Genomic DNA, 288,358 nt, shown 5'->3' with positions numbered 1-288,358 from the left:
TAAATTATTGTTTCTAAGGTTTCTTGGAATAGTTCTCCTTTGTGTGGCCATTAGAATATATTAATAGATCTGAGAGGTCTGAGGAAGACCAAGCCAGAGCACAGGTAAAGGATCACTCCAGAGCAAACATTGTTCTTCCCAAGAGAATCAAATGTTCTCACATCTAGCTTCATTTTATCCTCCTGTTTCCTTCACTCAGTCCCTCTAACTCCAGGCTTCCCTATTATCTTATTCAGCTACCTTCTAACATTCGAATGTCAGGTCTCGGTAGTATAGATATCTTTATTCCACTTATGGAGATATGAATCAAGATTTACCAAAAAAAAGTTCACATGCCTAAAAAAACTTTTTAAAAAACAGACTTTATATTTTAGAACACTTTAAGTGTCACAGCAGCAACAAGCAGAAGATACAGAGATTTCCCGTACATCCCTGCACAATTTATGCATAGACTGCCCCATTATCAACATCCTGCATTACCGTGATACATTTGTTACAATTGAGGAACTGACACTGCCATGTCATAATCACCCAGAGTCCATAGTTCACATTAGTTCATTTTTTTAATGAACAAGCCAAATTATTTTTATTTTTTTCCAATTTATTTTACTTTAATTTTTAAGATTTTTATTAAAATATAGCTAATATAAAACATTATATTAGTTTCAGGGGTACACCATAGTTATTTAACATTGATATACCTAAAGAAGTGATCACCATGATAAGTCCAGCAACCATCTGACACTGTACCAAGCTATCACAATATTATTGACTATATTCTCTACACTGGGCATTACATCCCCATGACTTATTTTATGCCTGGAAATCTGGACCACTTATTTCCCTTCACTTTTTCCTCCTTTTTAAAATTTTTCAGTTATGGTTGACATTCAATACTATTTTATATTAATTTCAGGTGTATAGCATTGTGGTTAGACATCTATGTAATTTAAGAAGTGATCTTCCTGACTAGTCTAGTTCTCACCTGGCACTATACACAGTTATTACCGCATTACTGAACATATCCCCTGTGCTTTACTTTACATCTCCATGACTATTTTGTAATTCTCAGTATGTACTTCCTACTCCGTTCACCTTTTACAACCTACCCCCAAACCTATCCCATTTATCACCCCAACAAATCTAGTACCACTCTGATACCATGCATAGTTTTTAAAATATTATTGACTGTATTCCTTACAAAATACCCTACATCCCCATGACTACTGTGTAACAACCAATTTGCACTTCTTAATCCTTTCACATTTTTTCACTCTGCCCCTAACCCCATCCCATCTATCACCCCAATAAATCTACCGTGTTTCCCCCAAAATAAGACCTAGCCAGACAATCAGCTCTTATGAGTCTTTTGGAGCAAAAATTAATATAAGACCGGTATTATATTATATTATATTATATTATATTATATTATATTATATTATATTATATTATATTATACCTGGTCTTATATTATAGTAAAATAAGACCAGGTCTTACATTAATTTTTTGCTCCAAAAGACGCATTAGAGCTGATTGTCCGGCTGGGTCTTATTTTCAGGGAAACACAATAGTACCCATCTGACACCATACATCGTTATTATAATATTATTGACTATATTCCTTATGTTATACCTTACATCCCCATGATTACTATGTAATAACATATTCATACTTCTTAATCCCTTCTCCTTTTTCAGTTATCCCCAACCCCCCTCCATTCTGGCAGCCATCAAGATGTTCTCTGTATCTATGTTTGTTTCTGATTTGTTTGTTTATTTTATTCTTTAGATTCCACATTTAAGTGAAATCTCATTTCATCTGGCTTTCTCTGTCTGACACTCCACTCAGCACATTACCCTCCATGTCCATCCATGCCAACACAGATGGCAAGAACCCCATTCCCTTCCCTGGCCAATCAATATTCCATTGTATATGTATACCACCTCCTCTTCTTCTATTCTTCCATTGACAGACAGCAGGGTGCCTCCACACCTTGGCCATTGTAAACAATGATGTAATGAACATATGGATTCACATGTCCTCTCAAAGAAACATTTGGGTTTCTTCACATAAATACCCTGAAGTGGGATTACTGGATCCTTCTTTGTCTATTGTTATAGCCTTTGTTTTAAAGTCTATTTTTGTCTGGTGTAAGTATTGTTACCCCAGCTTTTTTTGTTATTATCATTTCTATTTTCATGAAATAACTTTTTTCATCCCTTTACTTTCAGTCTGTGTGTGTCTTTCAATCCGAAGTGAGTTACTTGTAGGCAGTGTATGTAAGGGTCTTGTTTCCTTATCCATTCCGCCATCCTGTCTTTTGAGTGGAGCATTTAATCCACTTACATCGAAAGTAATTGTTGATAGATATGTAACTATTGCCATTTTATTATTCATAATGTTGATCTTGTTTTTCCATCTTAAAGAAGTTTTTCTAACATTCCTTGTAATGCTGGCTTGGTGGTGATGAACTCCTTTAGCTTTTTCTTGCCTGGGTAAGCTTTTCATCTGTCCTTCAATTCTAAATGATAGCTTTGCTGGGTAAAGTAATCTTGGTTTTAGGTCCTTGCTTTCCATCATATTGAATATTTTGTGCCAATGCAAAGTTTCTGTTGAGAAGTCAGCTGACAGTCTTCTGGGAGCTCCCTGATAAGTTACTAGTTGCCTTTCTCTTGCTGCTTTTAGGAATCACTGTTTTTCTTTAACCTTTGCCATTCTAATTACAATGTGTCTTGGTGTGGGCCTGTTGGGGTTCATCTTGTTTGGGACTCTCTGAGCTTCCTAGACTTATATGTCTATTTCCTTCACCAGGTTAGGAAAGTTTTCAGTCATTATTTCTTCAAATATGTTTTCAATCTCTTGCTTTCTCTCTTCTTCTGGTACCTCTATGATGCAAATGTTGTTATATTTGATGTTGTCCCAGAGGTTTCTTAAAATATCCTCATTAGATTTTTTTTTGTTTTTTTCTGTTCTGATTGGGTGTTTTCTGCTACGTTGGCTTCCAAATTGCTGATTTGATCCTCTGCTTCATCTAGTCTGCTGGTGATTCCTTCTAGTGAATTCTTCATTTCAGTTATTTTATTCTTCACTTCTGAGTGTGTGTGTGTGTGTGTGTGTGTGTGTGTGTGTGGTTTCTATGTTCTTTTGCATGTTTGCCATCTCTTTGTTGAAGTTCTCACAAAGTTCCTTGAACATCCTTACAACCATTGTTTTGAACTCTGTATCTTGTAGGTTGCTTGCCACCATTTTGTTTAGTTCTGTTTCTGGATTTTTCTCCTGTTCTTTTATTTGGATTATATTTCTTTATTTCCTCTTTTTGGCTGCCTCTCTGTATTTATTTCTATGTACGAGGTAGATCTACTATGTCCCCCAGTCCTGGCCGGTGGCTTTACATAGTAGGTGTCCTGTGGGGCCCAGTGGCACAATCTCCCTCATCTCCTGTACCAAGTGCTTCAGGAGTGTTCCTTGTGCAGGTTGTGTGATCCCTTTTGTTATAGTTGGTTGCTATTTGCACGTCTCTGGATGGGATTAACCCTCAGGCTGATTGGCTGTGGGGTTTGGCCATGTCCACAGCTTAGAGCTGTGGGATTTACCCCAGTAGGCTCTGGTACCTGTTGAGACTGCCCTTTGTGTGTCTCACTTGTGGGGCTAGTTGGCTGGTTCTCTGCTGTGGTCTGAAGCCAAACTCCAAATGGGTTTGTTCTGGGCCTCTTGGGAGGGACTGCAGTACAGGCCCATGTTACCCACTGCTTGTAACCAGCTGGGGACTACCTGGTAGGAGCTACAAAGTGATCCATGATTGTTCACTGCCTGTGCTAAAGTTGGAGGCATGTGGAAGTGGCCATGCTGGGAACGTAGGATAACTGCCACCAGTACACAGCCTGGGGTAAGTCTGCATAAAGCTAAGACAACAAAAGACCTGCTGCCACCTGCCAGCTCCCTTAAGGTTCAACCACTGATAAAGCCTCATGTGCTATGTGAGTTGAGTGCGGAAATGTTTCAGGGAGTCACTAGATTAGAAAGAACAGTGGTACCAGGTTAATGTAGACTCTGGTTTGGTGCCACTGCTAAGATTGTAGCTATTCAGCAAAAGTCTCAGAGCACACCTGGTCAGTCACTGCCCACCTGGTCCTTGGGGACTCTGATAGTTTCCCAAGGAAGATTGCAAAGCATGTGGGGCTGACTGTTTGTAAAGAAAGTTTCTCTGGTGTTGGGGAAGTTGGGTGAGACGGGGTCTCAGTGAGTCAGCAGGGTAGGGCAGTGGAGCTCACTGGACCAATTAGATTCAGATTTTGCCATGAGGGGGAGGGCTCAACACATTAAAGATGGTGTCCGCCTGCCAACTGCACAAGAGAAGGAATCCACATAGGGAAAATAGTCACTGTCCTCCAGCCCTCGCTCTAAAACCACACACCTCAGTCTGCCCCTGTGTGCCTCTGATGCTCCCTGAGTCACTGTCTCACTGCTGGAGCCCAAAGTGAGTGCCTACGAGTGAGTGAATTGTGCGCAGGCCCTTTAAGAGGATGCCTGGGTTTCCTGCCGCCTTCCATCTCACCTGGATGGTCAGAATCCCCACTGTTTTTCACAGTCGGATGTTGTGGAGGCTCCTTTTCCTAGTACCAGTATTCTGGACTGAGGAGGCCAGTGTGGGTCTAGGATCCCTTGCTTCTCTGGGGGGGAATCTCCCCAGCTAAGATATTCCTCCTGGTTCTCAACTGCCATGCAGAGGTTTGAGGTCAGTCAGTTCCATGTCTCCACTCCTCCTCCCAGTCTCAATGTGCCCTTCTTCTTTATATCCTTAGTTATAAAACTTCTCTTCAGCCAGATTTCAGATGGTTCTCCAGGTTGAGTGTTCTATAACTTAGTTGTAATTTTAGTGTTTTCATGGAAGGAAGCAAGCACAATGTTTATCTACTTTGCCATCTTGGATCTCCAGGAGTTCACTCTTGGTGTTGTACAGTCTATGGGTTTGAACAAATGTATAATGACATCTATCCACCATGATAGTGTCATACAGAATAGTATCACTGCCTTAAAAATCCTCTAGGCTGTGGCTAGTCATCCTTTTCTCCCCACTAACACCTGGCAACCACTGACTTTTCACTGTCTACATAGTTTTGCCTTTTTGAGAATGTCATATATTGCAATCATACAGTAAGCAGCCTTTTCACTTGGTATTAGGTATTTAAGTTCGTTCCATGTCTTTTCATGGCTTTCTTTTTTTTTTAAAACACTAAATAATATTCCATTGTCTGTATGTACCACAATTTATCCATTCACCTACTGAAGAACATCTTAATTGTTTACAAGTTTTGGCAGTTATAAATAAAGCTACTATAAATATCTGTCTACATGTTTTTATGTGAAAATAAATTTTCAATTCCTTTGGAAAATACCGAGGAGTGCAATTGCTGAATTATATGGTAAGAGTATACTTAGTTTTGAAAGAAAGTGTGTATTGTTTTCCTATGTAGCTATGCCATTTTGCATTCTCATCAGCAATGAATGAAAGTTCCTATTGGTCTACAATGCCAGCATTTGGTGTTGTCAGTATTCTGGATTTGGGTCATTCTAATAGGTGTCTAGTGGTATCTTATTACTTTAATTTGCATTTTCCAGATGACATATGATGTAGAGTATCTTTTCTTTTTTCTTTTTAAAATTTATTGGGGTGACAATTGTTAGTAAAATTACATTGATTTCAGGTGTACAATTCTGTATTACATCATCTATAAATCCCATTTGCCACCTGTATATCTTCTTTGGTGAGGTGTCCATTAAGATCTTTGCCTCATTTTTTAATCAGGTTGTTTACTTATTGTTGAATTTAAGTATTCTTTGAATATTTTGGATGAGTCCTTTTTCAGATATGCCTTTTGCAAATATTTTTTCCCAGTATGTGGCTTATCTTTTCATTCTCTGGAGAGTATCTTTTGCAAATCAAAAATTTTGAATTTTAATAAAGTCTAGCTTATCAGTTCTTTCTTTCAAGGATCATGCCTTTGGTATTATATCTAAAAAGTTATTGCCAAACCCAAGGTTACCTAAATTTTCTCTTATGTTACCCTCTAAAAGTTTTATAGGCTTGTGTTTTACATTTAGGGCTGTGATCAACTCTGAGTTAATTTTTGTGAAAATTGTAAGGCTCGTATCTAGATTCATTTCTTATTTCATATGGATTCCAAGTTGTTCCAGCACCATTTGTTGAAAAGACTATCTTTGCTCCATTGCATGGCCTGTGTTCCTTTGTCAAAGATCAGCTGACTATATTTGTGGTGGGTTATTGTTGAATTCTCTATTCTGTTCCATTGGTATACTTGTTTCTTCTTTCTCCAATACCTCACTCTGTTGATTACTATAGCTTTATAGTAAGTCTTGAAGTCAGATAATGTCAGTCTTCCACCTTTGTTCTTCTCCATCACTATTGTGTTGCCTATTCTGAGTATTTTGACTTTTTATATACATTTTAGAATCAGTTTGTTGATAGCCACAAAATAATTTGCTGGGATTTTAATTGAGATTGCATGGAATCTAAAGATCAAGTTGGGAAAAACTGATATCTTGATAATATTGAGTCTTCCTATCCATGAGCATGGAATAACTATTTATTTAGTTCTTATTTGATTCATATGCCTATCATGCAATAATTTCATTTCTGATAAGTAAATCATCCAAAGGAGGAAAAAACTTATATGCAGCATTGATTTTAATAATTCATGGACTATAAGGTAGTTCTGAAGCTTTAAAATAAAATTTTCAATAGTGTTTTTTTTATTTGCACTTCTATATGCTTTAGAAGCAGTGATTCAATTTCAATAAATAATATGATTTAAATTTTATTAAGAGTGAAAGGACCATATTTCAATTCAGGAAGAATTGTCATGTTTAAGTAGTACTAAATCTTCCAATCCATGAAAATGGCATAGCTCTTAATGTTCAATAAAGCTTTATTGTTTTCTTCATAAAGATCTTTCTCACATATGTTGTTAAATTTATTCCTAGGTATGCTTCAATTTTCATGTTAAAAGTGTTCTTTTTCTTACTTCATTTTCTAGTTTTTTGCAGCTGGTACATAAAATACAAATGGTGATAGTGGATGTCCTTGTCTGATCCCATCAAATAAGAGAACCAGAAGGTGAGGTGGTCAGAAAGTTTAAAGTACTATATCATATAGGGTTTTGTAGACTTTTGAAGGATATGGGATTCTCTGGGTGAAATGGGAAGTAACTACAGTGTGTTGAGCAGAGGTATAGCATGATCTGACTTCCACCTTAAAGCTGGCAGCTGTGTTGGAAATCGATTATAAGATAGCAAACATGAAAAAAAAAAAAAAATAGCAAGCATGGAAACAGGGAGACCAGTTGGGAGGCTATTACAATAATCCAGATGCGAGGTGGTGTTACTTCAGGGAAGGATGATAGTAGTGGAGATGGTGAGCAGTGGTTAGATTCTGGATATACTTTGAAGTTGGAGACCACAGGATTTCCTGACAGATTAAATGTGGGTTGTGGTGGTGGGGGGCAGGGGGATGATGAATTAAAACTAGCTCCAAATTTTTCTCACACAGGTGGCTGGAAGAATGGTTAATGTATTTTTGGCAGATAAAATCTCAGGTTCCTTTTTGGTACATGTTGAGTTTGAGGTCTCTATTAGATAGCCAAGTGGCAATGTCAACTAGGTAATTGGATCTTGAAATTGGGAAAGAAGTCCAGGCTAGAAATATACATTTGTGAGTCTCAGCATAGATATGGTATTTAAAGCAAATCATTTGGATAAGGTTACCAAGGAAGTAAGGGTACATAAAAATAAAAAGAGGGAGGCCAAGGATTCACCCTGATGAACTTCAGCATTAAGAGTTTGGGGAGAAGAAGAGAAACCTGCAACAGAGACAGGGAATGACTAGACAGTGAGATAGGTGGAGAACAGGGTAATTATGCTGTGCTGGAAGACAAAGCAAAAGATATTTCAAGAAGAAAGGAAAAAATGCACTCTTACTCTGTCAAGTGGTATTGATAGATGAGGGCAGAGGTTGACCATTAGATTTAGCAAGGTCATTTCTACTCATTTAATTATTAATTTATGGCTCAATTACATTGTAATGGGAACCAAGCTCTGTAAAATTTCAGTTCTTCAAAATTTATTTAGACTTGCCTTATGACCTTGTGTTTGGTCACTTGCTACAAATGTTCTATATGTGCTAGGGAAAACCATGTGTCCTGCAATTGGTGGGTGCAGTTTTCTATATGTGTTCATTAGGTCAAGTTTGTCAATAATGCTATTAAAATCTGTAGCTCATCTTTCTGTAGATCATCTCATGTGCTAAATTTATCAATTACTGACAAGTGTATGTTAAAACCTCCTATGATTACGGATGTGTCTCTTTTTTCCTTATATTTCTGTCAATATATGTTTTCTGTATTTTGAGATTAAGAGATTGTTATAATGCCAAAAATGTTATCTTTTAATTCAAGCATTTCATTCATTTACATTTAATGTAATTAATGATACACTGGCTTATATGAAACATATCTTCTTGTACTTTATATTTTTCTACTCATTCTACATTTCTGTTTTTAAAAATCATTACATACCTACTTAGCAAAGCCTAAAATTAATCAGTAGACTTATCCTCCTAGACAACATAAGAACAAAGAAAATTAGAACAAATTTAACTCCATTTATACCACTTGCAATTTATCTGTCTTGTTAGCGTATACTAAATATATATTATTTTTTAGCCCCATGAGATAATGTTTTATTGTTTCATGTGCTCTTCAATCCTTCTTGCATCTCAGACTTTCCATCTGGAACCACTTTCCATCTGCCTGAAGTTCATTCTTTACAATTTTCTTTAGTGAGTATCTGCTAGTGGCAAACTTTCTCAGTTTTACTCATCTAAAAATACATTTACTTTGTCCTCATTTTTGATAGCTACTTTCATTTAGTGTAGAACTCTAAGTTGGCTATTGGTTTGGGGCATTTTTTTTTTTTTTGTGGGTTTTGTTTGTTTTTCTTTTTTTGTTACTAACTCACTGAAGATATCATTCTACCACATTCTGGCTTGCCCTGTTACTATTGAAAAAGCTGCTGACAGTATTGCTCATCCTCTAAAAGTTGGGGTAGATTGTTATATTAATGGCTTCCAGTGAATCACAGCTCTTGGTATTCCTGCCAGATGGAGAGGTCAGCCCCCACTGTCCCAAGAATCAGAGTTAAGCCCAGATTCCAGCCAACACACTTAAATAGTGAGGTAAGTAAGCCCAGGTGAAACTAGTAGAACCTTTTAGCCTACCTGGAGAATCATAACAACAACAAAAAATTAGTGAATCATTGTTGTTTCAAATCACTAAGTTTTGGGGTGATTGTACAGCAACATATAAACAAAAATTGGGACCTAGAAGTGGAGTGTTGCCATAACAGAAACCTGAAATGTTTGTTATTGGCTATGGAAATGGGTGGTGGGTTGAGGCTGAAAACCTGGCCAGGGAACTGTTGATTAAGCCTGAAGGTATGGTGAACAATCTATTAGCAGAGGCTAGAAAGACAGGGAGAAATTTCTTTACTAGATGCTGTTAAAAGATAATCATTGTTTTATAGTGAAATAACTGGCAAAAGTGTTGCCTGCAGTAAGTTAAAAGAGGAAAAAAATGTATCTAAATGAACTTGCAGCTGTGGCTAAGAAGACGTCCAGATGGACTCTTGAAAGTATCAACTGGCTTCCTTTGGCTGCATATGATAAGATATGTGAACAGACAAATGAACTAGAAGGGAACTATTGAGTTTGCAAGTAGAATTTAGAGGAAATACAGAGATTGCAGGGCTTACTGGGTCATAAAATAAAACTGTTTCTCATCCTCAGTCTCTGGGACCAGCAAAAATTCACAAAGTAAGAAATGACCTTAAGCTAAAGATTAAATCAAAGTGTAGCAGTAAACGTCTTTATTAAGACTTCAGAAAGTTTAAGGCAATGCTTAGTAGACTCTTTTGGATAGGCAAAAGCACTTCTAAGAATATTAAGGGTGGTATCCCACAGTAGCTTGGTATGTCCAAAGTAGAGAGAAGTTTGTTTTAGGCTCTCAGGGCCTCATGACATTTGAAGCATGGAAAAAAGTCCATGCAGATTCACAAGAAGCTCATCATGTTTTTTAAAGAAGTTATGCCACCTTGGATGAAAAAGAATAGAGCTAACTTGAAATGAAAAGAAATCTCTAGGCCTCCAATTATCTATAGCCAGAAGTAGGCTGAAAAGGCTACTTAGCTGCAAACGTGGGCTATTTCTTATTAAAAAAAAAAAAAAAAAAAAAAAAAAAAGAGGTTCCTGGGGGTAAAGCAAGGAGCCCAAAAGTTAGACACCCTGAGCTGGAGAGAAGAATGCTCTAGGCCCTAATGAAGAAGCATTCCGTACCCTAGGACAAGAGCAACGTGACAACATCAGGCCAGTTGGATTTCAGAATTGCTTTGGATCAGCGGCTCACATGCATTCTTTCCCCCTTTTTAGAGGCAGTTTCTATTGTGGTCATCCTGACAGATTTTACCATTGCATACTTGTGTGTGCTATGGTCTAAACATTTAGTCTGCTAGGGCTGCCATAAGGAAGTCCCACAGACTGGCTGGCTTAAAGAACAGAAATGTATTTTCTTACTGCTGTGGAGGCTGGAAGACAATATCAAGGTGCCAGTGGGGTTGGTTTCCTCTGAGGCCTCTCTTTTTGGCTTGCAGGTGGCTGCCTTTCTGCTGCCTCTTCACATGATTCTTCCTCCTCTGTGTGTGCAGGCCCCTGCTGTCTCTTTGTGTGTCCTAATCTCCTTTTCTTAGAAGGACACCAATCAGATTGGATTAAGTCCCACCCCATGGGGGAGGGTGTCTCATTTTAACTTAATTATCTTTTTAAAGGGCCCATCTCCAAATACAGTCACATTCCGAGGTACTGGGACTGGGGGTTAGGGCTTCAATATATGAATTTTGAGAGGACAAAATTCAGCCCAAAACTGAGGCAGAGGGTCCTAGGAGACTCCTCACCTTAGAAGAAACTTGCCTTTGGCATCTGTCCCCTTCATATCAGGAAACTGCCAAAACCTAAGCCTGTGTTCACCTGGCTCAGCAAATGCCCTCAGAGCACAAGAGGTTTAAGTGCTTGGGTTCCATTTAGTCCCCTTGGTTCCCATTTCCATTTAGATTTTAACCTGTTAATTTATTAATATCTTGTCAGCTTTTTCCTATTTTCATAACCTCGCCTGGCATAGTATCAGTATCACAAATTATATTCTACTGAACCGTATATAGTAAATACAAGAACACTTTGCAAATTTTATAAAAGCATTTTCCCACCATATTTGTATTTTGTTTTTGTTTTAGTTTTCAGCATACAGAGATGTAGTGATTAAATGTAACAGAGTCTCGAGCACTGAGCACAGAGCCAGTCACAAAGTGGGATTTCATTAAATATTTGTTGGATAAATGAACAGATGAATGTTTTTTTATTATTATGTGGTCCATTATGCTGCTCTTTTCCATTGTAAATTTTCCTATTTGCAGACCCCAAAGTTAAGAAAGTTATTCTTATCATTCATACATTAAATGCAAAAGGTACTCTGGATTAAGAAAAATCAGTCAATATTTCTAAAACATATGTTCGTAAAATTTCGGTGAAATGAATGCAGACTCTAACTTTATTTAGCCAACCTGACTACACACCAGGCCTCTGAATACACCCACTGGCTAAAGACCTTACTGAGTGTGATTAACACCATGGATTACGTTTTCCTGCAAAGTTAGTTAATTACATTGGGAGATGTGCCTATGTACTACCAAGAGCATTACACCTATTTGCTTATTAAGAATTTTTTTCCAAGCCACTTCCAAGGACCTGGACTTTAGAAACACCAAACTAGTCTTAGGATATAACTTGGCAAAGGAATTCACTTCTCAGAGTCCAGCCTCCCCTCAATTTCCATAATCCCTTTCACCCTTCCATTTGCTATGCATAAGGAGCAAGGGGAACAGTAAATCTCCATCTTAGTGACATGACCTGTACTCACAATATGAGCTCCCTTACTTCCAAAAGTCCCAGGAGCACGTCCCCATCACTGAGGTATCCTATTTATACCAGTGACCTTCCCCACATTCAGAACTTGAACAGCTGCACAATATATATAACGGAATGGAAAGTAACATGACACATGTTTCAAAGAGAAAACTGGAAAGGGATATGTATCCTACGTTCCTTCCAGCTCGAAAGGCTATGCTTCTTTGAGTCTACGTCGTAAAAATAACAAAGGAGTCAGCGTGGTGTATGACCTAAGAGGCTGTTTCAGGGAAAATTATTTTGACTTCCTAAAGTTAAAGTCTGAAACAAAGAAGGAAATGTTGAAAACAAAAAATAGATTACTACTGATAAAGACTCTTAATGAGTGATATAATTATTCTCTTTCTGAATTTGAAACAGTATATTTTAAAAGGGATCAATCATTCCACTTAACATATTTTAAAATAATTATACATTTACTTATTGGTACCCTTGAGATCCAGGGTCATGTGTGTATGAGTTTGTATAATATTTCTTAGGCCTATTTAACACAGTTCCACACACATAATAGTCACTCAACTCATGTGTTGTAATTAATAAATTGTGACAATCTCAAGAGTGACTGAGGACATGTGTATGTTGTGTATACACACCTGTAACTATAAGGAATTATTTGCATTTATGGAGCAACCACTGTTACCATGCTGCTCAAGGGATTGAGACCTCTGAGGACACACCACTGTCATCCTAAGTCGAGTGAAGATAGTGGTCTTTGTGATAGGAAGATGCCATTTAGGGTGTAAATATTTTAAATTGTAATTTTAAAAGTCAAATTACATAAAATCTTTTCTCCATCAACAAAAGCTCTCCCCTGTCTGTGTGTCCAGTTTCATGTGGAGCTCACCTCTGATCTCCCGAGCTAGAAATCCAAGGTCAAAAGCAATGGGCTCCTTGTTTGCCTTGTGCCTACCTCCCTCCCCTCTCCCTACTCACCCCATTTTTCCCATTATGCACCGCCATTAATCTGGAAGAAAGTATGCTTGCTCAGGCTGCTACAAATGCTAAATGAGGCTCTGGAAGACATAGTCCTACACTTGCGTTATCCTTGTCTCTGAAACACACTCCCTCAATAGTGTAGCCGAAAAATAGGAATGTTGTTTTGTTATTATTAAACTGTCAGTACTGCTCAGTAAAAACACAAAGAGCATTGCAAACACATGAATATGTTCAAATACTTTGGAAATAGATTTATTTTTCTTTCAATATGAGAAGGACATGGGGACTTATTTCTTTCTATCACCTTATTTCTTTCTTATTTCTTTGCATCTCCTTATAAATTAGATGCAAAATCCTTGGGCCAACAGTGCACCTTCTCATGATTCATACCCACCCAATTTTACCCACTAGTCAATTTCTGGGATATAAAGTTAATTTATTATTTTTTTTTTTCTGAGAAGGTATGTTTTCAATGGAAGAGTGAGAAAGTTATTTTATCAATATGAAGTAAAATTCTGTACCCAGAATTCCAATGGGCACCAAGTTAGAAATATGGGAAACACAGATTTGCTTGTCTGTAAAACTTGTGCTAGGTTCTAGATAGACTATAAGTCCCCCTGGTCTAGCATTCTAAAATTCTGTGGTTCAAATTAAGAAAGGTGGTAAGAAAGAAAGACAGGTGAGTGAAAAGTTTGGAGCTATCTGCAGAGATGGCTGTCATTTTCCATCTTAACTCCAGTGGTACAAGGCTGCCCAGAAGAGACCAAGACCTACAAAGACAGCTAGTTCCCACCTATTTACTGAGTGAGAAAAGCACTGAAAAATATACCTAGCTGTAGAAGCTAGGAGGAGGTGTAGATGCAAGCAGAGATGGAAATATGACTAATTAGCCAATGCAATGTGGATATGGTGGGAGGGGGAGGGGTTCCACAACCCAGGGTCAATGAATCCCAAATGGCAGATGAAGAACAGAGAATCCAAAAAAGTGAATTTTTATAAATCCAAGAAAAACAGGGGAAGGTGGCGTGGGAAAAGTTGGCTGAGACTTAGACAGATTAAAAAAGATGGAATCTGCTTACAGAATTGGGTTCAAGGTAGACCTCCAGGCCCCAGGAAGAAAAAAAAAAAAGGCCAGTTTTCAAAAATGAACCATAAGTAAAGCTGTGTAGAGAGTATATGAGAGTTTATTGTGGTAGATTAATCAGGACCACGAATCTGATACTTCTTTTACCAAGAAGTGGGCCCTATATCCTGTACCCTTGAATCTGGGAAGGTTTTTTGTTGTTGTTGTTAATTTTTTATTGGGGAATATTGGGGAACACTGTGTTTCTCCAGGGCTCGTCAGCTCTAAGTCGTTGTCCTTCAATCTAGCTGTGTAGGGCGCAGCTCAGCTCCAAGTCCAGTTGCCATTTTCAAACTTAGTTGCAGGGGGCACAGCCCACCATCCCATGTGGAAATTGAATTGGCAACATTGTTGTTGAGAGCTCGCACTCTAACCAGCTGAGCCATCCGGCCACCCATCCCGCAATGCAGAGGCAGCTCGTTGTCTTCAATCTAGTTGTGGAGGGCGCAGCTCACTGGCCCACAACCAGCAAGCCCGCTGTTCAGAGCTCACGTTGTAACCAACTGAGCCATCCAGCCACCCTGGGAAGGCTTTTTGACTTATTTGACCAACATAATATAAAGGAAAAGATGCTATGCTACTTTCTTGGCCCAGTCTTTTAGCAACTGGCAGTTTCTACTTCCCATCTGTTGGTACATGCTTAGAAATCATCTGCCATGTTTTGAGGAAGCAGTCCTATTAAGAGACCTACATGTAGAGGAACAAGTTCTGGCCAACAATCCCAGCTGACTTTCAGCCAACAGCCATCCCTAACTTGATAGCCATGTGAGTGAGCCATCATGGAAGTGAGTCCTCCAGCCTCAGTTGACTTGTCCCAGCTGATGGCAGATGGAGCCCCAGGGTCTTGCTGTCCCAACTGAGTATTGCCTGACCTGCAGATTCATGAGCACAATACATGATTATTGTTGTTCTAAGCATCTGGATTTTGGAGTGATTTATTATGAGCGATAGAGGACCAAAATATTCATCATAATATTATCTCTATTTTTATATATGTATAAAAATTCCTATATTAAAAATGTCTTAAATGGGTACAAGGACACAGCAGCATGGTGTGACTTGGTATTTGAACCTGAGCAGGGCAGTGTTTCTCAAAGAGTGGTTTGGAAACCGTTTGTGTCAGCATTCCCCTAGGATGCTTGTAAAATAAATTACTGGATCCAAATTCAGACACAGGAGTCAGGATATCTTAGAAAAGAAAAGGAATCTGAATTTTTCACAGGCACTGCCAGGGAATTCTGACACTCCTTCATACTGGTGCATGGGCCCAACCCCCAGAGTGACAGACTTAAACAGTTTGAGGTGCCCCGTGTCAGGGGGATTTGTCAAAGCTCTCTGGATGATCCCAATGTGGAGCCAGGGTTGAGAACTACTGAGCAGGAGGGCTCGGATCTGAGAGTTGGCAACATTTGAGCAGCAAAGGAGTCAGTGGCACCAGTTATGTGTGGAAGAGGTCTACAGAGACCGGGAGACAAGCAGAATCTGCTGGACAAGGACATCTGTGAGGATGTGCAACTCAGAAGAGCAGGAGGAATTCTTTGTGAGAGTATGTGACAAGAGCGAAATGCACCAATACGGGGCAGAAACTAGGAGAATGTCAAAGGAAAACTCTATTTCCATAATGTTGAAGTAATGGGCAATGAAGGTGCCAAAGCACAAACTAAAGTTTCTCTTCATGATTGAGTAGAAAATAGATATTTTTCTGCTGAGAGGAATTCGGATTTTAATTTCCTTTTCAAAATGATGTCTTTCCCCACTTTAAAGTTTTCATTTCTCACTTGCTATTTCAAAGGAGCTGCTGAGCATGACTACACATTTGGGCTTCTGATTTTGAGTGGCATGGTGAGTTATTAAAGAAGTAGGAATGTGGGGAGAGTTGGTGAGTATCAAGTGTATGCAAGATGCTTCAGTGGTTGTAAGGCGGGCGAAGGTGTCAAGAGGCACACATTATTAATTTGTGAGTAGCTATAGTTTTCCCCTTTCCCCAGTGCTGAAGATAATTTTGTATTGTCACTTGATTTCAACCCTCTTATCCTCCAGCCCACACCACCCCCAAAATGGAAGGGAATCTAGATGGAGGAACTGGGAATAGGGAGCGATACCAGAAAACTGCACGGGAGTTTATTGAGAGTTTTACTCTGCACCATCTTTGGGGTATGAGAGAATTAGATAGGAGAGAAAAAAGATGCAACTAAGTGTTGCTGTGGATTATGAAAGGAATCTCTTTTGATATTTTCTGAGAAATCCAAATAAGAGGATGGAGTTGCTTTATAGTACACCACTTGCTTTCTGAACACGTCACTACTCTGAGACTGGTCCCAGATATGTTAGTACGGCATAAATATGATCCTAGTTTTGGAAATGGTGATGCTACCCGAGGGAATTTCTGCTCTCCTTGTAAATTAGATGCAAAGTCCTTGGGCCAACAGTGTACCTTCTCAGGATTTATATACACTTTTATTAATCAGTTGCCAAGAGTTACATACATACTCGACTAGTTGGTTTTTCAGCATCATGAGAGGAAAACAAAACACGTGTACTTATTACTCTATTGCAGACAGAATCTCAAATCTGAAATATTTTGTTTACAGCTATATGAGAAAAGCAAGGAACAATGTCTTCCTGGTCCATGGTAACAAAGACCACTAGTTATCTAGTATAAACCCAATCTCTCAGGATGAAGAACTGCTTTTCACTTGCTTCAAAATAACCAGACAAGGTTGTTAGTGGGAAATGGTGCAGAATAGAGCATTGGGGACAGAGATAGTTAATATCCCTCAAATATTGATGGTTTCCCCTTCATTTCCCCACCTCCTTGCAGTTTTTGGGGGCCATCTGACTAGATCTGGACAATGAAGTTCAAGGGGAAGTGATGTTGTTCACTTGTAAACCTGTGCATTTCAAAGCCAGTATGTTTCCTCTATTCTTCTCTTCCCCTTTGCATGGTGACCAGGAAGTTGTATGACGAAGGTGGCATAACTAAAACTTAGAAGTAACCCAGACTCTGAAGTCACTGCTTGGCGGAGAGTTGCAAGGGATACCTGCATCAGGCTGTGACATGAGCAAGAAGTATACATTTGTTATGTTAAGCCACTGAGAATTCGAGCTTTATTTGTTCCAGAAGCATAACTTAGCTTTACCCTGATTAACATGCTCCCTAGGGGGGAAAGGGGAAGAGATGCTACTGTCCTTCTCACTGGAAAACTGTGTAGAGAGAAGAAAGACTATGGCTGCTACTTTAGAAATCAATCAGGCAGGCAACCTTCCCATTTGGTGTGAACTGTAAAGACAGATGGGATGAGACTTATATTTACAGTGTGAGGCAAGATAATTTTGTATTTATTTGCCCAGATGCTGAGGTCCCCACTGATCTGCTGACTAATGCCTTTGTGACTAAATTTTCAGTCAACCTTACTTTATTTACCTGGGGTGGAGCCGGGGCAGAATTTTATGCTGACTTTGAGAAAGATGTGACAATACCTTTGACCAAACCACTAGCATCAATCTGCTTAAAGATTTCAACACTGCCTTCCCGCTTATTCAATTGACATTGAGGACTTTCTACAGCACACGGCTTCCTCCAGTCTTCGAGGATCTTTTGATCAAGGCCAGCTGATTCCGAGAAAAACTGGCCTCTTGGCTCAAGGCTCTCAGAACTTCAAAATAATGCTGCAGAACCTAGCGTTTAGACAAAAGGACATTTCTTTTCATTTTTGCATAAATTATAACCAGTGGCAAATTAAAACAAACTGGGATCTCAAGATCAACCTTCTCTCTCTCTTTTTTTTACTTAACACTAAGAACTTCCTTAAAGACCCAATGAGATAATATATTTTTAGCCCTGATTGGATAATGGACTTGAAAATGGTTTATGAACCATTCGTTTTTGCTCCTATCCACAGAAATGCTCTCTTGCTTGGTATTAAAGAAATAGAGAACACTCACCTTATTTTTAAAAGACCATTTAACCCCAATAACAATTTAGAATTATTGTCATGCAGACAGCTGCCTCATAGGTGCCTTTGTCATTATCTGAGAGAGCTAGGGATATCCCCTCACAGCCTAGCTCTTTCAATAGTGTGCAATCTGGTTAGTATGTAAGTTTTATTTTTTTTAAGCACCAAAACCCAGCATTTAGCTCATGGGTTTCTTTATTACCATCTAAGGAGTCCTGGCAGACTGGAGCCATTTTTCCCTCTGACAGACTTTTAAATGATTCTTCATGCCTTTGTCACATAATTAAAATTAGATTACTTCAACTCCCTGCTGGCCGGACTGAGTGGGGGCCCTTGTGAAGCCTCCAGCTGGCCCAGGGGCCTTTGAAAAGAGGAATATGGTCCAAACACACTCAGCTACGGCCTTACCCCACCCGCAGCCTGGAAGCCATTGTTCTCCTTGCCAGTTAGACAAGATTTACCCTGAGTTTATCGATGGCTGCTTATTTTCTAAGGGCTGGATTTCCCATTCTAACGACTTGGAGTCAGAGACTTGTATCCTTACTTGTATGCTTGTTTCTAAGAAGCTGAAGCTGTCCTAGTCCCCAATTTTCAGCACCCACAGGGATTACTTCTCGATGCTTTGCCTGGTGGGTCAGCTAAAATGGAGGATATAAGAAAGATCAAACAGCTGAATGCATATATTGTCCTGCATGTTTGCTTCCTGATACTTGCTTGGCTTCTCAGCCAAGGCTGAATTTAAAATTCCTTCTCTCTTCCCTGGGCCTTCTCCTTTAAACCTCCCCATGCTCTGCTGTCAGGACGCTCCCTGACTGCGTTTCTAAGGGCAGCCCCAGTTAGGTTTCCACATTGAGCAGCCTGAGAGCTCTCATCTCTGTAGATGGCACAGAACAACTCTTTACCACACACCCACTCCTGCTGAATTTTTGACATCTGCCTCTTCTCTCTCCTTCTCAGTTTCCGTAAAAAAATATAGAGGAAGGAAAAGCAAAGTCCAGCGTTACTATCTATCAGGGAATCTCAGCTTTCTTGGCTAAAAGAACAGCTCTTGTTTGGTCACTTTTGGCCTCTCTCCAGTCAAATGCTTCCTTTATAATCTTTCCTAGGTCATTTCATCAGTCTATCTCTCTGCCTGTCTTTCACTATCTTCTTTCTATTGCATAGCATGGCGGTGGACAGAGAGTTTGAATTCCATCATATATGGGCTAGACTCCTGTGTTAGGAACTTGTTAGGGCTGTGACCTTGAGTAATGGTCTTAACCTCTCTGAACTTTATTTTTCTTACCATAAAATGAGAGATAATAACCACCTCAACTGGCTGTAAGGAGGATTAGGGGTAATATAGTTAATGCTTAGCCTAATATAAATGCTTTAACCTGGCTTCTCAGACTAGAGAATTTGTACTGTTATGCTTAGTTATTAAACACTGCTTCCCCTCTTTCTACAAATGGCAGTTAATTTCCCTAGTCTTTTTATTACCATCGTCTTGACTGTCTCACAATAGGGTAATCTCCTTTAATCCCCTAAAATAGGTAGCTATCACTGTATTTTTTTGCCAGAAAGCTTCAAGTGCTCTGGTGTGTGCATGAGGGGTGTGTGCATGAGGGGTGTGTGTGTGTGTATATAACATTTACTGAGTATTTACAATGTGCCAGGCATTGTGATATGTACTTTGCATGGAGTCTCTCATGTGAGGCAGCCTCAATTATATCCCCATTTGACAGGGGAGGGAACCACGGCTTAGGGGCCATAACTTGTTTGAAGCCATAGGTTAGCAACTGGAAAAGCTGGAATTTGAACCCAAGCAGTCTGGTTCCAGAGCTTGCACTCCATGGTCTGTTTGTCAGGGATGCAGGGAGATCAGTGCAGAAATAAGGACTTAGTGGATTTTGCAGGAAAATAGAATGCAAAAATCCCTGCAAACCTTTGATAGCCTTAATGGTCCTGTTCCCACAATTCCACTCTAACCTCTGGATCCTCTGAGCCATGGGTTCTCAACCAAGAGTCGAGTTGCCCCCCAAGGGACATTTTGCCAAGTCTAGAGACATTTTTTGGTTGTCACAAATGAAAGGGTGAGAAGAGGGTGCTACTGACATCAAGTGGGTAGAGGCCAGGGATGCTAGTAAACATCCTACAATTCACAGGACAGCGTGCCCTCCCTACTCAACAAAATATTATCCAGTCCAATGTGTTAAGAATGCAGAGGTTGAGAAAAACTGCTTTACATCTAAGAATTATCTTCATTTCCAATTTTCTCCCCACAAGGGAAGAAAGGGACAGGAAACCCATGTGGTTGTTTTTTCTATGCTACCATCTGGCACAAAGCTTTAAGCTCAATGCCAAAGCAGCCCAATCTATACAGTGTTGTCTATCGGAGGTTAGCATCATTCAAAAGCAATAAATGTGGGTATTTTATTCAAAACATTTAGAGACAGATACTAACGTGTTTAAAAATTGGAAAAATAATAGTGACAATATATAGCATTGAATTTATATTTAAGCGCAATCTAAATCATTTCAGAACCTTTAAAGACATTTAGGAGCGAATGTCAGCAGTGCCAGACAAACTATTAAATACAAGTAAAGATTTGTACTAGCTGCTTAGAAAAGATTGCAAATTATATTTTGATACCAATGACGATGTAATGTGTCACCAGCAGGAAGACTGTATGATTTAAAAGGACAGATGATTAGCATTTTCTTCTTTCTTAAACCTCTTGATATCAAATTTTATTCCTGAAGAGTTGAATAAATATACAGCTGCACAAGCAGTGTATGCCAGCGACCACCTCTTCAAATCCTTATATTGAGAACTTCATTAAAAATCTTTTAAAATTTGATAACTGAAAAAAAAAAGGATAGAATATTGGGTGAAACTGAATGAAGGGGACACAGATTCTCTGTGTTATTTCTTACAATACTGCACATGAATCTACAATGATATCAAAATAAAAAGTTTAATTTTAAAAATGAAACGAAGAGTAAGGGAATGCTAAGAAAAGGGAAAACATGTATGAAATTTGTCTTTTGCTTTTTAAGATTAATTTCTATATGTAGCAAATTACTACCAGTCATATTTGCTTTCAATACTTATTTTAAAAATAAAATTATGGTATGTGCTAAGCCCTCGGGAGGAATATGGACATCGTATCAACTGGCCACCTCCTTTGGACTCAGCAGGGCACAGTAGGCACAGAGCCTGGGGCTTAAGAAAATGTTTTAATCTTAGTTTCTTTTAAAAGCAGAAGAAAAAGAATATTGAATATTAGTATCATTATGCTATTGAATATGAATAATAATGGTCACAATAATAACTATATAATAATGAATCTAGCCTAAATTATATTAATCTTTGTGGTAACAGAGTCATCAGGTATTATTTTTATTTTTTATGGAGGAAAGGGCCCATGAGGGGGGTTGGCAGTAAACTGATACTAAGGGGACAAGAAGGCCTGCAGTGGCACCTCATGTTTGCTCAGCATTGCCAACAAATGAACTACTATGCATCCATAAAATGTCTACATAACTAAACTTATCTTTTAAAGTTTCAACAGTTATTTTTATGTAAACCATTTTATGAGGAAGAAAATCTGAGATGTCTTGAACACTTTGCAACCTTCTTAAACAGAACACCATTTAAGTTTTCTTTGGGGGGACACTGTGGGCATGGCAGTTTCTGCCTCTCTTGCAGCTATGCTTTTGGGCTCTTCATTGCACCCCCTGCCATTGGTGTGTTTGCCTCTTACAACCTCCCCCCTTCTCGTTTGCTGCTTATTGTCTGTTCTTTATGTGAAATAAGACATCTATGCTGGCTCAGATTATGAGTGGAGTCAATAAACTCTGAATGATTACTTGGGGACTCTCTGAAAGGTCATACTCTTCAGATGCTGTCTGACAATTTTAGTGACTCAGAAAGCTTCTGCCCATGCTGTTACTGTGGGTTTGTCATAATGTAGTTGAGGAAACAAGTAATTGTGCAAAGCAATTAGAGAATCATGCAGGATGGACTAGAATCCAACACCACACCAATAAATGCTGTGGCAGATCAGGAAGGAAGTAAAGTGGTTAATCAACCTTCAATGGTAGACAAAGCAGGACACAGCAGATAGCAGCCTGTGGTTAAGAGCACAGCCTCTATGTCCCAGCTTTAGCACTCACTTGTTGCATGATCTTGAGCAAATTACATAGCCTCTCATGCCTCAGATTCCTCAACTGTGAAATGGGGATGATAATACTATGTACTTCATACTGTTTTTATGACAGCTAAATGAGTGCCTGTTTGTGAAGTTCTTAGATTAGTGCTCTGTATATAACAAATGCTCCTAGGTTTTGTTAAACAAGTTGTGAAGACAAAGTGGCTGAGATTGTTAAGCGAACACAGAACAAAGAGGGAAGGGAGCCTGGGATGAAAAGGGAGCCACCAGCCAAGTCAGAATTATATCCCCACATCCCGTGTTGCTGAGCAGGTGTGTATGTCTACACAGGCCTGCCAACTGCATCTGTTGTTTCTCTGAATATTGGGTCAGGCTGGGTCCTTTGCTCAGTCTTCTCTGAGTAAAATTCATCTCTCTCTGAAAGACTACATATCTTTATGTTCCCTCATCACATATCCCTTTGACTTGGCTCTCTAGAAGAAAACCAAAAAGATTTTTATAGACAATTGTCTCTGTCTTTGCACAATGACTGCTCTTGGCATATACATGTTTATATACAGAGGGTGCCAAAAAAATGTAGACACATTTTAAGAAAGGAACACTGTATGAAAACTCTAATACTCAATATATACCGATAGTCACATTTGACTCTGCAATTACAAGAGGTACTCAAAGTGGTTACCATCAGCATCCAGACACTTCTGATTATGGCAAACTACTTCTTGAGCAATGTTGACCAAAGTGTCCACTTGTATACATTGTTTTGGCACCCCCAGTATGTGTGCACCTATACATGCAAGGATGTATTTATTCCAGAAATGATTTGAAGCTGCTGGAGAAAGTTTTGTGAAATGGTGCCAGTCATCTGCCAAAGCCTGGCCTAGTACCTAGGCCTATAAAAGCAGCTCGGTGACTCACATGTTGCTTTTGCAGCAGTTCGATAAACCTGGATAAGTTCTGTAGGTGCCCAGAGCAGTGTTGCCATGCTCCTCATAAAACCTCAGAGCTTATTTCCCTGGGCTGTGATTTTTATTACTAGCATCACGGCCTGGCAGAGGTGAGTAGGTAGAAATAGTCTGTGGTATTACAGAAACCCAAGACACTTCCTGAGTAGGCAAAGTGGTAGGTGCAAGTTGGGTGGCCTGCCCCGTGAGACTCTGCAAATGCAGCTCCAGGCCACAGAGAGACGTATATAGAGTCCACAAGGAGTGGTCCACTGTCACTGACCATCTTGCTGTATTGGCCATCTTAAAACATCACATCCACACTCATTTCAAAATTCAATGCCAGGAATAGGTGATAAAATGTGGTCAGAAGCCCAATTTCATTTAGGAATATATTTCCTGGTGTGTAGGTGTGGGGGGCATCCTTAACACTGGTATTACACCCTCTCAGCACCTCCTTTTACTTTGCCTGTTGCTGAAGCAGCCAGCTGCCTTTGCATGTAGCCTGACACACTTGCCTCAGCAGGGTGCCCTTTCTCTTGCTGACTTCCTGGAGCTTTCTGCCTGGGATGTCTGAAGAGACCACCCAATCACTCTGCCACTTATACAGGCCGGGACCGGAGAGACTCAAACCCTTCAGAGCAATCCTTGAGCAAGGAGTAAATACTCCTCTGTTCCTTTTCTTGTGGATAAACCCACAGAACATTCTAGAAAGTTTCTCAGAGGGTCCACAGTGGGCTAGATCCCCAACTGACAAGAGTACCAGCTCAATTATGCTTTCTTTAATTGGCTTTCCTTGTTTCTCTGTTTTACTCTCCTAGTCCCCTCTCCCCACTCCTGTTTTTGGGGCTCAATTTCCTAAGTATGCTAGCTGCATGCAGGCCTACCTAGTCTCAGGTTATGAGTTTCCAGACTAAGATAGTAGGGATGACTGCAAAAGCAGCACAGTATAAGTCTTGCCTAGGCATTTTCACGGCCCTTAGCCAAGGCCCAGTGATAATACTACACAGAGCCCCTAAAAAGGGAAATTGATTTCCACACACTATGCATGCTAGTCTGTGCTGATTGCTAACAGTATCAATAGCAATTGAGAGTCCGCAAATTGCAGGCTTGCAAAATTCAAGTGTGCTGACAAAAGGAGGACCCTTAAAATTGTTCCAAAATGGGTAAAAGAAAAAATTCCATGATTAGGGAAGAGGAAATTTAACATATCCTTCTTATTGTTGAGTTTAATGAAGTTTCTTCTTCCAAACTAAAATGTTATTAAAATGGGTGAGACCCTTAAGAAGGAATCCTCAGTGTAATTCCCATAATTTCATTTCCTAGTAGAACACTGGCTGGATTTCATAAAAACTCATTTGCTAACATTTGCACAAGTGTGTTTATAGGAACAGCTTGAGGCCCACAAGGAACCGGCCTTGTTTTGGTCATAATGTGTCCTCATTTTATGTCATCAGAAAAAATAACTGTCATAACTAAAAGGAATATCATAAAAATATATAGTAAAAACTGATATTACTATTTTTAAGTGATCTATTTGAGTCCCAATTCTTGTTTTTAATTGTAATCAAAGTTGACACACAAATTTCTTAAAAGAGAGGGATGCTAAAAGAAATGTGTCAAGAAACTTATTTTAAATACTTTCAAGTTTTGATTCAAGAAAATAAAGAAATGAATGAAACAGAGGTGAGAACGCAATAAAATTGATAAGAAAGCAATAGAAAGTGTGCTAGATACCCAATGAATAGCTCTGAAAACTCATAAAGGGGGGCAGGAGATCTAATTAAACTTTAAGTCTAATTTCCTAATTAGAACTAGGATTGAGAAAGCACAATAAGCTGCTGTTTATGTGGTATAAAATAACAAATTATAAAAATCTATTCTATTCTAGCATTTCTTATTCTTTTCAGTTACTTCTTTGTTTAAAGGCATTAAAAATAAAAAACACACCTCCAGACCCTGATGTGTGGGAAGAAGTAACTTTTCTCTACTTTAAGGTTGTTTTGGCTGGTTTAATAATCAAATAGACATGAGACAAATTAGTAAGAGAAAATGACCAAATTTAATTGTGTATATACGTACAGGAACCCTACATTCATGAGAGCATCAGAGACCCCACATACACAAGAAGATAGAAAGTTAAAATGAGGTGCATATGGCATGTTGCGCTAAAGATGATGGAAGGTGCCTGGGGCTTCAGAAGGGGTTAAGGTGACTGCAGGACGATAAGAAAAGCAGACGTTCTGTAACCAGTAATTTGCTCTGCCATGGAGATTGGTCCAAGAAAAAAAAAAAAAAGGTTATCTCTGGAAATAGCTCTTATTATGGGCAAGGTTCCTAATTTAAATTCTTTAATGGAGAGTACAAGTTTTTCATGAGCCTGCAGGGTCTTTGTTGCTTTCAGCTCAAAATAATTCACATGTCAAAAGTGGCATATTTTGGGGACGTCTGTTCTGAACCCCTACACTGGTAAACCTTTATCCTATATTTTTTTGTTAGATGACTTATCACCTACAGGAGCTCTGATGGAATGAGATACAAGAAGGCAAGTATAATGTGTTTGTTTTGACCATCAGGAACACAGATCTGGCAGAACAAACTCAGCAGTTCAGTAGAGAATCTTGGTTAATCAAAAGGGAGCATGATGCAGTCAGTAATTGATTGAGAGTTCACATAGGGAAAATTGGTATTTGATAAGAACAACATTTCAAATGAATTGGAAAAGAGTGAATTATTTAATAAATGCTATTAGGACAAAGAGGTAGCCAGGTGGAAAAAATTAAAATAATCTACATCATATTCCTTAGACTAAAATAAATTTCAGATAGAAAATATATTTAAATGTAAGCAACAAAATCATAAAGTATACATGAAGAAAAACAAAAAAAGTAAATAATTATGGAGTGGGAAAGAGCTTTCTATGATTCAGAATGCAGAAACTATAAAAAAAGATAAATTTAACTAAAATTTAAATAAAGTAAATTTAACTAAAATAAAAATAATTTTAACTGACATAGAAAAATAAAAGTTCTGTGCAACAAAGAAAAAATTAGAAATTAAGGACAAATGACAGATAAATATCTGCAATTCATATCACAGGCATAAAGTTAGTTTCTTTAATACAGAAAGACTTAAAAATGATTCAAACACATAGAAAGATACTCAACTTCACACAGCTAAAGGAAATACAAAATAAAACTATAAGTAGACACAATTAGATTTCAGCCATCAATGAAGAGGCTACAAGACTTCTCAAAACTTACATGCTTACAAACTATCTGGAGATATTATTAACATGCTGATTCTGATCAAGAAGGTCTGGGGTGGGGCCTGAGAATTTGCATTTCTAACAAGCTCCTTGGTGTGTCAGTATTGTTAGCCCATTGACAACACTTTTGTGTTGTGGGCATGTAAGTTTGTATTACCTGTCTGGAGGGCAATTTGGTAACAACTTTCAATATAAAAAGTGCACATAATGTTTGTCAGAAATCCCATTTTAGTAATTATCCTACTACATATATGCAAAGTTAGGTGCAAACAAGGAAATTGACTGCAAGATTATTAGTAGTAGCTAAAAACTAGAATCAATATGAATATCGTTCAATAAGGGACTATTTAAATATATTATTAATATCTATACAAGTGAATACGCGTAGGAGAGAAAGAATGAGGCTGACGTTGCTGTAGGAAAATCTCCAAGATACTTTAATTTTATAAAGAAGTTTCAGAACAGAAAACCACATACATGTGTGTAATTGCTTTATTGAAGGGTTTGAAGACATAACTGGGTGTTTTTTCTCCTCACCATTACGCGTTCAAACCTGCTGTGATCATGTTCTATCTCAGAAGTTCAATCTCAGATAGACAGTCTCATAACTTTTTCAAACATGCTTGCGTAACATGCACACACGGAATGGTAAAGCGCTATTTGCTTCCAATGTAACTCTCTTTCTCTCTGTTTTGTCACTTCAGGCAGATGGTCACAGCCTCCTGCCCTTGGGTTGTTGAAATACGAATCTTTAGGCATCATTCGCTATTTTTCCTCCAACTCCAGGAGACACACTTACGAGTAGATTTCCAAGTAGAGTCCTTAAAGCCCCTCTCAGGTTTAAGAAGTAGTAGGGCAGAAACTTGTACATTATGTAAGCTACCATTTCTGGAGTCTCTGTGTCATGCAGGGTGTCATGCGGGGTCTCAGCTCCTGCTCCCCACATAAGAATGCAGGATGTGGCTAGGCCAAAAAGGAACACCCATCGAGCCATAGATGGGGGAGTCATACCACTATAGTCTCACTGGTGGCTGGGTTAGAGACACAGGAGGCAGGAGTCACAGAATCTGCAATCCGCCATCCACTTGTCTCTGCCAAACAAGCTCACTTGCTAGCAATCCACTTCTCTGCAATCTGCAATCCACACTCTGCCGCTTGCTAGCTCAGCCACCATCTTGCTAGCCCCCATTTCCTGCTAGCATAGCTACGGCAGTTATATTAGTGGCCAATGGCTCACTGGTTACAGCTGACAGCCAACTAGCCACAGCTGATGGCCATCCAATCACAGTTTATGGCCATTTACTACCCGAGTGAGCACTTTTCCACGTGAGGGCGAGAGCCTGGAAACTGCTCTCTGGGGCTCTGTCCCCACACTCTGCCACTTGCCTCATTGAAATAAATGTAGTTATAAATCCTTTTAATATAGAACCTAGTGTTAGTGGCCACAAACTGGGAGCCTCAGCCATTTCTTGTAGCAGAAAGATTTTGTTTTTTGGTTTTTGTTTTGTTTTTAATTTCCTTCCAACTTTATTGAAATATAATTGATACTACATTGTGTAAGTCTAAGGTGTACAATGTGTTGATTTGATACATTTATAAATTGCAAAATGATCACCACCATAGTGTTACCCAACACTCCAACCCATTATGTAGTCACCATTACTTTTTTGTGGTGAGAACATTTAAGATCTACTTTCTTAGCAACATTCAAGTATATAATACAGTATTATCAGCTATAATCACTATGCTGTACATTAGATCTTCAAACTTGTTAATCTTATAACTGGACGTTTATACCTTTTGGCCAATAGTTCCCCAATTCCCCCACCCCCCAACCCCTGATAACCACCTCTCTACTCTTTGTTTCTGTATGCATCTTTTTCAGATTCCACAAGAGATATTTTGTTTGACTCTCAGAGTACTGGTCAGCATTCCCAAACTAGAAGATTTTACATAAACTTCTATATTTCCAAAAACTTGAAGGATCTGCCAGCACAGGTGCTGTGTTCCTCCTCTGCAATATTTATCTGGAGCTGAGCAACTGTCGCCCTTTTAGTGGGACCTTCCAGCTTCCGATGTACTCACCATTCCCTTTTGCCTCAGGTCCACTTATGATGCTGGGACTTTAGTCTGTCTTCCACCATCTTGTTTCTTTCGTTGATATACATTCGATTATGTCACCCCTCTCCTGGCCACAGATAGCATTAACTATGGAGCAGGGCGGGCCCCAAGAAAGACTGCAAAGACTTCAGAGCATTCTAATACTTCTTTCTAAACTATTTACCCCATGTTTTAATGCCTCTTTCCTCCCTCCAAATCCAGGAAGTTCATGCTTTTCTACTGCTCCTGGTTCTCCTCTTTCTTGAAAGAATGAAATGTGTAATCTAATGCACGCTACATTATTAGTGATTTTCTATGTCCTTTGGGATAAAAATAGCCAGGAGGTGTTTAGCATTTCTAAAGGGTGAAATTCCAGCCAATTTAGCACTTGGATAAATGAGACATTTAGGGGCGGGAGACTCTTCTCTAAGACCCTCAAACCGTATTTTGTGGACAATTACTCCTTCTCCACTTGATGTCCGCTGGCTAAAATATATGCCAAAACCATCAGTAGGGCTGTTCCCTTTTGCTTCTCAGACTAGTGGCTTGTCAGGGAATCCCTGCCCTAGTTGGTTCTTCCTGGAAAAAATATTTATATAATTTGTTTCTATTCTGGGATGGGGTGCCCTGTGTGTTTTAGCAGATCAGAAGCTTAATCTGTGCCAATAGTGTAGTGTGGCTGTAAATATATAATACACACACACACGCATGCACACACATTCACACACGCACACACACACAAACATAAACTTAGTGGCATTATCCATAGAGAAATGTATAGGAAGTAATTTCATTGAAATCCTAACCCACATCTGCAGATTTGTAATGATCATTCTGAGAGTTCACATTGTGAGAAGAACACTGACAAGTTAAGAGCATTCTGAGGAAAGAAACCAGGAGAGGGAGAGGTTTAAACAACACCAATAATAAGAAAAGACTAAACAAAGCCTCAATGGCTGCCTTCAAAGTTTTGAAGGAGGGCTGTCATGGAAAGGGAACAGGATTCATTAGTGTTTTCCTGTGCCAGGGAACAAACTAAGACCAATGGACAGGAGTTAAGGGATGGGAGTGGGAGGAGATTTTGGCTCAGGAAGTAAATTTAACATCTACTAGATGGAGATTAAGTAAAATGACTTTCCCTTTCACTAAAAATATCCTGGGAGAGGCTGTTTAACCATCTGTTTGGAGTGCTATAGAAAGAAACCTTACAATAGTTGGTGGCCGTAATCGATTTTGTTGGGATTCTTCATGCGAAATTCCACCTTGGCATGAATTCTGCTTGCATATTATAGAGAACATGTAATCCCAAAATGCAGGGTAATGTCTCTACCTACTCCATTTGAACTGCGGTGTAATCATTTAGATCCAATTACATCAATGTTTCTTTCAGACCCCAGCATCTGTGATTTCTGCAGCGCTGTCTTTATGCCTTGGATGTGCACACTTTGTGTTCTTGTCAGTAAGCATGTGAAATAGATTTTCACTCAGCGGATTTTTTCCTAAGTGCTCTTGCAAAGAAAATGATGTGGCCAATTGTTTATTCCATGGATAGCCTTTTTCTGTCCTCAGAATATGGCCAATATATCTATGACTCACAGGACAGAAGGATTGCTCTGGCTTAAGCTTTTATTTCTTTTGGCCAATAGGAGAGTTATTTATAAACATTTATTGATTTGGATTCATAAACCAAATGGAGGAAAAACTCTTGCTGTGCTGGTTGCCATGGTAACTAGCATTTCACACATGTACCCGCCAGCAGCAGTGGTAACTCAGAACAGAAACCCAAAGCCTACCTGTAGCTTCAAATATGCTACCTGTAGCATATTTACTCCTTTTACATTTTTAATTGAAAATTAGTGAGTTTCCCCACCAGTGCCATATGATTGAGTGCCACATTGTATTGAGGCAGAAAAAATTTTTAAAAAAAATTTATTCCTGAGGTGGTTCCAGGACTTCTGTTGAGGCATTTTGCAGACAGACGTGACTTCTAATCAATTTTGATTGTCAAGAATTAAAGGGATTCCACCTCAAGTTCAGCTGTCTGCCATGTGTTGAAGGTGATATGGAAAAAAATTGGAGTTTTCGTCTTTACCTTCAAGGAACTCATAGCTGGACTCAAGGAGCACAAACATAATTAGCAGGCAGGCAACAAAAAGAAAACTATGGTTAAATGCCAAACTGTGCAACACAGGATTATAGAAGCAAAGCATGCTGGGTAGAGCACAGGCTGCAGAATGAGACAGAATTGCTTTGAACTCTGTGGCCTTGAGCACATCACTTCATTGTCCTGTAACTCACTGAAATGAGAACCATATCAGTCCATAGGATTATCTTCAGGATTAAATAAGATAATTATATAAAGTGTCCAGAATAATGTCAGACCTATAGCAAGCACTGATTAGCAGGACTTATTATTTTTGTGTTGAGATAATAAATTATGTTTTGTTTTTGCCCAGAGAAGACCAGGGTTTCATGGGGGTTGAAGATTTTATAATTTTTAGGCTCCATTTTAAGAATATAATAAAACTTATGAATGTAAAATCATGTATAAAGAAGCATCATAATTTTAAAACTTAAAAAGCAGACAAAATAATCTAAAAAGATAACATATTGTTTCATTATTGATTTGCTTGTCATATATCTTTAATATTTCTTCCTATACCTTCTGACTCTATACTCATTAATTACCTCTTCATCTGACATGGATTTTTTAACATTTTCTACAGAGCAAATACAACGATTAACTCAGTCATTCTTCTAGCAACGTTTATTGAAATTCGCTTTTTTATTATTGACAATTTGGATGTATAAAATATATGATTTCACATACTGGTATACTTTCTGTTCATACTACTGCTACAGGCCTGTGTCTTACAAACACAGGAATGCTGATAAATTCTATTGCATGTGAGTGCCATAAAATAGGAAGAAAATGTATAATGCATGTATAATTGTATTGCTACATCATAGAGTATACTCCAGAGAGAGCTTCTGTTTTGAGTAGGCATCTGTAAAAACCAAATACTTACACTTATATTTTTCTAAATTTGGTGATTAGAAGAATTTTCTACAAAATGCCTTCTGGCTCCATGCATCTCAAACCTTGTTTCTTTTCTACCACTCATGTATTTCTGGTGCCAGGTATACAAGGAGACATGCATACCTTAATTGACTCCCCTAGCTCTGCCCAGGAAGCTAGCAGAGGAGTGAATAGGCAGATTCTAAGGACCATTCCCATACCAGAATGGCCAGAAATTACCTTAACAATAGATGGAAGTGACTTCTTACCACATAAATATATTCTGCTAAATGTAAACTGAAGGATTTCCAACTTAACTTTCTCTCAGCTGGATCCCCAACATGCCCATGGCCATCCATTGCAACCCAACACTAAGGGAAACAGAGAGTTGTCTTGTCAATTGCAGTTAGAATATCTTATTTTTGCTAATTTTGCAATGACCATGTGAATACATTGCTAGGGTCCCTCTTAAGGGCTTAGAAAAGGCCAATGCATGTGGGGGGCTCTGAAGCCAAACTTCATTACCTTTGTGAAAATTCTTTCACTTGTTTCTGTTTTAGGGCAACGGGACTGTGAAAGAGAACACAAGCAAGGGCTGTGAAGAAGTGTAGAGGACTGATGGGATCCTGGAGCACCTAGTCAGATGTAGCGGAGTCCTTGTCAATAGGTTTATGGGATGCATGTCCTAAGGACCATCAAGGGCAGGCAGAGAAAGAGCAGGGAGTTAAAGGCTTTTGTCAGGAGAAAGACAAAATGGAAACATTTAAAAATAGTAGTTTGAATGAATACCTACTAAGCCTTAGTTGTTTGTGAAAGCCCAAAGAAAAGCACATGGATGTAATTAGGATACAGAACTCAACATAGCAAAAAGACCCCAGATAAGAGACTAGGGAAGTTCTATCTTCTGAACATATGCTACTTAAGGTGGTCTATGGATCGAAACTATAGAGCATTCTGTTGAAATACTCTTATGATGTTCTACATTAAAAAGTTAATTCCTATCAAAATGGCGGCGTGAGGTGAGCCTCTGTAAAGCTCCCCTGGAATTTACAACTAATTGAACAACAATAACTCCACAAAGGACTCCCTGCTCAGCAGACAGGCAAGATGAAGAGGCCCACTACTGAATTCACCTAAAGGTGGGCGAATCACGCGAACGGGGGAGGAGGAAAGGGAGAAGTGTGGAGACGGAGCCACGGGGGCACAGGATGCAGACATAGCTCAGTGCTCCGAGCTCGCTGCATCCTGGAACTGCCGCAGCTATGGGAGAGAGAAGAACTCAGACTGCTGGGGCTCCGCTCATGGCCCACAGGGCTGAGGGGGCAGCATATAACACAGCTGAACACAACGCTCACGGCAGAGACCTTGGAGAAAAGACTGAGGGAAGAAGGCTGAAAACGGTGGTTTAAGCCCTCACTGCCGAGCGGAGAACAGAAGACTTAGGGACTGAGACTAGCCGCTCCCTCCCTACCCTCCCAGAGCTCGCCCCACCCCCACCTGCCCGCTGCTAGAAGCGGAACAGTAGCAGTGTCAGATCAAAAGAACAGAATATTTGCTGTTCTGAGAACTGTGGACTGCAGACACAGATTCGCAGCTCAACTAGTTCTGGCAAAGGGGAGGGAGCTGTGGAAGCAGGACCAGCTGTGGTGGTGGTCGCAGCCATTGCTCTGGGTCACCTCTCACAACTCACCCCTTCCCTGGCCCCACCTTTCTGGGCGGATCACTGCAGGAATAAACAGAACTGATGAAACATACGGGCTCTGAATCTGGTGCAGGAAGAGCTTTGGAACTTCAAAAGCTCTCTGCATACCCACACGGACACTGCACCCTGTGACCTAGCCGAACTATTAACAGAGGAGAAGCCCGTCTCCCAGGTAATCCCCCTATTGTGTGAGAAGCAGGAATAGTGCAGAGAAAACATAGCACTACCGTGTGGGAGAGAAAAAAAGGCTGCAGTCAGAGAGAAAATAAAACATTCCACCAACAAGTACTGGAACACAAAAGAAAGACCTCTTCCTATCAACCTGTTGCAGAAGCCACTCCTGTAGATGTCTAAGAAGAGAAATAATAAATCAGTAATCGCCATGAATAACCAAGGCAACAGGTTAGCTCAGAAAGAAAGTGGAAAGTCTCCAGAAAAGGAACTTAAAGATATGGAAATATGTGACTTAAATGACAGAGAATTCAAGATTGCAGTTCTGAAAAAACTCAACGAGATGCAAGAAAACAGAGAAACGCAGTTTAATGAACTCAGAAACACAATCAAAGAGTAACATGAGCATTTTATGAAAGAGATTGAAATTTTAAAAAAGAACCAAATAGAATTTCTGGAGATTAAGAACTCAATAGAAGAAATTAAGAATGAAATAACCAGCTTACATGGTAGAGTTGACCAGATGGAGGAAAGAATCAGTGACATCAAAGATAGAAACCTGGAAATGACACATATGGAAGAAGAAAGAGACTTGAGATTTAAAAGAAATGAAAGAACTCTACAAGAACTTTCTGACTCCATCAGAAAGAGGAATATAAGAATAATGGGCATACGAGAAGGAGAAGAAAGAGACAAGGGAACAGAGAATATATTCAAACAAATTGTCGATGAAAAATTCCCAAACTTGTGGACAGAACTGGATCGTCGAATCCAAGAAGCAAATAGAACATCTAATTACCTCAATCCCAACAGGTCTTCTCCAAGGCACATTGTATTGAAGCTGTCTAAAATCAAAGACAAAGAAAGAATCCTCAAGGCAGCCAGGGAAAAGAAGATGATAACCTACAAAGGAAAGAAAATAAATAACGAAATAGCAATCCTAAATGACACATTAGATGAAATGGACATAATTGACATATATAGAGCAATTCATCCTAAAACATCAGACTATACATTCTTTTCTAGTGTACATGGAACATTCTCAAGGATGGACCATATATGGGGACATAAAATAAGCCTCAGCAAATTTAAGAAGATTGAAATCATACCAAGCATATTCTCTGATCACAAGGCTTTGAAATTGGATATCAACTGCAAAAAGAAAACAGGAGAAAACAGAAATACATGGAGATTAAACAACATACTTTTAAAGAAATACTGGGTCAAAGAAAAAATTAGAGGAGAGATCAAAACACACATAGAAACAGATGACAATGAAAATACATCCTACCAAAATTTTTGGGATGCAGTTTTAAGAGGGAAATTTATATCATTACAGGCCTATCTCAAGAAACAAGAAAAATCCCAAAAAATAACCTCATGTTACACCTTAAAGAACTAGAAAAAGAAGAACAAGTGAAACCCAAGTTCAGCAGAATAAAGGAAATAACAAAAATCAGAGCAGAACTAAATGAAACCGAGAACAAAAAGACACTAGAAAAAATTAATGTGACAAAGAGCTGGTTCTTTGAAAAGCTTAACAAAATTGACAAACCCTTGGCTAGACTCACTAAGATAAAAAGAGAGCAGACACTGATTAACAAAATCAGAAACGAAAAAGGGGAAGTTACCATGGAGACCACAGAAATACAAAGGATCATCCAAGAATACTATGAAGGACTATATGCCACCAAATTCAATAACCTAGAAGAAATGGACAAGTTCTTAGAAACATATAGCCTTCCAAGGCTGAACCACGAAGAACTGGAAAATCTAAACAGACCGATCACCAGTAACGAAATTGAATCAGTCATCCAAAACCTTCCCAAAAGCAAAAGTCCTAGACCAGATGGCTTTACTAGTGAATTCTTCCAAACCTTCCAAGAGGATCTAATACCAATCCTGCTCAAACTCTTCCAAAAAATTGAAGAAGAGACAGTACTCCCTAACTCATTTTATGAGGCCAACATTACCCTGATACCAAAACCTGGTAAGGACAATACAAAAAAAGAAAACTACAGACCAATATCTCTGATGAATACCAATGCAAAAATCCTAAACAAAATTCTAGCAAATCGAATACAATAATGCATTAAAAGATTATTCATCACGACCAAGTGGGGTTCATCCCCGGGGCACAAGGATGGTTCAAAATCCGCAAATCCATCAATGTAATCCATCACATAAACAAAATAAAGGACAAAAACCATATGATTATGTCAATTGGTGCAGAAAAAGTATTTGACAAGATACAACATCCATTTATGATTAAAACACTTAATAAAATATGTATGGAAGGAAAATACCTTAACATAATAAAGGCCATATATGACAAGCCCTCAGCTAATCTCATAATTAATGGTGAAAAACTGAAGCCCTTTTCTCTATGTTCAGGAACATGACACGGCTGTCCCCTATCACCTTCTGCTTTTCAACATAGTGTTGGAAGTCCTTGCCAGAGCAATCAGGCAAGAGAAAGAAATAATAGGCATCCAAATTGGGAATGAAGAAGTTAAATTGTCACTCTTTGCAGATGACATGATGCTATATACACAAAACCCTAAAGACTCCACCAAAAAGCAATTAGAAACAATCAACGAATACAGTAAAGTTGCTGCCTACAAAATCAATGTACAAAAGTCCATTGCATTCCTATATACTAACAGTGAAATCTCAGAAAAAGAAATACAAAAAACAATTCCTTTTGCAATTGCAGCAAAAAGAATAAAATATCTAGGAATAAACTTAACCAAGGATGTCCAAGACCTATATGCTGAAAACTATAAGACATTTTTAAAAGAAATTGAAGAAGACACAAAAAACGGAGACACATTCCATGCTCATGGATTGGAAGAATCAACAGAGTTAAAATGGCCAAAGCAATATACAGATTTAATGCAATCCCCATCAAAATCCCAATGGCATTTTTTAAAGAAATAGAAAAAAAAGCATCAGATTTGTTTGGAACCACAAAAGACCCCGAATAGCCAAAGCAATCTTAAGAAAAAAGAACAATACTGGAGGAATCACACTTCCTGACTTTAACTTGTACTACAGGGCTACAATAATCAAAACAGCATGGTATTGGCAGGAAAACAGACACATAGACCAATGAAATAGAATTGAGAACCCAGAAATAAACACATAAATATCGACAGATGATTTTTGACAAAGAAGCAAAAAACATACAATGGAGAAAAGACAGCCTCTTCAATAAATGGTGCTGGGAGAATTGGATAGCCACATGCAAAAGAATGAAACTGGACTGCTATCTGTCACCATGTACCAAAATTAATTCAAAATGGATCAAAGACTTAAGCATAAGTCCTGACATAATAAACTGCATAGAAGAAAACATAGGTACTAAACTTATGGACCTTGGGTTCAAAGAGCATTTTATGAATTTGACTCCAAAGACAATGGAAGTAAAAGCTAAAATAAACGAATGGGACTATATGAAACTTAAAAGCTTCTGCACAGCAAAAGATACCATCGACAAAATAAAGAGGCAACCAACTGAATGGGAGAAGGTTTTTGCAAACAGTGCCTCTGATAAGGGGCTAATATCCAAAATATACAAGGAACTCATGAAACTCAGCAACAAAAAAACAAACAACCCAATTGAAAAATGACAGAGGACCTGAAGAGACATGTCTCCGAAGAGGACATACAAATGGCAAATAGACATAAAAAAATGCTCAACATCACTAATCATCAGAGAAATGCAAATCAAAACCACAATGAGATGTTACCTCACCCCAGTCAGAATGGCTATCATCAACAAGACAAATAGTAACAAGTGTTGGAGAGGCTGTGGAGAAAAAGGAACCCTCATACACTGTTGGTGGGAATGCAGACTGGACTGGTGCAGCCGTTATGGAAGGCAGTGTGGAGGTTCCTCAAAGAATTACGAATAGAATTACCGTATGACCCAGCAATTCCTCTCCTGGGTATCTACCCAAAAAATCTGAAAACAGTTATACAGAAAGATACATGTGCTCCAATGTTCATTGCAGCTTTGTTTACAGTGGCCAAGACATGGAAACAACCAAAATGTCCTTCGATAGATGAATGGATAAAGAAGTTGTGGTATATATACACAATGGAATACTATTCGGCGGTAAGAAAAGATGATATAGGAACATTTGTGACAACATGGATGGATCTTGAGAGTATAATGCTAAGCGAAATAAGTCAGACAGAAAAAGCAGAGAATCATATGATTTCACTGATATGTGGTATAGAAACCAAAAAACAACAAAAGAACAAGACATACAAATGAGAAACAAAAACTTGTAGACACAGACAATAGTTTAGTGGTTACCAGAGGGTAAGGGGGGTGGGGGTTGGGGGTGGGAGATGAAGGTAAGGGGGATCAAATATATGGTGATGGAAGGAGAACTGACTCTGGGTGGTGAACACACAATGGGATTTATAGATGATGTAATACAGAATTGTACACCTGAAATCTATGTAATTTTACTAACAATTGTCACCCCAATAAATTAAAAAAAGAAAAAAGAATTTAATTTCTACAAATTTGACTTTAGTTCCAAAGAAGATGTTTGGATACAATATTGTCCCCAATAGAAATCATTTGAGAAAATAAAGAACTTGAACAAACAACCTAGAAATTGGGACTGAACTTCATTTGTTGCTGGGAAAAGTTATATGTTTGTATTCAGTCTGATTCAAGCTTTCTGTTTCGGAATGTGCCAGCAAAGGAGCCTGGTAGGTAGAGACTGGAATTAAGAGTGAAGAATTCCTGAGTTTAGTACCAGTTTTTCTGGGGAAATAACTATCTTCCACTGTGTTTTACGTTAAGTTCCCCAGGAATCAGACTTGGAGGTAGACATTTGCTTGAAGGAAGTTTATTGGTGAGCACACCCAGAAACAATAGCTTTCGGGGTAGGGAGGAAAGTTGGATTGGACTGAAATTTCTCTCACTGGATGAATTAAACTTGCAATGAAGTGGTAACAAAGGCTTCCGTAAATCTCATGGAAAGGTTTGAAGCTCAGATGGTTCTTCAAAGATATCCCTCACTTAGGCAAGGGGACCCTGTACCGACTCTAGACTAACAAGTCTGTGAATGCTGGCCGCCTTTGGAAAGGAGAAGAACTGGGAGTGAGGCGGCTCCTTTCTGCTGAGAGCAGTCACTGGAGAAGAACTCAGCTGTAATCCTCCCTGCAGCTGGGGAACAAGCGCCTTGGTCCTGAGGCGGAACCTGCGTGGAACAACAGGGTCCATTACCATGTTTCCCAAAAATAAGACCTAGCCGGACAATCAGCTCTAATGCGTCTTTTGGAGCAAAAATTAATATAAGACCCGGTCTTATTTTACTATAATATAAGACCAGGTATAATATAATATAGTATAATATAATATAATATAATATAATATAATATAATATAATATAAATACAGGGTTTTATATTAATTTTTGCTCCAAAAGACTCATTAGAGCCGATGGTCTGGCTAGGTCTTATTTTTGGGGAAACATGGTACAATCTGTCGACCAAGGACATTGATATTTTCCTCCCACATCACTGAGAGGGGAGATAAGACATTCATCCAGGGATGACCATTGACAATGCCTTTCCATTACCACGATGAGGTTAGTGCCAGGCCACAGTGAGTTGAGCAAATGGGAGATGAGGATGCAAAGGCAGAAAATATAAACTCTGCTAAGTGAGCTCATAAAGAGGAGAAAAGCTGCTAGTGACCACAAAAGAAAGAAGAGATGCAGAGAAGATTTTATTTTTAAAAATAAAGGTGGGGATTTGAGTGTGTTAGTGGAATGAGGAAAAAATTAAATAAAGATGTTGAAAATGCAAAAGAGAAAAATAATTGATAAAACAAGTATGGAAAAAGGGAGACATTTTAGAATTGAGAGTTCATGTACAGATGAGTATTGGAGGGGACGGAAACAACTGTGTGAGGCGAAAAAGAAAAAAATGGCTGCAGAGAGAGCTGGAAGGCGAAAACTTGAAGGAATTCATGACTTTTTTTTTATTCTTGGTGAAGTAAAAGTCTAAGTCTTCTGCTAAGAATGACAGGCTCAGGGTAGATTCAGGATTTGAGATAAGGAATTATGTTCTGAAATTACTGTCTTGGGAAATGGGTAACTTTGCTGGGCAGGGATGAGAAAACAAGTAGAAGCTAGAAATGATACAATGTTGTGAAACCAGCCCTGATTTAGTTTTTGATTTAAGCTTTGCTTTTGTTTTTGTTTTTGTTTTTTTCCCCCAGTAGTGCTTTAGTGCTTTTCACCCCAGAGACAGGAAAGGAAGAAATGAGTGGTTGTGCTCTCCTAAATAAGTGATTGACTGGATTGGCTGATGTGGGTAGCATCAGAGGGAAGGGACAACTATGGGTGGTGATGAGAACTTACTCAAAATAGTCAATTTTGAAGCCTACAATAGATGAGGAGGAAAGGACAGCCAGGAATGGGGCTGGTCAACTTTGATAACTGTCAGGGATCAGGATAAGGAGAGGTTTACTGCACATGAAGGAGTTTGGTATGGCAGCCACATCAGGGGGCTGCTAGAGTGAGGTGAAGGGACCTCCCCCTTACCAAGAATTTTATTCTGGGCCTTGGCTACAGGCAATGATCTTAAGGTTCAGAGCTTTCTGGTTTTGCCTGCCATCCTGCCTACGAAGACAATAGCCACCCTGACCCATTTGGGCCTTGAGTCTGACAGTCACATCTCTAATACCCTTTGATCTCTCCTTAATGTTGGGCCCCCATATTCTCTGTTGTCAGTGCCATGAGAAGGTTACTTATCATAAGTTTGTAGATCAGAATAGGAAAGCATGACTTCTTGGTAAAGTGCTGCTGGGGAAACTAGACTTCCCTCTGTGGCTTTCTCTTCTATCCCTCTTAAAACCAAACCCTTTCTTCCTAGTTGCAAGGAGAAAATGCTCTACAGCAGAATTGATTATCTACCAAGACAAAAGTTGTGTGTATCCATATAACTGCTCGGGATGTGCTCATACACAACAACAATGAGTTTGTGTTTAAGTATACTTGGAGACAATAACAACACTTATGTTTCAGACTACATGTGTATATATGCGTTGAAAACCCTAGGAAGAATTCATTTAAGATTGCAAAATATTCCTGTTCTGTGAGATTGCATCAGACTCAAGATGATCATTATATAAATGACATTAAACAAGGTGATATGAGAACTGCTATAGGTTTGGGGGGACAATAGCAGAAACCAGAGATGGATGGGACCATTTACATCATTCTGCACTTCAAGTTCATTGGCAGAGAAGTCCCACCCAATATCTGTGCTTACTTACCCATTTCCCAGGTCAGCTTTAACAGATACAAGAAATCAGGCTGCTACCAGCTTTTCAGGAGTTTCTACTTTTCAGGGTTGACTAAGACCTTTGGCCTTGGTTTCACTTTGATTTTTGTCACTGCCTACTGGACACACCACCTCATGAAGTTCTCGAGCATATCTCCTACTCGTCATGAACTGGATTTCAAAATGCCGTCAAGAAAAGAGGGAGACAGAGCATACTTCCTTGTAAGGAAGTTTTGGACCAAATGACCCCCTGTAATCAGCTCACCATTGACCTAAACCAAAAACCATCATAGAACCCTCCCCACTTGCCTTAAGGACCAATAAAGAGAGCATCCCAGGCCTCAGAGAGGGTAAGTAGCTCGACAGGAGATGCCATAAATAAGTAATCCACTCACAGGTCCAATTTCTTTTGTTTAGTTTAAGTGTCCAAACGCCACCTTGTTGTTTTATTAATGTGAGTGTCTCAGTTTCCGTTCTCAGTTTCAAAGCTGATGGAATCGGAAAAAACAAAAAACCCTGCATCTGTTACTAGGCCAAAGTCCATCAACCTCCCCATAAAAAAGTATGTTAATTTGGTATATTAAAGAAAAAAATTCTATTGGCATTTTCTCTAGTTTAACAGTTTACAATCCATACTTTCCTATCTTATCAGTGTTTGCTGCCTTTGTATTGTCTTATAATGAATGAGAAACCGTGCCTGGTTGTATGTAAAGTGGACTCTACCAATCTGTATGATCAGCTTGTAAGGGAAAATTGGCTCTCATCCTCTAGAATGGATGATTAAAACGAGTTTCGGACATGCTTGAGTGATGGTAGAGGAGCTCAAAGAGAATGTCTGCTCATAGGCAAATACCAAGGCTGAACTTAGCCAAGGACTTGAAAGAAATTTATGGAGGCTCAGAACTTAGAGAAGATTTAGTCCAATCTCCTCCTACATGCATGGAAACTGAGGTCTAGGCAGTTCAAATAACTTCTCCAACACTAGCTTGAACTGAGAGCAAAGACAAGGATAAAAGCCCTTCCTCCTGACCCTTATGCCAGCATTCTATAATGTGAGGTTCTTAAATAGGAGTGGCATAGATATACTATGACTTTGAGTATTTCCTGGCACATAGGGAATATAACTTCATGAGACAGGAAATACTCAAATCATAGCACATCTATGCTACTTCTTCCTAAATATTGAATATTACAAATGTATTTATTGTGCAGTAGAAAACAAAATTCACATAAAATTTTAAAGAGAACACAATTCCCAGAGGAAGTTTATGCTTAGGGCAGCCAGCTTAGACTGTCAGAGGCTATGTGTTGCCACTGTTCAGGGCACACCTTGGGCTATTTTAAGAAGCACTGCTTTACCTCACACTGCCTCTCATGCCTAGGAAATCCCTCCAAGAACTGTTTTGGCTAATTTCTTCTGGCCCTGGCCATTTTCCTCTGCTCTATCCTTACATTAGCAAGTACAAGTAACTCAAGCCCATATATGCTGGAGTCAACTTTGTTTCCTTCATCTTGGATAAAGGAGGAAACAGTCTCAAGGTCTTAACACGTTGACGTTTGAATCATTTTTACGCCTTCCCTGCCATATTTTCGGACTATAGGTCCAATGTAGCAATACCAAACCTGGGAAGGAATAATTGTGTATATATGTTTAGTCTTCTCACTTAATTCTACATAGTGCTTGTTGTTAGTTTGGGTAACAAAGATGTTACCCAAAACCATATTGTTTTCCTTCATCCCTATTTACTATTGCTTCAATTTTAAAAGAATAAACATAATTTCCCCCCTTCACTTTATTACCTCCTGTCCTACAAAGGGGTTGCTCTTAGAGTTTAGTTAAAGCAGTTGTGGTATGAAACATCTGCTTTCTGAAAGTATAAAGTGAAAGAGTGTTTGAACACTTTTCATACCCCTTACCAAATCCCTTTAGATTTGGTCAGAACAACAGCTAGAATTATTTAGGTAGGTATTTCCGATTCATTTCTGTCCGGAGAAACAGGCTACAAAAATTTGTCTGTATAGCTCTAGTTATCTTGTGGTGCATTGCATTGATGGCTTCAATTCTTCGTTCCTTCTTACAGCTGTGCGCTTCCCCACATGACTTCACAGCCCTTCCTATACTTCCCTGTTCTTTGGTTAGGAATTTAGTCGTGTGACTTGCTTTGGCCAGTGGGATCTTAACAGATGTGACATGAGCAAAAGCTTGAAAGGTGCTTTCATGTATCTGCTTGTTCTCTGTATCTCTGCCATTACCATGAGAACATTCTCAGATTAGCCTGCTAAACCCAAGAAGAGGATGAGAGAAAGATGGAGTGGAGCCAACGTCAGTCAGCTCCAGATGTCTGAGTGAGTCCAGACAAAACCAACAGTTGGTTACTTTTTTTGAGAACTTTATCAACCTACTGGCTCCTGGCTTCTACTCTTTTGTTGAAAATTCAACTGTTACTCCTATTGTTTCCCTCTGGCTGCTTGCAAAATTTTTCTTTCTTCTTGGTTTTTAGATGTTTTACTGTGATATGCTTAGATATGGTTTTCTTTACATTTATCATTCCAGAAGTTTTTAAGTGTTTTTTAAATGTGTGACTTAATGTCTTTCAGGGTTTTGTTTTGTTTTAATTCTCAGCCATTTTCCACTCATGTATTGCTTCTGCCCATCCTCTCTCTCCTCTTCTTCCAGAACTACAATATGCATATGTTGACATTTTCACTGTATGCCTTATATGTATAGTCTTGTTATGTTTTGCTTTTTTTTTATTTAAACTGATGTTGCTTTGGGATTCAATTATGGATATTTTTCATTTTATTTATCTTCCACTTGTGAATTCTCTTTTTATCTGAGTCTAATCTGCTAATATAAATTCATCCATTAAGTTCTTAATATCAGTTAATGTGTTTTTTACTTCTGAAATTATCATTTGGTTCTATTTTTATGTTTTCCATTCTCTGTCAAAATTCTCATCTGCTTTGTAAAAATTTCCTGAACAACAAAATCTTCTCCAGTATTTGTAGATTTATTTCCATTTTTTATTACTTCTCTTGCATTTTTGCCATGTTATATTGTCTCCTTATGTGACTGGTTAATTTTTATTGAGTGTGGAACATTACATTTGAAAGAGCAGAAGGATGATTTTAAGTTTTGGATGTTGTTATCCTCCACCAGAGAGACTTATATTTGCTTCTAACAGGTTAGGATAAGGTATTAGCAATCAAATATTGAGATAGTTCTAAACTGGTCTATTTCTGGTTTACCAGTTCTTCTAAGATATAGTCCTTCAGGGTCCCAACACAAAGCCTAGGGAGGGTAACCAGGCTATTCCCCATCCTTGGCAGGCCATGGTCTCTATTTTTTGTCCTTCTAAATTTATAAGTCAGTAGAGAGTTCTTTTCAGATTCTCAGCTGCCCCTTCTGAAATCAACAGATACATTCTACAGAAAGCAGTCATAAATACTGACCTCAACTCTCTGAGGTTTCTTTTCTTCCAGATTTTGGCCCTATAATTCTTCAGTGTCTTGGTATCTACCTTATATTTTCAAACAAATTTGCTGATATTCTCTATTTGTTCTTAGTGGGAAAAAAAAGAAAAACTATCTCAGAAAGAATATTAAGATACTTCAGAAATATTGGAAACCAGAAGACAGTGGAATTATATTTTTCAAGTAAGAAAATAAAATAACTGCCAATCTAAAGTTTTATATCTGTCAAAAAAATTTTTTTTCAAAAGCAAAGATAAAATAGATAGATTATCCAAATGAAAGAGAATTTGTCACCAATAAATCCATAATAGAATAATGAGATTCAGCAATTCCATTCCTGGGTATTTATCCAAAGAAAATAAAAACACTAACTTAAATAGATACATGCACTCTCATGTTCATTATGGTATTATTTACAATAGCCAAGATATGGAATCAACTTAACTGTCCATCAATGGGTGAATGGATAAAGAAAATGTGATATATATAATATTATCCAGCCATAAAAAGATTGAAATCTTGTCATTTGTAACAACATGGATGGACATTGAAGGCATTATGCTTTGAAATAAGTCAGACAGAGAAAGACAAATGCCATATGATCTCATAGACATAGAGAACACTTGGTGGAGGTTGGGAAAAATGGGTAAAGGGGGTCAAAGGTATGAACATCCAGTTATAAAATAAACAAGCCATGGGGATGTAATGTACAGCGTGGTGACTATAGGTAATAATACTGGAGAGCATATTTAACATTACTAAGAGAGTAGATCTTAAAAGTTCCCACCACAAAAAAGAGAAAAATTTTGTAACTATGTATGATGACAGATGTTAACTAGACTTACTGTGGTAATCATTTTTCAATACATACAGATATCGAATAACCATGTTGTGCACCTGAACTATTATAATGTCAATTATACTTCAATAAAAGAAGAGAAATACTGAAAGAAATTCTTCAGGTAGAAGGAGAATGATCCTATATGGAAACACATAAATGCAAATAGAGATAAAGAGCAACAGAAGTGAGAAAATATGGGTAAACATTGACTGTACAAACTAATAATAATATGTTATAGGAGATAACTATACACAGAATTAAAATGCATGATAACAATGACACAAAAGGCAGAAGGTGTAAATGGAGTTAAAGTGTTGTAAGTCCTTTCATTGTCTATAGAGAGGTAAGAATACTATTTTATGTTAGTAGTATGTAAAAGGTGGTGATCGTGGTGGGAAATAGAAAGATGAAAGTAATATTCAATGAGTCCAAAAGAATAAAAGAAAACAGATAGTGGGGACCATAGAACAGATATAGGACAATAGATAACAAATAATAAAATGTTAAATGTAAACCTCAGTAGACTATTCAATTAAAAATATTTTCAAACTGGATTAAAATAAATGAAATCCAACTATATGCTACTTATAAGAGACACACTCTAACTACAAGAACAGAGAGATCTTAGGTGTAAATGATGTAAAAAGCAACACCATAAAAACACTAAGCAAAAGAAAGCCAGTATATCAATATCTAGCAAAGTAGACTTTAAGGTAAGAAATATTAATAGAGGTAAATAGAGACAAAAATATAATAATTGTAAATTTTTATGTGTTAACAGCATGATTTCTGAGTATATAAAGAAAAATTTGACAGAAATAAGGGAAAAAATAGACAAATACACAATCATAATAAGAGAATAACCCCCTCTCTCAGTAACTGAAAGATCAAGCAGAAAAAATATCAGTAAGGACATAGAAAATCTGAGCATGATTAACATACTTGAATCATTTGAGATATATAGAACACTACAGCCAGCAACATCTGAACACATATTCATGTGTATATTTACATGTATAAGGAACATCTATCAAAATTAGCTATATGCTTGTCCATAAATCAGGTCTCATCAAAATTCAGAGATTTTAATCATTCAGGATATGTTTTCTGACCCCAGTGGAATTAAGCTAGGAAATAATAAAACTGTTTCAATATTTGGAAATTAATTTCAAAATTTAATCTACCAATATAATTCACAATATTAATAAAAATGGAGAAAGTTATATAATAGACGCAGAAAAATATTTAGTAAAATTCAATGCCCATGCATGATTCTTTAAAAACAAACAAACAAACAAACAAACAAACAAAAAACCCTCTCTAGGTAATAAAGAATGACTATAAAATAAAACAAAAACGACAGCAAATATCATACTTAAAGGTAAACTAATGAATATTTTCCCTGTGAGATCAGGCTAGAGATACAGATTCCTTCCATCAATACTTATTTAACATTGTATTTTATTTCCTAGTCCGTGCAATAGGAAAGAAAATAAACGGCTTTAAGTTACCATAGTAATAATCAATTCAAGCAAGAAATATTAACAGATGCTAAAATCGTTGGGTAAAAGATTGTTGGAGGAGAGTATATTCATACAGTGTTGATGCATAGATTCATTTATTAATTATAAAACAAAAAGTTTGCAATGGAGAAATTGAGCAAACACTATCTTAACCAAGTGATCAGAATTAACATCACCAATAAGTCAAAATGACATCATGTGTCTCCTGTTGTGATGCCTGAGAGACGCACATTATCACATAAAAATTATTCCACCAAGAATGTTGGTTCTGAATATAAGCATCAGGAATCCATCAGAGGAATCCATATTGAACGATATTCTGCTTAGCAAATTGTTTTTACGAAAGACAAAAACAAACAGCTAGGAAACTGTTCTAAAGAAATGAGAGGTGAACTGTCATGATGTATGCAAATTACACAACTTCATTCAGATGATTCAGCAAAATATATGCACAGACATACCTATCTGCCTATCTATCTATCTGAAAGAGAAAAAAAGCAAACGTGTGTACAGAAAGAAAAATTAGCAAAATGTTTGATTGAAGGATGTAGGCCAAAGGTCAGCAAACTCACCCTCAGGTCAAATCGGCTGAAACCTGTGCGGCAAGTAGTTTTATTGGAACACAGCCAGTCTCATTCATTTACACATTATATATTGTGGTTTTCACTTGATAATGTATTGAGTAGTCACAACAGAGACTGTCTAGCCCACAGAGCCTAAAATATTTACTATCTGGCCTTTTACAGTAAAAATTTGTCCCCCCCTGTTTTAGAAGATCACATAAAGAACGCCATAGGAGGCAGTCTTTAAGATGGCTCCCACTTATACCTAACTCCTGATATTTATGGCCTCCTGTAATCCTCCATCCTGGACTGTAGGCTGGTCTTATCGCTTGCTTCTCTCAAATAGAACACTGAAGTAATGATGTCATTTCTGCAATTAGGTTAGAAAAAGACTGGCTTCCATCTTAGGTTCCCTCCCTTTCTCCTCTGTTTGCTCACTCACTCTAAGTGAAGCCAGCTGTTAGTGTATTGTAAGCAGTGCTATAGAGAGACCCAGGTGATGTGGTGGGGAGCTATGGCCCGCAGTCCACCAGCCCATGAGGTACTGATGACTGCCCACATCACACGATGAGCTTCCAAGCAGAATTTCCAGTTTGAGTCAAGCTTTGAGATGAGCTTCCAAGCAGAATTTCCAACTTGAGTCAAGTTTTGAGATGACAGTAACCTTAACCTAAGCTTAACTACAACCACATAAAACAGGGGTGTCTAAACTTTTTTCAACGTTTTTCACCAAGGGTCATATGTGGTAAAATACACAAACAGCCAGGCCACTCACTTGAGGTGAAATACGTATTGCCTCACCTGGTTTATTTAAGTAAACTAAATATATTTTTGGAATTTGCTGCAGGCCAATTAACAATGGATTGCTGGCCACAGTTGGCGCCGCGGGCCGCAGTTTTGATACCCCAGACATAAAAGATCATAAGCCAGAGTCATCCAACTAAATGACACCCAGATTCTTGGCCCTCACATGTAAGCTATGAAATAGTAAATGTTGTTGTCTTAAACTAGTAAACTTTGGGGAAATTTGTGATGCAGCAATGTGTAATTAATACATATTCCTACAAATCAATAAGCAAAAATTAACCCAATAAGAGAATGGGCAAAAATGAACAAAAGATTTGCAAAAGAGCATATACAGTGGCCAATAAATAATTTTTTAAAAGCTGATCTTCATTAGTAATCAGGATAACACAGTTTAAAGCCATAAAGAACTATCACTATCCAGTCACCAGTATAGGTAATATTGTTGGAGGCTAATTATACCAACGTTGGTAAGGAGGTGGAGCTACTGGAACTCTCATTCACGGCTGGTGGGGAGTGCAAATTTGTGCACCACTTTGGAAAACTGCTCAGCAGTATTTACTAAAGCTGAATATATGGGTACCCTATGACTCCTAGGTAAATGCATTTATACCTATTAGAAGTGTGTACACACACACACACACACACACACACACACACAGAATTCAGCAAAAAGACAATACAGGGCAAACACACATCAAAATTGATCCCCCCCCCAAAAAAAAAAATTCAACATTCTAGGCTACAAAGGAAGTTTCAATAAACACTAAACAATTAAACAGATTCTCTGACAGGTTCTCTGGTCACAATGCAATAAAAACAGAATTCAAGAATAAAAAGATAGCCAACCTCTTCCCACCTCACTATATGTTTCTAACAAAAGAGAAAATAAGACATGTTTAAATAATTCATTTCCTAAGAAGAAATCAAACATAAATTAGATGTTTTGAACTAAATGACAGTGAGAGCACTGTATATCATGATTTCTAAGATGGAACTTAGAGAAAAGTTCATCATGTTAGATGCATTTATTAGAAAAGAAAAAAGATTTAAATTCAATAGCCTAAGTGCTCAACATAAAAAATAAGAAAAAGATTAGGGGAGTAAACCTAATGTAAATAGAAGGAGGATACAACTTAGGATCAAAATTTAATGAAAAAGGAAATAAAAACAATTAAAAATGACTAATTAATTAAGCTTAATTAAATTTAATAATTTTTTACTCCTCTTGAAACACACCAAGATCTTCAAATATTTAATTCTTATTGTCCTTTCCATTTTCTACATTGGTATCTAGTATGTTGCTTACAACCAAATCCCAGTGAATCAATGCTTACTTAGAATTACCAAATTTCTTTGCTAACTATTGCTTTTTGCATCTCACTTTTTCCTTTTGCATTCAATTTTATTCTTACTGAAATATGTCTTTCAGTAGTTATTTAAGCTCTGTCTGTAAGCTTACAGTCTTTCTCTGTGTGTACCTGAATATACCTTCATTTCAACCTTCGTCTTGGATGATGGTTTAATTGGGAATGGAAGTCTATTAGGTTGGTGCAAAAGTAATTGCGGGTTTTTCCTTATTTTTAACCTTTTAAACTGCAAACTTTTGCACCAGCCGTATATTATTTCCCCCAGACTTCTAAGTTTTATTTTCACTCATGAAGAGTCTGCTACTAGTTTAATTATCATCACATCTTTATAAAGAGTCTCTCTATAACAAGTACATTGAAAGAACAGAGTGATAGAGTACAAGCCAAAAATTACTCCAGGAATCTCCTCGTGGTCGTTCAAACCCATTCTGTGGAGATAGTTTTTCCCATGCCCTTCAGATGACATCTTGGGAAAATACCATGACTTTTTTCATCATTCTCAGTAATATTTCCTAATTACTTTTAATTAATACAATAAAAAGTCTCATTTCACTAAATAAAATGTCCCTCCTTGTGTGCTAGTAAACCACTGGAAATTTATTAAAAGCCCTCCAACTAGGACCTGCTTCACACTAGAAGCTTGCAGAAGGAAAGGGAATGGGTGATGTATCTATTTTCCCTCCTTATGCTTCTTTAATTCTTGCCCCTGCTTCCTGATTTCTATATCATTGGGGTGGAGTGGGGGACTCAGTGCTAGTTTGCTGGGAAAGAAGGAAGGTCTAGCAAGAAATGTTTCACTTTGTTGATTGTGTCATGATCTGGTTTGCATGATTTCTAGGATTTGTGGATTTCACCGGTAATTCTTTTACTGGGCAGTTTGGGTTTTTGAGCCCTGTAAAAAATTTAAATGCGACACCACATTGCAGTTCTGACAATGGCAACATACTAGTTAACCTTTTGCAACCTGCCCTTTTCTGCTGCCCCTAGCAGCTTATCACACAGTCTTTTGTTGCAGGGTTCCCCTCAGTTGGCAGAGTTCCAGCTTGCATAGGTTCCCTTCCAGGCAGGTCCATTTCAAGAGTCCACAGTGTCCATTTAGCTCTTAGGAAACAATATGTATTTCCCAAGCCAAATGGAGAAGTGTTTCAACTACCTTTTCCATTTTGCCTCATCTGGTCCCATGAGTGGTTATAGCCAAAGCCTTTCATCTACACCAAGTTTTCTTGAAATGGAGTGAAAAAACTAGCCCCTTGTATTGTGGCAAATTCTAGGGGACATTATCAAACTCTCCTTCCTCTCAAAGTCCCTTCAGTAGACTGCAGATGAGTGTACTTCTGCTCTCCCCTCCATCCCACACTCAAATGTGAGGCAATGGACAATGCCACCACCATTCACTAATTTTCCTTGAGAAATGCTCGTCTGGTTTCTTCAACTCAAACATTTATACTCTTGAAGTGGATTTGGGCTGTGTCATGGCTTTTAACACTGCCTTCCCACGTCCTGTATATGAGGTTTAGTATCTCTCTTTGTAATAAGGCGGTACTTGCTCCTTATTATTTTGTTATCTGCTTTAAGTGGCCTCCGCAAAAAATGGAACAGAAAGAGTCTCATTTTATTACATATCTTTTCTATCTGTTTTTAAGATTTTCTATTTTTCTTTGGTGTGTTGCAGTTTTATTCCAGTGTGTTTAGGTGTGGATTTATTTGTATTTATTCTGTTCATAACTTAGTACGCATCTGCATGTCTTTCTTTGATTTGAGAAATATCCAATTATTATCTTTTCAAATATTGCCTCTCTTCAAACAATGTTTTTTTCTATCTGGAACTCCTATTAGACATATATTGGGCCTTCTGAATCAATCTTCCATGTTTCCTAACCTTCTCATTTTTCATCTCTTTACCTTTGGGAGTAATCCCGCCTCCCACCCCCCAATATCTTGTTCTCTTGAGATGAATTTCTCTGGTCTGTACATTGGCACATTACTTCTCCATTCAACTGTATCAAACCTCCTGTTTACTTATCTACTGAGTTTTTATTTTAACTTTTTCATTGCCTGAAGTTCTACTTGGTTCTTTCACAAATGCACTTTTTAACTCACAGTGTCCCATCTTTCAATGCATTCTGTTTTTTCTTCTATCTCTTTAATAATTTTAAACATACTTATAGCATTTTCCAATTATTTCTTGTGTCCCATACCTGAAGTACTACCTGTTTTATCTATTGACTCATCCTCACATGGTTCTTCTTTGTGTAGTCTGTAATTTTTTACTGGTAGTTCACATTCAGTTTCCCTCCCACTCCCAAGGGTATCCATTATCACTGGGGGTGGGACTGCCCTATAGAGCCATTTGCATTTCCTCCTGTCAAAACCTGAGTTTTCACTGACTGTATACTAATTTTTATATTTATTTCTAAACTTCATGTTCCTTTATATTGTGGGTTATAAAAATGTGGACTTCATGCCTGCGTGTGACATAGGTTTGGAATTTTGTGTTTTTCCCCCTAATCTAGATTTGCTCACTCATTTATGAATATCTTTGTTCACTATTGCTCTAAGAAGACAACCTTCCTATTAGCTTTCTGTGTTGTTGGGCAAAGTTTTTCTGGTCCTTTTTACACACCAGGCTCACCTCCCATTCCCAGCTTTAATGAGGAAATTCATTCCAAGCTCCCTCCCTGCACAGGTCAAAGTGTATCCGGTTCCCATATAGGCATTAAAATCCTGCCTAGTTCTTAGGGTCTTAATTTGGGTCTTATATTCTCTGGGGCTTTACTTCTTCAGTTTCTTCTTATGACTCCAATTTTGAGTTTCTTCTCTTTTCTGGCACCTAGGCAATTCCCTTTCTCTAAGTTAAGCAATGTATTATGTTTCATTATTGATGTTTTCATATAGTTTAATATCATATAGAAGTTAAAAGTGTGAAATCAGACCATCTGAATTCAAATCCCAGCTCTGCCACTTACGGGCTATGTGACCATGATCAAGTTACTTATCCTCTTTAAATAACAGTTTCCTCCTTCATAAAATGTGAGTAATAATAATAGCTACCTTTATCCTCATATGAGGATAAAGAGGCTCAAATGAGTGGAGGACCCAGAGCAATATGTGGCACATATTAAAAGTTCAATAAATTATTAGCTCTCCTTATTTTTCTTATGATCATCATCACCATTATCCTTTTACGGATTCCCGTGTGTTTTACCAAAAGCAAGGCCTTTTTTTTTTTTTTTTTTTTTTTACTGGAAATGCTACAATATATTTTCTTTTTAATCCCAAAACAGTATCACCCTGCCATCTGTCACACCAAATAAGTTTCCCTTATCTCTAACTCACATAGTCTTAAAGGATGCAAATCAACTTTAAATTTAGTCTGTGTAAACTATAATTAGAAAAAGTAGAGTGTTTCAAGGTCACAATGTATTTCTGAACTAATTATAAATAATTTTTATCTCCTCTCTCTTTCTCTTTTTAAATATTATTTGAGTCATGGCTTTCTCCCCCATCGGGGCAAATAATTGAAAGAAGAGGGTTGGATATTAGTGATACCACCAATGGTTCCCCTATCAGAGACATGCTGTTTGAGTTGAATACCCTGTTGTGAATCCCCTAGAGACAGAGGGCCTTAGAAGTGAAGGCTTAGCAAGAATGAATGAAGTGGAGCATAATGAGTGAGGCTTTGTAGTAGAGTCTAATGAATGTCTCCTTGACATTCTCTGATCTCTGACATGACAGGCATATGGTGTTTATCAATAAATAAAAGGATATAATTACGTTGAGGCTGAAGCATTCAGGGCTTGGTAACATTTGGTAAGCTGGAAAGCTGACTGCCCTGCTCTTTATCCTGACAGGTGGAATAAAATAAAATGTCTCCATAAAAATCTATTCATAGTACATGATAGTCTTCAGTGGTCTTTAGTTTCTCCAAAGAAGCAGTAGGTCATGCTCTAATTTGTGTCCATAGATGTATGTTAATATATTATTTAAATGACACTTCAAGGTAATCACAATCAGTCCTTAGAGCTTACGATACACAGCTCCTTACAAAAATCCCCAGCCTGAAGATAAGGGCTTTTCATGACATGGCTAATCATTACCTGGTGTTTGACACAAGTAGCATGTTAATTTTGTTTGGTACACTCTAGTAAAATCCTAATGACAGGCACAGCTTTGTGCCCTCAACTCCCACCTGTGACAAAGGTGAAAGATACATCAACAAGGAAACTCCCATGGGTACGGCAGATGGGACAGGCTTTCTATCTGCCTGTTTTCTACATTTGGCTATATCTGCAAAAAACATTTTGTCGGGAAACAAGTGGTGCTGCTCAATCAATAGCACCAAATGAACTTTAAACTTATTTGTATCTCACAAATGTGCCACAGTTTCTTAGAGAGGAGCCACTACAATGATATTACTCACCAAGCACTTGCTTAGGATAAATTCCTTGCTATCAAGGAATTTAAATCCTTTCTTTCTGTCACATCATATATTCAGTATTTAGGAAATCCCGTTGGTTCAACCTTCAGTGTATGTTCAGAATCCCACCACTTGTACTGCCATCACCACAGCTTGAGTCCCTTTAGCTCTCACTTGATAACTTAAATCACCTCCTAAGAGTCTCCTTGCTTTATACTTATCATCCTGTAGTCTAGAGTGATCCTTTGAAAAGATACTAAGTCAAATCACATTATACCTATGCTCAAAATCCTGCAGTGGCTTCCAAGTCCTTACAATGGCTTTCCAGGCCGTATGACCTGGCTTCCCTGTTTCTCTCCTACCACTCACTTCACTCCAGTCAACCCATCTCTTGCTGTTCCTCAAATACTTTAGACCTTGTCCCTCAGCCTGGAACACTCTTGCTGTGAATTCTGGAGGGATGCTTCAAGTCTTTGTTCAAAATCTTGCCTCTCAATGAGGCTTATCTCACCAACAACCCCATTTAAAATGGAATCTGCCCTCCATACATTCTCACACCCAGATGGAGGGATCCTGCTCTCCTCTTTTATTCTAAAACATTTATCTTCTAACATACTGTATAGTTTACTTATTGATTACACTTATTATCTTATCCAACACTCCCCTCTAAAATATAAGCTCTATGAGAGCACGGAATCTTCTATTCAGTGATGTATCTTAAGCACCTTAATTAGGATTGCCAGATAAAATAAAGGATACCCAGTACAATTTGAATTTCAGATAAACAATGAATAATTTGTTTTAGAATAAGTATGTCCTGTGCCATAGTTGGTTCATTTGTTGTTTATTTGAAATTCAAATTTACCTGGACATGCTCTATTTTTATTTACTAATTCTGGCAACCCTAATTAGAACAGTGCCTGGCATCATCATCAGAAGAAACATTACAGTTGGCCTATTTTTCAATTAAAATTAATTTGGTTTTGCAATTTTAATGGTATTTTGAGCTAACTGGAGATACCCTGTACTGTCATGAGAAAAGTTTTATATCACTGTTATAAATACTTTTAGGAAAAGTGTATTGCCAAACAAAAACACTCAAATGAAACAAGCTAAGTATACCATCCACAGTTTAATAGAATAGAGATATAGTGAGCCAGTTTTAAACATTTGATTTTATAACATTGTGCAAAAGAAAATGGAAAGTCCCCAAACCAAAAGCTAAAAAGTACGTTGGAGAAATCATATTAAGTGGAAAGCTAGGGATTGAGATCAAGTGCAGTCTTTTGCTGAAGAAGTATTATATGAAGAAGGAACAAGACCCAGTTACCCGCATATCTGATCTTTATCCATTCCAATTAACCGTCGGAACTACTTATGTGACTTTGAGATCGTCGAGGGATGACTCAATGTCAGATATCTCACTTTTATAATAAGATTTGAGATACATTCTATGTCTAAAAATCTGTGATTCTATCGAAAAATGTGACCACAAAGTAAAGAGATTATTTTTACAGACGTACGAGAAGTTATGTATGATAATGAGTACTATCAAAGGAGTCACCATAATATGCTATTCACTTATCTCAGTGACGCTACCAATGCTCAAAACATTTTTGGCATTTCTGTTTTGGATTTTCCTTGTAGTAGGATAATATTTAAGAAATATTAACAAATATTTTTATCCTGGCTGGTGAGAGGCAGAGGTAGGGCTTGACTCCAGGCAGTCTGGTAGCACCATCTATGCTATACTTGAATGAAAGTTACATTCCTAATACACTGGAGTTTGTGCACTGGGATTGATCTACTATAGCCCTAAAAGTCAGATTATAAACCATATAGAAAAATAGCCATTAAACTTCATGTTTAACATAACATTATTCAACTTGATCATTTTAATCTCTCACCTTATTCATTAAACTTGGTTGTGAATAGATTTTAATTTGGTTGCAGAAAAACCAGTCTACTCTCAATAAAATGTTTGACAGCACTGATGAAAATCTACAGAATGTCCAACTGGCTCCTAGGACGTCAAGACATGTTGTGCAGCACCACTCAAGTAAAAATATAGTTTGCTATCAAAATGATCCTGTGATGGTTAATTTTGTATTTCAACTTGACTGGGCCATAAGGTGCCCAGATTAATTGTCATTTCTGGGCGTTTCCAAATGAATTTAGCATTTGAATCAGTGGACTCGGTAAAGTAGCTCACCCTTCCCAATGTAGATGTATGTCCATCATTCAATTCATTGAGGACCTGAATAAAACAAAAAGTAGAGAAAAGGAGGGAGGTTCATTCTCCTCCTGCTGCCTGCTTGAGTGGGGCCATTGTTCTTCTGTCCTTGTACTGGAATTTACACCATCCACTCCCCTTGTTCTCTAGTTTTCACACTCAGACTGAATTACACCAAGGGCTTTCCTGGGTCTCCAGCTTGCAGGCAGCAGACTGTGGGACTTCTCAGACTCCATAATTGTGTGAACTAATTACTCATAATAAATTTCCTTTTATATATGCATTGATATATATATATATATATATATGTATCTGTTATTGGTTCTGTTTCTCTGGAGAACTCTGGCTGATACAGATGCCCATGGATAATACATTCTTCCATGTAAAATATTCTTGTTTGTTTGGGCTGTTGTCTTAGGCTGTCAGTTCTGATTGCCACCCTATGCTCAACAACCCAAGTAGATCCTTTCCAAACAGTGTCCATGGCCATAAGGGTATCACTCTCAATATAATGTTTTTTGGTAACAGATAATTGTGGTAAATTTACATACCATACAATTCATCCCTTTAAAGTGTACAGTTAAATTGTTTTTCATATATCCACAGAGTTGTACAACCATCACCATTATCATGTTTTGGAATATTTTCCTTATACAAAAGGAAACCCCAAAACCATTAGTAGTCACTCTCCATATCCCTCCTGCTAGTAACCCCTAATCTACGTTCCATTTCTATGGATTTGTCTATTGTGGCTATTTCATATACTGGGAATCATACAATATGTGAAATTTTACATCTGGCTTCGTTTACTTAGCTTAATGTTTTCAAGGTTCATCCATGTTGTAGCATGTGTTAGCACTTCATTCTATTTTATTACCAAATAATTTCTATTATATAGATATATGGTATTTCTTTATCCATTACTTAGTTGATAGACATGTGGATCATTTCCATTTTTTGGCTATCATGAGTAATGCTGCTAAGAGCATTCATGTACAGCTTTTTACTTAGGACTTGTATTTCCAATTCTCTTGGAATTGCTGGGTTATATGATAACTCTATATTTAACTTCTGAAGAAATACCGAACTTTTCTAAAGTAGCTGCTTCATTTTACCTTACCACCAGCAATATTTGTGGGTTTAAGTTTTCCCACATCGTTGTTTAAACTTATTATCTTTTTTTATTTTAGTCACTTTAATGAGTGTGAAGTGGTATCTCATTGTGGTTTTGATTTGCATCTCCTAATGACTTATGGTGAGTATCTTTTTTTGTGCTTGTTGACCATTTGTATATCTTTTTTGGAGAAATGCCTAAGTCCTTTGACTATTTTAAAAGTTGTATTGCTTGTCTTCTTATTTTTGAGTTTCAAGGATTGTGTGTGTATATATATATATATATATATATATATATATATATATATATATATACACACATACATATATATATATAAATAGACATTATATCATATATATATATATATATATATATATATATATATATATATGCTGGATTCAAGTTTTTTATAACTAAGTGATTTGTAAATACTTTCTCCATTCCATGAGTTGTCTTTTTGTTATCTTGATTGTGTTCTTTGAAGCCCTTTTTAATTTTGATGAAGTCCAAATCTATCTATATTTTCTTTTGCTACTTGTATATTTGTTATTACATCTAAGAAACTATTATCCAATCCAAGATCATGAAGATTTACTTCTATTTTTTTCTAAGAGTTTTATGTATTTATCTCTTATGCTTAGGGTTCTAATACATTTTGAGTTAATTTTTGTATATAGGGTGAGATAGGAATCCAACTTTTATTTTTTTGCATGTTGCTAGTCAGTTGTCTCAGCACATTTGTTGAAAAGACTATTCTTTTTCCATTTAAGTTTCTTGGCACACTTGTCAAAAATCAATTGATTATAAAGATATTTCTGAACTTCGAATTCTATTCTATTGATCTATTATGTCTAGCTTTCTGCCAGTATTACACTGTCTTGATTACTAAAGTTTTGTAGTAAGTTTTGAAATCAGTAAGCATGAACCCTCCTATTTTGTTGGCTTTTTCAAGATTGTTTTGGCTATTCTGGGTCTTTTGCAATTTAATATGAATTTTATGACCAGCTTGCCAATTTCTGCAAAAAAGCCAGTTGGGATTTCTTTTTCTATTTCTTTTCTATTTTTAAAACAGATTTTTATTAAAATATAGCTAACACATGATATTATATTAGCTTCAGGTGTATACCATAGTTATTCCACATTTATGTACCTAAAGAAGTGATCACCATGATAAGTCCAGCAACCACCTGACACGGTACCACGCTATCACAATATTATTGACTATATTTCTTATGCTGTACATCACATCCCCATGACTTATATGTTGTACACCTGGAAATTTGAACCTCTTATTCCCCTTCAACTTTTCATCCCTTAAATTTCTTTTTCAATTAGAGTTGACATTATTTTATATTAGTTTCAGGTGCATAGCATAGTGGTTAGACATTTACATAATTTACAAAGTGATCCCCCTGACTAGTCTAGTACCCATCTGGCACTATACATAGTTATGACCATATTATTAACTATATTCCTTATGCTTTACATCCCCATGAGTATTTTGTAACTACCAATTTGTACTTTTTAATCCCTTCAATTTTTTTCACCCAGACCCCAAGCCCCCTCCCATCTGGCAACCATCAGCTTGTTCCCTGCATCTCTGGGTCTGTTTCTGTTTTATATGTTCATTTATTTTGTCCTTTAGGTTCCACATATAAGTGAGATAACATAGTATTTGTCTTTCTCTGTCTGATTTATTTCACTTACCACAAAACCTCTCAGGTCCATCCATGTTGTTGCAAATTGTAAGATTTCATTCTTTTTTATGGCTGAGTAATATTCCATTGCATATATATGTACCACCTCTTCTTTATCCAATTGTCTATTGATGGACACTTAGGTTGCTTCATATCGTGGCTATTGTAAATAATGCTGCAGTCAACATAGAGGTGCCTGTATCTTTTCGAATTAGTATTTTTGATTTCCTCAGATAAATACTCAGAAGTGGAATTGCTGGGTCATAAGGTAATTCTATTTATAATTTTTGAAGAACCTCCATACTGTTTTCCATACTGGCTGCACCAATTTGCAATCCCACCAACAGTGCATGAGGGTTCCCCTTTCTCCACATCCTCACCAACACTTGTTGTTTGTTGATTTATTGTTGATAGCCATCTTGACAGGTGTGAGGTGATATCTCTTTGTGGCTTTAATTTGCATTTTTCTGGTGATTAGTAACACTGAGCATCTTTTCATATGGCCATCTGTATATCCTCTTTGGTGAAATGTCTATTCAGGTCCTCTGCCCATTATTTAACTGGATTGTTAGGAGGGTTTTGTTTTTGTTTTTGTTTTTTTGTTTGGTGTTGTGTGAATTCTTTATAAATTTTGGATATTAACCCCTTACTGCATATGTCATTGGCGAATATCTTCTTCCATTCAGTAAGTTGTCACCATTTTACCGATGGCCTTTTTTGCTGTGCAAAAACTTTATTTTGATGTAATCCCATTTGTTTTTTCTTTTGTTTCCCTTGCTTGAGGCAATATGTCAGAAAAATATTACTAAGAGGAATGTCAGAGAGTTTACTGCCTATGTTGTCTTCTAGGAGTATTATGGCTTCAGGTCTTACATTTAAGTCTTTAATCCATTTTGAATTTATTCTTGTATATGGTATAAGAAGACAGTCTAGTTTTGTACTTTTGCATGTATCTGTTCAGTTTTCCCAACACCATTTATTGAATAGACTGTCTTTACCCCAAAGTATATTCTTATCTCCTTTGTCATAGATTAATTGACCATATAGTTGTAGATATATATCTTTTAATTCTTCAAAAATATTTATAATAGCTGATTTTAAGTTAATAGCTGAATTTGTCTAAATTCAACTTGTGGGCTTCCTCAGGGACAGTTTCTTTTAATTGCTTTTTCCCCCTGTGCATGGGTTTTCTTGTTTCTTAGTATGACTCATAATTTTTATTAGAAATTTGTTAAAACTGGACTTTTAAAACATTATATTGTGGCAACTCTGGAATTCAGATTTCCCCTCTCCCCTGTGTTGTTACTGTTGCTTTTGCTGTTGCTGTTTGTTTAGTTACTTGCTGAACTAATTCTGTAAAGTGTGTGTCTTTTTTGTGAATAACCACTAGTTTCTTCCTCATTAGCTTATTTATTATCTAACAATTGAACATAAATTTCCCATAATGCTTTGAACAAATAAGTCTCCCAGGCTTTCCCAAGAAGCTTTGTGCCCATGTTGGGATACATTCAATGCTCCAACAGTTTAAAACTCTATTTACCCTTTACTTCCTGCTTGCACAGAACCTCAAGGTCAGCCAAAAATGAAAGCTAAGGGTCTTCTTAGGTTTTTCCTCGGCAGTGTGCCGTCTTGCATACGCACGTGGCCTCCTAGATTCTAAAGAATATAGTAGGCTTTTTTTCGTTTTTTAAGTTTCTTAGTCATCACTGGTTATGATGACCTTAGGCAGCTACAATGTTAAATTGCCACTGAAAGTTTTTGACAAGTGCCCCAGGAATAAAGGCTATTTGCACCGAGTTCTGAGAGAGGTCAAATAAATACAAGCTCTGTGAGTGGAGGTTTTCAGGGAGCTGTCAGACAGGTCAAATAATGACAATTCTCTGTGACTGGTGCTTTTTGGAGAAGTTCCAACACCATTTTGGCCTCTCCAGTGGCTACTAGGCTGCTGTTTTTCACATGTTCTGTGATTGCAAGGCTATTGGTTTTAAAAACTACTATGAAATTAGGGAGGAGACGGAAATAAGGCAAGGTAAAATGCCACAAAGCTCATGGTTTTTATCAAGATTCAACTGATTTTTTTCAATAAACACTGCTCATTTTTTTGTAATTGTTTAATTAATTTCCAGAATTCTGAAAACAGTGATTTTTACATTTTTTTTAACCAATGTTTTCACTGCTGTTATGTGAGAACAAATTTTCAAAGGTTCTTTACTCTGCCATTTCTGAAGTACTTCTTTTGTGGTGTGTCTTTAAGCTAGGTAGGTGTTTAGACCCTTTGATTCCTCTTGCCCAAGAAAAGTAGATCACATTTTAGAAGTTCTGTCCCCTGTTTTCAATACATTGCACATTTTATAGGGTTTTACACTGATAGGAAACTTCTCCAAATAGAATCCTTTTATCTGGGACCCATTCTTTGGTTTTGATATGTGCAAATGGATAATGCTGAGCAGCTCGTTGATTTCCAAGTGAGGAAAAAGCAGTCATTCCTCCTAGTTTTTATCTGCTATTTCTAGTTAATTAAAATTTTATTTTTTCTGAAATCTTCTTATTCTATCCCCCTCATCCTGGTTAGACAGTTTAACAAGGTTTTGCTGAGCTAAGGTATAAAATAGCACAGTCATAGCCACCTAATTCATATTATTAGAAAAAGTGGCAGAGAAATAAGAATACTAATCCATGTCGTACATACCAATCACTTTTCAGAAAAGTTCTTCTCTGCCTTAAACCAATTAGAAATAAAGTAGACTAATCTATCTTTTTGACCCATCTTGTTTATGGGTCAATATGATCTGAGGATAATTCTGAAAATACTTAAATAACACATTTGGGCAGTTAGAGGGTTTTATGATAGAAGTATCCAGGATGGTTCCAGGAAAATAAATAGGTAGATTTGTGTTTTCTTATATTTCAAAAAATCTTCAAACCTGAAATATTTTACTAGTCATAAATATTTTATTCTTTCCAAACTTACCAATATAGTTGAGATGATGACATCTCAATACGAACAATGAAAAAGATACACAAACACACAGAGAAACATATTTTCCAAAAAAAAGTAAATATTTAATACCGCTATATGTATAGAATATTTGGACCTACGCTAGTTTATTTTGGTACCTAGTACTATGATATTTTTTGCAAAATACAAAGCATCCAAAGAAAGTGTTCATTTACTTTTTTATGTGAAATATTTTTGTTGGTCTTTTTTTCTACCAAAAAAAAAAAAAAAAAATGATAGTTTTTCCCCCCACAAGTATGCAAGACAAAGAAAAATAAAGTTAAAATTGGAAGAAAAATACAATTGGCAAAAAAAAAAAAAATCTGTTTGTAGCTGTGAGGAAAAATATTTTATAAACATCTTCCAAAGATTAGAAAAATAATCAACTGTGCAGTTAGTTACTTAAGTTAAATAACTTTTATATCACTGAATTAATCTCTTCTATTGTTAGTTTAAGTTAAAGAAAACTGCTTTAATTATGAAATCCTGTATGGAGATGGATTCTTGGTGCAAGCTGAAAATGACACTGTTCTGTATACTAATGGGGGCCAAGTACTTTCATGAAGTGTAATATAAATAGGAACAGAACAGATAAGCCAAAATAAATTATTTTCATAAAATGTTAGGGTTGTTTCACTGTGTTTTTGTGGGTATAATTAGATGACTTGTTTTGCCTTGTAAACAGAAAGAAATAGATGTCTTAATGACAATTATACATTTATACATGTATATTAATCTTTATAACATTACTTTCACGGTTTATGAGATTTAAAACATGATGCAGAAAGGTTTCTTGATTTGCACAAAGGTCCCCTCAGAATCACTGTAAGAATCTGACAAGAACCCTGATTGTGTTTGATTCTTCGGTATGCTTTTCAGCTAATTGATTGGCATCTGTCTTTTTGGCAGAGCCTGATGAATTTACTCTCTAATTGGAATACTTTAAGTATATAGACAGACTGCCTGCTTCCCTTAATTGACACTCCTGTACTCCATCGGCTGGTCTCTATGCTGTCTCTTCTATTTCTCCTTTCTATGTTCCAAATTTCTGGAGTTGCCTCTCATGACAAGGACATATACTGGCTGTTATGCAAGAATATTGCTGGGTGAGGAAAGATCAATATTCAGATATCAGAGAAAACATCTGGAATGACATTTGCAGGCCCAGAAAGTTTCACCTAGAAAGAGAAAGCCAAGCCTGTATAAAATACTATGCTTCTCTGACAAAACGACATTATCTAGAAACAGATATATCCCCATTTTCATGTCCCTTCTTAGTCTAATGTGGACAGAACAGGGGGATGTGCATGGTCTTGTCAAACACTCTGGTTTCTCCTTCCCATGTTCTTGTAAAAAAACTCACATATGTACACCTTGTCAGTGGTTTCAAGTGCTAAGATCAATGAGCATAAAATTCCTATTCTTGGAGGCCGAGAACTATATTTGCAGAGAACAAACCCATATATCTATGAAGAAAGGAGAAAGAATTCTGAGGCAGTGAAGATTTACACGTTGAGCCTATGAATCCTTTGAAAGTCAAATTTAGATTGTAATTTTGTCTTTTTATGCTCATTGTAGTTCATTTACACTATTCCTGAGCATTGTGGTTAATAAAACTATGCTCTATGCTAAACTTTGGGTATTTTATACAACTTGCCCAGAAATTGATGGATAAGGGAGTTGATCTAGAAGCCAACTTTGATGGACCCATGATTTTTTCTTCTGTATTTCAACACCTGGTCATTAAAATGAATAATTTCTTCAGTTTAGTGGGAAGAAGATATTTATTTATTCTAATGGATTTTTCTGTACAAATATGTACCTTAGAAACAGACCAAGAAAAATCTCCTGCATTTTTGGTAAAAGTTTGCTGGATGGAAATCCAACATAAGCACACTAATTGCTACATAACAAGCCTCAAGACATGTTTTTCGATCAATTTAAAAATGAAGAAATGCATTAATGTTTTTAGTGTAAAGGATTTTCACCAAAAATATCCATATTTATAATTGATTTTAAAAGAAATTCTGGTTCAGGCCATGATAAAGTAGTTGGTATCAGACTCATATCATTAAATAAGAACTATAAAGGCTGAACACTATATAAAACAATTGTCAGAAGTTATTGGACAGCAAACAATTCAGGGGTATGATTCTCAAGAGAATGGACATACATGAGTTGAGTTCTACATTCATTCTAGATTTCTCCATTCCTTGCACAGGAAAGTACAAAGTGTCAGTTTCATCAGGCGGAAGAAACAGAGATCAGAATTTATATCTACTAAGAATGCTGGGATTTGGGGGTTAGGTACCAGGCAAGGGAAAACTAAAGATAAGGAGGCAAAACATAAAAATTTTCCTTGGATTTTAAGCTAAGTGGGATATACTTAAAAAGAAAGGAATTGTCTGTTAAAATAAAAAAGAAGAAAAAGAAAAAAAAAAACAGCTGTTGGGAGGCTAACTGATGAGCTAAGATTTCAGAGGTTGCAAAATGTTACAAAGATCTTAAAATTCCAGCCCATTCAAATTGAAAAGACCTTGATGAACAGACATCCATTCTTTTAGTTGAGACTCCAGAAAGTTCATGCTTAAGAATGAGGGTTACTTTCTAGGAGCAAGAAAATAATTGAAAACCACTACCCCTAAAAAATTCTAAATCAAATATTGACAGAATCAAAGTGATCTGCCAGTAATTGAAATGCCTACTGATACAAAATTCAGTATACTTCAGAGGAAAACTGCATAATGCAGAGCTTTTGTAACACAGTCCAGTATACAACAAAATATTACTAGACATGTGCAAAAGCAGAAAAAAGATGATAACCAAGTGAAAAAAACAGTAGAAGCAGAACTAGAAAAGATACAAATATTGGAGTTAGCTTACAAGGTCTTCGAAATAATTGCAAATCTATGTATGTATGTATGTATGCATGCATGCATGTATGTATGTATGTATGTATGTATCTATCTATCTATCTATCTATCATTGATCTATCTAATTTTTATGTAACCTATTGGTTCTGTTTCTCTGGAGAAATCTAGGCAAACCACCAAGACTAAGCAGCATACTAGCTAAGGATGAGTAGTAGAATCTTAAGTAGTGAAGAAGGTGACGATGACTTATTGGTTGCATCCCCAAAACCTCCTGGAGCCACGGGGGCTGTAGTTCATCCCATTAAACTTACTTACACTTCTAAGTTCTTTCAACAAAAGGAGCACCAGAATCCTGGAGGAGCTGCTACTATAACTTACATGAAGAAGTAAATCCAAAAGGCACAAAGGCTTCACTGTGAAGGACACTGTGATGCGCTACTCATGACCCCTTTGGGAATGAACGGCTGATTTTCCCAGGTGCTAAAACTGCTACCTTCAGAAAGCCTCCAGCTTTCAGTCCTATAGGTGAAATACATTGGCTGAAGAGGGCTCCATTGCTCAAGGTCATGCCTCCTTCCTGGGGTGGTTCACATCCAATGACCAATCACTGAGAAGGTGAAAAGCCGCAGCTCCCTCAGCTCTGAAGTCTCTCCCCGTAGGGTTGGCTGAAAACTGTTGAGACTGCATTGTACTTCAACTTCTCTCTGTGCCTAATATTGCTTCCTTTGATAACTGAGTCAGAGGTGTTAACATCTGTAACTAAGATTGTGAATGGAACAAAAGAAGCCAGACACAAAAGAGTAAATAAATTTCTATGATTTCACTTATATAAAAGTCTAGAACAGGTAAAACTAACCCATGATGATAGGTTAGTTACAATTGGTGGTTGTAACCACACACATGGTGGTTACAATTGTGTGTGTGTAGGGGGTGAAGTGTTATTGATTGGGAAAGAGCATAGGGGAATCTTCTACGGTGATGGAAATGTTCTACATCTTAGTCTGGGTAATGGTTACATGAGTGTATATGAGGTCTGACAATTAAGTTCGCGAACTCATCCTAGAAAAAGTGTTACATGCCTTGTTGTTGATTATCACTACAGTTACCTTTGAAGTACTCCCCTTGGGAAGCTATGCACCTACGCCAGTACCTAGTCCACCTTTCAAAGCAATTTTGGAACTCTTTTTCTGGAATGGCCATCACAGCTGTCGTCATATTACCCTAGATATCCTGAATGTCATCAAAATGTCTTCCTTTCAATGTTTCCTTTATCTTCAGGTAAAGAAAGAAGTCATTGGGGGCCACATCAGGTGAGTAGGGAGGGTGTTCCAATACAGTTATTTGTCTACTGACTAAAAACTCCCTCACAGGCAGTGCCCTGTGAGCTGGCGCATTTGTGGTGGTGCAAGAGCCATGAATTGTTGGCGAAAAATTTAGGTTGTCCAACTTTTTCACACAACTTTTTCAGCACTTCCAAATAGTAAACTTGGTTGACTGTTTGTCCAGTTGGTACAAATTCATAATGAATAACCCCTCTGATGTCATAAAAGGTTGTTAGCAACATCGTTACAACAAGTTCCCAAACTTAATTGTCAGTGAACATGAGTACACTTAGATTTGTGCAACTGAGTATATCTAAATTATATCTAAACTTAGCAAATGTTTTTTTTTTTTTTCCCCAAAGGTAAAATAGAATTAATATGAATCCTAGTTGAGTCTTTTGCTAGATGTATGATCTTTTGGAAGCCATTTCTCTCTACGCCTCAGTTTTCTCAACTCCAAAATGAAAGATTAGAAGAATGATCTAAGTCACATGGCCCGGGTCTATCAAAACAGCTCTTTAAAGTATCCTTAAAATTTGAAGGAAAAAGGACAAAACCCCATGAAAAAGAAAAAAGAGACAGTTCTCAAACGAAAAACAACTGGTCCGTAGGCATATGGGAAAAAATATTAAGCTATACGAGAGTATTTTTACCCTAGAAAATACATATATATATATAAAAAAAAATTAAATGCTAATATTCAATGTAGGTTTCTTTTTATTGTTTCCAAAGCATTCGCTTTACCATTTCTTCTTCCCAAAAGAACCCAGAATCTCCCGACCACAGGGTTCAGTAGAATTCCCCAGTCCTAGGGATGGGCCATCAAGGGTCTGAGCAAATCCGTTTCTCATCCCTGTGCCTTGGAGATTTGTCCCATGATGGCAAAACAGAATGGAACCCGCCCTAAGCAAATTTGCAAGTTACATTCTTTGGCCCCTAAGAATGGTTCAAAGATGAGCTTGCAACCTAAGGTGATACAATCAAAAGGAAGATCACACTTTTGTTTGATAACTGGGCAAAATGAAGATCAGTTTTCCCCTGCATGTGAACAAGGAAGCTCTGGGAGCTGCTAGCGTCACCTGACTACCTTGAGGGAGTCGTTAAAGAACAAAACCAACCACAGAGGAGGACAAAGGCAGGAGGACCTCAACGAATGGAAGGGAGTTACAGTCTTGGTGACAGTATTACCTTCAGGGTCAATCCACACTTGAAACCTGCCCTACCTCTGGACTTTTCAATTATAGGAGACCAAAAATTCCTTTGTATTACTTAAGTCAGTGTGAGTTAGGATTTTTCTTAGTTGCAAACAAAATTATTCTTAGACAGCAGTGTCAATGAGGAGTCTGAATAACTGACATCAATATGCTGCTGGTAGAAATAAAATATGATACTACCTTTTAGAGGGCAATTTGGCAGTATGTATCAAAAGATTGAAATAGGAGCATGCTCTTCAACCTAATATATATATTTGTAAGAATGTATTCATCCATTCAGCAAATATTTAAGCACTTCTTACCTGTCAAACATTATTCTAGGAGTCAGGGATTTAGCGGTGGACAAAACAAAGTCCCGTATGGAACCAGCCTTAGGAAATAATCCAAAGATGTTTAATAGATTTATCTACAAGGATGTTAATTTCAGAGCCCTTTATAATAGGGAACAATTAGAAGCAATATAAATGCCCAACAAAAGGCGATTGCTTAAATAAATTTGGGGGCATTGGCATGATAAAATGCCATTTAGGCATTTAAAATGAAATACAGAAACTATTTGATGACAGGGAAACATGCTCACCTGACAGTATTCGGTGATAAAAGTATAGTAGAGGTAGAGGGTAGAGGTAGAGATAGAAGGTAGAGGGTAACTCATGTTTGTGCACTTATATGTGTATTTTTATGTATGAGAAACATATTTATGTATGAGAAACACCTGATATTAGATACTCTAAAATGCTATATTATCCTGAGTAGACTTGTGGTTAATTTGGTTTTCTTTTTTGTATACCTTTATGCTTTTTCATAATTTTCTGTCATGAAAATGCCTTTCCTTTGCTAGTAGAGAAAATATCAATCTTACAGAATGATCTCAAATAGTTTAAATTTTAAAATAAATAAATAAGCCTTGAGTGCTGACATTGGGCTGTCTCATAAATCCAAGGTGACCCTCTAAACACATCTATCAATAAAGGGTCACACTGGCATCCTCCATTCTAGGGCGTGTCAGCTCAGGGAAGACTGTCACAGGTTTTTCTAACCACATTCACTCTTTTTAATGGAGTAAAGCAAACAGCTCTTGGAGCTGGTTAATAACTGCATGGGCTGGGCCCTAGGTCTCCTATCTTATGATTGAGGGCTATTTCCACCAGTCTGCCCAGCACACAAGCCAGAATGAATCTGTCGAGAGAGTCATTCAATACATTTGGAGAGTATCATCAGCTCCCTAAAAATAACTTGGCATCTCCATGGCTCACTGTTTAAAGACTTAAAACCAAAGTACACCCTGAATTTAAAATGTGAAGAAACACATGGTGGGTTTAAAATGTTTACTTTGTTTTCTTTGCCTCTTAGATTTATAAAATAGAATTTAAAGTGTGCGTATAATCAAAGCCACTTCTACACAGGCAGACTGAAATTGTTGGTAAGGCAAAATGGCAGTGAACTTTTCTTGTCTGCCCTTATTTTCATCTTTGCCATTTCCTATCCTCACTGTAAACCTATTATGATTTCTATTTTCTAGATGTTTGATGTAAAAGAGGCATCATAACTCTAATGACTGAATAACAGTTACAAATTTCCATTTCACTTTACTTAGCAGCTTAGATGTGGTTTAATGCAGCATGAATGAATCCTCCCAGAGGTGGACCCGAGCTGAACCGATGAGGTTTCTGACTGCCAGTTCTTCTGCACACTAAAATAGCAGCATAAGCTATCACATGCATTTGTTATCTGTTACTAAGAGAAATTACCAACCCACCCAGAGAAACAGAAATGCAGCTGATCATGTGACTTTTCAAAAGCTCAGAAAACCTATTGGTTTCACATCAGAATGCTCACAGACTCTCCAAAGAAGTTAAATGTTCCCAAACAACCGAAACAAAAGGCATTGTTGAAGATATATTTTTGTTTTGTTTTGTTTTAAAAAGTGCCTGGCCTAAATACTCTGCAAATCGTCAGTTCTAATCCAGAATGTATTGTTTTGCCAATAAGCTTGCAGGTAGATATCTTTATGATATCAATTCTCTCCAGTAAATATTTCTTCAGTGTTCATATGTATAGACTCAGTGGAGAATTGAACTGACCTGCAGGAGATCCAGATACATCTAAAAGACAGACCCTGCCAGCAGGAGACTTACTGTCCAAAGCGATACTGTTTCTGGAGCAGGCACCTCCATAAGCAGTACTGCTTCTCTACCTTCATGAAATATTCCTTTCTTTCCTCAAAATTCTTCATAAGCCTTGGGCCTGGAGTTGATTTCTATGATTAACTTAAGAGAAGGGATGAAAAAAGGAGAAAATAGATCTATGTGAAACTGTGAGTTTGGTTCTGGCCTTTAATAGTTAAAGATTTCGAGCAAAGTGGACAATAATTTATTGTAAGTAATAAAATAATATTGATCTTGCCATGGAATAGGAACCAACGATACAGGGCCATCCATAGGTACTAATTTGGATATGACAAGCTTAGGAACCTATTTATAACTTTTAAAGTATTTTACGGCTCTTTCTTTCCAAAGAAGCACCCATTATATTGCACAAGTTCTGTTACTATGCAAGTGTTCTTCTCTGCCAAAAGCAGCTGAGAAAGCAAAAGGATTACCCAAGTATTGTTTTTCAACCTGAATTTGTAATGGGTAATTGTACAGAAATATTTGTTACTTAATAACCTTGAAACTTTGAATTTAGAAAGATTTTATGGCTCCAAGTCTACATGGTCTGATGGCTCAGGTTCATAAATCCACCAAGAATGGATCTGGCCGTTGTAACTGTACCCACTTTTGTGCAGATGTAAAACAAAACCCAGGGTGAATAATGCCTAGCCCTAGCACAGTGCCTGCCTGTGGGCGGCGCTCAATGGTTTATCAAGCTGAACTGGATATGAATTATGGCTTCTGTTTAAATTGGAATCTCCATTCCAAAATAAGGAATCTCCATTCCTCTTAACCTTTATTCTCAGTGAATCACATAACACCAAATTATTAGTAATGCTTTGATCATCTCTGGAATTTAATATCAAGGATATCCAGGTACCATTTCATACAAAGTGAACAAAGTTTCAAGCAAAGCTATCAAATATTGACTGTTCAACTGAAAGAATAAAAGCACACCAGTCAAGGGTTATATGAGGTGGGAGGAGGGCAGCTGCATTATGTTCTCTGGGACTATGGCAGGGAGGCATCTAATTTCCAGAAGCCAAGTTCTAAGACACAGGTATCCCAACCTGGGATCAGAATTTCCTTGTAGGTCGCACCACTGTACCTACTGAACAGCCAAGCTGCTGGCTACACTCCCAGACAGCCTCCTTCCCTGATGTTATCACAGTCCCCTCCGGGTGGGCTCCCCATCAAGGTAGGAAGAGAGGTGACACAGCCAAAGTCACTCCTCTCTTTAAGGCTTCTCTGTAGGTAGTTTCCCCTCCCTCACAAGAGAGTTTTTGCCTGAGCCTCATTTCAGTACAGTAATTCTTAAGTAATATTGCAAGATGGATGCTGAATATTAAAAAAAAACAGTTTCATGGCCTGCTTTCTAATATTTAAAAATTATCTCACACAGTCCCTTTTAAACCTGTACTTTACTTAAGCAATGAAGAGAGGGTGTTCACAATTTCACTTGCTGGCACTTGTGTGCATGCAAAATGCTTTATTTTTTCTTCAATAGGATTTTTAAAACATTTTCCAAAAAACTTTAGATTTCTTATTTCTCACTATCTCCCACTGGCAATTCAAACTTACAGAAACTCCTGACCTCCAAAGGCCAACCTCATGCAGAAGTCAGCAAAATAAAAAGCGGAATTTAACATTTTACACAAGAATATTTGCATTCCCATTAGCCTTTGCAAATGCAATATATCTCACCCTCTTGAGCTGCAAAAGTGCCATGGAAAGGGAAACAAAGTATATGCCTTGTGTTAATAGTAGGTTAACATACTTAAGTACTTTAAAGGGAAAAAATGGTGTGTGTGGGGGGGGGCAGACAACAGTGGGCACTACTGGTGGAAATGACAAAAGCAAACACTATCAGTGGTGGGTAAAACATTCTGCTCACATTAAATATGTCATCCAAACCTCAAATATGGCAATTATTTTACTGCCTAATTGAATGTCTGTACTCTTGATAAAAAGAAGTTGCAAAACGCTGATATAAAAATAAATATATATGGGTTGCACTAAAGTGTGTATTGTCTACAAATGCTTTAAAGCTCTGCTGGTAGAAACCAGTGATTATATAACCTTTTACAATTACATCCTGATAAAACAGTCGAGGTCAAGTCACTACATACGAATTTGCAATTCAAATACAAGGAAATAGATTAACTCTGTTTAGGAAAAAAAGAGAGAGAAAATTTATGGTGAGAAATCTGTAACAACCTTCCCTCATAATTAGGGAGGAAACACAAATTTGTTGACTGTGGGGGCTAAAGTACTAATTTATGGTCCTCTGAAATAGAAGGCGGTGCCTGATAAACTTAGCTGTCTACGGTTACTTAGCTTGGCTGGGCCTTGAGCAATTAAAGCTAATGGTTCTCCCCAGCACACCCAAGCCTAGACCTTTTTTTTTTTTTTTTTTTCCTTCTGGCTCTGCCTCGCCGGTTGTCCCCACCACTGGCTCTTCGGGTCAAGGCAGGTTGGGGGTCCTTCCTTCAAGCTCTCTAGACCCCAGATAACTCTACTCAGTTCTTGTTGCCCGAGCTTCCGTGGCCCACCGCGTTTGGGAAGGGACTGGCCTCTCAGAGAACCGCCCCAGGCCTCGGGGCCCCCAGCTCCTCTGTCCAGGTTGCCGGCCCTGTCACCGTGTCGGAGCGCAAAGGACTCGCGTTTTCGATTTGGAAAGCAACGCAGCTTCTTCCTCGGGCGCAGTCCCGCCTGGGGCCGCGCGGAGCCCCTAGGATTTTGAAGGGTTAGAGCAGGCGACACTGAGAGCAAGGCCTTCAGCCGTCCCCAGCCCTACCCCAGCACGGGCTCCAGAGCCCAAGCCTAGCGGCCCAGCTCCGCGCCGCGCGGGGATAGAAGCAGCTGTTCTCAACAGCTGGGGGGCGGTGGCGCTGGGCGCCCCAGGTGCGGCCGTGGCCAATCGCAGGCGTCCGGCCCGCCCCCTCCCCAGCCGGGCGCCGACCCCCGGCCCGCGGGGGAAGGGAACAGAGAGAGGGAGAGCCATCCACGCCACTTGTCTTCCAGTTTCCGCGGCGGGAGGGACAGAACGGGAGCCGAAGCAGCGCGGGGTCCCACACCCCCGGCCCCGCCGCCGCGCCCCCCGCCCGCCCACCCACCTCCGCGCCGGGCTGCGCTCCCGGCCGACCCTACCCACGCCCCACTCGAGACACCTACCTAATTTCTACGAAAGAATAATCTACCTCTAAACGCACCCCATTCTTCGCTTGAGGACCACCCTCTCTTTTCATTTTTGGCCTCCCCGTCTGGTGAGTGGAAACCGCTTTTGCACATTCTATAGAATCGGATCTTAACCCAGACGATCCAGAGAATTTGTACCGTGACCGGCAGGGGGGAAGGGAGGAGAGAGGCAAGTCAAGTCTCCGTGGCTTCGGGCGACTTCGGCAGCCAAGCACCCGGCGTCTTCGGCCGCCCCCGGCCAACCGCCCCCGCCGCGCCGCCGCCCTCGCCCCCGGACTCGCCCTCCGCCCCGGGCGGCCGCGAAAGGGTGCAGGAGACGCGGAGCCGGAGGAGGAGGCGCAGCCGCAGCCGCAGCCGGAGCCCAAGCCGCGGGGCGGGCGCGAAGATGCACACGACTCAGAAGGACACTACGTACACCAAGATCTTTGTCGGGGGGCTGCCCTACCACACCACCGACGCCAGCCTGCGCAAGTACTTCGAGGTCTTCGGCGAGATCGAGGAGGCGGTGGTCATCACCGACCGGCAGACTGGCAAGTCCCGGGGCTATGGATTTGTAAGTTGCGCGGATGCGGGGTGGGCTGGAGGGGGGAGCGGGATGGGGGGCGACCAAAAACCCGCAGGGAAACAGGACTGCGGGGGTGGGATGGACAGAGTGGCGCTTAGCCCTGAGGGTCGGAGTTTGGGGCTAGGCGTGACCGTGCGAGGAACCCCGCGGGCGTGAGCTGCGCTGCCCCTTCGCTCCGGGCTGAACTGAAAGTTTGCGCGCCGCGGAGCTTGGAAGGAAGGGCCGGCTCCTGCATCCGGGGGTGCAGACTACACCTAGCGCTGTGCGGAGTCGGGGGACAGGAGGAGCAGAAGTGGAAGGAGAGAACTGTAACGACTGCTGGATTTAGGGGTTCGGAGGGTTGGGACCGAGGGGCCGCAATCCCACAGTATTGCATTCCCGGTTGAAGGCCGGTCATTAAACGCGCTGTTGCTTTGTAAAAATGCGTGTGTCTTCTGGCGTTTAGGCTGGGGTGGGAGGGGAAACCCCAGGAGGTCTGGGACTCTTCTTATGCCAGCCTCCCCCTCTCCCTTTTTCTAAATTGCAAAGGTGGGCTTTTTAAAATGATGATCCTGTGGCCCTTTGCCGAACCGAAAGAAAGCATGCTAAGCTTCCTGGAGATTTAGCGTGCAAGTTCAGCTGCCCGAGAGCAGGGAGCCTCAGAGTAGGACAATAGCTATTGTCATTGGGGAGTGTTAGAGGGTGTTTGGGAGCATCGACGGATGGGAGGCTGGACTTTGAAGCAAACAGTGCCTCTGAGGCAGGGTACAGATCTGGGGGGCGTTTGCAGGAGGAGTTCTAAGACAGAATTCAGGCTTCCAGATTTTTGCTAGGCCCTACTAGCACCCTTAAGACTTGGGAGAGTGTGTGTGTGTGTGTGTGTGTGTGTGTGTGTGTAGGGTGTGTGTGTGTGTTTCTTCCTTACTGCTTTTTGCTTTTCTTTTTGGATGGGGGAATCAAAGAATAAGTTCCAGGAAAGGGTGAGGGGTAGAAGAAAGAACAAAAAGGAAAAAAGTTTAAGAACTCTCCCCTCCCCCTTAGTTTTATCATAAATGACTTTTCCAGTGCTATTCTGGTTTCTTTCAAGGGGTGATTTAGAGCTTTGTATGTATGTCTGTGTGTGTATGTTGCTAAGGTCACCATGGCCGACCGAGCTGCTGCGGAAAGGGCCTGCAAGGACCCCAACCCCATCATTGATGGCAGGAAGGCCAACGTGAATCTGGCATACTTGGGAGCAAAACCAAGGATCATGCAACCAGGTGAGAAGCAGGGGTCTCTCCCTACCTCCCCTTTCCACTAGAGAGCCCCACTTCTGAATAGAGTGAATCCCTGATTCAGAAGACATTGGTCCAGGACAACGCGTAGATGCATTTAGTAAAGTTGAACCATGACTGGTTATTCTACCAAGGCATTGAAGATAAATAAATGAGAACTGTAAACACTCCTTTCAGGTCTTGAAATAAACCTGTGTGCAAAAATAGTTCTTGGGGATCTGGATAGTTTGTACACACCCCGACTTAGGCTTGACTCACCTGTTTCCTATGACATACAGTCATAATTCACTCTCCATTTTCCAATTTTTAGCCATTTGGAGATAACTCACATGTGGATTATATGGGCCAAATTTGTCGACTCCAACTGGTTATACTTCCTAATTTAGTGTTGTCTCTCTTTTTGTCACCTGTTGCGCTGTGCTCAGAGCAGGCACTCAGACTTGAACAGTGATCCAAGAGAAGCCTAAGGGTTAGTGTTGGGGTGTCTGGATGATAAATGTTTAACATAAAAATCACAGAATATTAGTAATTAAAGAAAATAGAGCCATTTCACATACTCCAGGACCCTCACGTTACAGGTGAAGAAACGTGCTTAGAGATGAGAAATGGTTTACTCCAAAGTCAGTAAGCTATTAATCATCAAAGGGAGCACAATTTTGTCTATGTGAAAATATAACCTTTTGTATTACTTAAAACACTGCCCTTTGCATTAGCACAAATAATTGAGAGTTGGCTATTGAACAAGCGTTATCTTGGGTCAGCAACTTGGATTAAATCATGTACTCTTCACTCTTAAATCTTTCCATCTGAAATTTTGGGAAGAGATTGACACTTCCATCCAAACAGATTTACTAGGAAACTAGGTTGTCAAGAAAGTGAGTGCATGTGCAAATATCCATTAACATTAAAAAACATGTATTTGTCTAATACATTGTGTGTATACTATCCAGAAAAAAAGGAAGGGAGAAATTGTTTATGTGAATTTTCATACTGCAATCTGTAAAATCCATAATGTTCCAAAGCATTCCAGAATGTTCCAAATTACAAAGCTCATGATTTTTATAGCTCATGATTCAGAATTGTAGGAATATTTGTGACATGTAACTTCATTATCAAGTCCTATTGTTCTTGGTTTCATTCCATGAGAATTTTTCTTTCCCTGGTCTAATTTTCTAAGGTCTTATTGTATGTCTGTCAACTAAATTTTGATAATTGTTAGTTTCCATGTGTAGCCTATTAAAATTTTTATTTGGATCAACAATAACATTAATAAAAGTGACTTTTTAAAAAATATATATTTTCCCTAAAGTATCAAAAGAATAGTTATTTTTTTCTAAGTGATAGTTGTGATTACACTTTATCGTAGGAGTTATAAATGCCTAACCATGCACAAATAGAGAATGTGGTATGTTTTGTTGTTAGGTTTTGCCTTTGGTGTTCAACAACTTCATCCAGCCCTTATACAAAGACCTTTTGGGTAAGTCAATTAATCAGGCCCTCCTAAGTTTCAATATGGCTATCATTTGTTAACCTGCTTCTTTGTTATGTACAGACAAGACCATCATGTCACAGAATGTTCCTGATTATACCTATTTATATATGATTGTGTATTTTTAATGCTGCTAATATAAATATTTTTAGATGAGTCAAGTTATCTGACCAAGTATGCAGCCTCCAAACCAGACAAATTTTGAGCTTATGATTAACAAAACAAAACAAAACAAAACAAAAATACCAGGTATGACTTGTGTACAAGACAATTGTGTCCCAACACCATTACTACTGTTCAACTTGACTCAATTTTATTTATCTCTTTCTAACCTGACAGGGCTCCTATACAGTTAAGCTAACTGATCAGAAGGATACGATGATAAGAGGTGGAATAGTTCTGTTTGGAATTAAACTCTGTAACCAGTAGACTCAGACACACAAGCTCAGATGGTGATTAACGATGCATGGATGTTGGTGTTGTTTTATTTTTCACAATAGTCAATAGACCTCCGTGTGCTTTATTTTATTTATTACAGTAATGAAGTGGTGTTGATAGCTAAACTGTGTGCTTTTTACTTAATTGAAAAGAGCTGTAGTGAAAGTGTTTTCTTTTCCTCGGGGAAGGGGCTCTTTGTGTTTTGGTTTTGGTGGTGTTGAGGAGTGTTGACTTTTGACTTTGCCATGGGAAGCAAAGGGCCTCTTTTTTTTTTTTTTTTCTTTCTTTCCCCCCTTGCTTTTAAGCTGTAGCCTGTGACTTCTATTTAACCATACTTTTGTAGTGAGTGCTAAATTGTGTGATTTCCCTCTGTAAGACTACAGATACATTGCTTGCATGTCCTAAGTTTCTGTTTTACTGGGGAATTTTCTGGGAATGGGGTTCTTTCTTTTGCAATGTGTATCCACTTTTAGGCCTTCTAATTTAAAGGTTCAACAACTCTCATCAGATTTCATTAACACTAGCCAATTTTTTTAGTAGAGTAGCACTAACTTTCACCTTTTAGACCTAACTCAGGTGAACAGCCTGCTCATATTTGTGTTGTCTCTGGATTCTGTGATTACCAGCTTTCCTTATTTGAGCTCCCTTATTTTCTTTCCATTCAGACATGATATGGGTGGGAGATCCCCTACCACCTAAATTTATTCTGAGCGCTTAAGAGTCTGTTTTGGCTGTATTCTACGTGATCAACATTGCTATAACTCTAATGCCAGAGATTTAAACTTCCTTTTCAAATATTCTAACTGTTCAAGAAACGTTTTTTATCCTCAGTGATAATTTCTTCCTTAGCTTAGCACTTCAACATCTACATGTGTAAGCTGGAAGATTAGATTCTATCTATATAGTTAGCTATCTACCTTATGTATCTCTAAGAATAGACCCCCCAAAAAATAATAATATTTTGACTTGTGAAGAGTCAAGTTATATCGTCCATGAATACCTTCTTATAAAGCTCCCTTTAACATATCGATACCTCACTCTTACTGCCAACTGTTACTTTTTTTAAACCATAAAAGAGTCTTCTGTCTAATATGATTAAAAGACCTTCATATATCCATAGCTATTTATTAATGCTTCGTCCAAATCATCCTGGATACTGACAGCAATTAGTGGGTTGATGAGTCCAATTACTCCTGGGAGTCCCCCTCTCATTGGTCTACACTATGTTTAAGGAGGGACTGGGGAGGACAACATACATCTTAAGAAGTGATAGTGAACTTAGTCATGATTTCACACTAATATTCTTGAAACAGATAAACAACTAAATTGATCAACAGATATTAGGATTGTTTATTTTTCTCTGTGACACAGAAGACATTGCACTTTAGTCTGAGAAGCAAAACTAACGTAAACCAATCAGGAACTTTATTGCCAAATTACTTGGTATTGTTTTCAATACAACAAGAATTCAGAATAACAAGAAAGTAGGCAAGTTGGAGGAGATGAACTAGGCTTTGTGGGGATTTGAACTAGATTTGAACTGTATCCTGGACAGGTAAAAGGAGCAATGGACATGTCTGAAGGGCACAGGATGAGGTGAGCATAAGCAAAGACACAGAGGAGAAAAGACTCAGTAAATAAAGAATGTTTATGGAGGATCTTGAGAGCTAGACATAGAAATCTGGACTAGTTGTCATAGTCCTTTTAGATCCTTGAGAAAGAAAGTAGCACGAGGAAAATAAGAACAACCAGAGTAAACTGTGTCATATGAAAAATTTAAATCAAGCGTGTTTTGATAGTAACCTTTCGTTTTTCACCCCTTTTAATATTAGCTGTCTTTATAAAAGATAGTGATTATTACTTTTGCATAAATTGTTTGAACTTGAGATTCTTATTAAAACTTGATAGCTTTCCAGATGGATCAAGCAAGCCTTCTCTTTCTTTTTTAAGGGGTTCTCAACACTGCTCTAATTCCCAGAGTCTGTACCTAACAAATCACACCTGGTCATCCTAAATTCTATTTGAATGCCACATGTTCTTATTTTAGGCCTGGAAAGAAGCTTAAGAATTTTTAATTTTACTTGACTTGGTTGAAATTCTAGTAACTGAACTATTTTTTTTTTTTTTAAATATGGCCCCAAATTACTCTGGGCCTTTAAAGAGAAAATCTTGGCCTGAAGGAATTTCTGATATAACACAGTGGGAAGATGTATAGAATCTTGTGGATTTGCTGAACAATATCTTATACATTTTTTTGTTTGAAAGAAGCAATTTTTTATTGAAACCTTGGAGAAGAGAGACTGTGGATATGTGAGTAGAAAAGTCTAGGCTAGTTTAGATCGGGTTGAAATACACGTAAACATTTACATAGTACACGTTTAAGTGCTAAGTTTTACGCTAGTTGTGTTAACACTGTACAAGGTATTATACTGTCCACTAAAAAGGGGAAGGAGAGACAGTAAATAACAAACTGAACATCTGCTACATCTTCGTACTGATAAGGGAGTTAAATAAATGATATAATTTAATTCTCACAGTAATTATTTGATGAAGGCACTGTTAAAGACCTATCCACGGGTGATAAAACTGAGATGCAGAGAAGTGAATTAACATCCTACAGGGCTAGTAAGCAATAGGGTTTGGTTCTAGGTTCATAATCATGGTTTGCCTGACCTCAAAAGACATGTTCTTTCTTCTCTGTCAAGCTGTAGCCAATAAGACACAACCCCATTCTCTCTTGTAATCTAACAAGAAAGCAGATAAGCACCTGGAAGGGCTGGTTGTTCATCTTCAGATAGAGGAGAGAGACATCAGGTTGGTGGGATCCAGGAAGTCTTCAAGAAGGAGGTAGAAACTGACCTAGATGTTAAAGAATGGTGGAGGATAAGGAACTCTTGTATTGAGTACTTACTATATTCGGCATTGTAGGCGCTTCACATAATTTTATTTAATGCACAGCAATGCAGGGTTGGAAATATTAGGTTCATTTGACATATGAGAAATTTGTGAGACTAAAAGGTGAAGCAAATTCCTGCAGGCTCTACATATTGAGAGTGTGAGAGCTAGGGTGGATTGGATTTGGATTTCAACAGAGAGAGATGGAGTGAGGGTTGGCATTGCTGGCAAAGGGATGGCAGGAGCAAAGGTGAGGACCTAGGAATGTGTGGTATGTCCCAGAAACAGTGAAAAGCCCAGATGGCCTGGGTTCAAGGAAAGGTGGAAAGTATTACTGGAAGAAGTATTTCGGAGCCAGAAGCATAAAAGTCCTAGCATACCAAAATTTAAGAAATTTGTACTTAGTTTAGCATGATATTAGGGCCATAGATGACTTTGAGCAAGTAAATGAGATGAAGACGTTGTCTGCAGCTTTGTGATACATTGGAAGAGAAAACCAGTTAGGATGTCAAAAGTCACAGATAGATGACAGAGGGACCTTCAGAGATAGGAAGAAAAGGAAAACATAGTAAATTTTTTTGGAAAATTATCCGAAGTATCTTTTTTCTTGGGTTTTTGTAATTGTTAGATGTGTACATTCCATGATTAATTGAGGGAAAGGATGTTGATAGATACCTAGTAGGAAAGAGATTTCCAAATTGCCTTAATGGGTTCCTTAGGCTATTAAAAGAACTCCTAACAGGAATTGTTTGAGAAGTGCCACCTTACACTTTAGTCCAATTCTGCCCTCCTTCCTGAACTGAGATATTTTAGGCTCTCCATGATCGTCTGGGATCTCCTTTCTCTAAGCCTTAAAGGACTCCAGGGTTTCATTTGTCTTCCAGATGTCTTCCTAACTCTTACCAGACTTCATGTAAGATTCTGATGTTCCAAGGAGCTTTATACTCTCATAGGTCGGCACTATCAAATGAAAACTAAATAAATGTATCAAATGTAAAATAAATGCAGAGACAAGAGTCCTGTAAGCAACCCTGCCTATCTTTTGATGCATTCTTTATACACATACACACAATTTTATCCTGCCCTTTTGTAGGCTAAACTTACTTTCTCAGTTAACACCTTTATTCAAAGATACAAACCTAGCAACCATCATGTTGTCTTTAAAACGTTGGGAGTACAGGGGTTAATGTTTCCATATCAGTGAGATTCATACTGGCTGGCCTTTGCAGCTGATAGATGTTTTACTTTGGCCTTATAAAGACATTTTACCCGCTGGAAACCCTTGTCGCATGACAGGATCAAAAATAGCCCGGCTGCAGCCTCTGCTGTCCATCACCACATGTAAACTGGCGTGAGTGTCGGCTCTCTTAACCATGTCCACACATTGTGGACACAGCGGCCTCCAGGGACAGTGTTTCATAAAGCCACACCTGTCGCTGTGAGTGAACCAGTCACCTGACCTGCAGAAAAGTTTTGAGTGTGTGCATGACCGTGCGTCTGGTTTCTGACAAGCAATTAAGAACATCGCTGAGTGTCCTGAGAAACCCTTGATGACGTGGTTTCTCCTGGCACTGGGAAAGATCTACAAGTCTAGTAAAATGGTGTGTATTTTTATCATTGGGGTCAAAGTTCACTGCCCTCTGTGATAAATCCATCTTTTCCATGAATGTTCGTTAATGAGTGTTTTCAGTAAAACTCTGAAAAGGCAAAGCAAAATCTATGTTTTTTGAGTAACTAAATGTGAAGTGTTCTGTTTTGAGTTCTTTAAAATATGATTGTTATTTGTACTTCTTATGAGTTGGCTTTGCCAACAACCAGATGGCATTATAGTGTCATATTTTTGGAAATATAGAGGGTTTTGTTGGAGATTATTTTAAAGAAAGAGTAACTAAATCAGATATTCATGGTAGTGTTTTAAATGGGCAGTAATGAATCACAAGAGTGAGAGCTAAGATGCATGGGGTTTTAAAAATACCTCTTGTGATTTACCTTTTAACAAAATTAATGTTTAAGTCATTGAAGTATGTCTTGTATGTGATCTCTGAATGTATAATTTTAAAAGGTACTTGATTGTGTGTCACTTTCTTGAACTTTTGCAGGATAATACATAATAATAGAATGAATTTGGATAAAATATCTACTCATAGCACAGATTTAAAACAGATATGCTAATAAATCTATTTCTGTTGATTTGGAGCTTAAAACAAGAGTTAGTAGATGTGCAAAAAAAAATGTTTCCTTGCTCATTACTATGTAAACCTTCTAAGTTTTATTAATTTTAGAAATATTTAGTTGTATTTCCCTGTCCCTAACTTTTCCCTCAACCTCATCATTTCCCCAAAACCCCTTCTGTCTGTCTTGCATAGAGATAAACAAGCTGGCTGACCTTCAGTTGCCTGATAGTCAAACAGGTTTGATTGACCCTTGTGTCCTTATGAATTTTATGGAGAAAAAGAAAGAAAGAAAGACAAAAAGTGTGCTGCACATCTCTTTGGGAGTCACTGCCATGAATGTTAATAGCATTTCTGTAGCTTCCCACAACAGCCTCTTGTGATAGAGTGAGCTGCACTACAGTTCGTTTGAGAAGTGTGATTCTGCTGTGTTTACCACACTTGTGAACTTTTAAACTCTTTTATTTTGTCGCCTGCTTCTTTTTTTATTATTATTTTTAATAAGGGTGACTGAGGTTGCAGAGAGATTAATGTGTGCTGAGTCTGCATAGCAATTTCAAGTAGGGTTGCCATGATAATAAACATACAGATTTTGTTGAAATTTATTTTAGTTTTGACAAACCAGCCATCAGCCCCACGGAATGGAATGCTCACGATTACCTCCTGAGTCCTGTATTCATGGCTAAGAATTTTTCTACTTGCTAAACAGTTTTGTTTTACGAACTCATTACAAAAGTTTCTGAAGTCTTAATCAATTAAGCATTTATTAAGTACCTCGTGTGCGTGGCCACCACGAACCGTAATTTAGTTTCCAGACTTTTGCTTAATGGTATTTATTGGTTCTAAATGATCATTTAAAAATTCTAGCAGGGAAGGATTCGTCATATTTTTTTGTTGAATTCCTTTGGGGGCACTCCCTGATTTTGGCTACTGCCAGAGTACTTTCACGGACCACTGGAAAGTAGATATTGTGGCAACCCTATGCTCATAATAACCACTAAATTTGAGTTTGTCTTATCTCTGAACAAGCAGTGCTACAGGTAGGAGGCAACTACTGCCTGACTTTGTTTTCCATTTCTCAACAGGATACCTGCCCACTATGTCTATCCGCAGGCTTTTGTGCAGCCTGGAGTGGTCATTCCACACGTCCAGCCGACTGCAGCTGCTGCCTCCACCACACCTTACATTGATTACACTGGAGCTGCGTACGCACAATACTCAGCGGCAGCTGCCGCCGCCGCCGCCGCCGCCGCCTATGACCAGTACCCCTACGCAGCCTCTCCAGCTGCTGCAGGATACGTCACCGCCGGGGGCTACGGCTACGCGGTGCAGCAGCCAATCACCGCAGCGGCACCTGGGACAGCTGCTGCCGCTGCTGCAGCTGCTGCTGCCGCGGCTGCGTTTGGCCAGTATCAGCCTCAGCAGCTGCAAACAGACCGAATGCAATAGACCAGCCACCTGATCAAAGTTGAATTGTTTTTTCTTTCCCTCCCAATTTCCCAAGTTTTAGTAGCTAATAAGAGTTAACATTGACTTAGCAGCTTTAAAAAAACAAAACAAAACAAAAAAAAAACTATGCTATTGTGAAGCAGAATTATTTTTTTTATACTCCAGTAGTGTTCTAGATGAAAAAGAGGTGAGAGTGAGGGCAGTGGGCGCATTTTTGGAAACTAACCCCAAAGAGCCTGTGTAAATGAAAGGCCGCTAGAAAATGATGGCAGGAGTAATAGTGAAAGTTCACTTTTATAATGGGATTTTTATTTTTGCTCTTTTTATAGTATCAGGGAAGCAAACTGCCTTTTACAAGTTAGAAAATGCTATTTGAATCTAGTTGAACCAGGGAATACAGAGTGAGCAATATGTAGCTTGAATTACATTTAAAAGCAGATTTAAAAAACAAAATGGTGAAAGCACTGATTGTCATTTTTAACCATCGCTATGGCCTGTGGAACTTTTTCAAGTAAGATGGTCATGTTCTTATTCTCTCAAAAAATGGGCACCGAACAATCAATCTAGGAGCGTGGCAGTGGGTAAAATGGTGGACAGGCACCAAAGCTATTTTCTCATCTATCCTGTGGATGAGTGGGACTGTGGAACAAGTGATGTGGAATTAATGGGTGCAACAGCTGTACAGACAATCAATAACACAGTTCTGGAAAGAACACATCACTTGTGCTTGTTTGATGAGCTTGTCACATTCTAATCCCTCTCCCCATCCTGTTTCAATTTTGGGAAACTTGTATCTGCTGGTGTCAGCAATTCTGATTCTGAAATAGGATCAGGCTTTTACTACAACAGCCTTCTCTTTCTATTTATTGTGTCGACTCGTGGCTTATGATTAAAGGCAGGCAAAGTTTGCAGACGCTAAACCCTTAAGAACTGTCTTAAGGACATTTATTTTTTTTCCCTTTTGAAATAACTTTACACTTTTTAGTATCTATTTCAGAGTCCTATTTAAAACTATTTATTAGTGAATACAGTACACGAAACAACAAGGTTACTGAGATTACAGTTCTTCAGAGGTAATGATAATGTGGTTTATACTGTGCCTTAATAGTAATGCTATTTAAGATATTTATTTTTAAGTTTTACTATGCTGCACTCTAAAGAAAGGAACTTTAGATGTGACACTGTAAAATTATGTATTCATCTCATGGCATAAATTATTTAGTAGGTCTAGATGTAGCATATTAAATATTAACTTGTTCAACTAAAGATGTTGACTTGGATTTATTTAAATTCATATGTGCACTGTATAAGAGAGTACTCTTACATTAACACATTTTAGTTTATTTTAGTTTTTAGGTTTTTTTTAAAAACAGGATATATTGCTAGTTTCATGCTTCCTTCTCTGATTTTTGCTTGTGTAGATCTCATTTATTGGTACTTCATTAGTTAAACACTATTCTTACGTAGTTTGTGTAGTTTTTAAATGCTGCTTTACATTTTTCTTCTGAAACTGCAATACTTGCAATTTTTATTCTTAAACTAAATTGAATACTATTTTACACTGTATTGGATTTTTATACTTGAACAATTTCATACAAGGGAAGACAGGTTAGCATTTTTATGGACTTTCTCCATTATCACTGGATTTACTTTAAGTATTCCCATACTAGACAGTGTTATGTAATGTAGACATGACTCTCCTGTGCAAATTATTTATTCATTATGTATATTGCTTTATAACATTTCAGATCTTCTAATCTATTCACTTGTATTAAATATAATTTTTAAAAACTTCTGTTGCATTGATCTAATTTTGTCGTAAAGGTAGAATGATCTCGCCTTTTAACTAGAATTAATGGCCATGATTTACATGTAACATTTGCAGCTGTACAGAAGGCTTCTCAGACACCCTGTTTTTATACCTTTTAAATAAATTTCATTACCTCAGTAACTACTTTATATTGAGCAAATGAGATAGATCCTCCCCCAACAATGAACCCTGAAGGACTGTTCATGCTACTGATAATTGGTTAACTAAAGATTGCTTGAAAGGAGTGGGATACAGGGGCCCAGTTAACCTGAAGCTGGAGTAGCAGAGTGATGCTGGAGCCAGGGAAACAGAGACTTGGCGCTAGGCTCTACTACTTTCTAGAAGTGAGAATGGAGCAAGTTGCATTTTGTAATCCACTTTTTGGGTGAGGTTTTTATTGATTTCTCATCTATACTGTTGAGACAGTAATACCTGTCTCACATAATTATTTAAATATTAAATAGAGTATAGGAACTACTTGGCACAGAGCCAAATATGTAGTACGCTCTTGATAAATAATCACTGCTAGTAGTTGTTGTAATGTCCTATAGTGGAAGTTAACCAAAAAGGAAGTCACCCATTGGGATGTTTTCATTTTTAAATTTTTGTCTACAATGATGTGGCAGTATCTAATAAGGTGCGTATTAGAACGTCAAGTGAATGATTGTCATGTTGATTGTCTGAAAGTGCATATTTTATGTTAATTATGGAGTGGATTCTTGGTCTTACTAATCTCCAAATCCATGATACAGTATCTTCTATTAACGCCATTAGTTTTCAAAAATTATAAGCAGTGGAATGTTGTGATAACAGATTCCATCATGCTCTTTATTTTATGAAAACTAATCCTATTTAGAGCCATCTCAAACTGTAATTGCTTTTAATTTTCCAAAGAAAAATAGTTACCAGAGTATCCCTAGGGAGAGATACTATTGTAGCTCACGGTATTGGATCAGTAAAATAATTTCTAAGCTATTTAATTCAGTCAATGCATCAATGATTATTTTATTCCAAAGGACATGTTCTACATTTAACTTTTCAGATTTATGCAAGGTCACTTCTGTTCTCAATGAGCCATATATTGATTGCTCAACTTTAAAATGAAACATTATTTGATTTATCAATTAAAAAGAGGCCAGACAGTTCTGGGAAAAGCTTGTCAAAAATAGCCATACCCAGGCAAGCCAGAAGCTGTATATACCTTTCTTTGAGTATTCCCTGGTCTATGTAATATCAATATTAGCAGTTGTAGAGAAGGGAAGGTTTTTACTTTATAATGCTAAAGCATATATTTCTAAAAATAAACAAATAAATAAAAGTTCTAGTTACCTAACAAAGAGGGGAGAGTAGCCATGACATAATGTCTATATTGGTCAGGTAGGCTAGTTGTATTTGTAGAATTAGAAAAAGTAATGGGTCTGAGATCCAAAGAACTGGCTGAGTCCTTTACTTACCAGCAGGTTGGTGTTGAACCCCTCTACCCTGGTAAAATGTAAATTGATAGTACCCAACATAGTTGCTCTGTTTACCTCTCAGCTTGTACTGATTAAATGAATTTACTGATATGAGAGCATTTTAGAAATTCTAAAGTATTAGGCAAATGGAAATTATACTGAGGGACTATATGCAATATTAATTTGGAAATTACTCTCAATTGTCTCATATTAAGTGACCCTTTCTAAAAGAGGACAAAATTGTATCTCATGCTGTTGTCTTTATTCTGTTTCAACCAAGTAACAATGAAACTTACTGTACAACAAAGGCAGCACAAGTAACATTGGAAAATGGAGAGATTTCCCAGATAGGGGAAGGAAGAGGAGACAAGAAGATCATGGAATACATTTCTCTCACAGGGGAACTATATTTAGTTCCTTCCTCACTCCTGTCAAATATTGTTCTTCTTAATTCCCTCTGAGGCTTGAAAGCGTTCATTAAGATGGCAGCCTGTGGTTTGGAGGGGCAGAGGTGAAGAGGAACCAAAAAATAAAGAAATGCATTTTCATGCTTACTTTTGTCCTCTCTTCTCCTTTGAGAGTTCCAGGCTGTTTCCATGGAAATTCTAACTTGTTTTGCTTAAGCACTTGGCACAGAAGAGGTTTCATTTTGGGTATTTGTTCTGAGTTGAATTTTAGAAGTTCAATAATGATTTTAGCTAAGTCATTTAAATTCCAGGCTTTGAAATCTCAATCGTAAATCAAAATGAGAAATCAGTCAATACATGTATATGCACTACAGAAGCTTTAGATAAGAAAAATGAAATACGTTGATAGCTTTGGTGTCACAAATTAGTTCTGTTCAGCATTTGGTCATTCTAGACCAACTTCTTCAGAGAGAAAGTCTATAAAGTTCCTTTCTCTCCAGTCACTTGTCTCCTGGAAGCTGAATGCCATCGCTTTTTTAAAATCCAAGATGCTACCACTAAACTATTCGTATACTTTAAGTCAATTGGAGGGTGTGCATTATTTTCCATTTTGCCACTCTTAGAGGTAATTCTGATTACGTTATAACAGGGATTGAGTGCCAATCGTTTTTTTTTCTGTTCATTTAATAGCTCAGATAATATGTTCATAAAAGGGCAAACATCTGAAGTTGACTTCCAAAATGAGTTTTAAATAGAAAAATACAGTTTTGCCAAGTAGAAAATTGTGTTTTAGCTCTTTTTTTGAACTATCAGATTGGTGCAAAAGTACTTGCGGTTTTTGCCATTATTTTTAACCTTTTAAATCGCAATTACTTTTGCACCAACCGAATATATTCATCTGACAGTCTCAACCAAGTATGAACTTGTTTACTTTCTAAATATCCTGACTTCTGGCTCTGTCACCTGTACTGCAGGGACCTCAGATGAGGCAAAAGAGATAACAGCAGATGCCTTTGGAGAGACTTAGGGTATGCATTTCCATTCTGCATTTGCTTTGTACATTTTGAAATTTCAGAAAGGAGGAGTGGGAAAGGATGTAGAACAAAATAATGAAGAAAAGAGGCACTAAAATCAAAAGCATCTCCTAAAAATAGGTGAAAGAAGATGCGATGACAGAGTGGCAGTCACATGGGCTAGATCATGTGAAACAAGTGCTTGCCACTAAGGGGGCCATGGAGGGAAGACAGAGAGGTGGTTTGCTGGGTGGCAGGAGACTTCATCTAGGGATAGGGAGAGGGGGAATCATTTAAAGGACAATAATTAGATATGTAGTTTTCTAGTTAAGACAACAGCTGAGTTTTTGAACTTGCAAAGGTTTAGACGTCTTAAACATGGAGTACATCCTTTGTAACTGAAAACATTTAGAAACAGACCATTGCGGTATCTCTGGTAAGACTATATAGAGCTTCATCATGGATCTTGGGCCTCCAGGAACATTGGCATTCTTTTACCTTATCTATCGTCATTTCCCATTTTAAGCAGACAAGCGAGTCAGAAGAGAGAGGGGAATGATTACAGAAAATGTATTTACTTTGCTATCCAGTATACTTTCCTTTAATGTATTAAAATGTCATTTGTGGCTGACAAACGAGCTCTTAATGTCAGTATTTGCACACGCTGTAGGCTGCTTCTGTCTTGACACTTGTCGACTTCTGTTGATGTGCCTTTGGAAAAATAATGGAAAGTTTGCAAAGGGGTTTCAAGAGAATAGGCCTACACCACTAACCACATACCCTGTACCAAGTACTTGCGTTTAATCCTCATAACAACCTAAGGTAGGTAATAGTCCCTCATTTTTCAGCCAAAGAAAAGAGTGTAAAGGAAATGAACAGTCTTCCCAAAGTCACAGTGTCAGCATGGGGCAGAACTAGGATTTCAAGGTGGGGTGGCCTGAAACCAAATCCTGTATGCACATCACCTCACCATGCCGCTCCCCAACTCTCCTCTTTCTAGTGAACCATATGAGCTTCCCCTGGGATTCCTTAGACAGAGCCACTGGTTCTCTGTCCTCAGTCTCTTATTACATATGAGCAAACAACCACTGAACTGGAGGGAAAATTCCTGCACGTTGGTGTGAATTATTGGGAAGAATGGGGATAGACAATTTCAGGGGGGCTGAAGAAGCTTCCAGTGTTGCCTGGAATAAATTGGATTCACAATTGAATCCACTCTTTTGACCTTCAGCCTGACATCTAACTACTTTCTGTACCTGCTTATCGCTAGGGTACCATATTTTAAAAAAATCTAATGCCAATTTTCTACACTATGTCTACTTCCTCAATAATATTTTCAAAACACTCCATATGCTCTGTTATCGACCATGTTCAGCAACATACTTTGCATAAACCAATGCCCAATGGGAAGATAATACATTGGGAGAGTGTAATGGGGGCAGATGTGAAGTTAAAGCAATATTTTGAAGCCCCATAAGAGCTCAGAGGAGAATTTAAGTACAAAACCTCTGATCTTTTGCTGCTTTCCCTGCAGCACTTGCTTTCACTATTAAAGACATATTCCATGTCAAAAATCTATATTAGAAAAAGACTGTTGGTAATAATCAACACCCAATTGAACACTCTTTATTACCATCGTTTGTTTCTTTACTATAAATATCTAGATTTTTGGCTACCATTTGCTGGGCATCCATTTATGCCAGACACTCCACACATTATCTTAAATCCTCACAACCTCATGGTAGGCTTGGTGTTATCTTCATTTGACAGAGAGGCTAGTGAATTTGCCTAAAGACGCAATTGAAAGTGGTAGAACTAGGAGTTGAAACCCAGGTCTGCCTGATGCCAAAGACTAACTGCCACTGGGTTATTTTAGCAATATCTTTCTGTGTCACTAGGAATTGTCTTAGAAATTCTAAGGGAAGCTTAATAAACATGCCTTCAGTTCTATATACTCTAAAATCAAACCAAATCTAAGGACCCCAAGGCAAGTAATATACATGATTAAATCTCTTAATGAAAATTGCGTAGCATAAATGTCTCCATGTTCATCTTATTAATTGAATTCCTATGGTCAACATTTGTTTAGTAGTAATAGTACTAAGAATTATAATGACTAATCATCTTGACCTGCACCACTTGTGCTTTTATGGGAAAAGTATTACTACTGTAACTTGCTATTGTAAACTACCATAAAATTCAATGAATATTATCTCAGTTTGTGTCAAAGAATGTCAAATAATTATAAGCTTTTAATAAACATTGCCAATTTTAATAATAATGACAGTGGATTTAAGTGCAGAATACTATTAAAAGTGTATGGTTCAACTCATCTGCCGTTGACAGCTTGACTGTCTCCATGAAAACTGAGAGATTAAGGAGAAAATGAGAACTTGAAGAAGAAGTAACGTCAGAAACGGGAGCCATAGCGGCTTGAGAATGGCCGTGAAGGAAGGAGGTATGCAGTGTGCTCACCTGGACAGAGTTAAAGAAGTGAAACTGACTGGTAAAATAAGTCACTGTGTTTGTCCCACTGTGTTTGTCAAGCACACATGTTGAATGTCTTTATGTCCCGGGCATACAGAGAATCTTGATAATTCACGCTTTCATAACAGCTGCATTTCTTATCATCTTTGGCATATTTCTTCAGTGTGCACAAAGCCTCTTATCTCTCAAACAGTCTCTCCCTGGACCGCTGTCTCTTTCAGCTGCTTAGAGGCCATGTCCCTTAAATCTCCCAGCTGTCTTTCTTACCTCTCAGCCCTTGCTTCCTTTATCTGTATATATACTTTGTAATCTTTCCCAGCTGCCACTTTTGGCACAGTGGTTGTCTCTTGGCTCTCCCAGAATGAGACATTTCAGCATGCTGATGTGGGGAAGGAACATAACCGTTATAACAATGCAGTTTCAAAATTAGCCTTGAAATCTAGCAAGAAAAAATTTCATCTCAGCTTTTGTACAACCAGCTCTCCATGAATCAAGCCATGCATTTCTAAAAGGATGAGACATCCCAGAGGCTTTCACAAAGAAATGCTAGACAACCACAGGGCATTTAATTGTCCCAAATAAGAGATTTCTCCCCTTAGAAATGCAGATTCTATGTGGCTACAGCCTTACTGAGTTTATGCAACACCCTCTCGGTTGGATAGCATGTTAACTGGCATCCCACTGTATCCAAAATATAAATGCTACGAGCTGGGGAGAAATTTCATTTCATATTGGAAACTATTTGTCTTCACTTACCTGCTTGCTACCAGTATCTCTAGTTGATTCTAAGCTTCTATAATCATTGTGATTTTCACTCCTCAAGGTAATTCTTACAAGAGAATTTTAGTGGTTCTATGGGGTTACCAGACTTTCTTAACATGATGGATTCTGAGTGATCAAGAGAAATAGCATAATCTTAGTTTGCGTGGGGGAGGAGGGAGGATTTATTAAAGACTATGTAATAAGTACTCAGGGACCTCTGCAAAGCAGGGAGGGGGGCAACTTTTACGATGCCACACTGCTAGGCATAGCTAGGAGTTTCTGGCTTGGCAATCCTCGCTTCTTTATTCCCATTCAAGAAAATGCTCAAGAAGTACAGAGGTCTTGGGTAATATCTCATTCCCTTTGGCATTGGCCAATATTGCTCTCTTCTATATTAACCTAGGAAATTGAAACAATTTTTTTAAAACATCTTTGTGTTCCTATAATGCTATTAAGATTATTATTCCAAAGAATGATATCAACCAATATTGAAGGTAAGCCTCTTGATTGTACAGAAATATATACCCACTATGCTTTGAAGTAAATGGGAATTTTATATATACTTAACTAAGTACAATTTCTTCGAACGAGGAGAAAATCAACAGGCAAGGTCTATCCAAGCTGGACTTACTCATTGTGACTGCCTTCTCAGTCAGAATTAGTTGCTACATCTGAATGTATTCTGTAGAAATCTGCATTGATTGTAGTCTCCAGAAAGAAAAGTTGGGTACACACACACACACACACACACACACACACACACACACATCTCTAAGTTACAAAGGGCAAACTCTTTCTAGCAATTAATAATTAGATAACAGTTTGGATCCTGATAGAAGTAGTTTGTGTTAGGAGAACAGAAGCTCTATAAGTGTCAACAATGAATTGGTGTCATATTTGAGATCTTGCAATTCCCAAAATTTGTAATCTAACTCAATTGGCTCAGTACTTCAGGGTTCTAGAGCAGAAAAATACCAGTAGCTAGTAGATTCTACAAATTACTACTTAAAACCTAAAGCTGGAATTATTTTTCATTTCTAGAGTCATTCTTAATCTTCTTTTTTGTCTTACTAGTATTCCATTTTCCTATTCTATTACAATGATATCAACACTAAAATCCAATCTTTATTTGACATACTGGGCATTTCCTATGTATAAGGCATGTTAAATATAATACATGTTTATGGGATTTTGCTTCGGTGTAATAGCCAACACATGGTGGCTAACATTCCCTTGACATTATTCATTTTCACCAGCTCATTGGATAAATAAAATTTCTGTTAGAATAAAGTAGGAGTAACTAAAATGGTAGAAACTGGTTTCTTTTGTATTTTTTCCCCTTTTTCTGTCTCCCCCCACCCCTCTGGTTCAAGCCGTTGTTTCTCAGTCTAGTTGTGTAGGACACAGCTCCCTGGCCCATGCTGGTATTATGAGCCTTGCGATACCCCCACCCCCTCCAGGCAGTCGTTCACCTGTCGTAGGTCAGTCGCTCACAGCAGCCCAGCTCCAGGGAGAGCCATTGTTCACAATCTTAGCTGTAGAGGGCACAACTCACTTGCCCATGTGGGAATCAAACTGCCGACCTCGGTGTTAGGATCATGGCGTTCCAACCACCTGAGCCACCTGGCCAGTTCAGGAACTGGTTTCTTAGAAGTACATTTTTTACTGTTTTATAGACCAGTTATCTTTCTTATAATTATTCCAGAAGAATTATTTGCAATGGTAATCATACAATTTTAATAATTTTCACGATTTCAGTTATGTCAAATTAGATATACCTAGTATGAGCTTATAGATCTTTCAGACAGAGGAGAGGAGATGTCAGTTAATACAGCCATGAATTGAAGCGTAAAAGCTATATAAAGAGTATAGATACATGGAAGTGCCACAAAGAATGAGGCAAAATGAAAATAATGTGAACTGTGGTATGAAGAATTGTAAAATTGAACAAAGAGCAGCAGTGAACTATTTAGCTATACCGATGTCTATTGAGATATAATAGGCCACCCCAAAACTTAGTGGTACAAGATCAAAAAACTGCAATTTGTTTATACTCACTGCTTGTAGGTCAGAAATTCAGAAAGGGCATAGTGGGGACTGCCCTTCCCTACTCTATAGCATCTGCTCTGCAATCAGCAAGCATGATTCGAATGATCGAGGCGACTGGAATTCCTTGTGGCCCCAACAGCTCAGGCCCAGAAGTCACTTCCAAGGTGGCATCTCCAGCATGGCAGTCTCAGGGCCGTCTGGCTTCTTACACAACAGCTCAGAACTCCAGCCAACAAGGTGGAAGCTACATGACCTCTCCTGGCCCAGCCTGAGATGTTATGTAGCATAGTTTCTGCCACATCCTATAGATTCCAAGTGAGCCACTAAGGCCAACGCAGACTCAGTGACAGGGAACTTATAGACCCCATCTCTTGATGGAAGGAATAAAAGGTATTTGGTGCCATCTTTCAAACTGCCACATTAACAAAGCTGTTTTTCAATATAAATTCATTTACACTTAATGCCTTCTTTATGCCAATATATAATTTATAGAAAAATAAATTCTCTTTCTCTTACTATGGCTATATTTCTCATTTTTTAAATATAGGAATTGGTGTGTTGAGTTATGAGTGGCAGAACCCCAGGATATGTCTGTGTAAGAGGTTACGTCTGACATATTACTGACTAGTTTTAATAGTAAAATAGAAATTCAGATGTCAGTAGGATATGTTAAATAATTAGTAGATATGATGTATCACCCAACCTTTAGGAGACTGACACTTTTTCTAAATCTGCTAACCAACTTGCCAGATGTTAGGATGTTGGGCCAAATTCCTAGGGTTCGGATATACACCAGAGGAAAAATAGCCAGATCTAAGGTGCACGGAGTGAATCATGACAATAAAGTACAGGAACTCCCATCCAGAAGAAGCCAGCAGACTGTATAATTAGAAGGACACTGATCTGGAAGGCCAAGTGCTGCAAGTTCAATCCATCGCCCACCAATATTCACCATTATGTGCTTGGGTAGAGCATTTACTTCTTTGTCTTCAGTGTTCTCATCTGTAAAGAGTTTAGTTAGGCAACCTCTGGAGTCCCTTCCTTCAGTTGTAATAAACACTATGATTTTAGCTCAAGTCCTGCCTACTAGGCTTGTAACAGATCAGCTCTTAAAGTGTGTATGAGAAGAAGATGGGAAAAATAATTAAACAAGCATTTCTTTGGTAACATACTTTGTCTTCTAGCCTTTTTCATACTTCAGTGCATTTTCATGTAATAAAATGCCTGAATTAAAAGAAGAAAGATGTGAGAAAGAGCTTGAAGAAAAAGTCCTGTGATACAAATAAGTTACAATTAATATTGTGGTTCCAGAGAGAGCTTCATGGTCAACCTGAGAAACATCCAGCAATGATGTCTGTCTAAGGTAATGACAACAATTGCCAGTGCCCCTCCCCTCCCCTTTCTTTATTTACTCAGCCAGGAAAAAGTGATCTTCCTTTGAGATTTAGCTTGATTGACAGCCACCCTCACATTGCCTTGGACAAGTACACATGTGGACTGCCATGAGGGGACATCTGTGCCCGCTGAAGGGAGGCTGAAGAGCTGTGTCATATTTGTCTAGGGTGACAGGGGCTTTGCCTAACAGTGAGATCCATCAATAATCCATAGCCTGGTGGAGAAAGAACCCTATTAATAAGAAATGTTGCCGTTTGTAGAAGACGGAGCCAATGGTGCCCTCGTTCCAGGGAAACAGAATATGCTCAGAGTGATGCAGCACTCCCTGAACTTTCCAGTTACGTCACCAGATAGCTTAGATCAGAAGCAATTTTAGAAGATACATTCAACATACGACTCTCCTTTCTGCCAGCCTAATTTGTTAAGGTCAAAGTCTGGTCAGAAACACACTCAACCACTTTGTCAATTATACTTCAATGAGAGAGAGAGAGAGAGAGAGAGAGAGAGAGAGAGAGAGAGAGAGAGAGAGAGATATTAACCAGAGGTTTGCTTGCTTGTTTTTCTTTAACATGGGTCAAGTGCACTGAGTTATTTTGGAGACTTAGGCTTTATATTAAATCACTGTTTAAGTATAAAAATGTTATCTGCATGGTCTTAGATCCTACATGCAAGAGTAAAAATCAACAGAATTCCCAAATCTGTGTTTTACTCCATTTAAAGCTCACAGTCTTCTAGGTCTGTCTAGTTCTTCTTTATAGTAACATTTAATTATTAATCCTTCCTTACTTTAAGGTTCTAATTTAAGAGTGCTTTAATAGATTGCTCACTAGGGAGCTTGCCAACATCATGGCAGGACAAGGTCATTAGCATATGATGACTAGTGGAATGAATTTGGAGGCAGACAGATCTGAGACTGAGACTGGGCTCCATCCTTGCCAACTGAGTGACCTTAGGCAAGTTACAGACCCTCTCTAAGTCTCTATTCCTCTCCTGTAAGATGGGGATGATGCATCATAAAGAAGGATAATGTAAAGCAGAGAACAAGACAAGGAGTAAGCACGCAATATAGTTAAATACTTTAATTTTTGCTTTTCTTAATTATTTATCTGACATATATATTGAGTGTTTAATATGTGCTAGGCATTGTTTTAGGCATTGGGGACATAGGAGTAGGAAAACACAGCTTTGATATCTGTGCAGCTTATGTTGTGGGCGCAGAGGAAGCCAAAAATAAATAAATAAGTAAATTTATTTTTCCAATAGGTGAAAAGTAACGACAAAGAATAAATAAAGAAAAGGAATTGAGGAAGGAGGTAGTGACATCTTGTTAGTTTCTCTGATAAGATAGCATTTAAACAAAGAACAAGAGGTTATAGGAGAGTAAGCCATGTGGACGTTCAAGGGAAGGTCATTCCAGGCACAAAAAACTGCATGTGCAAAGGGCCTGAGGCAGGAGTGTGCTTGGTGTGTTCAAGGAAGCACAAAGGAGAAAGTGAAGGTAAAGTAGAAGAAGTAAGGGGGAGGATGGTAGGAGATGAGATCAGGGATGTGGCAGGAAACAGCCCAAATGTGTAGAACTTTATAGATCATAATGACTTTGGATTTTACTGAGGGTGAGATAGGGAGGCACTGACAGGCTCTTAGCCCAAGAGAGTCAAGATATGACAATGTTTCAGGAGGATTACCCTACTTTCTGTGTGAAGGGCAGACTACAGGGAGGCAAACAGGGAAACCATTTAATAGACTGCCACAATCATCCACACCAAAGATGATAGCAGTTTGCACTAGGCTGGTCATAATAAAGGAGTGAGAAGGTGTCATAATCTGTGTACGTATTAATTAAAGAGTCAACAGAATTTGCAGATAAAGTGTGAGGTTTGAGAAAGAGAAAGTAGTCAAAGATGAATCCGAAGTTTTGGCCTGATAGAATAGAGTTGTTACTTAAAGGCAGAGTCAAAGGCAGTGACACATTTGGCAATGTGAGGTAAGGGTAAGAGAGAAATCAAGAAATTTGATTTGGATATACTAAGTTTGAATTGTCTATTAAATACCCAAGAGAAGATGTCAAGTAGACAGTTTGATACAACAGTCTAGAGTTTAGCAGAAATGTCAGGGTCTGATATAAACTGTGAGAACTGTTGTAATCATTAGAGCTGTTCATCGATATTTGTAAGTCCATGGTGGGACTGTACTTCTTCTCTCCTCAAGTTAGGCATAGGAGTGTACCAATTAGATGGGAGCAGAAGTGATTATGTCATTTCAGACAGAAGCTGTAAGTTTTGTTTTGTTTTGTTTTGGTTTGGTTTTTGGTTTTTCTTTTTTTTTTTTGGAAGCTGTAAGCTTTAAGAATCCGGTTCAACACCCTTTTCTAGCCTGGGTGATTGTAGACGTATGTCAACCTGGGTCCCTGAGTGGCCACAGTGAAGGGGTACCGCTGTTGACTCAAGATGGAAATTTAGAGCCAAAGATAAATAAATCTTTGTTGTTCTAAAGCACTGAGATTTGAGGGGAGTTTGCAGAAAAGATCTAGCCTATTCTGATAAATGTGTATGAGTCAGGAAGATAAAAATGTGTTCTAATCCTTGGAACTGGATAAGATCACCTGTGGCATGAGAGTTCATGGGCTGAGCGCTGAGTCCTGCAGTGTCCCAAGAGTTAGAGGTAAGGAAGATCCAGGGAAGGAGACTGAGAAGGAGCAGCTGCCAAGGAAAATTAAGAAATCACATGTAGAAAATGCCTCAAGAAACAGAAGTAATCAACTGTGTCAAGTGCTACCATTTGGGGAAGGAAGATGAGAATTAGGAAACGAGTAATGAATTTGACAACATGGAAATTATTTGTGAATTTGACAACATGGAAATTATTCGTGAATTTGACAAAAGAGATTTTGTGAAGAGGTGGAAGCAAAAGTCTGCTGTATTGGGTTCAGGAATGAATGCAAGAAAAGGAATGGGGACGGCAAGTACAGACTATAGACAAGACAGGCGAAAATTTTTCTGTTAAGGGAAGCAAAGGATGGAGGGGGTCAAAAGAAGGTGTTCTAAGATAGAAGATTATAGCAATAAAAAGAATTACCCAATCAAAAGGAAAATATTAATGATGCAGGAAAGTAATGTCACTGATAGGCAGAGGGGGTGATCTAGTGTTCAAATAGAGAGGCTAGAGTATGGGCAGTCATCCATGGTAAAAGAGAAGACAAACTGTAAGGGTACAGATGCAGATAGGGTGGTAGGTGTGATGGTGAGGAATCTTTTGATTTGTTTAATTTTTTTCAATGAAATTAGAAGTAAAGTCATTAGCTAAGACTTAGCATGATGAAGGTGAGAATGGTCTCCAAGGTCTCCTATGTGTTCTGGCTGCTCCCTGACACAACCCTGACCTCATCTCCTACCACTCTCCCCCTTACTTTCTCCACTCGAGCTGCACTTTCTTCCTAGGCCTTCCTTTAACAAACCAGGCACACCCCTGCCTCAGGCCCTTTGCACATGCTGTACTCTGTGCCTGGAATGATCTTCCCTTGAATGCCCACATGGCTTACTCCCTCTCCTCTATCCTCTTCTCTGTTTAAATATCATATTATAAGAGAAACTTACCAGACCAGACAATCAAAAACACAAGCCCCTCCTTCCCACCTCTATCACTCTCTATCCCTTTTCTTACTTTATTCCTTATCATTACCTTTATCACCTGTCTGAAAAGTATATTTGCTTGCATGTTTGTTTTGAGTTTTCCATGCCCCCAGAATTTAAGCTCTATGAGTTCCAACAGTTCGTGTTTTGAGGGGGGAGAAGAAGGTCTAATGCAAAAGTCTAGGAGAGTGTGAGAGTTAAGAGAACAGAGTAGGAGTATCAGGCAGCTCTCAAGACCTACTAAAGTTGATGATTGTGAATGTAGAGCACTGTATCTTTAAAAATATGCCAATATTTGGAATTTTCTTGTTTTCTACCTGAAAAACAATTCCACTTCATGAGGAAACAGGAGAGGTAAGAAAAAGTCATGAAATTCCTGATGAAGTATTTTGGGTTTTCATCTTAATGGAGTTGAAGAAAGTGTTCCAGGAGTCCCAAAGCCTGATACTGTAGCTAAGTAAGTTCTTTGCTCCCAAGGTACCTTTCCACATGCACACCATTCATCTCATATTAGATACTAGTATTTTCTTTTTAGGAAATTCAGAGAAGCAGTCTGGACCAGGAACTGACTTTTCCACTCTCATTACAAAAGGCTGGACAATAGGAAAAAGTTGCCTTGACTTACAGCTTTTTGAGTTTCCCTATACAAATCTGAGTGTTTGATTTGTGCCTTTTAAGATGGACCTACCTTGAAGACGGGGACAGTTTTTGCTTATATGTCTAATTTATGCATAAGTTTAGTTTGTGCAATAGTGGTAACTACTTAAAAGGGTAATATGACAACTTATTTTGTTATCACTTGCTGAGAGAGACAATGTATTCTCTAGAATAAAGGTGAACTACATCAAGGTAATATGCTTTCCTTCCTAGGATCTATCTTGAGTTTCCCTGCCCACAAAGGATATGGTTTTGGTGCTCTGACCCCTGATATTTTAGTATTAATTATAATTTAGTATAAGTTAATTTAGTATAAATAAATTTAGTATAAATTTATTTATACTAAATTATAGTATATAATTTAGTATAAATTATTGTCTTGCATTTATTTCTTTGTATAGAGGACACAACCCAACATTACTGATTATCCTTCAGAAGTCTGCAATCTGAATGGATTCCCCACATTGCAGCAGCTTCTGATAACAAAGTCTGAATCCCACTCAAACTACATATCCATCGGGGTTGGTTGCCACTCTGTTTCTTGTCATCTTCACTCTAGGACCTGGGGAAACAATCTGGAATGTGGCTGTTCAGTGACAGACAGAAAAGAGTGTGGCAAAACACAAACTGCTCTTAAACTTTGTGTGGATGTGATGCACATCACCTATACTCCATTGGCAGAAGCATGTCTTTTGGCCAAGCATGACTTCAAGGGGTTGGGAAACTAGAAATCTTCTCCCAGGAAGGGCAAGCAGATATTGGTAAACAGTAACGCAATCTGTCAGGGAAGCCCTCCAGTGATGGGTGCATTTGGTATTTGTTTTTATTATTCTTAACATAGAATGCATACACTGTATATGTACACTATGCATGTGAGTGCGTGCGCACGTGTGTGTTTGATAATAAAAACAACAACATATCACTCTGGATACTTTGAGGTGAATGGGCCAAAAAGGTCAAGGGTGGAAGCAGGGAAACCAGCTAAGAGGCTATTGCACTAAACCAAATGAAGCATGATAAAGAATTTAGCCTAGAGTAACGACAATGGAGATCAGGGAAAGAGGTTGAATTTATGATATATTCTGGAGCTGAACCAATGACATTGTTATATTGAAAGATGAAATATTTAAATGTATACCACAGCTAGCTAGTTATATAAAGTGTGGCATTCATAATGGAATATCATATAGCCATTAAACAAGGGTGTAGATTCACATAGACTGATGTCCTTTCTTGAAGTTTGCATTCCTGATTTGCCTTGCTTTTTACTATTTGTTACCACTTACGTCATTTGCCCTGCATAATAGAGTAACTAATGCTCATCAAGATTCCTGGTTCTTCTTACCTTGTGGACACCCACAATGTTGATATTAAGCATAAAATCTGAATTGTTCTAACGAGTAAAATGTGAGCAGAAGTGACATATCTGAGAATGTATTTATTTTACACTCGTTGATGAAATTTAGATTCACAATGCATATGGTTCTGGGTTTACAATCATGTTCTGAAAACATTCAAGGTATGTTTCCATTATCTTCCGGCTTCTAAGGCTGGAAAAGTCACCTGTATATCTAATTGCCATTGCTTTCTGGTAATTGCCATTTCTCTTCTCCTTGACTGCTTTTGAAATATTCTTGTCTTTTTGGCTTTCTGCAATTTTACTTAGATATTCAGAGGTATGGATTTCTTTTGATTTATCCTGCTTGTAATATTTTGAGAATCCTGGGCCCATGGATTGATATATTTTAATCAATCTGTTCTCAGTTCTGTGTTTATCTCTTACACTATGTGTATTTCCTTCTCCCATTCTCTGTCTGCCTCCTTCTAAAACTCTGATTTGAAGTATGTCGGACCTTTCCTCTCTGTCTTCCTTGACTATTAACCTCTTTACATGTTATATAACATTTAGTCTCTCTGAGCTGAAGTTTGGATATCGTTTAGGTAACTAACTAACTGTCTTCAATTCTGTTGAATCTGCTAATCATTTCATCCACTAAGTTTTAAACTTCTATTATTATTCTTTTTACTTCTACATATCCTTTCCTCCAACCTGCTTTATAAAATCTGTCTCTTGTTCTTTGTCATACTTGTAAGCCTCTCATATTTCTTTAAACATATTAAACATTAACATATTATATGTGATAATTCAAACACTCTGTTTCTGTGAACTGTTTTTTTCTGTTGGTTCTCACTCATGGCCTCTTGTTTCCTCATATTGTGGGACATTTTTGTTCATGAGCTCATTATTCGTAAAATTTTATCTAAGAGAATTTTTTGAGTACTGGGTTGAACCAGCATTCTTCTTGTATTTATTTCTTTATGGTTGCTTTATAGGCACTAACAACCTAGGATCATTTAAATTAAATTCTTCCCTTAGGATACTATGAATTATTTTTTGCTTTCCATCTACCATCAAAGTCAAGACAAGCACGTTTTCATACTTTCTCTTTCTCCTTTTCTTCTATCATTTTATTAGGAAAACTTTCGCTTTACTATATGTGTTTTATCTCATATCTACCTCTGTATCCACCCCATTGTCTATCCATCACTTCATAACGTTTTTGATGCATTTGAAAGTATGCATCACCCCTAAGCACTTTAGCATACATATATATTATTAACTGAGTTCATATTTTTTACAGTTCTTTCTTTTTAGAGGATAACATTTAAATGAAATCAAATGCACATATTTAAAAATTCTGTTTTATAGGTTTCGGGACCAAGATATAAAACACTAATGTGACACCAGAAAGGTTTCTCGTGCCCCTTCCCACTCAGTACATGTCCCCTATTTCCAAACCCAGGGGTATCAGTTATTCTGATTTTTCCTCCTTAAATTAGTTTAGCTTGTTCTAGAATTTCATATAAATAAAATCATATAGTTTGTGCTCTTTTGTGTGAAGCTTCTTTCACTTAGCATAATGTTCCTGAGATTTATTCATGTTATTAAATGTATCAGTAGTTTGTTCCTTTTTATTGCTAGCTATTATTCAATTGTGTACACATACCACAATTTGTTTATCCATTCTTGTGTTGATGAATATCTGGACTGTTTCCAGTTTGAGGCTATTACAAATAAAGCTTCTATGAACATTTACATATGAGTCATTTTTTGGACATATGCTTTCATTTCTCTTGGGGAAAGACCTCAGGAGTAGAATTGCTGGGTCATAAGGTAGGATTATGTTTAGTTTTACAAGAAATTTCCAGACCATCTTTCAAAGTGACTATACTATTTTATACTCCCACCAGCATTGTAAGAGAGCACCTGCTTTCTCTTTCTGTACTTTGGTTTTATTTCTTGTTCACTCTTTAAGATCCATCCTTTTGGGATCTGAGCTTTCGGTGGGGGTTTCCTATTACATTCCCAGCTTGTGTGGGCCCTAGACTTCATCTACTTTTCTGTGCCCTGAACATCAATCAAAACAGAGATTAAAGTCCACTAGAGCTGAGCAAGTACTCTTAGTTTCAGGGATGTACCTCCAGGATTCCTGTTTTTATTTCGTTTTGGCATCTGTAAATTACTTGTTTACAAGATCTTTAAAGCATTAAAAAAAAAATTGTCCAAAAATTTTAGTTGTGTTAATGAGAGAGATTCATTTCCCGTTTTAATGGAATTAGATTTCATTAAGAAATCTAGTCTGCTGTGCTATCATAATTGTAAGTCTCCAGGATATACTTTTAAAATGTAAATCAGATCACATCACACCTCTGATTAAAATTTCCAACGGCTTCATATGGCTCTTTGAACAAAACTTCAACTTCCTATTTTGATCTTCAAGGCCTTACATGGTATAACCTGCGTTTATTTCCATGATTTCATCTTAAAACATTACACTCCTGCTACGTTGGTCTTCTTTTTGGTCCTCAAACACTCTCAGCTTTTCTCTATCTTAGGTCACTGCTGATATCCTCCATCTGGCTCTTTCCATCTTTAAAGAGAGACTTTCCCTGACTTTGCCATCTGAAGTAGGCCCCTCACTACCAATCACTCTTTATTTCAACAGTCTATGTTATTTTCTCATAGCTCTTATCACCGTAAGAAATCATATTATTATTTACTTATTTATTTGTCTGTTGTATATCTTGCCTTGTTAGAGGATATAAATTCCATGAGAGTAGAGATTGTGTCTCTTTTGTTTCATTTATATTTTCCCAGTGACTAAAACTGTATTTATAACCTAGAAGTTAACAATTTAATAATTTAACAATGAGGAGTTGTTAAATAAATTAACAAGTGAATGAATTCTGCAGGGAATAGCCATATATATTGCAGCGCCAAAAAAATGTATGTTATCTATGCTCAAGCAGTAGTTCGTCATAATCAGAAGTGTCTGGATGCTGATGGTAACCACTTTGAACACTTCTTGTAATTGCAGAAGTCAAATGTGACTTGTATTCATCTTTTGTTATTGATATATATTATTATAATTAATACAGTTTTTTCCTTTCTTAAAATGTGTATACATTTTTTTGGTACCCTCTCTCTCTCCATATATATTTACTGTAAATGTACTCATGCCTGAATATGTGATTATTAAATCTTTATTTTAAAAACTAAACTGATTTCCTTATTTCTCATCTACCTGGTATTAGTTGGATTCTTAAAAATATATATGTGCATATTACTTGTGAATTGCAGGGCATTACTATTTGTTGTATAAAGGAGATGCTAGTTTTCAAAAGATTTAGAACCATTGTGCTAAGTGCTCATGAATCTCTATAGTCTAAGCACGAGGCCCATATTTGTCCAATATTCTACTGAATATTGATGATTATTCATAGACTTGTCCATATAGTCTATGAATAAGAGGGAGGTAGGGGATGGGAATTTTAAGAAAAATAAAATTCCAATAACTACCCTTTATTAAGCCTTTTTAAAATGGTACATTCTTATGGAAGATCCTTTTCATTGGTTAATGTAGATTCTGGTTTGGTGCCAATGCTGAGCCTGGAGCTACTCAGCAAAAGTCTCAGAGCATACCGAAACCAGTCGCTGCCTGCCTGGGGCCTGTGGACTCAGATAGTTTTCCAAGAAAAAGTGCAATGTGGGGGAGGCTGGCTGCTCACAGAGAAAATGCCTCTGGAGTTGGGGGACTTGGGTGGGGCAGGGTCCCAGTGGAGTCAGCAAGGTGGAGCTGTGGAGCTCACCAGACCAATAAGATTCAGATTTGGCCTGTGGGGGAGGGCTCAAAATAGGAAAGATGGTGCCCACCTGCCTGATGCTTGGGAGAAGAACCCCTCACAGGGAAAGTGCCAACTGTCCTCCAGCCCTTGCCCCACAGCCTACACCTCAGTCTGCCCTTCTGACACACCCCGAGTTGCTGTCATGCACCAGAGCCCAGGTGAGTGCCTGTGAATGAGTGAGCCTGTGTGTGGGCCCCTTAAGAGGATGTCTGCGTTTTCGTAGCCCTCTGTCCCACCTGATGGTCAGAATCCCCACTGCCTTTCACAGCCAGATGTTGTGGGGGCTCCTCTTCCTGGCACCAGCACTCCAGGTTGGGGAGCCTGGTGTGGGGCCGGGGGTCCCTCCCTCCTCCAGGAGGAACCTTCATGGCTGAGATATCCCTCCTGATTTTCACCTGGTTTGGGGCCAGCCTGTTTCGCATCTCCGCCCGTTCTACCAGTCTCGACACTCTTTCTTATATCCTTTGTTGTAAAACTTCTGCTCAGCCAGACTTCAGATGGTTCTTCAGGTTGATTGTTCTATAATTTAGTTGTAATTTTAATGTGTTCATGGAAGGAAGCAGGCACAATATTTACCTACTCTGCCATCTTGGATCTCCCTCTGTCTGACTTATTTAACTTAGCATAATACTGTCTAGGTCCATCCATGTTGTCACACAAAGCAAGATTGTATTTATTTTTTATTGCTGAATATATTAGAATTTTAAATAAACCTCTGAGGTTTGCTCTGAATCCCTGCAGTCATTTTGATCTCTGTGCCCTTCAACAATGAACTCCTCATTACAAAGAGTGAACAAGAAAGTATTACCTGGTTTGGGTGTGTTGTTTGTGGCTCCGCTATGTCACTTGCTTTTCATATCTTACACGTTTCTTGAGATTGTCCGGGATTGTCGGAATTTGATGTCATGAATCTGGGTCATGAACTCCATTAGTTTGACATTAGCCCTCAAGGTAAAGATCCAATATTAAGCTTGTCTTTATACCATTTTTTTTTTTTTTTTGACATCTTGGATCTGAAAATAAAGGAGATTAGATGGAAACCCAAAAACACATTGATGATTGTTAAATAATGAAAATGTAAGTGGAAGCATGAAGAATTAATATGTTCTTTATCATTCTTAACAGCTTCAATAAAGTGACTACTTTCAAAGTCAAAAATAATTCAGGATTTAATTGGCAAAGGTATTTTAAGGTTCTGTCTTTTTCTATTTTTCTCCTGACTTGGTGAAGCTATGAATTATGTTGAAAGCACTCAGCATATTGAAATAGTAGTTACTAAGACAACGTGTTAATTTAAGAATTAATTGGATTTTTAAAAATTCTCCTGCATGCGCATACAGACATATTGGTATTATGCTTCTCATTTTGCCTTAGCATAGCATCTCCTAAGAAGAGCCTATATATTCATTAGATTCTAAGAATTAATGTTTTCATGCCTCCATAAGTAAGTAGAATCCTTTAAACATAATAAAGGATCTCCTTCCTGAGGGAAAGCTACATATTACCTGTGACAGAGTCATGTTGTATATTTGATAGTGGGTGTCCAGGCTGACTTCCACCAAATTATGATAAATAGCTACTTTTATCTAAAAGTTGACTCCAGAGTTCCCATGATTATTTGTTAATGGTGCCTGGGTTTATTTTCTGTGTGCTTTTCCTTATTGCTTATTGTAAGCACATGAGGTTCCTGTAAAGTGCTAAATTATGCAGTCTCAAATTTGAGCTATGCAAGAGCTGGCAGGTGCTCTTGATGATACAAACTAAATATTCCAGGTGAATTTTGCTGTTCTCTGTGGAAACCTAAGCAGTCCAGTAGACACAAGGTTAGGGACTGACGGAAGGCACATAAACATTACACAACTCAACCTACATATGTTACTCGTAGAGAATCAAAGCACAGGTTAGGTCAGTCACTTCCCCAAGACTATAAACTAGTGGCAGAGGCAAAAATAAATCGTAGGTCTTCATAAGATTGAAACTCCTTGTCACCTTTTATGGAGATAGTGTAGCAATAAGCCTTTTCCCATCAGCTTCATTACATACCTGTTGGCTAGGTGACAGGCACGGTGCTAGGTGCTAAGGATACAAAAGGGATTGAGACATTATCTTGTTCTCAAAGAGCTCGTGCTCTTTAGAAGCTTTGAGAAGAATGAGAAAAATGGGAAGGCCCTGATTCAGGTAGAATCGTCTCGGCTGTGTAAGAGAGAGAACAATAGACAGGATGGTGATTTAAATTAAATGAAGCCTCTGCTTTTCTTGATTCTGTCTTTAAACAATTGTTCTCAAGAGGTCATGTAATGGCTTTGTGTCCAGCAGACTGAGAAAATAAATCTTGACTCAGCCATTGTACTTCTTTGCATCTCAATTACTTATCTGTAAATAAGAACGATAATGCTTAACCCCTAGAGTTGTGACGATGTAGTAACATAGAGCCTCTCATGTGTGCATTAAGGGAGAACTTACTGTGTATTCACCAGGCAGCCTTCAGAGTTTCCTCTTATATTTGTCCAGCCTAGTTTTTCTCTTTCAAACAATAAGCCTTTCAAAGCTACAAGAAAATTTTCCTTAACAGCCTTCCTCTTGTACCTCTTGGGTCCGGTGACTCCTAAAGCTGTTGGCAATGCAAAACCCTTAGAAATCACAAGAGTGAAGACTGGGTGAGGGGTGAGGATGAGAACAGCTCAGCAGGATGTGTGGAGTGGGGAGATGGGAAGAAAGTTGTAGCAGCAGCCACGGCAGGCTCCTCAGCCATGATTGAAGTGTGGCCTAGAGCTTCAGTCCAGGCCAACTCTAGAGCAGAATCAATGAATAGAGAGTGTTCAGCTTCAATGTTCAGGATTTCCATTCCATCCCCATTTCTCTCCCCCTGCAGTATAGGTACCAACAGGGGCTAGTTCAGAATGATTTAAGCGAATGTTATCCTCTCCACTGGGAATAGTTGGAAACTTCTTAGGTTTTCTTTTTATTTATTTTTTGTAATGTAAAATGATGGTTTTCTTCCTTCATTGTAAAAATAATATATGTCATTTTTAAACATCAGAAAAAGAAAAATGTTGAAATATAAACAATTAATATTTTGAAACATCACTATCTTTTAAACACAAGCTTGGCAATGAATTGTTTAAAAAAAAGGTTCGTAAATGAATATCAATATTTCACCACTGATTCATGAAAAATGTTTCTCTTGGCTTAAGCTTTCAAGTAATAATAATAAATATATTCAGAGGGTGCATTTGCATCATTTTAGGTATCTTTATTAGTTATGTATGTTATTCTATGTCTATAGAATATGTATAATATGTATATTTTATGCTTATAAAGTTGGGGAACATAAGTAATAGATATCACGTCAAACATCTTTGATTTGTAATCATAATAAATTAATCTTTAGTACTCTATGCTTTCTGGACATTGTGAAATACAAATACAAATGCCCTCAAAGAGCTCACAGTCTAGTTGGGGAAACAACCATTTCATTGCTGCCAGAAACTGACCTCATTGTCTTGCTAGCAGCTACTGATTATGGTCCAAGTTTCTAAAAAAAGATATTCCAACTCACAAATCAACTCCAATTTATAGAAGAACTACAGTGGCATACTTACCACCAGTTCTATTGTCTTCTTTCCTATCTCTGGTGCTATACCATATGCTGCTAGTCAAGGATAAATGTAGTGTTGCTGAGACTTTATCCTACTCACACAGTAAGATGTAGGATTGAGGAAATTATTCACATAAGTCAAGCTATTTAGGCTGTTAAATTATTAGATTATTTCCTCACAGAAATTTTTGTCCTGAATTACCTAAATATCTGCCTTGGTTCTTTCATTCATTTTAGAAGTACACTCATAGGGTAAGATTGAATCATATTCAGAAGAATCTTTGTTTATCCACTTATCTGGTACACTAGAAAAGGGAGGCATATTGAGCCAAATCTGAGTTGCTTGGCAACTGCATCAGCTTTCCATTGTAGTTAACCAGCTGTGGATGGAGCCTGTTTGAGTCCAAGGATCGAGCTGATCCTCACATATTCACAAGAAGCCTAAGGTCAGTGACTGAGCTGCAATCTCAATAGGCTCTCAGGTTTGGAAGTCCCAAAATGTTATTTATCTAAGAGCCATCCTGTCTTGTAACATCATTGCAGAGGTCTGGACCAACCGCTGCATGAGCATCTGCCAAGTTTAGTGAACTATTAAACTCAAAACTTTCTTTCAACAATGCACTAGCATGCTTGAGTTTAAACAGATGGTGAGGTTTCCAAATATTAACATTGTTTATATTTCAACATTTTTTGTTTTCTGTTTTTTTTTAAAGGACATACATTCTTTTCACAATGAATAAAACAACCATTGTTTATTCCATCATTGGACAGTTTTTGCTCATAAAAATTTTTCCTTATACTGAGACAAAAGTCTATTATTCTCCCCACTAAAGATAGTTTACCTATTGGTATCTTGTAGATCAAATCTATTTCTTTCCCATATAACAGCCTAGAAACATTTTATTCTTGTCTAAGCTTTTTCCCTTCAGACTAAATTTCCCATTTCTTTAATCAAAAATCACATACATAGTGCTTAGTCCCTTCATGACCTGATCACTCAAACTAGTTTTCATATTATTTATTTATTTATTTATTTATTTATTTATTTATTTATTAGATTTTATTGGGGAAGGGGAACAGGACTTTATTGGGGAACAGTGTGTACTTCCAGGACTTTTTTCCAACTCAAGTTGTTGTCCTTTCAATCTTAGTTGTGGAGGGCGCCGTTCAGCTCCAGGTCCAGTTGCAGTTGCTAGTTACAGGGGGCACAGCCCACCATCCCTTGCAGGAGTCGAACCAGCAAACTTGTGGTTGAGAGGATGCACTCCAACCAACTGAGACATCCAAGAGGTCAGTGGCAGCTCAGCTCAAGGTGCCGTGTTCAATCTTAGATGCAGGGGGCGCTGCCCTCCATCCCTTGTGGGACTCGAGGAATTGAACTGGCAACCTTGTGGTTGAGAGCCACTGGCCCATGTGGGAATCAAACCAGCCGCCTTTGGAGTTAGGAGCATGGAGCTCTGACTGCCTGAGCCACCGGCCGGCCCATATTTTGTTTTTGAACTGGACTCTGAGAGTAGAATGTAGCCTTCCAGGAATCGTATGATAAGTTGGTACCATGCACTAACTTGAGTTGGTACCATGTTGATACCATGCTTCCATTAATGCAACTCAAGATTGCAGGACCTGTTTGATACAAATAATTGTCTTTTTCACTACTGGATGCCATCTCTGAAGTTCATACACACTGTAGCTACCTAACCTTCACTCAGTTCAATTTCTTCACTTTATGTCTTCTATGTGTAATAGTTTCCTCTTTATTAAAACCCCTGTCTATACAGTCTGTACTTTTTCCCTAGGGAGTGACTAATGATGGGAATTACAGGCATCACAACAGACTGATAGGGAAAATGTATGGGGCAACCAGGCTATCAGTTTATAAGGCATCATTAGCTCTCTGTTTTCCTTGCGGCAACTCACTTTCTGGTTCTCTTGTTATCCAATTAACATGGATCCATCTTTTTAAAAAATGAACAAAAGCTCCTGAGTGAGGCTAGGCAGGCTGAAACACATTCAATTTCATACTTATAAGTAATAAAATGTACCTCAATTATAGTAAATTATTAACTATGTCTTGTCATGCCCAAAATCTTGCCTTGGGGAAGAGGATGAGGGTTGAGGATTTCCAGTGCTAGCTTTCAGTTACCAAAGAAAACACTAAAGCTGTTTTTAATGCAAAAGATAACAGCAAAGTAGTTCAGAATCTCTTATTTGTCCTTATTCTGTTAAGTAACAAATTTAAGTTTATGTCCTTAATTTTTACAATTATCTTTTCCCCCTAATAAAATCATAATTAACTAGATTATTATCAAAAAATAACTGAAATTGGATTAAATTTATTAGTAGAACAGAAGGATATATAATAAAATGGAAGTCTCCCAAATTCCCACATCTCTCTTTGTGCTACTCAGAAAAAATCATTGATTATATTTACCTGTGTGTTCTTTCAGACCTTATTTTCTATGTACATACGTACATGTATGTGTTGTTTTTTTCTTGGAGATCTTCTTGTAGTAGACAGGGGAACTTAACTTACCACATTCTTTTTAATACTTGTATCATATACTCCTGTATGAATGTATTATATCTGATTTAACCAGCCTCCTACTAAAGGACATTTAGCTTGTTTCTAGCTTTCACAATTAAAAGCAATTATTTTCACTTCATTAATTCAAAATGTATATGTACCAAGTGCCAAGCAGTGTTCTAAGCATGCTACAAAAATGAGCTCATTTAATCTCTAAAATAACCCACTGAGGAAGGTACTAATCTCATCGTCCCTAATTTATAGATGAGGAGACAGAATAGAGCAATGAAGTGACCTGTCCCAGGTTACATGGCTGTAAAGAATTGAGATGGAATTCAAACCCAGGCTGCTCTGGTTCAAGACTCCAAACTTTGATGGGCTTTGATTCCTCTTCACTGCCACAGCACAATTGTCTGGTCCTGAAGCAGATCAGCTGCTAGGCATAAGGAACGAAAGATGATTTTAGTAGCTAGTGTTAGCATATGAAACAATTGTGAAAGAAGAGAAAAAATAGAGGGCAAAATGCATCGAAAGCCACTTCCATTGCACTCTACCATGCTCATTCTCAATGACCTCTGCAAAGCTTTTTGAAAGGCAGATAGGCCAAACCACCCTAGGTGATAAATTCCCCTGCAAGTGTGAAGTCACATCAACCAGACACATTGAAGGAGTGGAGGTGACAGCCCAAAGAGCATTAGCTTTTAAATCCCGCAGAAAAATAGTAGACACTGATTCAATTTTGTACAAAGCTTCATTGGGGGCACACAATTTTAATTTAAGGGTAAACAATCTAATCAAGGCTTTTTAAAAGAGTAATTTGTCTCTAAAAAATATTTTATCAGAGTTACAATTGTAGTTTCTCAGTCTGAAGAGAAGCAATTTTGTTGATCTGAAAAGCTCAAAAGCCAAAATGCACTCGATTCTTTTTCCCAGAAGCACAGCAATTTGCTCTATGGTGCCAGTTTTTGTATTTCTTAAAGATGACATTGCATGCTGCCAACAGTAATGCTACTTGAATCTCAAAACACTTGAGTAGAACCTTGTCAGTGCTTTGGGTTTTAAACTTGAGAAACCTACCCTCCTGTTCCCAAGTGGTAAATATAAAAAATACTCGCCAGTTTCTTTTAGTACATACAATGCTAATTAGATCACTGCTCTAATTTTATTTCTGGCCTTTGGTACAGCTATAGTTTTGCTGGTATATTAGTAATGACATAAATGTTTGCACATGTTTGAAAGCATGAGAATATAAGTCACCTTAACAGAAAGTGCTTTGATCAGAACATTAGAGCTACATCTGAACAATTTCTTTACATTATTGGTGGTAGAAAGGCAAGCTGAACTTCCGAATGAAAAAAATTATAGCGAATAAACGAAGTGAAGGAGTTCATGCAAAGTATATGCAACTCTTGGGTTAGGCAGTCAAAAGGGAAAAATTCAGAAAATTAATCGTACATCTGGGAGACACAAATTAATTTGATGATCTGATAAAAGAAAAAATATTTTCTAAGATTTAGAACAATTTACAAGTAGAGTTATAGAAATATTGAAAATTTTTGAAATGCTGCTTGATATTTCCTTTAACAGCCCCAGAGGCCACACCTACCAAGGATTCAGTCAGCTGTGCCCCCACTTCTATCTCCCCATTTTAATATCTCCCCTCCCATCTAGTGTGATCTCATTATAAAACCACATGAAATGCACACTTCAAGAAGGGGATATGAGCTCTCAATGGCCATTTTAATCTGTTTCTGCAAATAAAAGATGAACCTTCATCATCCAATAAATATGTGCATACCATTTCTCTATTTGGAATAAATCATATTTGACAAGAGTACATCTACATCAAAAATACAAACTACAGTGGTTGCCCTTACCTGCAGGAAATATGTTCTGATACCCCAGGTGGATACCTAAAACCATGAATAGTACTGAACCCTATATAGACTATGTTTTTTCTTATACATACACACCTAGCATAAAGTTTAATCTATAAATTAGGCACAGTAAGAGATTAACAACACTAACTAATGATAAAATAGAACAATTATAACAATACACTGTAATGAAAGTTAAGTGAATGTAGTCTCTCTCTCCCTAATAACCAATCTGATAACCTAGATGGCTACTAAGTGACTAATTGGCGGGAAGCATCTACAGCATGGAGACTCTGGACGAAGGGATCATTCACTTCTTGGGCAGAACAAAATGGGACAGTGTGAGATTTCATCACAACACTCAGAACAACATAAAATTTAAAACTTATGAATTGTTTATTTCTGGAATTTTCCATTTAATATTTTCAGGCTACGGTTGACCCCAGGTAACCTAAACCACAGAAAATAACACCACAGATAAGAGGGGTGGGGCTACTATAACAACTTGAGATGATCATAGGGATAATTGGGTTTGGTTTTATATCATCTATGTAGGAAAAAATTGTGAAAGACTTTGAAATGTACCAAAAGGTTACTGGGTGTTTTCAGAGGAAAACTATGTTTTGCTTCGAGCACACTGTCCTGGGTTATTTGTTTCTATGGGATTTGCGTCTTTTACTGTCTTGGAGCTATTTTACAACTCTATAAGTTGTATATAACAACTGCAATGCAAATATTTTTTGTCAGTGGACCGGCAAATAAATACTGCCAACTGGAGAAACAACTGCTTTCTCTCCCCTACCCTGCAGAATGGCCAATTTTGCATCTATATGCAAATTTATTTTATGGCCTACCTATGACTCTGCTTTTTAAATTCTCCTTCGAACCATTAATTATTGGTTCCCTTATTAATTAATGAGTTAAATAAGCTCTTTGACACTTATTCATTTATATATATATATATATATATATATATATATATATGTGTGTGTGTGTGTGTGTGTGTGTGTGTGTGTGTGTGTGTGTGTGTGTGTGATGCTTTTATCTTTTATGAAAATTATCTTTAACAAATTACTATATATTAGAATTTAATTAATTTTTTAAATTACTCAAACTATCATTTCATTTTGCAAGAGATGCTCTAGGTTCTCATTCCCAAGAACAGAATATGGAACTACGGTTATTTCCCTCAGCTCTGCTCATCATTCTTATCCTGCAAGTAAATTTTTTTCTAATGGTTTCATAAGATCTTTTGTTTGCCTTATAAATGTTTTACTCACAGATTTCCTTGTGGGTTTAAGTCAGGAAAATTCATCAAATGGGGACCATTATGGCTATTCCATTAGTGGAATAGCTTTCCTTTCTCAGACCCTTTCCTTTTCTTTTTTCTTTTTTCTTTTTTTTGTACTTTTTAGTATATACTTATATATTGTTGCTATTTTTCATTTTCTCTTTTTATTTTACAATAGCTAAGTCAATTGAGCGATCGAAGTGCAGTTAACTATATTTATGTAGAAAGTATATTTGTGATGATGCTCAAATTCAAAAAATGCCCCCTAAGAAGACCTCTAAGTAATACAGGAATTGCATAATTTGTTCAAATTCTCACAGTGCATAAATTATTGCTGAGAATGTATTGGATGTTTGAGAAAACAGAATATCTGGCTTTTAGGAAATCTTTTAATCAATGAGTATCACAGTTCTTTGAGCAGTAATTACTATGGTCTTATATATTATGATAACCACACACACATATGCCCTCGCTCAAAAAGTGCTGAGAAGGAAATATGTGTTTTTCATTGAAGTTGATTTCAGTTTGAGACTTCTTTTAAAATTGTAATCAATACAGCCCTGAAATAAGTGGAAACATTTGGAGTATTTCTGTAATATCTGAGGATTGGGAGCAGACAAAAGACCAGCAGTTTTGTTAACAACTTAAAACTATCCTCATGGAACCTATAGCTAAAGGGAAGGGAGAGACTCAAAGAAGACCATGAAAGTTCATTAACCCTCGTAGTGAACCATAGCATTCCATGCATCCATAGCAATCTCTTTACAAGGGTTGAGAATCATGAGTTTATTTTTCTCTTTAACTTACTCTTTCTGGAAATCTATAAATAGGAACTGTTGTCAACTCTGAACCTTAAGCTCCCCAGGAAACAGAGTATTCATAGGAACAAATAGACCCAAGAATGCCACTTATGTTTATAGATAAAGCAATTTGTTTTAGTTTTACTAATGCCATAAATGGCAGCACTTTCCATCATACTCTTTACTTAATAGCAATGTGATGATTAGCATACGAAGTCCTCAATCCTGCGGCACCCTGTCCTGATCTTCCCAATCGTTCCATTCCGCTGATCACCAACAGGAGGTATAGGGTGGTATTTAGCAATCAAGTCAGATCTTACCATTTACTGTTGTTTATGGGAATCGCCAAATTCCCATTCTGGAAAATGACTAATAATAATGGTATCTACCTTACAGGGCTGCTTTGAAGATTAAAATGAAACTTGATGCGTATAAACAAGGTGTCTTGGATGCAGGAGGCACTCAGTAAACATTTATTAACAGCATAAAGGTCAAAGAATGACTCAAAAGCTGCTGCACAAAAGGTCACTTTAGGCAATAGTTCGGGAACAATCCACTCCAATTAGTACAACTCTGTCTTCCTTCCCTCCAGATAGGAAGCAGAGAGTTCTTGCCTTGACACATGGCGGGAAGTAGAGGTCAGAGGGGGTAACCCCCATCCCCTTAAAGGACTAATCAACAAAATTAATGTAAAAGTTCCATGAGCATTTGTTAAAGGATCCCCTGAGATGGTAGTTCTCAAGGGTGGCATGTATATTTCTGCTGTGTCTTAAATATCCTCCAGGTGGTCTTTGAATTCCCTGTAGATTTAAGCTCAGTAAGAAGAATTTAAGAGAGCACCTAACTGCTCTAAATAAATTTAGGTCTCCCAACCTGGATAAATTATGTCCCAGAAAACTGAGGGAACCAGCCAATGAATTTGTTAAATAAATGTCAATTGTCCTTAAGGAATCTTGGAGAATGAAAGACATGCCAAAAAATTAGAGAAAGGAAACTATTATCTTCTTATTCATAAAGGGTGGAGTCTATGAATGATCAATATATGCATTTGGCAGAGTTTCCAGACAAAAATCTAGGGAATATTATTAAATAAGTAGTTTTAAGTACTTGGAAAATAAAAGCTAATGGGTAAAAATTAACAAGATTGATAATATCTATTTTAGTGAATGAAAGAATATATAGAGAATGCTTATCAAACTTTAATAAGCATCTGAGTCATTGGAAATCTTGTTAGATGCTGGATTCTAATTCAGTGTGTCTGGATGGGGCCTGAGAGTCTACACTGCTAACAAGCTCCCAGAGGATGCCAAGTCTGTTTGCTGTTAGACCACAGTTTGCATAGCTAGGCTGTAGAGTACTGTCATACACTCTTGAAAGAAATACAAATTGGAGAAAAATTTATAATATTCATTAGGATTTTAAAGTGTGCATGCCTTTTATTATAACAATTCCATTTCTCGAAATGAATTATTTCTCATTTGCCTGAAGATAAAAGGATGTTCATAATTGCGTTGCTTTTTTAAAAGCAAAAATTTGGCCACAACCTATGCGTCCATTAGTAGGGGAGTAGTAAAGTAAATTGTGGTAAACTGAGGACTACTTTGAAGCCATTAAAGAGAATGTTTACAGTCAGTTATTTTATTAAAATAGATAATATTGAGCACCAACCAATATATATTTTTAAGAAACCAAATATGTATATCAATACATACACGTAAATATATAAGAAAGTATCCAGAAGGATAAACATCAATTTCACAGTGGTTTCCTCTGTGTGAAGGTATGGGACTAGATTAGAGGATTGAAAAGGGGACTTTACTTTTCAGTTTTTTTCCTCCTGTGTTTTGCATACTTGAACAAAGAATTTATTTACAGTTTGTATGATTGTTTTGAATAGAAAGGCAAGAGATGACCAATGAAAGCTGCCAGGGGTTCATTAGGAATCTGTTCATGAATAATATCTAAAAGAAAACTTATGTTTTTCTCTATTACTCCTCCTCACATTACTTGTGACACCAAATGTGTGGGTTTTCCACACCAAGCAATTCTGACTCTAATTGCCTGAAGCTAGCGCAGACCCTACAGGTTAAGAGCCCAGTGTCACAAGACTCCTACTTCAGATGCCAATCTGAAGTCTGGGCCTGCAGTATTTCTGACTGTAAATCAGGAGTTCCCAAGACCCTCTCCTCAGGTTTGATAATTTGCCAGAACAGCTCACAGAACTCAGGAAAACAGTTTATTTACTATTGTTGCTTTATTATAAAGGATAACACTCAGGAAGAGCCAGATGCAAGAAATGCATAGGGCAAGATATTGGGAAGAGGGGTGGAGATTTTGTGGCCTCTCTGGGTATGTCACCCTCCCAGCACCTTGATGGGTTCACCAACCTGAAAGCTCTCCAAACCCCTTTAATTAAGGTCTTTTATGGAGGCTTATTATGTAGGCATGATTAGTTAAATCATTGGCCATTAACGATTAATTCAACCTCCAGCCCCTCTCCCCTTTCTGGAGGTCAGGAGGTAAAGGTTGAAAATTTCAACTTTCTAATCACATGCTTGATTCCCTTGTCAATCAGTCCTAATCCTTACAGGCTTTCCGAAAGTCACCTAATTGACATAAACTCAGATGTGATAACACATTTGTTATGAATAACAAAAGATATTTCTTTCCCCTTTATTGCTTTGGAGCTATTTCAGAAACGGGGGACAAAACCCAAATATTATAACAAGCAATGTTCCTACCACCTTATCACTTAGGGAATTATAAGAGTTTTAGAAGTTCTGTGCTAGGAACTGGAGACAAAGGCATATATATATATATATATATATATATATATATATATATATATATTTATATATATATATATACACACATACATATACATATACATATTTCTTATTATATCACAATATCACAGTGTCCTTATCAATGGATCAATGGATTTGGTCCAAGGAAAATTAGGTGGATTTGTAATTGTTAGAAACAACCAAATCAAGATCTCCATTCACCACCAAGAGGGGTATCTTGTAGTGTGCTCCAAAACTCTGTCCCTGGTCCTATTTAAAAAATATATTTACCTATGCCTTTCATAGAAAAAGAAAAATGCATTTGATCAAATTTTCAAATGAGATGAGGCTGGACAAAATAGCTAATTCTTTGGATGATAAACGTAGCAATTCAAAAATATCTTAACTACCTGGAAACGTTGATCAAATCTAAGAGAATGAAATAGATTTGGAATAAATGTAAAGTCCTATCCTTAGATTTAAAAATCCAACACACAAATACAAAATGGGGGAAACATGGTTTAACAATGTTTTATTTGACAAGACAGGGATTTTAGATGACTGACACTCCAAATAAGTTAAGAACGTAACTTGCTTGCCACACACATTTGATTACTTAGTTGAAAAAAGGTTTCTCAAGATTCAAACTAGGACCAAAGAGGGAAATTTTCATGAAGATGAATTTCAGGTCTCTGTAAAGAACTTTAGCCTGTCTAACCATAAAATGGATTGTTCTGTGAGGTCTTGTATTCCCTACTGCCAAAGATGTTCGAGCAGAGAACTACCCCTTGCTAAATGAAGTAGAAAAGCATCAGGTAGACAACATTTAAGACCAAATTATGTGAGTCTAAAAATGTACAATTTTATGATATAAATTAGTAATTGACCTGTCATTTTAAATGGTTATAAACAAGATGCAATATCATATCTTAAGCAAATAATTTTCTTCATTTGATGAATTCTGTCAAGAGGGATAGACTTATGATAGGCATAGAAGGTAGAGCAGGTGGTCCAAGGGATTTCTGCCTCACTGAATATGGTGCATACTTCTTTATTAAAGGTACCTCCTTGAATTCCAAACCTGAAAGAGATGATGAACATCTAGTCTAGAATGATCTGATTGAAGATGAAATAGAATTTTGTGCCTGAAGCAGATAGAATTCTTTTGTGCTCAGTCTCAGCCTCACCCCACTGAGGGTGAGTGGAGCTCCTTCTCATTACTTCGCCTTTCTACCCTGGACACACCCAACGCAAGAGCACATAGTATCAAGGATGGCCCGTACCATATAAGATGCTGGAAGTAGTGGTGTAGCAATTCCTCTACCATACACACATATATATATATATATATATATATATATATATATATATATATATATATACTACTCTGACAGTAATTTTTGGTGATATTCCAGAAACAAAATCCCTCACCTCCCAGACAATGAAGACCAAAGTTGTAGATACATTTTCTGCCCAGCACCTAGCCCCCAGTGGAGGACTGTACTTTGTACTATGCCTACCAACTTTATAATGTTAATGGGCGTTTTCCTGCCAAAGGATTTCTTGTTGCCCTTACACAAAACTTCTGTGCCATGAATTTATTTTTTAACCAACACTTCACCAAAAATAAAAATCAAATTACTCAAGCTAGTGTTTTCATAGCTTACTTTTTGTAGGCCGTAAAACTGCTACTGGTTGCCCTGATTTTGGTGTTGGTATAGGTGTGCATGCTGTTGTTAAGTTAGATGAAAAATAAACCTTCAAAGGAAAAAGCAGATAGATCCATTCTGAGGATTCATGTTTTGTACGGGAGAGAGGAATTTGTGTCTCCGTGTGTGTGAAATGTTGTCACTCTAAAAATTGATGCAAGTGGGCAGAAATATGCTAGTAGTTGTTTACTCTCCAGAAAGAAAGAAAGAAAAACTCACTGATCTGTAGCATTTGCCAATTTCTAAGGTACAAACACTTCCACTATGGTTGATTTCAAGCTACCAACATAGACACCACTCAACCAGGCATTGGGAAGAGATATGCTAATAGCCTCTGATAAGTTAAGCAAGCCTCCTCAGCTGGAAGTGGGTGAACAAATTTAGTTGGGTATTTAGAGTAAAAAGACAAATGCCTCTAACATTTGACACCTGGAGTGAATCTTCATAACAGATTTTACAGAGGTATTTAAGGCTGGTATGGCCTGGTATGTTAAAATAAAGCAGTATTTGTTTCTTTTTCCTGTCCTTTCGCCAACTATTTTGATCAGCTGTCTAAATTTGTGTTCTTACTAAAAAGTATTTTAAGAATGAAAATTGTAGCTGTTCTAATATTTATTTTGAAGTCCTTTCCATCTTTGTAAACTTTAATCTGTATTTTTACATCAAAAAAGAAACTTTAATAACAAATCTTTGTGTTTGCAAGAAGAAACATAATTAGATACCCTTAGAATGATTCCTATACAATTGATATCCCTTCCTCAATAAAATATCTACATAAATATTTTGATCCTTTTCAATATAACAAAATCTGTTATTTAAGGTTGATATTCCATGGCAGAAAAGAAAAGAGTGTCAGAAATTCTTGGCTGGATATCCTAATAACCATTACCAACATCCCTTCCTTGCCTTCCTGAAGAGAGGCTGGAAAACTGAACCATTTTTAACAGGTCTGCCTAATGAGATGTAAATTAAAGCCTATTTAGAGATTAGGAGAAAAAAGGAACAGACAGAACTATCAACATCCTCTCCCCATCCTCTTCTTTCTGAGTGAAGTGTGAATATTGTGCCTACCGTGTTTTCCCGAAAATAAGACCTAGCCAGACAATCAGCTCTAATGCATCTTTTGGAGCAAAAATTAACATAAGACCTGGTCTTATTTTTGTTATAATATAAGACCAGGTCTTATATAATATAAGACTGGGTATAATATAATATAATATAATATATAATATAATACAATGCTGGGTCAATACAATACAATACAATACAATACAATACAATACAATACAATACAATACAATACAATACAATACAATACAATACAGTAAAATACAATGTAATACCAGGTCTTAAATTAATTTTTGCTCCAAAAGACTCATTAGAGCTGATTGTCCGGCTAGGTCTTATTTTCGGGGAAACACAGTAGGTCAGTGGCAGGAAAGCTCATGAGGCAACTAGCATGAATGAGTATGAAAGCCAATACCATAGAATTGTAGATTGAAAAGAGAAAGACATTGATTGAATGAATGCTGACAACATGGTCAAACCATTGACTATACTTGGAGTGTCTACATCTAGATGTCTTGTTATACGAGAAAACAGCCCTAATTTTTTAAATAAATTCATTGAAGTATACTCAAATAGTCTTTTGCATCTGACATCTCTCATTTATAATAATGCTTTTAAAGTTTATGTGTAGCATGTACCACTCTTTTCTTCTTTTTAAATGCCGAATAGTATTTCATTTGTGTAGATATTCCTCAGTTTGTTTAGCCATTTGTCTATTGGTTGATAACGTGGCCATTTTCAGTTTGGGGCCATTACAAATAAAGCTAGTAAGAATATTTATGTATAAGGTTTTGTAGATCTATATTTTCATTTTTCTTGGCTATATTCATAGGAGTAAAATGTGGGAGTCACACAGTACGTTTATATCTAACATTTAAAGAAATTGCCAAACTGTTTTCCAAAGTGGTTGTATCATTTTACATTCCCACCAACAATGTATGAGAGTTTTAGTTTCTCCACATTCTTACAAATACTTGGTATTGTTTGTCCTCTTTTTATTTTATTTATTTATTTATTTATTTATTCATTCATTCATTTATTTATTTTTAAAGTTTATTGAGGTGACAGTTGTTAGTAAAGTTACATGGATTTCAGGTGTACAATTCTATAATACATCATCTATATATCACATTGTGCGTTCACCACCCAGAGTCAGTTCTCTTTCCATCACCATATATTTGATCCCCTTTACCCTTATCTACAAACCTCTCTCCCCTTACCCTCTGGTAACCACTAAACTATTGTCTGTGTCTATGAGTTTTTGTTTCTTCATTTTTTGTCTTGTTCTTTTGTTGTTTTCAGTTTTATATATCAGTGAAATCATATGGTTCTTGACTATTTCTCTATGACTTATTTCACTAAGCATAATAATCTCAACATCCATCTATGTGGTCGCAAATTGCACTATTTCATCTTTTCTTATGGCAGGATAGTATTCCATTGTGTATATATACCACATCTTTATCCAATCATCTATCGAAGGACACTGGTTGTTTCCAGGTCTTGGCCACCATAAATAAAGCTGCAACGAACATCGGAACACATATATCTTTATGGAGAAATGTTTTCAGATTTTTTGGGTAGATACCCAAGAGAGTTTGTCCTCTTTTTAGATAAAAATTATTACTAGGCATATAGCTATATCTTGTTATGGCTTTACATTTCATTTCCCTAAGCATTAAAGATTTTGAGCACTTTTCCATGTGCTTACTAGCCATTCATATGTCTTTTTTTGGTAAAATATCTATTAAAATCTGTTGTCCATTTTTAATTGGGTTGTTTGTCTTCTTATTTTTCAGTTGTAAAAGTTCTTTATAGATTCTAGATACATGTCCTTTATCAGATATATGATTTACAAATATATCTCCCAGGCTTATCTTTTCATTTTCTTAATCTTGTCTTTTGAAGCACATATATTTAATTTTAATGATGTCTAATTTATCAATTTTTTTATTTTAGAGTTTGTGTTCTTAGTGTCATGTCTGAATTCTTTGCTAAACCAATAGCATGAAGGTTTAGTCCTATAAGTTTTTTTATAAAGGTTTAACCATTAGCTCCCTTGGAGCTAATGTTTGAGTATGGTGGAGGTAAGACTCTGTATTTATTTGTTTATATTATTTATTTATCCCATGTTTTTCTTTTTCACAAATGGATAGCCAATGGCTGCATCATTATTGAAAAGACTATTCAGTCTTCATTTAATAGTTTGGCACCTTTGTTGCAATCAATTTACTTTAAATGAAGGGTTTATTTCTGGACACTCAATTCTATTCCATTGATCTGTAACACGGTTCCCAAAGCATGGTCTGTGGGCGAAATCTAGCCCAGCACTTTCTGCAAATAAAATTTTATTGAACACAGCCATTTTCACGTGTTTACATCTTGTTTGAGCTGCTTTTGCACTACAACAGCAGAGTTGAGTAATTGTAACAGACACCACAAAGTCTCAAATGTTTACTATATGGCACTTTATAAAAACAATTTGCCAATCCCTGTCTGTGTGCTCATCCTTATGTCAATACTATATTCTTGATTGCTATAGCTTTGCAATAAGCCATGAAATCAGTTAGTAAAAATCCTCCAGTCTTGTTCTTCTTAATCAAAATTGTTTGGGCCATCCTAGGTACTTCACATTTCCATATAAATTTTGAGAACAGCTTGTTAATTTCTAAAAAATAGCATGCTAGGATTTTAATAGGAATTATGTTGAATCTACCAGGGGTGTCAAAAAAATGTATGCAAGTGGACACTTTTGTCAGCGTTGCGCAAGCAGTAGTTTGCTGTAATCAGAAGTGTCTGGATGTTGATGGTAACCACTTTGAGCACCTCTTGTAATTGCAGAAGTGAAACGTGACTTGTAGTCATCTTGTGTTATCAGTATATATTTAGTATTACAATTTTAATAGTTTTTTCCTTTCTTAAAATGTGTATACATTTTTTTTGGCACCATCTGTATATATCAATTTGGGGAGAACAACCATCTTGACAATACTGTGTCTTCCAATCCATGAACATGACATCTCTCCATTTATTAGATATTTAATTTTCCTCAACAATGTTTTACTTTTCAGGGTACAAATCTTTGATTTCTTTTGTTAAATGCATTTATAAGTATTTTATTATTTGTGATGCTATTGTAAAAGATTTTCTTAATTTCATTTTCAGATTTTTTTTATTTCTACTATATAAATATACAATTGATTTTTATATATGAGTTCTGACAATTAAGTTCATGAACTTGTTGCAATGATGTTGCTAACCTTTTTTGATATCAGAGGGATTATTCATTATTAATTTGTACCAACTGGACAAACAGTTAACCAAGTTTACTATTTGGAAGTGCTGAAAAGGCTGCGTGAAAAAATTAGACAACCTGAACCTTTCCCCAACAAATCATGGTTCTTTCATCATGGCAAGGCACCAGCTCACATGGCACTGTCTGTGAGGGAGTTTTTTGCCAGTAAACAAAGAACTGCATTGGAACGTTCTCCTGACTCACCTGATCTGGCTCCCAATGACTTCTTTCTTTACCCTAAGATAAAGGAAATATTGAAAGGAAGACATTTTGATGACATTCAAGACATCAAGGGTAATACGACGACAGCTCTGATGGCCATTTCAGAAAAAGAGTTCCAAAATTGCTTTGAAGGGTGGACTAGGCACTGGCATAGGTGCATAGCTTCCCAAGGGGAGTACTTCAAAGGTGACCATAGTGATACTCAGCAATGAGGTATGTAGCACTTTTTCTAGGATGAGTTTGTGAACTTACTTGTCAGACCTCATATTTATCTTGTATGCTGTGAACTAATTTATTATTTCTCTTATTTTTTGTGGCTTTTTAAGGATTTTCTCTATATAGGCTTATGATATATGCAAATAAACACAGTTTTATTTTTTCTTTTCCGATGATCTTAGGATGAAAGTTTTCAGGTTTTCACCATTAAATATGATTTTAGCTATAGGTATTTCACAGGTATTCTTCACCAGGCTGGGGAAATTCCCTTCTATTTCTACTTTGTTGAGATTTTTTAAACCATGAATGGGTGTTGGATTTTTTCACATTATTTTTCTAAAATATTTGAGATAAACATGATTTTTGGTTCTTACTATTTCATTAGTGTGGTATTCTATGTTAATTGATTTTCATTTGTTAAACCAACATTGCATTCCTGAAACACATCGCAATTTTTAACGATGTATTACTCTTCTTATATATTTCTGAATTCTCTTTTCTAATATTTTGTTAATGATTTTTGCATATATGTGTATATATATATATATATTCGTGATATTGGCTAGTTTTCTTGTCTTGTAATGTTTTTATTTGCTTTGTTATCAGAGTAATACTGGTATCATAGAATGAGTTGAGAGGTATTCCTTCCTCTATTTTCTAAAAGGGTTTGTGAAGAATTGGTATTATATTAAAATACTTAACAAAGTTCACCAATGAAGCCACCTAGACCTGAATTTCTCTTTGTGAAATATTTATAACTACTAATTCAATTTTTCTTTTTGTTATGGGTATGTTCAGATTTTATTTTTCTTTCTAAGTCAGTTTTCAGAATTTGTGTATTTCTAGGATATTTTTCCATTTTATCCAAGCTGTCTAATTTGTTGCCATGGTATTGTTTATAATACTCCTTATAATCCTTTAAAATTTGGTAGGGTCAGTACTAATATCAGCTCTTTTGTTCCTGATTTTGGTCATTTGTGCTTCTTCCTTATTTTTTTGGTGGGTCTAGCTATGGGTTTGTTAGTTTTATTGTACTTTTAGTTTCATCTATTTTCTCTACATTTTTTCTATTTCAGTGGTTTTCATTCTAATTTTTATTATTTCCTTCCTGTTGTTTGCTCTGGGTTTAATTTCTTTTTTTTTAAGTTGGAAGTTTAGGTTATATATTTGAGATCTTTCTTCTTTTCTGAAATAAGCTTTGCTACAGATTTGATGATTTTTCTTAATGAATTCAATTTAAAATTACCAGGCAAAAACATAACTTACATGGGAAACTTATACTGTAGTGAAGTCATTTTGATAACAACTAATGTAAGGTCAGGATGCTTTGTACGCTTCATATTCTGACAAATGTTAAAATAAGAAGGAAGATCTCTATTTACATGCCAATTTTCTGTGGATATAGTTTCTGATCTTAAACTGTAAGAGAATAATCTAATAGGATTAAATAAATGCCTTCCAAATGATAAATATAGTCTATCAAAATGATATGATTGCAGTTTGATATCAATATTTGGCAGTACCTAGGTGTAAAAAGACATTTGCAAAGAAAATACATAAAATTTCATTACAGATTAGGATTAATAGATGAACATTTGCAATTGACTTTGATGATAGGGAACACTAAATTTGAACCACAATTAAGTAAAATGTCATCCCCAAAGAAGAATTCCATTGTTCTCCTTACTAGACTTTTCTTCCCCAAAACGTTATCATATTTTGAATTTCATCAACAAAAAATGGTTAAAAATTTATTTTCTCATTTTACTTAAATATATACATAATACACTTGATTTTTGCCTTCTGGCCTGCAAAACAAAATATTTACTGTCTGGACCCTTACAAAAAGATTGTTGTAACTCCAATATAAGAGGATATCTGCCAAGCAAATTAAAGATTTACCCTCACTGGAAGAAGATAATACCTCCAGACCCTCTAGAATTTATCACATACAATGTCTGGCATTCAAACAAAAGTGAGTAGGCATTCCAAACAAAAAAACTAAATAACTGAAAACCAAGAGGAAAACAGATGATTGAAACAGAATGTATGTGTTTCAGATATTGGAGTTATCAGGCAAGAATATGATATTTAAAAAAAATGAAAAGATGGAGAATTTCACCAAATCACTGGCATATATGAGAAAATACTCCAAATGTTACAAAATCTAGGGTGAAAAAGCATATAGGACTTTTAAAAATTAATATCAGACATATCACCAAATGTTTTTTTCCCAACTTTTGGGGCTGTTTACTCTTTTATTGCCTCTTTGCATAATAACAATTTATAATATTTTATGTTGGAGACAGTAAATCTATTATTTATTCTTTCCTCTAACATGATTGATAATTTCCTGAGTTCATAGCAATTTGGGCTCTGTTTCCTCAGAAAGTACCAGATTTTGTGAGGGCAAACTCTATGAGATATTTTAAGACACAATCCAATATATTGATATACATAAAAGTTGTGACATCTTGCACAGACGTACTCACTCTTTGTGGCAGTGCTACAGGTTTGTGTTCTATAAGTGAAGAAATTCTTGATAAATATTATTTTACACAATTCACATCAGAAAAATATAAATGGTACATTTATAATTGTGGATATTGAGCTGTGTTATTGACTATATTCATAACAGAATTGAGCTGTGTTATTGACTATATTCATAACAGAAGATAATTTTAGTTTTGATCAGATGTTAATGAGAATAAAATACTTCATTTATAATTTAAAATGTTTGATGTTTGGAAGATTTTTTTTCCACAAACTGTTTTTCACTCTAATTTGAAATGTTGTTTCTCTACCAGTAAAGATGTTCTTCCAGTGTCGTATAAATTATGACACGTCCATATAGTGACACAATCTCTGGCCCTGCAACTATGTTCCCTGAGGCAGGGTGATTCAGCATAGTGGACAGCAGGAATATTCCTAGAACCTATTCTTATATTAGAATAGCTACCAATAGCTTAATTGTACATGGAAATAACTATAAACCACATAAATATATTTTTCTAAACTTAAATTAAATGTATCCCTCACACAACTTTCCTTGGGCTAGTTTCCAAAATTGAATGCAGTCATTCTATCAACACTCCTATGAGGGTAGGTATAACAGAAGGGAAGTTGGAGTGGAAAGAGACGATGCTCTTAACTTATTACAGCTGAACATATCTTATTTTTGCAACAATTATAAAAATATACTTCTTTGTGACCACATTGCTGGAACCTTACCCAGGGCCTTAGAAGAGACCTAAGCAAATAGTGTCCTGAAGCTTAAGCTTTATTAGATAAAAAGATAAATAAGGAATAAATAATAATGATCAAACACTGGAGATTCAGAACTGAGATGATGGGGGCAGGGGTAACAGACTTTCTATGATATGTCTTTTCATCATTTTGATATTTGTATGCCCTTTAAAATTAAATTAAAATGTTTTGAGGCCAAATATTATAAATTGGAAATAACTGGTGACTATATTAAGCACTAAGTGAGAACTGCCAGAAGCCTAACTTTCTGATTTAAAAAAAAGAAAAAAAATCAGGAACTGACATGGGTTGTGAATAAAACAGTCTATCCAAGGATTCTGAGAACTGACTATAGACCTCAAATACTGAGCTAGTAGTGAGAGGAGTATTTCTCGTTAACCACCCTCAGTCTCTCACCGTTTAGAAGGTCTTCACAAATAGTATGCTGAGATATAGCCAAGGATTACATAATACGGTTTCATGAGTACAAAACTTCTGCTACTGCAAATTCAGGAAGTGTAAAACTTTAAAGCTGCACTATTTACCTATCCACGTGTCTATCGAGCACTTGAAATGTGGTTAGTACAAACTGAGATGTGCTGTTTAAGTGTAAAATCCATACTCTATTTCAAAGATTTAGTACAATAATAATGTCAAAAGTAAATTTTACAAAAAAATTAAATTGATTGCATTTTGAATAATATTTACAATATATTGGGTTAAATAAAACCTATTATTGTCCCCATTTTTTTTACTATTTCAAATGCAACTACTAGAAAAATTTAAATTATGTATGTGCTGAAATTACATTTTTGTTAGAGAGTGCTGCTTTAAAAGCACACTTTCCCTGCTGCTCCAGTTTGTAGAACTGCTGAGGACATCACTTGACACACCTAAGCCAGCTTTATCATTTTTAAAGTTAAATTTCAAAATATCAAGAGCTATAAAAACTCCCAGAATGAGAAAATTACATATCTACCACTACAATTGACTAGATCCATTAAAGTGTTATATAATTACATTGTTCCACAAGTTTGAAATCATCTCAAGAATTTTCTTTAAAGTAATAAGTAGTTCCTCCAAATATTTCATTTTAGTTATTTTACCAATTCTCTTCATGACTCTCTAAAATATCTTAAGCTATGTAAAATAAAAATGATGGACTTCCATGATCTTTAAAAGTGATCTTATAAGAAAACAATTATATGCAAGAAAAAGACATGTGCAAAAGCTGAATGATTTCTTAAGTTGACAAAATTATTCATTACAGTAAATATTGTACTGACTCACCCTTCAATATCAGCGAGTCTACCAATCAAAAGCTTATGTAAGAGGATTCAACATATGAAAATCAATCAGTGCAATAAACCACATTAACAGAATGAAAGAAAAAAACTACATGATCATCTCAATTGATGCAGAAAAAGCATTTGACAAAATTCAGCACCCTTTCATGATAAAACACCCAACAAACTGAGAATAGAAGGAAACTACCTCAACATAATAAAGGCTTATATAAGAAATATCAACAGCCAACATAAGACCCAATTATGAAGGTCTAAAATCTTTTCCTCTAAGATCAGGAACAAGAGTAGGACATTGCTTTTGCCACTTCTGTTCAACATAGAACTGGAAGTCCTAGCCAGAGCACTTAGGTAAAAGAAAGAAATAAAAGGCATCCAAATTGAAAAGAAAGAAGGAAATTTATCTTTGTTTACAGATAACATGATCTTATCTGTAGAAAACCCTAATTATTATACACACAAACACACACATACACACACACACACACACACACACACACACACACACACACACACACAAACTGTTAGGACTAATAAACAAATTCAGCAAAGTTGCAGTATACAAATCAAGACTCAAAACTCAGTTGCATTTCTATACACTAAAAATGAGCAATCTGAAAAGGTAATTAAGCGAATAATTCCATTTGCAATAGTCTTGAAAAGAATAAAATACTCAGGAACAAATTTAAAGAAACAAGACTTGTGCACTAAAAATTACAAAATTTTGCTGGAAGAAATTAGAGAAGACATTAGTAAGTAGAAAGACATCTCATGTTCATGGACTGGAAGACTAAATGTTATTAAGATGTCAATAATACCCAAAACAATCTACAGATTAAATGCAATCCTTATCAAAATTGCATTGATTTTTTTCCCCAGAAATGTGAAAATCCACCCTAAAAGTTATATGGGACCTCAAAAGACCTAAATAGCCAAAATAATCTCAAAGAACACAAATTTGGAAGTCTCACACTTCCTTGCTTCAGTACTTCCTACAAAACTCTGATCATCAAAGCAGTGTTGTACTGTCATAAGGGTAGACATATAGACCAATGGGATAGAACAGAACCCAGAACTACACCTTCACACATATGGTCAAATGATTTTCACAAAGGGTACCAAGACCATTCAATGAGTAATACCATTTGTCTTTTCAACAAATGATATTGGGAAAACTGGATATTTACATGAAAAAATAAAGTTGAACCTTTGCATCATTTCATATGAAAAAATTAACTCTACACTATCTAACCCTAGAACACTTTCATCAACCTTAAAATAAACCATTAACAATAATTCCTCATTTCCCTCTCCCCACAGTCCCTGACAACCACCAATCTACTTTCTGTCCCTATTGATTTGCCTATTCATGCAAATGTATTTGTACACTATGTGGCCTTTTGTGTCTGGTTTCTTTCACTTAGATTATATTTTCAGTATTCATCCATGTTATATCCTCTATCAGTACTTCATTTCTTTTCAGGAATGAATAATATTGTTGTATAAATATACTATATTTTATTTATCCATTCACCCATTGGTGGATATTTAGGCTGTTTCCACCTTTTGGATATAATGTTATTATGAACATTAACATACAGGTTTTTACATTACCATATGTTTTGTTTATTTCAAGTAGATACCTAGAAGCAGAATGGTTGGATCGTATGGAAAATCTGTGTTTAGCATTTTGAGAAACAGCCGAACTGTTTTCCAAAATGTCTGCTTCATTTTTACAGCCCAACAGCAATGTATAAGAGTTCCAATTTCTAAACATCCTCACCAATGCTTATTATTGTCTTTTTGAATTGTAGCCATGCTAGTGGCTTTGAAGTGGTATTTTTGTTGTGATTTGATTTGTAGTTCCCTGCAAACTAATGTTGGCATCTTTCATATGCTTATTGGACATTTGTATGTCTTCTTTAGAAAAATGCCCATTCAATAGGGTTATTTTAATCGAGTTGTCTTTTTATTGTTGAGTTGTAACATTTCTTTATATATCTGGATACTAGACCTTTATCAAATATGAGTTGCAAACATTTTATCCTACTCTCTAAGTTGTCTTTTTACTTTAATAGTGTTCCTTGAAGCACAAAATTCTTGAAATTTGATAAAGTCCAATTTATCTATTTTTTTCTTTGGTTTCTTATGCTTTGGATGTTATAGTTAAAAACAAAAACAAAAACATTGTGTAACCTAAGGTCTTAAAGATTTACACCTATGCTTTCTTTTAAGAGTTTTATAGTTTTAAGTCTTATATTTAATTATTTGATCTATCATAATTTTTACATGTGGTATGAGGTAGAAGTCCAAATTCATTGTTTTTCATATGTTTATCCAGTTGCTTCAATAGTATCCAGTTTCAACTTTTTGTTAAAATGACTTTTTTTTCTTTATTGAATTATCTTGTCACTCTTATCACAAATCAATTGCTGATAAAGGTAAGAGTTTATTTCTGGACTTTCAATTCTCCTCTATTTATCTATATATCTAGGCTATGCTAGTATCATACTGTCTTCATTTCTCTCACGTTTTACTATGTTTTGAAATCAAGAAGTATGAGTACTTTGACTGTGTTTTACAAGGTTGTTTTAGCTATTCTAGGTTTCTTGCAGTTCCATAAGAATCTTAGAATCAGCTTGTCAATTTCTACAAACAAGACAGTTGGGATGCTGATAAGAATTATGCTGAATCTGTAGATTTATTTGGGGTTGTTGCCATCTTAACAATACTAAGTTTTTTAATCCCCAAATATGGGATGTCTTTCCAATTACTTAGATTTTCTGTAATTACTTCTAATAATGTTTTTTAGTTTTCAGTGTATAAATCTTGCCCAAATTTTGTTAAATATAGTTCTAAATATTTTATTCTTTTTGACGTTACTGTAAATGGAATTATTTCATTAATTGCATTTTCATATTTTTCCATTACTAGAAGGAAAATTGATTTTTTTGCATGTTGATAGTGTATCCTTCAACCTTGCTGACTCATTCATTAACTCTAACAGTTTTTTTGTGTGTATTTATTAGGATTTCTATATTCAAGGTCATGTCATCTTCAAATAGAGATAGTTTTACTTCTTCCTTTTCAATCTGGATACCTTTTTAAAAATTGCTTATTGCCCTGGTTATAATCTCCTGTACAATGTTGAACAGAAATGGTGAGAGTAGGTATCTTAGTCTTTTTTTCTGATCTTATAGAGAAAGTTTTCAGTCTTTTATCATTAACTTTGATGTTAGCTGTCCTTTGTAGATGTCCTTTATCAGGTTGAGGAAGTTCACTTCTATTCCTAGTTTGTTGAGTGTTTTTATCATAAAGGGAGCTGGATTTAGTCAAGTGCTTGTTCTGCATCTATAGAGAAGATCATACGCTTTTTGTACTTTGTTCTATTTATATGATGTATTACATTGATTTTTCTTATGTTGAACCAAGCTTTTATTTCTAAGGTAAATTACTCATGGTTATGTATGAGGTGTGATAAAAAAATACGGTGACTGTTTAAATTTAAAAAAATGTATTACAGTAAAAACGCATTGCCATTAATCTCCCTAAAAATACTCCTCTTCACTTCGAATACACTTATCCCAACGTTCTTGCCACTTTCTGAAGCAGTTCTGGAAGTCCTCTTTCATGTGTGTCTTTGGTTGCACTGTTGTGGTTGCCTTGATATCCTGAATTGATTCAAAATGTTTTCTTTCCATGGTCATTTTGACTTTGGGGAAGAGCCAGAAGTCAAATGGTGCCGGATCTGGTGAATCAGGTGGATGAGGACACACTGTAATGTTTTTATTGACAGAAATTGCTGTACCAGAAGCGATGTGTGACATGGAGCATTGTCATGATGGAGGATGAAACTGTTTGTCCATTTCATGTTAATGCATTGTTTGTGATCCATGATTTATGACACACTTTAAAACACACCTTCTCTCAACTATAGCTCACACCCAACTGACTGCACCGAACAAGTTGAAACTTATCACACACTGTTACTAAGGTTTGATTTGAGCTTCCCTTATTGAAGATCCCTGCCTTTCCATTGGATGGCACTCTGCAGCAGCGTTCGCCGTATTTTGATCGCACCTTGTATGTTGTTGGATAGTTTGCTAGTATTTTGGGGGGATTTTTATATCTACATTTACAAGGAATACTGGTCTGTAGTTTTCTTTTGGGGGGATGTCTGTCTGCTTTTGGTGTCAGAGTAATGCTGGCATTGTGGAATGAGTTGAGAAATGTTCTCTCCCCATCCTATTTTCTAAAAGGGTTTGTGAAGAATTTGCATTATTTGTATCTGTATTGTACATATACTTAAAACTATTTGATAAAATTCACCAATGAAGCCACCAGGACCTGGACTTTTTTGTGTGAAAATAATTTTATTTACTAATTCAATATCTCTTCTTATAGATCTATTCAGATTTTCTGTTTCTTTTTGAGTCAGCTTTAGTTGGTTGTCTTTCTAGGAGTTTGTCCATTTCATCTAGGTTATCTAAGTTCTTGGTATACAATTGTTCATACTAGTCCTATATAATTCTTTTTATTTCTGTAAAGTCGATAATAATGCCTTCTTCTCTTTCTTTCCTAACTTTAGTAGTTTGAGTCTTGTCTCTTTTTTCATGGTCAGCCTATCTCAAGGTATGTTGTACTTCTTATCTTTTTAAGGAAATTACTTTTGGTTTTGTTGATTTTTTTCTACTGTTTTTATGTGCTCTGTTTTATTTATTTCTGCTCTAATCTTTGTTATTTCCTTCTTTCTTGTTGTTTTGCATTTAGCTTGTTCTTTGTTTTCTACTTCCTTAAGACAAAGGTTAGATTTTTGATTTGAGATATATTTTTTTCTTTTTAAATATGGGTGTTTATAAACTTCCTCCTAAGAATTTCTTTGGCTTATATCCTGTAAGTTTTGTTGTGTTTTTATTTTCTTTCATCCCAAAGTATTTTCTAACTTCCCACATGATTTCTTCTTTGACCCATTTATTTAATTTCCATGTATTTATGACAAATTCCTTCTGGTATTGATTTCTGGCTTCATTAAATTGGCATAGCATATTTAGATTTATCCCTCTTGTTGGGTGTATAAGTAGTTCATCCCTTTTAAATGCTCATTAGTATTTCATTATACAGAGTGACGAGTTTGTTTATCCATTCTCCAGTTGAAGAACATTTGGGTTATTTCCAGATTTTAGCAATTATGAATAAAGCCACTATAGGATTCATGTATAGGGTTTTGTATAAACATAAGTTTTGTAAAAACATAAGTTTTGTTCACTTGGGTGAATATCTAGGAGTAGGATTGATGGGGCATATTGTTAGTGTATGTAACTTTATAAGAAACTGCCACACTTTTTTCTAAAATGGCTACGTCTTGTTGCTTTCCCACCACCGATGTATGGGGGTTCTAGTTGCTCCACGTCTTTGTCAGCACTTGCTATTATCAGTTTTTTCTTTTTATTATTTTAGCCATTTTAAAGGATGGTACCTCATTGTGGTTTTAATTTATATTTCCTTAATGACTAATATCAAACATCTTTACCTGTGCTGATTTTATGTAAAGACATTTTTGAGAAACTCTCTCTCTCTCTCTCTCTTTCTGTCTCTCTTTAATCATGATAACACACAGTGCCACAATGGGAAGGATTTACAGTAGCTAGAGGTGGGAGAAGACTTTTACAATTCATAGTCTATTCTTATTTAGGTATTGTTTAAATTTTGTCAAGAGCATGTTTATTTAAAACTTTTAAAAAATAAGTTAATTTTTAAAACATTTTCTCCTTTATATAAAACCATTCATGTGTTTTATTAATTCTTTAATAGGGTTTCATATGTAAAATACAAGGACAGTAGGTTATCCAAACAACTAGAGGGTAATCCAGCTGTTAAGGGGGTTGCATCCAGATCTCTCCTCCATTCTTTCTTTTTAATTCCTAGTTCAGACCTCATCATAAAGTAAAATTTGTTGTTATTTATTTCATATTTCCAAAAACAATCAATAACCAATCACTTTGGTGACTTTAATAAAGAAAATAATAGCAAATCAAAGTCACATGCTCAAAACATGCCTGTCAGATGAAGAAATAAAAGCTTAGAAAGGGAGCAATGTGGAATTTTTATTACAGATCAGAATGTCTAAAATTGGAAAGGCTGAGTGTTGGAGAGGATATAGAACAGCTAGAACTGTCATACACTACTAGTGGGAATATAAAATGTTTGGAAAGCATTTTGGCTGTTTCTTAAACACTTTCAAAATACCTGGACCAGATAGTATTTCCACTCTTAGGCATTTACCTGAAAGAAAGAAAAGCATGTGTCTATACAAAGACTTGTACACAAATGTTCATAGCAGCTTTATTTGTAGATTCCTGGACTGTCCATGCATTCATCAACATGGGGATGGATAAACAAACTGAAGATTACCCATAAAAATAGAATACTACTCTAAAGTAACAGCAAAAAGAATGTAGGTGAATGTCAAAATAATTATGAGTATGCTGAGTGGAAAAAGCCTGACAAAAAAAAAGAGTACAAGTTATTTGGTTCTACTTAAATAAAATTCTAGAAATTGGAAACTAATCAATAATAACAGAAAGCAGATCAGTGGGTGCTTGGGAATGGGAGAAGAGGCATGGAAGAGTAAGACAGAGGGATTACAAAAATGCAAGAGAAAACTATTGGGGGTGACAGATACACTCACTATCTTGGTTGTGGTGATGGTTTAGTAGGTGTGCTTAAATGCTAAAACCTAACGAATTATGCAATTTAGACATGTGTAATTTATTTTATGTCAATTATTCATCAATAAAACTGCTTAAAAAAAGTTAAACCTTAGCAATATCTGAGAAGTGTTTGATCGCCTCATCATATAAATACATTATATACATAATGGAACACTATTCGGCGGTAAGAAAAGATGAAATAGGACCATTTGTGACAACATGGATGGATCTTGAGAGTATAATGCTAAGTGAAATAAGTCAGATAGAAAAAGCAGAGAACCATATGATTTCATTGATATGTGGTATATAAACCAAAAACAATAAAAGAACAAGACAAACAAATGAGAAACAAAAACTCATAGACACAGACAATAGTTTAGTGGTTATCAGAGGGCAAGTGGGTGGGGGGTGGGAGATGACGGTAAGGGGGATCAAATATATGGTGATGGAAGGAGAACTGACTCTGGGTGGTGAACACACATTGGGATTTATAAATAAAGTAATACAGAGTTGTTCACCTGAAATCTATGTGATTTTGCTAACAATTGTCACCCCAATAAATTAAAAAAAAAAAAAGCTTCAAAAGCAGTAAAAAAAAATATAAATAAATAAATAAATAAATAAATAAATAAATAAATAAATACATTATATAAATAAGAAGCCATGCTCACAAGTTTGAGCAGCAGGCTGTGTTTTTCACAACTTAGAAGCATTAGATGTTATTGATAATGAGGAAAGAGTGTCAGAGATGGGCTGTTTAAGTGAGAGAACAATGTTCACCTCTCAGCTCTTTTCTCCTATATCCTATTGAACAGCCAAATGCTTTAATGTCCAAAACAGTTGCCACTACCATGTGTGGCTATTCAGTATTGGAAATGTGTCTAGTGAAGAGCTAAATTGTTCATTTTATTTTAATTAATTAACACATCAAATTAATTTAAATTTAAATTATAATAGCCACATATGTCTAGTGGCTACCATATTGGACAGAGCAGCTCTAGAGCACTTCCTAGTAGAAATCTGTTTCATGGTCATTCTTCCCCTGATTGCTATTTTAATTTTTCTGTCTTCACCAAAGGGTAACTGATGAAGATGATGATTTCTGGCAGTGGTGGTGGAGGCTGCTGCTCTGGGAGATGAAGCGGGTGGGCTGGAGGAGGGAAGCACACCTGAACTTTACAAATCAAACTTTGATGAACGCCTCCATCATCACAGAAAGTTCTTTTGGGCAGCATTGCTCTCTAGAGGGTTCCCGAAGGTGTTTGAACATGACAGGTTTGAAAAAACCTGCAAAATGAAATTTGCTGTCTGCTTACTTCCAAAGCCAGGAACTGGAAAAGCTGTTGAACTGCACTGGCTGCCTGTCTTAAAATACACAGAGCAAATGCTACAATGAATCAGCCATCATCAACTGGGCTCAGAACACAGCCGGCCATCACTGCTCTAGAAACCAGGGAAACATGAGATCTGGGACTTTGGCAACAGGGCTGGATTTTATGTGGATACCTGAAAAACTATCTACAGAATGTACTCTTACATAATGAATAAGCTTCCTTCACTGATAAATGCCAATTTTCCAGTGGACCATGGAAAATTGGCTATTTTGGGCCACTCTGTGGGAGGCCACGGAGCTCTTAACTTGTGCTTTGAAGAATCTGGAAAATTCAAATCTGTGTCAGAATTTGCTCCAATCTGCAACCAGTTCTCCTTCTTTGGGTGGGTGGGAGGGCAAACATCTCTCAATGATTATTTGGAATCAGATTAAAAAAATGAAAAGCTTACGATGTTGTTGTTCTTAGGAAATTTGATGCATGTTCTGGTTAGACATGATCTAGGAGATGACAACTAAACATTTCAGCAAGACAGCTACTTCCTGACATCAGACATTTTTCAATTACAAGAGGGTATGACTATAGTTACTTTTCATTACAATCTCTATTAATGACCACATTAGACTTTATGCAAAGTTCCCGAGTACAGGAAAAGTCAGACACTGTAATCTCTCCTGAGTTATAGAAGTTAGAACAAAGAAACATACAGTTATTCAATTTTAAAATATGGGTGTTCATGATACTAAAAGAGTTTCATGCTGTGGTTGAATCATCTGCTAAATAAATGCAATAATTCAAATTTTAAAAGTTCAAGTGTATAATTATAATTTTAGAAGGCTTATCAACCATCAGACATATTGGAATGGCACCAGACAGTTATTCAGACTTTTCTGCAGTTACTTTAAAAAAAAATGTAGTCAGCCTGGTCTTATCTTATAGGTCTCTTTGACACATTTTATGAAGCTGTAGTAAATCAGTCAAGACTTGTCTAAAGAGCAAGTTTTGTTGAATGAAGAATGAATTTTCACTGCTACATCTGTGAGAAGTAAGGAATTAATCACTTTTTTTCCAAAATCAACTTAGATTTAAGATGATAATGATAATGATGATTCCTCTTCCTCTTCCTTCTTCTTCATGTCAGAAACTGGAAATATAAACTGTACTCCATTCTGTGCTATAGAATTCTCCCCATTCCTGTTGACAGCCCTCTCCCCACAGGCATTTGAAGAAGTTCCCTTGATTTTATTTCATTCACTTTTATTTCATCACAACTAGGGAAATCCACAACAGTATACATGGGTACTTATTAAAGTTTCAAAAATGCAGAATTTCACCCATTAATGTTTTTATTCTTAAAACATGAAATAAAAAATGTAGCCTCTCTAGGTTCTTCCATTTTAGATTCAGGACTACTTTCAGTGAGACGTGTCACATGGTCATGGACGGTGGACTTGAAAGTTTTTATTCCAGCCACACCATGGTCCCAGACTCCCTCACACCGCCCCGCCCCTAGGGCATCCACCCCAGCCAGCCACGTGTCTCACCAACCCTGGCACCACAGGCTTTCATGGCTCTGGCTCTGTCTATCCTCTCTGCCCTGCACAGGACCACAAACCTTTCCTGCTGCCTTCTTTAGGGATGCACTGCCAGATGGATCCATGGATATCCTTGCCTTTCTCCTCTCAGTCACTGTGCCTCCAATTTCGCCAGGCTCCTGCCCTTATTGATCCCTCAAAAGCAGAGGCTTGGGAAAAGAGCCAATGCTGAGCCCGACCCAGCTCCTCAGTCAGAGCTGCTCCCTTCCTCCTGATAATAGGCTTGCACTCTTAACAAATTTGACAGGACCCAGAGAATTTCTGAAATGGCATAAAGTGAACAAGGATGCTCTCTCTGTATCAGATGAAACCCAGCTGCTAACAGTCTAGTTCCACATGAAATCTCATTCAAAAGAACAGTAATGCAGAAGCTAAAAGAATAACCAAAAAAGCCAAGACTTTACGGTAGTTTCACATATCCTCCAGAGAGCTCTTCCGGTGGGTGCAGACAGAGGTACCCCGCCCCTACTACTGCCAGAAGAAGCCTGCGGGGGTAACCAAATGTTTGCATGTTGACTCCTTTTCTTGAATTCAGGAATTTCCTTCTGTGTGATCACTTTCTTGAGTAGGCAGCTGAGAAAGCCACTGACAGCTGCGGAGCTATTTTCTCCTTTAGTCACAAGATGATGGAGATAATCTAGGATGGAAGTGTGGGGGAGAGAAGGAGGAGACGGATGCTCTCTGCTCCAACCAGAATAGGGTAACATGGCTCTTAGATCATCCCTTCACGAAGATCAGACACCTAAATGACTCATGATTCTCTCCCTTCCATTTGATGAGAAACAACCGGATCATATCAGCTAAGCTCCTGAGCTGTCAAAACGAAGGATCAAATTTTAAAAAGTCTTTTTGTTTTATTTTGTTTTAAGGATCATTACAAAATACATAATCTGGATTGCATTGTTTCCCCCCAAAACTAAGGAATCCATAAAACTCAATAGAATACTATTTCCCAAGTAGGAGATCTGACTAGGAAAATTATTTAAAGTTAATCCTCTCTGTTTTGTTGATGACTGTCTAGCTAAAATATGAATAAAGTTGGATATCTAGAGTTGTTCACTGTAAAAAGTTTTCAGGTGCCCTGACTGGGAATGTATCTCATTGGAGGAAGTTATTGTTTTGGAATTTTCCACTTGTCATCACAATTCCATAAAATTGTAGTTCAATCACTCTTTATTTTATATGTATTAAGCATACTCTGTATTTATACAATATTAGCATGCTAATGTTGTATATATATTATACAATATTAGCAATATACAATTATATATACAATATTAAACTCATAATAGACCACTGATCATTATATTTATTGTTTAATATTATTTTGAACAATGAAAGTTTCTTCCAGACAATGCATATTTTCTAGATTGTTCCCTGAGTGTTATGTATGACAATGTTCAGTTCAACAAATATCTGTTGAGCACCTTCTATGTGAGAGGTGGATGGATATTTTAACATTGCTGTCACTTAAAAGGGAGTTGTTAATTTTGGCTAAGTTCTAGGTAGACTTCTCCACATCCCTCAGTTTTTCTTTCTTCATCATCATTAACTGACCATCTTATAGCAATAGTATAAGCTCTTACTTCCGCCATGATTAAATTAGAAAGAGTAATCCACTCAATAAACATAATTTTATTTTAAAAACTGAAATGTAATTCTCTATTTTAGCTATATATTATGACTTCATCTTTAACTTACAACTACAAAATATACCACGTAGAAGATATGGAAAGAAATGAAAGAATATACAAATGCTAACATGTTCTATTCGGATGATATGATTATTCTTATCTGTTCTATATTTTCATTATTTTTAAATACTACATTAAAATGAAAAATATGCAAAGTGTGCCTTCTTACTAATAAACTTCATCAACCATTGGCCTCAGGCAATTTCACCTTCTTAAGCCTTCTTTAAACTCAGAATAAAAGAGTTGAATTCAATATTGGCACCTTTTTCTGTACTCACTCTGGATTCAAATTGGCTTTCAAGTTTCTTAAATTCTCTTGGATAATCTCTCTCCCTTAGGCTACCTCTAAACTTTTGAATCTGGCTTTTTTTTTTTTTTTTTTTTAATTAGAAAATAATAATTCTCTTACTGGCTGTTTTTAAAGCCATTATCTTATTTCCTCCCAATAATTGGAATTAAGAAAAGTATAAAACACTTTTGTTTATAGTTATATTTTCTGTACTATTTTGAACAAACTTGTCTATTTCTCTGAGCTCTGAGTTTAAATCTGGATTTGTTTCAACAAATCAACAAAACTGTTTACCGACCACCGATTTTATGTCATGCACTGTCTTTGATTAGGGCCACTGGGTTCAGTTGTCCACATGTACCTGGCTAATGGGTGAAAAGAGGCAACTGGTCAACATGTGCCAAGAAAAAGATTCTGGGTAGCCCTTTCCTTAGCATTGCATAATGATATAAAATAAATTTGAGATAAGTATATTCCTGCTTTTAGGAACTTAAATATAGATAGGGGAGATGGAAAACTGAAAACAAAGGGAAAAAAAATTGAGACAGTAATTTATTTGCAATTTAATGAAACTGTAAATTTCGAAAGTATTCAATGAAGGAAAAGAGGACTGGAGTATTTAGGTATAGCTCCAATGAGTCAGGGAAATATAAAAAGAATCTGTAGGTTTAAGACCAGTGGTCTTATCTATTTTTAGTTACATAAAATTTTCATTCAGGGACAATCTTATCCATAAAGTGGGTTATTAGAGACATACCCTGTGGTTTGAGTGGCGTCCACCAGCTCCCTTCATCTTCTCAAATGCCTCTGAACCTCACTCACATCCACCTCATTGCCTGAGATTAGTGTTATCTCTGTGAGCTAAGGTATGGCCATCACAAGATGCCCTTTAAAAAAAGAAGACGGTCCCAAAAGGTTAAACATCCCAAACATGATCTGCTTGGATGATTCTGCTGAATGAGCCTGTTCTCACCTCTGCTCTGGAGAACCAGAGTGTATATTCACCTGAGGCTTTGCTGAGGGACTTGGAAAGAAAAGGCAGAAAAAGGTACTTTTCTTTGTTTTGTACTTCTGTAAATCATTGATAGCTCCATCAGTTTTTAGACATAGATGACTCAAAAAAATGATAAAAGTGTGGATTATGTTATCAGAAAAATGTACAAAACCTAAAACATTACATATAATTAATTCATGGAGCTCATAGATTCCTGAAGCCTGTTTGGAGATCCTAGAGATCACTGAACAAAGGGTCATTTTTAGTGTCTGTGGTGCTGGGGAAACTGGTGCTGTCCACCTTCCCTTTCTTCTATTTATAGTTCATCCACTCAACTTCCATGCCCCTCCCTTTCTCTCCCCTACACCATTTGTAGGTGGACAGAGCCGTTGAAATAATGACTAAGGATTTTCACACAGGAAAAAGGAAGGCTATGTGCTTCTACCTCCAACTTGTTTCCATGTTCTAAAACTATGTAACGAAGAGCAAGGGGTAGCCAAAGGAAGCTAGGGAGTGGGGAGTGGTGGAGAGAAAGGTGGGTGATGGAGGTGGTGTTGTACAGACCATGTGATGTGGACCGCTCTGCCATACTTGTTACTGTCAAGTGGAAGCTCAGTTTAACGTATCAGGGAAAATCAGACCACAGGGCATAGCCATCACAGAGTTCTGTGTCTGGGTCAGGACATACGGAAATAAAGAAGATAGAAATCCTTACTATGGCCTTCACATGGCAAAAGTCTGGAATATTTTAAACTTGTTTTCAGGGTCTTTGACTTCTCAGGCACAAGGTTCCAATGCGGCAGTGCAGAGGAAGAGGGTCAGGATGCATGCGCTGAGCTACCCTGGTTCCCTGTTTGAGAACAAAGAATGTAAAGAATTCTTCCACCCAAAGTAATCAGGGACTCCCTGCTACCCCTGCCAAGGGAGTTTGTATTGCTGAGAAGGGGGCACTCTTAACTTAATTTTGTCTATGTAATTTACTCTTGTCTCTATCTCATAAATTCAAGAGAGTATTACTCCCCTTCCCCTTTCTCTGCACAACTCACCCTGAGGTACTATAAAGTTCTACCATTTTCTTTAGTCGGGTTTATTCATTCCTGTTACATCAGCTCAATGGAAGCAGGATCAGTTTTATTTCTAAGTGTTGTTAGTGATGCATAGACAGCAATCCCATCACGACTCTTCAGGTATCAGGTCTCATAGTAAGTTTTTGTGATATTCAGTAGTAGTTTTCTATTCGTTCCTATTTGTTCCTACAAAGTGTAGGGATTAAGTGCACAAAGTCCAGCCAGACTGCTGGATCCCAAATCCCACTCACTAATGTTGCTTTGCTACGTAGGCAAGGGGCTAAACCTCTCTATGCCCATTTCTTCATTTATAAAGTGCAGGTAAGAACAGAACCCTCCTCATAAGACTGGCGATTTAACACATACGTATAACATGCTTAGAATAGAACTTGGCATATGGTAAGTGCTCATTAAATCTTAGCTATAGTTATTAGTCTGTTTGCTGAGAGTGCCGCGTTTTCAGCACCCACAATGTGTGAATCAACCACTGGTAAAATTGCCATTGATAACCTTCCACTTGGAAGTCATTAAAATGAAATACAAACTCCTATGGCAGATGGGGAACATGTTCTTCAGAACTTCTGACTCTAGAGAAGGTGTATTGGTGGAGGCACACCATTATCCTTTCCTCCTCATGTGCCAGGGAAAATCTCCAGAAAAGAACACTGTATTCACTGGGAGTTTTCCATTTGCCCTTAAGAGACCATAGCGGTAGGGTCCAATAGGCTAAGGTAAGATAGCACAGTGGCAATAATCTGATCTCAGTTGTGTCAGCAGCCATGTGGGTAGCGCAAGCTTCACAGAGACCTGGGGCCCAGCATACATTGAGGGCACAACTTGGAGTCCCGAGACTCATTCTCTCTCTGTGCACCAGCAAGAACATAGCTTAGGGGTGTATTGGTTTCCATCCAGTACACCCCTTGTGAGGAGAACTTTTCACCAAGCAGCACAGAGACGGTTAGCCTCCTGCATGTCAGACTCATACACAAGTGCATTTGCACCCCAGGAGCAGAGCCTGGGAAGACATCGTGGAAGCCTGGATTCCATCTGATACTTGTATAAGCTTTATAGACTATGAATTTTGAGGTCTGAGTCACCTACTCTCTGTCAAGGTTCTAGCAAAGCCTCTTCATGTACAATAGTTAGCTTAAAAGTGTTGTGTTAACATAAAGAAAGGCAGAAGAACAGTAGAGACATTCCAATGATGAGCCCTTCTTCCCCACCTGTCTACCATATTATTAGCTCTTGTTGCAGCCCTGCCTGGTGGCAATTGTAGTGTAATCCAAGGGGACAATAATCAATGGAGAGGAGGAGATTCAGAGGTAAGAGTAGGAGCCCCAAGTGGCATAAGACAAGAATATTATTAGCTTTGGCAAGGAAGGGGATATCAATTCAAATGAAATCTAAGGAGCAGGGAAGAGAGGAGAAATTATGAAATAGTGCGGAGAAAAGTTGAAGGTGTAGAAATTAACACGGTATCAGCAGATCTCCTTTGCAGCAGATAATGAGATCATCTACTAAGGAGAAAGGCAGGTTTGGGTTGGAATTTTAAGGAGAACTGAAAGATCTTGAGGATTTCCTTGCCTCTTTTATCTTTCCAACCCTAGGCAGCGTCACCAAATTAACCACTGTTACCCTGATTCTGCTGCAAAACTGTGTATAGTCCCCCAGTTCCTGCCTCTTAGGGTTCAAACATCCTAGGCTAAAATTGGAGGATTCCACCAGCTGGAACCTACCCTTCCTTCCCAGATTTGGTTCCCACAACTCTCCATTCTAGCTAAACTCACTGACTGTCCTTCATACATTTCCCATCCTTTATCATCTCTCCACTTTCGTCCCTGCTCACCTTTCATCTTGAGTGTCCTTCCCACACAGTCCACTCTTACTTACTATTTAATTTCTCCTTGAAGGCTCGACTCTCCACCAGGATGCATTCTCTTACCCCAGTACTAGAAACAACCTGCCTCTTTTCTGCACGTGCACAGAACTTTGTTCATGCTTCTCTTAGGATATTTTTTGCAGTCTTCCTTACACTGCGGTTATTTTTATACTCTCTTCATCTGCTTACTATATTATAAATCTAAGGACAGGATTTGTGCCTTATTCACCTTTATACTCCATAATACTTGATACCCCAATGCAAAATACACTTAGCTAGAGGAAATGCTCTATTAATATTTGTTGAAGTCAATGCTAGGAAAAATAAAGTCATATTAGATGCTTGGAAGTTTCCTGTGAACCTGTACAAATTAGTTGTTATGGATATATTATTTTTTGCATTCCTAGAATAAAATGTTCTAAATACATATATACTTCATTCATTCATTCTTCAGTATAAATGTATTGAATACCTACCAAATGCAAGGCATGTGCATGAAAGAGATGGCACTGGTTCTGGATATACTCGTATGCAATATATGCATTCATTTCTCATTTGTCATTTTGTTTCCTTTCTTTCCAGACAAAAGGGAGCAAAGAGGCACTCCATCACCACTGTTAACCAAGAGCAATGTGTAATAAGAATGACTTTCATTTAAGTCATGACCTATGGGGTCAGAATAAGCCTTGTAATGCTGAACTGAATTAGCTGCAATTTTAACATCAACACAAAATATTGGCTTTTTAGACATTCATCCTTGTGTTTACTTAGAAATTTTGCTTTAAAAAGTATCAGTTACACCCTCCCCATTTTCTCTCCTCTGATTTATTTTCCTGATGTTCATTCAATGAAGAGCTTCAACTCCACTTTTGAACATTGAAATAAACTGATGAAAATTGAAAATCAATGTTTTCCTTCTAATAGTTTGAGCAAAAAAGTAAAATGCCTCCAATTTTGTAATTATAATTAATATATAATGGGGAAATGGTCACAAACTTACACGCTTAAAAAGTAGATTGGTTTGGGGTACGTTTGTTTTTAAATAATCAAGCTTTTTTTTTTCCTTTTCAAGATGCTGTATGTAAATACATTTTTAAAATGTTGTTTCAAGATATGAGTTCACCTGAACTTGATGCTAAAGGATTAGATGTCCACTCCTTTTCCTGCCAGGGCCTCTTTCCATGTACCGGGGTTGGGGGACACACAGGCCTGACTCTTGCTTCCCAAGAACCCCTCATTTCTCTGCACAAGTCTTGGAAGTCTAATCTATCCGTGGCTCCTTCTGCCAGGAGCTTCCTGGATCGTTGCAATGTTGTCTGATGCAGTTTCATTTCTTTCATAGCCTGGCGCTTGGCAGGCTCTCTCTGCCCTCCTCTCCTTCCCTATCTCCCTTGCTTTTCTCCCAAGGCCCATCTGCCCCTCCTTTTCTCGATCCCCCTTTCCTCTCTGCTGCCCTTTATTTCTACTCCCCACCCGCGCAGCTTTGCTCTCACTCCCCCCCACGGCTTCTCTGTATTTGGAGCTTCCGGAAGCCGCCGGCGACTCTCCCCTGGAGCAGCGTGACTGACACCGACTTTCAGGGGGGAGGAGGAGGGGAGGCGGGTAGGCGGGAGGAGGGTGCGAGTGACCGAACACGGATTTGCATCGTCGAGAACAAAACCCCAAGACATCCAAGCAGGTAATCCTGGAGCTGCTGGGCAGGGCGAGGGAGGAGAAGGCCGGCGAGGCAGGTGCGGGGGGCGCCCGTGGCCGGCGCTCCGAAGTTGCGAGGAATGGGTGGGGTGCAGAGGGGCCGGGACGCGGCGGCGGCGCGCGAGGAAGAAAGGCTGTGCGGATGTCTGTGGGGACTGGACACCCGGGACCTGGCGCGAGGACCCTAGCGGGGGCCGGGGCCGGATGCCTGGGGCGCAGGGGCGCAGGCGGGGGCGGCCTCCTCATCTGGGTCAGCGCAGCGGCGCGCCCTGCCCCCGCGACCGACCCCGGTTCAAGGTGCCTCCCGCCGCTCGGAGGGGGTTTGCGGCTGGACTGGCGGCGGCGGCCTCGCGCTCCAGGCTTCGCTAACTTTGCGATGCTCGTCCGCTGGGCTCTGAGCCTCACAGGGAAGCGTGTGTGCGGGGATAGGGGCTGTCATTAGACTGGATCTGATCACAGCCACCTCCATCAGGGCTGGAAAAAAACAGCCCTGGCTTCTCTGCAGGACCTGACTTGAGTCAGTGTGTCATTGTAAAAAAAAAATGCAAAGGCAACTGAGGCACTGAGGGACAGCTTGGAAAAGGTCACCTCACCACTGCTGCTTTGGGTAAAGGGAGTTGTTCCTGGCAGTATCGGCGTTATTATCATTTTTAGGGTTAATAATCACATGTGCGGGTGGTGTTTCCTTTACTCTCATCAGAGTGGTGTCCGGCATCACAAATAGCCTGCAAGTTTTAGCGGTACTTTAATGGATGCATTCTTTACAACGAGTAAATATGGGTGACTGCATTTAGGAGACTGAACTAGGATTAGGTCCAAATGGCCAAGAGGAGATGAATAGTTAGCAAAAAAGATCAAGAACCTTTGATTATATAGTCTTGGGAAAGCAGAAGCCTATGCGACTTGCGCACCTTAGTTTACCAGAACTGTTTACACAGCACTGTTTCTCAATTGTGAATATATATATATATTTTTTAATTTAAAGAATGCCTTAGAATTCTGGGATAAAATATCTAAGCTCATTTAATGTAAGATTACAACAGTGGAGTGATGTTTGGGGAAATGGTTCTTATAGGCTATACTGTAAACCTCTTGAGGACATGGTTGGGGTTTTGGTAGTTCTTAGAGCACGAAACAGTATTTGAGTCACAGCATGTAATGAGGAGACGATAAAAGTTTATTAAACTAACTCAATAGTTTGAGTGTGGCTGGATCATGACTTCTTGAAATTGCATATTTTGCAAGGAAATTCCACAAATCCACAAATCTAAAAATCCTTAATAAAGTTAGAATCAAGGTGTCATATAAATATTAAAGCTAAAGAGAAAAAGAAATTAACTATGAGAAATCATGAAGGTGACCATCAAGTTGGTCTTAGCTGGTAGGAAATAGATTTCTGCTGCTCACTGTTGATGTGAGAAGTCAAATTTGTTGATATAGTGAAAGGTTTGGCAAACTTTTTGTGTAAAGGGCTAGTTGGTAAATATGTAGGCCGTGCTGGCCGTGTGGTCTGTTTAGTAACTACTCAACCGCACCATTGTGGCTTAAAGCAGCCATAGGCAATACGTACAAGCATGGTGTGGTTGCATTTCACTTTATTTGTAGATGCTGAAATTTGAAGCTCATGTAACTTTAACCAGTAGGAACATCTTTTTCTTTTTTTCCCCCAAGCATTAAAAAATGTAATAATCATTCTTAGGTTGAGAGAAGACAGGAGACAGAAAAACAGGAAGGTGGGGGGGAGGTTTATCCTGTTGGTAGTAGGTTGCTAATCCCCCCTACATGTGACAGAGTTTAAAGATGAACGTTTCCAAAGGATTAGTGGGCCAGATTCTCCTAGTGCTTAAGTCATACCTGGGAGTTAAGTTAAATGCCTTCAAAAGTAGTATTAGCTTATTTAGGGCATTATAGTGTTTTGTTTGGCCTTGAATTCACCTAACAGATGTCTTTATGAATGAGGATTTTTTTAAGTTATTTAATTATGTAATATTTTATATATATCAATAATATTCTAAGTTTATGTAAGCTATAAACATTATATTCAAATGACCCACTGTGACACCATCACATAGCTTTAAAAACTAGGGCTTAAGAACTAGATAATTGTGAAAAGATAACCCACAAAATGGGAGAAAATATTTTAAAAGCGTATATGTGATAAGGGACTTGTATCTAATGCATATAAAGAGCTCTTACAACTCAATTTATAAAAGATAAATAACACAATATAAAAATGGTCAAAGGATCTGAATGGATATTTCTCCAAAGCAATGGCCACTAAGCGCATGAAAAGATGCTCAACATCATTATTCATCAGAGAAATGCAAATCAAAACCACAATGAGATACCACTTTACATCCACTAGGATGGCTAGGTTCAAAACATCATCAGATAAGTGTTGGCGAAGAAGTGGAGGAATTGGAATCCTTATACACTGCTAGTGGGAATATCAAATGATGTAACGGTTTGGGAAACTTTTTCAAAAGTTAAAAATAGAGTTGCCATATAATAAAGCAATTTCACTTGAAGTATATGTATCCAAGAGAAATAAAAGCATATATCCACACAGAAACCTATATACAAATATTTATACCAACACCATTCATAATAGCCAAAAGGGGAAACAACCAAATGTTTATCAACTGATGAATGGATAAACAAAATGTGGTATATCCACACAATAAAATATTATCTAGCCATAAAAAGGAATGAGTACTGATACATGTTACGATGTGTATGGATCTTGAAAACATTATTGGAAGTGAAAAAAGCTAGTCACACACACAGAGAAAAAAACATATCATATGATTCTGTTCATATGAAAATGTCCAGGACAGGGAAATCCATAGAGACAGAAAGTCAATTAGTGGTTGCTTAGGGCTGGGGGTTAGGGAAGCAGGGCGGGGGGTGGGGAGGGTTGGGGTGATAAAGGAAGGATACAAGGTTTTATTTTGAGCTGACGAAAATGTTCTAAATTTGACTGTGGTGATGGTTGCATATATCATTGAATTAAACACTTCAAATGGGTGAATTGTATCATATGTGAGTTATATCTCAGTTAAGCTATTAAAGAAAATAAACAGAAAGCTACAAAAAAAGAACTAGGTTATTACCTATACCGTTGCATCCTGCTTTGTGCCCTTCTCTTATGCCATTCTCCGTGTCCCTCCCAACCCTGAATTTTCTGTTAATCATTCTCTGGTTTTATTGTAAAACAGTTTTATGAAATACATATGTAGTTCAAAATAGTATGCTGGTAGGTTGGCTTATTTTTGATTTATTAAAAGGGTATATATAATATTCTCACTTTCAAAAAACTCAACATTAATTTTTTGAGAATTACCCATATTGCTGCATGTAACTATAGTATTTCTTGGCAAATATTTCACAATTTATCTTGTTTCTTACTGATGGGCATTTGAATTGGTTCCCATGTTTTGCTATTACAAAGAGTGCTTATTTGGAAACCTTTTACACTTATCTTGGCACACATGTGCAAGAGTGCTTCCATGTGAATGTAAATGTACCATGTATCTTAATGACCCCCCAAAATTGAATCTTTTTCTGACTTTTACATTAATGGTATATACCCAGTTTATTTGTTCCCCCAAACCAAGATAAAATGACTAGAGCTGAGAACATGACTTCTCATCCTATTTAAATTCTAATTGTAATATTTATTTGCTCATGTCCTAAGAAGTGTGGAAAAACACTAATCTAAAACTGAATTTTACAGCAGGCCCACTTAACCCAATCACTTATGAACATTTTCACCTCCTTATATCACCTGGGTTTGGGATGGGACAGAGCACAACTTTAACTATTAAATCAAAGGGATATTACTTTAATCAAGGTACGTAAGTGGTTACTAAACTTCACTAACATTTTCCTTGTCTGGTATCTTGCTGGGTAGTCTGATATTTCTAACATGATTAATTTGGTTATTCTGGTAGCAAGCCAGTTGGAAATCTGGTATTTTAACTTTGGGTACTTTCTAGGTCTGCCCTGATACAGGCTGTGAACTTTTTCAGTTCATTCAGGATATTTCCACTTTATTCAGGAAGTGGGGGGAGCACCCTAAGGCCAGAAGAGGCCATTATAAGGGATTTTTTAAAGTTTTTTTCCTTCTGTGGTAAAATATACATAACAAAATTTACCGTTTTAACCATTTGAAATCATACAATTCAATGGCATTAAGTACGTTGACAAAATCATACAATAGTCAACACCATCCATCTCCAGCACTTTTACATCATCCCAAACTGAAACTCTGTACCCATTAAACAATAACCCAGCCCCCCCCATAGTAACTACTATTCTACTTTCTGTCTCTATGAACTTGCCTATTCTAGGTATTTCATATAAGTAGAATCATAGAATTATTTGTCCTTTTGTTACGTGATCTTTTATATGCAGAGGAATTCCATCTTGTTTTGTTTTTCTGTGCACTAGACCCTTTTTTCACTAAAGGAAAACATGGCTTCTTTCACCTAGAAAATATGCAATATGATTGTTTGCTTTTCAATGTACAGCCCTTAGAAAGGGACAGGCATAGGAAGTTGTGTAAAACCAGAAGAACATTTATGGATGGGGTCTTTATCTGCACTGTTTAGTTGATTAGGCATTTAATAATCCTGTTTTCTCATTAACCACTTAGTCAAGTGGAGAAGGTACAGTTAGTCCTTAATTCTTATAAGTTTCATACCTGTCTGATGAATGGGTGAATTAGGTAACCTTTGATGTTCCTGCTAGCCCCCAGACTCTCAGAACTTTAAGGCCATTCTACAATAGAAAAGTTTGACCTACAACCATTCTTGTTTTGATAGAAAGGGGTTTTAAAGATCAGGAGGGTTTTGGGAGACTAAAGTAGAAATGAGGAGGGCTAAATGGCAGTATTGAAGAGGAGGATGGTCCCTGGAGAAGCTAGATTCTGGAGACACCAGGGAGAGACCTTATAGTACATAGACAACACTTATTGTCTTGTGTCAATACTTGTACTCAGTTTCATGAGAAAATAACCTTCATTACTTTGCAGCAGTCCCTGTGGAAATTCACAGAAACTCTGGAATCCTTTGGTTATTCATTTCCTCATGCTGAATAACTATAATACGAGGTCTGACAATTAAGTTTGGAAACTTGTTGCAATGATGTTGCTAACATTTCTTGCTATCAGAGGGATTATTCATTATGAATTTGTACCAACTGGACAAACAGTTAACCAAGTTTACTATTTGGAAGTGCTGAAAAGGCTGCATGAAAAAGTTAGATGACCTGAACTTTTCTCCAACAATTCATGGCTCTTGCATCACGACAATGCACCAGCTCACATGGCACTGTCTGTGAGACAGTTTTTAGCTAGTAAACAAATAACTGTATTGGAACACCCTGCCTATTCACCTGATCTGGCCCCCAATTAGTTCTTTCTTTACCCAAAAATAAAAGAAATATTGAAAGAAAGACAGTTTTATGACATTCAGGACATCAAGGGTAACATGGCGACAGCTCTGGTGGCCATTCCAGAAGAAGAGTTCCAAAATTGCTTTGCAGGGTGGACTAGGCGCTGGCATCGGTGCATAGCTTCCCAAGAGGAGTACTTCAAAGGTGACCATAGTGACCTTGTTCCTACTTAGTTTTATTCAGAGAAGAATCACTGGATTCTTATAAGTTGGTTATTTTACTCGAAGGCAACAAGAATCAGTCAAATAGGACCACACTAAGAAAACTGGTCACTGAGATTTTCCAGAACTAGGTAAAATAGGTTTTGAGTGGCAAATTTTATTTCAGTGTGATTATAGTCTGATATGTAGTTGAGGTGTCCATTTTACGGACTCTTGAGTTTTTAAGCCTCCGTATTGCCCAAAGTGTGTAGGTATGGGACTAGTGTGATATAGAGGTGGTCTTTCCATCAGATGAATACTATTTCGTACTTCTGCCCACCTCTCTCCAGTGGCAGGAAACTCAGATATTTGGCCTAGTTAGAAGGTTGATGGAAAAGTCCATCTAATTAGTTGCTTGGCATTAAGCTAAACACAGACAGTCTTTTTCCTGGTATCATGTAGCATACTAGAAACTGTGGCTAGAGATTTTAAGGGGTATAATGCAAGTTCACAAGTATTTGAACAAAATTTTTAAAGTTTGAATTTTCATTTTTCTTCCATAGCCATTTTTTCTTCATTTCTTAGTATTCTCATGGTACCTTCTATCTGTTCAGAGTTTCCACTGTGGACAAACCTCCACCCCCCTTTCCTACTTCCTAATGGCCTCTCCCTTCATTAGGACTCCTCTTCCCTCAGTGTCTCTTCTGAATGAAAGGTGGACAATTATCTAATTTAAGTTCTTCTGCAATTGAAAATTTTAAAAAATAAATTTGGTAATGCAGATGAGTCTAGGTAGTATAGAATGAGGGGTGGGATGCTTTTTTTGTGCTTCTTATTTTAGGCTAGCAATCTTACAACTGTGTACATTAAGTATATACAAAAATTTCCACAGGTACATGCACATAGGAACTTTGAGAAAATAAATTTCCAAATCCTCATCTTACTATATTCTTTTTTCCTAAAAGTGGTCTTCTTGCAGGTTCTCTTTCCCACCTTCTTTTCCATAAACATATTTATCTCACTTTACATAAGAAAGGCCTATATCTAACCTATGTTATTAATCCATTTTACTAAAGGGCCTATCTCTCACCCATTTTATTAAATTGTGTTATCCAAAGATGTAAAAATCTAGGGAATAGGGAGGGCAAAAAAGGGGAACATTTCAGAATATCAGTTTTAGGGGTGAGAAAGTCAATAATTGTAATTCTTGGGCATTGCAAATCTGTGTTTTCTAAGTCTTTGTTTAAAAACAAAAATAAACAAAACAACAAAGTTTTGGTCAAGGTGGCAGAGTAGATAAATGCTATACTAGCCTTCTCTCATGACCACATCAAAATTACAACTAAACTGCAGAACAACCATTATTGAGAATCTTCTAAACTCTAACTGAACCAAATGCCTATAACTAAGGATATAAAGAAGAAACTATGTTGAGACTTATAGGAGGGGTGGAGATGAGGAACAAGCTGGTCTCATACCCACATATGGCATTTTAAAATTGGGAGGGATAGCTCAGCTATGGAGGAACCCCATGAGGAGCAAGGGATCCCAGCCCCACAACAGGCTCTGCAGCTCAGGGTTCCAGTGCTGGGAAGAGAAGTCTTCACAACTTCTGGTTGGGTGTGAGAACCAGTGGAGATTGTGGCGGCTGGAATCCCAGGCATTCCCTTTAAAGGGCCTGTGCATGGTCTTACTCACTGATGAACTCACTGGCTCTTAGCTCCAGCACTGGGGCAGTAGCTCAAAAGGCACCAGGGACATATGGGGAGGAACTGAATTGTCTGGCTCCAGCACAAGGGCTGGAGGAGCAGCTTCTTCCCAGACAGAGGTTCTGGCAGAAGCCATTGTTCCTTTGTTGAGCACTCCCTTGACCTAGTGTACAGATGAAGGCCGACACCATATCTGAGTCTCCATCAACGTGGTTAACCCTGTTTGCCCTACCTTGGTGATTCCCTGAAACTCCACCCCACCCAACTTGTGGGCCCACCCAAGCAGCTTCTAGTGGCTTTTCCATACAAATGTCCTGTCTTGGCTCATGCTAAGGACGTTCCTAAAACCTTTCAAAGGTTCACAAACCCTAAACAAGCAGTATCTGACTTTGCCATGCCCCATACCTCTTGCTAAGCAGTCCCAAGCCTGGCACTAGCAGCATCCAGCCTTGGTTCCCAGCTCAGTCTCTCCCAGATACCTCCAAGCCCTGCACAAACAGCAACCATCTAAAGATCACTTAGTAGCTCATACCAAGTGGCCCCAGGCATGGCACAGGCAGTTGCTGAACTTGACCTGCAACATAGCCCCTCCCAAGAGGCCTCAGAACCAACACACTCAGAGGCCAGCTTCAGACCACACCAGAGTACAACCCAATCACCCCCACAAATGACACCCAAAGGGAAGACTGGGCAGGCAACACAGCCCTGATAAAGCAAATCCTGCTTTGTAGGGTTAGTCCCTGCACAATTGCTCTTTCACTGTAGTCACAACCAGTCCTCACTATCAATCAGCCTGAGGGTCAATCCCTCTCATTGAGGTGCCAACAGTAATCAAAACTCAACTATAACAGGAGAGTACCCACAGCCCAAATAAGGGACACACCTGGAGCACCTGGCTCGGGTGACAAGGGACACCGCACCACTGAGCCCCTCAGGACTCCTATTACCAAAGGTCACGCTACTAAGATTGGGAGACATAGCATCTCTACCCAATACATAGAAACAAAGACAGGGAGGCAGCCAAAACAGGGAGACAAACATGTCCCAAATGAAAGAAGAGAACAAAGCTCCAAAAAAGGCACAAAACAAAATGGAGACAAGTCATCTACTGGTTGCAGTTTCAAAACACTAATTATAAGGATGCTCGATGATCTCAATGAGAACTTTATCAAAGACATAGGAAGCATAAACATGGAGATAGAAAACATAAAGAACCAGTCAGAAATGAAGACTACAGTAACTGAAATTAAGAATATACTAGAGGGACTCAACAGTAGATTAAATGAAGCAAAGGATCAAATAAGCTTGGAAGAGACAGTAGCAGAAAAAACCCAATCAGAATAGCAAAAAGAAAATGGAATAAAAAAAAATGGTGATAGTTTAAGGGACCGCTGGGACAACATCAAGCATAACAACATTTGCATCACAGGGGTATCAGAAGGAGAAAAGAGACAGAGCAAGGAATTGAAAATCTATTTGAAGAAATAATGATGGAAAACTTCCCTAACCTGGCAAAGGAAATAGACATACAAGCTCAGAAAGCACAGAGAATTCTAAAGAAGATGAATTCAAACAGGCTTACACCTGGACATGTAATTAAAATGCTAAAGGTTAAAGACAAAGAGAGAATCTTAAAAGCAGCAAGAGAAAAGCAGTTAGTTACCTACAAGGGAGCTACCATAAGACTGTCTGCTGGTTTCCCAACAGAAACTTCGCAGGCCAGAAGGGATTGGCACGAAATATTCAAAGTGATGAAAAGTAAGGACCTACAACCAAGATTACTCTACCCAGCAAAGCTATCATTTAGAATCAAAGGAGAGAAAAAGAGCTTCCCAGACAAGAAAAAGCTAACAAATATGACAAGAAATGTTAAAGGGACTTCCTTAACAAGAAGAAAAAAACAGAGCAAAAGATGAATAATAAAATGGCAATAGCTACATATCTATAAACAATTACTTTAAATGTAAGTGGATCAAATGTTTCAATCGAAAGACATATGGTATCTGAATGGATAAGAAAACAAAACTCTTACATATGCTGCCTACAAGGGCTTCACTTCAGTTTGAAAGTCACACACAGACTGAAAGTAAAGGGATGGAAAAAGATATTTCATGAAAATGGAAACAAATAAAAAAATTGGGGTAACAATACTTAGACAAGACAAAATAGACTTTAAAACAAAGGCTATAACAAGAGACAAAGAAGGACCCAGTAATCCCACTGTTTGTATTTATCCCAAGAAACCCAAAACGCTGCTTTGAAAGGACATGTTCATCTGTATGTTCATTGCAGCATTATTTACAATAGCCAAAATATGGAGGCAACCTGGGTGTCCATCAATGGATGAGTGGATAAAGAAGAGGTGGTACATATATACAATGGAATATTACTCAGCCATAAAAAAGAATGAAATCTTCCCATCTGTGATAACATAGATGAACCTAGAGGGTATTGTGCTAAGTGGAGTAAGTCAGATAGGGAAAGACAAGTGCCATATGATTTTACTTACATGTGAAATCTAAAGAACAAAATGAACAAGCAACAGAAACAAACTCACAGATACAGAGAACATTTTGATGGTTGCCTGATGGGAGGGGTTTTGAAGCGATGAGTGAAAAAAGGGAAGGGATGAAGAAGTAAAAACTGGAAGTTACAAAATAGTTATGGGATGTAATGTATAGCATAAGGAATATAATCAATAATGTTGTAATAATTATGTATGGTGTCAGATGGATACTAGATTTATCAGGGTGATCACTTTGTATATTATTTAAATGTCTAATCACTATGTTGTACACTTGAAGCTAATATAATATTGTGTGTCAATTGTAATTGAAAAAATAAATATTTAAAAAAACAAAAAACTGAAGTTCCGTCTAGTCAAATTGTAAACTGATGTGAAAGCAAAAATTTCAGAGAGGTTGAAATTATGACTAGCATACAAATGATAAAAGTGAATATTTTTAAACATTAAAAAATGAAAGACCCAGAACGGTCTGCAATCTGTTCAAAGGGGATCATTGATAGGAATGTTGAAATGAAATTGCTTAATAGATGTAACTCTGGCTTCTTCAGTTTGAGAGGGAAGTCAGTTGAACTTCCACAGGATAAAATTTATTTGCATTCCCATAGACACCAATTACTTACTTTACTATAAATTTTCCATAAGTTAACTTGTATGTCTGCTGAGTGGTGAAATAACCTAGTCAAAGACAATGAATGGCTGAAATAACCCAGATGGATGAGTAGCTAAGGTACTCACTAAATTTCAGTCTTTCCCAATCCAATTTTTCTTTACACTGATGATTAAAATCAATTTTGATATTTCATTACCATGTGATATTTAGTATATAACTCAGAAGACATTAAAAAATTGAAATTGATATTTCTCTTCATCTATTCCCATCTCCTCGTTTATGTGAACATAGTTTTCCAACATTTATATTGATAAAAATAAAAATTGAGAATGAAATTGATGTTCCATCTTGACTCATTCACAATAAGTATACTCATCCACATATGCAGGAAATAATTAAAAATAAAAGTGCTCAAAAGGGGTGTTTCCAATAAAATTACTTTTTATTTACGTTAAACAATTATTTGTCAACATTTGCAATATTTGTGTTGTTTTGATAAGTTGTATTCTAATAATAGTAACTTTTTTTGGCATTGAATTTAAATTTAAGTGTATATACATATTTTTGATGCAGAAAAAAGTATGATAGGGTAATGAATCAAATATGTTAAAGCATAAAATGCATAAAACTAGGATAAACTTGTATAGGGCAAGAAGAGTGGAAATATAATTAGCAAAATTTGTGACTGTTAAAGGGCAGCCTGTTCAACTATTCTTTTAAAATGAATGATGATGAATTCCAATAGACATATTTCAGTGAGTGATAAAGTAGTTTAACTTTTACATATCAATGTTTACAGAGTGCTAAAAGTGACATTCTTCACAATTATTCACATTTTTGTGAAAGTTTTTACATGTCTATCTAAAAATGTGTGAGAGAGTTTTACAAAACTCCTTTAAGTTATCTACAAATAAGAGCTTGAAAATCTCTATGTAACTCATCCTCCCTCTGTTTTCTGACCAAAATCAATAATATATAATGTGACAAACACTTTCTGCAAGTTTAGCGTTGGTAAATGAACCAATTTATTGACTGACAGTTTGTGTGACTTCTTTTTCTGTTAGATTTAAGGCAGACATTTAAGAACGAAAGGCCTTGGTACTTGGGACACCTCTCAAAATGGGATGATAGCCTATCACATTTTATTTATCAGGCAGTTACATCTTGACTTCACTCATCTTTCTTTTTTTCCCCTTTGGAGGCACTTACTATAAGGTATTATGTGTGTGTGCATGTATGTGTACAATAATCAGTTGATAGCTCTGTTTGGATCTGTAAATGTATAGCCTTCACCAAGATTGGGGAGTTTTGGGCCATTATTTCTTCAAGCACATTTTTACCTCAATCTCTTTGTCCTCTCCTGGGATTCCAGTGACACTAACATCAGCCTTTTAGGCTTTGTTCAAACTTTTCTCCTCTCTGTTCTTTAGATTGGATAATATCTATATCATCAAGTTCACTGACACTTCCCTTTGTCATCTTCATTTTGCTATTGAGCCTATCAGTGCATGTTTTTTATCATTATTGTATTTTTCAGTTCTAAAATTTTCACTTGTCTCACTTTATAAGTTCTGGGTCTGTGCCAAGAACTTCTATCCCCAGTCCCTGGCATGTCAAACGTTTTGGGATTGAATTCTTGGCATTTTGAGTATTAAGTTGTGAGACTCTGGGTCCTATGAAATGTTCCATTTTTCGTTTTATCAGTCAGTCAACCCAGTTCTGTCTTGCAGTCTGTGGGCAATGGAACATCCAACGTCAGGCACATCTAACATCAGTTCGTTTTTCAAAGCCCATGCTGTGCTGTTTTGGATCCTGTAGAAGGAGAATTTAGGGGTTAGTCAGACAGTGGCTTATGTCATAGCTCAGTTCTCAAGCCTTTGGACCTGTCCTACATATACATGGCACAGCGGAAGAACTGGGGTTTGTGCTGGTTCATGCACAGGATCGGGGGATCCCCTTCTTCAGTCTTTCCCCTCTGGGATTCCTCCCACACTCTCCTCTCCCTTCAGAGCCCTTTTTCCCTGGCCTTCTGGACAGAAATATTGGGTTTCTCGCGAAGTGTTAGTTGCTCACACAGCTGCAGTATAGACTGGGGCCACCCTCAAGGCAAAGCCGTGAGAGAAAAGTGAGAGGAAAAAAATAACAAAAATTCTCCCACACTCTTTGGACCACAGGGCCTCTTTTCCCTGCTCCTCTGGGTTTTGGAGAAACTTTTAGCTGCCTCTGCTGTTGCTTACTGTTCTGCCACAAAGTTCTGTGACTGCGGCCACTCATGGGAGAGAAAAATGGAATTTAAAAAAAGTCTGGACTTTCCCTCACATTCTTCCATTTGCAGGGCCTCCTTTCCAGGTCTTCTGGAAAGGAGGAGGAGGGTTCTCTCGACGTTTTCTTGTTTACACCCTCTGTGCTGTTCTGAGCTCGGCTCAACTCTGGAAAGAAACGAAAAAAAGAAACACAGAAATGTACTCCCAAATGGGTCCTTTTTTCAGGTTTTGGTTCCCTCCTCAATTCACCTGCTGCTGTTTAGTTTTCAGAGTCAGGGAGTTGCTTTTTGTGTTTTGAACAAAGTTTGGAGATAGGCTGCAGTGGGCTTATCCCTTGGTGGCCGGCACTGCTAACCCCCTTCCTTCTTTCCATGCCTTCCCTTGTACCCTTCTTCCCTTCGATTCCCCCACACCTCACCATTTATTTCTTCCTGTTTTGCCATTTTTCTCTGTTTCCCCTTTCCTTTGGGCTCTCAGCTCTAAAGTGCAAACAAGAAGAACCTACAGTCTTTTGGTGGCCCACAGCTCTATTCGAAAACTCTGATTTTGTTATAGTAATAAATCGAAGTCAAGTATGAAAGTAGACCCAGAGTTTGGAGATACATGAAGAAGCAAAAAGGGGTTAGAAGAGAGCTCTTGGGCCAGATCGATCACCTGGCTATTTTAGATCAAATGATCCACAGTCACTCTTGTTGAAAATGTCCACGCATAAAACTGGCCCAGTACTTAAGAACTGACCCTTAGGGTTTTTCTTTTAAAGGATTTGCTGAATCTGTTATTCACTTGTATGTAAATCCTACAATAAATGCCAGAATGCTGAGATTGGGAAGACTTTCAGCAAACCTTACTACCTTCATTATTCTAGTCACATGGCATTCTTAACACTGAGATGACAAAGTTTAATAAAGGAAACTATTTCTAGTCATGTTGCAAAAAATAGCTGACTTATGAAATGGTATCCCCTTTTACACTTTCAGTCAGTAGCGTTTCTGCAGTTTATTTGTTCTGTGGCATGGTCATAGAAGTGTGGTGTGTGAGATGGTGTGGTCATTGTGTTTGGGGGGCAAGAGAGGTGGTAACTCTTGTGATAATAATTCACAGATTGAGCACTCGCTGGGTACAGATCACAGTGATGAATGTGCTATGGAGAAGTCAGAGATAAATTACAATATGACACTAGGCATCATTTTATAGTGTACGAAGTTCACCTCATCGTCTCCTTTAATCTTCCCAAGAATCCTGAAGCAGTTATTATTTAATAATAAGTAGATAACACTTATCATTTAATTCCATTCCAGAAGTCCCCTGAACTTTGGGTTCCTACTTGCAGCTGCCAGCTGTCATCTCAGTATCACTGTAGGCACCTCAAACTAAGGGGTCTCAAACTGAGCGCCTCTTCCTTAGCCACCTCCATTCTCTAGCTCTGTTTTTATTGGCACCACCCTACCCCAGGGCAAGACATCTAAGACATCCTACCTTCTCTCTTTCCTTCCCAGCGCCATTTAATCCATTTAATCCTTTCTCAGATTTTACCTATTCTATACATCTCTCAAATCTTCAATCCAAGGTCATCTTCATACAGGGTGAATTCCCAGGTCCCCTCCCAGCTTTATCAGCCACTTTCTCTAACTACTCACCAATCCCGTTACTCCTGGCACTAGTGAGTGCTCCATAAATATTCTCTGGTTGAAATGCCTCCAGGTCTTCGCACATGGTTTGGCAATAGGCTCAGGAATGCATTTTCTTACCTTTCCTCTGAATAACACCTACTTATCCTTTGAGATTTCGTCTAGTTTCCAACTATACTTTAGTAGCTTCCCTATTTCCTGGGCCTCAGGTGAGTACCCAGCTTCTTGGCCCTGCCATTCTCACATACCCCGATAGCATTCCTGTGTACTTTTCTATAATAGGATTTTTCAAATGATAGGCCCTTGTACTCTGACATGTGCTTCTTAAAAATGCTGATTCCTGACAAAATCCAGAACCACTGAATTAGTATTGTTGAGACTGTGGCCCAGGAATCTGCATTTAGGAGTCCCCTTTCCTCCCCAGTGATTCTGACACACAAGAGGGAGAGGAGCAGTGAGAACCACTGCTCCGTTCTGTCCCCATATCTTGGGACCTACAGTAGTTACAGGAGTGAGGGGTGTCGCCATTCAGAACAGTTTCTGGCTAAGTGTAATCTCCACCTATGACTTTGCTGGGAGATGACAGCAGCAAATTATTCAGATTTAATAGGTTTTCAACTACACCTTTATAAAGAGGAACTGGACTTATTAGGTTGGTGCAAAAGTAATTGCAGTTTAAAAGGTTAAAAATAATTGCAAAAACCACAATTACTTTTGCACCAACCTAATATTTGTTCGTTAGTTTTTTAAAAGCTTTATTGAGCTATGATTTTGCATACCATAAAATTCACCCATTTTAAGGGCACAACTCAGTAATTATTAGTACACATACAGCATCGTGCAACTGCCACCACAATCCTATTTTAAATCCTTTTCATAGCTCCAAATAGAAACTTTGTGCCCATTTACAGTCACTCCCCATTCCTATCCCATAGCCCTAGGCAACCACTAATCTACTTTCTGTCTCTATAGATTTGCTTTTTCTGGATATTTATATAAATGGAATTGTACAACACATGGTCTGCTGGCTCTTTCAGTGGCTCTTTCACATAGCCTAATGGTTTGGAGGTTCATTCATGTTGTAGCATATATCAGTTCTTCACTCCTCTTTACTGCCAAATAATATTCCATTGTATAGATATACAACATATCATTTTTCCATTCATCAATTGATGGACATTTAGGTTGTTTTCTTCCTTCCTTCCTTCCTTCCTTCCTTCCTTCCTTCCTTCCTTCCTTCCTTCCTTCCTTCCTTCCTTTTGGCTATTATGAACGATGTTGCTATGAACATTTGTATACAAATTTTTTGTGTGTGTACATGTTATGTTTTTGTTTCTCTTGAGTAGATAACTATTAGTGGAATGGCTGGGTCACATGGCAAATATATGTTTAACTTTTTAAGAAACTTCCAAACTGTTTTCCATAGCAGCAGCACCATTTTACATTCCCACAAGCAATGTAGAAGTATAATCATTTATAGCCTCACCAGCACTTGTTACTATCTCTTTTTGGTTATAGCCATGCTGGTGGGTGTGAACTGGTGTCTTGTGTTAATTTGTATTTCACTAATGACTATTGATATTGAGTATCTTTGCATGTACTATGGCTATTTGCATATCTTCTTTGGAAAAATAGCTATTCAAATATTTTGCCCATTTTTACATTGGAGTATTTGTCTTCTTATTATTGAGTTTAAGAGTTCTTTATATATTTTGGATACAAGGAAAACAATACTTTGACTTTATGGAGAGTCAAAAAAGGTCCATGAAAACCCTGTCCAGGCTGTGGTAGCTGGCCAGCGGGATCTTCTTCTCTCAGTGTCAGGATGTGACCCTTGGGGAGCTTCTAGAAGCACCTCTTTGACCTCTACCTCCTCCATGGCCTGAACAACAGCAGGAGGGCAGTGTGGGGACACAGGAATAGAAAGAGCTTCCCCAATAGCACTGGAGCCTAGAAAAGGTTATAGAGGAGTTTGGGGAGGTCATTCCTTTTCCCTAAAGAGTTCTTGCCTCACATTTAACTAAGGGAATTCCCATTTCATGATAAGTGAATGGAATAGGGGTCTGTCCTGGTCCCACTCAGCATTCAGAGTCTATGATTTTATGGCTCGGTCCTTACCCAGTGCCACTACGCCAAGTCAGGGAACAGAGCCAGCCTTCGAGATATACTTAGATTTGCCCATGGTCTCAGTTCCCACCGGCTCTTTCCTGCTGAAACAACCCAATTCCCTGTGGCCTGGTGGCCTGGAGTGCTGTCCTGTTCTAACAGCCAAACTGTTCATTCCTTGAGGAAATCATGGTGCCTTGGAGACAGGGTATATGTCTCATCCACCGCTGTAGCCCAAAAGCCAGCACAGAACACAGCTCAAACATATTCTTATACAATTTTCTTAAGTCAGTGAATGAAAAAGGAATGAGTTCGTGTATTGGAAGTGAGAAACCGAGAATGAGACAGGTTAAGTAATTTGCCCAGAGTCACTCATGTGGTTGTCAATTAAGGGGCAGGATCTCAAATTAATGTTCTCTGATGCCAAAAACGCTTTTTCCATTACATCAAATTATGAGCCTTAGCCTCTTCAGAGATTGTAACCTAGAGAATAAATATTTATGTTACAAGACTGATCACGGGTGGTTCTAAGGAGTGGTACCGCTAGAGTACAGAGGACACATGGGATGGGAGGTAACTTCTATATGTGGTTGTTTATTTTATTTTCTATAGTCTACTCTGTATTTGATGGAGATGAAAGGAAATAAATACTTCAAGGCAAGTTACCCCTGATTTTTGGTGCACTTGATGACCTCTCACAGGAATTGGGATTTGGAGAATGGGCGCAGCGGTTCTGGGAAGGACCTTTGAAGCAGTAGAAGCCGCAGAACCATAGCACAGAAGACAGATTGGAGTCAAGGGGCATATATGGGAAGGGGCAAGTCACCCTTGTGATTGGATCTCAGGAGACTGGTGAGGTATAGAGGGCTGGGTGAGGTCCTTTTGAAAACCAAGCTGAAGAATTTGCTTTTTTTCTCTGCAGTGGCATATTACCAGAGGCTTTAGAGGAATCAGTCAACTAATCAGGATCTTATATATGTTTTCCCCGGTTTTGTGAAAAATTTAAGGCGTTCTTTTGCTTCTGTAACTCTCTGATCTCTTACATTCTGATTACAGTGTTTCAACACTCTGAGCAACTTTTGGAACTCCTTTGCAATAAAAAATAGTGGTGTGGTTTTGTTTGTTTGTTTGTTTGCTATTTGGTTAGAAACTGGCTCCAGAAATGCTCTATAGGAGAGTAAGCGAAAGATATGAAGGCGGCACCTTGGCAACGTGAAAGTATCTTAGTGAAACAACTTCCTGGCTTGATTGAGCAGGGTCTGCTTCCAGCCCCGCCCACTACAGTAGGCAGGAAATATATTTTAATCTCTCTTAATTTTCTAGATATGAGCACTGTGCTTAGCAAATCGTGGGAACTAACTGAGTGAATGAAACAAGTGAGCCAGTCACTGAATGAATGAATAAAATACTATGGTTTGTTTCTTGAAAAATATCATTACTCCAATTAGTAATAGTGAATCACAAGATCACTTCCCTTAGTGAATGGTAGCTTCCCGAAAGGAAGGAAGGTAATTGATATAGTCATGGTAAAGAGCATTTAACAAGCTAGGACAGCCTGATTTGATGATGGTAGTTTAACAAAATTTTTGAATTGGGGTGGAATTATAGAGAAAGTAGTCTATGGCGAATTTATTGTTTGCAGAGAGCTCACCTATAAGCCAGCTGCCCAGGTTTGAAAGCCAGGCTGAGAACAGGTTTGAAAGTCTTCAATTACCTTACTATTACTTCAAGTCTATAGTCAATTTAATCGTCTGCTCATGATCTTTGAAATCCATTGGACCTGGTCTCCCTTATAAATCAGGAGAAATTGACACCACAGTTGTTTCTGCACCACTGGCCTCATGAGGAGTGCTTTAAACTACCATGTTTCCCCAAAAATAAGACCTAGCCGGACCATCAGTTCTAATGTGTCTTTTGGAGCAAAAATTAATATAAAACCTGGTCTTACTATAAGACCGGGTATAATATAATACCAGGTATTATATTAATTTTTGCTCCAAAAGACGCATTAGAGCTGATGGTCCGGCTAGGTCTTATTTTCAGGGAAACACGGTAGCAACCCTGACACCCCGAACACCCAGCCCTTGTATTAACTTGAAAAAGTTGTCAAAGTTGCCTTGTTTTATGAACTTGCTATGAGGAATTTATAAAACCCTTTGCATAAGATGGACTTTTTAAAATTTTGAAATCCCAAAGAAGTAGGAGCTATGGAAAACCCACAGGTTCACCTTAGAGGCAGCAAGTACGCTCTTTTAAATCACGGGAGGAAGCCACTGTGGTTTTCAGTGGGAAAAACAAAGCTGGTATCTTCTTTTAAATGGAAATTTCTCCTATGAAAATCTGGCTTTCCGCCTGATCTGGGATTGTGCCAGTGCGTGGGTAGGAGAGGGAAAGGCAGTGAGTGGTAGCCAATTAATTAGTCAATCAAAAAGTATTTATAGAATTCTCCATGTACGTGGCAGCATGTAGACTCAGTGGGAGACCTAAAGAAGAGTATAAGCTCATGGAAAGCTTGGACTGGTCTCCTTAGGAGGCAAGGTGTGCCATGTGCTAGCAGAAAAGTTAACACAAGGAAGTATTTTAACTGGACAGTATGTCTTACAGATACCAAGAATGTAATACAGACAAATAGGCTGTTATTCTGGGCTTATCACCACTTACTCTGGACCATGGGGTGTCAACTTTCAAAGCAGCTATCAAAGCTGCTTTTTATAACTAGTTAAACTGAGTAGTTAGGTCTTTCGTAGACCACTTACCACTGAGCATAAGATGGTTTGAGTGAAAAAAAAAAAAAAATGAGGTATGAAGGAGTGTTATTTTCCAAAAATGATTCCACAGAAATTGTGCTTGTGTCCTTTGCAGAGGACTGTTTACAAGCAAAAGAGTCATTATAAAAAGCTCTGGGGGAAAATATGTGATTAAAAAAACTACTAATTACCTAGCAAAATTTTCATTTAATGGTAACCATTACCAATGGATTTGAGAAAACCTCTGTTAGAAATGTTGGAGGAATAAGTACATGCACAGAGGGCAATGAAATGTTTAAAATAATAATAATAAATATACTAACCTAAAATTTTCAGCTAATCATTTCCATTGGCCAGATATTCTAGATGATTGCTGAACATTTCAAATACACGAAAATTTGGTGTAGTGGTATGTAGATCTAACTATTTCCCTGGAAAGCAAAATGAGATAGGATGTCTTCATAACAGTAGCTAACGTGTTTATCCCTGACCATGTGCCAGACTTTGTAGGCCTTCACATGCATATTCTAGCAACCCTATGCACAGGTAGTTACTAAAGCAAAGCAAAATTAAGCTCTTTTCCTAAAGTTCCCCAGCTAGTGATTCCAACTGCCCTAGTTAAATGTGGGCAAAACAATTGAGACCTTATAAAATGTTTGAAAGTGTGGGGAAATCTCCTTTTCTGGAAACTGCTGTGAGAAGGTTAGACGTTCTATCTCGCTTGGTGCTTTAGGCGTAGTCATAATACTATTGGTATAACACTGTACACAACATTGGACAGTCTTAGGAACTAAATATCTGTACTTTGATGATGGGTTCTATGAGATGACCAGTGAAATAAAAACAAAAAGAACTTTTAAACAATGATAGCTATCTTTTCTCTTCAGAAAATGTTTCTCTAACACCATACTATTCCAAGACAGTAGATGAGACAATACTGACTGGCTCACTTGTTGTAATGTGTGAAGTATTTGTGAATGTAGGCAATTGTGTGTAAGAGATTTGAATTGCTTAAATATTAAGAATATTAAGAATGCTAACTTTCTTATTTGAGAAAAACACACAAAACTTTGCTTTATAAACTCACCCAGAGACAAATAATAGGCAATGCCTGTTTTCCTATCTTTTCTACACCTCTTGAAAATTATTTGTAAAGAAAATATTTGATCAGCAAGCTAATATATCTTCATGAAAGTTCAAAATACTCGGGGCAAAGAGATCACAAAACTTCCTCTAGAGAGGAAAACACAGGTTACATCCAAAGGATGAAGAATCAGAATGGCTTTGGACTGCTCAACAGCAACCTAGAAAGCTAGAAGACAATGGAGCAATGTCTTTAAATTCTGAGGAAATTTTCTAGCCTGGAATGCTATACTCAGCCAAGCCACCTATCAAGTAAGTGTGAGAGCAAAACAGAGATATTTTCAGACATGCAAGGTCTCAAAAAAGTCGACCTTTCATGTACCTTTTTAAAGAAGATAATGCTCTTTCCAATTAAGGAAGTACACCAACAAAGAGGAGGCTATAGAGTCCAGGAAAGAGTTCATACCACATACGGGGACAGGGGAGAGAAATCCCTAGAATGATGATTCTCTATTCCTCTTCAGTGAAGAAGAAGGCAGATCGCAGGTTACAGATGTGCAGCAGGCCTACGGAGGAATCATGCAATCAGAGTTATTCTCCAGAAGAGATACCTCTGAGAAGCTAAAACTAATAGAATTCCAGATGTGTTTGGCCCTAGGGAAAGAAGACTTACACAACTTGGGAAGAGTCTGGCGATAAGTAATTTTTAAGTATATAGAAAACGGAGAGGCTGAAGAATATCGCTCTAGGAAAACAGGTTGTGCAAAACATAATTTTAGTATACCTCATGACTCAGCTGTGAAGAGTCATCGTTGTGTTAATACTGATTATTGGTTACACAAAAATTGTGGTATAACATTATTGGGAGGATGATATAAAAGGAAATAATGCACGTATGTGCTAGTGGGGATGGGGCAAGAAAAAGGTGAACCCTCCTGTTTTGGATGGAAACTCAATACCTAAAACTAAAGAAAACAAACAAGACATAGAGGTATTACCATGTTATTTAGAGATAGGGAGGTAATTACTAAAAGAAACAGCTAAAATAATTGAAAATGGTTGACTTTCAAGCCAAGGAATGGAAGAGGACAGTCACAGGACTGTTGTGTTTTTATCACAAGCCTTTTAGATTTGTTGGCCCTTTGTATTCTGTGAGTGTTTGGCTTTGATAAAAATTAAACTTTGAAAAAGGAAAACTGAGGGGGAAATTCAAGTAAGAAAAAAAAAAAAGACAAACAAGGATGAGTTATACTTCCCATTATAAAGAAACTCAGAAGAGAATACTCAAAAATTAATGCAAAACAAGGAATTAAGATTAACCTCAAGTATTGTTTCCTAAAACATTAAAAAGAGAAAGTTGTGAAATTCTGCGTTCTTCCACCTTTTTCTTTCCACCCACCCTCACACTCTGGACAAATGTTGGCGTTTATGTTGTATAAGCTGTAGGTTATAGGGAACCTCAACTCAAAGTTGGCTTCTTCTTGAGTAGAATTACTAGAAAAATCTAAAGGCCAAGTTTGAGCTGCATCATCTAACCCAGTCTCTTGATTTCCATATGTTTATCTGGCTTCTCTTTGCTTCTCATCTGATTCTTAGAACGTTTTATGTCTGGCCATCTTGCCATTTTTCCCTCCTCCACTGGCTTCCTGATCCAAACTCATCTGTCTGCCCACCTGGCCCTGATTCATTCCTTACCCTGACCTTGCTATCTGCATTTGCTTTGCCTGCTCTATCCATTTCCTCAGTCTAATTCTTCATTTCTGGCCCCCACCTCTTTATCAACACTTGGCTAAATCCATTTTGAATAACCACGGCAATTGGAACTTCCTGGGAAGAATTTGGAAAATCTGAAGCTCCGTTCTTTCTTCATTCTTGAGAGCCAGGACAGCAGCTGAGGGCACATGTGGGGAGAAGTGTGTGTGTGTGCGTGTGTGTGTGTGTGTGTGTGTGTGTGTGTGTGTATTTTGGGAGAAGAGGACACAGCCATCTTGGGCCCTGTCATTTTCCCTGGGAATACTAACATGTATATTTTTGGTATCTTGGTGTATTCTTTATTTGTTCTTTCATTTCTCCTAGAAACTATTCTAAAATTTTAAACCCAGGGGCATCTTTCCAGCTTCTTTGAATGAGCTATATTTTGACCTCTTAAGAGGCTGTGGCAAGACGTCAGTTCATGGTGATTTTATATGAAGTGACATCTGATTCACTTTTAGACTGCATTCCACACCAATCTGCCCAGCCCTGCAGTTTACGGTCTAACTCCTGTTGTCTTTCAACATATGGAGCACTATTAGATAGTGTGCATTTGGGTCTTGTCCGGGAGGCTGATTAAGCCACAGTCAGGGACAGGAGTCCTCCATGTGAAATGTAACAGGCCTTCCTGAAACAGCTTTGGAGCTGCTGGAGGTAGTTGGTGCTTTTCTGTTGGGGGATGGGCAGTTTGCTAACAAAGCAAACACATTTTTTTCCTAACATGAGCTAGGTCTATGGTGGTAACATTTGGCAAGTTGAGTAACAGGGAACATAGATAACTGAACAGATGGGCAACTATTAAAAGATTTGAGGGGCCTTTATCATTTCTCAAATGGCCTTTACCCACGTATAGGATACCCAGTTCCCTTACAAGGTTACGTAATGGATTCAATTAATTTTGCTTCCTTTTTTTTTTCCAATTGCTATGAAAGCAGAAACTCTGATGTTAAGAGGAAAAGAATAGATGAGAAATTTCTAATTTTGAATCTCCTTGGGATTAGATGCTGATTTCAGCCGTGCAGAAAATACTGCCCCATATTTTGAAAGAGTAGCTGCTGGCAGTTTTAGAGGAGATGACTTTCCAAAATAGACAGTGAACTCCCCCATCCGTGTCGGTGACCATCTGACATTTGGATGCAGAATTACAGAGCAATCCACATGTTTTGATAAGTATAACCTTGCTTTTAAAAAAGGCAGTAGCAAGTCATCATTACATTTAAGCTCAAAACTAATGGACTACAAAATACAAAAGAGAAATGCATTCCCTGCTTCCTAGCAGAAACAGAAAATAGTCACACATCTTAGAGCAATAAAATTTACCCAGGCTCTGGGGCAGTGTTGTCTCTGATGCAGAAGCATGCCAGTCCTCTGTGGCTCAGGATGATGCTTGGAAAGTTCATAAGAGTGGGAAGTACAGACACTGAGGTGAGGCCTGTTTTACTCTCTTTGGGGCAGCAGCCTGATTTTTGCCAAGAGCAGTCATAGGTTGGTACAGTCAGAGTTATGGTACCTATCAGCTGGACCTCATGCACCTGGCCAAATGAGAATGGGTTCCCTTAATAACATCACATTCCAGGGCCAATAAGTTTAAGGTACTTATCTTGTGTAGCTATCTAAGATCTGTTTGGAAGCAGGAAAGATACTCAGTCCCACTTTTATCCCCAAATCCTTACTCCACTTCCAACCCGGTTTATCCCAGCCATGAGTGTTGGGTGACTGAAGATCACTCTGTCCAAAATCCATCCCACGTGAAACTAAGTTTATCGAAAAATAACCAGCAGTGAAGGGACATAACCACTTTTACTATTTTAAATGAAAATATCTACCATCCAGAATAATTGTTATTTAAAATAATTCAGCAACAGAAACACAGAAACAAACTAATAAGTTCAAGACAGTTCACTCTGGAGGTGATGGCCTTGTCAGGCTGCTAAATGTTACACAGTTTCACAAGCTCATAATTCTGTGCTGGGCTGTTTGCATTCAGGTAACCGAGTAAACAAGGATTATCAGTGGGTTTAGTGTCCCCTGGAGAATGATACTTTAACAGAAATAATTATCGGAAATAGTTAAAATATACTCCCACCATTTAGTGGGGTAAGAGTTGGCAACATTAATTGTGAGATATATGTTCCTGGGCTTTTAAGTAAATGCTAGACATAGACTGTGTCAAAGCCCAAAGAGCACCCATTGAGACACTGGATAATGATATAAAGAGAGTGAATATTTGTGTATTGCATATGGGACTTGTAAAAGTCATTGAATAGAAAATAAGCTAAAAATTTGTTATTTTCACATATTTTCCTGATTGGTAGAAATACTCTCTAGGTCAGGGGTGTCCAAACTTTTTTCAACGGTTTTCACCGAGGGCCATATGCGGTAAAATACACAAACAGCCAGGCCACTCACTCGAGGTGAAGTACATATTGCCTCACCTGGTTTATTTAAGTAAACTAAACATATTTTTGGAATTTGCTGCAGGCCAATTAACAATGGACCGCAGGCCGCAGTTGGCCCGCGGGCCGCAGTTTGGACACCCCTGCTCTAGGTAATTACAGCCCTGTCGTGTAATTTTTGCTTTCCTTCTTGCCGCTGATAAGTTTGATGGTGGTGTCATCTTGCTAATCCTGCCTGACACTCACATGGCCTGCCTTTGTGCCCCTGTTCTTCTAGAATGGCAGAGATGCAGGGGCTGATGGAAAGACTGGAGCGGGCAGTCGGCCGCCTGGAGTTGCTGTCTGCAGCGTCACACCGGTCTCCTGGGGACTGTGGGGAAATGAACGGTGTCAATGGAGGTAGGGCCGCAACCTGTTTTCATCACTGGTCACTTAGTTGTGTCCCTAGCATTTAGCTCTCAAGGAATATTTCTCTCAACTTCCCTACCCCTTCCTTTATATGTGACCATGACATTAACCAGATGCAAGAGATCCCTGAAAAAGAGAAAGGGAAGAAAAGTTTCAACCCACAATCCATGAAAATTACCAGTCTCTCTGCCTGTTAAGAGTGTAATCCATGTGCCAAATACCATGATTCTTTCATTTTAGTGTTTATACTGCTGTTCCACCCTCAATGACTAAATATATTATCTAAGTAGTTATCAAAAAGAAACTAATGTTCTCAGTTAGAATGTAAATTGGAAGGAATTATCAGTCTGTAGATTTTAATTTTAAAGAGAACAAGTCATTAAATTGAAGAACTGCCGTTTTAAAGCGAGCGAGCCTGATGTGAATCCAAGTATGACTTTGATGAGACATGATCGCATCACGTTGTTTTACCTTTGCCTGTTCCTTACCAAATATGCTTTTAAAATTATATGGTAATACCACACTTAAAAAAAGATTTTAAAAATTATATGAGCAAACATAAGAAGTTAATTATTTCTTTAAAAGGATTCCATGTATTACAAACTCTCTAAGTTACCTACAGTAATTTTTCCAATGTCTTCTAGTCTAAGGTTGCAGATTTAGCAAATAAAAATACAGGACACCCAGTCAAATTTGAATTTCAGATAAATTACTTTTTTTTGGTCTAAATGTGTTCCAAATACTGCATGGGCTATATGGAAAGGTACACACTTATTCTAAAAATTTATTCATTGTTTATTTTAAATTCAAATTTAACTGGGCTAACTGTATTTAATCTGGCAACTTTCTTCTTGTCTCACATACATTTCCTCCTTATCTGACCCATTTTGAAAACTGTCAGACTTTTGGGGGCTAAGAAAAGCCTTGGGGAAGAGAGGGTTTCAAACAAAGCTTTTACCAGGCAAAATCCACATTGGTACTTCTAGAATTTCAGGCGTATTTGGAGCAGTGCCTTGTATTACATGCCCTGGGACAAAAATTACTGTGTGCGCACAAATTCACAGGCTGGTTTTTTCTTTTTTCCCCCCCTGAACACAATGAAAATTAAAATGCTTTGAATGAATTGAAAGCGGATGTTTAAAAGAAGGCTGCCGGGGGCCTGTAAGTTTTTTCCGCATCAATTGAGACACATCTATGATTTCACTTTAAGCCTCTTTTTTTTTTTTTTTTTTTTTTTTTAACTATATAGTTGGTCTATGAGATTCAGTAAACCTTATTTGTAAGAAAATATTTTTTTACTCCTCTGTAACTTTGTTTCCTTATGACTTTGGCATCCAGTAATAAAAAGACCTTTCTCTAAGATTGCCAACCACAAATAAAAAGCCCACAAATAAAGTTATATCCAATTCCCAAGAGATTGTTTAATGTTGTTGAATAAAGACAAAAATCCCTCCATAATTTGAACTTCACTTACTCAAAGAACTAACTAGGCTGCATATTTTATATTCTTTATAAAAAGAAAAATTGTGGGAAAACTAATAGCCTAAGCAAAATTGGAAGGCATATAATTATATTACTTAAGTATTTAAACTTGTTTTTTTAAATAGCAAAACATCCCAAGCCAGTTATTAAAATGATGTCTTTTAAAACAAGCAATTGGTTATCCTACTTGAAATGAAGTAATATAATTAGTAAGATAATTAGCAAAACGTCTGAATGATAGCCATCCTTAAAACATTTAACTAATCCTAAACAATGTAATTTCCATTTCTTCTTGATTAGTAAGCTTTGGTAATTTTCTAAATTCTTTTTTAACAAATCCTTAAGGACAACCTCTCACCTTAAATATAAATATCATCATTACAATGATGCTATAGTTCAAGTTAAAAATTATTTTTTATTTAAAAAAAAACACTTTAGAAGGAAACCAATCCATTACAAATCCGTAATATGTGCAGATCAAAGAACTGCCTTCTTATGATATTGGTATTATGATGTGTTTTGATGTGTTTTATTTTTCCCCTGACAATCAGGCATGTTTTGACCAACAGTGGAAGACATATTGGTGCATGCCTGCCAAGTGACAAGTACTACGTTAGGTGCGAGGAAATCAAAGATGAATTTTACACAGTCTTAATCCTCCAGAATCGTTGGTGTTGATGCATTACTATACAGGGTCACAAGTGCTCTGATTGAGGGGTGCTCAAAGGATGCAGGCAGGGGTGAAAGACAGGCCTTTAAAGGCTGCCAGGAGGTGTGAGCAGAGCTGACTGATGAAAGGAAGTTGTAAAATACTCCATTTTACCATTATATTAATACCTTCTGCTGTGTAGAAACTTCCGTCACATTTCTAAAACTTTCCTCCACTTTAAATACTCAGCAGAAACCTCTCATGCCTCTCCCACAGCAACAAACAGGTTTCTCTGTTTCCAAGTGGATCCATAAGGAATCTATGTTCTAGAAATTGGGACAGACTGTATTTTGAACTTTAGGATAACTCAGCTTCAGTAGCCTGCTCAGAAGTTAGACAATGTACAGAGAGCTGTAAACAACTATATCCATCACCCTTTGGGCTTATGGAAATGTGCAACTGGGAAAAAGGGAAAAGGAAGGAAGCTTTATCTTATACATTCGTGTGCGTGGAGTCCTAGGTTTTGGCTTGGATGTTAAGAACCTGTAGTGCTGAGTTTTTTCAGTATTATCTTTCTCCATATTAGGGATGTGAAGTCCAGGACTTAGACACAGTTTTTTTGTAAAGTAAGAGGCAGGGAGAGAAATGCAGAGCACACCAATCCCCGTTGTCACTCAGCTTTTATAGTTATTTGGCAGATCAAAACTTAATCTGCATCAATCAGCTCAGCAGTCATTTTCGTGCCCACCATCGCCACTTCTCCTCCCCCTGGAAGTGAAGAAGGAACAAAATGTGTGACATCAGCTTTCTTTTCCTACTTGCCCAGAGTTCATTATTACCTTTTCATTGTCATGGATAACATTGGTAACTGTTTGCAAGGCTTTTATAGCACCTGCTCCAGTCAGTATAGAAGAAAGTACACTGGCTTTGGATTAATAAGACTTGGTTCCGTTCTTGGATCTGCCTCTTATTTGGAATGTGGCTTTGGTCGAGTCATGTGCTTTTCATTAAACTACCAAGGCATAACAATATATTCTTTTCCCAAAGGTGTGGCACCCTCAGTGGAAGCCTTTGATAAGCTGATGAAAAGTATGGTGGCCGAGTTTTTAAAGAAGAGTAGAATCCTTGCTGGTGATGTGGAGACTCATGTGAGTACTTTCCTCCCTTGTTTTCCATCAAAAGGATCACTACTATTTAAAAAAAAAAAAAAAAAAATTAACAACGGTTAGCAAGGATGTTGAGAGATTGGGACGCTGTGTACTGCTGGTGGGAATGTAAAATGGTACAGCCAATATGGAAGAGTATTGTGGTTCCTCAAAAAATTAGAGACAGAATTATCATATAATCCAGCAATTTCCCTTCTGGATATATACTCAAAAGAATTGAAAGCAGGATCTTGAAGAGATATTTGTATACCCATACTCAGAGCAGCATTATTCATGATAGCCAAAAGATGGAAGCAATCCAAGTGACTGTGGACGGATGAATGGATAAGCAAAGTACAGCATATACACATTAATATGTAAGCGAATATTATTCAGCAATGAAAAGGAAGAAAATTCTGATACGTGCTACAATATGAATAAACCTTGAGGATATTATACTAAGTGAAATAAGCTGCTCACAAAAAGATAAATACTGTATGATTCCATTTATATGAGGTACCTAGAGTAGTCAAATTCACAGAGACAGAAAGCACAATGGTGGTTGCCAAGGGTGTGGGGAGAGAGAAATGGGAACTCGTTTAATGGGTATAGAGGTTTAGTTTTACAATACAAACCAAACTTCAGAAAACATTCTGGAGATCTGTTGCACAACAATGTGAATATACTTAACACTACTGAACCGTACACTTAAAAATGGTTAAGATGGTCAATTTTTTACTATGTATAGTTTACCACAGTTTTTTTTTAAAGTACAGCTTGGGGGAAAGCAAAGTAATAGAATTTGATAATCTCTGGATTGGTAGAGACCTTTAATAGTATCCAGGCCTTCGATAAGCTGATGAACAGTATGGTGGCTGAGTTTTAGATACCTTTTACACATTTTTAAATGTTAGCATCCTCTCTAAGGCTAGTCATTATTTGCACATGTTTAGTGAAAATCTAATGTATAATAATAGCCAAACCCATTAAAAACCTAAAAGAAGTTTATCACCAGGTTCTTTTTCATTTGCCTTTGTTTCTTGCAGAGGATTGAATTCCAAATCCATCTGCTTATAGATTTCTCAGCAATGAGACAACCCTGGCAAAACCATTTTCAGTATAGATTCACAGAAAATCTGATTCTTGAATAATGTTGTGGTTTGGGGTTAACAAAAAAACTTAAAAAGGTATTCTCTCTCTCCTTGCTCCTTCCCCAACTAGACATTATATGCAACATAGTCTTCCAGATCTGGTGACTCAAGTTATACCAAAGGTTCCAGGATTGTAATTAAATAGGTGCTTATCTCATCATATTTGCAACGAATTTGTTTGCCACATCCAAGAAAAACGAAGATTCTTCTCATGACCTCTATTTTTATTAAGTATTCCTGTTGAAATACCCACTGGCAAAAGGGGGCAAGTTCTGACATACATGAGTTCTAGAAAAATCTGTGCAATAAGACATGTCCACTTCAAATATATCACAGAGCTCTGTGATTACTCTGGTCTGTTCTTGAGCTTAATGTTTTTGTTTATAAGAAAACATATATATAGTAAGATAGTGGCTGAGCTTCTTATATTCTAAGGCATGATTGTACCTGAAAACTAACATATAAAATGGAACATTATCCTAATACACTAAAAGAGATTCTTGAGTGATTGACGAACATTTACTCTCTTGATCACAATCACAATAATTATTGTATCATTATTGTTACTATTAATTAATGTTGACATTGTACTTCTGAGGTATGCCTCTTATTAGTAATATCTCACAAAATTCTATATAGACTTTTTTTACTAGAGAATAGTGAAGCCTATAAATAAGTATATTTAATTTTTTATTTTAAAAATTGTAGACATTGCATGCTAAATCTCTTCAAATTGCATAGTAAACATTTCCTTTAAATTCTTTTTAGAACAAAATTGAGTTATAAAGTGCAGCATGATTTATAGTAGGTTTTTTTCTTCTCTCCACTCATGAGCCTGAAAACAATATGACTCAAATTAAACAATATTCTCAATAATAAATACATAATACTTTTTTAGGAAGGAAGGAAGGAAGGAAGGAGGGAGGGAGGGAGAGAGAGAGAGAGAGAGAGAGAGAGAGAAAAGAGAGAAAAACACTTGTCATCTGAAAGTTTAGACTCTGATTCTACAACACAAAGAAAAAGTGCAGGCAGCTATCATCCATCTGCCCATTACTTTAATACATTGAACAAGTAGTTTATTTTTTCTCTCTTATAGAACCATGTGTCATTGACATTAAGCTTGCAGCTGCTGCCTCTCACATAAGCCAGAAGTGGGGGTTGAACTTTGTTCCAAGAACACACCTGTTGCCTAGAAAAAAACAAAAAACAAAAGAAAAACCTCACATACCTGATTGTACAGTATGGAAACTTGAGAATGACACAAATGTGCATCATGTTAAATCCTGTCCCTGTGCTTAAAAGCTATTTCACAGATACTAATAGTGAATAAGCACAGCCAAGCTATGATTTAACGTCTGTCTCTATGTGTTGGCTGCTGGTTGGGCTTAATTTACTGAACATTCAATAGTCTATTGACAGAACAGACCACAAAAAAAGTGGAACTAATAGCTACAATTAGGAAGCTCTGCTAAACCGAAGAATATAACAGGTTTAGCAAAGATTAGATCTTGTAAAGCCTTCTTGTATGCAGCATAAACCAAAGGGCTTATTTAAATTACTCTTCAACCAAGGAACAATGACACAGCTTGCACCCCTTTTAAGAAAGTACAAACAATGCATAATTTTATAATAGATGTTTAGAGTAAATATAGTCCTCAATATCACAGGAAAGGATCCTCTAGAAACTGGGCCTATGTTAATACCAAGCCCTTCCTCAGACACCCTTTATCCTTAGATGGATGAATGTGATTGTTTTTGGTTTTTTTTAAAGCTGCCCTGTTGTTTTTCATGGCATATGGAACTAAGTTTCAGGTCTATTTCTAAATGATTTGACAGTCATGAAGCAGCTGCAGATCACATAGCTCTTCCTAACTGGAACCCTTTTTGGAGATTTATAGAATTTAAATTTGAACTATTTCTAGAAGTCTGCATCATTTATTTCTTTTTCTTGATTAAAATGATTTAAAAAACCACTCTTTTATTAATTGTTTAATAAAAGTGACAGAACCACATTTGAACAAAAGGGCAATAAAGGTCTGCACACTTAAGCATAGTATGATTAATCGCACTGCACTATCGAGTTTCCCGACTTTATGTAGGATGAACCCTTTTAGACAATTATCATAGCCGCACTTTTAATGGGTCACCATCAGCATTCTAGATGTCGTTAGTCTTTGTCATTTATTTAAACCATCTGCAAAATGTTTTGTTCATTTTAGACCATGCTGGATGGATAACGAGTTCAAGGAGTGGCAAAACAAGGAGTATCTTCCGCTGACTAGCACTGGCAGTTTGTACTTGGATTTTAGAGCTGGCTCTGCTTTTTACAGCATGACCTTGAGCTAGTCCCTTAACCTGCTCAGTAGTAAGGCTGGACGGCCTCACTTGGAAGGGCCTTCCGGCTCTCACAGCCTGATTGAGTGACTCAGCCACTGTGTCAGCCTTAAAACATGAGGGGCGATTTGGTTTCCAGTCGAAGAACTTGCAATAAGGCAGCATCATCACCTTTATAAAAAGCCTCTTGAGCTATGCCAGGGAAAGTACCTCAATCATCTGAACATGTGAAGCAAGCAGAAGGACACATGTCAGAAGAAGGACACACACAACACTAAAGACAAAATATCATCCTTCTTTCCCATGATATAGAAGGAAATCAGACTCCCTCAGTTAAAAAGACCTTGAGGCCTCCATGAGTCTGTCCTTCTTGGTCTTACAATTGTCACCTCTTCCTTTACATGGACCTTATATCTGGGATAATTAATAATCTTATCTCTGGAATAAATAATATAAAAATACACATTTATTTTGCTAATTCTATTCATATTCTTCCTTTGGTTTCGTAGTAATTTGTACTCATTTTAAAAAGTGACCATTTGCATTTTTGGTGTTTTATAATCTGGGACTACATAGGAACCCTCATGCCCTGCCAAAAAAAAAAAGGAAGATGGGAAGCCCAAGTTTGGGGTTGACTGAACAAAAGAGCCCATTCTACACAGGTCTTCCTCCTCACTCCCCCACTCCCCTTCAGCCCAGTTGACCCGACCGTTAATTTCTGGTTTCCTACTAAATGTTTTAATTTGAACATTTATTTTTATTAGACATAGAATACCTTGGCAGTCTCAAGCCCAAAGGATCTGTACATCTTTGACATTCTCCAAATGGCAGAGATCAAGAAATAAAAAAGAAAAGCTCATATAAAGAATTCTGCCTCAAGATTTTATACAGGCTTTAAAATTGGGAATCTTCTTTCTTACTGTCTTAGCCAGTTATGATAGTCAGAATTATTAGAGAAGGAAATGCCTTAGAAATCATACATCCAATATACAATCCCTTTTCTATTTTCTTTTCTTGTCTTCCTTCCTCCCTTCCCTCCTACCTGTCTTTTACTCCTTTCTTCAGAGCAGGAAACTGCAAACTAGAGCAGTTAAGTGATGTGTTAAATGGAGCCCCATATCTTAATGGCAGAGCCAGTGATCTTGTTTCCAGAGTGTCAATCCATTACATTAGGAACCGCCTGGCTTTGACTGGCTGGACAGCTGTGTCTCCCAACACCTTTGTCAATCACTGAGTCCCTAGTGAGAAGCAAGTGGCACTTACCTGCTACCATCTTTCTGCCCTCTGCACTCCACAGCTGTTACCGTTCCTCTTACCAAATTTCCACAGTATAAGGAATGGTCATTATGATGGTTGGTTCAGGAGCAAGGGCTGAGGAGAACGTGGAACATCACTGTAACTTGTGCCTTTCGTGTGTCTCCTTAGAGCAAGGCTGAGGGAGCTGAGGGACAGGGAGAATGGTGGCCTCCAGGACAAATGAACTGTGTCCCTCATGGGTCTTCACTTATGCCCCATCGCATTGGCCTTGTGTCAGCCTGGTCATCACTCACTGAGCTGTTGGCACCAAATTTGCAGAATTCAGAAAGGTCACAGATAGATTAGTCTCTGTTATCATTTATTTCCAAGAATGTGTAGAATTTTTATTCTCAGCATTGAACAAATACTTTGCTATAAACATATGCTTTGACTCACTCCTGCTAAGTTATTGGTTGTAGTCAGACACCCCTGTGACCACTATTTTACATAAGATGTTTGTTTTTAGAGCATATAATCCTTGTCTCTTTCCTTGAGCATTCTAGTTTCATAGCACGTTAAGAGCTTTGGGGACAGGCTAATAAGAAACTGGGCTTGGAATCTAAACATCTCTTAAAGGGCCGTCAGGCATCACTAATCACCAGGATCGCCCCCATTTGGTCTATGAAAAATAAAATACGTCACCAAAATATTTTGCTGAAACAATGAATTAGGTTCCATGAATCTCTCAGATTAAGAGGATACCTGCTTTTTTTTCTTCCTGGACAGTAACTATGTTTTTGCTAAACTTTTGTCTGAGTGCTTTTCTTTCGGCTTCTTAAAGCACACATTCTACGGAAACCTATGGAACAGCCGTCCTGGTTTTCCTTCTCTGTTCTTTGTTCACTGGCATTAAGCAAAATGGAAGAGATAAAATACACAGGGATGCATTTTGAGTATGCCCAGTCTGCTGTGGCTGGGAGTAAGCCATGTCACCTACCAGCTGGCACCTCTTGGCCTGCATCTGGAGAAAAATTAGATTCTTGAGTCTCACATAAATGGTATTGCTCTATGTAAGCATAGCAAGAATTTACATCTCAGTTCATGTCATGAGTTCCTGAGGGTAACCAGCAACTTTTCTCCAAAGATTTTTCTCCCAAGAAATATCCTTTCAAAGGATTATTTCCCATGTTAGAATTTAGTCACACTGCCCAGTACTGCAATGTGTGTCTCCTTTCCCTTTCCCTTGCCTGTTTCTTTTTTTCCTAGCTTTCCTTCTTTCTAAGACTATGCCAGTAATTGAACATTTGTTGTTGTGTTCTATTTAGACTGCAGGATTACTTCTTAATTGTTTGCCTGGAGGCTGTTTCAGCATTACTTTGTTCAAAAGTAATGACTTGATTCATTTAGATTATCTTGTTATTTCTATCAATGCATCCATCCCCACAAAACACACACACACACACACACACACATGCACGCACACACACACAAACGTACATATGCACCACTCACCTAAGAATTCCTCATTATGCTGTTAATTAGCTGTATATAAGAAAAAACAGTTTGGTCGAATATATGGACACTCTGTCCCAAGAGTCACTCTGATTGTAGGAGATGTATTTGCAGATTTGTTTGTGTACATTAGGCATGTACAAAATATGCTTTCTCATCTTTAGCATTTTTTTCCAGCTGTATTTCCAGTTTAGATTATGGTTTAAAACTATAAGTTTTAAAACATCATATTATACATTTTATAACACATAATAAGCCAACTCTTTTTACTGTATAAAATATAAGATGTTTTGGTAACATGAAAGAAAACAGAGTATTCAAGGAATTTATAATTTGTCATTCATATACGTTTGCAATAGAAATCCTTCCCTTTTCAGAAAACAGTTTGCAAAATAAGTATTTTAAATAGTAAAGTTGGAATTCTGATACTTTTGATTGCTTTAGTTAAAACAGATTAATATACAGGAAAGGTAGTATGATTTATCTATTGGGGCCCACCTGTTGAGTGTTCGGGTTTATTTCAAGATTCAGAAGGATGCTGATACCTTCTGGCCCTCTGTGTTTAGCACTGTGCCCATAGTAAGTCATTAATAAATGTTTGCTAAATGAATGAATGAAGATAAATGCTTAAATGAATGAATCAACTCCTTAATGAATTATTGAATCAATGGATGGATGAAAGTACTATGGCTGACAGTTTGAATCAAGCAATATCCTAGACTAGTGGTTAAAAAAAAAAAATCAAGGCCAGATTTTAAGTCATGAATTGACAAGTGAAATATGGAGAAATATAGACTTTGTGGATTTTTGTTTATCACACACACACATAAATGAGTCCTGAATTTATCATAGCTCTGACAATTTGTCTAGTACCTCCCTTGTTCCTTTCATTCTCATTCCTGTTTTATAGTTGAGGAAAGTGAGCAACTGAAAGACTAGAGCTCTAAGGCAGCTTAAGAAAGCTAGATGAAAATCCATAAGTGATATGAAAATGTATCAATATGTTAACATAGTCATTGCCAATAGAAATCCCATGAGCTCTATCTAAAACGGTATTTGTCTGAACTTTACTATAAATATTTTAAACTGAAGGTCACATTTTAAAAAGAAATAGAATTTTGTGTGGTGTTTTTGTTTGGATTGAGTTTCCTCTTTGATCATTAATATTCAAAATAATTGTGACTAGGCAAGAAATAACTTTGGAGTCTGAAAGGGCGAGTTGGGAAATTAAACTTTTGTCTGGGACTTCACTGTGTATTTCCAATAATCAACTCTCCCCAGTTTCAAGAGTCTTTAGCTTTATTTGTATAATTTTAAACATCTGGATGAAAAGTGAAAAATTCAGTAGATTGTCTCAATATAACCAAATGCAGACAATCCCAAACTTTTAAATGGGGACTCCCACCCCAAAGTTCATTTGTAAATTAGTTCTTAGAAACTTGGAAGACACCTGTCCATAGACCTAATGTAAGTGATGGGTGGTTTGGTTCCTAATGCAAAGATATGGAAAAGCATTACTCTTTGTGTAGTACACAGACCACTGCAATTCACAAAATTTTTGCTAATGGTCTGCCACAAGATAAGTACAGAAATTGTAAGACTTTGAAAACTTTTATAACAATCCAACAGAGTGATTTTAAGTCTGTTAAATTTAGTAATTAAAAAAACTGGGTCTTGTGCTTTGTGTATCTGGTTTTCACTTCATGTTTCTAGTGAAGCTTGTTAATTTATTTTCCAAAGGGTTAGGCTGTGACATGAGAAATTAAAACGAAAAATCTTCACCATAGGTTTTTTTGAGCAGCACTTGTCTAATGCAAAATGCTGGAAAACATCCTTCCACTATGCTTTTAGTTAAATGATGCTGAAAAACAATAACATTAAATGAAAAAATAGTCATTTATTATGAATGCTGGTACCTGGGGGAATGTGAGTTTCATTAGAGAAAGACAAAGAAATAGATGGGGATTTCTATTCAGATTATGCATATTTTCAGCTGATGTTGGGCCTGATTACTTTCTACTTTTTCTACCAAGCATAGGATTTTTCTTTTTCTTTATGAGTGTATATCACACTCCTTTGATTATAAGAATAACTTGGAAATTCACAAACGGGACACAAGAAGGCAGGAAAAGAGATTTTCTAAGGATAACTGAACAAGAATTGAAAGAAGAGAGGGCAGAAGTCATATGTACATTGAGAAAGATTATCCTTTCTACAAATAAGGTCTGGAACAGTATTCATCGAATAACTGACAATGATCATTTTTAGGGTCATTTTTAGTAAAAGCTTACTGAAAGTTTTTACTTGCTAAACATCTATGTCTTTTAAACTGTTTACAAGTATGTTTATTATAATCAGAAGACAGGGGAAGGAATATTTGGTACTTTAAGAAAAAAATCTGGGAATCAAGGTATTGCCTAGAAGGGAGTTTGCTGAATAGCAAAAGACAAGTAAGAAAATGCAGGCACCAGAGGGTGTTGATCCCACACAGCTTGGCTGTAGGACGCCCCTAGTGGACAGAGGTCCAAGCTGCCTGGAAATTCATGGGGGGTTGGGGAACCTGTGTTTCAGAAAGGACCATTCATGGGTGGAGTGTTCATAGTAAGATTTCAGTGTAGTTGGATTGATGTTGGGTAGACATGGTTGATGAATGAACAAAATCTAGTTCATAGGTAAACTTTTTCATCAGTAGAGATCAACTTTCAATTTCACTCCCTGCCTCAATTTCATTGTCCATATTAGAAAGAGAGGCAGTGGTAAAGAAAGGGAAAGAAAACTAGCATTTATTGAGGGCCCGCTATGTGGCAGGCACTTTGCCAGCTAGCCACGAACATGGCTTCGCTTGATCATTAAGAGAACCCTTCAGGTGGGTAACATTCAAGACAAAGAGGCCAAACCTAAGAAAAGTTGGGTAACTTGTGTAGGGCCATGCAGCTAGTAAGGGGTAGAGTTGGATTCTGTCTTAGGCCTATCTGAATATCTAAAGCTCACAGTTTCTCTGCTACACCACACTGGTTTCCAATCTTTGCAATCATTCATTATTAAGCAGTAGTTACTGAGCTTCTGTTGTAATAAAGGTCCTCCTATGTAGGAACCCACTGGCCTAGTCCTCAAGAACATATTACCTACTTAGGTACACAAGGCATACACACATACATGACAATTTAGATAAGAGAATGGCTTAAATAACACAAGTGAAAACACAATGCTTAGTGTCACAGTGCATTCTAGAATAAGGAGTACCTCTTGTCTCTAATATTTTGGAGTGGTCTTAGAGCTGCCAAGTATCATTTACTTGTGTAGACCCAACATATATCAACCATGAAGCAGTTCTGGCTTCCTAAGTCAAAGGATTAGGTTTAAAATGTGGATAAAATGCTTTAGATTCCTTAAGTGTTAGAAAAACAAGTTACAGATTTGGAAAGGGGCCAATCTGCCAAGTGTTTGGTAGCTACATGATTGAATTTAAAAATGAAGTTAATTTAGGAGAATGGTTTTGTTCAGAATTCAAACTTGTACCAATATTCATACCTGTCAGAAAAGCAAATGAATTTAACATACAATAGTGTTTTCTTTTTTTCTATTCTCATGCCTTGAAAGATACTATTTTAACTCTTCCAAATTTTTGATCTTTTAAAATATAAATTGTAACAATTATTTGGAAGAGTTCTATATTGGTTTTATTTTAATTACAGTGATTGGATTTATATTATAGATTTTGCAAACTTTTCTGCACATTCTGTTTTTGAAACCCCCTTATTTAACTTAGACCATATGTTCTGGGTCTCTTTCCATGTCAGTAAGTTGAGCTCCACATTATCATTATTAATGACTGCATAGTATCTCATTGTATGGCTGTACCACAATTGATTTGCACAGTCAAAATTGTGTATGGTTAAGATAGTGTACATAACAGGAATACGAGGCCTGGATTAGAGTGAGACAAATGAGGTCCCAGGGTGTGGCCATGAGAGAGAGCACGCCTGGTCCTGTCCCTGCAAGGATGGTCATCTAGTATGATTTATAACCATTGTAAAAATTAGTGATGTGATGTTTTCAATTTTTCCCCTATCAGAAATAAAATGGCACTACATATTCTTGTACAAACATTATTTCATGATTGTACAATTATTTTCTCAAGGTGAATTTCTAGATTTGGAAGTGTGTTAGGTCCATGGCAAGTACTCCCTAATATTTATTGTCCCCCCTGCCCCCCCCTTACAGACTCACATGGTATTGATTCATACTCTCACAGTGTCTACAAGTGCTTTGGACTATTTGGTGATAATTACAAACTAAGAAAATAGGAATTTTAGGGAAACAATGCATGATTTGATATTAATATTCATGGCATTGACTGTTTAAAAATACTTTGCCCTCTGCTGGATGAGCAGAAAAATAAAAAAACAAAGCTATGCTCCCCTATATAAAACATCCTTTTTGCAAAAGAAAACCGTTGATCAATTCTACCTTTTATCAATTTGGCATACCAAGAAATTTGTTTAAATTGTCTCTTTGGGACTGGATATGACATGTTTTGGATGGCATTGTTTGGGTGTTCAATTTACTTTAACTGGGAACAATAATGCAGCTGAGATGTATAATAGATTTCAGGCATGGATATAAAAAGGACACATTAGAGCCATTCCTTAGTGTCAGAACTGTGCACAGTGGCTGCTGTAAATACTTATGTGAGCTGGAAGTTGCCAGGGCAACAGTCCTATTAATGAAGAATAAACCTCTTTTATTATCAGTTCTTGAATGCTATTTTTTTTTAAATAAAATATGCCTAGTAGTCTAACATTGACATTCTCAATCTACCTACTCACCTTTCCTTTCTGGACGGCAAAGCTAGTTAGCTCTATTCAATAAGCAAGCCTTTTTGATCTGCCATGAGAGTGGAATCATTGGAGAAAAAATGGTCAACTGTAAAGGCAGTAAATATACTAATACATAACAATTAACTAATATAAAATTATTGTCCTTTTGATATATGTTTCGGCTACGTCAGAGCCTGAAATTGACTGGGACTTGATCAGTACTTGAGCAGGCCAGAGTCTTTAAATTAACTTGTCTTTATGATTTAATGGAGCATTGCCAACACATTTTTAAGTAAGTGGAGTGTGACATTACTGCTTCCTTTCCCTAGTGAGACTGTAAATTTAGACTGTAAATGTGTGCACACCGGATATTTTAAAAAGGCAGCCGTGTGACTGAGTCATATAGGCATTAGGGAACCCTGTTGTCTTGAAAAGCCAGAGAGCCATGGTAAGGGGAACGATGGTTAGAAATGACTGGGTACCAAGCATGGTGTTTCCTGGGTTCTAACGAGAAGGAAATCTTTTCTTCAAAAAAGGATACATTCCCTTTTTTCTGAGAATGCTTCTTATGTTTTGTCAAGCTAATCAAGTGGGAAAACTTACCTTTTCAATTATGGTTATCAGTTATCCTTTCCTTTCAAGACTGGATGTTTGTTCATTGTTTCACACAATTAGCACTTTATCACTTACCACTCACATTCACTAATTATTTTCTGTGTTCATGATTTATTTCCTCTGATTTATACCTGGTAGCACCCAAGCACATAGTAGGCACTCAGAAAATACTTTTTGATTATGATATTAAATAATAAACCTGTTTTACTCAGTTATATCCTATAAATATTTTGTTCTGACAATAAAATTTAAATGTTTGCTGTAGAAAAATTTCACAATGAATTTGAAGAAAAGAACAAAAACCACTTATAATCCCCCTACTCAGAAATAACTGCCATTGATATGGCTAATTTATTTCATAAGGACATTGTTCAAAGTCCTGTTTTCTTCTCCATCAGATAGAATCAACAATGTGATCTGTGCCGGCCATAGGTATAGGACAAGCGACACATGCCAGTACTGTCAGGGTACAGGTAGTCCAGGTGAGATATTAAGATGCTCACTGAAGTGATGGGACCAACTGTAGTTTAAGCAAATCTGGGCCCTTCTCCTGTGTCACTGTGACAATTGCAGGTTCAACAACAAATAGCAGTCCACCTGATTTCCCATTTAACTTAAAGCTTTAGACTATGCTGCTGACAAAACAGATTTTGCCCTCAGAACAAGTTTTTAGCACAAGCATATGTACTAGTTTCTTTGTGAATAGTAATTCTGGCTTCTTGTGACCTTTCCTGTTGGCACATTGGGAAGAGAGAGGGCTCTTTCCCAAACTTATCATGTAAAATTGGCAAAAGTCCATGGGAACTAGAATCATGGCGAAGAAGCGTTACATACTTGTATATTTTATTCGTGGCTATGACAGCATAAAGGGGCAGTTTGGGTGTTGTTTTAGTCCCCCAAACCCAATAATCTTCATAAATACCTCCAAGCATCCCCAGATAAATATGATAAAAATAACCATAATAAGCATAAATAATAAAATCTCATGTAGTAAGGATAGAAGCATTTTTAGAGAACGTTGCCATTTTGAACACACAGAAACATTCCAAGTAAAAATAGTGTTTATCATAGAGTCTCTTGGTGACTTCCCATCATCACAGTCCCTCTATCCTTTCCACCAGATAATTGTCCCTAAGCCCTTCCTACATAGATGTTCATAACCTCCCCCACTACACCACACCTTGTCCACAATCCCACATGCATATGTCAAAGGCATGGAGCTGGGATGGAAGTTCCAAAATGTTGTCTGAAAACTGAAATGGAATAAGTTTATGCTCGTTTAAAAAAAGTAGAGGAGGGACTTGCAGTTTCTCGTTGTGTGCGTTAGGGAGCTTAAAAGTCTCCACTCCTCCTAACAAGCAGAAAGCTGAACAGACTGAAAAAAACCAATAACTCTTCTTAAATCCATAAGAGAAGCGGGGACACAGAGCACGCTGCTGTCCCCAAGATCTGAGAGACAGGCAAATACAGGAATTGCAGTCTCTGGAGCAGAAACTCGTGAAGTAAACTGCTACAGGAACCAGTGCTGGGGTAGGAAAACCTGAGCTGTACTTGACAACTTTTGGAAGCTCAATGTGGACAACTCTGAGAGTTAAGAACTCCAGAGGGACCAGGTCATAGGGGTAATGGGGGGTGGGGGAAAGGGTGCTCCACAATACTGTGAGATTTGCCTACAGCAGTTTGATCAAGTTTCTACAGTAAATATTCAGGGAAAATCCCTTTAGCTTCCAGCAGGGCAGGGGGAAAGGAAACATTTGAAGTCAATCAGAACACTGTTCTTAACAAGGCCTGTCCTCAGAGAAACTAATTAACCAGAGCCTAACCTGGTAGGATGTTATCAGAGCCTAATTGGACTAGGGAAGGGAAATACTCAATTCTAACTGGCTCTAGTCTTCCACACTGGGCAGGGAAATACCCAAGTCCAGCCCACTCTAGCCATTCTGTCCCACCTAAGGGGGAAGAAAAAATTGAGAAACACTTGTGAAGTTCATGTCCAGAAACATAGACTCATTATAAGACTGAGACCTAATCATAGGACTAAAATATGCTTACCCTCCCCACACTTTACCACCACATTGCTAAAGTCCTATTTGCAGTAGTTCCTTTTACCCAGTATATCATGTTCACCTATCAAGAAAAAAAAATTGCAAGGCATATGTGGGGACAGAGCCAGGATTGCAGTTTCCAGGCTCTCGCCCTCACGTGGAAACGTGCTGGTTCAGGTAGTAAATGGCTATCAACTGTGATTGGATGGCCATCAGCTGTGGCTAGTTGGCCGTCAGCTGTAACCAGTGAGCCATCGGCCACTAATATAACCGCTGTGGCTACGCTAGCAGAAGATGGGGGCTGGCAAGAAGATGGTGGCTGAGCTAGCAAGAATGGATTACAGTTAGCACGGAAGATTGCAGCTAGCAAGTGAGGTTGGTTGGCAGAGAGAAGTGGACGGCAGGTCTCGGGTAGTGTGGCTCCTGCTTCCTGTGTCTCCAACCCAGCCGCCAGCGAAAATATAGTCGTATGACTCCCCTCTCTATGGCTCCGTGGATGTTCCTTTTTGGCCTCACCATGTCCTGCATTCTTACGTGGGGAGCGGGACCAGAGACCCCGCATGCCACCCCACATGACAGCATACTAAATGGCAGAAAACACAATTTGAAGAGATAAAGCAAGCATCAGAACCAGATGTAGCAGGGGTGTTAGAATTTTCAAACTGGGAATTTAAAACAATTATGATTTATATGCTAAGGGCTCCAAAGGTAAAGTAGACAGCATGCAAAAACAGATGGGCAATGTAAGCAGAGAGGAAGATTTAAATAAAGAACCGAAAAGAAATGCTGGAGATCAAAAACGCTATAACAGAAATGAAGCATGACTTTGATAGGTTTATTAGTGGACTGGACATGGTTGAGGAAAGAATCGCTGAGCTAGAGTGTATATCAATAGAATCTTCAAAAACAAACAAAAACCCCAAAACAACAAAGACTTAAAAAACCCAGAATGTCAAAGGATTGTGTGACAACTACAAAACAGTAATAAATGTTTCACATATGCATAATGCGAATATCAGGAGAAGAAAGAAGGGAACAGAAGAAATATTTGAAACCATAATAACTAAGAATGTCCCCTGAATGAATGTCAGACACCAAACCACAGATCCAGGAAGCTCAGAGAACACCAAACAGTATAAATGCCTAAAAACTACACCTTAACATATCATTTTCAAATTACATAAAATCAAAAATAAGAAAAAATTCTGAAAGAAGCCAGAGGAAAGCAAAACCCTACCTGCAGAGGAACAAAGATGAGAGTTACATCTGACTGCTTTTCAGAAACCATCTAAGAAAGAAGAGAGTGGAGTGAAATATTTAAAGTGTTGAGATAAAAAAACAAAAAACTGCCAAACTAGAATTCTGTATCCTGCAAAATTATCCTTCAAAAGTGAAGTAAAAATAAAGGCTTTCTCAAATAAAAATTTAGGGAATTTGTTGCCAGTAAACTTGCCTTACAGTAAATATTAAAACAAGTTCTTTAAAGTCAGAAACTTGCATCTATATAAAGAAAGGAAGAGATTCAAAGAAGGAATAAGTGAAGGTAAAATAAAAACTTTTATTTTTCATATTCTTAATTGATCTAACAGATAACAATTTGTTCAAAATGATAGCAATGATGTATTGAATTAAGTATACTTCTGTATATATCATACATATACATAATTTCATATATATGTGAAATTAATGGCAGCAATGATACAAGAGAGAGGAGGAAAGGATTAAGACTATTTTGTTATTATAAGGTACTTACACTACTGTGAAGTCATATAGTATGATTTGAAAGTGGTCTTGGATTAGTTGTAAATGTGTATTGCAAACTTAAACAAGTTAAAAAAATAACATATGCTAAGAAATAAGAGAAAATGGAATCATATAAAATGCTCAATTAAAACCACAAATAGCAGTAAAGGAGTGGAAGACAAAAATAGAAACAAATAACAAAGACAACAGATAGAAAACAGTAGTGAATGTTTCAGGTATTAATCCATCAATAATCACTTTGAATGTCAGTGGTCTAAATACACCAATTAAAACACAGAGATTGTCAGAGTGGATCAAAAAACACAACCTAACTATATGTTGTCTATAAGAAATCCATTTTAAATATAAAGACACATATAGATTAAAAATAAATGGACACAGAAAAATATATTAATACCATGCTAACACTAATCAAAAGAGAGCAGGTGTAGCAATGTTAGTTTCAGACAGAGCAGACTTCCAAGTAAGGAAAGTTATCAGGGATAAAGAAGGGCATTGTATAATGATAAAGGGGTCAATTCTCCAAGAAAACATAATTCTTAGCGTGTATGTACCTGATTCAATCAGTCTGATAGAACTGCAAGAAGAAATAGATGAAGCCCTTGTCATAGTTGGAAACTTCAACATCCCTCTCTCAGAAATGGACAGATCCATTGGCAGAAAATGAGTAAGGATGTAGTTGAACTCAATACCTTCAATCAACTGGGTACAATGGACATCTGTAGGCTAGCCAACAGCAGCAGAATACACATTTTTCTCAAGCTCACACATAACATTCACCAAGACAGATCACATTTTGAGTCACAAAACACACCTTAGCAAATTTGAAAGAATAGATTCATATAACATCTGCTCTCAGACCACAATGAAATTGAACTAGAAATCAGTAACAGAAAGGCAACTAGAAAAGCCCAAAATACATGGAAATTAAACAATGCACTTTGAATGACATATGGGTCAAAGAAATTTAAAAATATTTTGAACTCAGATGTTAACTAGTTTTATTGTGGTGATCATTTCACAATATATACAAATAACAGATCATTATGCCATACACCTGAAGCTAATATAATGCTGTATGTCCATTATACCTCAGTTGAAAAAGTATTTTGAGCTAAATTAAAATGAAAACATAAGATCAAAATTTTGAAGATGCAGTAAAAACTGAAAACAGTGCTTAGAGGGGTATTTATAGTATTGAGTGACTATAATAGGAAAGAAGAAAGCTCTAAAACCAATAGTCTAAGTTTCTACCTTAGGAAACTAGGAAAGGAAGAAAAATAATAATAATTAGAGCAAAAATCAATAAAATTGAAAACAGGAAATCATAAGAGAAAATCAAACCAACCAAAAGCTGGTTCTTTGAAATGATGGATAAAATTGATAAGTCTCTAGCCAGGCTAAATAAAGAAAAAAGAGAAAGGACACAAATCGCTAACATCAGAAATGACAGAAGACATCACTACCGATACCATGGAAACTAAACGGACAATAAAGGAATACTGAGAACAACTCTATGCCTAGAAATTTGATAACCTAAATGAAATGAACCAATTTATTGAAAGGCATAGCTCCAAAACTCACACAAAAAGAAGTAGACAATCTGAATAGGCCTATGTCTATAAAGAAATTGAATCAAAAATTAATAACCTTGCAAAAACTAGAAAGCAACAGGCCCAGATGGGTTCACTGGTGAATTCTACCAAGCATTTAAGGAAGAAATTATGCCAATTATATATAATCTATTTCAGAGGCTAGAAGCAGAGGGAACACTTTCTAAGTCATTCTATAAGGCCAGCATTACCCTAATACCAAAAGAAGACAAAGACATAAGAAAAGAAACTACAGACCAATATATCTAATGAACATATAGGCAAAACACTTCAACAAAATGTTAGCATATCGCATTCAAAAATATATAATAAGAATTGAACACCACAACCAAGTGGGATTTATCCCAGGTATGCAAGGCTGGTTTATCATTCAAAACTAATTACTGTAATCTGTCATATCAGCAGAATAAAAAGGAAAAATTACATGAGCACATCAATAGATGCAGAAAAGCATTTGATAAAATCCAACCTCTATTCATGATTTTTTTTAAAAATCAATAAAATAGAACAAGAGAACTTTCTCAACTTGATAAAGGCTACTTACAAAAAAACCTACAGCTAACATCAGACTTAGTGGTGACAAACTCAAAGCTTTCCCACTAACATCAGATATAAGGCAAATATGTCCCTCTCACCACTCCTTTTCAACATCATATTGGCAGTTCTTGCTAATATTATTGGATAAGAAAAGGAATTAAAAAGTATACAGATTGGGAAGGAAGACATAAAATTGTCTTTTATCACAGGTGACATAATAATCATCTATATACAAAAATCCAAAACAATTGACAAGAACGAACAAACAAACCCTCCTGGAACTAATAAGCAATTATAGCAAGCAGCATTTGTTAGAGAATTTGCTAGAAATGTACATTCTTGGGCCCACCCATTCCTACTGAATCTGAAATCCTGGGGGTGAGACTCGACAATCTGTTTTAACAAACCCTCCAAGTGGCTATAATGTAATTTCAAGTTTCAAGGTCAAGAACCGCTGATGTAAGCGTTTTTCACAGTTCTTAATATTTCCACCCGGGTACCTTTCATACTCTGACTTTATAGGGTCAGTGCTTATGCTCATATCTACAAAATTAGGTATCTTCAATCTTGTTTTAAGCAAAATTGTGAACTGGGTGAAATTTGTCTTTGACATGCTATCACTTCTTTGTTGGCCCATTTTCTTGTCTTGTTTCATCTATCAGGTCCCTCTTTACCTCTTCATTGGCTGAAACTCAAAGAATTTCTTCTTTAGGGTAGATTAGAGACCCCTGCAGAATAAGATCTAAAAATACAATAACTCTAATTATAAAATTTAGTACATGGCAGGCTAAATGGGGAGGAATGTGGGGATGGCATTGACAGTGACCTTCCCAGGGCCCACAAGTTGCACCCAATGAACAGATGCCCATTCCCCTGACCTTAGTCAGAGGAGGAGGAGCCCCTTCCCTTTGCTGTCTGGTTCTCAAAAAGGGGGCTGATGCAGTTTCAGAAGATCTAGAAATACCTTTGGCATAGGCACCCTGGTTGGATGCTTCTTGTATCTCCTCCAAGCCTTGCCTGTGCCCTTTCTCCTAATTGCACCTGTTCATTTTGTCATCCACATGGTACTTTGCAGCTATTAGCTTTCCCAGTGAAACAATGCAAAGCTTTGATGAGCATTCAGAGATCAGTTGGGCTTCCTCAGGGAGCCAGCTCTTTCCTGAGGGGATTACATGGAGATAAGTCATATTTAGCTGGTGTCTGCTTGTCCCTAGGCTTGCTTTAAACTGATTACCGAAATTCACTCTCCTACTTGCTCCCTTAGGACCACAGAACAAGGTGGTCCACCAATCTACCTGTCCATGAACCCCATTTGCCTACGTGATAACTGATAGAGTTCAAACAAAATGCACAGCCTTGACTCTTACCCAAACTGTCCCTTTCCTCTCTGCACACATGTGCTCATAGGCAGATGTATACCCTCAAAGCTCACTAATGCTCTCTCAGCGCTGCTCATGTGTGATGGACAAACTCAGCAAAAACCCTCAATTATTGGCCATTACTGGAAATCCCTACGTTTGGCTTTTTCTTTCACAATGGTTTGAACTGCCTGGGTGAGCCAAATTCTCCCTTTGGAGTTATCAGAACTCAGCAGATTTAGTCAGTTTGCTCCTAAATAGGATGCTGTCTGGTTGAGGGCACTCATGAAACTTTCCAGAAGTAAGAAGCAGGTTGGTCAGAATATTTCAAAGGTGGAATAAAAATCGTTTGAAATATGGACCAATGAGGTTAAAAATGAACGTGGTTTAGAGTCTGCAAATTAGGCCTGGAGTTCCAGGGAGCTGGAAGAAGTGCACAGCTGAACCCTCAGATTTGTCTACATAAGCAAAGTGAAAGGGAGAGGTGAAGCAGGTATCTAGGTATTCAGCCATTCTTTGCGCCAATCTTCAACCCTATTATTGAGTGAAAGGCCATTTGAGGGTAGAGACTAATTAATAAAATTGGCCATCTTCGCTAATCGGACCCGCCAGAAAATTGCTCTATTAGCAACAGGCTAAATATTATTTCTAGAGCTAATGATAGTGTGTTCATCTTGGGATAACTACAAAGATATTGTTAATGTTACCTCTGCACAGCAATTTTAACTAAAGAAGTCAGGCGATCCCAAATTACGGTTCCCACAGCAACTATAATTCAGTCAACTCTGCAAAGCTTTTCATAGATAAGGACAATACCTCTATATTATTGTTGCTGGGAGAAGTGCAGCTTTTTTATTTACATCCAAGTTCTGGAAAGTTCTATTCTGTAATCTTCTTTTTAGAAATGAGGTTGACAAAAGTCCTGAACCACTGAAAAGACACGTTTTGATAAACATTCATATAGCTCAGAGCTTCACATTAATAGGGTCATAATGGCCTCCAGGACAGGAAAATTTGAAAATCCTCTATTCCTCCCTAAGGAATATGATCCCGGCAATATAACCCCAGTAGTCAGGCTACCGGGACAAAGAAAAGAAGAGTTGGTGTACTCCAAAGTGGAAAATACACCCTCATTTAAAAATTCATGAGACTTAATCAGTTATACTGGTGATGATTGAATTTGTAATTTTAAATGCATGGTCTACTAATCTTGGTTGGATCTCAAGCATTTTTTTTCAGTGGAAAAAAATCATTGAATAAGAAATAATGAGAAAAGTTAGAAACAAAATTAAAGTGCTCATTTCAGTAAATATTTTAGAAAATTTGTCAGATACCAAAATGTGATAATGAAGTGGACTGACAAAAACTAATAATTTCCTAGTTAACACATTTACCCTTCCAGCCCAGAAAATTGTCTGGTATTGACACTGGGGTGAGATTAACCTAATCCTATTGCTGCTATCCTTGAAAATGTATTAAGCTGGTTCTTACCTATTTATTAAAGAAGTAAGTCATTATCCAAGATGACAGAGTAGAAACTGCCCCCAAACAGATGTGAAGCTAACAAGGAGGAGATTAAGAATGAAGTCAATAAGTGTAAAATAATATAAATTTATGACCAAACAAAGCTAAATCAGAATTTCCCCTCACCCCCCACAAATGCGGGCAGGGAGGAGTTTAAAAAAATTCACCGAGGGTTGGCCGGTTGTCTTAGTGGTCAGAGTGTAGGCTCATAACACCAAGGTCACCCACATGGGTCAGTGAACTGCGCCCTCCACAACTAGATTGAAAACAATGACTTTACTTGGAGCTGATGGGTCCCAGAAAAATACACTGTTTCACAATAAAAAAAAAAAAGATTACCAATAGTAACCAAAGAAAAAAGCTATAACCTAAGCCAATATATTTCAGGAACTGAGCAGTTTTTGGTTCCTAATTCTGCCCCTATTTCCCATCCCCTTAAAGACATATGAAACAGAAGAATTGAAAAATATAAGAAAATTTCCCATAAATGAATAAAGGACCAAATCTATTCCAGGAAATACAATATAGAATTCATAAAACCTACACATGTCTTAGTTAAGCTATTAAACTTCAAGGACAAAGATATAATTCTTCAGATGTCAAACCAGAAAAAGTCAATTACCTACAAGGGAGGAAAAAACCAAACTGGCTTCAGCTTTCGCCTCTGCTACTTTTAGTGCCATGCTATCTGAAAATGGAGGAAGAGAGAGACTCAAGGATGTTATATCCAGCCAAGATGTTAAAGTATAAAGATGACGGGGAGACCTGCTTAGATCTGAAAAACTAAAGCAACTTTAAGACTTTTTTTTTGAAGAAAATACTTGATAATGAGGGTTCCGCCAATAAAAACGTATCAAAATAACTCAAAAATGAAGTTATGGTAAAATGACTGGTGACAACCACTAGGTATGTTTAAATGTAGAACTAATCCTAAACAACTATGATAATTAATATTACAGATAGAATATGAATACTACCAGTTGGGCAAAATAAAAATAATAACTAAAAAATATGGAAGATAGGGGAACAGCGATAGAAAGAAGTGAAAAAATACTGATGTATGTATCTTTCCCAATTGATTTCCAATCAGTATTTTCTAAAATTGTATCATGTACTTTAAAATATCAACACATAACTTTCCAGCCTCTTAATATTTTATAATTTTTTTTTTTTACCTTAGAACTATCATTCAGGACATACTTATAATGCAGAAACTTTCGTTTGAAGTTTATTATTTTTTCTCTTTGATCTCTACTAATCAATCATAATTAACATTTATACTTTTTTTTTTTTTTAAATAGCACCTAGGGTAGGGTCTAATTTTACAAAAGTCTCTGCAGATAGGTCTTAAAAGGTAGCTGCAATGATGTTCATCTAATATTAATGATGATTATTTCTAGGTTTTGAGGCATTTTAAAAAACTTTAATCTTTGTAATCTTCAGCATTTCAAAGCTTATTCTAAATCATCATACTTTGTGTTATGAAAATAATTGTGCAAATTTTCTAAAACTTAGGGAAAAATGATTAATTGTGGGTGATGTGAATATTTGGAATTATTTTCTTCTTCGTACTCTTCTGTAACTTTTTAAATTTAAAAAAATTAAAAGATTACTTTTTAAGAGTGGATAGATGGTGAGGATCAGAGACCATGTGTTTGAAGATATTCCCACCCACACAACTCCTTTAGGGGGAGTTGAGTCCAAGTAGCACTGAAATTTCTTCCAGACCCATCTTAATGATGGGTTGTAGAAGCTGGATGTAGAAGTCACTAGCTCTCAGTGGGTATATCTTTATGGGGATGGCTTAAGGGACAATTTTATTTTCACCAGAAGGTATGGAACAGATTTGGGCACACTATGAAAGAGGACAGGAGATCTCCTTTGAAAACAATTGCACTTTGGGGCTCAAACATTTTTTAACAGCTGTGTTGAGAGATAATTCACATAACATTCACTCTTCTAAAATGTACAGTTCAGTGGTTTTTAGTATATTCACCAAGTAGTGAAACCATCACCACTGTCTAACTCCAGAACATTTTCATTACCCCCAAAAGAAACCCCATACTCATTAGTAGTCACTCCCTGTCCCTTCCTCCCACCAGCCCCTGGCAACCACCAATCTACTTTCCGTCTCTGTAGATTTGCTTATTCTGATTATTTCATGTAAATGGAATCATACAAATATGGCCTTTCGTGACTGACTTCATTCACTCAACAGAATGTTTTTAATGTTCACCCATGTTGTAATATGCATCAGTACTTGATTTATTTTATTAATACCAAATAGTATTCCATTGTTTGGATATATTACATTTTGTTTATTTATTCATCAGTTGATGGACATTATGGTTGTTTCCACATTTGCAATTATGAATAATGCTGCTATGAACATTTATTTACAAGTTTTTGTGTGGACATATGTTTTCATTTTTCTTGGGTATATACCTAGGGATGGAATTGCTGAATCATAGGGTAACTCTGTTTAGGAGCTCAAACGTTTAAACTCCCCTCTTCCTTTTTGTTCCTAGGCAGAAATGGTGCATAGTGCTTTCCAGGCCCAACGAGCTTTCCTTCTGATGGCCTCTCAGTATCAACAACCCCAGGAGGTAAGAGTGTTGCCTAGGACATAGTGCTGCCTAGGAAATGGGCAGTGTAAAATAAAAACAAAGAAGCAACAGAACCAGTTACTGTGAGAGACATCCCAACAATGAGATTCACAAGTAGGTTCTGTCTCTAATCCAGATCCCAATATGTAACATTTCTTCTGTTTTCATAATCTTGTTGTGGTCAAATTCATACTATAACAATTGACATCACCAGTTTAAAAGGTCAATATTTATGTCATCTCTATCCTATTATTTTCACAAGTCTCACAATTGTTTTATAATCAAGAAGTGTTTACTGCTAAATTTTAGTTCATGCTTTGTGCTGCTTTGTTTTCAAAAAGTGTTCACATCTATTGTCATCTATATTTTCTATGTATGAATTTGATTATCTTCTGTTTCATACATAACATAGATAGGCTAAATCAGTGTGTAATGAATGAAATTACTCGTTAAAAAGTAGATCTATTACCAGCATACCTTGTTAAATAAGAAAAAAGTAAGAATTGTTCTTCCGACTAAATATCTTCATCAGAATTTCAGTAACAACCATATAAATATAGAAAATAATTTAATATTCATTTATAAAAAATAGCTTAAATTTAAAAGCTCATTTTGAATTCTAAAACAAACTCTTGAAATTGAAAAAGTTGAGCTGAGAATCCTGGGAAACGAAGACTATGACTTTCAGGGGATGAAGCTCAGCTCCATAAAGGGCCAAGACCTGAGACGAGACCCACCCTGGAGAAGTGGTTTCTAGCCCTGCCGGTGCAGTGGAATTACCCAGGAAATGTTTTTAAATACTAGTGCCTAGCTCACAGTCCAAGAGGTTCTGGTTTAATTGGTCTAAGGAGTGGTGTTGGCCTTGAGAGTTTGGAGGCTTATCAGGTGATTCTAACTCGTCATCAGAGCTGCCATCCACCACCTGGATGGAAATTCCTTGTGGAAAATGATGTGTTAGCACACAGCCTAGCCAGGTGGCTTTGTAGGGATCAAAATATTCTATGATATTCTGTGGATTCATTTCTTCTTTGGCTTTCTCAGTCCCTGATTTTTTTTTTTTTTTTCCCCCTTTGCAAAAGAAAAAAGTGAAACTAGGAAATCACAATGTGATGCATTCTAGAGATAGCCTTAGTCTGGCTTTTTGGTGATTAAAGTGAGGTGACTTCAATGCATCATTAAGAGTCTCAGATGGAGGGAAGAACCATGAGTTTCTTGGCTGGCACCCCACTCAATCCTTTCTTTAAGCACAAAACAAAAGACCTCTCTATTGGCTTTGTAGGCCTTACACATAACTGTCACTCATTAAATACTGGGTGAAGAAGTGAATGAGTGAACAAACAAACATATGAATGAATGCACTGGGATCATGGCATCCCAACCCCAAATGAGCCATGATCAGGGATAATGTATGACTTAGCTTGTGGCTTATATGGATTCTTGGGTGTAAAACCTGTAGTTCCACCTTCTTACTCTGCTGCCTTCTTGATAAAAGGGAGAGAACCAGATCTGTTCCAGGGGACTTGTAGCCAGGAAGGGCATGTGCTGGCAATGTTCCCTGGAGCATTTATTATGTGCTCTGAGTGTAATAAGCCCCAGCAGGGCCAGGTAGGCAAAATGCAAAGCAGTATTTGGATGCCCACCTCCTTTTTGTCACCTCGATCTTGAACCGGACGACTGTCCTAGTAGTTCCACTCAGTGGAAAAGCAGACTTGCGAGGTCATCACCAGTGGTGAGAACAGTCCACAGCCAGGCCTTGATTTTCCCCGTGTACGTTCTAGAAGATATATCATAAAGAAGATTGCCATAAAGCGGGTCAGTTTCTCATAGGAACAATATTGTAATTGTCCACGTCAACCTCCCTTCCTTCTTTCAGGAGACTATTAACACCTATAATTTCAGCACTCATTGTCATATGGCAGTGGTTCCCAGACTTTAGTGTGTATGAGAGTCACATGCAGGGTTATTAAGACATAGATTGTTGGACCCCACTTACAGAGCTTGCAATTCAATAACTCCTGGTTGAGGCCTAAGAACCTGCATTTCTGAAAGGTGCTTACATAATGGTCCAGGGACCACTCTTTGAGAACCTGTGGTGTATGGATGGCTCTCACTGTTATGTCTCTAGCTCAAATTTGTTTCAGGTGCTTCTGAATTTCATTTTCAGCTGCCCCTAGAGTACTGCTTCTCAAACTCTAGTCTTCTTTTGAATCACCTAGAGATCTTGTTAAAGTGCAGGGTCTCAATCCGTGGGCCTAGGGTGGAGCTTGAAAGTCTGTAGTTCTAATGAGCTCCCAGATGCTGCTGCTGCTGGTGGTCTGTTGCTGTGCTTTCAGCTGCAAGAACTCAGAAGTCACCACCTGAAATCCCCACAAGCACAAAATCCCTCAGAAGTCAAATATCAAACTCCTGTTCTTTTCTCCTAACATTTCCATATCAAAGCAAGCTGTGTTATGCTGCTGTAACAAACATCTCTAAAATCTTGGAGACTTACAATAGCAGAGGTTGTTTTGTGGTTCACACTACATGCCTAAACAAGGTGACTTAACTTTGTAGTGGAGGAGTTATTGAATTATTTCTCATATAATTATTTACTTGTATACATATAGTTGTAATAGGGCTCCGAGATAAAATGGTAGACATTGAATCTTTAATAGGAGTTTTAAGCATTGGGAAGGGAAGATACTTTAAGCCAGGAGGACCTCTGAGGGGGTGCCCCCAATCTTGCTGATGAAGGTGACCACTAATGCTGCAGAAGCATGAGGCAAGGCCAAACTAACATTAGTGATCAGTTGTGGCCTGAAGATGGTGTAAGCAGCAAGATGCCCAAAACTGAGCGTGAGCACCCTGGCCAGCAGGAAGCTGGCCACCTCCTAGAGCACAGGAGAGCACTGATAAAATACTCGAATCCACAATGATACAAGCTTACCATTAATCAGTGGACAAATATTTATCAAGTGCTTACTGTGATCCAGGCACTGTAAAAACAAACACTTATGAGATGGAGCAGGGCAAATATCGAATATTAGGTGGGAGGAGCCCTTAGGAATCATCTCTTGCAGCACTCTGAATTTAAAGATGAAGCAGGAGCGGTTCAGAGACTGGGTAACTGGTTCACTATTTCCAAAGCTGATGAATTGGCCCAGGATAATTCTGATTCCCCAGAAATCTCAGCCAACACGCTTCACCACTGCACAGCTGTCTCCAGTGCTCTACAATGTTGCTGTAAGCCAGAGTGCCAGCTTTCAGAGAGATTCAATTTAGTAAAGGGTGACTATCAAAGAATAAAAATATTTTATATTTATCAATTACGAGCGAGGTGGACCAATAGTGCTACTGAAATTCAGGGAAGTGGAGATCTTGTAGACAAAGATATCAGGAAAGGCATCATGGAGGAATAAAATGACAATACTAAAGCAAAAATACAGCTGCTGTCAATGTAATATTGGTATTACAGTAATATTAATAAAGTGGTGGATTTATTTAGCACAACTTAAAAAACAACAAATCCTGGGTTAAATATGTTTAGGGAAATCCCATACCTTGTTCAGTAAAGAAACATGTTAGACCTTATGAAACTCAGGTCTTCCCAAACTTTTTTGACCATGGAGGCTTTTTGTAGAGTGACATCTATTCACATTCTACAGAAGGCTGGTGCACCACTTTGGAAAATGCAGACCTGCACATTTCTTTTAAGTTGCTTTGAATGTTTGATTGTCGTTGCTTTATTCTAACGATTAGAGGGGATTCTATGGTCGGCTGAAGTCTCAGATGAGTCCCAAGATTCCTACCACCTAATGCGTAATCTCCACCCCTTGAGTGGAGCTAGGACCTGTGAATTTATAGGCTATCACTCCTTTGAGTAGGTTATGAGCAGGGTAATGGGACAGCCACTCCAGTGGTTGTGTTGTATTATATAAGACTGTCATGGTGGCTGGAGAGAGATTCTTCCACTGGCCTTGAAGACATGAGCTACCACATCATGAGTAGGCAGCCTCTAGAAGCTGAGAGGGACCTCCTGCCAACAGCCAGCAATAAAACATGGATCTCAGAACTACAAGTAACTGAATTCTGTCAACAACTACATGAGCCTTCAGGGGAACCCAACCTCCAGATGGGAATATGACCCGCCAACACCTTGTTTTCAGCCCAGAGAAAACCTGAGTAGAGATCATACAGAAATTGTGAGATGATAGACGGATATTGTTCTAAGCCACTAGGTTTGTGGTAATTTGTTATGCAGCAATAGAAAATTAATAAAAATTGCCTTGATTCCCTTCTCCTTACCAGACTCCAAAACAATTGTTATTATTTTTTTAATTAAAGTTTATTGGGGCGACAATTGTTAGTAAAGTTACAGAGGTTTCTGTAATACGTCATCTATATATCACATTGTGTGTTCACCACCCAGAGTCAGTTCTCCTTCCATCACCATATATTTGATCCCTTTTACCCTCATCTACCACCCCCCTCTCCCCTTACCCTCTGGTAACCACTAAACTATTGTCTATGTCTATGAGTTTTTGTTTCTTAATTTGTTTGTCTTGTTCCTTTGTTGTTTTCAGTTTTATATACCACATATCAGTGAATCCATATGGTTCTCAACTTTTTCTGTGTGACTTATTTCGCTCAGCATAATAATCTCAAGATCCATCCATGTTGTTGCAAATGGTACTATTTCATCTTTTCTTATGGCAGAATAGTATTCCATTGTGTACATATACCGTATCTTTTTTATCCAACCATCTATTGAAGGACACTTTTGTTGTTTCCATGTCTTGGCCACCATAAATAAAGCTACAGTGTTACATTGGAGCATATATATATATATATATATATATATATATATATATATATCTTTATGGATAATGTTTTCAGATTTTTGGGGTAGACACCCAGCAGAGGGATTGCTGGGTCATATGGTAATTCTATTCTTCATTTTTTGAGGAACCTCCACACTGTCTTCCATTGTGACTGCAACAATCTGCATTCCCACCAACAGTGTATGAGGGTTACTTTTCCTCCACAGCCTCTCCAACACTTGATATTATTTGTCTTGTTGATGATAGCCATTCTGACTGGTATGAGGTGATATCTCATTGTGGTTTTTACTTGCGTTTCTTTGATGATAAGTGATGTTGAGCATTTTTTCATATGTCTATTGGCCATTTGTTTGTCCTCTTTGGAGGAATGTCTCTTCAGGTCCTCTGCCCATTTTTAAATTGGATTGTTTATTTTTTTATTGTTGAGTTGTATGAGTTCCTTATATATTTTGGATATTAGCCCCTTATCGGAGGCATTGTTTGCAAAAGTCTTTTCTCATTCGCTTGGCAGCCTCTTTATTTTGTCAATGGTTTTTAAAGCTAAAATAAAAATAATTGTTATTTTTAATAAGGTCATGAGCCACAGACCAAAATGTGAAGTTGCCCCGCCATTTGCTTTCTTTTCCCTGTCTTTTCAGAGTTCCTCCATCCTTACCCCTCCATCTATCCTGTGAGAAGGAGGGTAAGAGGTTCATCTATAGGCCTGATTGACAATGATGACATCCAATTTCAAATTTCTTTTCTCATTTTGGACTAAGAAACATGCTTCTTGTATTCTCTAATATAATAGAAAAATATACATTTTATTTCACCACCCCATTTCACAAAACAACAGTTCTCCTTACCAAGTGTACCACATTCTGATATTTTTCTTCTAGTTGATTCTATTATTCTGTTCTTTTCCTCTTTTTTTTAAAACTGATCATTACCCACTGAATGGATTTCATACTAATGGATCATGACACCTTACACTTCAAAAGCACCTCTCTTCTGGATATATTACAGTGCTCACGACATAAAAAAGTTGTAAAACATGTGCAGAATATCTGATGCTTTTCTTCTTACCTCTTGTTGTAATTTATTAAAATGATCTTTGGGCAAAATAATGGCCTATTCCTTTCAGTATTGTCTAGGAATTTTAGTGACAATTGATCAAGCTGGTCTCTTCCCAGTTGATGGGAGAATTCTCATGTGTAAAATGGCCAATAAGCCCCCATTCTATAAGTGCAGAAAGGTTCAAGGGACCCTAGCACATTCAACTATTCACTTACTTTTACAACAGGTAGGTATAGGGAGAATATGTTATTTCTAATTTACAAGGACAAAAAATGAAATTCAGTGACACATTTATGACCTGGCTATGGGATCTAGACCTGGGCCTGTTCACCATCCAAAGTCCTTTACATAGACACTATATATAGTAAGAGCCACACATCACAATCATTTATGGGATTTATATGTCAAAATAAAACTGTAGAATGTGTTTAACTGGATAGAGGTGAAAGAAGTGTTGTTTTGGCATTGATACATTTCACATCACCTGGGAGAAATGTGAAACATGATCTTTAATCATCTCTATCATGAATGACCCTACAAATGTAACCTCCAGTAGACCAGTACCCTGGATGGCCAACACCCCAAGGAAGGCTATCACCGGGGGTTTCCAGGCAGTCACCAACTCCCCCCCCACCCAGGCCCGACCTCCTCCAGCTCCAGGTAATTTGCAAGCAGATGGGCAGCAGTGGGATGGTAGAGAACCACCTCTGTTATGCTGTAAGTAGAGTAGGCATTCTCCTTCCCTCCCATGTACACTCTTCATGTTTTCTCCAACATTTATCATGCTGCGAAGACCTGGCAATGAAATATCTGTATGTGCATGCATGTGCATGCCTGTGTGTGCCCCTGTGTGTGTGTGTGTGTGTGTGTGTGTGTGTGTGATTAATGTGTACTGATACACAAAGAAAAAAATTAATCCTAAGTTTCTAACTTTAAGGAAGATGGTTTATGGTCGTTGATTGCCCCATGGATTTTATTTTATTGAAAAGACTAGAAATCTGAGGGGTTTTTTAATTCCTCCAGAAGGAGAGGTGAGTTTCTTCTATCCGCCCTCTCCATTTCTGTCTTTATTTGGACTTGCATTTAAAAAGGAAATAGTGCCTTCTTGTGCATAGAATAGGAACCTGTAACTATTTTTTGGTCCTTTTGTTTTTATACAGTCTGAAAAATTAGAAAGGGAAGTAAGATGAGAGACTCCTTGTGGCCATGCCTCTATCTCTGGGTGAATATCATGCCTGGCACAGTGCTCTGCTCACAGCACTCACTTCCTAAGGATTTTCTAATGCGTGGAGCAGTAATCTAATTTGCCAATAATTTGTTACTCTTAACCTAAGCAAGAAAGCCTAGTGGCAGTGACCTTAGGACTTCAGCTAATTTACTTGGCGTATTGAGAGATCCAGGTTACTAGTGGACGTAAATATGTTTGAGATTTTTATAAAACATTAATTTGTGAGGGATGTCAAGAGTAGAAACTATGGATTTGGGCTTACCTGGGTTTGAATCCCAGATCTTCTGCTCATTAGCTCTGCTACTCCAAATGCAAGAAAAACAAATTCATCTGTGTCTCCTAAATTGGAGACTCTTCTGTCTTCTTCAGGGTGACTGGTGGCAAATTGATCTGGGAAAGTCCATGGTACTTTTCCATGGAGCCATTTTAGCCAAACCAACTTGTCTAAGTTAGTTACCCACTTAGGAGAAGACAGTTTTACTGTAAGCCCATGATTCTCTATCTCTAATATGGGAATAATAGTTTCCTATCTCATAAAGTTCTTGTGAAGACTGAATGAGAAAAAGCAACAAGTATCAAGGTAACTGAGGAGAAGATTTCAGTACTAGTCAGGGCCGTCCAACTGCCTTAAGAAAAAGTCCCCAATTCCTGAAGGCTTAACAGAGTAGACATTGTTTTCTTGCTCACGTGAGGTCTACTCTGTGTTTCTGGCTGACGATCTTCTATATGGTCATTCAGGGACACAAGCTTCTTCCATCTGGCAGCCCCCACCTCCTCTAGGTCTTCTGCCATTGAATTAGGAAAGAGAATGTGGGATTATTCCTGCAAAGGTTTTATGTGCCAGGCCTGAAGTGGCATGTGTTACTTCTACCTTCATTCAGTTTCTTGTCCGTTCCTAGCAGCAAGAGAGGCTAAGGAATTCAATCTACCTGTATGCCTACAATGAAGAAGTCATCGATTTGGTGAGCATCTAGCCAATCTGCCAGAGTAGGTAACTTGGTTTGGCTAAAATGAGGTCTATTTCAGTGGAAATAGATTGTCTTTAAATATTAATGTGGGGTTTTCCAGGTTAATTCCCCCAGTAGCCATCCAGAGAAAGACAAGAAAACTTTCAAATCTAACAGCTGAATTAGTCTTTATTACACGTGGGCTAGATATAGATAGATATAGATATAGATATAATACAGATATAGATACATGTATACAAATATTTTAAAGTTTCTCTTAGAGTGAGTTCATCTTTTGTGCCTCTGTAATGTTTCACCATAAATATAAGTTGTCAAATTATTGTCTAATATTTAAAAGTGCCAAACAGAATAATCACATGACTTTGATCTCAGAGCATGCCTTGGGTAAATTAGATGGTGCTAGTGGTAGCTCTGGAAATTGTAAGGAAAAGCAAATGAATGAACGAAGCCAAAATCCTAAGCATTGCTTACATCTGTGCCCAGAAAATGTCACCATATTGCTCAATCATGGTTGCTGAATCTTCTTGAAAGATCTAACCATTATTAATGTTGCTAAATTCTATTGTTAAGGGGCACCTGATAGATAACATAAAGCAAGAAAATAATTCTGGCCCAAATGTAAAATGAAATGCATACTTTAACATATTGCTATGAAGCTTTTTTTTCTTAATACAAAGGTATCAAAAAAATATTCTGTTGAGTAACTGGTATTAATTAAATGAGCCAAGCAAGTATTTTAAATATATAATTCTACATTTATCTTGAAACTAGAAAAGAAAAACCACAAGAGAAATAAAAGGTAAAGAGTTTTCATCCTTTGGATCATACTGTTATGATTTTTATTAAGTAGAGGTATTTCCCAGTGGTCTGGGTTGACAGAGTGTCAGGAAGGAGAACACTTTAGAATCTAACCAGTGGCTCACTTCATGACCTTTTCGAAATGAACGCTATAGTGTCACTTCCTAAATATGCGTGAATTTCTGCGCTTACTGATATGGGTGAATGGATTGGTTCTCTTCACTACCAACCCAAAAACACCCAAAGGCAGTAATTTCTAGAATAAGAGTATAGCCTTCAAGCCCAACTAAAATATCCTCTCAGGTACAATCTGTGAAAAAGCAGGTAAAAACTAATTCCTTACTGATACCTACAGATTTGGGTTTTGGTAACCGGAAGCTTTCTGAGGAGCATTTCGTGTTGTAGGTGGAGAAGTGAGGCAAAAAGAAGCCTTTGCTTTTCGTATGAGCTTTTCCATGGCAAGAAAATTACCTGGGTAATTACACCCTGGCTAGCATGTGAAGGCTGGATATAGATGCTGGTTCATGAAGAATAAAACATCAGGGAAGGAAGGAGAGGAAGAAGTTTGTGTGATATCATCGGGGTCTGCTTGAGTTGACAGCCTGAAGCTGCCCAGTCAGTGCTGAATCCCAACAGGAAAGCTAATCATTAGTTTATCAGGATGCAAAGAGGAGGGTAATCAGCGAGAGAGTAATTCTGTCATTCTTCTGCCCAGACTGTTTGTTTTAACAACATAAAGCTGTGAATGAGCCTGTGAGCTGGGACCAGGGTTAGTAGCTTTATAGGTCTTTAGAAACCCAGGACTGTGGAGGCAGAAAGGATTTACTAAGATCCTGTCCTGCTGGACACCACTCACAGCGACTTTTTTTTTTTTAATCTGATAAAGCACATTAGCTCATCTCTCTTTGTGTAAGACATGAATTAGATAATGAATGGCTGCCCAAAGGAAGTGAGGTAGTTATCACACACAAGGGATTTGGGGATTATCGGAGGGGTAAAGGTTAATAAAGAAGTAATATCCTTTGTTTTCTCAACTATTTCATGTGAAGTTTGTTACAATTCCAGAGTGCCTTGATGGCAAATTCTTCTTCAGAGCTAGAACCATGTATATGGCTAGGGAATTTTTCACTCTCTGTTTAGTGGGACGTTGTGATCACTTTGTATTTTTAATAAAATAATTATCAACTATTTATCATCCTCCACAGTGAAGCTAAATGTTTGCCTGCTAGCCACCATTAATCTCATATTAAAAAAAAAAAAAATTGGAAGCGTTGCAAATTTTTCTCTTACAGGCTGAATCAAAAATTAATTTAAAAGGAGGTCATTGAGCCATTCAACAAATCTTCTTAAAAACCAAACATATTTTGTTGTTTGATTCGGATTTGCTACTTGTTCATCATCTCAGCAGCCTTAATTTGGGTCCTCTTTGCAGGATATAGCTTCTATCATCTGTACAAAGCTGCATATGCGAAAATAGCAGACGGGGAGAAGGTAATTTCAGCTGGCATTCCAGTCTGGATCCGCTGTCATAAATTACTTAGCAGAGGGCATGGTCCATTACTTTTTATGGTCATGTTCTATATTTGTATGTGCTGGGGGATGGATCACATGACAAAACCATCATTTGATATTAGTGTTTTTGTGCTCCAGCTAGTGAGGGCTAGATTTAAGCTTCACTGTGCAATACTTTTAATTTGTATATTTAGCTCTTAATTGAAAATGCAGACATTTCCGTAAGTACTAGAATTACAAATAATCCAGAATAAATTTTACATAATTGTTTTTTAGGAGAAGACAAAGTACTGTATATCCTAACTAATTGAAATGCACTGTGCCTTCCAGAGATTTTTAAAACATAAATTTTGAACACGAAGAAGTTAACATTGCCAGAAAAATAAAGACCCATATTCATTGTTTTATACCTCTTAGCTCCTCTCCTAACTTGAACAAGAGAGCCTTTTACTGATGGCAGTTCATTTTGAAGGAGATACATTTTCCAAATTAATCAAGAAAAGAAAACACACAAAAACTTTTTCCCCTCTATTCTCCACATCGCTTCCCCTAAGGCAGCTTAATATTTAGGTTTCTAGGGACAAACAGCTAGAGAATGTACTTCTTTGATGATTACTTCTTTTCATAAACTAAACAGGAGAAAAAAATGTTCTTGTCACGTTTTGGTGGGTTAGCTGCTGTGAGGACTAGTGTTTCCATATCTGGAATAACTTATTAGATAAATTTGCCTGTAAGTAGTTGCTTCAGAACTTTGTTAGGCCCTGTTCACCTTACATACTCCAGCCCTCTTTAACTGCCTCAACTCCATTAATTTATTGCTCAGGGCTTTTTTTTTTTTTTTTAACCAAACATTTACTGGATGCCTACTATATAGCATTCATATTCATAGCATTTGGCACTCCTATATCTATTATTATCTCATTTGTATGAGAACATACCTTGAAGAAATAGGGTCTGAGTGATGTTATTTGTCATGATTCCTGTGTTTTGGACTTATCTTAGCTGTTACTATCCTCATGCCTCCACCACAACAACCATTCAAACTTTCCTACCCACTCCCTCCTATTAAGGAACATATTAACTATGCCCTTTGATAGTCTCTTTACAGCTCTGAACTTTCTCAGCACTTATATAGTGGTTTCTGTCTAAACAAAAGTAACTTGTTTATGTGTTATTTTAGAAACATTCCACTGTTGTTGTTTTTTGTGTGCATATTTTCTACCCCCTCAGCAAGATTCTAAGAGCTTCAGGGAGTTTTATAGTAGATATGTTTTTGCTTTTATGATGTATTATGATCTTAACTATATTTTGTTTTATTTTATATCAAGTTTGATAAGAAGAGAGTCTTGGGCCCTGGTCACTTTGGGTTTATTTAAGGAATAAAAGTTGGGTTAATGGATTACAGTGACATAAGTAGGGTACAGAGTGAAATGACATTTTTGTTTAGTGATACTATTATCTTTAACCCCCCAAAAACAAATGCACAAAAAACTTAATATTCAGAGCAATATTTAGTAGAGATTGAAATATCAATTACAGGTAGGTAGAACTAGTAAAATGTAAGTCTTCGATCAGCCACATAGGATTAGCCTTGCAAAACTATTCCTTATGGGAATTTGGAGAAGGGAGGATTAGAGGAAGAACAAGTGATACGGTGTTAATAAGGCATTTCATTTCAAAGATACCATTTCTCTCAGGCACCCTTTTACAAAATGAGTGCTTTTGAGGCTACCACAGAATGGTTCATTTCTAGATGTGTGGAGCTAATGATGAGAAATGATCACAACCAGATTTGGGTGACAGATGTAGCTTGAGCCTTCAATGGTTATAGAATATAGGTTCTGGGAAGAGTGTGCTGATTAAATTCACATGGGCTGTAGAGATCCAGCTGGCCTGATATTTAAGTGCTGTTGAAAAATGTTCCAATTAAATGGATTCTTCCCTGCACAGGGTTTTCATGTAAATTGTGAAAAACAGCACTTTCTTGAGGCTGTGAAATTGTGAGTGTCCAGTGTCAGCCCTCTGAAACTGGTAATCAGGCAGTGAGAACCACAGAAACTGCAGTGTAGAACAACTCCAGGTTTTATAGCATCTCCATCCAGATGAATTCTCTATGTGGAATAATGGGCAGCACATCACACAAATAGGATTTAAATGATGCAGGCAACAAGAGTCCCATCATTTTCTTTGGCTGAATATCCTATAGTTGAATGTGTACAAGACTCCTCTTGAAAAGTCACAAATTGGATTATACTTTCCCAGAGGAAAAGGGATATCATTTGAAACTTCATACTTTACCAACTTGACAGCAGATAAAGCGCAGGCAGGGCAAACTATACATCATAAAAACTAAAATATTATAATTATTTAAAACGGGAAAATGTGGCTCCAAGTCCTATAAAATGGTTATAAATATACTGTTAACTTTAATTATGAGTCCCTAATGAATTCGAACTGCATATACAGCTCATAAAAAGTCTATATCATAACTTACCTATCTGAAATTGATGATGGCTATAGTCAATATTCATCGATAATGATTTTACTTGATTTTTTAGAATTTGAAGGGTCTTTTTGTAGAGATGTACTGAGTGGTCCCTATGTTTCTTTTGAAAGAGTCTTTTTTTTTTTTAAATTTAACATATAAGACAAGATACTCATTTACCTGGACGTAAAATACATTGCTGACGCACAAGATAGAATTATACAAAAATATCAAACCTCTGACCTCAAATCAGTATACAGGAGGCACCATACATAGGATACTCAAGCACTCTTTTATTCTCTTAGCTATTTCTAATTATATCAGCTTAAATGACTGTTACATGATAATTGGTTTCTTTTTTAATTAAATTTATTGGAGTAACATTGGTTAATAACATTATATGTTTCAGGTGGACAGTTTTGTAAGACAACAGCTGTATACTCCATTGTGTGTTCACCACACAAAGTCTAATCTCCTTCCATCACCATATATTTGACCCCCTTTACTCTCTTAATACTCCCCCGGCCCCCCGATCTATGTCTTTAAAATGCTTTTTGTGGGTAAGAACTCTTCCTTTTTCTTTTCCTCCCTTGACAGCCTTTCTCTGGCCTGGACAGAGACCTTCGGAATCATTCTGTAATTTTCTAATGCTGTAATTGAGATTGAATTATTCTTTGCAAAAATAGCGACCAGAGACCTATAGCATTCAGAGACCTTCCCAAGGATGCATCTGAGATGGTTCTCAATCAACTCTTCTTTGCGCTTCCGTCTCCCAGGACTTAAATAGGCAAAGGAGTCGGAGAAGAAGAGAACTGTGAGGAAAGAGGTGGAGATGGGAAATCATGTCCTTGTGGTTTATCAGCTGGAAGGGAGGGAGGCAGTTATGAGCCTAGCCTGTGGCTCTGCACCTCATAACTTTTTAGCATGTGACTTCTCTGTGCTAAAAAGATCACATTTCTTTGCTCTTATTTTCTTCTTTGTGTCTTTGTCCATCATGTGTAGCCTGCAAAGCAGGGAACGTAAAGTGTAAGGAGTTAGTTAATAAGAAGGCAGTAATGAAGGACTCGAGCTGTTACCGCATGTCATCAAAACACTTCAGTCTCCTTGAACTTTTCTTACCATCTTCCTTTTAAGTCAGGTTACCCTAAACTTAGTTGTTTTCCTTGTATTAATGGACTCCTTATGCTCTTATGTTGTCCCTGGCACCAAATCAATTTGATTGTTGACTTAGGTAGTGAGTAATCATTTAAATGACTACCAGTAAGTAGCAGGGAGGAACTGATATAATAGGATGCGATTACTCAGTACTTCCGAGCAATGAAGCCCAGCCCTGTGTCAGTGCTCCATGAAAACCAGAATGAATAAACCATCGAAAACCAACTGGACCCCAGATAGTCAGGATGATTAAGACCTTCTCTAAGACCACTTATTAAATGGGTCTCTGGAAGCCTCCTCCTGTCTTTGTGTTTGTGGAAATAAATGGTACCTGGAAAGTCAACCCCAATCACTTTTTACAGTAAGAGAAGCTCAGGGGCCTGGAAGAGGAAAGTCTTCATGCTAATGGGATGCCTGTTCTCTAGTAAAAGGAGAGTCACACTCAGCAAGACCATCATGACAGGCCTCAGCATAATTAATTTCCTCTGGCCTATCGATTGGTTTTCAACAAATATGATTATTCCCATGTACATAAGAAATAAAGCACAGAAAGATTACTTGTCTGGTATCTCTCAATAAGAGAAAAAAAAAAAATTTGAAAGCCAACGTTTACCAATGCTGAGCACGAATGTATCACTTCAGTCTCTCTTTGGTTGGGCTTTTTTGTTTCTTTTTATTTCTTTCAATGTAAATTAAATCTTGTTCTTCTGACCTGCACATTAAGATAACTGGTTTATAAGATCTCCCAAGTCGATGTCCCCACAAATTTTACCAATGAGTAGTTTATTGCTCTGAAATGCTTTATGTGGTTTTAATCTTGTTTGGTTTTTCTAAGTGGAACATTTTACTATGGGTGGGACCTGGAGACAGATTGGTTTTGGTTAAAAGAGTACTTTTGCTAAAATGTTCGATGACCGGCCCATATTTTTGACTCTCCTAAAAGGATGACCACCATTCCATTTTGTCCTTGATTTTTTTTGTTTTGTTAAACAAGTGAATTCAAGAAATTCTAAAGGAAATAATGTAATGAACATTATACTTTAATGGCGTATATTATTTCACATTCCCCTCAGTTCTGTGTCAAAGTACCATTTCTACTCTCTGCATATAATATAGTTAAATATTCACATTTTCACATATCAGCCTAATCTGTATATTTGTAATTTTAATTGGCATATTATATTCAATAATTATACATGACATGATTTGATTAGGCATTCTATTTTTTCAGTTACTTTAGTTAATCATAAATTCTTATGATCCATATCTTAATTCTTTATTCTATTCTCCAATAAATTTTAGCCCATATATATAAAACATAATTTGTATTTCTAAAGAAGAACACAGTAGTGAAGACCATCAAACAAATCACTCTTTATAAAGAGCAAACACTACCCAATGTCCTCAGTTGAGCTTGGGGAGAAATCCTGAAGAGTTGGGGTGAAAGGATAGATTCAAGAGGTGAGGTTCTAAAAGACATTTAAGGGTGTGGGGGTTAGGCCATGGCTTGCCTCTTTGATTGATATTATTTATATATTTATAAAAAAAAGTTAATTGTATGACATTGCTTAAATGGAATTCAGTTGATACTGTTTTTCTGATATTGTTTAAGAATATTATAGGTATATGTTTATTAAATGTGGCTTTGTCTCCCTGATGTGATAAATTTGGGGGAAGAGATCTGTTTAATTCTGCCATTTAGTTTGTTTTATATGTCTGTTGGTTTTTCCTTAATTATTGCAATTTTGTGTTTTGTCTCTATTCTTTGTTCAGACAGGTCCTGAATAGAGTTTGGTATACAATTACAAATTTTGTTTCTTCTTGCATTTTCTCCACTTTTCTTACATGATTTTTTTTTTAATGTCGCTTGGAACATAAGCATTTACTATTTAAGATAGGTTATGCCTATTACAATCCTATAATAACCCCTCATTACTTTTTATTAAGAATTCTTTTTTTAACCTGATAACATTATAAGTATCCACACTTGTGTGACCTCCTTCTAATTTCTCTGGAATTTTATCTAATCAATCCTTCCCTTTTTCTCTCCCTACTGGCTCCTTCTGTTTAGTCTGCAAACCAAATCAGGTTTCTCACTCCTTTAAAAAAAAAAAAAACAAAAAAAAAACTTTCTTGACCACCTAAGCCATCTCTTTCCTTCACTTCACTGCCAGACTTTTTAAGAACACTCTGTCTTCCCTGATTTCATGTCCGCAATTCCTTGTCACTTTTCAGTCTCCTGTCACCTGTCTTCTCTCCTTATCATTTTACCAACAAAGACTTTCCTGGTGCCCTGGTGTCTTCTAATTATCCTCATTCCATTCAACCTCCTTGAAGAATCTTTATCACTAACCATCACCCTCCTCAAAGCTTTTCCTTCCTTTGTGAATGAAACTCTAGATTGTCTATTTCATTTAATTTTTTTTCTCTGACTTCTCCTCCTTCCTCTATCCCTGAGTGATGTATTCATTCCAGATTTCATTCTCTATCATCAGAACAAGACTTGTTTGAACGTAGACTTTCCCTGGCCAATTTCATCAAATTCCATGGTGGTAGCAGTGACCCCTGTGTTAATGCTGACTATGCAGCTCCAGACTCCAGGCTCTTACTCCTTAACCCAGGTCTGGGGGCTCCATGTGAGCCTCAAATTCACTTTGTCCAGAACCACACACATACCTTAACCAAACATTGTTCTCCCTCCTGGTTCTTTCTCTCAATTGATAAAACCCAAAACCACTGTCACTTGAACTAGAAATTCCTCTGTCCTCCAGACCCTTCCTTTTCTCTCACCCCTCATGTCTAACCAGTCTCTGAGTCCTGACAACATCCAGACCGCGAGAATCTATGGGATCTGAAACCTGTGCTCTATTCCCATTGCCCTAATGCAGAATGGAAAAAAGGAGGAGAGAGCAGAAGGGAAGAAGGGAGGCAGGAATTAAAAAAGAAGGAAGAGAGGGAAGGAATGAGAAGGAAGGAGGAAGGAAGGGATAAAAGAAGGTGGGAGAGAGGGAAAAAAAAGGAAAGAGAGAAAGAAGGGAAAAGAGAAAGGGAGAGGAAAAGATACCCTGCTGTTTAAGTTTTGTAATGTAAAGGTATTATAAGCTTGCTTTTTAAAATGCTCTGGAATAAAGAAAGGCATAAGAAGAAAAAAATTCCACCACTCACTGACTAACAAGTTAAGTTTGACCTTTTATAACTAGTGTCTCTGCTTCAAAGCTCCCGCTCCTCTAGTCTGTTCCCATTCTCTCATCATAGGTAGTGTTATCAAAAAAACAAACAAACAAACAAACAAACAAACAAACAAAAAAACCGTGAACAAGTAGAATCTGGAATCCTGTCCGGTTGTTTCCCATTGCCTATGCAATCAATTCTATAGACTCCATAGGATGACATTCGAGACCCTTTGCAATTTCTCATTTCAACATCTGAGTCCTCTCCCCAAAAATCCTCTCCCACAGCGAATCCAATATCCCAACCACACTGGACAGCCAAAGTTCTCTGAACAGGTCAACTTTCATGCCTATGTTCCTTTGCTCATGTGACGGTGTGATCACCGGAAATGCCCATCCTTCTTTTTCTAATACATGTATTTTTCATTTTAACAGATCTGTCATATTCCATAATTTGTTTAGCTATGCTTGGAAACACCAAGAGCCGCTTTTTCCAGGAGCTCAAGTTCTAATGAGGGCAAAAGATAAATCTAAAAGTGGTACATTGTTATATTGTTACAGGAAGCGGAGTACAGCATTAGGAATAGAGACACTGGAAATGTATTGGCTGTGTGCGATGTCAGAGGGATAGTGGATAGGGGGAGGAGGGTTCACACAGTATGAGGGATATAAATGATAAACGTCTAAGTTTTGCTTTGTCTTATGCACCTGAAACTAATAAAATTAAAAAAAAAAGAAAGAAAAAGAAAAAAATAAAATAAAATAAAAGTGGTACATTGTAAGAAATGCTGAGCTTGTGGGGGCCTTTAGGGGGCAGTCTTGAACACTGCCTAGTGTCCGGGGAAGGTGGACGAGTCACAGAGAAGGGGTCCTTGAACCCAAGATAAACAGGTTTGAATGTGTGAAAGTGCATGTTACAAATGGAAAAGCCCAAAGTATCTCTGTGCTTGTATTTAAGTGTGTTAAATCTCAGACCGTCCTCCCCCATTCCATCTATCAAAATGACTTGGTGCTAACTATGTTTTTTCTTTTAAACAACAGATTGTTGATTTTTTTTTTAATCCAGCCAATTATGTTTTTGTTTTAATAAGCAAGTTTACGCTGTTCACATTTACTTTTTGATACATTGTTTTTCCTTAGGCCCAAGTACATTTATATTTGTTGTAGTCATTTACTGCTGTTTCTTTTCATTTCTGTTTTCTATGGTGGATTTTAAACTCTTTATTTCTTTTTGAGCTAAGCCAAAAGCTAACCTTGAGTGGTCAATTTGTTAACATTTTAACTTTGATGTATCTCAGAAAGAAACATTTTAATTGCTTCTATTTATTTCTGTTACTAACTAAATAAACTTCCATTCCCTTTTGGAAACAGAAGGAGTCTTTTTTTCCCCTTCTACTATTCATTCTTTATAGTTATTATCTGAGATTCTTTTGAGGTTCTGCTAGTACCTGATAGTTCCAAGAATTTATTTGCTAATTTACCAACTGTTTTCATTATTAATGAAAGGATTACTAATTAATCCTTGTTTAATACTCTAATTCATTTGTTTCTCAAATCTCTTCTAGCCTTAATTATCTCTTACAATGTCATAATGGCTATGAGTCTTTGTGACCCATGGTTTGTATTTTTAGTTGGGCAATTGCTTTAAGTCCTCTAAGTATTAAAATATTTCCCCCTGCCTTAAAAGAGCAAGGTGACCCTGGTCAAGTACATTTTCTTGGCTTCGTTATAGTTTCTCCACACAGCCTTATTCTTCTCCAAAGTCTAAGGAGGGAAATCTAATTACATTATTACCATACATCATTAAATACCAACTTATCTGATTTGTGATAGTTTTAAAGCTCTATTTTTATCTTGATATTGTCTTAAAGTTATAGACAAACATGTGAAGGGAAATTTGGGCATAGAAGTCACCCACCACTGAGTAGGTTTGTCTGGATTCTTACGTCTATGCCAGAGTTCTGTTTCCATTCAGTAACATTTCTGTTATATCTGAGCCTAACTTTGTGCTCAGCACAATCCTTTTCTGACTCCACTGGATTCCTAATCTGGAAAGCTTGAGATTCTTTATTCTGTTTCCTAGCTGATTAGTTTGCTAGTTCTGCTTAATAAAGTACCACAAACTGAGTAGCATAAACAAGAGAAATGTATTGTCTCATCGTCCTGGAAGCTAGAAATCCAAAATCAAGGTGTCGGCAGGGTCGTATGCTCCCCCGAAGCCTCCAGGGAAGGATCTGTTCCAGGCCTGTCTCCCAGCTTCTGGTGATTTGCTGGCAATCTGGTGTTCCTTGTAGACACATTGTCTTGGTCTCTGTCTTCATGTTCACATGCCATCCTCCCTGTGTGCCTGTCTCTATGTCCCAATTACTTCCCTTTCCATAAGGACACCAATCATTATGGATTAGGGGCCCGCCCTCCTCCAGTGTGACCGCATCTTAACTAATCACATCTGCAACACCCCTGTTTCCAGATAAGGGCACATTCTGAGGTACTTGGGGTTAGGAATTCAGCATATGAATTTGGGGGAGACGTAATTCAGTGGTTATCACTAGGTTTGTCAGGTTCTATTCCAATATTATTTTCTGTGTAATGCAGCCAAAATTTGGACTAGTTGTTCTAGCATGTCATGGTAACACTAACCACCTGTGCTGTATTCTCCTCTTTGTGTTTTTATTCCTTTATCACATTAGCAAGTTTTGCTGAGCTCATATCACTCCATACTCAGGTAGATAGCCCCAGGTCTATTGGGGCTTTGCTCATTTCCCTTTAAATTGCAAAACTGTTACATACGACTCTCAGGCTGTTAATTGGTGATTTTTATTTGTTTGACTTATTTATTATTTATGAAGCATATCATGTTGTATTTGTTGTATCTTTTTGTTTCCCTATTTCAGATCATTTGAGGGGGGGGGGTTATGATCCCCAAACTCTTTCTCAAGAGTCCAGGGTACCGAACATGCAACTCTTTACGTTAATTCTTTTCCCCCTCCATTGTTTCCTCTCTAATTCTTATGACCAGTTCTATGAGAATCTGTGTGACATCCTAAGATGTCATATGTACACATGGAACACATGTAAATGTGTGCAGGTGGCCACACTCCATGGAGACACAACCAATAAGACAAACTCTCCAGGATGCAGAAAGGTTACAGTTTGGGATTCATTGTTACAATGGTTTAGGCTCCTGTGCAAAAGAACCAAATACCAATCCATAAAGGGAAGGTATTAAAGAATGGATATTCAAACCTATGTGGAGCCCAGCACCCCTTGATAAGGCATTGTCACATGTCCGGCTCCTACCACAGGACCGGCTCCTACAACATGCCCAATTCCTACCACATGCCCGGCTCTACTATAAGACCACAAAGCCCTTGGGAAGGCTGGCCTTAAAGGCAGTTTGGAGGTCTTTCCCTGGTATTACCAGTAATATTGTTTTCCCATCAGGAACCAACAACTCCTTGTTCAGTGATAAGAAATGTGGACCGTACTTCCTTAACTATATACAAGAGGGCCCTCAAAACAAAACAAAACAAAACAGAGGAGCTTGCCCTAGAAAACAGCCCTCTAGACTCTCTCCTGTGTCTCTGGACACATACAGGTCACTTCTGTTTGGAATTGTGTAATTCCAGTGGGAAGAGGGGTCCTAGTGACTTAGAGGGAAGAACTGATCCACTCCAATGCTTATGTCCTGGGGGACAGGTCAAGTCTGCTAGTCTGAGATGAGAGCCATTTTGACAGACCAGAATCAAAGACAATTGATTCCATTTGTTTTCTTTCCAGAGCTCTTCTCTGACAGCGAGGATGTTTGTGAGCAGGGAAAGATAGAAAAGAATCATTTCTATACCATTCTCACAAGTCTGCTTCTGTGTATTCGACACTGGGGCAGGGCCCCCCTCTCAGGCAAGCCTGGTAATGAATTGTTGGAACCCGCAGCCAGGCTCAAATGACTACTGGGTGCCTCTTTGTCAGACACACGCTGTGCATCTGGCGTCATCACCGGTGGTAACATGATAGGACTCACAATTTTAATTTTAACCAAAAATACATCTGTCAAGTTCATTTCAGCTGACGGGATAAATATCGTATTTCTTTACTCATTTGTAAACACCTTGCTTTTCTCCTCGATCTAACATGTTTCCCGGGTGTTTTACAAATGGAAAAATCAAATAGGATACACATGGAACTGAAGTGTGTATTGTGAGTGTCATTCGAGTATCGGATAGCTTTATGTGGAACTGGGTCCAGTGCAAGCAACACCTACGTGCCTGACCAGGAAATCTGACTGTGGCAGCTCCATAGAATTGTCTTAAGTAATAAAGCCCGACAGTCAGTCTGATTTTGAGGATATTCAATAGCTGCCTGTGGACATCAGGAATTGTCCCTATTACAGATGAAGATGGACTCTGTCATTATCTCGGGATCCACATCCCATTGCTTCTCTGGACACAAATTGTTCTTAACCAAAGATGGTTTTCTTTCAGTGCCTTTGAAAATCATTCTTTATGATTTTATAATATGACGATTTTTCTATATGACTGCAAAATGCGAGACTCCAAAGCTAGTGTCCAACTTTTGTAATCACAATGAGAGTGCAGATATAGAAGGGACAGTATTTATTTTGTTGCACTGGTGAGTTCATTGGAGAGAGAATTCGAGATAAGCAAAATGGCAAATAGAAATAATATTTATATTTTCTCCCAATCCTAATATAAATGGCATGAGTACTGATGGCATTTTGTGTGAATATTTATGAGACCTTTTAATTCAAGGATCTCAGAATTCTTTTATCACCTGTTGATTTTCACAATGTTACGCTAGAGTGCCTGGGTAGTAATGTTACACTCCATCTACAGATGGAGAGATCAAAGCTCACAGATGTTCAATTATAGAACTTGCCAGAGACCTGCAGAGATCAACAGGGTTTGTTCCAGCCCAGGACATAAGCCTCTGTTTACTGGTGCCACCCATCTATCCCCAACCAGGCTTAGTCACCGGTGACACTCCGACCCAAGGTAACAAGTGAGCTGGTTCTGAGAATCACATCTATGGCCTGGGATCAATGGGACTGGTGAATTTGGACATCACCTTCACAGCACCCATTGTCAGCACCCTTTTCCTGGCATGAAAGCTCCTACTTCCCATCCAGTGGTCCTCCTTTCTTGTTAGCTCCTTTATTGCTCTTGGTTGATTTTCACTGACCCTGAGAAAGGGTTAATTAATAACTAAAGGGGTTAGTAATTATTAATAAGGTCATACTTTTCCAAAAAGCATATACATTTGGCAGCCATGTCTTCCCACAATTACCTTCTTTTACCTGTTGCTATGTTCCTTCATGGTCAGGAATCAGAGATTCATAGAAGATTCTTTGAAAGTAGCCTTCAAACTCCACCTCCATGGCCCCCATATTTGCCAGACCCCCATGCTCTGGTGCAGGGCTTTCTGAGGATAAGGAGGGACAAGGGAAGAGGGAATGGGGGACGACGATTTGTGCATACTCCCACCTTCCAGAGCCACAACGCCATGAAAGTTTGAAAGCCTAAACATTCCTCATGTATGACAGCCAGCTATGTTTGTGGCCAAACATGTTCTAAGAAACAATAAAATAGAAAAATTCTACAAAATAATAGGAAGTGAAAGTCCAGGAATTTGTGACTGTTGGTCACTTAAATTTTTTTCAAGGGAAAAACCTGGACAAATAACTTATATATTTAAGCATGGCCAGGATTCCATAAAAAGGCTATGTATGGGAGTGTGTCTTTTAAAAGAGCCCACATGCCATCACATGGGATCGCTAAAGGCCAGAATCTAAAAATGTTTTCTCTTATCGACTCTGTAACCATAACCCAAAGGCCAATAGAAGTCACTCTTCCCCTTAAGAATCAGTTGAGTTGGGCTTGAATTCTCATTCTTTGTCCTGTGGAAACCTCAGGATATCAGGAAGTCCCTGTTCAGCCTAGTTTTGTGGTCACCTCTGGCTTCCAGGATGAGCTGCTGCGAAGGGCATGCGCCTTCTCAGTTCTGCTCATGGAATCCGGTCGTTTTCCTCGATTTCATTATCAGGAGCCAGTCGCAGTTTTAAATGGCGTTCTCCAAATGAGGAGCGATGGAATCATCCTCCATATTTCTTGCTGCCATCACTTTTCATAGTCAATGCCTTCATTGACTCAGCAATCAGTTATTGAGTGCCTACTATGTGCCAGGTGCTCAATATGCAGCATTAAAGAAACATCCATCCTCGTCCTACATTCCTCTCACATCCGTCTCCTTCTCCCAGTCCCCCTGGCCACTGCCTTCCTCAGTCCCTTATCAGTACCTTATAAACAGCCACAATGGGCCTCGCTGCACTGCGTCTGCTTTGGTGCTGCCTTGCTTCTCGTTGCTCTGAATCTCTCTTCCCTGCCAGCGTGGTTATTTTAAGCTTCCAATTCAGACACTGCTCTGCTTAAGATTTACCCAGAGCTCCTCACTACAATCCACATTCAGCAACATTGCACATGAGGCCCATTCCAAGAACACATCCCTTTGTGGCTTGGCAGCCCCTTGTGGCTTTCACCCAGAACACCCCCACAGGATTTGTATTCCATGCCATCCAAAAAATGTGTTGTTTCCTGCACACCATGACTTTTTATGCCTCTGCTTTTTTTTTTTTTTTTTTGGTCTGCTGGTTTCTCAGCCTAGAATGCCTTTGCCCCTCAGTTTTTCTCATCCTTAAAGAATGAGCAAACATGGCCCCTCTGGATTATCCCACCTGACCCCACTCACCTCACACCTGCTTCTCCCCCACCCTCCCGAGGCTTGGTCACAGAGCTCCACTGACCACTGTCACTCTGTGTTCACGTCACGTGACCATCTCATTCATCTGGTACCAGGAATGTGGTCATTGTGGTAATCAATAGTAATTGTTCAATAACTTCTATTCCTTGCTCTTTTAAAAAAAAAAAATATTCGTATTACTAGTCAACATTAATTTTCAGAGATAAAATATTAGGTCTGCCTAAATCTCAGTTTCCTCTCCTGAAAAGTAGGGATAATAATGCTTCATTTCAAAGTCATTACAAGAATTAGCATCTATTGAGGTGGAAACTGTCATGTCAGTCGCATTGTGGCATCTCACTAAATAGTAATTTGCATTAGTCATTGAAGAAGGCATTGTGAGTTAGCACAGTTGGCTTCAAATTATACCCTCCAGAAGTCTAAGGAGGAAGGGGATTAATGAACATATAGCACCTGTTGATTCACATCTATTCCTTGGGGTGGATATTATTCTCTCCGTTAATAAGGAGCAGAGTCAAGACTAAAATCCAGGGTGGGTTCTGGTGCCTGTGGTGTGTGGGAACGCCATTGTCCTGCCCTTCTGCCCAAGGGGCCTGTAGCAAACAGGACACTCTGCCCTGACAGGCTGATACTTGTCTTTTGCCTGTGTCCCACTCCTACAAACACAGAGAAACACTTGCACCAGAAAGTCTAGACAATAACATTAATTCCACTGTTTGTAAAATTAATGGCCATAAGAGAAATTTCCTTTAAAGGAAATCTGCATCACAATAACTACTATTCAGTACCGGTTTCGATAGGCCACAGTGTTAATCTCAGAGTCCCATATAATGCCAGCACATCATTTATGCCTGGCACTGAATTTGGGCAGCCTGTCCCAAGGACTGTCCATCAATGTTCCAGAGATTGTCAGGGTACCTATCTGTGCTCCAGCATATCTAGTATGTACCAGGGGCACGTAAGTCCATTGCCTGGGATCCTCAAGTCAAGATGACCTAAGTTTCCACCCCATCTAGGAGGACCAGTGCTGGAAGCTCATTTTGAGTGCATATCATGGGCACTGTACTCTCAGTTCTATCAATCATAATATTTGAGCAATAAATAAGTTTTGGTTATCTGTCATCGACATACTCTTTTTTCAGTATCTGAGGTCAGTAAAATATTTACTTGAATAATTATGAAAATAATAAGAGCTACCATTTTTAGGCCTCTTTTATGTGCCACACATTATACACACATAACCTTATTCAGTCATGATCAGAACGTCACAGATGAGTATTACGTATTTTAGATACTGGAGCTTAGAAGCAAGAATTAGGGCCGGCCTGGTGGCTCAGGCAGTTAGAGCTCCATGCTCCTAACTCTGAAGGCTGCTGGTTCGATTACCACATGGGCCAGTGGGCTCTTAACCACAAGGTTGCCAGTTCAATTCCTCAAGTCCCGCAGGGGATGGTGGGCGGCGCCCCCTGCAACTAAGATTGAACACGGCATCTTGAGCTGAGCTTCCGCTGAGCTCCCGGATGGCTCAGTTGGTTGGAGCGCGTCCTCTCAACCACAAGGTTGCCAGTTCGACTTCCGCAAGGGATGGTGGGCTGTGCCCCCTGCAACTAGAAACGGCAACTAGAAACGGCAACTGGACCTGGAACTGAGTTGTGCCCTCCACAACTAAGACTGAAAGGACAACAACTTGACTTGGAAAAAAGTCCTGGAAGTACACACTGTTCCCCAATAAAGTCCTGTTCCCCTTCCCCAATAAAATCTTAAAAAAAGAAGAAGAAGAAGAAGAAGAAGAAGAAGAAGAAGAAGAAGAAGAAGAAGAAGAAGAAGAAGCAGCAAAAATTAGACCCAGCTAGTGTGAAAGGTGTGATTCAAATCCAGATGTGGCCCACATGAAGCCAGTGCCTTCTTTTGTTATGCGTAGAGTATAAGCTTTAGGAGCCAGACATATCTGGATTCAAATCCTCATTCTCGCCAGATGATCTTAAGGAAGTCACTAAGTGTTTCTCAACCTTGTTCCCTCTTCCAATAAAACCAGAATAATAATGCCAATCTTTCCAAGGTTTTTCAGTGTTTAAAATAAGGTGCAGAATACAAAGTACAGTGCCTGATATGCAGTAGGTGAACAATAATTTATCTTTTCCCTCCCCCAAACTGATCCTCAAATGATACACACCTCCAAAGAACTTGTCCAGAGTTTTGTGGGGTTCCTATGTGACTGATCCCATTTGCTGCTCAATTCATCTGCTCTCGGCCCCAGCCCGTCCCTATGTTTATTCTGGAAGGAGCACTTGATATGCTAGAAGGACGGAGAGTCTCACGTTTTGGCCTTTCCTTTTCAGGAATTGTATTATATTTTGTACTTTGCAGTGCTAACTTGTGATGCTGGACAGGGAAAGCTTAAAAATTCAGAGAAATCTTCTAAAACCAACTACGGGAAATAATGGTATATTTTTTTCTTTTTGTAAATTTACCAACGTCTTATGATGTTGGCCAGTGGTAGGGTGTATGTATTCATATTTTAATTCTGTATTTTGGAGTCACCAAAAAAAAAAAAAAAAAAAAGAACTGATTGTATTTAATAAAGTAACTCTATGGGCTGAACCTCAGAAGGACACAGAGCTGACAAAAAGTACCTAAAAGAAAAAGACAAGATTGGTTAAATACCAAGCTGGTCAAGCTGGTACATGAAACTTCAGCTAGCGGGTTTTATTCTGTAATGTTCATCAGCAGCAAGCATATTATCTTGTACTGTGTGCCAAGGTCAAGAGTGTCAGGAATTGAAAGTGAACTATATAGCCTATGAGTGGCTAAATTCAGGTTAGTCAGTTGGGGGAAAAAGTAACTTTTATCCCCCTCTACTTTCTGTTTTCTTCTCATTGATGTTCCATATTTTGTTCTAATCAGCTGCTAGCATGTGACAGACTGGCTAGATCAAACAGAATTAACCAAATATTCAGTCAAATATTTTAGTCAGCCAAATATTATCACTTAAACCTTTTTACATGAATAAAAATTCCCTAGCACCGTGATTCCTTTTTACTGCTCTACTCCTTTTTTCATAGTGTGATGTATTTATTTATTATGTCCGTTGTTTACTGTCTGTTTACCGCTTATAAACCCCATATGGGAGATCTTTCTTTTTTCACTAACGTCTTCCAAATACCTAGGATTATACCTGGCACATAATAGATATTCAGTACATATTTTAACAGATAAGACCCAGAAATGAGGATGAGGTCAGGGTAAGCGGACACCAAGCAGAAAAAAGCTTATGAAGGAAAACAGAAGAGGACATGAAAGAAAATATTTGATAACTTTGTTCGCTTATGAATAGAAAAAAATATAAATATCTAAACAGGATGAACCATTGCCATCTTTATATAGATAAGTTGATGACTGCTACCCAGGTCATATCTGACTTCTCAGAAGGTTCATTTTTACTTGTCACTTCATATTAATTTGTTTATTCATCCATTGTTCACCTGTTTTATGACTGTATTAATGTGACTGTAGTATAAAAATGCTAGATAGCCAACATGTACTCATATATCATGATTGGGTCTATCCCAAATCAACCATCTTAAACAGTGTGCCTCCATTTGTAGCTACAATTAGTTAAACTATGATACAGAAGCCAAGTCCAAGGGTTTGATCTCTCCGTGGGCCAGCTAGTTTCATGATGTAATGAGTAATTGGCCAGAGAAATTAACAAAAGTTTTAACGCCAACCACAGTATGTACCCATAATCCAGCTAGCTGTCTCAAAAATGTTTGCTGCTGGCCAGAGTCGATGACTCAGCACAAGCCATCACCAGGAGAGACACAGCACAGATCTAAGCCCCTGCTGATTGTGGGCCAAAAGCACCACCCTTGTATGTGGAACATTTTATACCGTGAGTTGTACTGAGTTGAGAAGATGTTCCCAAGCAAAGGCAAGCTGAAGAGTGGAAACCGGAAAGGGACCAAGTTTGGGGGGAAAGTTAAGCACATCAGCAGCCGCATTGCAGATAGTATTAGTGAATTGTGGCCCCTGGAAAGGCACGGTTTAGGCTAAACTAAACATCATGTCAAGTCTGAACTCCTGGTCTTCCTGCTAAAACCTGTTCATTCTGCAATTTCTCCTCCTCAGGGGATGGCAAGTCCATCCTTCTAGTTTGTTCAGGTCAAAAACCAAAGAGTCATTCTTGACCCCCTCCTTTGTTCAAATAGTCCACACCCAATCCGGAATCTACTTTTCACAATCTCTGCTACAGCCACTGTGGTCTCAGCCCGCTCCCTTCATCTGTCATCCAAATTATTGTAAAGTTTCAAAGATGATCTCCCTGCTTCAATCTATTCTCCATACAGCAGCCAGAGTGATTTTTATAAAAGAAAATCACATCATATCATTACTCTAAACTCTATGGCAATTTCCATTTCATTCAGGATAAAAGCCAAAGTCCTCTCAACAGTCTGCGTGATCTGTTACCCAGCTCCCTGCCACGTCCTGTCCTACCGCAGACCCCAGCACTTTCCCCCTCACTCATTCCGGCCCCACTCATCTGCTTGCTTGAGCATTGGAGACACAGCCTAGCCTTAGGGCCTTTGTGATGGTTGTTTTCTCTTAGAATGATTGTATAATACTTGCTTCCCCCGGATATCCACATGGCTTATGCTACCTCCAAGTATTTATTCAAATGTCACCTTCTAATGAGACCTGCTGGCAGTCCTATTTTAAATTGAAACCCTCCCTCACACGTATTTCTGATCCCCTTCACTTGACTCTACTTTTTTTCCCTATGGCTTCTAACACCTAACATCCTATGTAATTTAGTTATTTATTATGTTTGTTGCTTTTTGTCTCCTCCTGCGAAGGTTAATTGTATATGTTAGCTTGACTGGGCCACAGGATCCCCCGATATTTGGTCAAACATTCTTCTGGGTGTTTCTATAAGGATGTTTTAGAATGAGATTAACATTTAAGTCAGTAGACTAAGTAAAGCAGATTACCCTCCTAATGTGGGTGGGCCCCATCGGATGCATTGAAGGCGTGAACAGAACAAAAGGCTGACCCTTCCCTGGGTAAAGAGGATTCCTCCTGCCTGACTACCTTCCAACCTGAACGTCAGCTTTCTCCTGCCTTTGGTCTCAAACTGAACATTAGTTCTTTGTGGGTCTCAAGCCCATTGGAGTTCAGACTGGAGCACCACCATCAGCTATGCGGCGTCTCCTTTCAGCTTGCCAATGTACTTGTCAGCCTCCAAAAATATGCTTCTCTCAAAAACCCTGACTAATACGCTCCCCATCACGGTTGAACTAAAGAGGACAGGGACATAAGAGTCGCTACATGTTTACTGCTGTACATTGTATTGTTTACTGCTCCACCCCAGCTCCTCTGACTAGCCCTGGCACATAGACAGTGCTCAATAGACAGTATTTGTTGAATAAATGAAGAAACAAGTGAACTAACAGGTAACAAGGTGCCTCTCTTTAGAGATATAATGAATGCAATCATCTCCATTTTATTACATAGTCAAGTGCTACATACTTTATATCTAATAACTGAGCCAAAGATCAAATAATGATCTTTCTGCACGTGCCTCATAGAAGGTAGTTCTGGATGTGCACTGCGTTTATGCTGGCTTCACACATACTGTTAGCCACACTTTCTCTTTGAGGTCAGTGTGGAAAGCCAGGCACAGCAATCACAGCACTGATGAGACTTGGAGTGAATGTGAGCCTTAGCATCAGGGAGCCTTAAATCAGGGAAAGCGCTGGGATTCCTCTGGACTTGGAAGAAGCCGGAATCCTTCATGGGTAACAAAAAAGCAGCCATGGCCGTGTGCAGCAAGGGGGAAAGAGCTCAGGACCTGAAGACTAAAGACAGATGTCATTAGCCACCACTTTGCTCTGCAGAAAAAAAGGACATTGTGATTCAGTGGCATCGTTTCTAAGTGGTCTGCCTTTCCATGCACAATGTAAGATATGTGAGAGAAAAAAGAGGAAACAAAGAAGATAAGAGAAAGGAGAGGAAGAGATTGTAACTGCCAAAGGTGATTAGAAGCAGGGGAAGGGCTGGCCAAAAAAAGACCTACAGAAAGACAGCAATAGAAGGTAGAATCTCAGTGCAGTCGGGAAGGCTAGGCTGATAGCCCTCCCAGGGATTATTATGGCCCCTGAAAGCTCTGTGTGTGTGTGTGTGTGTGTGTGTGTGTGTGTGTGTGTGTGTGTGTGTGTGCTGAGAGAAAAGAAACTTCTTTTCCTCCATTAAATATCCTTGAAAGTGTCTCCATGGTAATGAGCAAGAATAACTGGAGAGGATGAGGACAAATGAATACACAGTGAATGGTCCAGCAGATCTCTGTGAGTTCCCGAAGCCACTCTACAGACCCTCTAGCAGCTTTTCCCAGAGTCTCTTCCACAAAATACCAATTCCCTGGAAAACTTTGCAGGGGAGAGAGGGGAGTATAAAAAGTTACATGGGTAAAAAAGTTGAGAAACATGAAGTTAAACAGAGTTAGATAGGTTTCTTCAATATCTCCTCGAGTATTCTGTGGTTAATCTCGACTTGCCAAAAGGGGGATGCCATATGCAGAATTCCCTCACCTCCACTGACCAGGATGCACTCTTTGTATTGAGCTGCTCACCAAACTGGGACCAGTGCTCTGTGGGATGCACTCTGAGATGCACTGCTCTTGAGAAAAGCAAACCATGGACTCTTATAAAGATTGTGCTAACTTTAAAAAAGAAAACAGATTTCTGACTAAGGATGATTGGGGCTAAGTATAGGTAGCTTGGTAAAAAAATGGTAAATCTACTCTGTGGGATGTCTTAAGATTCACAGCGTAGTTGTTGAAATCCTTTGCATCTCCTGAGTTTGAAATGGAAACTATAGATAAATGTCATCTCAGCAACATTCTGCATAAATGAATCTCCGAGTAAAGATCTGGCCATCCCTGGACCATGGGACACTTCTCCAGGGGAAAGACAATGACCCAGTAAATGCAGTTGACTGATTTGGGATCTTTCAAATGGTGACTTTGGTAGTTTAAACTGAGATTTATCATCAAAAAGTAGACACAGCTGGTGAAAACCAACCAAAATAGTGTTTGGCATATGGTCAATATTCAACAAATGTTGGTAGAAAAAAATTAATGGCAGTTCATATTTTTTTCTATTTCAAAGAACTAATTTATGATCCAAGCATATTGTTTTAGGTTTTATAAAGCTGGTGGATTTGGTTTTGACAGTTTTCTCCAATTTATATCCCTAGAGATTGTTGATGAAGTCCCTGTGCATTTAAGTAAAGCACAGTGAGATCTACTGTTTTTCAGCTTTAATGTTCAGAATCCCATAAAGTAAAATTATAGGTGATTATAAAATTCATCACTGTCAGAAGCCAGATGTTACCTACCCAGATAGGGGAAGAGTTGATATCTTCTCAGCTGGGCCTATAAAATGAGCTGAAACAATAACAAAGTGAAGATGAAGCTGGCCACCCAGCCTATTCTCAGTGCTTATTGTGGATAACCAGGTTAAGCTTTTGATTTTCAGATTAATTTTCCCTTTCGGTTTCTGTCTGCCATGATTTTGTATGTCTTTATGTATCATTGCCCATTATTGATCCACTGTTTCCTTCCTGGATCTCAAATAAGCTAGCTAATTCCATGTCCCTGCCATGAACCCAGCATTTTCTAGAACCCATTTTGTCAAGTCCAGTCATACAGGAGAGATACGCTAGAGCTTTCATATGTGTCCCATGTGTATCATTCGCTAGCCTGCACATCAAAGGGAAAGATATGTTTTCTCTGACTGGCTATTATCTTCTTGCACTACCAGTGAAAGACTCTAGAACAACTTTAATGAAAACTATAAAGCTTAACCTGAGGGAGCAGTTAATGTTAAGGGATATATATATATATATATATATATATATATATATATATATATATATTATATATCAGAAGACAGTAATATATATGTACACATATATAATATACATGTATACATATATAATATATATGTATGTATACATATATGTATATCCCTTAATTATATATTATACATATAACATACATATAATATCACTGTCTTCTGAACCCTGTTGCAGCAAGATTCAGGATATGAAATATAAGGACAAACTATTGTGGGTCACTGTGTGAACATCTAGATTTCCACTGAATTTGAATTTTTGTATCACATACCTACCTTTCTGAGACATGTCAAACATTGAGAGCTTAGAGAAAACTGTGGCCCACATATCATGTTAGTAGAACTTGTTCTCGTTCTGATAAATAAAGTGTAGGTTTTAGAGTGAGCACTCCCCAAAATACTGCAGCACAGAAACTAGAATGATGAAAGATAAGGTTCACACCTGTGAACAGTGGCAAAGACAAAAACCAGTAAGTGAGAACTGACACAGACATGTCCATTGCTCCTTGTGTCAATGGTCCAGAAATCCCAAATAAGGCTTTGAATAATTCTGACAAGTTGAAATAATATTGATAGCAACAGTATAAATTATTATCTGAAAAGTAAGAAAATGACTTTGAAGAAGGCTCTTTAGCCTATGGTTTGCTGAATGTTTTTGCAGAAAAGATTTTACATTAAAAATGCCCAATTGGCAACTGCAAGTGCACTGTTCTATTTTTATGGGAAAAATAGAACCATATGACATCAAGCTTCAGTGCCACCCATGAGGTCCTGTCTGAATAGTTCTACGTCTCAGGCTCTAGACCTCTGCATTTCCAGCTGTCCTTTTTCAAATGTCAGTGAAGGAATATCATCCTGCTAATCCTGGGCTTCAGTGCAATATTAAATTATGTTTTATATACATGGGTGCCTATCATTATTATTGTCTATGCTTTTCTGTATGTCTGAAATTGCTTGTTTTTTAAACAAATTATTACTGAAAAACTGTACTAAGGAGTATAATGGGTTGTTGAAAATTTTGATTTAAAATGCAAATAGGAAGTTATACATGTTAGAAGCTTCTCTCTTAGGTATCTCTCCAAAGCAGTTCATTCCCCAAGGAGAACAAATCTCCTTGGTTTTACTCTTTAAGAGTGATTTTTAAGGAATATAAAAGCAAAAGACTTTGGGATTCTTGAGTGTATTTTTAGGAGAGTTTAGCAACCCAAAATAAGATAATGATAGATAGATATAGATATAGATATAGATATAGATATAGATATAGATATAGATATAGATATAGATATAGATATAGATATAGATGAAATGTAAAGCCTAATGAACATATAAAATATTTTCTAAGGAACTTGTCACGATGCAATGTAATGACAACTACCATAGTATCATGTGCTTTTGTGGCGCTCTGTAGGTTTTGTTTATTTATATTGATTTCTGTGACAGTTTGCAGATGTTTTCAATTTTCAAGTTGTCTTAAATGTACAAATGTTTCTGAAAGTGTTTCCATGAGGCATATTCTGAAATCTCCAAAATATTTCTGGGCAATATTTATATAAGAGGAACATGACCGGAAATGAGCCTAGGGCAATATCTACAATTGCACCAAAGAAAGTTAACTCGAATTAACATTTCTGATAAAACAAAAAACTTTACTCCTGACTTAAAATGGTGAAAACAGTTGCTTCATGTATTAGAATTTGCCCAAATAATACATTTTTAGAAGCAAATGCTGTACCTGATTTGGATAACTTTGCCTAAAAAATGTTAACTATTCTTCTTCATCTGAATAATTTATTTTAATAATTTCTAAGTATGTTTTCCTGAAGCTACTTTCCTGATGGTAAGAAAGAGGCCTAATATTTTTTGATATATGTAAACTTAATATCACCTATGTGAAATTTTTCCCACCATTAAAGGTACAAAACTGGTTAATATGTTTTAAAACTTTTCCCTTTATTACAAAAGAGATGCATGTACTCATTGGAACTTTTCAAATATATGGATAAGCCAATAAAATTAAATAGAAATTTTATGTTAACACTTTGACGTATACCTTTCCATATGTTTTCTGTACTATAACTCATACATATGTATACACATGCAGCCAAATGGAATCACCTGCTAAAATGTTGCAAAACCCACACAAGCCAAAGTAATAATGATTGATATTTGGTAGTATGGTTGGCTAAGAAGTACTACGTGATATGAGCTTTCTTAGAATTTTAAATGGATCCAAATATGAAAAAGTCTGATTTTTACTTTAGTGTCATTAAATTTGCCTGAGTTGTACTAATAATGCTTTTGTAGTATTTATGTTTAAAACGTCCTTTTTAAATTGATAGCATTCTCACAATACTTGCCAAGAATATATTGATGGGTTTTTATTTGTTTTTGTGCTTGTTGGTTTATTTTAATTGAACTGCTTGAATTCAACTCTTAGGACCATTCTTTATGGTCTTAATAACTGTTATTTTAAAATCAATTATGTTATTTTTGAAGATATCTCTAATAATTATATCTGCAAGAAAAAAATCGTTTAGCAGTGCTTCTCTGTATGTGGTGGAATTAAGAATGTTTATTGTTTACTTATGTTTCCCATCTGTATTTTCCAATGTTTCACAAAGAGCATTAATTTTCACAAAGAGTATTAATTTTATAATCATCAAAAGAAATGACTTAAAAAGAAATAACAAATGATTGATCCATTTTCTACCTAATGCAAAACCACACAAAAACCCTGGATTCCAGAAATAACAGGCTTATTTCATTTTACTCAATGACACATCTTTGAGGTCAAACTCCCAGGGTTTGTTCCATCCCTTACAAAACAGCATGAGTGGGAATTTGGTTTTCCTTTTTGGGTAAAGTTTCTCCAAAGCTTGCTGATAAAGCTCTTTAATTTTACTTTCTGCAAAACAATTATTTCTGGAGTTAAACTGAGATGAAGCTGATAATGGGTCTCAATTCTTCAACTTTAAAGCAGAAACTAATGTCAGAAAGTCCTGAAATATGCTCCAAAGTACAGTCCCATCAAACGAAAATAGCCGTTGGAAACATTTGCTGAACCTTGCAGTTTGGGCATAGATCTCCTTCGTTTTGGCTTTTTTTCACCTTCTGTTAAAGCCACGGAAACCCAGGGAAGGGCAGGGGAGATGTTTCAGCTAATCTTCACATGAGCCTTGAAAAATTATTTTCTTTCAGGGAAACATCTCTCAGAACAAAAGAAACATGAGTGATAAGTTAAAAAAAAAATAATCTGAGTGAGAGCTATGTAACCTTGAGAGAGTTTAAGTCATTCCAAAGCACGTTAGCTTCTGGATGTGTCTGAGGAGCCACGACCATTGACAAAACCCAGGGTGTCTCTTCAATACATCTCCTTCTATCAGTGGAAAGACCTTTTGCAATGTTAATTGACAACGATGTAACGCAACCTGTATTTGTTGAGTATGCCTAATATATGCTTGATACTTAGATAAGTATAAGTACCTCAAACTAATAGTCTCCCCCAATTGCTTTTGCTAGAGTGCTTTGGAATGACTTTTTGTCTCACATCCCACACAGACGGCCTTGATGGAAATCACACCATAACTCTAATGTTCACTCTCTGTTTTTGATTCCAGCTGTGAAAGTTCAGGATGAGCTGGAGAATGTAAGCCTATTTTAAATTGCAGGAGAAATCTATTGGAACAAAATAAAAGCTGTACTGTTTATTAGGGTTGTGCAAATAGCAGTTGAACTTAGTTCTCTCGGTATTGCTTTTTTTTTTTTTTTTAATGAAGACAATTCTTCACACAATTGCCAAACTAAGGCAGAAGGAAACTTGCTCAATCTTTATAATGCTTTCATCAGATAACCAGTATAAAATATTTTCAAGAATACTCTGTCTCCTTGGACTTTAGAGTTTGTTCTTGGGAAGTTAGAAATAAACAAAGATGTCCTTAATAAATCTATCTAACATTGTAAATACACAGTTTCTGGTTCTTTTTTCCTTTGGGGCAATAGGCCAGGTTTCACCAACAATTCATATATTCTGGCCTTTCTCAAAAATGTCATCACATGAAGAATATTATGGCTTAGCAAATTGTTGGAGAAAATTAGGATGCTTTTTAGTAGTTTTTCCAAAATTGAAAATCAGCTGCCTTCTGGGAAAACTGGTAATACACCTTTGATTGGGTGTTGAATTTGGTATAAAAATAGTCCCACGAAGAGGGTAGTGTTTGCCTTCTAAAGATTCCTGGGAGAGGAATTAAACCTGACTTTTAGCAACCATTACAAACAGGCATGGCATAGTTGAGTTTGAGGCAGGGAGTTTAGAGGGTTTTTGTTTGTTTGGTTGTTGTTGAAGGTTTGGGGTAGTTGTTGGCTTTTCCTGTAGTGCCATTTCAGCCATATATTACTTTACTCAGGCTGCCAGAACAAAGTACCACAGATGGGGGGCCTTAAACAACAGAACTGTGTTTTTACACAATTCTGGATTTGTTTTTCCTGAAGCCTCTCTCCTTGTAGATGCCAACGTCTCCCTTCCCCCAGTGTCTTCCCTCTGTACCTGTCTGTGTCCCAATCTCCTCTTCATATAAGGACACCGGTCATCATGGGTTAGGGTCTACCCTAATGACCTTATTTTAACTTAGTTACTTCTTGAAAGGCCCTGTCTCCAAATACAGTCACATTCTGAGGTACCAGGGATTAGGACGTCAGCCTATGAATTTGGGAAGGACATAATTCAGCCCATTAACAACCCTGATTCAGGGTCTTCATGCCAAATCTATAAGATTTTTCCTTTGTAACGGTCAGAAGGGAGAGTGAGAAGGTGGAAAGGTATTCATGAATTTTTCACAAGAGCTGGCTAGCTTCTGGCGCAACTTTTTTTGGTTTTCCCTTCTTCAATATGGAAGAATTAAAAGATCCACTGAGAACTTGGAGAACACCTTGCTTTCTTACCCTATAGTATTTCTTTTTGTTTCTCCCAAATGAAAACATGCCTCTGTCCATCTATCTGCATATCTCAGTTAGGAAGTTGCTCTCGTTGTGTTTGCATATGAGTGACAGGAAAGAGCTGGTCAGTGCATCTGGTCATTAAGGGAGTTTTTAACTGGCACTTACCTTGGAGATCACCTACCATTTGTTGAGCACCCACATGTGCCTAACTGTGTATGAAGTATGGACCTGTTCGCTCCTTTACTCCTCACAACAGCCCTGGGAAGTGGGTACCATTATCGACATTGTTTTGCAGATGAGGTCATGGAATGGTAGATACCTTTGGTAATTTGTGGAAAGTCCTACAGTCAGTGGGCATACTGGATAGCAAGGACTTGAACCCGAGTATTCTCATTCCAGACCTGAGCCCTTAATCTCTTCACAATACCTTTCCCTAGTCTTGTTGACAGAAAACAAACCTGTGTATAGAGAGCTAACTGTAATTTTATTAGTATCCAATATAGAGAAGTGCCTTGGGGTGTCACAACTTCTCTGTCTTGGGTTCTAGCTCCAGCTCTACTAACATTTGGTAGCCGATCTTGATTTAGTAATCTGCCTGAGCTTGTATTCCAATTATGAAAAAGGAGAGAATTGGATTAAATCCACATGTCCCAAACTTCTAGACTGAAATTCATAATAAGATATACATTTTATTTTGCAGCCCAGTATACACACACGCGTGTCCACGCACATACTACATAACTGAAACAAGTGTTCATAAAATACCCACCCTTACTACATGTGAATGTCCTCTAATATTTCCTCTTGTATTTTTTAAAATACTGATTGTGACCTACTCGATTCAGTCTGTCAAAAGCTGAACTAGATGACGCAATTTAGACTCCTGTAATCCTAATATCGTGTTAGCCTACATGGATTTTATTTGGGGCCTCTCTTTTCTTAAGTACACAGTCATCATCATCAGAGAAATGCAAATAAAAACCACAATGAGATACCACCTCACACCTGTCAGAATGGCTATCACCAATAAATCGAACAACAAGTGTTGGCGAGGATGTGAAGAAAAGGGAACCCTTGTGCACTGTGGGTGGGATTGCAAATTAGTGCAGCCACTATGGAAAACAGTATGGAAGTTCCTCAAAAAAATAAAAATAGAACTACCGTATGACCCAGCAATCCCAGTTCTGGGTATTTATCCGAAGAAATCCAAAAGATTTCACTAATTCAAAAAGGTATGTTCATTGCAGCATTATTTATAATAGCCAAGATGTGGAAGCAACCTAACTGTCCATTGATAGAGGAAAGAATAAAGAAGAAGTGGTACATATATACAATAGAATATTTCTCAGGCATAAAAAAATGAAATCTTATCATTTGCGACAACATGGATGGACCTAGAGGTTCTTATGCCAAGTGAAGTAAGACAGACAGAGAAAAGCAAATACCACACAATTTCATTTATATGTGGAATCTAAAAAACAAAATCAACAAACAAAACAGAAACAAAACCACAGATACGGAGAGCAAACTGATAGTTGCCAGATAGGAGAAGGGTTGGAGGTCTGGGTGAAAAAGGTGAAGGGATTAAGAAGTACAAATTGGCAGTTACAAAATATTCATGGAGGTGTAAAGTACAGCATAGGGAATATAGTCAATAATATTGTAATGACTATGTATGGTGTCAGTGGGTACTAGATTTATTGGGGGGATTACTTCGTAAATTATAGAAGTGTCTAACCACAATGCTATATACCTGAAACTAGTATAATATTGAATATCAGGTGTAATTGAAAATTTTAAAAATTGAAAAAATACATAGTCACCTATTTGAAACAAATGAATATCACACATTACAGGAGACATCCTTTTTATCTTCAGTCTGGGCTAATTTCATAATAATAATAATAATCACTTCCACCTGTTGTGTACCTCGCATGTTTAATATGCCAGAGGTTTAAAGTGCCATATCTCCTTAAAGGCAGTAAGTATTATTATCTCAGATTTACACATGAGAGACCAAGGCTCTGATATGTAATTTGCTCAAGGCCCCATATGTACCATGTTTCCCCAAAAATAAGACCGGGTCTTATATTAATTTTTGCTCCAAAAGATGCATTAGGGCTTATGTTCAGGGGATGTCATCCTGAAAAATCATGCTAGGGCTTATTTTTCTGGTTAGGTCTTATTTTGGGGGAAACACAGTAGGAAGTGGCAGAGCTGAGATTTGAACTAAGGTTATTCTAATACCAAAGCCCTTACAAACAACATTTCTTTTAGGGGAGAGTATATATAAGGGTCAAGAAGGAGAAGCGAGGTCTGGAAGCTGCTGCAGCTGAACATAATTTTTCCCTAGTGGTTTGCTGCCCCTGGTAGAAATTACTTTGGGGGTGTTAAGCTACCACCACAGCAGTGATTAAACTCTACACCTGGGGTCCCCCAACCCAGGTCACCTCCAGACCAATTGAATCAGATTTCCTGGGGGTAGGACCCAGGCTTCTGTTTTTGAAAGCTCACGGGTGATTTCAATATGTAGCCAGCGCTGGAACCTTTGCTCTGAAGTCTTGATTAGAGAACTTGAAGAGCTTTAAGGGGCTTTTTTTATTTCCTGCAAACAAGATTTAGTAAAGTACTGTTAAAGCCTCTTCAACTGGTTTTACAAAACTGGAGTACAAGACTGTTGCTATTTCTTTGGAGCGTACACACACATATACACACACACACATACACACACAATTAGGTAACCCTTATATCTGCTCTTCAAAACCAAAGAAAGTAGAGAATGCTAAGAGGGTGGATGGGGAGATATTACAAGCACCTATCTTTGTGATACTTCATAACTCAGCTCACACAATTTTGAAAGTCCTTTTTGTATAGCTAGAGAGGTCAATTATTGAATTAATCAGAAGAGAGTGATCAGTAGTCATCAGCCAAGCTGACCCGGGCATTGTAGAAAGTCAAACCAGAGGAAGGTAACTGTAAATATCATAAGCCATCACATTTTCTTAAAAAGAGCCTCCATGAACGGTTTCCACTTTTTCATATGGATTATGGTAACTCTGGAAAAAGCAAGGACCCTCCCACATATCATTTTCCCACAGGAATAGGAAGATAACCTTTTACTAACCTCTCACCCACCCTGATTTTAGACCTGTGTTATTGCAGCGTGTGATCTTTGAATGCCATTTGAAAATATAACTGATCCATACTCAATTTCAGTTTGTTCTATGCAGGATTCTCTACAACAGGGGCTGTATCATATGCTGGGGGATTTTCCATGTCCTGGGAGACAGCATTAATAATGTTAAAACTAAGTGCAATTTTCATACTTCTGAGAATGAAAATACAGTCTTACCATAACAAAACAAAACAAAACAAAATCCATTCTATTCGGAAAGCCCCAACAAATGGCAAATCCTGAGTACGCCCCCTTAGGCCAACATGGAGGGAGGTGTCCACTTCAGTTCTGTTTTCAGTAACAGTTCCAATGTTTGCTTACAGCATGACGTGGCTGCACTTCTGAAACCAATATCGGAGAAGATTCAAGAAATCCAAACTTTCAGAGAAAGGAATCGGGGCAGTGCAATGTTTAACCATCTATCGGCTGTCAGTGAAAGCATCCCTGCTCTGGGGTGGATAGCTGTGGTGAGTCCAGATGCAGGGTTGCCCTTGTACCTCGTCACACTTTGGGAGTATTTAAGAGAATCCATAGCTACCTTCAGGCTCCTTTGTCTTTTGTCTGTTACACTGAAGGAAGATTCTGGGCAGGCTGATGGCATCAGCTCTTTCTTACCCTATTCGAAGTTCAGTGCTCTGTGTTCTAAGATGTGGAAAGTGTTTGATCGATCTTTACAGAGCAAAATTTGCCTCTAGCTTTTGAGTAAACATCTCCATTGCTTTTCTTCTTCTTTAGGGCATTTTCTTTCTTATTCTCTCTGTTTTTGTTTTTTTTTCTATGCTTGGGTGATGGTCCCGTTCTCTCAGTCTCCCAAACCCGGTCCTTATGTCAAGGAGATGAATGATGCTGCCACCTTTTACACTAACAGGGTTTTAAAGGACTACAAACACAGGTATGTACCTTCTTTTACCAACCAAAATTTCAGTTGATTGCTTATTAGACATTTGTTCCTAAATTTTAATATAGTTCATTAATGATTTCTTTCAAAGACTCTTAACTAGTTTACAAGTGTTAAACAAAAAATCCTATCTTTGCAGGTAAAGCAAAGTGGAAAGTGAAATCTGTTATCCAGATAATACATGAGTTTTAGAAAGTCTGCCCCAATTCTCTCCTAATTGAATAAACTCTCTCCACTTGAATGCATGTTATCTATTACATATTCGCACAATAATGAGAGAGCTCTGTCATGGTTTGTGATGGACCAGCCCTATATGGTCACAAAACTTTACCATTGTCAAAATAGAATTGGTGGGTGAGCAGAGAGAAGAAAGGAGGAATCAGGAAATGAAGTACGGAAATGAGATGAGACAAACCAGTGAGAAGAGAGAGTGTGTTAAGATGAAATACAATTGCAGTGGACAGAGAGACAGTTATAACAGCCATTCACAGGGCTGTTGGGAGTACAGGTGAGTCTGAATCAAGGGATTCTGCCTGCTAGAAGAACCAGCTTTAAAAAGTCATTGTGTTCTACAGCACAAATAATTGATCCTAGAGAGACTTCAAATGGGATTAGAATTGAAAATGGGACCAAATGGAGAGATGCTAGACATGAATATCCAGGAAAATGTCTCTTAAATTCCTTTCATAGAGTTTAGTCATTCCATGTTAGCAAAACAGGTCTTGTAGCTTTTAAGAAGGGCAGCTTTAGGAGATATCAGCATGCCTCTTTCCTCTTTCACCCTGAAGGAACTTTGGTGAAGACAAGTATACCCAGTAACACACTTCCTGCACCCAGAGGTCTATGGTTGAGGCAACTGTGTCCAATGATACAACTCCAAATGTTGCCATGTTGGATTAGTCTATAGAATTGTGCAATATGAATGAGAAAAAGCATCAGAATTGTAAGACAGCCACTCTTACATAAAAATAACAGTTCAGGAAAGAACAAATGTAAGTTATGAAACCTGGGCATAAAAGTATTGGCATGAACATTCACCCACAGTGACTTCCACACCATAAAAAATCTTCTCTACTTAGTTTTTTTTCAGGATGCACAGACACGCACCTATACATGCCCATTCAGGACACCTTAGGCATCCCATAAGCCTCTACTTTTTTTCATATCACGCTTGAAGGCCATTTTTGTTTTTATCTCAGGTCATCAGCTCCTTTCTCCTCCCAGTCCCTACTCGAGGTTATGTTGGGGCCATAGGTATGAGTGATCCCTTCCATGTGGAAGCATAGCAAGTAGGATTGTGGTTGTCCGCGTTTTTGTACACACACAAGTAGATCCAGTATTTGTCCCTCCATGTCAACTATTGAGTAGAAAACGTACTCCTGGCAGTATCAAGGACAACTCAATTATACTTAATGGACCACCTGAAGACTGTGGAATATGCTGGGAAACGCAGCTACAAGTGCGGATTCATTCACTTCGCTTCCAGAAGTAGTCAGACCAGTCCTAAGCCACCACTTGGCTTCCAGGGGTGGCACCTGACAGAAGCAGAATACCGCACAGCACTCATTTAACACCCATTTATCAGTGCATCACGCCAGCTGTGCCTCACTCTGAGAGCTCAGTGCTGGCTGCAGGACACTGCAGTCTGTGCCACTCATTGCTGCCTGTGGGCAGACAGGCCTGTGGGTAAAGGAGTTGAGTCAGGCTTCTTTGTGGTTTAAACACAAGGACTATGAACAGTGGAGTCCGCATCTGTGCAGCCCTTATGACTGGCTTGACTGGTTGTTTGGCTCTTTTTCAATAAATGAGTAGACTCCGTTAATTATTTTGACTTTATGGAGGTTTGGCTTCTCTGAGTCATAATCATTATAGTCACATGCACTTCCCATAGCTTCTTCCAGGGTAAGTGAAAACTGAGGATGGGTTTGCAGCTCCTGAAGTGTAGTTGGGTCCTGCTCAATGTGTTTTCTCAGAGACCAACTTCAGGCTAAAAGATGCCATATTGTTATTCCTTATTACAAGTTTTGCTAGAAATGTTTTCAAGTAAAAAATCATACTGTGATAGGTAAAAGGAAAATGAATTTGACTACGCATATCTGGACTTCATTGCTTGTTACATTTTTTAATAGGAAGTATATTGAACACACAGACTGCTATTTCTATAATGCCTACAGTCATATGTGTATATTGTATGAACATATACATATGTACATATGGACATATATGTATTAAATAACTACATATAGAAATATATGTGTAATTCATTTTGAAATGATTTTAGTGCTCTAATAATAGCAGTTATATATGTTCAGGGCTCTATACTGAGACCCTCAGAAAACCTCATAGGATAAGGAAACTGATGTGAGAGATCTATGACCCACACTTAGCCTTTTGGATTTTAACTGGGAAAGTGAGAGAAAGTGATGGTGAGATTTTTCACAAATTTGTTTCATATAATCAGCAAATATAAAAATGTAGAATAAAACCACACTCATGGTTTTATTCCTCTTAAAGAGGTGAATAATTATGACTTCAGTTCTCCCATTTCACTTTTCTTAAATGGCATGACTTAATATAATGGGATTCTAAACTGGTGGTACTTGGAGCTTTTTCAAAGACAACAAAACAAAATATCTCCAGAGAAAAGTAATTATTGACAAGAGTTTTAATAATAAAGATTTCCTTTAGTGATTGTCTTCAGATTAATGACCCAGGTTCATGATTAAAATTTTGTTGACTGATATTTCATTATTTTATTATTTACTACTATTTCATTCAAAGTGAAAAAAATGTGTACAAGTAGGTGAAAATTTTCCAAAGGAAATGCAACTGTTTTTGCCTATCATAAGTTTAATATTTGTTAACAGTTGTTCTCAATCCTATATGTTAATCCTGTTATGAAAGGTAAGCATTTTATTATATCTTGGTTGAGTAAAATTGGGCTAAAAATACTGATAATATGCTGCCTAGCTTGCATAGTCATTATGATTATCAAATAAAGGTAATTTACGTGAATATCCCTTAAGAAGTATTAATGCTATCCATTTCTAGGAAAGCGTTTTTCTTAAAACTTCCTTGCCAGTCTAAAATTCTCTAAAGTGATTACAACTGAATAATTCAACCAAATCATTAGAAAACAAACCGAAGAACATTTTTTCTTTTTAATACCATTCTCCTTCCTGAAAGCACATTGTTTTTCATTTTGCATCAGAAACAATACAGAAAGAAACGGCCTCCACTCCACCTTCATCTCCCCATGAGAGGTGACATGAGGACACATAGCCCAAATTGGTTTGGTTCTGTGGGGTTCTCCTTTGTGAACCTCTCTGTTCTGCAACTGGTGATCAGGGCATTCAGCATTCTCAGCAGAGACCTGGACCACCTTCCTTGCAAGGTTCTCTTTGGAATTGGTTCACGGTGACTGGACTAGAAAGACGATTGCTCCAGAGTCATATGGAGCCTTAGTTACTGGATTACCATATGCCCCCCACCCCCAATTTTTTTTTAAAGTTTGTTTTAGATCCTAACACCTCTCTTTTTTATAACAAAGCGATTTGCGCCATGTGGATTGGGTGAAGTCATATTTGAACATTTGGAGTGAGCTTCAAGCCTACATCAAGGAACACCACACTACAGGCCTTACCTGGAGCAAAACAGTAAGTACCAAGTCCTCTTCCACCTGGGTAACAAAACACCATAAAAATATTCTTTCCCGGTAGCCTAATAATCTTACACTTTAGAATTTACTTCAAGGAAAGCATAAGATGAAATACACATATAAGTAGAAACCATTTATGAAAATGTCATTTGTCATAGGGAAATGTGGAAACTGCCTACATGACATACAGAAAGAAAATGATTAAGTTGTCAATGGTAAGAACACAATGAAACAATCTACAGCCATTAAAAATAATATAATAATTACATGGGAAATGATTTACTAGTCAGCTAAGTGATAGAGTGCAGAAGTTTGAATATTAAAATGACATATACGAGTACATTAAGAAACTGTGATAAAAATTGAAGGCTATAGGACGTTTTGAAATTATTATTTTAAGAAGACAGAATAATGAATAAAATGTCTTTTTTTAATGTTTTTTATTTCACTTTTGGTGTTTTAAGGTTTGTTGAATATTTTTGAACGCTTAGGCAATTCTAGTACTTTGTGTGATATTCTAGTCCTAGATTTTTCTCAGCCTGTGTCTGTTGCCACTTGAATTCCCACGTGAGACATTGATCTGACCTTTGTCCTCTTCTTCAGCCTTCTCTCCTATCTTCCCTTGTCTTACTTCTACCCAGCACTGCCACACTACTTATGGAATCCTGAACACATGCAATGCTTAGGTCGAACCAAATCCAATTTTGTTGTTGTTTCAAATTTTTCAAATTTCATATGGTTTAGCCTTTATTGCAATGTCCCAAACAAATATCATGCTGCATGATCTGCGTTCCCTGGGAAAAGCACCCCTTCCTCTTGTCAGCTTCATCACTACCTCTTTAAGAAATTTCCATTGATCTCCATCAGCTCACCATCTGGAATGGCCCTCCTCCCTGTCTCCTTCAAAGCGTTAGTATACCTCAGTCATAGCCCTTAGCATATAGAATTATAAATTTTTATGTGCTTTTGGAGCTCTCTCCCTCTACTGGAAACTCATCTCTGTCTTCAGCTCCTAGCACAGTATCTGGTACTCAGTAAATAGTTTGGACTAAATTGTGAATTAGGGGTCTCTTAGAATTTTCCTTGCCCTTTTAAGACTGCATACTTGTTTGGGAAGAGCTTCTTATGGAAAAATCCCTTCCATTAGAAATGAATATTACCTTTCTCTGGTCACAGTAAGCACTGAGAAGATGAACTAGTGTGTTTCATATTTGTGAATTCTGTTCAAGGGTAGAACTCACACTCTCCTGATAGCCTTACTCCAGCACCTAACCCTTGTTCTGAATGTTGATGTCAATACAATTGGCTTAACACCAAGGCAGAGTTTGTGATTTTTCATGGGAGTGTGGGATGTCTGCATTTGTTCCCCAATACTTGTACAAAAGTTAACATTGACCCCTAAAGACTGACTCTTCTTTTTATTTTCTACTTTGCCTATTTTTTCCATAAGTTGAAATGCACAGTGCAAGACACAACAACTAAGTTGATTATTTTCCTTTTGCCTACAATATTATGATTTCTGAGAAGAGAGTTCATAAACATTTGAAGGGGTTTAATACAGAGGGTATGTGTGGATATGGGTGGGTGTTTGTGTAGACTAATTGGAATTATTTTTCATACATTTCCAATGAGATGCTGTTTTGTAATAAATCAATTTGTCATCAAGGAGAATTATCACATGTTCACCATGGAGGTAGATCATCATGAGAGAATAACAAAGTAAGCATCAAAAGTCTTTGGATATATTATTATTTCATGGTAGATAAATGGAAAACAAATGAGAATCCATTTGTGGAAAATAATCATGTCAACAAATGCTAGCCTATTAATTCTCTAATGGTGCCCATGGAAAATGAATAGAAAATTATTTTTAAATGGCTTGAATACTTTTAATGCAATATACAGAGCTGAGTAATTGTGTTTTGAATATAAAAAATTGATTATTAATTATAGAAAAATAAATGTGGTTGTTTTCCTTTGTTCTAGAGTGAATACTTATATTTCCATTATGTTCATTACAAATATATGCCTTTAATAGTGACTTTCAAACTTTTAAGACAATCCATAGTAAGAAGTACATTTTATCCACACATATATCCTACCCACAATACTAAAACAAGTTTCACAAAACAGTATTTTATCTCACCACATGAAATGCATTCAGATGTTTTCTTTTCTATTTTATTTCACTTTTTATAAAATTCTGGCTGAGACCCACGAAATTGATTTCACAAGCCACTAATGGGTCACATCCCACATTTTGAAAAACATGTTATAAGAAATAAATGTTATAGTTATACAAAACATAAATGACCCTTAGAGCATGCATTGGGCAGCATTGCCATAATAATAATGACAGCTATTATTTATTGAGCACATGTCATGCTGTGGAAAAATTCTATTCAAAATGATAAGCATTATAAAGCAGAGCATCTACTTCACTGCTTAATGAAAAAGTAGTATGATCACGTTTTGGTCAGATATTAAAAGTGAGGAATGAGTATTGTAAGAAAATGTTGGTTCAGAGATAACGTCATATGTACAGAATCTTTTGACAAGCTTTAAAACATATGAATAGAAACATATTTCCTGATATTTTTGTCCTCTTTTAAGAGTTGGGGTAAAAAAAAACTATTTAAAAGTATATTATAAAAATTGTAGTTTTAATTTTAAATCTAAATTTCTATTTAAAGTATAAAAAACTATTTAAAAGATTCCAAAACAATCCACAGCATAAATCAAACTAATTTCTCCTTACTTACTATGGTTGGTTGACAAGCCAGCAAAATGAATGATAAACAATTATAGCTAGAATCACAGCATTCTTGCAAAGAAAAGGAAAAGGACTCTTAGAATTATCTGATTAAATGGAATTTGGGAAGGAAAAAAAAAGAAAATAATTTCATTTATTTGCTCACTGATCACAACGATGTAAAAAGTATGTATGTATAAAATGATAAGGATCCTAAAAGAATGTAGAAAGATGTGGTGTTTGTGTTCTTTGATACCACAATATTCAGAAGTTTTAAGAATCACATTCCATCTTAATGGACAGTCCATGCAATACTCTACATGCACCACAAAAAACTTGTGGCAACCTAACATACTATTCTACAGGAAATTGTATTCAAAATGGTAATCACTCTAAGAACATCTACTTCATCTCTTTAATGGCAGACTGGTACTATAAAGTTTTGGCCAGATGTAAAAAATGAGGAATGATTATGGTAAGAAAATGTTAGTTCAGAAGTAACATCATAGGTACAGAATCGTTTGATAAGCTTTAAGACATATTCATAGAAACGTATTTTCTAATGTTTTTGTCCTCTTCTTCTAAGATTTGAGATTTTGAGGTTATAAAAAAAACTATTACAAAATATTCTTTTTAAAATTATAGTTGTTAATATAAAAATCTACATTTCACTTATTTTAAGTAACATTTTCTTTTTTCAAATTGGATTTTGAGATTTGCGCTCTATGGGGTTTTTAGTGACCAATTGCATGTTGCTGGAGACTCTGAGTTCCCAAGGGTACATCGCTCTAGGAAAGAATCATTCCCCCTGAGTTAGCACTTGGAACTGTATTTGACTACTCCCACCTCCTAACCTTTGCGTTCAGACTGCAGCTGTGTTAGACAACTGTTGCTCCCTTTAGTTGTCACAGCGAAATGTAAAACTTTCAGGCTAGCGATATTTCAGGACAGTGATTGGTGAGAAGGTGTGTGTGTGTGTGTGTGTGTGTGTGTGTGTGTGCTGGCATGGAGATGGGGGTGTGTGTTTGGGGGAAGCAGCTGTGGAGTAATCTGTCTGGAATTTCTTGTTACATTTACTGTGGCCAATGGAATCGTCTCATTCCAGTCAGTTTTTCTTCAATATGACCATGGACTAAAGGACTAAAGGACTACCAGAAACTTCTTGTAGTTTTGAGTTAGTTTAATTATTGGGAATGCTTTTCCATGTTAATTTACATAGTTTTCTCAGCATTAGGTCTCAAATGTACTTTGTAGAATAAATTGGTCTTTTGGCAGGAACCCAACAGAGACACTGTTATTTATTATCCCTTGCAGTTTGTCAGATTTATAATATTCATTGGTAGTTCCTGCAAATCAGATAACTAAAGCTAAAAGACTAAGGCCTAATTTTTACACTTATAATTATTGACATAAAATGATTTTTTTCTATGAATGGTCTAGATCAACATTCCAACTATTAATCTGTTCTGTGTGGATCTGACCAGGAAAGGGTCATGAAAAGAATTTCATAAATAAGATAAAATGTGGTTGTTTTCTTAACTTACGGGTATTAAACTCATTGACAGATTCTTGTTCCTTCATGTGTCTTTCTGCATTGCTTTAGCTTTGGAAACAACCAGGGTATAATTATTTGTAGAGTAGAATACAAATGCATATCAATGAATGTATATAGTGTCTTTTGTAACAATGATGTAATTCTTTCTGTTAATAATGGGGATTTTAAAAATCTATCGTATGTGCCAATTGTCTTCTATCCTAATCTCCCCCGAACCTTCAGAAATTGCAAATAGTTAGAAATGGTTACAGTTATAGACAAGGTGGGGTTTTATTTTTCTCCAAACAAGACACTTTAGATCACTCCTTTTCCTCCAAGTAGACATTTCTTTTCAGGCTATTTCTCAATGTAAAGGCCAAATGTCCATTAACAAGGCAAACATTTAAGTTTGCTTGTGATTAAATTAAAATGCAGCCAAAGGGTATTCTGACTTATTATAAGTAATGTAGACACTGTAGCGTGTCATTAAACATGTATGCCTTGAAATTTTCAAATCTTCTGACCTCTCTGGCTTCCTCTTGATTTAACAACCAAAAACTCAAATATTTGACATCTAAATTTTCATTTACAACTTAAAACAGAATTATTTTATGTATTTTTAAAGAAAAAATTTAATAATCATTTTTCCTATTTTTTGACAGAGTATACAAACATTTATTTCAGAAAAAGTCCAAGGTACATGTGATACAAGCTTTTTACACACAATAGTTTAAACTTGTCCCAAGCCTATGCCTTAGATTTATTGAAGTGAACGGATAAAGCCTCGGATGGTGTGTCAGCTGATCTCCTGTATGGCTAGAGAGAGTGGCACTCATCAGTCTACCTGACCACAGCTGCATTCAGTCTGCTTAATTGCACTCGGGTTTTTAGCTCCCTTTAGGGGCTTTGGGTGGCCAATTTCTTTTGTTCTCCTATGTAAAAGATCCAGGCTGCTCAGAGGGAGTTAGTTAGTGTCATTGACTAACAGATGAGCTCCAAATACACAGATAATGGAGTTAAGTTGGACATGGCTGTGAGTTCATCTTGAAGAGACTACGTAATTAAACAATGCTTAAACACCTACTATGCCCCAGATTCAGGGCAAGGTGCTGAGAATACAATGATGGATATATAACAGAGTAGACATAGTTTCTGTTCACTAAAACTCACATTTTACCTGAAGACAATATAACAATACAACATGACAGAATAGGGCAAGTAGTATGCTACAGGTAAACCCAAAGCATAAGGAGTAGTATAGACCATGAAAGCATGGCGGGACACCCAGTCCTGTAGTGCAGTGTGGCTCTTGGGCCTGCAGCAATCTGGAAACTTGTTAGAAACGCAGAATCTCAGGCCCCACCCCCGACCACCTGAATCGAATCCTGCATTTTAACAAGATTTCCCTAGGTGATTTATATGCATTTTAAAGCTTGAAAAGCACTGCTCTAGTGTATTCAAGTTGGACCAAAGGAATCCAACTTGAGGGAGACTCAATGGAGATCATTCATTTTCACTCATTCATTTATTTAATAATTCATTTATTTAGTAACTATTTATTGCGACCCACCATGTATAGAGCACATACCAGGTATTATATGTATGCTACAGTTTCTGCAATCAAGTAGAAAGTTTTAATTATGATACAAAAATAAATAGCAATACAAGGCTATGTTGGAAATAAACCTTGCTAATTAGACTCCTGGGTGGGCAAGGGCAGCAAAGGGGCTGACATTTCATTTGGGTCTTGAAAGATGAGTAGGAGTTCCCTGGGCAGACAGTAAAGGAAAGGGCAATTCTTAGCAGAGAATTCAGCACGTGTACAAAGGACATGAACAGAGTATTTTGAGAGAAAAGCTGGTAGTTTTCCAGAGCTGAATGTGGCAAGAGGTGAGACCAGAAAGGCAAATTGAGGCCAGATGGTGAAATCCTTATTTGTTATCTTAAGAAGATTGGTCTGTATGTGGTGTGCAGGGAGTTTTTTTCCTTCTCCATAGATTTTTGAGCAGAAAGTTGCACACTATAAATAATGATTAGGAGTTGTGTGAGACAGATGGAAAATGGAAGAGATTAGAAGTCCTCGTATATGTTAGGAGACTTGAGGATGGTTAGGGGTGGGGTAATTTGTATGTGACCTAGAGTGTAACAAAGGCAATACAAAAAAAAGAGATGATGTGGACACTGAGTTGGATGATAAAGGGAAGAGACACAAAAAGAGAGGGAGAGAGATAGCAAATCTAAACCCTCAGTTTCCAATCCAGAAGTCTGGGGTAATAATAGTAACATCAATAAAAATAAGGAAATCAATAGTAAGGGTTAGTAAAGGAGCAAGAAAAATATTCATGTGAGCTTTTGCCATGTTGTGTTTAGTTGAGACGTCCATTGAGGTGGAAAGGTGTGGCAGGCAGGTGAAATGCAGGTCTGAAATTCATTGAAGGAAGGAGGGGAAACCTAGAGATGATAGTTAAACAGACAAGAATATAGAAAAAAAGAATACAATGGACAATAAAACCTTGGGGGACACCATTATTTAGAAGATTGTGTAAATCAGTCAAGTAGACAAATAAAAGAACTAGAGTCGAGAGTCTCAAAGCTGTAAGAAAGATAGACTAGCTACCACTATCAACTATGACAATTGTTGAGTAAGGATTGGGAAAAGGCTGCCATCATCTATTTTATTAGTGACCTTTAGGAAGCGGTTTCTGGAGAATTGGAGGTAGATGCACGTTTATAGAATTAAAGAGTAAGAAGGTTTTGTATAATGATTTCTTGATTATTTATTGACCAGTTGTCTGATTTGATAGATTACTGCTTACAGCTTCAATTTTTGCCTTTTCAAGATTGCGGATTATTTGTGGATTTTATTTTTACCTGCACTATATCTCCAGTAGAATAACTATAGGTCAAACATAAATATCTACAGAAAAGTATTCTAGAGGAGATGCAAAATGTCAGTGTAGATAAACACTATGCCTGCTTCCTTCCATGAGTACATTAAAATTACAACTAAATTATAGAACAATCAACCTGAAGAACCATCTGAGGTCTAGGTGATCAGAAGTTTTATAATTAAGGCTATAAAGAAGAAGCCACGTAGAGACTGGTAGGAGGGGCAGAGACACAAACTAGCCCCAAACTTCCATGTGGCAGTTGAGAACTAGGAGGGTTATCTCAGCCACAGAAATTCCCCCCAGAGGAGCAAGAGACCCCAGCCCCTCACTAGCCTCCCCAGCCCAGAGTACTAGTGCTGGGAATAAGAGCCCCCACAACATCTGGTTGTGAAAAACAATGAGGATTCTGACCATCTGTGTGGGACAGAAGGCTACAGGAAACCCAGGCATCCTCTTAAAGGGCCTGCACACAAACTCACTCACTTGCAGGCACTCACCTTGGGCTCCAGCAGAGGAACCATAACTCAGGTATGGTCAGAGGCATGTGGGGGAACAGAATGAAGTGTGTGGCCTTGGGGTGAAGGCCGGAGGACTTCAATTTCCCTGTGGGAGGTCCTTCTCCCATGTAGCTGGCAGGCAGGTATCATCTTTAATGTGTTGAGCCCTCCCCCTATGCTTACGGTCAAATCTGAATCTGATTTGTCTGGTGAGCTCTGCTGCTTGGCGCTGCTGACTCACTGAGACCTCACCCCACCCAACTTGCCCAACTCCAGCAGCACTTTCTCAGCCAAAAGCAAGCCATACCCACATTGTACTCTTTCTTGAAAAACTATTGGACACATGTTTTATTAAAGAGACCACTTCACAGATTGTGTAGATGTCTGACCACTGCTCTGTACACCTGAAAATGAAGCTGAATAATATTGAATGTCAATTGTAATTATACACACATATATATATATATATATATATATATATATATATATATATATATATATATATATTCCTCCACACACACAGGATGTGGAGAACAACATAGGGAATAGAGTCAATGAAATTGTAACAGCTACATACGATATCAGAGTGGTAGTAGATTGAGGGAGGGAGGTTATCACTTTGTGTGGGGTGTAAATGTCTAGCTACTACATTGTTTTGTACACCTGAAACTAATAAAAAAGAAAAAGTAAAAAAAAATAAAATAAAAGTAGGGAAAGAAAAAAGCTATTGGAGTCCCCAGGACCCAGGCGGACAACAGCTGGCCTTGATGTGCTCTGGAACTTTTGCTGAGTAGCTCCAGGCTCAGTACTGGCACCAAACCAGAGTCTACATGAACCTAGTAACCACAACTCTTCCCACTCTTGTGAGTCCCTGAGACCCTGCCTCCCTCAACTCATGTACCACACAAGATTTTATCAGGGGCTGAACCTTAAAAGAGTGGCAGGTGGCAGGAGGCTTTGGTGTGTTCTGGCTTTTTGAAGAGCTACCCCAGGCCCGGAACTGGTGGCAGACATCCTTGATTCGCAGCAGGCCTCTCCCACCCACCTCCAGGGTTAGCACAGGCAACAAACAACTGCAGATCGTTTTATTGCTCCTACCAGGTAGTCCCCAGCTGGTCACAGGCAGTGGGCGACCTGGGCCTACACCAAAACCCCTCCCAAGAGGCCCCAGAACCAACACACCTGGAACTTGGCTTCAGACCACAGCAGAACACCACCCAATTAGGCCCCAAAGTGGCACACACAAAGGGTGGTCTCAACAGTCAGCAGAACCTGCTGGGGTGAATTCCACTCAGTGGGGTAACCACACCTCACCATGCACAGCAGCCCATAGACTGTGGACGTGGCCAAACCCCACAACCAGTCAGACTGCAGGTATATGCTACCCACTGACATGCCAGTAGTAATCAAGGTTTAACTAAAACAAGAGAGCACACAACCCACAAAAGTGACACACCTGGAGCACCTGGAGCAGTTGACCATGGAGACTGTGTCCCACAGGGTGCCTACTACATAGGCTACCTGGCCAAAACTGGGAGACATAGCAGATCTACCTAATACATAGACACAAACAAGCAACCAAAATGAGGAAACAAAGAAATGCATCCCAAATGAAAGAACAGGAGAAAACTCCAGTAAAAGAACCAAACAAAATGGAGGCAAGCAACCTACCAGATACAAAGTTGAAAACAATGGTTATATGGATGCTCAAGGAATTCAGTGAGGACTTCAACAAAGAGATAGCAAGCATATAAAAGGGATGTAGAAACAATAAAAAAGAACCAGTCAGAAGTAAAGAATACAGTAACTGAAATGAGGAATGCACTAGAAGGAATCAACAGCAGACTAGATGAAGCAGAGGACTGAAAAAGCAATTTAGATGACAACGTAGCAGAAAACACCCAATCAGAACAACAAAAAGAAAAAAGAATCCAAAAAAATGAGGATAGTTTAAGAGACCTCTGGGACAAAATCAAGCATAACAACACTTCACATCATAGGGGTACCAGAAGGAAAAGAGAGAAAGCAAGGGATTGAGAACTTATTTAAAGAAATAATGACTGAAAACTTTTTTAACCTAGACATACAAGTCCAGGTAGCACAGAGAGTCCCAAACAAGATGAAGGCAAACAGGCCCACACCAAGACACATTATAATTAGAATCGCAAAGGTTAAAGACAAAGAGAAAATCCTAAAAGTAGCAAGAGAAAAGCAACTAGTAACTTATAAGGGAGCTCCCAGAAGATCGTCAGCTGATTTCTCAACAGAAACTATGCAGGCCAGAAGAGATTGGCACAAAATATTCAACATGATGAAAAGCAAGGACCTAGAACCAAGATTACTCAGCAAAGCTATGATTTAGCATCGAAGGACAGATAAAGAGCTTCCAAGACAAAAAAAAAAAAAAAAAAAACTAAAGAAGTTCATCATCACCAAACCAGTATTACAAGGAATGTTAGAGGGACTACTTTAAGATGGAAAAGAAAAAAAAAAAAAAGATCAAAATTATGAATAATAAAATGGCAATAGCTACATATCTATCAACAATTACTTTAAGTGTAAATGGATTAAATGCTCCATTCAAAAGACATAGGAGGGCTGAATGGATAAGAAAACAAGACTCTTACATATGTTGCCTAAAAGAGACTCACTTCAGATTGAGAGACACACACACAGACAGAAAGTAAAGGAATGGAAAAAGATATTTCAAGAAAATGGAAATGAGAAAACAACAACAATAACAAAAAATTTGAGGTAGCAATACTTATACCACACGAAATAGACTTTTAAACAAAGACTATAATAAGAGACAAAGAAGGACCATGTAATCCCACTTCTGGGGATTTATCTGAAGAAAACCAAACACTACTTTGAGAGGCTATGTGCATCTATATGTTCGTTGCAGCATTGTTTACAATGGCCAAGATGTGGAGGCAGCCTGGGTGTGTGTCGATGGAAGAATGGATAAAGAAGAGGTGGTACATATATACAATGGAATATTGCTTGGCCAGGGAAGGGACTGGGTTCTTGCCATCTGCGGCAGCATGGATAGACATGGAGGGTATTGTGCCGAGTGAAGTATGTCAGATAGAGAAGGACAGGTGTAATGTGATTTCATTTTTATGTGGAATCTAAAGAGCAAAATAAACAAAGAAAACAGAAACAAACTCATAGATATAGAGAACATATTGATGGTTGCCAAATGCAAGGGGGTTTGAGGTGAGTAAAAAGAGGAAGGAATTAAGTACAAATTGGTTGTTACACAGTAGTCATGGGGATGTAGGGTATAGCATAAGGTATATAGTCAATAAAATTGTAATAACTATGGTGTCAGATGGGTAGTAGATTTGTTGGGGTGAGCGATTAAAAAGGTGAAGGGATTAGGAAGTACAAACTGGTAGTTACAAAATACTCATGAGGATGTAAAGTAAAACGTAGGGAATATAGTCAGTAATATGGTGATAACTATGCATAGTGCCAGGTGAGTACTAGACTAGTCAGGGGGATCACTTCTTAAATTATATAAATATCTAACCACAATGCTATACACCTGAAATTAATGTAAAATAGTATTGAATGTCAACCGTAACTGAAAAATTTTAAAAGGGAGGAAAAGGTGAAGGGGAATAAGTGGTCCAAATTTCCAGGCATAAAATAAGTTATGGGGGTGTAATGTCCAATGTAGAGAATAGTCAATAATATTGTGATAGCTTGGTACAGTGTCAGATGGTTGCTGAACTTATCATGGTGATCATTTCTTTAGGTATATAAATGTTGAATAAGTATGGTGTACCCCTGAAACTAATATAATGTTGTATATTAGCTATTCTTTAATAAAAATCTTTAGATAAATAAATAAATATTACAATTTTATACACAATAGTTTAAAGTTAGTTGTTCTGTGAAGCTCTAAGTAAGCATTTATACTTAGAACTATTTTTATTATCTCATAAATACCTTTGAGCTTTATTTTTACTTGATAAGAATACATAAATGTTTTTAGAGTATTTACATCTCTCTCCCTAAATCAAAACAGTAGTTGCTTTTAAAACTGCCTACTTTAACGATCAAGATTATTTCATTTACTAGAACATTTTCATAACAAGAACTCGAACTCTCTAACCCGAGCTAGGGCCAGCAAGTTAATATACATCCCTAATTTATTTAAACCATCACCTTGGGAATATTTAAAGTGGGCTTATTTAAAATTATTTAATGTGTAATGTTGAAGGTATTGCTGTACTTGGGGGTATCCTGTTGCCCGCTCTCTTCTCCAGCCCCTGTTAGGAAAATCAGGACGTTTGATGTAAGGGTGCAGGCAAAGCTGGGGTGCCTAGAGAGGAAGAGACTTTACTGAGTAAACTCACTGTCAGTCCCAGCTCAGAGTGGAGCCACATTGGGCACCCCAGGTTCTCATTCACGCTGAGGTACCATGCCACAGGGTCCAGCCTCCGAGCCTGCATTCCTCCGGAACACTCACACTTCCTGAGACGGGCCTCCCAGTCATCGCATTCATAGCTGACTAGTGTCATCCATCTCCCTGTCCCTCTCCAGTGAGAAAAGACAGTGACACGTAAAGCCTTTGGCTCACCCCTTTTAGGATACTAAGTGGTAGCAAATCTTCCTTCTTTAGAAGCGAGTTTTATCTTTTCAAATGGCCAAAAACAATTGAGACCCTCTTTGAAGAGGAATTGATTAAAATAATATTCTTTTCAGTCAAAAGGAGTGAGTACAAAGGCATGAGTGATTGTTTGGTATGTATGTTTTTGTAAAGCGATCTAAAAGCAATCCTAAAAGACAGTTTAGAGTAGTAGCCATTTTATTAAGCCAGTGAGTCACATCAGAAGGTAATGCTTTGAAAAACAACACTGATGTGGATCTGTAAATTCTTGTGTGATTACTAACAGTTCAGTTGCATTTATTTGTTGTAATGACAACACACATGTCCCCTGTTTTGGGGAATCCCCTTCTCTTGCTTCCTTGTTTCAAATCCAATCCATCCATTCTTCAAAGTCTATTTCAAATGGTTTGTTCCCCAAGGCCCTCTGACCTGCTCTGCTTATCACCATGTCCTTCTCCAAGCTGGAAGTTCTCCTTTCCCGCCACAGAACCTCTGTAACATTTCTTAAAAATCTGTATTCCTCTGATGATACTTAGCACTTTCTACCTTATAAAGCAGGTACTTACTTACTTCAGCACCTACCATGTTTCAGGCACTGGACTACATTAGAGGTGATGTTAAAATGAGTCATGAATAGCTCTTCAGAGCTCAGGCTCAGGAAATGACCAAACCTGAATTCACAGACAAATAATTACAATATAATGTGAGGAATCATCACAAGGGTGTTTCGAACCGGTCCTTGTAATAGAGAAATAGGAAATTAACAGGAAATTTCCTCTTAGGAAAGTTCAAGAAAACCTATGACAGAAGAATACTTTGAGCTGAGCCTTGAAGGATGTGTAAGTGTTTTCCAGTTAGTAAAGTGGGGAAGAGCCTTCCATCCAAACAAAGTCACAGCCTGAGCTAAGACACGAAGACCAAGAGGCAAGTGCTTGTTGTCTGAGAACGCAGAAGTGTCTTCTCTCCTGCAAGGCTATGTGCTCACTGAAAGGAGGGTCCTGTGCCCGTTCCACCTGGGGTGTGCAGCAGTGCCTGATACAGGACCCAAACACATGTGCTATATGGAACACTTTAATTTGTAATCACATTTCTTCACAATGAAATTTTCATAGTGTGATTCCATTAATTACAGGTTGTGTCCATTGTTCAAGAGCCACATAAATAATATTTCTTTATTCCTTGTTTCAATGATAGTAATGGAAATGGATGATGCATTTTATTACAGGCAACGGCATATTGGTTGCGTGTCTCCCCTCCACCTGTCACTTGCCACCACATGCCCCTTATTCCCAGTAGGTATAAACTCAAGAAATGCAATCTAATATTAGATTAGGCAAAAGGTATTCTTAAACAGGAAAGGGGTAAAGGTGCAGATTGTCTTCTAAATGTAAAACAAGCCCTTCATAGAGTATCACATAGAACCGAGCCCAGACCACTGTCTGTTGGTCCTTCATAGAAACTAAGCTAATTACAGACCTTTTCCCAGACCTAAGCACCAATTAACCTTTCCTGTGAATTTTGGAACTGAAATTGAGGCAAAAGTTATTCTTTCTTAGAGTGCCTCAATTATAAAGCTCTGCTGACATTGATGCTATTTTTAAATTTTTTTCCTGAGTAAATAATATATATAATATAGAGCCAAATATAAATAATCTTTATAACAGCTATTATTTTGCCTCGCCTCCACCTCTGCCATCTACCAAGTATGGATAATTTGAGGAGTAAAATGGTTTCTTTAGGACCCTAAAATCTGAAAGAAAATCAAAAACTTTAATTAAATGATAGTTCAGACCTAGGCTTTGTAGCCAAATGAAGTAGTTGTCCAGACAATTCAAGCCACATGTCATTCACTCTTGGTCTTTATACAACTGTTGGCTATCTATAGTTTGTCTCTTTGATGGGTATTCTCTGCTATCTTTAACTCTGGAAAATTTTCCCATGGAAAATTTAATTTTATCTTTCCTTTTTTTTATGAGAAATTTTATTTTCAATCTGCCAATGCTGGCAGACAAGGAGAAAAGACAATCTGGAAATTCCAGATTTGGTTCTGATAGCAGGAGCAAAGCAAGGCCAAAGTAATAATTAAGGCTACTTATCCAGACAATTTATGCAAAATAGCCGCATCGCTTGATCAAATTAGAATATGTTCAATATACTCTTCTGGACTCTGCTCTGAGGGCTTGGTCTGCTTTTATCAAACATTTCTACTTTCTATAGAACAGAAATCACTACCTATGCTTTTTGAAGAGCCATATTCGATATGTAAATTAGAACAAGCATAAAAATACTAAATTACTGGTTTCCACTAACTAAGATAGACTGTTTACGTCATTCCCAGACTGTTTTCCAATTTAAAGCTGTTATTCCTTCTCTGAAGGGACTTTATTTCTTGTTCTGTCTTTTTTCATCTATTGCCATAGCTCACATCTCTCCCGGTCATCAAAGGCATGTTATACAGAGACCATAGGAGAGTGGGGAGAGTGGGAAAGAATGAAGCCATCAGAAGTCATTGACGAAATCATGAGATTTAGGTTCTTATTACCTTCCCTCTTTACTTCTCTCTTGGCATAAGGGTGTTTGGAATCTTGACTTTGAAGGAAAGTGATCAAAATGAACCCCACATTTCCTTCGTAATTGTGGGGCCATCTTTTTATTGCAACTGCATATAAACACTGTTGGTACTTTCATGGAAACCTGAAATTTGAGTGGTGTTCTGTTACAATAGATAAAATGGGAAATATTCCCTAAATTCACTTTTTAAAAATTTTTAAATAAACATACGTTTAAAATATTATGCAGCAGTTTATTGTAGTATTTTTAACAATTCTGTTTTCTTGGAAAGGACCCCAGAAACTTTGTTTTCATTGGAAGAAGAAGTCTCAAAATTATAGGAAGTGATAAGAATATGAGACTATGAGACTAAAGTCATAAATTCACTTTGGCTTACACTTATGTTGTACTTGATGATCATCTGTTAGTTTATGGGCAATCCTTTTTCTTGATTATAGTTGTCTGCCAATAAAAGCATGACATAAATATGAATGTAAAGTTTGCAAGTACTTAGAAATTGACAAATTTGGAAATGTATCAATTTCACTCAATTCTTGATGAAAGTACATCTTGCAGAAAATAGAAACTAGTTTTGACATCTAAAATATAAACAAACCCTAAATCACAAATTTGTGAAGCATTTCTTGCTGCTATGAAAACCGTCTGACTTATGTGTAAAAAATTAGTCTTTAGGTCTGAAACTGGTAGTTCTTTCTCTTAACCCCTCCTTCCTATTGTAGTATATGAGAGGTAATCCTCATTTTATCTGCCATATTACACAAGATCATTTGAGATTCTTTGTCTTTGGAAAAATTAATAAATAGCATTCGACCAAAAGGTTCAGTTGTAAAACATTGTGAATTCCTGTAGTTTTAGCGTGTTGATATAAGTGGTTTTGTGACTAAAATGGCTTTGTGGTTTTTAAACTGCTTTTAAAATGTATAATTGGGCAAATATAAGTTGTCACTGCTACTAGGTGATTAATGGGCCAGGATGGCTTCTAAATGGACAGCTAATGAGAGAATCTAACCAAGAAACAGAAAACAGCCATATGTGTGTGATCATGAACGGGAGTTGTGGTGGTGGCCATGAGGGAGGGATGGAGGCAGGGGAATGATAAAACCCATAAACAGAACCACTGCACGGCAGCTGTTTCATTTTGCAGCTTTATCTATGATCTCCACAAATACTTAAAGACAGGTGGCTCAAAACATTATTCACTAAGCTTGTTTTATAGAAGAAACATTGTAATAAAATCTCTGTTATGAGGGACATAGTCCACTTATTCCAAGAGGCTATCTATCACATTATTTTTTTTCATTTTATTGTTTTCTGCTTTTTAAAAAATTGGTAAAAACATGAGCCAAGATATAGGTTGCCTGACCTATTCTTAGAGTGGGAGATCAATGTTATCTATATATACATTTCTTTCTCTCTTGCTTAAAACCCCTCAGCATCTCTCCCCGTAGGACCACTGTCCTCTACAAAGCACTGGATGGTATGGCCCCGGCCTAAGCCACCACAGCCCCTTCTCTGGCTCCCCTGACTCCTCTCCTGAGGAGAGCTGGTCACACCCCTTGGTACTCACGTGATGTGTGACACATATCAAACTGCTTCTACAATTACTTATTTGTGCACTTGACACTCCCACTAGATGATAAGCTTTTTAACAAACAGGATGTATGCCTACTTCATCGTATACCCAGGTCTTTGCAAGGCATCTTTCAGTAAATGTCTGTTGGATGAACTGACAAGTGAGCCCTACTTATTCTAATTCATTTTCAATCCATCTATTAAATAGTTAGGCTATATTTAGACCAAATCATCTGCTACCCCTATTGTTGGGTTTGAAAAATCTTAGAAATTAAAAGGTGAAAATCGAAAATGTCCAAACAATTTAGTTATTAAGCAGGAAATCTTAAATGGAAAACTTTTTTTTGGAGCTGATTTTTTTTCTTCACTTAAGCAGTTATGTTTCACTTTTGCTTAATTTTTTTTTTTTTTTTTGGTCACAAAGACATAAAACTTCTGTCTAAAAGTACCTTATTGTCTTGCTTTCTACAAACTCAACAAAATGGATAATTGGAGTCCTTTTTGTAGATTATTTAGATCCAAAGCTAGACTGGACCTGAATTAACTGGATAACTAAGGCAATGGTGTTTGTCATGGGGGATAGAAAGAAGTGGGTTGTTAATTACATATGTAATTGGTACCAACAAAGCAATGTGGAGATTTCATTTAAGAACTAGAAGTAGTTTCCCTTTCAGAATAAAATCTAAATTCTAAAGTAATAAAATGTGAGTACTTATTTCAAGTAACATGTAATGAAAAAGTCAATGCACATTAGTATGCAACTACAGAGGGTGCCAAAAAAATGTACACACATTTTAAGAAAGGAAAAAACTGTATTAAAATTGTAACACTTAATCTATACCAGTAAAAAAAGATGAATAAAAGTCATGTTTGACTTCTGCAATTACAAGAGGTGCTTAAAGTGGTTACCATCAGCGTCCAGACACTTCTGATTACAGCGAACTACTGCTTGAGCAATGTTTAGAAACGTTAAAAAAATATCCACTTGTATACATTTTTTTGGCACCCCCGGTATATTATATGTAATATAGTTATATAACATATATATATATATATGTATGTGTATATATATATATATATATATATATATATATGTATGTGTATATATATATATGCCAAAACACTACAAGCTTTGCACATGCCACATACAATGGTTTCATTATTTGATAGTTATAGTTCATACATATAAAATCAGAGGCAACAGCTGTTCCCAGCAAAGTTGAAACTAATTTAGAGAAAGGGATTTGCAGATGTTTAAGAGTCTTTGTGCCCCTCCTCCAAAAAAAAGTATATAATAAAACATCTGCACTCAAAATTAATAGAGCTTTCAAAAGCAGCATTTTTAGATTTTGTGCTGTGTTCTTGCAACATAAGTGAACTTTTGCACCCTGAATATGGCCGTTTAATGTCATAAATGTGCTGCTTTTCCTTTTTTTTAAGTTGTAAGCTATTGTTAAAATGATTTTAATAAAGTATACTTTTCAGTTGTTTCTAGTCTGAGGCTCTAAGGTCCTGGAGACTCATTTCATCAACATAGCAAAGTAGTATTTTAGAAAAGCATTTGTTGGGGGAGGGGGTCATTGCTGCTTAACTAAGGTTTAATCTTAGTCCCTTCAGTTTCCTTACCTTTACCTTCCAGTCCATGTGACGTAGGCCAGGATGTCATAATTCTGTAAGTCCTGCACTTTTAGATATATCATTCTACACTATAGAAATAAAAGTAGTTGTCAGGATAAAACACACCATAAAAGAATTTTTATTAAGAAAAGAGTTTCTTTAGAAGGACCAGGAAGATTCAGATAATTTTCAAGTAAACTGCATCTTCTATTAAATGTCTTTGTTTTATTCTGCATGTATAGATCTGACCCCTGTAGCCTCTGTTCCGAGAAATGAGTGCCATCTGCAGGCTAATTAAATGTTATCCCTGTGACTCTCCCACGATCTGTTCAGGTTCCTGGAGCAGGTACTGTTGGTTCAGAGGCTCTTCCCAGCCCTCACCTCAGTACATCCAGACAAGTTTGCCCATCCGGAGCGATTCTTCTATATCCCTACACAGACTTCACTGAAGTGTGAGCTATGCCAAGCCTGCCCTGGGCTCCTTTCTTCTCTTAGCTCCACTTCCCACAGGGCCTACATCCCATTGAGAATGAAAGGTAATGGATCACTCAACAGGCAACTGAGGCTACAGGCCCTGATCTAATCTACTACTTCTCATTTAGTCTAGACAAACTGTTGCATTACCTCTGCCATGAGAGTTTCTCATGGCAGCCATGAGAGGTGTGAAAGGAAATCACACCAAGAGTTAATGCCCTTAAGTCTCTAATGCCCAGAAGGACGGTCAGGTCCCATCCCATAATAACTTGAACACTAAGCAGGGAACCCAGATTTGGGTGCAAGTATGCCATTACTGGAACCAGCAGGTACTCAGGAAAAATTAATAAGATGAGAGGCCAGTTTCTAGAGCCAGGGCGCAGAGTCACAACAAATCAGCGTCAAGGGTGACTTGATGCTGGGGTGCCAGTATCAACACCCAAGATGTCTTATATCCCCAAGGCATCAAGCCTGGGGCCAGAGTTGGCTGTAGGAACTTGGTCAGCTGCTAAAGCATTAGAGGGGTGGAATGAGGAGTAGTGGAGATAAAAATTAAGCTGGTTTTACAGATTCAAGCCAGAGGCCCAAGAGCAACACTACATATGTCTTGAGGCAGCCCATGCCTCTTGTTCTTTAACTTGACTAGTGACTATTAAAAAAAAAAAAAAGTCTGAATATAGCATAAAAGATTTCTCTGAAGTTTTTATTGAGATACAATTGACACATAACATTGTATTAGTTTCAGGTATACAACATAATAATTGAAAATTTGTATATATTGTAAAACGATCACCACAATAAGTCTAGTTAGCATTCATCCAACATGTAAGTACAATTCTTTTTCTTGTGATGAACACTTTTAAAATCTACTCTCTTAGCAACTTTCAAATATACAGTATAGTGTTATTAACTATTATAGCTCACCATGCTGTACATTACACCCTCAGGGTTGATTTATGCTATCACTGGAAGTTTGTTGCTTTTGACGACCTTCACTCATTTTCCCCATCCCCCACCTCTGGCAAGCACCAATCTTTTTTTTTTTTTTTTCTGACTTTGGATTTGCCAACTACAATCTTAAAAAAGACTTCAGAATCCAGCAGATATGTGCTTGAGTTATGTCTCTGCCGTTTACTGGTTCTTTAATATTGTGTCAGCCTTACTGATTTCCTGCTTTATTTTCTGTTCAAGAGTGATTTCAGTACTGTCCTAGTAATACGGTTGTGATGACTAGGACCAACGTAAGTACATACCGTAGCACAGAGTGGTTGTTCCCAGACCTGTCAGCACATTGGCATCACCTGTGGAGCTTCAAAAAATACGATGCCTATGTCCAAACTACCCCAAAAAGCGTTTCTGCAACATGGCCTCAATTTGGGGATTTCTAAGCGATCCCCAGATGATTCTAATGTTCAGAAAAGTTTGGGAACCCCTGGCATAGAGCCTGTCCTATACTGAGCATTAAACATCTTGTTAAGTGAATGGAAACAATTAGTGCCTGGCACATACTAGCCTTTCCAGAATTCTTGGCGCCCTTCCCTTCCCTGACCATCTCCCCTCTGTTTTTATTGGGAAGCCCGAAGGCTTAGTGTTGGTCTGTGATTCCAGTTGGTGTGGCTGCCATGCAGGGCCGGACCCACATGAGTATGCAGAAAGCTCTAGTATCATGTGCTGTAATATCCTACAGGAGGAGAAAGAGGCAAACTTGCACGCAAGGAGCAGCCCACAGAGATCCTGTTAAGGGAATGTCTAATGAGTTTGCTTTCAAGTACACTGTATACGAAAGCCCCTGAATGCTAATTGTAAAGTCACCTTGGAAACCAGAGTCTAGTTTTGTGCTCTCACTGGGGCTGATAGAGGAATGAGCCAGAAACCACAAAGGATAAGTTGAAGGCAGAGTTTCAGCTGGTCCTGAGTTCTCTTACTTTTTGGCTTTTATATTCAACATTTGTTGCAATAAATCCTTTGTTTAGTGTTCCTGGGTCAGCCATCTGAATGTATCAAAGTTCTTAAAAGTTGAATATGTGGCTTATTGGTTTCAGTGTCCTTTTATGGTTCTTGGAGAGAGGCTCTGAATTCTGAGAGCGAGGGAACCATGTAAATCATTCTAAGATTTAGAAACCAGTATCGTCTCCCCTTTCCACAAAATAGAAGGACTATAAAGCTGCAGTGTTTCAGCTGCAGGAGACGGGTCTGTCCCTTCACTGACTATTTGAGTTATTATGTGCTTATGAGTAAAAATAATACTTTGTGGCTCTTGGTGTCTGGAACTGAGGACTGGAATATTGTTTGATGCGCAAAGCTTGTATTTTACAGCTCTTTATGATTCAGAGAAAACTCTCAAATTTCACCCCAGTAACGTAATAGAAAACATTCAAGATACTGAAGAAAAGAAAAAAAAGTCAGTATCAAGAACTGTGCAACCATTTTCTACTTGACCTGAGAATCTTGATGGAGTCAGTCTGGTCTTCCTTAGAAACCAAAAAGCATCACAGATTATAACTTCAGTAGATAATACCTCTAGCTTGCTCAGTTTTTAAGACATGCATTATGACTAGAGAAGAATCTTTTGAAATTTTATTTTCAATTACAGTTGACATAACAATTTTATATTAGTTTCAGGTGTACAACATAGTGATTGGACATTTATACAACTTATGAAGTGATCTCCCTGATAAGTCGACACCATTCATAGTTATTACAATATTATTAACTATATTCTCTATATTGTACTTTACATCCCTGTGACTATTTTCGTAACAGGCAATTTGGACTATGAGAAGAATCTTTTGTTTTCAGGGTAATTCTATACTTAATAGGGATTATATTAAGTACTTTGCAAATTGTGTGGGGTTTTTCAACTAAAAACTACCATGGATTAAAAACCTGATATTGACACGATGTAATACGAAGTTGCTTAGGAACATACGGATATGCTGTCTTTGTTAATGTTTCACACTTATGTAGTGTTGTACATCTTGTATTTGGTATTGAAGATATACGAGCCTAAGCCACACTTCTATTACTCTTAATTTTTTTAAGTTTCCTATTTGTTTATTGAATTAGCTTGTAAGTCCTTATTATAGGAATTTAAAAGTAAAATGGTATATAACACAAGTTTAAGGACATGTGTGTTTTTATCCTACTAGTTTTAAAGTTTGTGACAACTGCACCTGTGGAGTTCTCTCAAAAGGTTAAAACAGATCCCTCTATTTTCTATCACCTTTTACTGCCATTTGAATTTGTTAGAACTTCACACTGGATACAAAGGTCGCACTTCCCATAGCACAGAAAATAAGAACAAGCATAGTTCTTGCTCAGGAGAAATCCTGTTTTTCGTTGGTTCACTAACAATCAGCATTAGATGAGCCAAACCAGCAGAGGGATCCCGCACCCTGCCCACCTCAGGTTTGACAGCATCCCGGTCACACATGGTCCTTGCTTGGCGGTCAGTTGGAGGCATGCATACTTGAAAAATCAGTTTCAGAAAGTTTCAGTATCTCTTTCTTTATCTGTTCAAAAACTTCTATTAATCACTGAATAATTTTCACCGCTCTCTGTCTCTCTCTCTCATTGACAGTAGCAATTTCTAGTGTCCAAAAAAAAAAGTGAGTCCTTTTATCAGTTAGACCATTTTTTTCTTATGATTCTCCATTGGCCAACGCCCAGTTTCATTTGTATCCTGAGCTTTGGACATGAACCTGTGAATATAGCTTTGTTTGCCTCTGAGTTGGGAGTGCGAATCCTGGACATAGCGTTTCTAACTGGCAGAGTTTCTGACAGATGAATCACGTTCCATGTTCCATGTTCCCAAGGCGAATTCCCCCTCGGCCCTAGGTCCTCCCAAACAGACCCATGATTCACAAATGTACCTCCTGGGTGCCCTTTGTGAATCTTGAACCCCACTCCCTCATTGGCAACAGGTTCTAAGTGACATTGGCAAAATCCCAGCTCTCGGCAAAGACATGAGTCTCAATGCAGTGCTTTCCATCTTCTCTCTCCCACAGGGTCCGGTAGCATCAACTACTTCAGCTTTGTCTGCCCTCTCCCTGGGGCCTGGCCTTCCTCCACCCCCTCCTCCCCCTCCTCCTGGGCCACCTCCGCTTTTTGAGAATGAAGGCAGAAAAGAGGAGTCCTCTCCTTCACGCTCAGCTTTATTTGCACAACTTAACCAGGGAGAAGCGATTACAAAAGGTGAGAAAACCAGACCTTGAAGCTGTCTCCCCTTGGGCCCAGGCACACAGATCTCCCCATGGTCCACACTGATGGATGCATCATTCAACCCCAGTCCCCCACACTTACAGGGAGTTACTGTTGAGAAGGCAGAAACCTGCCAGGTTGATGGGCTCAGTGGGCTGTTGCGAGGACCAGAAAGAACTCAGAGACTCGGTTCTAAATCAGCCAAGGCACTGACTGCATAACCACTTCAGCATTTGCTGCTTCGACACCTTGTACAAGCAAGGCATCAAAATCAATTGAAATAAAAATGAGAAACAACAGCACCTGTGTCCTCAAGCAGTGTACAGGCTTGTCAAGGAATTATGTCATTGACTACTTTTGTCCTCACAGTGAACGGTTAATTAAAAAATAATCATGCAACATTTAATAGAATCATGTTGCCAAAAACTTTATGCCAATGAATTTTTGCTCTGCATGGGTAATAGGAGTTATGGCTTAATGCACTGGGCTGGGAGTTCAGAACCCAAAATCCTAAATTTTTCTCTGGCTCCAATTAGCTGCACTGTCTCCTCATCTGCAAAGTAAGGGAATGGATCTGTAACCCTAAAATCAAGTCTGTACTCTCATATATACTTACTGGAATGCCTTAACCTTTGGATTATGTCTAGGGAATGATTCAGCCATGAGAGAAAAAGTAAATCAAATGATCCTTGTTGGCACTGTGGTTTGCCTTTTGCAAAATTTTTATCTATCATTGCATCTCCTTAAAGAAGAGGTTCCTCAAATTGAAAAATACAGTGCTTCCATTAACTCTAACTTACACAAGTCTCAAACTCTGCATAGTAACCTTGAGAAAACACTAGCCTGTTGAGAAAATAGCATTAACAAAAATTCTTGTGCTGTTTACATCGTGTTGATCTAAGAAGTTAGGGACATTTCTCTTTGCATAAAATATAAAGAAATGTGTCTATGTGTTACCTTCCCAGGACTCCGGCATGTCACAGATGAACAGAAGATATACAAGAATCCCAGCCTACGGGCTCAAGGAGGACAAACTCCATCTCCTACCAAAAGCCACAGTCCAGGCCCCAAGTCTCCCCCATCTCATTCCCCTCAGAAACATGCTCCTGTGTTCGAGTTGGAAGGAAAGAAATGGAGAGTAGTGAGTGAAGCCCTTTAACCTTCATTCCTGACACAGTCTAACAAAAGGACTAATGGCTAAACTGTATACCAACGTCTTAAGGATTTCCAAGTGAAATGACAGGAGCAAAAGCCTGGCTAAAATAGAAACCAGGGCCTTTCGGAATGCTTCCATAAACCATTTTCTGTTTTTCATTATTTCCCATTCATTCTTTTCTCAGCTTTTTAAAATTATTTTTTTAGCTGTGGTAAAATTACACATAACACAAAATGTACCATCTTAACATTTAAGTGTACAGTTCAGTGGCATTCAGTACATTCACCCTGTGTGCAGCCACCACCATCCATCCACAGAACTCTTTTAATCTTTAAACTCTGTACCCCTTAAACACTAATTCCCCATTCTCCTTTACTTCAGCCCATGGCAACCACCTTTCTATTTTCTGTCTATGAATTTGACTACTCTTTCCATAAACTTTTAATCTGTGCCCCATTCTGATCTGCTGTAGGGTCTATCCCACTGATGGAGATGCTGATATAACCTGCGAGTTCACCCACCATCTCCACCATTGTGTGAACTGACGATACTTTGAATGTGGATGGAAGCTGGTGCCCCAAAGATTGAGGACCAAAGTCCCCCACAAGGTTGCCATGGTCTGAAAATACACTGGGACTTAGACCACTGCAGTGACCCTTCCTAGCCTATTTGCCCAACTTGTATGTGACACAGCAGATTTTGCTACAGCATCATTAAGACCAGACTCAACAAAAAGCTCTCACATGCCTGTTCCAAACCCCACTCACTAGCCCGAGTGCCTGATACTTGACTGCTTGCAAATTGACACCAACCCCCCTTTCAAGCAGTTGTTCCATCTATTCAAAACATAACAGTGACAAAGACCTGTGGTTTATTCAGTAAGAAAATGGTTATAAAAGAAAGAACATATTGAAAAGCTATAATTAATGAATGCTGCACTCCATAGTAATTTCAGTATGCAGTGGATTCAATTTATCTATATGTCCTTATATTTAATATTTGCATATGTTTTAATTTTAGGAGTACCAAGAGGACAAGAATGACCTTGTGATTTCAGAGACTGAACTGAAACAAGTGGCTTATATTTTCAAATGCAACAAGTCTACCCTACAGATGAAAGGGAAAATAAATTCCATTACAATTGGTAGGGCAGAACTATGGCTGTGTAGTTACTCTAAGTTGCTTGTATAAACATGCTCTACGTATTCAGCGAAGTATCTTTTTCCTAGATAACTGTACAAAGTTTGGCCTGGTGTTTGACAATGTGGTGGGCATTGTGGAAGTGATCAACTCCAAGGACATTCAAATGCAGGTAAGTGGCCCTTTCAACCATGCTCTGCCCCTGCGATGGCTTTGCACAGACCATCCATTCTGCCGGAAAGGCACCCTCCGTGTCCACCTCGAAAATCCCATTCCCTTTCTCCCTAAACACAGCTCTATCATCCCCTCCCCTCTGAAACCCCTTCTTACTTCTTAGGTAGTGTTAACTCCTCCTTTTCAATCTCTTAGAACACATCCTATTTTGCACTTCAATTATTGGTTTACCATGTCTATTTCAAAAACAGTTAATTTAATCTTTACAGCCCCAGAAACTTGCACAGTATATGTACATGTAGGTGTCCAATAAATATTTGATCAGTGAAGGATTGAAATGAATCGTTGGTTCTGGGTAAGGAGGGAGAAAAGTTTTTCCAAAGAGTCAATGAGATCATCAAAAAAAACAACCTGGAAAGCAGGATTGCAATTGAATTTGCAAAACAGGAGAAAATCTACATTCCTTTAGTAATTTTGAGTTAAACAGATGAGATGTTATAATACACAAAAGCTTCTTACCTTTGGCCAATTATAACTTCTATCTTTGATTACATTCCTTTCATATTGGTAACTATCCATTATTATCTGATGTTTTCTAATAATGTTTGTTAAAATTGGATTCTAGTTGTATAGATTTTTCTCTTTTGTGGGCTTTTCACCATTGCTATGCTTTTAAAAACATTTTTTAAATTAAATTATTGTTGTAACATTGATTAATAGTATTATATAAATTTCAGGTATACAACTTTATAATACACCTGTATTCTCCATTGTGTGCTTGTCACCCAAAGTCTAGTCTCCTCTGATCACCATATATTTGACCCCCCTTTACCCTCTTCATTCCTCCCCCAATCCTCTTTTCCCGTCTGAGTTTGTTTGTTTGTTTGTTTTGTTTGTTGCTTTTTGTTTTATATCCCACATATGAGTGAAATGATACAGCTCTTATCCTTTTCTATCTGACTTATTTCACTTAGCGTGATACTCTCAAGATCCATTCATGTTGTTGCAAATGACAATATTTCATCTTCTTTTGTGGCCAATTAGTATTCCATTGTATATATGTACCATATCATCTTTATCCAGACATCTGTCGAAGGGCACTCAGGTTGGTCCCATGTCTTGGCTATTGTAAATAACGCTGCAATGAACATAAGGGTACATATATCTTTACAAATAAGTGTTTTCAAATGTTTTAGGTAGATACCTAGAAGAGGGATTGCTAGGTCATAAGGTAGCTCTATTCTTAATTTTTAAAGGAATCTCCACACTGTTTTCCATAGTCACCACTGCCACTTTTAATCCATTCAATTGTACATTTTACATTTTACTAACTGCCACTGAAGAAGCTGGTTTTCCATGTGTCTGATAAATGGAAAGAATCTCTGCCCTCACCCACTGAGTGTACTTTGGCAATGCACTTCCTCTCTTCTCTGAGTTCCCTTCTTGAAACACAAGGCTAGCTGGGAGACAGTAAGTCCTCTACAGCCCCAAATTCTAAATATTCTTGCCACATAGCCTCTATGGATACATTTACTTCTGTGCCATTCCAGTTCCATATATTCTCTTTAATACCTCATGGAAATCTTTCCCCTAACCCTTCTGATTCCACTTCTTCATAAATTCCATTCCTTGATTTAAAAAAAAAACTATTTAAAAGAAAGCACCCAAATAATTTGTCACAGATATATATGCTTAGCTTTACCATGTAAACAGGGAAACTTGACCATCCTTGGTCACACTTTAGATACTAAAATGTGAATTATTTGCCCAAGGCTACTTAGCATCAAGCACTCATACATTCATTCATTCACCAAATTTGCCTAATGTCTAATATGTCAGGTACTGTTCTAAGCTCTAAAAATGTCAGTAAACAAACGAGACAAAAACCCTTGCCTTTATGAAGCTTACATTCTGGCAACACTATCTCCCAATTTGGTATTTCTGATAACCACATTTATCCATTTAATAACATTGCTTCACCCAAAGTATTATGCATGGAAATTTAAGGAAATCATTCATCATCAGGAAAAGTCCAATTACTCAAGGACAAGTATAGTTCATAAAAACTTAATAATGACCCCACAATTTCTTAAAAACTGTTTTAGATAGTGGAAGTTTCTACATAAAGAGCCATGCTCTCTCCCACTTCGCATTATTTTTAACAAAAAAAGCAAACTAGAAATAATATTCTATGGCAGAGGTGAGAGTACATATCTAGCCAGATGAAAAGTATCTTGGAAATAAATAATCTAGGCTAACATCCCCCCTCTTAATTTTAGAGGATTTATTTCAAGCTTCCTTTTATTCTTACAGAAATGAGATTGGGTGGCAATTATGATACCATACATAAGAAGTTAGCATTATTATTTTTAAATTAAAGTATATTGGGGTGACAGTTGTTAGTAAAGTTACATAGATTTCAGGTGTACAATTCTGTAATACATCATCTATATATCACACTGTTGGTTCACCACCACAGTCAGTTCTTTTTCCATCACCATATATTGGATCCCCTTTACTCTCATCTACCACCCCTTCTCCCCTTACCTTCTGGTAACCACTAAACTATTGTCTGTGTCTATGAGTTTTTTTGTTTCTTAATTTGTTTGTCTTGTTCTTTCGTTGTTTTCAGTTTTATATACCACATATCAGTGAAATCATATGGTTCTCAACTTTTTCTGTCTGACTTATTTCGCTCAGCATAATAATCTCACGATGCATCCATGTTGTTGCAAATGGTACTATTTCATCTTTTCTTATGGCAGAATTATATTCTACTGTGTGTATATATATATCACAGCTTCTTTATCTGTTCATCTACTGAAGGACACTTTGGTTGTTTCCATGTCTTGGCCACCATAAATAAAACTGCAATGACATTGGAGCACATATATCTTTACGGATAAATGTATTCAAGATTTTTTTGGTAAATACCCAAGAGGGATTGCTGGGTCATATGGTAATTCTATACTTCATTTTTTGAGAAACCTCCACACTGCCTTCCATAACGGCTGCACCAGTCTGCATTCCCACCAACAGTGTATGAGGGTTCCTTTTTCTCCACAGCCTCTCCAACACTTGTTACTATTTGTCTTGATGATGATAGCCATTCTAATTGGTGTGAGGTGATATCTCATTGTGGTTTTTATTTGTGTTTCTCTAATGATTAGTGATGCTGAGCATTTTTTCATATGTCTATTGGCCATTTGTATATCTTCTTTGGAGAAATGTTTTGTCAGGTCTTCTGCCCATTTTTTAATTGGATTGTTTGTTTTTTGTTGTTGTTGAGTTGTATGAGTTCCTTATATATTTTGGATATTAGCCCCTTATCAGCAGTGTTGTTTGCAAAAATCTTCTCCCATTCGGTTGGTTGCCTCTTTATTTTGTTGATGGTTTTTTTTGCTATGCAGAAGCTTTTAAGTTTGATATGATCCCATTCATTTATTTTAGCTTTTACTTCCTTTGCCTTTGGGGTCAAATTCATAAAATGCTCTTTGAAACCAAGTTTAGTACCTATGTAGTAAACATAGGTACTAAACATAAGTTTAATACCTATGTTTTCTTCTATGCATTTTATTGTTTCAGGTCTTATGTTTAGGTCTTTGATCCATTTTGAGTTAATTTTGGTACACAGTGACAGACAGCAATCTAGTTTCATTCTTTTGTATATGGCTTTCCAATTTCCCCAGCACCATTTATTGAAGAGGCTATCATTTGTTCATTGTATATTTTTGGCTTCTTTGTCAAAAATTATCTGTCCATATTTATGTGGGTTTATTTCTGGGTTCTCAGTTCTCTTCCATTGGTTTGTGTGTGTGTTTTTTCTGCCAGTACCATGCTGTTTTGATTATTGTAGCCCTGTAGTACAAGCTAAAGTCAGGGAGTGTTATACCTCGAGCATTGTTCTTTTTTCTTATGATTGCTTTGGATATTGGGGTCTCATGTGATTCCCTACAAAGCTGATGATTCTTTATTCTATTTCTTTAAAAAATGCCTTTGGGATTTTGATGGGGATTGTATTAAATGGCCTTGGGTAACATGGCCATTTTCACTATGGTGATTCTTCCAATCCATGAACACAGAATATCTTTCCATTTCTTTGTGTCTTCTTCAATTTCTTTTAAAAATGTCTTAAAGTTTTCAGTATATAAGTCTTTCACATCCTTGGTTAAATTTATTCCTAGGTATTTTATTCTTTTTGTAGCAATTACAAAAGGAACAGTTTTTTAAATTTCTTTTTCTGAGATTTCATTGTTATATATTGGAATGCAATGGACTTTTGTACATTGATTTTGTAGCCAGCAATTTTACTGTATTCGTTTATTGTTTCTAATAGCTTTTCGGTGGAGTCTTTAGGGTTTTCTATATATAACATCAGTCATCTGCAAAAAGTGACAGTTTAACTTCTTCATTCCCAATTTGGATGCCTTTTATTTATTTGTATTCCCTGATTACTCTGGCTATGACTTCCAACACTATGTTGAAAAGCAGAGGTGATAGGGGACAGCCCTGTCATGTTCCTGAGCATAGAGCAAAGGGCTTTAGTTTTTCACCGTTAATTATGATAGTAGCTTAGTGTTTGTTATATATGTCCTTTATTGCGTTATTTTCCTTCTATACCTATTTTTTAAGTGTTTTAATCATAAATGGATGTCATATCTTGTCAAACGCTTTTTCCGCATCTATTGATATAATCATACGATTTTGTCCTTTATTTTGTTTATGTGGTATATCTCATTGATCGACTTGTGTATGATGAACCCCACTTGGTCATGATGTATAATCTTTTTAAAATATTGTTGAATTTGATATGTTAGAATTTTGTTTAGGATTTTTGCATTTATCAGAGATATTGGTCTGTAATTTTGTTTAGGATTTTTGTATTTATCAGAGATATTGGTCTGTAATTTTCTTTTTTTGTGTTATCTTTACCAGGTTTTGGTATTAGGGTAATGTTGGCCTCATAAAATGTGTTTAGGGAGTATTGTCTCTTCAATTTTTTGGAAGAGTTTGAGTGTTTGGTAGAATTGAATGTTTGGTAGAATTCACTAGTGAAGCCATCTGGTCCTGGACTTTTGCTTTTGGGAAGGTTTCAAATGACTGATTCAATTTCCTTACTGGTGATTGGTCTATTTACATTTTCCAATTCTTCGTGATTTAGGCTAGGAAGGCTATATGTTTCTAAGAACATGTCCATTTTCTAGTTTATTGAATTCAGTGGCATATAATCCTTCATACTGTATTTCCCCGAAAATAAACCTAGGTCTTATATTAATTTTTGCTCCAAAAGATGCATTAGGACTTATTTTCAGGGGATGTCTTATTTTTTCATGTACAACAATCTACATTTATTCATGTACAAAAATCTACATTTATTCAAATACAGTCATGTCTTCTTCTTCTGGAACATCATCATAACTCTCCAAACCCCAAATTCTGGCTTGAATTTCTTGCGAGTCCACTTCCTGTAGAATCATTGGCCCCAGTCTCTCATGTCCAGCAATAGAGTTCTCCTTAAATGAGCACTTCTTGTCCATGTAGCCTGCTCATAGTGCATTGGCAACACAGCTGCCAGTGATTTTATCCCATGAATTCTTCACCCACGTCACGACCTCTTGCAGGCTAGGCTTCACAAAGTTTCCACGCTGATTTCTCTCCATTCTATTTTCAATGTAGTCATTGATTTCCATGCACAAATGGTCCTTGAATGGCTTGTTTATTGCAATATCAAGAGTCTGAAGATAGGCAGTCATTCCTGTGGGAATCATTATTTGATCTAGTCTTCTCTCTGCAAGGAAGTTTTTCATGTCTTTAGTGTGGTGAGTACTGACTGAATCCCAGACTAGCAGACCTCTTTGGCCATCTTGCAAAACAAGTGGCAACATTAAATCGACCCCCCTCTTTAGAACTGCTTGTGTGCACCAGGCTTTGCAGTTTCAAGAACATAAATGACTGAAACACGTTCAAATCTTTCTTGCCCTTAGTGATGATTAGAGGTGGGGCTTTCTTTCCATCCAGATGAATTGCCAAAATGCAGGTAACATGTGCACTTTTGTAACCAGTGGATGGAATGTAGATTGACGAGGCACCCCTCTCATCAACTGTAGTTTGAGATCCTTGGCCCTAAACACTGTAGTGTCATCCATAGCAATCATGTTGGAGAGTTGGTATTTAAAAAAGCCGATGCCATCAACAAAGGACTTGAATGAAAGTGCATGTTTAATAACTTTAGTGTGTTCCAGCTTGAACAGTGTTGGCGATCTTAGAGACAGTTCATATCGCCGAAGGAAGCCATCCAGCCAGTGTTGTGATGCTTTGAATTCTTCTGGGGATATTTCTAACTGTGGTGCCATTACAAGGGCAAATGCTTGACTATCAGCCTTGCGCACAACCAAAGCCTTTGCTCCCCTGTCAGCAATCCATTCACAGATGATGTCTTCCAGCTCAGGAAATAATGGTTACCGACTTGATCCACACTTGCGCTTCTTAGCATTTCCCTCATCCACCTGTTGACTGAGGTTATCATACTCTGCTCATCATTTTCGGACCATTCAGAGATTCAACTCCTCTTTGCAGAAAGCCATAAGATTCTTGCCCCGGAATTCTTCCACGATTTTTTTCTTGTACTCGACGGAATAGCTCTTTCTTTTTGAACTCATCAATAATATTTTAAAGGGTCAAAATATTATTCCCTTTAAATCTACCATTAAATCAAATGTTAATTGAAGACTTACAAGACAGGAGTGGCAACTAAAATGATGACAGTTAAGAATGATGGTCCACACAAAAGTGACGAAAAATTGCAAGCACCAAAATTAAGAAAACATTTCTTTATTTCACACGAGTGCATTACAACACACGACGTATTGAATTATGAAGATTCGTATTAGACACAATCGCATGTCTACATTTTCAAGTGCACACGTTATTCATGCATTGTGTCTGTAGTCCAATTGGTCATTTGGCAATAAGTCTCAAGTTCATCTGTTTACATAGGTGTTTACCTCTCATCCAAAGTCATCCGCTTGGGTATTTACAAATACTTAATTATAATTTGTATTATCATTTAACTACTAATATCAATAATGTTATTTATTTATATTTAATTATGTATTAATATTATTTTATAATTCAATATGTCCATCGTGTGTTGCCACGGACGTACTAAATGCATCCGTCTAGCTGATGATCTTAACTGGGGCTTATTTTTGGTGTAGGGCTTATATTACAAGCATCCTGAAAAATCATGCTAGGGCTTATTTTCCAGTTAGGTCTTATTTTCAGGGAAATACAGTGGTATTCTTGGATGATCGTTTGTATTTCTGTGGCATCCGTGGTAACTTTCCCTCTTCCATTTCTGATTTTGTTTTTTTTGTCTTTTCTCTTTTTATCTTGGTGAGTCCAGCCAAAGGTTTGCCAATTTTATTAATCTTTTCAAAGAACAAGCTCTTTGTCTCATTAATTTTTTCTATTTTTTATTTGCTCTCTATTTCATTTAGTTCTGCTGTGATTTTTATTATTTCCTTCCTTCTGCTAACTTTGGATTTCATTTGTTCTTTTTTCTCTAGTTTTTTAAGATGTAATGTGAGGTTATTTATCTGGGACTTTTCTTCTTTCAGCATTATTTTTTAATGTAAATACATAACATTCAGAATAAAAAACTAAATGAATTAAATATAAAACATAAAACTATTGAAAGTAGAGAAAAGAGTTTTAAATAGTCAACAAATTTACAGAGGGAGACAATAATTCTAAATTGAGAAGCAATAGATGAAATTATCAAGAAAGATAGATATGCCCACTTAAAATTTTTAAACTTCTGAATTCCATACAATGAAACACTATGCAAACATTTTTAAAAGTCACCTAGAATGATATCCATGGTATCACTAAAAGTGCACCAAAAACTGTAAAGTACCCCGGGAAAAAAATAATTGAGAGGAAAGAACACTTTTATACCATTATGTAGAGCATGCTATCATTTTTGTAAATACAGACACATAACATATGTACAGGTATAGCTGTATCTGATAATTATAGAAAAAAAGTTCAGAGAAGATATACTTCCTTCTGTACCTGAATTAAGGGTATCTATCAAAATCCTGTAGCAAAAGTCATACTTCATTTGAAAATGGAGATTTCCCATTCAAGTCAGAAACAAGAAGAGAATCCTTCTAATATTGCTTCTGTTCAATAATGCATAAAAAGTTGTGACCTATGCAACAAGGCAAGAAAAATAATTGAGAAATATAAAACTGGAAAATGAAGAGACAAAAATGTTCTTTTTTTGGTCAACAAAATCACTTTATATAAAATCTAAGAATTTCAACTATAAAACTATAAAAACAGTCAGCAAGATTGTTGGACACATTATCAACATGCAAAAATCAATAATATTTCTTTATGCCACAGATAAACATTAGAAAATATAATAGAAAATAACACTAAAATTGCACCAAAAACTGTAAAGTACCCCGGGAAAAAAATTAATCAACAGAAATACAAGAAATTCATGAAGAACACAAGAGAGATGTAAATAAATGGGTAGAAAGACATCAATATCAATCGTCATCATTTAGTTAATCTATAAGATCAGTGAAATTTGATTAAAAATCTGAACAAGGTTTTTAATGAACAATGGTTTTAAAATTCATTTGGAATAAAAATGGACAAGTGTAGCTAAAACAATTTTAAAGAAGATGGGGTGAAGGGACTTGCATACCAGATATTAAGAGTCATTGTAGAGTGTTATAATTGTGGAGGAATACAAAAATAGAGTAATGAAACCAAATAGCAAGCACTGAAGTAGACAGATGTATACATGGAAATGTATTTTAGGACAATACACGTGGAGAAAAAATATTGCATTCCTACCTCACACCAAACATAAAAAGTCCTAATTGTGAAAAAATACTTTTAAACTTTGAGAATATAATACAAAGAAAATCTTTATGGGCTTCATGTATAATATAAATTAAATAGGGTCAAAAAGCAAATGGGCACAAACTGTAAAGGACAGATGAATCTAACCACATTAAAATTAAAATTGTATGTTCAATAGAAGACATTGTATACAAAGCTGAAAGACAAGCCATGGGTTGAAAAAAGATACTTGTAATACAGGTAATCAAAAAGGATTTGTAACCAGAATTTATAAAGAACTTAACACAAATCAATAAGAAAAAGACTAATAACCCAATAGAAAAACGGACAAAGAATATTAAGTCATTTCAGAGAAGAAAAAACTGAAGTGTTTGATAAATATATGAAAATATGCATAACCTACTGAACAGAAACAGGAATGCAAATTATTTCCACAATCAAATATATCTTTTCACACTCGTCAGTTTTGAGATCCAGGCTGTCCTTACTTTGCAAGAAGTGTGTCGTCTGAAACTCATGCATATCAGAACTGTGCAACTTGAGGACTGCCAGTATATTAAAAAGTCTGAAGGTACAAGGGTTGTTGAGGAAGTGAAACAATGGGAACCCTGATACATCAGTGTTGGGAAAATAAATCTATTACACTCACTGTGCAGAGCAAATTGGCTCTATCTAATAAAGTTAAAAACATTCATAGCCTGTGTCCGAGCATTTCCACTCTTAGGTATATACACTAAAGAAGCTCTGTAGTACATACGTCCATAAGACATCTAAAAATGTTTATTGTAGTATCATTCATAATGACAATAAAAAACAATAAATAAATCCCCCTAACAGAATACTATATAGTAGTTAAAATGTGTGAACTACAGTTACATGTATAAAAATATACATCTCAAAAGCAACATTGAGCAATAAAGGCAAGTTACATTTCCAGTCAAGATGGCAAAGTAGCTAAACACTGTGTTTGCCTCCTCTCACCACCACATCAGAATTACAACTAAAGTACAAAACAACCATCACTAAGAATTGCCTGTAGTCTAGCTGAACAGAAATCCTACAACTAAGGACAAAAGATGCCACCTCAAGACTGGTAGGAGGGGCTGAGACAGAACAAGCTGGTCCTACACCCATGCGTGTGGCAGGTAAAAATAAGAAGGGATATCTCAGCTGCAGATGTACCTCCTGAGGAGCGAGGGGTCCCAGCCCCACACCAGGATTCCCACCCCAGGGTTCCAGTGCCATGAAGAGAAGTCCCCACAGTTTCTCTCTGTGAAAAACAGTGGAGATTGTGGCTGAGTGAGACAGAGGTCTGCTGGAGTCACAAGTGTTTCTCTTGAAGGGCTTGAGCATGGACTTACTTGATGATGGACTCATTGTCTCTGAGCGCCAGCACTGGGGCAGCAGTTCGAAAGGTACCAGGAGGAATTGAATTGTCTGGCTTCAGAGCAAGGACTGGAGGGGCAGCTTCCTTCCAGTCAGAAGCACTGGCAGAAGCCATTGATCCTTTGGCAGAAGCCCTCCCCCAATCCAGCATACAGACTAGGCAGGCACCAGAACCCTGCTAAAGTGAATCTTTCTCCATAGAGTCAGCCCCTGCAGAACAGCTCCTCCACTGTAGTCATGGGCTGGACTACACAACCAATCAGCCTGAGGGTCAATCCCTCCTATTGACATGCAAACAGCAAGCTCAACTACAACACGTGGGCACATACAACCCACACAGGGGACACAATTGGAGCACCCGGCTTTAGTAATTGCAGAGAGACTGTACCACTGAACCCCACAGAACACCTACTACAAAAGGTCACTCTACTAAAATCAAGAGACATAGCTGCTCTACCTAATACATAGAAAGAAAACCAAGGAGGCAGCCAAAATGAGGAGATAAAGAAACATGCAATGTTTCATATGAAAGAATGGAACGAATCTCCAGAAAAAGAACTAAACAAAAAGGGGACAAGTAGTCTACAGATGCAGAGTTAAAAACACTGGTTTTAAGGATGCTCAATGATCTCAGTGATTCAACAAAGAGATAGGAAACATAAAAATGGAGATAGAAAGCATAAGAAAGAACCAGTCAGAAATGAAGAATACAATAACTGAAATAAAGAATACATTAGAAAGAAAAAACAACAAAAAATAAAAAAAATAAAAAAAAAATAAGACAAAGCAAAGAAAAAAACTAAAACAAAAAAGAAAATTTAAAAAGTACATTAGAAGGAATGAACAGTAGATTAGATGAAGCAGAAGATTAAATCAGCGATTTAGAAGTTAAGGTAGCAGAAAACACCCAATCAGAACAGCAAAAAGAAAAAAGAATCCAAAACAATGATGATAGTTTAAGGGGCCTCTGGTCCAACATCAAGTGTACCAACATTCTCATCATAGGAGTACCAGAAGGAGAAGAAGAGAGGAAGGAATTGAAAACCGATTTGAAGAAATAATGATGGAAAACTTCCCTAACCTGGTGAAGGAAATAGACATAGCCCAGGAAGCACAAAGAGTCCTGAACAAGATGAACCCGAAGAGGCCCACAACAAGACACATCATAATTAAAATGCTAAATTTAAAGTCAAAGAGAGAATCTTAAAAGCAGCAAGAGAAAAGCAGTTAATTACCAACAAGGGAGCTCCCATAAACTGTCAGCTGATATCTCAACAGAAACATTGCAGACCAGAAGGGATTGACATGAAATAGTCAAAGTCATGAAAAGCAAGGACTTATACAACCAAGACTACTCTACCCAGCAAAGCTATCATTTAGAATTGAAGGACAGATAAAAAAAAGCTAAAGGAGTTCATGAACACCAAACCAGTATTACAAGAAATGTTAGAAGGACTTCTTTAAGAAGAAGAAGATAAAACATATGAATAATAAAATAACAATAACTACGTATTTATTAGTAATTACTTTCAACATAAGTGGATTAAATGCTCCAAACAAAAGATAGGATGGCTGAATGGATAAGAAAACAAGACCCTTACATATGTTGTCTACAAGGGACTCAGTTCAGATCAAAAGACACACACAGACTGAAAGTAAAGGAATGGAAAAAGATATTGCACGAAAATGGAAGCGAAAAAATAAAAAAGCTGGGGCAGCAATACTTATACCATACAAAGTAGACTTTAAAACAAAGGCTGTAATAAGAGACAAAGAAGGACCCAGCAATCCCACTTCTGGGTATTTATTAAAAAAAACACAAAACCACAAAATGCTACTTCAAGGGTGTGTGTGCATCTATATATGCATTGAAGCATTATTTACAATGGCCAAGATATGGAGGCAACCTGGGTGTACACCAATGAATGAATGGATAAAGAAGAGGTGGTACATATATACACAATGGAATATTACTCAGCCACAAAAAGAAAAGAATAAAATCTTGCCATCTGCAACAGCATAGATGAACCTAGAGGGTACTGTGCTGAGTGGAGGTAACTGAGAGAAAGACAAATGTCATACTATTTCACTCATATGTGGAATCTAGAGAACAAATAACCACAACAGAAATAGACTCATAGATACAGAGAACATTTTGATGGTTGCCAGCTGAGAGGGGGATTGGGAATGGGTGAAAATGGAAAGGGATTAAGAAGTACAAGTTGGTAGTTACAAAATAGTCATGGCATGTAAAGTATAGCATAAGGAATATATACTCACATATAATCAATAATATTGTAATGACTATGTATGATATCAGATAGATACTAGATTTGTTGGGGTGATTACTTCATAAGTTATATAAATGTCTAATCATGTTTTAAACCTGAAACTAATATAATATTATATGTCAATTGTAATTGAAAACAGACACATATGTATGCTTATTTACATATGAGTATTTTTATAATATTCTTTGTATGTTTCTATGTTTGAAATATATCAGTTTTTTAAGGATATGGGCATGCAGTCTAAAAATAATCTGTAAGGTTAAAGCATGGTTATCTGCCCTCTGTCCAGAGAAGGATAGAAACTTGGCAGCGTAGCTCAGAGACAAGAGAGATATTTTACTGACTACCTTTTGAATTTTTGGATATTCAAACCAAGAGAATGTCATCACCTATTTAAAACATTTAATAAATGAATAAACAAAACAGAAACAAACTCATAGATACAGAGAACAAACTGATGATTGTTGAATGGGAGGGGAGTTGGGGACTTTGTGAGAAAAGTGAAGGGATTAAGAAGTACACATTGCCCGAATAGCCAAAGCAATCCTAAGAAAAAGAACATTGCTGGAGGTATCACAGTCCCTGACGTCAGCTTGAACCACAGGGCAACAATAATCAAAACAGGATGGTATTGGCAGAAAAACAGACACACAGACCGCTAAAATGGAATTAAGAACCCAGAAATAAGCCCACATAAATATGGACAAATAATATTTGAGAAAGAAGCCAAAAACATACAATGGAAGAAAGACAACATCTTCAATAAATGCTGGAAAAATTGGAAAGCCACATGCAGAAGAATGAAACTAGACTACTATCCATCACCAAAATTAACTCAAAATGGATCAAAGACCTAAACATAAGACCTGAAACAACAAACTGAATGGAAGAAAACATTGGTACTAAACTTATGCACATTGGGTTCAAAGAGCATTTTATGAATTTGACTCCAAAGTCAAGGGAAGTAAAAGCTAAAATAACTGAATTGGACTATGTAGAATTAAAAAGCATCTGCACAGCAAAAGAAACCATCGACAAAATAAAGAGGCAACCAACTGAATGGGAAAAGATTTTTGCAAACAGTGCCTCCGATAAGGGGCTAATATCCAAAATATACAAGGAACTCATACAACTCAACAACAACAAAAATAAACAATCCAATTAAAAAAATGGGCAGAGGACCTGAAGAGACATTTCTCCAAAGAAGACATACAAATGGCCAATAGACATATGAAAAAATGCTCAACATCACTAATCATTAGAGAAATGCAAATAAAAACCACAATGAGATATCAAGTCACCCCAGTCAGAATAACATCATCAACAAGACAAATAGTAACAAATGTTGGAGAGGCTGTAGAGAAAAAGGAACCCCTATACACTGTTGGTGGGAATGCAGACTGGTGCAGCCACTGTGGAAAGCAGTGTGGAACTTCCTCAAAAAGTGAAGAATAGAATTACCACATGACCCAGCAATCCTTCTCCTTCTCCTGGGTATCTACCCAAAAAATCTGAAAACATTTATCTGTAAAGATTTATGTGCTCCAATGTTCACCGCAGCTTTGTTTACGGTGGCCAAGACATGGAAACAACCAAAGTGTCCTTCGATAGATGATTGGATAAAGAAGTTGTGATATATATACACAATGGAATACTATTCAGCTGTAAGAAAAGATGAAATAGTACCATTTGCAACAACATGGATGGATCTTGAGATTATTATGCTGAGCGAAATAAGACAGACAGAAAAAGTCGAGAACCATATGATTTCACTGATATGTGGTATATAAAACTGAAAACAACTAAAGAATAAGACAAACAAATTAAGAAACAAAAACTCATAGACACAGACAATAGTTTAGTGGTTACCAGAGGGTAAGGGGAGAGCAGGATGGTAGATGAGGGTAAAGGGGATCCAATATATGGTGATGGAAAGAGAACTGACTCTGGGTGGTGAACACACAATGTGATATATAGATGATGTCATACAGAATGGTACACCTGAAATCTATGCAACTTTACTAACAATTGTCACCCCAGTAAACTTTAATTAAAAAAAAAAAAAAAAAAGATTCCTGATGACATTATTTAAGCATCTGGCTCCATATGTGTTCAATGTTAATCCTTAGTCTTTCAGTTATGTGAACCAATAATTTCCTCTTTTTATTGAAGCTGTTTTGATGGGTTGTTCATTACTTTCAGCTGAAAGAGTTCTGACTAAAACAGAGTTTTTTAATGGAATCAATGAATAAAATATTCAAAAATCTCCCCACTCCCCCCAAAAAAGAAGTACAGATTGGCAATTACAAAACAGTCATGGGGATGTAAAGTACAGCATAGGGAATATAATCAATAATATGGTAATAACTACACTATGGTAATTGCCAGGTGGGTACTACACTTACCGCTACATAAGTTCTGTAAGTGTCTAACTACTATGCTGTACACCTGAAACTAATAAAATATTGAATGTTAACTGTAATTGAAAATTTTTTAAAATTAATAATTAATTAAAAAAACATTTAGTACACTGTTTTAAAAGGCCCTGGATACAATAGAGACACAAAGCAGCTTAGTGGTTGCCTGGGGGTAAGGACAGGATTGACTGAAAATGGGTATTAGAGATATTTTGGGAATGATGGAAGTATTCTAAAACTGATTTGAAGTGATGATTGCATGACTGTTAACTTACTAAATATAATTAAATTGTACTAAAATTTAATTATATTGCTGAAACCAGGTGAATTCTATGTTTGAAGATTTTACCTCAGTAATGTTGTTTTTTTAAAAGATTGAAAGGTGAAAAAAGGGCATGGACCAAAGTTCATGTGAGTTGATCCAGTAATTCTGTTTTTGGCAAACTGTCCTAGAAAAGAGTACAAATTATGGGAGAGAGAAGAGACTAGGAGATTCCACGGAAATTTTGGAAATTTTTATGGAGAAATACATTTTTGGAAAACAAAACCAATACAGAAACATGTCTTAAATGCTGGAGCATTGGCCTGGGCAAAGGCACATATCACCTGTCATTCAGCAGAGGAGCTACTCTGGCCCAGTTCTCCTGATAAGAAATAATCTCTGTTCTCATAGTGTTCAGAGACTACCAGGGAAAAGTGCATGTATAGTCTACTCTAATGTAGTATTGACTGAAACACTGTGGAAATTACAGTTCTTACCATATCGGGGTTTATTTATTTATTTATTTATTTAATATTTAAAAAAATATTTTTTAATTAAAGTTTATTGGGGTGACAATTTTCGTAAAGTTACATAGGTTTCAGGTATACAAATAGATGAGGGTAAAGGGGGATCAAATATATGGTGATGGAAAAAGAACTGACTGGGTTGTGAACACATAAAAATTTTTTGCTATTGCTTTTTCAGACTTTCAAATGCATAAGGTGTTTCAGCATTTTTAGCATAGTACAGCAATATATATATATATATATATATATATATATATATATATATTTATATTTATATATATAAATAAAATGTATTAGCATAATGTGCTTGCCTCATGTGGCCCCACTCTGTCTCATAAAAGACTCACTGACTATTTACTCCTTTCCTTTACTTGTCTGGTATTCATACAGTTCTGGTCATTATGTAAATGTTCTTCATCATTATAAAATAAACAAATTTAGAAATTGCGAGAACATTACTCCTAAAACATTCTTGAAATACAGATATATGTATTATTTTCATTTTATTCTATTTTATTTATGGCAAAGCCCTGTGCTTACCTGACCTTGAACTACCTCTACTTTTTTTTTTTTCCACTGGGGCTCAATTCCAACTCGGTGTCCAGTTTCTATGGAGAGAGGAGAAAACAGAGAAGTGTGGTGACCTGGCTAGACTCCCCCTAAGGAATTCTTTACATCACCTGCACCATCAACAGGAGTTGCTCCTTTGGTTTGCAATCCAGCCTTTTCTTCAGGGTGAAAGAGGAGATGTGTTTATCACTTCAATTACCATTACAAGAAGGAAAATTATAGAGTTGTAATATGGTCATTGGGGGAACAGTCTGCCCCTATAGAGATGTTGGGGGTATGTCTGAAAACTGTTAAAAGAGAAATTTAAAACTGATCAAAATTTTTATAGCACTTAGTTATTTGTAAACAATACAAAGAATCGCCTCCTCTTGTGTATGGTCCCTTTTAGCTATACAATGAGTGGCTTGAACTAAGTCTCCAGTTTTCACTCCTGAAATTAATACATTTCAAAATACCTAGACACTCATTATCTCATTTAAGCTTCACATTCAGCCAGTGAGATTTTTATCTGGCAAAGGACTTATGTGAAAAGAATTGTAGTGTTTCTTATTTATTCTTCTTTAGGTTCAGAAGAAATCTACTCAATTACAGAATAATTTATTTGCTCTTAAATGACAGTATTAGTACTTGTTTTATTCCAACTTTCATAGAGATTTGTAAAAACTAAAATTTTAAGCACATAAAAGCAATGCATCTTGTTTCCTTTATCATGAAATCAAATATATGTTTCAAGTCCACTAACAGGGTTGTGAGACTTTTTCTCAACATTTAGCTGCTGTTTTCAAATTAATCCTTTTATTTTGTCTCAGGAAAGAGACCCTGAGGTTTGAGAATCCCCTTGTGTGGTCCTTTCGTTCTGTCCCCAAGTGACATTTAATTCAGACTGGAGACCTTGCAGTTAACCCACCTCTCCGGCCCTGACCCAGCTATTCCTAATGCTTGGTTAGGCCCATGGATTGTAATTATTTGAGGACATTGTATTTCCATTTCTTTGCTTTGGTCCCATACTTTTTTTCCTATTTCAGGTAATGGGGAGAGTGCCAACAATTTCCATTAATAAGACAGAAGGCTGCCACATATACCTCAGTGAAGATGCATTAGACTGTGAGATAGTGAGTGCCAAGTCATCTGAAATGAATATACTTATCCCCCAGGATGGTGATTATGTAAGTACCTTTTAAAAGACTTTAAAGAATTTTTCTTGAGCCTTCATTATTAACATTCTTAGAGAGTGATTAATCAGTCAGCTACCAACCTATGAGCTTCATTTGTAGAATAATTCACAGGCAGAAAGAGGCATTCAGAGAGTTCCCTTTACATATCTTCTCCCCTGTTAGTTTCTTGACTGTGCTCACTCCTGGATTTGTGACTCCAGGTAGTTTACTAATAATTATCTGAATGGGCTACCATTTATAAAATAGTACACCATGCATGTGAGTTCATATAAGTTAGGACTAAATATGTTTCCTTTGCTATGCTGGAGGCCAACAAAAAACAGTGAGAAATGCTTTGGGGAAAAAATAGGATGGTAAGTAGACCTATTTGTGTAGGTATTCTTCTGTCAGAAGTTCTCAAACTCAGCCTAAGAATCTACTGGGAAGCTTGATGAAAATGCCAGCTCCCAAAGTCCGCACGTAGAGGTGGGACTCGGAAGGCTTGGAGTGGGGTCTGGGAATCTGTGTTTTAATAGGCCAACAGTCCATCCAGCGACCCTTCTGAGAAACATTAGCCTAAGTGATTTTGTCACCATTTATTTTCTTTGCCTCCTCTCCCCCAACAAAGCAGCTTCTAACAGAAGCATGCAGATATCCTCCTACATTGAAAAAAAAAGTATAAATAATTACATCCTCTGCATCTCAGTGTGGTGGACCTGCCAGTTGTTACTATTTGGAAGCAAGTTATTGCTTTCTACTAGTTATTGCTTCTTGGAAGTATGGAAATAAATCCAGAGATCATTCCCCGATTCTAACTGTCGGAGGGTGCCGTGAATTGGGGAGGATGGGAGAAAACATGACTTAGCAGGTGCACCTTTGGAAGAAGGGCCCCCATCAGCCTGTGGGTCAATCAGCAGCTGTCTACACAGCCATCAGCACTCAGGTTAATCTCCTTAGACAGAAAACATGACTACTCTCATGTTCTCCGTTCCTTGCGGGACATTGGGTTTTGTCCAAACGTCCAGGGAGACATTTTACGTCCAAAGTTAATATAAATCCCACTCTTCCGAGAGAGATTTAAACCCCATGCACCTATTTAACCCTGTGTGCCATTACCAGCCAGGCTACCCAGACAAAAAGGATTATTATTGTCAACACAGCCACAATACAATTATTGGACCCACAAACATGGTACAATGTTTTTAATCTACTCATCCTGTAAACCAAAAGTAGAAATAATTCATTCTGGGTTGTTTGAACCCAGGGATGTTTTCTAAGCATGGATGTTTTGGATAGGACCACATTTCAAGGACCTTTTGGCATGGGCCAAATGTCTCCGTGGATGTTTTGGACAGGACCAAATGCCCGCTAAGCTGTCCTTTCCCCACCACTCAGTAAGTTCTTCAGTGCTACCCGGACACATAGTACATATTGCAGCCTAGAATTTTTCATTTAAGTCTAAAACAAAACTCTGCCAGCATTGGGCCGTGCTTCACCGCTAGGTTGATGGTCAGCCTCGCCCTGAGCTAAAGACTCTCCTCCCGTATTCTCCACCTAAAACAAACTACTCAGTGCTAAAGCCAATACAGAGCAGCTCCAGAGAGGAGAGCCAAAAATTAGGGCGAGCCCTGGCCTTTTCAGCTGTTTCAGCAGAGGGCTTAGCTGCATGGAAACTGGATGTGCTAAGAAAAGCAAATGGGGTTTGGATGAGCACTCCAGACTGACGAAGCTACAATCCCCGTGCATGGTACCCAGACATCTGAATTTGTTAAAGCTTCCTAGGAGATTCCAGCATGAGCCAAGAGTGAGATCCACTTACCTGAAGGATGAGTATAGGTCAAAACCTGAACTTGAAACAGTACAGTCTTCCCTCTGTGAGTAAATTATCTCATGCCCTCTGTCCTAGGCCCTCTTCACACATTTTCCCATTGGCGGTAATAGGGAACAATACAGAGGTCCTGCTGTGGGCATTGTCATCTGGGATTGGATAGTAGAGATGGTGCAAACCAAAAGAAATCGGTCCCCCACAGAAGATCTGTCATCATACTGCTATCACTTTACTCCCAAAAAAGATTGGGAATGGCTGAAGTGCGGTTACTATCAAAAAGGTTCCTTTACTCCATACTCTCTATCTGGCCTTGTTTACTCATCAAAGAAGAGCCCCAGAAGGGATGTTGGCTACACACACACAGATACACACACACACAGACATATACACACAGACGATTATTAAGACTGTGTCTTCTTTGCTTCATCTTAAGACTTTGCGTTACAGATTTCACCCAAGGAGAATTCATCACGCATTATAGACAGGGCCTTCCCTTTAACGTAAATAAATAATGGCTCCTTCCTAAAGAAACAGTTGGATTCTACATCTAAGAAGATATGTTCTCATGTGTGTCTCCCATGAACACATACTGATGGTGAGCATAAGCATCAGCTTATCACAGAGCTGGGGTTTCACAGCGCTGTATGGACAGGAAGTGCAGGGAGGCCACAGAAGCCAGGGCCAAGGGGATGTCTATCTCTCTTTCTGGTCCTGTTCTGAAATAACTGGAGAATCACTCTCTGGGGAAAGGAGAGATTCCAAACTACTTTTGTTTTGGTTATTCTGAATTTTTTTTCTCTGTGTGTGTGGTGCGTGGTGTATGTGTGTGGTGCGTGTGCATTCCTTTCTCAATGGGAAGAGTAGGGTGGCAGCATGAAGGTTAATAAATTTATATAGAACCCAAAGCACATTTTTGTATTTCATCAATGTAGACAGGTAACACCAGGATAAAGTGTTTCTACTCGGTGTGATGGGACCAGCAGCCTTGGCATCTTCTGGGAATTTGTTGGAAATGCAGATTGTCATTCTCTTCCCAGATCTACTGAATCTGAGTCTGCATTTTAACAAGAAGTCCAGGTGATTCCTGTGCATGTTTGAGTCTGGTGGAGAGTCATGGGTAACAGAGGCTGTCTAGGTTTGAACTCTGGCTGCCCGGCTTACCAGTGATACCAACTTGGACCAGTTGTCTAACCTCTCAGGTCTCTCTTTGCTGTAGATGGCATCTCAATTAATATCTAGCTTATAGGGACGTAGGAGATTGACCAAGTTTATCTATATCCAGTGCTTTAAAAAAAAAAAAGCCTGGTTCTTAATAAGTTCTAGCTTTAATGATGAGGCTGGCAGGTTGTCACAGAACTGACACATGACTATGCAAGTCTCCATATGACACAGAAGTCCTCGCCATGAAACGGGTTTGAGTTCCATGAAAGTCTTTGTCCATCACTTGACACTCATCAGCCTTCCATCTGTTTGCAGAAGGAAGCCTGGGTTTAAATAACTCTGTTCCTCTTGCCTTTTTCCAGAGAGAATTTCCTGTTCCTGAACAGTTCAAGACAGCGTGGGATGGATCCAAGTTGGTCACTGAACCTGCAGAAATTATGGCCTAACCTCCAGAGAGACCGAACCCCCTGATCTGAATCCCCGCATCAAAAAACTAAATAAAAGGCAGCATTAAAGACCTAGAAATTGTGGTAGCACCTATTGCTTCAGTTTTGGCCTCCAACAAGTCTGGGTTGTAGAAACAGCATCATTTCTGACATGCCTTCACAGGCATTTTGAAGTATTAACATTTCTTCATGGTTTGCCTTTCATGTGATTTGAGTTCCACATGATGAGTTAGGAGCATTGCACATTTAAAGGGAAAAAAAAAAGAATTCTGTTCCCCTCATATCAACACAGTAGCTGATAGGTAAAAAAATTGCATGATTCAGTTTTGCACTTACGTTTAATTGCTAGTTGGGAAATAAAACCTTTGAGAATTTGAGATGTACATTTTTACCTTTTAGACAGTTTCAATATGATGTAGTAGTAGTATGCTCTGAAAAATTTACCATTTTTTTCTTCTTATTACTACAAGTTCACCTTTATCAGTGTAAATGCTCTGTCAGAATGAATAAATATTTTGACCCATATTTTTACAGAATTCCATACTAAGGACCATATCCAGTTTCCTGGTCCTTGGAAGACTTGTTTTCTTTAGTTGTTTAAAACCAAGAGTAAATTGTAAAGATTTACCATAAATAGTTTTCTACCATGTCATTTCGAAAACTTTTACTTTTCTGCATAAAGATTTTTATGCCAAAAGATTGGTGGGAGGAAACAGATATCATACCTCACAATTTTGCTGTAAGATCAAGCTTAATTTTTGTTTTCCAATTTTGAAACTGTTAAATATCAGATGCCATGTAAGTGATGCCTCTTTAACGTTTTTTTTTGTTTGTTTGTTTGTTTGTTTTTTATTAAATTTATTGGGGTGACAATTGTTAGTAAAATTACATAGATTTCAGGTGTACAATTCTGTATTACATCATCTATATATCCCATTGTGTGTCCATCACCCAGAGTCAGTTCTCCTTCCATCACCATATATTCGATCCCCCTTACCCTCATCACAAGTCAGACAGAAAAAGCAGAGAACCATGTGATTTCACTGATATGTGGTATATAAACCAAAAACAACAAAAGAACAAGACAAACAAATGAGAAACAGAAACTCATAGACACAGACAATAGTTTAGTGGTTGCCAGAGGGTAACGGGGGCGGGGGGTGGGGGGGGTGGGAGATGAGGGTAAGGGGGATCGAATATATGGTGATGGAAGGAGAACTGACTCTGGGTGATGGACACACAATGGGATATATAGATGATGTAATGTTTTATTATATACTACTTTCTTCTTCTCCCTTTGCCAGACTTGTTAACCAGGCTCAAAAATGAACACGAAAAAGCCATAGATGTATTACCTTCTTCAAAAACCTAAGGAATTTTTTGTTGGTTTGGCTTGCTGCTCCTATTTTGTAGTATTGATAGTACATGTTTTTTCAACATAAGAGTAACCATCATACTCCTTTGTATCTTTTTAGTACATAGTGCTGAAAAAGCTGCCACTTCTTGGATCACGTATAATGAATTATAGTATAATGCTTGCAGACCCAATACAAGCATATATATTGTGCCTATCACAGCCTTTGGAATATATCGTTTCCATTTTTTAGAT

General features: G+C 37.6%; 2 protein-coding genes across 3 annotated transcripts; both read left to right on the top strand.

Moving 5' to 3' along the window:
- The first annotated feature begins 71,778 nt into the window (after positions 1-71,778).
- RBM24 (RNA binding motif protein 24) lies at positions 71,779-84,623 on the top strand. Of its 2 annotated transcripts, none has more exons than XM_019743005.3 (4): positions 71,779-73,121; positions 74,248-74,371; positions 75,809-75,863; positions 82,465-84,623. In XM_019743005.3, exons 1-4 carry the CDS (start codon positions 72,954-72,956, stop codon positions 82,826-82,828), a joined length of 711 nt encoding a protein of 236 aa, XP_019598564.1. In that variant the 5' UTR covers positions 71,779-72,953; the 3' UTR covers positions 82,829-84,623. The 2 variants fall into 2 exon arrangements, with proteins under 2 accessions (XP_019598564.1, XP_019598565.1); XM_019743006.3 differs by having other exon boundaries at positions 72,716-73,098.
- A 59,899-nt stretch (positions 84,624-144,522) lies between these two features.
- On the top strand, positions 144,523-287,000 carry CAP2 (cyclase associated actin cytoskeleton regulatory protein 2). The gene is made up of 13 exons (XM_019743010.3): positions 144,523-144,851; positions 169,562-169,683; positions 172,871-172,971; positions 196,006-196,083; positions 236,393-236,536; positions 236,876-236,961; positions 240,518-240,623; positions 263,162-263,348; positions 264,320-264,495; positions 265,531-265,654; positions 265,740-265,822; positions 283,186-283,326; positions 286,666-287,000. Exons 2-13 carry the CDS (start codon positions 169,563-169,565, stop codon positions 286,747-286,749), a joined length of 1,431 nt encoding a protein of 476 aa, XP_019598569.1. The 5' UTR covers positions 144,523-144,851; position 169,562; the 3' UTR covers positions 286,750-287,000.
- Positions 287,001-288,358: the final 1,358 nt, after the last annotated feature.

This window comes from Rhinolophus sinicus, chromosome 14 (assembly GCF_057876585.1).
Source record: "Rhinolophus sinicus isolate RSI-liver-muscle chromosome 14, RSI-T2T, whole genome shotgun sequence".
NCBI classification, from domain to species: Eukaryota; Metazoa; Chordata; class Mammalia; order Chiroptera; family Rhinolophidae; genus Rhinolophus; species Rhinolophus sinicus.
This window is presented reverse-complemented; position numbering and strand designations above follow the sequence as displayed.

Coding starts and splice junctions, on each gene's coding strand:
- RBM24 (XM_019743005.3), top strand. CDS start 72,954: ATGCACACGACTCAGAAGGACACTACGTACACCAAGATCTTTGTCGGG. Junction 74,372..75,808: donor ACCAAGGATCATGCAACCAG/GTGAGAAGCAGG, acceptor TTTTGTTGTTAG/GTTTTGCCTTTGGTGTTCAA. Junction 75,864..82,464: donor CTTATACAAAGACCTTTTGG/GTAAGTCAATTA, acceptor ATTTCTCAACAG/GATACCTGCCCACTATGTCT.
- CAP2 (XM_019743010.3), top strand. CDS start 169,563: ATGGCAGAGATGCAGGGGCTGATGGAAAGACTGGAGCGGGCAGTCGGC. Junction 196,084..236,392: donor AGTATCAACAACCCCAGGAG/GTAAGAGTGTTG, acceptor GTTTGCTTACAG/CATGACGTGGCTGCACTTCT. Junction 236,537..236,875: donor CTCTGGGGTGGATAGCTGTG/GTGAGTCCAGAT, acceptor CCGTTCTCTCAG/TCTCCCAAACCCGGTCCTTA.